This window comes from Hylobates moloch, unplaced genomic scaffold (assembly GCF_009828535.3).
Source record: "Hylobates moloch isolate HMO894 unplaced genomic scaffold, HMol_V3 SCAFFOLD_1, whole genome shotgun sequence".
Classification (NCBI taxonomy): domain Eukaryota; kingdom Metazoa; phylum Chordata; class Mammalia; order Primates; family Hylobatidae; genus Hylobates; species Hylobates moloch.
Window position 1 is genome coordinate 220,186,185 of NW_026652276.1, and position 249,212 is coordinate 220,435,396.

Here is a 249,212-nt window from a genome sequence, read left to right on the forward strand (position 1 = left end):
CAGAAAAAACTAACAGCCCTCAAACAGAGCCAATGAATAGATTTACTGTGGCTCTGCAGCAGAGAGTGGAGGATTCTTCTTTTCATGAGATTTTTTTTCCTTAAGGAAAATCAACCCTAGCAGGAAATGCCAACACTTAGTGCCTTGGCATTCCTTCAGCAACTCATGGCCCTGGTCAATGACAGAGACATGATTTCTACAGTGATTTCTAAGGACCTAGGGTCAGTATCACTGTGTATCAAGGCTGAATTGGAGAAACAGAGACTCCAGAGCAGCACTCTAAGCTCTGGGCTGGATTATCATTAAAATAAACAAACGAACAAAACCAGATTTAGCAAGATACAATTTACTTACTGTTAACAAAAAGAGTCAAACTCTGTAAAATACTTGAAGAGATTTATTCTGAGCCAAATATGAGTGACCAGTGGCCTGTAACACAGCCCTCGGGAGATCTGAGAACATGAGCCCAAGGTGGTCAGGCTACAACTTGGTTTTATATATTTTTAGGGAGGCATAAGGTATCAACCAATACAGGTAAGCTATACATGGGTTGGGTCTGGAAAGGTGGGACAGTTATAAGTAGGGGCTTCCAAGACATAGGCAAATTCAAAGATTTTCTGATTGGCAATTGGTTCAGAGTTATTATCAATAGAAAGGAATGTCTGGTTTACAATAACGGTTTGTAGAGACTGAGGTTTTATCATGCACATGAAACCTCCAGGTAGCAGGCTTCTGAGAGAATAGATAATAAATGTTTCTTATCAGATTTAAAGAGTCTATTCTATCCGTAATTCCAAAAGCGAGGAGAGTATAATGAGGTATGTCCAGCTCCCCTGTCCCATCATGGCCTGAACTAGTTTTTCAGATTAACTTCGGAATGCCCTTGGTTGAGAGGAGGGGTCCATTCAGATGCTTGTGGGGGCGGGGTGGGGGCTTAGAATTTTATTTTTTGTTTACAGTACTATATAATTCACCTATTCAAAGTGTACAATTCAATGCTTTTTTTTTTTTTTTTTTTTTGAGACAGAGTCTCACTCTGTTGCCCAGGCTGGAGTGCAGTAGCATGATCTCAGCTCACTGCAACCTCCACCTCCCAGGTTCAAGTGATTTTCCTGCCTCAGCCTCCTGAGTAGCTGGGATTACAGGTGTACACCACCATACCAGGCTAATTTTTGTATTTTTAGTAGAGACGGGGTTTCCCTATGTGGGTCAGGCTGGTCTCGAACTCCTGACCTTGTGATCCACCCACCTCGGCCTCCAAAAGTGCTGGGATTTCAGGCATGAGCCACCGCGCCTGGCCAATTCAATGCTTTTTAATAAATTTTTATAGTCATACAATCATCAAAACCTGGATTATGTTTTACAGTCCCTCAGAATCCACTGCTCCATTGCAGCTGCAATGTGCCTATGTTATGATGTGTTTCATAATACCATTAGAGCCGTAGTTAGGAATAATAACTTCTTCGCAAGTACACTCAATGCCATATTCTGCCCTTCATAACTACAGCTACAGTTCAAACAGCCTCTACCAGGATTTAGAGATTTAAAGCTAAACCCAACTGTTGGAAGTCAGTGGTCATTTCAATTGATTTAGGAAATTCAGCAGGGTTGTTTATAGTATCATCAGCCCTTTAGACCCTGGCAAGAGAAGCCCCTGCTCTGGGCTCTGTACTGTGGCCACATCCTAAGCCAGGTATGAAAAGTCCATGGAGCTAAGGGGTCATTGCACCTCTCCTGACCATGCTGTGGTGCCCAGGACTCTGAATTCCCTGCTGATGCAACCCCAAGCCTGTTTCCACACCCGAGCAGGTCTCTTCCTGGGGTATGTCCTCCCTATAGGTCTATTAGGAAATGACAGATTACAGGTGAGTTGTGTGACTACAGCTTGAGTTTGTGGGCTGGGTGTCCACACACATGCACAAAGCCCTATATGGTGTGGGAAGAGAGAACCTGGAGTGAGACGAGATGGGTTGTGGGCTGAGGGTTGGGGCTGGATCTCTTTGCACTGCCACATCCACAACAGAATTTTGAGAAGTCTGAGAATTCCAAATTGGAGTCTGACCTTCTTCATAATAGTATATTTGTCAAGGTAGGAGGATAAAACATCGTATTGAACAGTTTGCTAAGCTGACTTAAAATTTTCCATCATTTAGCTGCATGGTATATGGATCTCCATATGTATGATTTCATTTATATTAAATGTCCAGAATAGACAAATCTATAATGACAATAAAGAGATTAGTAGTTGCCAGAGGCTGGGAGGAGGGGAGAAACAATGAGTGATTGCTGACGGGTGTGGGGTTTCTTTCTGGGGTGATAACAGTGTCCTGGAATTCAATAGTGATACTGGATGCACACTGTGAATATACTAAAAGCCACTCACACTTTAAAAGTGTGGGTTTTATGGTAATTTGAATGATATATCAAGCTATCACCAAAAATACACAATGGGAGTTCAGAAATGCCACCCCAAACTATGATGCTTTGACATATTCATTACTTTGAACTGATGTCACTTGGGGAAAAATAGATGCAGACAGAGGCTTTCTCTGAGCTCTGCTTATCTGCCTAAGACAGATCAAGGGATCCTCCAAAAGGAACTCAATTGTCATGAATCCCCTCCCCTGGAATCTTATCAACCAGGGACAATGAACTTGGATCACAGACGGGGAGACTGGAGGTTGACATCATGCCTAGACAGCCATCTCTTCTTCTGAGGGCTGCTCCAAGAGAACCTTTATTACTTGAGAGGCTTCTCATTTGCATAACAAGAAACCTTTGTTCACCATACACTTCCTCCCCTCATATTCTCATAACTGGTGTCACCACCACTCACACAGAAGTCTAAAGCCTCTATTCCCTTCTGTACCTTAGGGTGCTATATAAGCTTCAATCATCTGACCCTTCTTTGAATCTCATATTTTGTGGGCTTGCGTGGGTATGTACATAATTAAAAATGGATTTCCTCTTGTTAATCTGTCTTATGTCAATTTAATTCATAGTCCAGCCAAAGAACTTAGAAGAGTAGAGGGAAGTCATTTTTCACTCCCCTACAAGAACATTCTGCTGTAAAGAGGCGCTAGAAATAATTTTTGTTTTAAATTCAACCAAATATAGGGATAATTCTGAAATTTGGAACCAAAAGAATTATAAGTACACTACTGGTGAATTTGTGCTTATCTGAAATCTACACATGTAGCTGTCTTTATGTATCTCTGTATATTGATGTTTTTCTATATATATAATCAGTGAAGTAAGATATCCAGTCATTCATTTACTCACCAAGTGACTGCAGTGGGGTGACAGGGACAGTGGGAGGTGTGGTGGCGGGTTGCCAGAGCATGAGGAGTATGCAATAGAATCTAAGAAATCGTACCTACTCAGCCAGGCACAGTTGCTCATTCCTGTAATCCCAGCACTTTGGGAGGCAGAGGCAGGCAGATCACTTGAGGTCAGGAGTTCCAGAACAGCCTGGCCAACATGGTGAAATCCCAGCTCTACTAAAAATACAAAAAATTAGCTGGGTGTGGTGGCACATGCCTGTAATCCCGGCTACTCTGGAGGCTGAGGCAGGAGAATGGCTTGAACCTGGGAGGCGGAGGCTGCAGTGAGCTGAGATTGTACTACTGCACTCCAGCCTGGGTGACAGAGTGAGACTCCGTCTCGAAAAAAAAAAAAAAAATCAGACCTGCCTTCCATGAGCTCGTGGTATACTTGAATCTCCATAGGCTAGTTATTCAGGAGGGTATGTAATGTAACTCAACAATGCAATTACTTAAATTCGCTTGGGAGAATTGCCTCACTTTGCCCAACTTGTTACTGTGAAAAAAAAAAAAAAGAAAGAAAATTTCAGGACCTTCCAAATTTATTATGCCAAAGGGAAGAGTCAAGCCCTGGAAACCAAGTCATGTAACACGGCTGTTTTTCTTCTCTGGTGCATGACTGTTGCTTCCTGATCTTTTTATTGATGTTATACATTAACCAGGCTCTCTATCCTTTATTCAAACCTAGACTAAATGACGTTGGAGATGGAGACTCTTGTGATTGTTACCTCTTTACAACAAAATGTTAAACAACCCCCTTAGAGTGTAATCAACAATAGTGAATTAAATCTTCTGTGTATATTAGCCTTATATAGAAAATGCTGGCCGGGCACGGTGGCTCACGCCTGTAATCCCAGCACTTTAGGAGGCCGAGGCAGGTGCATCATGAGGTCAGGAGATCGAGACCATCCTGGCTAACGCAGTGCAACCCTGTCTCTACTAAAAATACAAAAAAAAAAAAAAATTAGCCAGGCGTGGCAGGCACCTGTAGTCCCAGCTACTTGGGAAGCTGAGGCAGGAGAATGGCGTGAACCCCGGAGGTGGAGCTTGCAGTGAGCCGAGATCGTGCCACTGCACTCCAGCCTGGGCGACAGAGCCAGACTCCGTCTCAAAAAGAAAAGAAAAGAAAAGAAAATGCTGTAATATGCTGTAATTCTGTGCAGCACACCTGTGGTTGCCTATATATACCACCCTCACCTTTCCCTACATTGGGGAGCACTGATCACCATTCTTTCTTTGGTGTCTGTGTTTACCTGATGGCCGCTCTCACACTTCGCACTTGAATAAACTCTTTTAACTGGATCCTGAGCTGTTTGATTATATTAGATTGACATTTTGATGATCCAGAGACTCTAAGTGGGCCTCCTTAGATCTGTGCCTCTTCGCTGACATTCGGAGCTTTGGTGTCTACAGGAGCGGCTTTTGCTCGTCCCACCTCATTGGAACTGGCAGGGGGCTCTGGCGAGGCTCCTCTCCGGTTTTGAATCTCCCTGGCTTTGACTGAGATTCAGACTTTACGCAAGCGATTCAGTTCTATGCTCCACAGAGATGGAATTGAAGCTCTACTTTAAGATAGAAGTTTTGTTTGCTTGTATTTTCTTTCACAGATTTATGACGTTCACTTTTCTTTGAGGTTAAGGTTTGTTTGTTGAACGACTTGCTAGACTTTGTATGGCCCTTTTGGTCATTCGAATTTGATCAGAGAACAACATAGGTTCTCTCTCGGAAAAGAGAAAGTGAATGTTTGTGGCTTTAGGTAAATTTGTGGTTTTAGGCCAGGCCCAGTGGCTCACACCTGTAATCCCAGCACTTGAGAGGCTGAGGCAGGCGGATCACTTGAAGCCAGGAGTTTGAAACCAGCCTGGCCAACATGGCAAAACCCCATCTCTACTAAAAACACAAAAATTAGCCAGGCATGGTGGCATGTGCCTGTAATCTTAGCTACTTGGGAGGCTGAGGCAGGAGAATTGCTTAAACCCGGGAGATGGAGCTTGCAGTGGGCCCAGATCATGCCACTGCACTCCAGCCTGGGTAACCGAGTGAGACTATGACTCAGAAAAAAAAAAAAAAAAAATGATTGTGGTCTTAAACTGGACCCAGGTTGGTGACCCAGGTTTTGGAGCTCAGTAAAAATTGACATTTAAGTTTTCTTCTTGAGTGACCAAAAATTTATAAAAGGGTTCATATGAGAACATAAGTCCCAAATACAAAAGACCTTGTTCCTCCCAGAAGAAAAGCACCTTAGGTGATTGAGGTCATGTAAGAATGTCAGAGTTCATAGCTTGGGATGTGTAACTATGCTCTAGGGAAATCTGCTTAACTCGGTGGGCACACATAAGGGGTTGGGCTCCCGGTGCCTTAAACCCCCAGAAATCTCTGGGTTTCATTGGGACACATAAGAGGGGAGAGGTGACTCATGGGTGAAACCTTGAGGAGTAAAAACTATTAAGCAGCACACTAGACCCAAAACAACTTTCCCTTTCAATCTTTGGTCAATTTAAAAGAGGATACAAATTATGGACAACTGTTTATCTAAAACAAAGTCCTCTTTAAGGGTGGACCCACTTTTAGAAACTCCAGCTAAATTTATGTACAAGACTTATGGTGCCACCTCCTGTGTGTGTGTGTGTGTGTTGTGTGTATATATATATATATATGTATATATACGTATATATATATACACACACACAACCTACATACATAAATATGTGTGTATGTGTGTCTGTATGTTTTATGAGGCAGGGTCTCACTCTGTCATCCAGGATGGAGTGCAGTAGTACGATCTCGGCTTACTGCAACCTCCACCTCTGGGGCTCAAGCAATCCTCCCACCTCAGCCTCCCGAGTAGCTGGCACCACAGGCACACCCCCATGCTGGGCTAATTTTTTGAGTTTTTATAGAGACAGTCTCACTACATCATCCAGGCTCATCTCAAACTCCTGAGCTCAAGTGATCCTCCTGCCTCAACCTGCCAAAGTGCTGAGATTACAGGTGTGAGCCATTGCACCTGCTACCTCCTGTCAGTATTGGGAAAAATGGTCTTACTTGACCCAAGAAGATCTTGAATTACAATGGCCAAAGTGGGGTACTTGTGAAATGCCTAAGTTAGTTTGCTCACATGCACAATTAGAAAAAGCCAACTCTAGAATTAAACAATATAATTTGGAGAGTTATTTCCAATGCTAACCAGAAGCATGCAAAAGAGGCTGTGACAGAGTTCTTTTCCTATAGAAAGAGAAGGAAAAGCCTCTAAAACTTTAATTCAGAAAAGCTGCTGAAACTGATGCTTCTCCTCCTTCTGCTCCCCCTTCTCTCTATCCCTCCTTATCAGAACTACCTTGCCCAGACTGACCTTCTCTTCCTTCTCCTCCCCTTCCACCTGCTCCCACTTTTTTGGCTTCATTTCATGAACATCCAGCATCTAGTAGAGGGAAACCTGCTTTAGTTTATCAACCATGGTCTAAGGTAGAACTTAAAGGCATAGTTAAATAATTCCCTGACCTTAACCAGGATCCTGTTGGTTTTGCCAGGGAATTTGAATTAAATATCTGAGCTTATGGCCCTGGTTATTCTGATTTATATCAACTAACTCACATGTGACTATCAGAAAGTAAAGCTAAAGATTAGACAGACACAAATTGTCTCTGTTTGCAGATGACATGATTGTATATTTAGAAAACCCCATCATCTCAGCCCAAAATCTCCTTAAATTCATAAGCAACTTCAGCGAAGTCTCAGGATACAAATCAATGTGCAAAAATTACAAGCATTCTTATACACCAATAGCAGACAGAGAGCCAAATCATGAGTGAACTCCCATTCACAATTGCTTCAAAGAGAACAAAATACCTAGGAATCCAACTTACAAGGGACGTGAAGGACCTCTTCAAGAAAAACTACAAACCACTGCTCAACAAAATAAAAGAGGACACAAACAAATGAAAGAAAATTCCATGCTCATGGATAGGAAGAATCGATACTGTGAAAATGGCCATACTGCCCAAAGTAATTTATAGATTCAATGCAATCCCCATCAAGCTACCAATGACTTTCTTCACAGAATTGGAAAAAACTATTTTAAAGTTCATATGGAACCAAAAAAGGGCCTGCATTGCCAAGACAATCCTAAGCCAAAAGAACAAAGCTGGAGGCATCACGCTACCTGACTTCAAACTATACTACAAGGCTACAGTAACCAAAACAGCATGGTACTGGTACCAAAACAGAGATATAGACCAATGGAACAGAAGAGAGCCCTCAGAAATAATACCACACATCTACAACCATCTGATCTTTGACAAACCTGACAAAAACAAGAAATGGGGAAAGATTTCCCTATTTAATGAATGGTGCTGGGAAAACTGGCTAGCCATATGTAGAAAGCTGAAACTGGATCCCTTCCTTACACCTTATACAAAAATTAATTCAAGATGGATTGAAGACTTAAACATTAGACGTAAAACCATAAAAACCCTAGAAGAAAACCTAGGCAATACCATTCAGGACGTAGGCATGGGCAAGGACTTCATGTCTAAAACACCAAAAACAATGGCAACAAAAGCCAAAATTGACAAATGGGATCTAATTAAACTAAACAGCTTCTGCACAGCAAAAGAAACTACCATCAGAGTGAACAGGAAACCTATAGAATGGGAGAAAATTTTTGCAATCTACTCATCTGACAAATGGCTAATATCCAGAATCTACAAAGAACTCAAACAAATTTACAAGAAAAAAACAATCCCACCAAAAAGTGGGTGAAGGATACGAACAGACACTTCTCAAAAGAAGACATTTATGCAGCCAACAGACACATGAAAAAATGCTCATCATCACTGGCCATCAGAGAAATGCAAATCAAAACCACAATGAGATATCATCTCACACCAGTTAGAATGGCAATCATTAAAAAGTCAGGAAACAACAGGTGCTGGAGAGGATGTGGAGAAATAGGAACACTTTTACACTGTTGGTGGGATGGTAAACTAATTCAACCATTGTGGAAGACAGTGTTCCAGATTCCTCAAGGATCTAGAACTAGAAATACCATTTGACCCAGCCATCCCATTACTGGGTATATACCCAAAGGATTATAAATCATGCTACTATAAAGACACATGCACACGTATGTTTATTGTGGCACTATTCACAATAGCAAAGACTTGGAACCAACCCAAATGTCCATCAATGATAGACTGGATTAAGAAAATGTGGCACATATATACCATGGAATACTATGCAGCCATAAAAAAGGATGAGTTCATGTCCTTTGTAGGCACATGGATGAATCTGGAAACCAGCATTCTCAGCAAACTATCACAAGGACAAAAAACCAAACATTGCATGTTGTCATTCATAGGTGGGAATTGAACAATGAGAACACTTGGACACAGGAAGGGGAACATCACACACCGGGGCCTGTTGTAGGGTGGAGGAAGGGGGGAGGGACAGCATTAGGAGATATACCTAATGTAAATGATGAGTTAATGGGTGCAGCACACCAACATGGTGCATGTATATACATGTAACAAACATGCACGTTGTGCACATGTACCCTAGAACTTAAAGTAAAAAAAAAAAAAAAGATTAGACAGACAAGGCCCATTATAGAAATCTCTTAGAATACTTTCATAAATGCTCAGGACTGTAGGCAGACACACAAAACTGCAAAGGCATTGCTTCAAGCCACTCCTCACTGTTTCTAAGAGTAGCTGACTGTAGTTAAAATACAACAAGGTCAACAAAATCCAGATGATTCAGTAATATATTGTGAGAGGTGTGAGTAAACTTAAACAATATTCGGGTTTATCTGAAGAAAGCTAAGCTAATAATCAAGATGATATTCTTCTCAACTCCAGTTTTATAAATGGGTTAGATGAAGAATTAGCACTAATAGTGAAAAGACAAAACTCTCGCTGGGCCACTTCTCAAATTCATAATTTGGTCAGTCTTGCTGCCCAGTTGTCTCATAACTGAAGACGAAACTGAGAAGGAGGCCAAACAAAAGAGCAAGGTTAATAAAATTATGAATTTACAGTCGAAAGAAATGTCCACACAATTTGGACCTTCAAAATATCCTTATAAACCCCCAAATAGACCTAACCATACACTTTCAATTAATGCAAAAAGCCTGATCACATTAAAAAGAACTGCCAAAAACGAAAAAGGAAAGAACAACAGGTGGAGGCAGAAAATAAAGAATGGGGGTGCTCCATGGAACTTAAAGAGGCCTTTCCTTTTCTCCTTACACTCTGGGAGAAAAGAAATTGTTTAAAACTCCCCTTACTATTTTCATCCCTCATTCTGTGGAAGCATTGCTAAACTGACATCACACTCAACATTATTTAATGAGTAGACTAGCTTCATAGGAAGTTTCACTTCTTTTAGCTTCTCATGTCACCATCTCTAGATGTAATAAGCTAAATATTGCAACTCTTCTTCCTTCACTTTCAGATGAAACACCACACAATTGCATAACTCTAATTGATAAACTTGTTTTCTCCTAGGACTGATCTGCAAGAGACTTTTCTTACTTAGGCTGATGTTGTTTGGTTTACAGACAGATGTTATTTAAAGGATGAATCTGGAACTTACTGTAAAGGTTTATGCAATAGTGTCTTTAACAGAAGAAATAGAAAGTTCTTATCTTCCAGAAGCCACTTAGATTCGCTTCTGTCTTTGTACCACAACTGGGTATTGAAGATGTCATTTGCCATGTAGAGGCCCTAACCAATTACACACAAAAGGCCCCAAATGACAGCCACATGAATGTCTCATTATTAAATAATGAAGTTACTCTCATGAGAAGACTGTATTACAAAACTGTATCGTTTTAGACATACTCACTGCAGCCCAAGGAGGAACCTGTGCTATGACAGAAACTGAATGCTGTGTTTCTATTCCAGATGAATCAAATAATGTCACCAAATTAATGACTGATTTGAAAAACTCTAATAATTAACCTTTCGGATCCAAAACCCTCTCTAAGCTACTGGTTAAGTAGTTGATTGAGATCTTGGGGAACTTGGTGGCAAAAGCTGTTATGTATTTTAGGAATTACCACAGTTCCTGTTTTGTCTTGCCTTTGTTTGCAGAGCTGTTATGGTATTTATCTGCAATTGGGTCAACACACAGCTGAGAAAATTAGAACAAAGACTACTCAGAGAATTGTTTGATTGAAGAGGCAGCCATGTAGCCTGAATCAGGTTCCAGAACTACTTTCTCTTGTTGCATTATAATACGGACTTGGTCCTTTCCAATTTCCCCTCCTCCCTGGGACGTGACTGCCAGGAAGGGGCCTTCCTAGTGACATGAGGTTTGATCAAATACACGGCCTGAGAATATAATTCTTCTATAATGCTTTCTCTGAAAGCTTTTGAAGAAAAGGGGAAAATGTGAAAAGAAAATTTCAGCACCTTCCAAACGTGTTACGCCAAGGGGAAAAGTTAAGCCCTGTAACCTAAATCACAGAATATGGCTGTTTTTCTTCTCTGGTGCATGACTGTTGCTTCCTGATCTTTGTGTTGATGTTATATATTAACCAGATTTTTTATTCTTTATTCAGACTAAATGACGTTGGAGATAGAGACCCTTATGATTGTTACCTCTTTCCCTTGTGATTGTTACCTCTTTACAATAGAATATTAAACAGCCCCCTTAGAGTGTAATCAATAGTAGTGAATTGAATCTTCTGTGTACCTTAGCCTCATCTCGAAAATGCTGTAATTACGTACAGCACCCCTGTTTTGGCGATATAAACGACCCGCACCTTTCCCTACATCAGGCAACACTGATCACCATTCTTTGCTGTCAGTGGTTCCCGGGATAGCCGCCCTCACACTTTGCACTTGAATAAACTCTTTCAACTGGATCCCTGAGCTTTTTGGTTATTTTAGGCTGACATTAGTTAACTAACAAGATGTTAGTTCTTCAGTCTGTTAATTCTGAGGGGTTGACCAGAGGTCCTGTAAGGTCCCTTCCAACTTTAACATTCCACGATTTCGTGAATTTAAAGACTGTGGTTGCCCCTGTATTAACTGGGTTCAGGAGTAAGATAGATAAATTAAGTCATTCAATCGACAAATATTTATTACAGTTCTCTATTGTGTGTAGGTGTATCTGTGGAAATAGGAAACTGTATTTTGGTGCACTCCTGCCTCCAAATCACAGAACTACAACCCCTTCAACAGAAATTTTCTAAGCTTCCCGCACCAGCCGGAGACCAAGATTCTGCGGTGCACATAGCCAAGGGTTGCTATGGAGTCCAACGCGGCCCAAAACGGAAGTGGTCCCTGAAAATTTATTTCCCAGAAAACTTGCATTTGAAAAACAATGCCATTCCAATTCGCCTTTTCCTAAAGTAAACTCATAAATAGAGACACAACCAAACTTTCGCTATCAGCACAGAGAACGACGCTCTCCTCCCAAGAGGAACCTCTGCTCTTCCGCTGCAGAAGCTGCACGGAACCAAGAAGCCGCGGGCGCTGGTTCTCCAACGAGCTTTTCTCTCATACGTACCAGCCTCCCGGCGGGGTTGCCGTGGAGACAGAGCGTGCTGTGTGGATGCGGCGAAACGCTGAGGAGCGGCCTTTGCTATCTGGAGGGGACTCACAAGACCGACGTCAAGATGGTTAGTGGCTCTGAATAGTGAGGGAGTACTTTGAGTAGGTCCTGAGGCTGGCGATTAGAGGTTCCCAGCACACTTCTGTGTAAAGTCTAGGTGTGTCCGCAGAGGGTAATCACCAGCTCTCCCCGTGTTCCCACGGGGGACAGAGATGCAACTGTAAATACCTCGATGCTTTCTTCCCTCCTGCTTCTCCGTTTACCCAGTCTAAACCACTCGTGGGATGGGAAGCAGAGGAAGGGAAAGCTGAGATGACAGAAGCTGTGCGAAAGCATCTCTAGCCAGGGAAGATAAAGTTAGGAATAGCTTTTTGGTCCTTCCAAAGTATTGGGTGATGGCTCTTCTAGTAGAATACTTGTTACAAAACGAGTTTGAATAGGCTTCCCTGGGGTTCGTTGTTAAGGATTTGACTTATGATTTTTTTTTTTTTTTGAGATGGAGTCTCGCTGTGTCGCCCAGGCTGGAGTGCAGTGGCGTGATCTCGGCTCACTGCAACCTCCGCCTCCAGGTTCAAGCATTTCTTCTGCCTCAGCCTCCCAAGTAGCTGGGACTACAGGCGCGTGCCACCACGCCCGGCTAATTTTTATATTTTTAGTAGAGATGCGGTGTCACCATATTGACCAGGCTGGTCTCAAACTCCTGACCTCGTGATCCGCTGCCTTGGCCTCCCAAAGTGCTGGGATTACAGGTGTGAGCCACTGGGCCCGGCCTTGATTTATAAATTACAGAGCTGTCATTCTCAGTTTAAATCTGATAATCAGAATTGGACCATACAGCTGTCTTTGTTTCTTTTACAGATGCTTTCAAGGGCCAAACCTGCTGTAGGCAGAGGCGTACAGCACACTGACAAAAGAAAGAAGAAAGATAGGAAGATTCCAAAACTAGAGGAGCTACTTTCAAAAAGAGATTTCACTGGAGCTATTACCCTGTTGGAGGTAATGCCCAAAGAACGTTGCTTCTTAGCGTATGAATACCAGACTGTAGATGAATGCTTGGGTGAATGCTGGTTGCTATGCTGTTGAAATAGGTGGGTGCAGGCCGAGCGCGGTGGCTCACGCTTGTAATCCCAGCACTTTGAGAGGCCGAGGCGGGCGGATCACGAGGTCAGGAGATCGAGACCATGGTGAAACCCCGTCTCTACTAAAAAATACAAAAAATTAGCCGGGCGTGGTGGCGGGCGCCTGTAGTCCCAGCTACTCGGAGAGGCTGAGTCAGGAGAATGGCGTGAACCCGGGAGGCGGAGCTTGCAGTGAGCCGAGATTGCGCCACTGCACTCCAGCCTGGGCGACAGAGTCTCGCTCTGTCGCCAAAAAAAAAAAAAAAAAAAAAAAAAAAAAGAGAAATAGGTGGGTGCATTCTGGGGCTTCCTGTACAAATCCCCTGTAAATCTAGTCAGGCACAGATTCCAAATTCCAAGTTAACTATAAACCTGATAAAAAATGAACTAAAAAAACTAAACTTGGCCGGGCGTGGTGGCTCACGCCTGTAATCCCAGCACTTCGGGAGGCGGAGGCGGGCAGATCACGAAGTCAAGAGATCGAGACCATCCTGGCCAACATGGTGAAACCCCGTCTCTATTAAAAATACAAAAATTAGCGGGGCGTGGTGGCACGTGCCTGTAGTCCCAGCTACTCGGGAGGCTGAGGCTGGAGAATCACTTGAACCCGAGAGGCGGAGGTTGCAGTGAGCCAAGATCATGCCGCTGCACTCCAGCCTGGCTACGAGGCAAGACTCTGTCTCAAAACAAAACAAAACAAAACAAAACAAACAAACCAAAAAAACTTATTTCTTGAGGGCCACTTTTGAGTATGTCTAGTTCACCAATGGTGATTACAATCTAAAAATATGAAGGGATATTTAATACAATGTCATTTCACACATTGCTTATCCCAACCCTTGTTCAATGTATGATTTTTTCCTATTATGTGTTCTAAAATTTTGATCAAATTTAAATAATTCTAACATGCTTATGGTTGAAAATATAGCCCCAGAAAATATTTCAAATCTCCAAGGCAGTAGTTCTCACCTTTTAATATACATTGGAATTACCTAGGGTACTTAATAAGATATCGATTCCTGGGCTTCTGCTCTAGGTCTGCAGTGGTGCTCAGGAATCTGCATTTTAAGGTGAGTAGTCTAAGTGCTTCTGATGGAAATGGTCCCAGGAGACTACGCTTTGAAAAACTGCTTTGTGGGAAACACATGTTATAGGAGGGTGAAGGGTTGCACCAAAGAATGAAGAGTTCTGACAGCATGGTCTGGTTTTGTTATGCCACACTCATTTCTCTTAAAATGCTGCTCCATCTATATTACTCTGAATCTACCATTAATAATTGTTATAATTAGGTTTACATATATTTCTCCATCTTCCATGGATAGTTCACTTTCTTTTTTTTTTCTTTTTTCTTTTTTTGAGATGGAGTTTCACTCTTGTCACCCAGGCTAGAGTGCAATGGCGCAACAGCTCACTGCAACCTGTACCTCCCTGGTTCAAGCAATTCTCCTGCCTCAGCCTCCTGAGTAGCTGAGATTAGAAGTGCCTGCCACCATACCTGGCTAATATTTGTATTTTTAGTAGAGATGGGGTTTCACCATGTTGGCCAGGCTGGTCTCAAACTCCTGGCCTCAGGTGATCCACCTGCCTTGGCCTCCCAAAGTGCTGGGCTTACAGGCGTGGGCCACCGCGCCCGGCCTAGTTTGCCTTCTTACTAAGTGCTCTGGCATTGAGCGTGTTGTTTAGCTTTTTGGGCATCAGCTTTCTCATCTTTACAGTGGGGGAGTTGGCATGGAAGAACCTTCTAGTTCTGTGAATCAGTGGACTGAGTGCTATGTATGTATCTATTTTCATCAGTCTGTTTTCCTCTTTTTTCTCTAAGACAGTGACCACATTTTCCTTATTGTATAACACCAGGTTGCCTTTATTTATTTTATTTTATTTTTGAGACAGGGTCTCATTCTGTCACCCAGGCTGGAATGCAGTGGCGTGATGGTGGCTCACTGCAGCCTCAACCTCCCAGGGCTCACACAAGTCTCCCACCTCAGCCTCCCAAGTAGCTGAGACTACAGGCACGTGCCACTGTGCCTGGCTAATTTTCATTTGATTGGCTATTTGTGTGTGTGTGTGGAGACAGGGGTCTCACCATGTTGCCCAGGCTGGTCTTGAACTCCTGGGCTCTACGGATCCTCCTGCTTCTGGCCTCCCAAAATGCTGGGATTACAGGGCCAGGCTGCCTTTAAGTTGGCAGGGAGGCTGTGCTCTTTGCTCACATTCTTAGGTCGTTAGTTGGAGTACCCTGCTGCGTGGGAATGGAAACTGCTATGGTTTGGAGTAAGGAAGTCTCATGGGCTTTCCTGTAGCTCCAGGGAATTCAGGGAAACCTCACATGAGAATTTCTCTAGAATTAATGCACGATACTCAAATTCATAGCATTTGGTATGAGGAGGATTTCTAATGTTGTAGAGTTAGCTACAGGAGTAAATTCTCAGCCGAGACAAGAAAATATCAAAGGGATGTCTTCATCTTGTAATGACTGAGGCACCTGAAGTTCTATAGTGATGCTCCGTAAATATGTGTTGGCTCCCTATTTGATTTACACCCTGCAGAGTGAAAAAAAGCTCATCTTACCATGGAAATTCAGAATTCTCCGTCAAGGTCTCAGTCTTTTCCTCCAAAATAAGGCTCTTCTTTTGTTGGCTGAGGAATTCATAAATATTTGTTCACAATGGACATAAGTGAGGCCAAGTCTTCTGAACATCCTTAACTCTTGTAGGCCTTGTAAGCTAGCCTGCTCAAGGGTAATAGAAAGATTTAATGGCTTGTCCTCAGTGAAAGGTTACAACCTATTAGTAAATATATGCGTGTGTTAATGCAACAGGACTCAAGCGGGAGGTTAAATGCAGTAGAGCATGGAGGGTGACAACACGGGCTTTGGAGTCAGGCATTTCTTTAAGTCCCTGCCAGCACACATGCTGGCCGTGTGGCCTTGAGTTCATGGTTCAGCCTCTCTAACCTTCAGTTATTTGGCTTTAAATATTTTACATAATTCTCTTCCTTATATATCACCCAGAATTGTTAGGCAACTCAAATGCTTTCTGGAGTATAATATCAGTAAATACAGAAAGCCATATATGAAATACTTGAAAATATAAATTTCTGTGACAATTAGAAGATACTTGTCCTGTAGGTATAGGTTTAATTAAACCTCATATTGTCATGTTTCTAATACTTAGATTGCCTGTTGTTCGTCAGTAACCCAACATAGCATTTTTTTTTAAACAGAGAGTTTACTATTCAAAATTTTCATGTTTTTTAAATACATTTTTAACCTGAAGTTCAAACGTCATGTTGGGGAAGAAGAAGAGGATACTAATTTGTGGATTGGATATTGTGCCTTTCATCTGGGTGACTACAAAAGAGCTCTGGAGGTTAGTGTAAAAAAATTTTTTTTCCTAACAGAACTGTGTTTAAAATGTTATTAAACTTTATATTATAATAATACATGTTCATGGTAAAATTCAAACAATGCAGAAGGAAACAAAAAGAAGTTACCTATTTGCATTCCTCAATTATACTTGTTAATGAAGGTAACCACTAACTTTTTAAAAATTTATGGCTTCAGTAATCATCTGATGTTAATATGTTCCATTACAGTAGTTCCCCCTTGTCTATGGTTTTGCTTCCCGAGGTCCATCTGAGTTACCCAAGGTCAATCTCAGTCTAAAAATAGGTGAGTACAGTATAATAAGATATTTTCAGAGAGAGAGAGCAAAAGAGACCACATCCTCATAACTTTTATTACCATATAGTGTTATAGTTCTATTATCCATTATTGGTGTTAATCTCTTATTGTGCCTAGCTTATAAATTAAACTTTATCACAGGTGTGTATGTATAGGAAAAAAACATAATATATATAGGATTCAGTACTATCCAAGATTTCAGGCATCTACTAGGGATCTTTAAACATATCCCCTGTGGGTAAAGGAGGGCTACTGTATATGTACATGTATCTTGTGTACGTTTTACTTTTACATGCATACTAATGAGATTGTACAACATATTGGTATTAGCATTTATTAAGTCAATCTTCAGAACAGGGAAATTAAGCCATTTTGATAAAAACTTTCATGAGTCTTCTCTCAAGAGAATTTCACTTTTCCTTTGCTTGGTTATTTTTAGACATAGGAATGATTATATTTATATTTTTACAAGTAGAATTGTTTTGGGGAAATTGTTTTTCTTGGTCATTGTAAACCCTACTCATCTACAATAATTAATCAATAGGATTATGGATTTACTTTCTTTTTTTTTTTTTTTTTGAGGAGCCTTGCTCTGTCACCCAGGCTCGAATGCAGTGGTGCGATCTTGGCTCACGGCAACCTCCGCCTCCTGGGTTCAAGCAATTCCCCTGCCTCAGCCCCCCGAGTAGCTGGGACTACAGGCATGCGCCACCATGCCCGGCTAAGTTTTTATGTGTTTTAGTAGAGATGGGGTTTCACCATGTTGGCCAGGATGGTCTCGATCTCCTGACCTCGTGATCCACCCGCCTCGGCCTCCCAAAGTGCTGGGATGACAGGCGTGAGCCACTGCGCCCAGCCACATTTCCTACATATTCTCATTCCCAAGATGTAATCTAAGCAAATTTGAAGAACCTTCATAACTAAAATGAAAATATTCAAGGACAGGTAATGAGGAGGCGAGATGAAGAACAAAGGAACAAAGTTGGTGAAGGAAAAGGGAAGATGTGAAAAGGACAGAATAGAGGCTGGTAGTATTAGTAAAAGGCATAGGAGGATAGAAAGAACAACCCACTTGTAGTAAGAAAATGAAATAAAGGCACCTGGGAAAGACTGATAAAAAGTGAGAGTATATGGAAAATGTCACTAACAAAGTGAGTCTTAGAAAGTGTCCTTGGCAGGAAAAACAAAACATTTTAAAAATATGAAGGCCCCCTCAATGCCAAAAAAGCCAGAAAACAATTAGAATGAAATGAAACTTGTAGTGTATTAAAGCCATCAGATTTTAAGAATGTGTGAATTTCTTAAAGGGTATCTTGTATGTCTTTTTAAGTTAGCAGAAATAAAATATTTCAGTTACTTTTTGTTTCTACTGTTTGTTAGTCCCTATCAGTATTAATTGGGGGACAAAAACCACCAAGTATAAGATTATATGGACAATAGCCCTGCAGATGCAGGACTGAGCTTTAGCTTCAGTATTTAACCTTTTCAGGATAGAATAATTGCAGAGTGTGTAGGATTCCCTAAATGTGAAGTTGCTTAATCTCAGTATGAAATCCTATTCCATTATGGAAGAATGGCCCATCAATTGCTTTGCTGCCAAAACGAGATCACTGCTTACTATATATTTCAGGAATACGAAAATGCTACAAAAGAGGAAAATTGTAATTCTGAAGTCTGGGTGAACCTAGCTTGCACCTACTTCTTTCTTGGGATGTATAAACAAGCTGAAGCAGCTGGATTTAAAGGTAAAGGGGCTCTTATATCTGATATTCTTCATTCATAGTTAAGAGTTGTTTTGAAGATTTTAAAACAATGTATTCCTTCTTCTCTTGAGAAAAAAAATTGATATTAGAAAGCTAAAAAAATAGCTTTAATCCTCAAAGAATATTGGATTAGAGTAACTATGTTTAAAGAGAGAGTTAGTGCTATGCCCCACCAGGCTACAGCCAAAAAACAGAAGGACAAAAGAAGAAAAAGGTCCATGTGTCTTTCTTAGGCCCCATCACAGGAGGGTGGGCATGCTGTTGGTGGTAGTTAGGTATAGTTTTGTTCAGGCTCTTATGGCTGTGGACTTTATGGCTGCTTTTCCTGTTTCTAAGTGAGAAACCCAGCAATTTCAGTTTGAAGAATCCAGAAATCATCCCTTCTGCTTTCTTACATATGATATTCATCTCAGGGCGATTGTACTCAAATTTAAAAATAAGAATAAAAGGGAAACATGGTAGAAAAAGTTAAAGATGGCTGGGCGCGGTTGCTCACGCCTATTATCCCAGCACTTTGGGAGGCTAAGGTGGGCAGATCACCTGAGGTGAGGAGTTCGAGACCAGCCTGACCAACATGGAGAAACCCCATCTCTACTAAAAATACAAAAATACAAAAGGTGGTGCATGCCTGTAATCCCAGCTACTCGGGAGGCTGAGGCAGGAGAATCACTTGAACCCGGGAGGTGGAGGTTGCAGTGAGCCCAGATCGCGCCATTGCACTCCAGCCTGGGCAACAAGAGTGAAACTCCACCTCAAAAAAAAAAAAAAAAAAAAAAAAAAAGTTTGTTAAAGTATGAACCAAATTAAGGTCAAGGAAATGCAGAGAAAGTGGGCACTGTAATGTTTGATAGGGAAAAATGTATTCGAGGTAGAATTAATTTATACATATAAAGAATTTCAGCCCAAATTCATGGCAAACATGGAACTTGAAGACTTTTTAATTTTTTTAAAGAGACAGAGTCAGCCGGGCGCAGTGGCTCACGCCTGTAATCCCAGCACTTTGGGAGGCCGAGGCGGGCGGATCACGAGGTCAGGAGATCGAGACCATCCTGGCTAACACGGTGAAACCCCGTCTCTACTAAAAATACAAAAAAATTAGCCGGGTGTGGTGGTGGGCGCCTGTTGTCCCAGCTACTCGGAGAGGCTGAGGCAGGAGAATGGCATGAACCCGGGGAGTGGAGCTTGCAGTGAGCCGAGATTGCGCCACTGCACTCCAACCTGGGCAACAGAACAAGACTCTGAAAAAAAAAAAGACAGGGTCTCACTATGTTGCCCAAGCTGGAGTACAGTGGCTATTCATAGGTCTGAGCATAGCATGCTATAGCTTCAAACTCCTGGGTTCAAGCCATCCTCCAGCCCCAGCCTCCTGAGTAGCTGAGACTACAGACACGCCTGCCACCACGCCCAGCAAAGCCTCTCTTGATTTGCACCCAAATTATTTCATATGTACTAATGTAGTTTTTCCTAATTTAGTTATAAGGTCTTTTATATTACTTACTTTATCTCATATTTCTAGGCTTTATCTGTGCTAAGAACAGTGTTAGACACATATAAGGTGATCGTGGTAGCTATCTCTATTTCCATATTTTTTTTTCTTTCTTATGCATTGAAGTATGACTTTTTCTGTAAAAGAGATAGAATCGGGTATCCAGAGGCCGGGTGCGGTGGCTCACGCTTGTAATCCCAGCACTTTGGGAGGCCAAGGCGGGCGGATCACGAGGTCAGGAGATCGAGACCACGGTGAAACCCCGCCTCTTCTAAAAATACAAAAAAATTAGCCGGGCGTGGTGGCGGGCACCTGTAGTCCCAGCTACTCGGAGAGGCTGAGGCAGGAGAATGGCGTGAACCTGGGAGGCGGAGCTTGCAGTGAGCCGAGATTGCGCCACTGCACCCCAGCCTGGGCGACAGAGCGAGACTCCGTCTCAAAAAAAAAAAAAAAAAAATCGGGTATCCAGAATCAGAAAGTTTTCCAAGAGTGTAAAGGAGATTTGGAACTTAAAAGCTGTTAACATTTTTGCTTGACTGCCTGTTTCAGTATGGCACATAATTATGCTAGAAAATCTGTGGGATAGAGACTGGGCTAGTATTTAGGAAAATATGGCAGTATAATTGTGGAAAAGGAGATATCAGAAGGAATTAACAAAGAATACTGGGACTAAGAGGTGAATGAGAGTGGATTCATACACACATTGAGATGACCGTGGTTGTCTCTTACCACTGTTTGGTTTGGTATATGAACAACACAGAGGCGGGCTGCTACTATAACCCTGTGTGTGGAGTGTTGCGTCGTGGATCACCGTAATAGGATCAGGTAGAACAAGCAGTGGAGAAGAGCAGAATCTTAGCACATTTCTCTTCTAGTTCTTGATGCTGTTTTTGCTACTGCAGGTGGAGACCAGACTCAAACACTATGTATTCTAGCAGAGACATATTAGGATCAGATAAGTAAGGTTTGGGAAGATTCATCCGAGTCTCATTTCATTCCTACAAGTGACTGCTAGACTGTTGAGTTCTTTAATAAGCAGCTTGGATTTTTTTTTCAGCTTCAAAAAGCCGACTCCAAAACCGCCTCCTCTTCCACTTGGCTCACAAGGTATTTATGTTCTCATTTCACATTTTTTTGTTTTAAAAATATTTTTATTTTTCTTCCTTCTTGTTACTAACACTAGTGAGAGATACTTAATTAGAAATTCTTGTTAATGGTTTTGTAGAACAAGTGGAATATAACTGTTAATTGTATAGAGGAGAAATTGATATTTTCTCCTCTATCAATGTTCTTTACCTGCTGAATTTATTCAGAGATGTTAGGTTTTATTTCTCCTTAAGCAACAGTCATATAAGAAGTTTAGACTGGGCATGGTGGCTCACGCCTGTAATCCCAGCACTTTGGGAGGCTGAAGCGGGCAGATAATCTGAAGTCAGGAATTCGAGACCAGCTTGGCCAACATGGTGAAACCATGTGTCTACTAAAAATACAAAAAAAATTAGCTGAGCTTGGTGGCACACGCCTTTAATCCCAGCTACTGGGGAGGCTGAGGGAGGAGAATCACTTGAACCCAGGAGGCGGGGGTTGCAGTGAGCCGAGATCGTGCCACTGCACTCCAGCCTGGGCGACAGAGCGAGACTCTGTCTCAAAAAAAAAAATAAGTTTAGTTTGTGTCAACTATCCTATTATCTCTTAGGAAGCAGACTCAGAGTCTCCTTCTCCTGACTCCTAGAAATAAATATACACTTTTCAGAATTGCTGTATAATTTTGTAAAAATTTTGATAATGATAAAATTATTTTTAAATAATTTTTCAAATTTAAAATTTTAAATAATTGTTTATTTAAAAAATTGTTTTATAGCATTCCACCAAATGCATCATATGTGCCATTATTTATTCAACGTTTCTTAGTTATTTGACTTTTAGATTATTTATAATTTTAAAAATTTATAAAAATGTCATTCTGAACATCCTAGAAATGGACATACCTATTGGATATGAGCAACTTTAAAGCTTTTAATTGATATTGCTAAGTTGTTTTACAGAAAGTTTAATCATCCACAGGCATTATATGAAAATAATTATTTTTGGTACATTTAGAAATTCCACATGGTAATTGTCACTTTGTCTCTTTCTCTTTTTAGTTCTGCTTTACATGTTTTGCAGACTCTGTCATTAAGTGCACACAAACTTAGAATTGCTAGTAGACTATCTAGCAATAATGTCTTCCTAGTAGACTGAAACATATATTATCATGAAATATCTCTCATCTCTAAAAAATTTCTCTTTGTCATATTTGTAAGCTATACTAGCTTTTTTGGGTAGCATTTGCCTATTATATCTCTCATCTATCCTTTTACTTTCTACCTTTCTACGTCCTTAAATTTAAGGTGACTCTTATAAACAGCATATAAATGAGTTTTGTGGGTTTTAAAATCCAGTTAAAATCTTTATTAAAAAAAACACTCTAGTATATAATCCATTTACTTAATGTATTTACAGATACGGTTAGCTTCATAACTGCCATCCTATTATTAGTTCTCTATTTGCCCAGCTGGTCCATGTGGTCTATGTTCCTTTTTCTCTCCTTTCTTGTCTTTTTTTGGATTGATTTTAAAAACTATGTATTTATCCTCAATTTGCTTGCTAGTTATGTACATTCTTAATATTATTTTAGCAGTTACCATATCATGTGTCTTTTGCATATTAAAAAGTTTGATATTGATTAGTACTTTTACCAATTTCTAGAAAATTAAAGGACCTTAGATCATTTAAACTCATTTACTCTCCATCTTATGTGCAAATTTGAAATACATTTGAAGTGTCTATATGTTTCTAATCCCATAAGACTGTTTTATTACTGTTTTATGCAGTTAATATTCATTTATAATTAGCCATATTTATCTTTTCCATTGCTCTTCATTTCTTCTTGCATGTTTGTGCTCCTATCTAAAATCATTTTCCATTTGAGGAATTTCCTTTAATATTTCCTTTAGTGGTGATGAATTCTCTCAGTTTTTGTCTAAACATATTTTTATTTGACTATCTTTTTTAAAGGATTTTTTTCTCAGTGTTGAGTTCTAGGTAGGTAATTATTTTTGCTTAGCATTTTGAAGATATTGCTTTATTGCTTCCTAGGTCCTTGTCTCTACTGAGATGTTAGCCATCAGTCTTATTGTTGCTCCTATGAAGATGTTTTTTTCTGATCATGTTTAAGATTTATACATTGGTTTTTGTTATTAGCACTTTTCCTATAATATTCCCAGATACGGTTTTCTTTGTATTACACTACATCAGGTTCATAGTGCTTGCTCGAGGTCTTTTCTTTTTTTAATTTAGAAAATCCTTGGTCATTGTTACTTCAAATTTTGCTTCTGCTCTATACTCTCTTCTTTCCTTCTAGGCTCCCAGTAATATGTATGTATATAGACCTTTTATTTGTATCACATGTAAACACTTTGTCACATTTTCTGTATATTTCCTGCAGAAATTTATTTTACTAATCATCGTCCTTCAGCTGTGTCTAATCAGCTATTCCATTTATCTATTTCGTTCTTAATTTCAGTTATTGTATTTATTTTTAGAATTTACATTTTATTACTTTTTAAATTTCTAATTTCCAGTTAAAATTTCCTAATTTTAAATTTAATTTCTTAAATATATTGATAACAGTTATTTTTAAAGTCCATGTCTAGTAATTCCAATAGTAGACAGCTGTTTCCTGGTTTTCAGTCAAATTTTCTTATCTCCTGGTTTGCTTGGCAATATTGTGTTTAATGCTGGCTATTGTATATTAAAATATATAGAGATAATTTGAGTCTCTGGATGCTTTTGTCTTCTTCCAGAGAGGATTTAGAATTTACTTTTACTTCTGGCAGGCACATATAAAAGGGGCAAATCAACGATACCTGTCAGAGATTGTAACAATTTAAAGCTGGTCTGTTTCCATTTTACCTCTGTTTCTAGGGTAGCTTTCCAATGGTCCCAACTGATAGCTTGGTGGGCCCCAATCTCTATTTTTTTGTCCATTAAGCCCATAAGACTTCTTGAAGCTCTGCTTAATTTTCAGCAACTCAGCCACCAATTGAGAATTGGTAGGTACCATTAGAGAAAAAATGGTACTAAATATCAGAATCACCTCTTTGCACTTTTGTTCTGCTTGGGATCTTGGTATCTCAAGTCTTCACTCACTTGGTAGCTCTCTGAACCCTTCACACAGATTTTTTTTGTTTGTTTTTTTGAGACAGGATTTCACTCCCCGTCACCCAGGCTGGAGTGCAATGGCGCCATCTCAGCTCACTGTAACCTCTGCCTCCCAGGCTTGAGCAATCCTTGTGCCTCAGCCTCCCAAGTAGCTGAGATTACAAGTGTGCACCGCCATGCCCAGCTAATTTTTTTAGAGACAGGGTTTTACCATGTTGCCCAGGCTGGTCTCAAACTCCTGAGCTCAAGTGATCTGCTCACCTCAGCCTCTCAAAGTGCTGGGACTACAGGTGTGAGCCACTGCCCTGGCCCCTTTTACACAGATTTTTCAGTAGTTTTTAAGATTTTCTAGATGTTCTTGGTGGGAGCACTGCATACTATAAGCTACTCTAATATTATTAGTAGTGAAAGTCTTTGAATTTAAAGAAATATATTTTATCGTGTTTTTCTTCTGATTATAAAAATAATACATGTTCATCATAGTACTTTTAGGAAATAGCAAATTACATACATACAAAAATCAAGATTTCATGTAAGATTGCCACATAGAGCTAACACTGTAATATTTTACTCTCTCTTCTTCCAGTCTTTAAAAAATTTGTATTTTTATGTGTGTATATATATCTATATATTGCCAAATTTGGATCATAGTGTATATTCTGTTTTATAACCAGGCTTTTCACTTAAAAGTGTATCATGAACATTTTTCCATGTAACTAGATAGTCTACAGAAGACAATTCTTTACAGCTAATTCTTTACAGACAAATTTTTAAGCTAATAAGTCATTCTCTGTAACAGGCAGGAGTGAGCAATCTACATATTAAGGGTCACTGTCAAAAATATATCTGTTCTGCCCCATATATAAGCAAAAGGCAACTAATATTTGCAGCAGCCGTCTAACGAAATAAGCATTACAAGGTTGGGATAGAATTCTGACAATCTCAAACAACAACAATGTATAGTAACTGAAGAAAGGATGAAAAAATGTAGAGCAGGAAATTAAAAATTGAGTACACTAGGTTACATGATGAGAAATACATTTTGATTCCCTATTGTCTACCAAGAAGAATGAGATATGAAAGAACAGATTGGCTGGGCACAGTGGTTCATGCCTGTAATCCCAGCATTTTGGGAGGCCGAGGTGGGCAGATCACAAGGTCAGGAGTTTGAGACCAACCTGGCCAACATGGTGAAACCCCATCTCTACTAAAGATACAAAAAATTAGCCGGGCGTGGTGGCGTGCTCCTGTAATCCCAGGGACTTGGGAGGCTGAGGCTGGAGAATTGCTTGAACCTGGGAGGCGGAGGTTGCAGTGAGCCAAGATCGTGCCATTGCACTCCAGCCTGGGGTACAGAGCAAGACTCTGTCTCAAAAAAAAAAAGAAAGAACGGATTAAAAATGTTACCAGGTAATAGTAAAGAGAGTAGACAGAAAAGAAAAAAGGAAAGGGAGAAAATATAAAGAAAAAGAAAAGATAAGGGGAGGGGTCAAATAATATTAACTGTAACCTAAGGGCTTTCCATTGTCATTGTCAAGCTATGCCTCCAGAGGCTATTTCCATTCTTTCTTTGCAGGAGAAATGAAGTAGAAGACAAAGAACCTAAGGGAAATAGGAAGAAGAGAGAGACACAATGGCTAAAGAAGGAAGAGTTAAAATCTCTATCACATAGATATTGATTTCTCTAACAACACTAATAAGAATCTTTACATGTCTTTTTCACTCTCACAATTTTAGTTTAATGATGAGAAAAAATTGATGAGCTTTCATCAAAATCTTCAGGATGTCACAGAAGATCAACTCAGTTTGGCCTCAATCCACTATATGCGATCTCACTACCAAGAAGCTATAGATATATATAAGCGAATACTGCTAGATAACAGGTCTGTGTCCTTTTATGCCTACTCTACATTTCTTTCATTTTGTTAGTTTCTTCTGTAACTAGTTTGAGAATCTAGTGTCCTCTGGATCTAGTACCACTATGTGTTCAAATCTCTTTAGTTGATAATTTGGTGAGATTAAGAATTAGATATTGTCTAAATCAGGCTTTCTCTACCTTTTTGTGCATTGTCACCCTTCTAAAAGACTTTTTCCCCCAATTGCCCTCCCATGAAATTTTAATATACTGATAGATGTATATTAATATATATCCATTTATGTACTATATGTATAACTGTGCTTTACATATAAAATGAGTATGATTTTTTCATCCTCCCATTAAGAACCAATTTTTCCCCTTTGGGGGTGATTATGATATTACCCCGGTTGAAATGTATGGTCTAGATGTATCAAACTTAGTATTATAGTTACATTGTAGGTAACTTGCTGGCAAAATTAGATACAAACCATTCTTAAGAATTTACATTCCAACTTTATCACTAAACACTTGGCCTCTCTCTCCCTTCCCAAAAATATCTCATCCCCCTTCCTTCCATCCTCTTTTGCATTACCTTCTTAGTCTCCTACCTGCTTCCATTTCCAGCCGTCAAGCCTACATGTCTTGTCTGTTGGTCTTCTGTGTGGAGTGTGCTTGTGTTTATGTTCAATTATTGCATATATTAGTTTTTCAGTATGAACAGCATGAACTTTCCCTTCTCTGGTTGTCATCTTTCACTCTACTTATATCAAAACACCCAAATATTGCAATGCGAAAAGAAAAAAATTATACTGATTATATCTTGCCCTCTTTCTTCATAAGGCAGGTTCATGAACTGTCCTCTTTGCCTTGTCCATTTGAGCTTTGTAATTTGACATTTCCGTGAAGTAGACTTAAATGGTTAACCCTAATTCTTTCATCTAATAGGGAATACCTTGCCCTCAATGTTTATGTAGCCCTTTGCTACTACAAGTTGGATTACTATGATGTGTCTCAAGAAGTTTTGGCTGTTTACCTTCAGCAAATTCCTGATAGTACCATCGCACTCAATCTTAAAGCCTGTAATCATTTTCGCCTTTACAATGGCAGAGCAGCGGAGGTATTGATGGAAGTGTGTTTTTAATGTACTTCATTCCAATTTGAATTACTTTATACTTTCCAAGTTATTCATGAAACTCTGTTATCTGTAACTCTTGATTAATATCCCTTTGTCATTGCCAGTGTGATTCTATAAGAACCTAATTATATGTTTATCGGGTATTCTAAAAAGAATGTTGACTTCTGAATTCTCTGTGTTATGTCCATTAAATTGTAGATTATTTTACTGAGATGCCTTACATTTAAAACCAAATGCTTATGTTTAAAACCAAATGCTTCTGGCCGGGCGCTGTAGCTCAGCACTTTGGGAGGCCGAGGTGGGCAGATCACTTGAGGCCAGGAGTTTGAGACCAGCCTAGCCAACACGGCCCCATCTCTACTAAAAATACAAAAAATTAGCCGGGTGTGGTGGCGCATGCCTGTAATCCCAGCTCCTGGGGGGTTTGGGGGCCGGCGGAGGTTTCAGTGAGCCCGAGATTGAGCCACTGCACTCCAGCCTAGGCGACAGAGCGAGACTCTGTCTCAAAAAAACCCAAAAACCAAAAAACAAATGCTTCAGCTTCTTCCTCTAGAATCTGTGTGTGGCTCTGTGATTGAATGTCACCAACATACATCCAGTAAACCACATTAGAAACCTGGCATATCTGGGCTGGGTGCAGTGGCTCACGCCTGTAATCCCAGCACTTTGGGAGGCCGAGGCTGGTGGATCACAAGATCAGACCATCCTGGCTAACACGGTGAAACCTCATCTCTACTAAAAACACAAAAAATTAGCCGGGTGTGGTGGCGGGCGCCTGTAGTCCCAGCTACTCGGAGAGGCCGAGGCAGGAGAATGGCGTGAACCTGGGAGGCGGAGCTGGCAGTGAGCCGAGATCGTTCCACTGCCCTCCAGCCTGGGCGACAGAGCAAGACTCCGTCTCAAAGAAAAAAAGAAAGAAAGAAAGAAACCTGGCATATCTGTTGGCTCTCTTCTTCATCTCCATATAATCATCCCTTAGTTCCTATCAGCTATACATCCTAGATATAGCTTTTATCTATCCCTTCCTCTCCTTGGCCACTATTCTAATCCAGGAGTTTCTCACCTCTTATTTTGGCTCTTTAAATAGTGTTCCTGCCTTTAGTCAGTCTTGTTATCTTCAGTCCAACCACTGAATTTGTTCTACATGTCATACTGTCTTACCACCATAGCTTTGTGTGCAGCATTCTCACTCCTGGAATGACTTCCTTCTTTCTCTGCTTGGTACACGTCAACTTCTTTTTTAAGGTTAGCCCAAGAGGCAAAAATAGTGGACATTTTATAAATACTTAGAAATTGGCTAACTTGTAGGCACCATGCAGAACACTTTAAATCCATTATTTAATTTCCCTGACAAGCCTGTGGTTAGAGGCTATTGTAGTTCTCGTTTTGTAGGAAATCGAGAAAACACAGGAGGCCATAGATTATTACCTCTTTTTATTTAATTTAACATGTTTTAAATAACATGTAACTTTACTAACATTTTAATAACATAATTTTATTTAACATATACACATATATACATATATAGATATAGGTAGATACATACATAGATAAAGAATAGAGAATATGTTCTACACTATATCTATATACAAATATATGGATATAAATAGATAATTTAACATGGTTATTACTTTAGTTGATGTCAGAAGCCACCAAAATTTAAATGTAAAATTTCTGCATGTGTCAAACTTTAAAAATCCTACCCTTGCCCTCCAAACTGAATTACTTAGTATACACTTGAGCACGTAATATATACTTATATATTAAATAAAATACATTCTTGGGATAATAGTCATTTCAACTAAAGAGTCCCCCAAGTCTGCCTAATTGGCTTGTTTCCAGCATCAGCAGTTTAGTAATAGACTGAATTAGCAATTTGGTGTCTTTAGAGTTTTCACCCATTAGTAAGAACAAATAAATGAAATACATTCTTGCCCTTCTACCTGGAGTCAATCAGTCTTGGGGAAATTTACCAATTTTGGTGTATGGTCCAATTTATTAAATGTTTACATTTTGTCTGTATATGTCATTTCCATAGTATGGTTACTCAATATCCTATCTATAGTATACACCTAGAATTATCCAAGTTAGGACATCAGAGTGTACTTCTGACCCCAAAAGACAAGCTTTTTCCTTTGAAATTGTGTCAATGTAGTTTATATATTGATTTTATAATGTACTCCAGCAGTAGAAGGCTATGTCAAATGTACCAGAAGAACCTTTTTTTGGTAGCAGTAAGATAGAGTTTATGTTTAATTACTATAATTTTAATAAGCTATTTAAATTCAGACACTCTTCTAACTTGTATAACAGGGTCTATATTATATTGTTTAGTCTCTCACAAACACCAATAGCATCCTGCTTTTCTAAAGTAAACAGGAAATAATTTGTAATGATTGACTTAGTTCTTAAAGTACTTTGAGTAACTTGTTCAGGCTTATGCAACTAACATAACAAGTGGCAAATTCAAATCTCAAACTTTTGTCTATCTGACTCCAACATAGACTTAACCACTAAAATGTCCTGCCATACACACACACAAAATGTCTCCATTCTGCTTATTATTTGTCAGTTGCCTAACTATCTTCAATCTAAACAAGCTCATTGATGGTTGAGACTGTGTCTTTTGACATTTGTGTCCCAGGACTGAGCACAATGCTTGCACAAAGTTGATGCCAACTACTTATTTGTTGAATGAGAAATTAAAAGTATGACTGACAAATTAAGGAGAATCACATTTAAAAGAAGGAGGAGGTACAAAAGGTCAGCAGAAATGAAGACTGAGAAAAGGCCATTTTAATTAGAGTTTCCTACATTTCCTTATCTGATTAGGATATCATTTTTTTTTTTTTTTGAGACGGAGTCTCGCTCTGTCACCCAGGCTGGAGTGCAGTGGCCCAATCTCGGCTCACTGCAAGCTCCGCCTCCCGGGTTCACGCCATTCTCCTGCCTCAGCCTCTCCAAGTAGCTGGGACTACAGGCGCCCGCCACCATGCCCGGCTAATTTTTTGTATTTTTAGTAGAGACGGGGTTTCACCGTGGTCTCGATCTCCTGACCTCGTGATCCACCCCCCTCGGCCTCCCAAAGTGCTGGGATTACAAGCGTGAGCCACAGGATATCATTATTATTGGAGCTTGAAGCTAGGTTGCAAGGAGATCAGGAGTGAGTGAGTAACAACTCAGATTGAGAATTCTCATAGAGGGTGTGGCAGAAAGGATGGCAAGTAGATGATGAAAAAATAGAAACATTGAATGTAAGATGCTGGTTTAAAAAAATAAAATAAAAAAGGAGGAGAAAGCTGCTGGTTTTAGAGACTAAAGAGTTGAAGAACTTTTCCCCCAAAACTGGCACAGCCTCTAGGGTAGTGATTATGAGTTTGGGCTTGGAATCGGATAGACCCAAATTTCAACCCTGGCATAGTTGCTATGTGACTTCAGGTGAAATACTTAACTTCCTTAAGCATCATCTGTAAAACAGGGAAAAAATAGTATTGACTCATTGTAGGTTCTTGTGAAGATTAAATGGTATGAGGTATGTAAAGTCCTTAACTTGATATACATGGTAAACTGTCAGTAAATATTTGTAATTATTAAAGATTTTATAGGCTGAAACATAGTCACATTGATCTTTTTCTTTATGTTTAGTGCTTTCTGTATCTTAAGAAACCATTTCTGGCTAGGCACGGTGGCTCACGCCTGTAATCCCAGAACTTTGGGAGGCCAACCTGGATGGATCACCTGAGGTCAGGAGTTCGAGACCAGCCTGACCAACGTGGTGAAACCCCATCTCTACTAAAAATACAAAATTAGCTGGGCGTGGTGGCACATGCCTGTAATCCCAGCACTTTGGGAGGCCGAGGCAGGCAGATCACTCGAGGTCAGGAGTTCCAGACCAGCCTGACCAACATGGTGAAATCCTATCTCTACTAAAAATACAAAAATTAGCCGGGCATGGTGGCATGCACCTGTAATCCCAGCTACTTGGGAGGCTGAGGCAGGAGAATGGCTTGAATCTGGGAGGCAGAGGTTGCAGTGAGCCAAGACTATGCCACTGCACTCCAGCCTAGGCGACAGAGCTAGACACCATCTCAAAACAAAAACAAAAACAAAGTAAAAAAGGAAATATCCTTGTAAGGTTTTTTATCTCAAAGGAAAAGCTTTTGATGATATTTCATCATTAAGTATGATGTTTAATGTAGATTTTTAAAGATATCCTTTATCAGATTAAGGAACTTCCCTTCTAGTGTTAATTTGCTAAGAGGTTTTATAAGGATCAGATGTTGAAGTATAACATCTTGTATTCTTCGTCTATTAAGACAGTCATATCATTTTCCTTTATTCTTGTGGCAAATTATTTGAAGTATTTTCTACTGTTAAATCAACTTTAGGCTGGACATGGTGGCTCATGTCTGTAATCCCAGCACTTTGGGAGGCTGAGATAGGCGGATCATTTGAGGTCAGGAGTTTGAGACCAGCCTGGACAGCATGGTGAAATCCCATCTGTACTAAAAATACAAAAATTACCCTGGTGTGGTGGCATGTGGCTGTGGTTTCAGATACTTGGGAGGCTGAGGTGGGAGGATCACTTGAGCCTGGGGGACAGGGGTTGCAGTGAGCTAAGATGGTGCCACTGCACTCCAGCCTGGGTGGCAGAGTGAGACCCTGTCTCAAAAAACAGAATATTTTAAAAATCAATGTTATACCAGAATAAACCCAGCTTCATCATGGTTCATTCTTCTCTTTACATATCACATATTAGATAGCTATTATTTAATTTGTTGCATCAATACATATTGGTTCGATTGGTTTATAATTTCCTTTTTTGGTATAGTTCTTGTCAGGATTTGGTGCAAAGATTATCTCAAAGGAAAATGAATGAATTGAAGCAGGTACCATATGTTTCTATTTTCTGGAAAAGTTTGTATAAGATTGGCTTTTATATTTCTTAAATGTTTAGTAGAACTCATTGACAAAACTGTCTAGGTTTGGAAGATTTTAAATTACCTAATTCAGTTCCTTTAGTGGTTATAGGACTATGCATGTTTTCTATTTCTTCTTGTGTTATTTTTGGTAAGTTGTATTTTTCTAAAAATTTGACAATTTCATTTACATTTTCACATTTTTTTAGTCTTTTCAAAAATCAACTTTCAAAAATCCTATTATATAACTGTTTTTTTATTTTATTAATTTATGTACAAGGGGTCCCCAAAAAGTTCATAGAAAATTCCATTTTATCCTTCCTTTGCCAGTGTAGCTCTTTAGTAGTTCCTGCTGATTGTGGGAAGGGTCTTTCACTAGACTTCCCACCTTGTGCTGGTATTGGGCTTTCTTTTTTGTCTTTGTCACCTGGCACCATATGGTCTTAAAATAGATCAAATGCAGATACAGATATGACAATCCATCTATCCCCTGTTAAGCCAGACATTAAAGATATTTGCAAAAAATGTAAAACAATAACACTGTTCTCACTAAATTTTTGATTTGATAAGTACAGTTTCTTAAAGTAAAAAATATGTATGTCAATATATAGTGGGGTTTATTATTGTTATTTTTAAACTTTTAAAAAATTTAATTTTTTTATCTTCAGTAATGACAAGTTGCTCTGAAATTGAGACCAAATGTTAATTCCAACATATTTTAAGGCATATTATTACTGCCATTTTCAATGAATTGAATACTTAAAATTTTCTGTTTTAATTTCTGATATGATAAGTATTGATGGCTATTTCCCACATAAACAAAAATTCTTTGAGATTATTTATAGAGTATAAAAGGGATCTTGAGACCAAAAAGCTTGAAAACTGCTGATGTAAACTAATACTACCCAAAACTTTGGAATTGTACTGTGGACAAGAGAAGAGTGATAAAAAAAAATTGCTGAGCAGACATGCACTCCCAACTATGAGATCAGGCAGAATGAGTTTGTGGTAGTTAGTGAAGAACAATCAAGAATTTAATGATTTTATCCAGAAAAGCTTAGCAACCTACTAATAGAAATAGAAAAGGGATGAAAGGAGGATTTCTTAACATCTCCTTTCAGATTAAAGAATCAACCTTAGTTGTTTAAGGCTTAGCTTGTTAATCACCTTTGACACTGAAAGAAAAAACTAACTCTAGGAGTCTTCAGACTTGAGTATCCCAGTTTTCAAACTTGCTGCTTAGTATAAGTTTCAAGTCACTTAACTTTTTTTTTTTTTTTTTTGAGACAGTCTCGCTCTGTCACCAGGCTGGAGTGCAGTGGCGCAATCTTGGCTCACTTCAACCTCCGCCTCCCAGGTTCAAGTGATTCTCCTGCCTCAGCCTCCTGAGTAGCTGGGACTACAGGCGCGCGCTACCACGCCTAGCTAATTTTTTTGTACTTTTAGCAGAGATGGGGTTTCACCACGTTGACCAGAGGAAACATGGTCTCGATCTGTTGATCTTGTGATCTGCCCGCCTTGGCCTCCCAAAGTGCTGGGATTACAGGCATGAGCCACTGCGCCCGGCCCAAGTCCCTTAACTTTTATAAGCCTCGTTGTTTCCATTTATTATTGCCCTCATTTGAAAATGTGGATAATAATAATTACATTGACCTAGAGTCATGAGGATCGAATGAAATAGCATGTTAAATTCCTTGTAAATTATAAACCATTGTGTCAATATATGGTATAAGAACTATACACTTGTCATTTTCATAAGCCTTTCTTTTTTAAATTTCAGGCAGAACTCAAAAGCTTGATGGACAATGCTTCTTCATCCTTTGAATTTGCTAAAGAACTCATCAGGCACAATCTGGTGAATAATGATTTCCCATCTCGACTGAGTTCAGTCCTATTCTGCTTTGGTACATCACAGCAATTAGAAAGATGAATGAAAGGAGATGCCCCAGCAAATAATGCTTTACTCCAAAGGAACCCCTCCTCACTGTGGAGGAGATAAGTTTTAAAGTACTAATCTGTTTCCTTAAGGAAATCCTTGTGAGAACAGGAATATATTTAATATTTGGAAAGAAGCACAAGGCAGTGTAGATCCAGGTGTCTGTTTTTTTGAGCAAGACAAAGGAACATATCCCCCTGTGGTTTAAAATAAATGGGAAATATTTTTGCATCTTTGAAGGATGACTGAGAGTTCATTCTAGTCAAGGACATGGAGCTAGAATGAGGCTGACATATGTAAAAGATTGTGAGCAGATTGATCTTACTAGAACAGTACATTTGTACTGGGGAATAGCAGACACTCAAGTTGGATGGGTGGTTGGGTTTAGGGCTAGATTATGATTCTGCTGACCAAGTAATATAGTGAGATGCAGAACAGCTGCTCTCAATTCAGATACCTGGGAACACTGGGCAAATCAACTAATACTACTGAGATTCTTCATCCAAAAGTGGCAGTAATAATAACTATGCTTTTTCCTTCTGATTTCTCTATTCCTTTTTGTAGTACCAATTCTTCCAGTAAACCCCAGCTGTTTTAGACTCCCCTTCTCTTTATCTCCAATCTCTATTCAGTTACTAAATCCTATTCTCTTCTTGTTGACAGTATCTTATATTTACTCCATTTCTTCACTAGTTCAGGCCTCCATCGCAGATACAGTTTTATTTGGATAGTTACTACTATGAGTTTCTGCATCTAATCTTTTAACTTCAAATTTAGTTTCTAAATTGAAACCAGATTAATTTTTCTGGAGAATTATGGGTTATATAGTAGTCTGGAATTTAAGCTTGGAGAAAGATAAAGACTTGAGAATAGATTTAGGAGTTATTGTAAGAGTCTTGACAGATTAATATGGAAGGTTTTCAATTGCTGAAGTGAAATAAATACTGTAAAAAGGATTAAAAATAGAAAAATATGGTTCCAAAACAGCATCTGTATTTATGGGACAGGAGGAAGGAGTATCAACAAATGAGACAAGAAAGGGCAAACAAGAAGAAGCATCTAGATAATGTAATGTCATTTACAACTGCACATTTTAATCACCTGGGAGGCTTTCGAAATTAATGATGCATGGGCCCCATCCCCAGGTAATCTTATTTAATGGTTGGTCTGGAGCCCAGCTATCAGTATTTTTTTGAAAGCATCCCAGGTGGATATAATGTACAGCTAAGGTAAAGAACCACTATATGAATATATGACTGAAAGGAACATATGAAATAGGGATAATTCTTAGAGAGTAGGATTAGAAAGAGAAGTAACGATATGGAAATTTTTCTTTCATAATACTCTAAGTTTTTTCCAATGAACACATATTACTTTTATTTTTTTTTAAACCTGAAAAATATCAGGGCAATATAAGTGGTTGTTAAAAAACATCAACTTTTGAAGTTAGATTTGAGGTCAAAATCAAGTTCTACCATGTACTAGCTTTGTAACTTTGAGTAAGTCACTTAACATTGCTGAGTCTGTGTTCTCATATGTAGAATAGGGAAAATGAAAGTACTTATTTTGGCCGGGTGCGGAGGCTCATGCCTGTAATCCTAGCACTTTGGGAGGCCAAGGCGGGTGGATCACAAGGTCAGGAGTTGAAGACTAGCCTGACCGACATGGTGAAACCCCACCTCTACTAAAAATACAAAAATTAGCAGGACGTGGTGTCATGCGCCTGTAATCCCAGCTACTCAGGAGGCCAAGGCAGGAGAATTGCTTGAACCCAGGAGGCAAAGCTTGCAGTGAGCCAAGATTACACCACTGCACTCCAGCCTGGGCGACAGAGTGACACTCCGTCTCAAAAAAAAAAAAAAAAGTACTTATCTTGCTTTTTTTTGGGAAGATTACATGAGGTAATATGTGTAAGGTGCTTCACACAGTATGCATTTAGAAAATGGCATTGATAGGCCGGGCGCGGTGGCTCACGCCTGTAATCCCAGCACTTTGGGAGGCCGAGGCGGTCGGATCACGAGGTCAGGAGATCGAGACCATCCTGGTTAACATGGTGAAACCCTGTCTCTACTAAAAATACAAAAATTAGCCGGTCGTTATTGTGGGTGCCTTTAGTCCCAGCTACTCGGGAGGCTGAGGCAGGAGAATGGTGCGAACCCGGGAGGCGAAGCTTGCAGTGAGCGAAGATCGCACCACTGCACTCCAGCCTGGGTGACAGAGTGAGACTCCGTCTAAAAAAAAAAAAGAAAAAAAAGAAAATGGCATTGTTGTTATTATTGGCATCTTGGAGGCATCAGTGTCAAAACTGCAGACACATCATGGGAGCAAGAGAACAGAAAAGTCCATCGAATTTGGCTAAAGAGATTAATTTGTGACTCCTGAGAGTGAGTTTATTTGTATACTGAGAGCAGAAGCCAATGTTTTGAGAGGTTAAGGAGTGTGAGGATGAGAAGAAAGTAGAAGCAGTAAGCAACATACTTTTGAAGTGTGGCATTGAAAGAAAAGAGAAAAATAGGGCACTATCCAGAGGAAACAGTGGGGCCAAGTGGAAGATTTTTCAAGAGAACAAAAACCCCTTGTGTGTGTTTAAAGTGAGAAGTAGGACCAGGGCTTTGGGAAGATTGAAGGTACAATAATTAATGGAGAAAAGAGGTTCAGATGGAGTTAGAAGTCATGGGATCAAGAAGACAGGTGAATGAATCTTGGCAAAAGAAGGGAATATCTGAAAAAGGAACCAAAAAAGATCACTAAATAGATATTTCAGGATCGAGAGAAGAGATTATGTAGTTCATGCTGGATGACCTTGCTTTCTGTGCATTTATTTGTGAAACAGCTTGCTACATTCCAGACACTATGCTAGGCTCTAGAAATACAACAGTACACAAAATAAATTGTCCTTTCATGGATTTTTTTGTTTGTTTGTTTTGATTTCTAAGCTTTTCTCTGTAACACTTATTATCACCTGGTAACATATTTATTTGCTTGCTTTATGGAGGTCTGTCCCCACTTGACTAGTCTGTGGTGACAGGGGAGTGGCCTGTTCCTGCTATAACCCCTGTGCTTGTTACAGTAGTGGGCATATAGTACACGCTAATGAATGTTTACTAAATTAATTCAATGAAACACTGAAATATGTGCCACACATTTAGCCCACTTGTGCTCATTTAATCCTCATAATAACCTGAAAGGTAGGCATTACTAATGCCATTTAGAGATGAGGAAACAGGCTCAGAAAGGATATATAAATTCCATCATGGAGTTTTTGATTTAGAATGTCTGCCTAGAAAAGAGTTTTGTTAATTATTGGGTACTTTAGGAGTTTTCTGCAGTTCTTATGAAGAGGAAAAGAGATGTACACAATAAGGGTTATGCTTTTATTCTATTTCTCATAGTTATAATAATTTTATGTTTTAATCTTTTTAATTTAAATTTTTGTGAGTATACAGTAGATGTATATTGTTATAATTTAGATCATGGCTTTCTTTCAATGAGGTCAAGGTTATATGTATAAATAGAGCTTCAAAAATATATTCGTCCTTTCAAAAAATAACTGAGTGCCGACTATACTAGTCACAGTTCTCGGGGCTAGGAATACACAGTAAATGCAAAGTTCCTTGCCATATGGAGCTTATATTCTGGTGGATGTAACAGATAAACAGATAAAGAAATATACAATAAAATAAGGATATAAGTGCTGCGAATACAAAAGAAGGGCAAGGGTATAGAGAGAATGATAATGGAGGTAGGTTTTACATAGGGTTAAAAATAAAATGTTTAATTATGACAAGGCTGTCAAGAAGGATCAAAAGCAGAGAGGAAAGAAAAGAAGAGAGATGGTAAGAAGCATAGGGATTACGTAGGCAATAATAAATTCAGCCAATAGTAAAAGTTCTCAATATATCAACTGATTCCCAGAACTATTTTAGTTGAATATCATGAACCCAGTTATATGTGCCAGCTCCTTAAACATTGTCACCAATAAATATATACATCATTATTGCCATAATAGCATGATTTCTGTATCTCTAGGTTGTTTTCCGAGGAGGTGAAGGGGCTTTGCAGGTTTTACCTCCCCTAGTTGATGTCATTCCTGAAGCTAGGCTAAACTTGGTGATTTACTACCTTCGTCAAGGTAAGAAAAATTTGTCCTGGTCTTACTTACAATGAGATATTTTAGAATAGTTAAATATGTCTGATGGAACTATTTGCTTCACTTTTTAAATTCATACTTCCAAAAATATATTTGCAACGAGTTCATAGAACAAGTTTATTGGTGGTTATTTGTTGTGCCTTTTTTTATCCTCTTTCCTCTTCTGTCGCCTCCTACCTTCTCCCTCATTCTGCTTTTTCTTTTTTCCTTTTATTTTTCCGTCCTTTATTCTCTATCCATTCTTTCTTTTTCATTGTTTTTCCTCCCCTTCCCTTATAGTTCTTTTTTCTTTTTCTAGTTTCCCCGTTGTATAATGTACATTCACATTTTCTTGTGTCTTTTGGAAAAAGTATTAACTGTTTCTTATTTGCTTTGATTGTCTGCCTTTCTGTTTCTTTGTACCCCAAGCTGCTTATGAGAAATACTATGATTCAAAGAGGATATGATATTTATTTCCCCTAAGTAAGATTAAAATTGTCAGACACACACCTAAAGCAGCCTTTTCTAACAGCTATGAGTACAGGGTAGCAGCCACCATGCATTTGTAGTGGCATTTGGTCATGGGCCCTGGACTAACAATGTGGGCCTTTTTAGGTGCATGGTAGAATCCAACCAGGACAACAGATTCCTCATGGAGGAAAATGTATTTATTAAAATAAGAATATGAACTTGCAAACAGTCCTATTTTATTTTATTTTATTTTATTTTATTTTATTTATTTATTTATTATTATTCTTTTGAGACAGTCTTACTCTGTCGCCCAGGCTGGAGTGCAGTGGCGTGATCTCCACTCACTGCAACCTCTGCCTCCCAGTTTCAAGCGATTCTCCTTCCTCAGCCTCCCAAGTAGCTGGGATTACAGGCGTGTGCCACCATGCCTGGCTAATTTTTGTATTTTTAGTAGAGACAGGGTTTCACCATGTTGGCCAGGCTGGTCTTGAACTCCTGATCTCAGGTGATCTGCCTGCCTCAGCCTCCCAAAGTGCTGAGATTACAGGTGTGAGCCACCGTGCCCAGCCTCTCTTTTATATAAAAGCAAAAAGAAATATGTTTTGGACAAGAATGAAATAAACAGCATATATATTTTATAAATTATTTTTATTATGGAAAATTTCAAACATAGACAAATAGTACAATAAACACCCAAATACTCACCCTGGATTCGGCACTTTTCAAGATATTTCCAATCTTCTTTTTTCATCACCTCTTTTTTGTTCCTGAAATGTTGTAAAGCAAATCTCAGACTTCATGTCATTTAATTCCTATATACTTAATATATATATCTCCCTTTTTAAAAAAAAATCGTTGCTTTTCTTATCTAATACAATGCCATTGGCATAGAATGCCTCATCCATGTTCTTAGCTTCAACAATTTTTAAGGTACTTCATGGCTTAATATGAGTTTTCTAAGGATATTTCGTTATTTTTAGCATAACTACTCAACACCGAACATGGAGAGTTAGAAGACAGATAAAACAGATCATATTTCCCATGAATATTTAAGTACTGAAGGATCTTATCTTTTGGGAGGACTGCTTCAGGAGGGTTTTCTGGAATACAGGCTAGTATAATTACTTTGTTGTGTTTCAGATGATGTACAAGAAGCTTATAACTTAATTAAGGATCTGGAACCTACTACTCCTCAGGTAACTGAGAATGTTTTACATTTTTACTAACCAAGTTCTGCTAAAAGTGGAACTTCAGAAATTTAGTTGGAAGTCATATTAGAGAAGATTAGGCAGATTCCTGCCTGTAGAATCCCAGGAAAAGACCATATGTATTCATTTAGGAATGTTATATGCGACTTGTGATATGAGAATGAATGTTCTAGGCTTTTTGATGTTTTTAAACCCCCTTATATGTAGTCATTTTGTCAAAAAGGGTAAAGAAATTTGGAAAATTCCTTTAGTATTTGGAAATATGAAAATTTAGAATTCTGATGAAAGTAACAACTGGATACATGCAATTATCTCATAAATTGTCTGTAACTTGTCTTTCTTCCCCATTGGATCGTTAACTCCTTGTAGTCAGGGACTGTGTCTATATTGTATCTCTAACACTATGTACATAAAGTATATAGTAAACATTCCATTTATTGAATGAAAGACTGAATGAAAAATATTTCCAGACCCCATGGAGTTTAAACAACTATATTTCTCAAGTATATTAAAAGATTCAGCTTCTTTCATGTTGTTCTTTGTGAGCTCTCTTAAATGAAAGATTGATAAAGCTGCTAGCTAGGGAGGGTATCTATTAAAGAATTGAACCAAGTCTGAAAAAAGGGATACAAGTGAGGCCCCAGGACTCCAAAAGAGAGAATACCTTATAAATGGACATCAGAGGACACTTTTATTTATTTATTTTTTAGGAAAAGGATTTCTAGCAAAGAAAAGTTACTATAACATTGGAAAGGGGCCAGGAGTGGTGGCTCACACCTGTAATCCCAGCACTTTGGGAGGCTGAGGCGGGTGGATCACCTGAGGTCCAGAGTTCGAGACCAGCCTGGCCAACATGGTGAAACCCCGTCTCTACTACAAATACAAAAAAATTAGCTGGGCATGATGGCTGGGGCCTGTAATCCCAGCTACTTGGGAGGCTGAGGTAGGAGAATTGCTAGAACCCTGGGGTGGAGGTTGCAGTGAACTGAGATCCTGCCACTGTACTCCAGCCTGGGTGACAGAGCGAGACTCTGTCTCAAAAAAAAAAAAATTGGAAAAGGAAAATAATATATATGGTATGGTCACAGAGAATGGCAGTGGTTGAGAAGGTAATAAAAATTATTATATCAACATTTTACTTTTTTTTCCATAGAATTGAAATAAAATGAAACTTATCTCCTGGAGCTTCCACTGAATTATTTTTGCTTAAGATTGAGAATTTACAAATATGGTAAATTATGTTATATAGATACTTGGCTGCTGGAAACTAAATGAGTGTCTCCTAATTCTTTCATTCAAGCCAGGGATAGAACAGAGAAAAGTAACTGTGGGTAATCTTTGATAATTTATATAAAGTATTGAGTTAATACAAGGGGTTAATTCGAAAATGATCTCATAGCTCCACATTCCTCTTAATCAACGTTATTCCATGTTTCTAGGAGTATATTCTCAAAGGAGTGGTCAATGCAGCCCTTGGCCAGGAAATGGGTTCAGTGAGTATGAAATCACTGATAATCTATAGGTTGCAAAGTTATAGGTGTATGGAAGAGAACAAAATGACTATCAAAGTGCAAGCAGCAATAGGCTCTCCGGTAGCTCCTTTTATTTCTCCATATCCCCCAATCCAGACTGCATTGTGAAAAGAATGTTATGTTATTTAAAGACAAAAACAAAAAAAAACAAAAAAACTTGTAACCCTAAAGACTCCTGCTTGTTTAAAAGGGTCCAATTTTTAAATAGCAACTTATTTAATAACAAACTTAAAAATCATTGCACAACTTCATTCTTATTTGCAGTGACTTTTTTTAACTTACATATATCTAGTTATAATTTTGGCATCTGTAAAGTGGGCAAAATTGTTTCTCTGGAGAAGTTATTTTTATAAACACCAAAACACTGTCTAAAATTAAGCTCTTATCCATCTTAATACGGCGTTATTTGTTCTTTTTGGAACAAAATGGGATACGAATAAATCTTTTTATCTCAAGTTCATTCTGCAGTGCCTTGTGTAGTAGATAGGCAGCAAATATTTATTAAATGAGTTTAATAAATACTCTTTGTTATATCTATAGCTCCTGTTCCAAGGTCTGATATATGGTAAAAGAGCAATAGATATTTGTAGAATGATTGCGTTCATTTAATGAAGTTTTAGGATAGAATTTAAGGATTTGATTCTTTTTCTTCTTTTCTGCCTGTCCCTGCACAGGTTTTAGTTCAGTTTCAGGTCTAGTTGTTATGTTAATGAGAATTAGTATTGTTTGGGGCAAGATTTAAAACAAGGGTATATTTAAATCCTGACAAATATGTTAGAACGATAAAGTATAATAAAATAAAATATTTTTACCTTATTCCTCTATATCAGCTCAGTTTGTTTTTCAGAGGGATCATATGAAAATTGCCCAGCAGTTCTTCCAGCTGGTGGGAGGATCAGCTAGCGAATGTGGTATGTCTGAAATCTGTACTTATGATCTGCTTCATAATTGGAGTGGGGCATATATTGACTGTGAAGTTTGATTCTCTGTCTAGGGATGTATCTATTAGGCTTCACATTATAAAGTGTGAGGTCAGAAATAAGAGAGAATATTTGAATTAGTTCTTCTCAACATCTCAGTGAAAGTGGGATAAGAGAATAAATAAAGTACATTTGCTGTTTTGTTCCTGAGAGTTTTAAAACTTTGAATCAGTTTTAGATATAAAATGTAATTTTTTACTGAGTTTTCAAGAGCTCTTTTGAGCATTAACTTTTGTCACATTCTGGTAGGTCATTTGCCTTTAAACTTTGCCTATGATATTTTTTTCCATATAAAAATATTAAAACCAGCCAGGCATGCTGGCTTAGGCTTGTAATCCCAGTACTTTGGGAGGCTGAGGCAGGCAGATGGCTTGAGCCCAGGAGTTCAGGACCAGCTTGGACAACATAGGAAGACCCCATCTCTACAAGTAATAATAAAAAAATTAGCCAGGTATGGTGGCATGCACCTATGGCCCCAGCTACTTGAGAGGCTGAGGTGTCAGGACTGCCTGAGCCCAGGAAGTTGAGGCTGCAGTGAGCCATGTAATTACACCACTGCATTCCAGCCCGGGCAACAGAGTGAGACCCTCATCTCAAATATGTATACACCATACAACCAATACTACAGAAATTCAAAGAATCACCAGAGGCTACTATGAGCAATGATATGTCAATAAATTGGAAAACCTAGAAGAAATGGATAAATTCCTAGACACATACAACCAACCAAGATTGAACCATGAAGAAATCCAAAACCTGAGCAAACCAATAACAAGTAATGAGATCAAAGCCATAATAACAAGATTCCCTGTAAAGAAAAGCCCAGGACCCATTGGCTTCACTGTAGAATTCTACCAAACATTTAAAGAAAAACTAATACCAATCCTACTCAAACTATTCCAAAAAAGAAAGCAGGGGGGAATATTTCCTCTCATTCTTCAAGACCAGTATTACCCTAATAACAAAACCAAAGACACATCAAAAAAAGAAAACTAAAGTCCAATATCTCAAATGAAGAGGGATGAAAAAATTGTTAACAAAATATTAGCAAACAATTCAACAACACATTAAAAAGATCATTCATCATGACCAACTGAGATTTATCCCAGGAATGCAAGAATGGTCCAACATATGCAAATCAATGGGATACATCATATCAGCAGAATGAAGGGCAAAAACCATATGATATTTCAATTGATGCTGAAAAAGCATTTGATTAAATTCAACATCCCTTTATGATAAAAATCCCCCAAAAAACTGAGTATAGACGGAACATGCCTCAAAACAATAAAATCCATATATGACAGACCCACAGCTAGTATCATATTGAAGGGGAAAGTGGAAAGCCTTTCCTCTAAGATCTGGAACAAGACCAGGATGCCCACTTTCACCACTGTTATTCAACATAGTACTGGAAGTCCTAGCTAGTAATCAGACAAGAGAAAGAAATAAAGGACATCTGAATTGAAAAGGAAGAAGTTAAATTATCCTTGTTTGCAGATGATATGATCTTATATTTGGAAAAACCTAAAGACTCCACCAAAAAACTATTAGAACTCATAAGCAAATGCAGTAAAATTGCAGGATACAAAACCAACAAACAAAAATCAGTGGCATTTCTATATGCCAACAGCAAACAATCTGAAAATCAAAAAAGTAATCCCATTTATAATAGCTACCAATAAAATGAAATACTTAGGAATTAACTTAACCAAAGTAGTGAAATATTTCTACAATAAAAACTATAAAACATTGATGCAAGAAATTGAAGAGGACACACAAAAAAGGAAAGATATTCCATGTTCATAGATTGGAAGAATCAATGTTGTTAAAATGTTCATACTACCCAAAGCAATCTGCAAATTAAATGCAATCCCTATGAAAATACCAATGATATTCTTCATAAAAGTAGAAAAAATAATCCTAAAATTTATACAGAACCACAAAAGACCAGAATAGCCAAAGCTGTTCTGAGCAGAAAGGACAAAACTGGAGGAATCACTCTACTTGACTTCTAATTATACCTCAGAGCTATAGTAACAAAAACAGCATGGTACTGGCATAAACACAGACATATAGACCAATGGAGCACATTAAGAGAACCCAGAAATAATCCATACATCTACAGTGAACTCGTTTTTGACAAAGGTGCCAAGAACCTTTAGGGAAAGGACAGTCTCTTCAATAAATTGTGCTGGGAAAACTGGATATCCATATGCAGAAGAATGAAACTAGACTTCCCTTTCTCACCCTATACAAAAATCAAATCAAAATGGATTAAAGACTGAAATCCAAGACCTTAAATAAGGAAAATTCTACAAGAAAACATTGGAGAAACTCTCCAGGACATTGGTGTGGGCAAAGACTTCCTTTTATATTGTTGTTCTTGTTTTTGTTTTCTTTCAAACAAGATAGGCTTTATTTAGATCACCAAAACTAACATTTTACAGAAAAGTAACCATAACATTACACAGCAAAGTATAGCTGTAAAATCTCAAACAAGAAACGCAATGCTTTCTTTAGACCACCAAAAATAATGTTTCACAGAGAGGGAACTGTTAGAAGCAAATGTATAGCTGCAAATTTTCTTTTGCCATCAATATCGAGTCCCTCTAAAATACTTTGAGACTACTTTGTGGTTTCCAAGTACAAACTAACCTTGTTGGACAGAGTTGCTCAGCTTCATCAAAAGAATGAAACCAATTTGCAAAAAAAAAAAATTATTTAATGCTAACAAATAACAAAACAATGTGGTTCTAGCTAATTAACTGCAATGTCTATTGAAATAGCCTAACCTATGTACGCTTCCACGAACATTTCACTGTGGACCCAGTTGCTTTTTCCCTGCCATCACAGATGGCTTGCACAGTAGCAAGTGTTGTGTTAGAGCACTATAGGCACCCAGGAAACAATTCCTAACAGAATAACTACAGTATGTGGGCAACTCAGGACCTAACTCTGTCAGAGCTGCCAGGTGGGCATTGTGTTTGTGCTCTGGGTAAAGACCCACTACCCAGATAGTTGTTCATCTGGAACCCAGAGCGCTGAGCTAGACAGAGGAGTTGTTCTTACAGAACCATCAACACTGTAATAAATTGCCCGGAGATTCTTGCTGCTGTAATGCACCTCACAGGCAGCAACACAAGCTGACTCTGGGAAAAAGTAATCACAGTATTCTGCTAAAAACCTCAAATAGAGATCAAAGTGCTTCAACAAAGCCTTCAGATTTTTCTCAGAAAAGGACATCTTTCCAAGGATTTCTGGAAGTTTTAAAAACAATCGCAGCAAATGTTATGCCCCATAAATGTAAGAGGGTGGAAGCGGCTGGTCACCTGGTGGGTAATTGTCAGGCATAAGCTTCAGGACAGGACCTCGTTCATTTCATTAGTTTTTCTCCCTTCAAAGCCAGCAAACACTGCACTTCCTTCCTTGCTAGGGGTCAGAGGAATAGGTGAAGACAATCTGCTATGCACAGGTGTCTTCTTTTCCAGGTGCAGGAACAGCTTGGTTATACTGGCGGATGTGTCCTGCTGCTGGCACTTGGGCTGAGGTGAGGTGCTGCTGTCAGAAAGTCTATCACAGTTGGTGGTGTGGCTCGTGGACCGCCTCAGAGACTGCAATGCTTCCAACTCAGCTTTGCGCCTTTTGTGGGTGGCTGGTTCACTAATGGTTGGCTGACTCTCTGTGGACTGTGGCATGGATGGATTCAACAAAGGCAGGCTGGGAGAGAGTTCCTCCTGGATCGTATTAGTGTTTGTGGCACTTACCTTAATTGGAAAAAAAAACTTAGACAAAGTCACCTTTTTTTTTTTTTGAGATGGAGTCTCGCTCCTGTCGCCCTTGTCGCCCAGACTGGAGTGCGGTGGTGCGATCTCAGCTTACTGCAACCTCTGCCTCCTGGGTTCGAGCGATTCTCTTGCCTCAGCCTCCCAAGTAGCTGGGGATTACAGGCTCCTGCCACCATGCCCAGCTAATTTTTGTATTTTTACTAGAGACGGGGTTTCGCCATGTTGGCCAGGCTGGTCTCCAACTCCTGACCTCAGGTGATCCACTCACCTCGGTCTCCCAAAGTGCTGAGATTACAGGTGTGAGCCACCGCACCCGGCAAAGTCACCTTTTTATACTGAGCTTGTTCATACGGATAGAGTAAAACCAACAGGAGAGTGTAATCAAAGGTTATTCTTAATCCATCCACCATCTCCTTAAAAAGGTCAACATTCTTTTCTTCTGGGATATAATGCACGTTCATATTGGCATGTGGCATAGCATGATGGTGACGAGGCCTCTCATTGGCTGAAAAGGCTGCATTGAGAGCAAAATGCTTCCAAAATCATTATGATGTTGGTCCGGCATGAAAGTTTCATTAACCATTTCCTCTTGTTAATGTAATAACAATCATCCTTCTGCTGCTTCAGAACTTCAGGTATTTCTATAGTTATTGTTGTTGCTTCCATTTCTCTTTTTGTTTGAAGCTCTGGTTCTTCTTTCACTTCAGTCTTTTCTTCAGTATCACTTTCTTCACTTATTTCTTCATCCTTTGCTGCTGTCAGAGGAACTGCCTAATGAGTTTTCATCATTTTCATCTTTTTCATCAATGAGGAGGCCTTTTAAGACAGAGTCAATCAACACCAGGAAACCTGCAGGACTTCTTTCTTCCTGTGCTCCTCAGGAGAGCTACAGCTTTTCTTGCCAATTTATGCTGTAATCTACGATTTTCATCGGTATCATGAAGCACATGATCTTCGGTTGCCCATTTATCCCAGCTTCTGTTCCAGCCATTAAAATGGATCAGATATTCTGGGATCTTTCTGCCTTTTTTGTCTTTCCCAACAATAACATTAACAATCTGGGTCTGACGGCAGGGCATCCCATGGGAGCCCACTTGGCGCTGGGCCACACTGGAGGAGAGATTTAATATGAAGACAGGAACTGTAGTCCAGAGGCCTCCTCCACTGGCAGCCCACGGTGGCGTCAGGGGGTGCAAACAGTAACAATAAAGCACACTTGAGGTTCCTGACCTTGTGTGAGTGGCCTGGCCCAAAGATTTCTTGAGTAATACCGCGCAAACACAGGCAACCAAAGCAAAAATGGATAAATGGGGTCGCATCAAGTGAAAAAAGCTTCTGCACAGCAAAGGAAACAATCAACAAAGTGAAATGAGAACCCACAGAATGAAGAAAATATTTGCCATCTGACAAGGGATTAATAATCAGAATATAGAAGGAGCCCAGACAACTCAATAGTTAAAAAATCTAACAATCCAATTTAAAAGGGGCAAAAGCTCTGAACAGACATTTCTTAAAAGGAGACATACAAGGCCAGGTGCCATGGCTCACACCTGTAATCCCAGCACTTTAGGAGGCTGAGGCGGGTGGATCACCTGACGTCAGGAATTCAAGACTAGCCTGGCCAACATGGTGAAACTCCGTCTCTACTAAAAATACAAAAAATTAGGTGGGCATGGTGGTGGCGCCCGTAATCCCAGCTACTCAGGAGATTGAGGCAGGAGAATCGCTTGAATCCAGGAGGCGGAGGCTGCAGTGAGCTGAGGTCACGCCATCGCACTCGTCTGGACAACAAGAGTGGAACCCCGTCTCAAAAAAGAAAGAAAGAAACAAAAAGACATACAAATGACAAATGGGTATATGAAAAGGTGTTTGACATCACTGATCATCAGAGAAATGCAAATCAAAACTACAGTGAGATACCATCTCACTCCAGTTAAAATGGCTTTTATGCAAAAGACAGGCAACAATGAATGCTGGAGAGGATGTAGAGAAAAGGTACCCTCGTACACTGTTGGTGGGAATGTAAATTAGCACACCTACTATGGATAACAGTTTGGAAATTCCTCAAAACACTAAAAATAGGATGACCATATGATACAGAAATCTCACTGCTAGCTATATAGCCAAAAGAAAGGAAATCAGCATATCAAAGAGATATTTGCACACCAATGTTTATTGCAGCACAGTTCAAAATGGTGAAGAATTGGAAGCACCCCAAGCATCCATCAACAGGTGAAGGAATAAAGAAAGTGTGGTACGTATACACAATGGAATACTTACTGTTCAGCCATAAAAAGGATGAGATGAGATGAATGAGATGAGATCCTGTCATTTGCAACAACATGGATGGAATTGGAGGACATTATGTTAAGTGAAATAAGCCAGGCACAGAAAGACACACTTTTCACTTATTTGTGGGAGCTAAAAAATATTAAAACACTTGAACTCATGGAGATAGAGTAGAATGATGGTTAGCAGAGCCTGGGAAGGGTAGTGGAGTGGGAGGACAGTGAGGATGGCTACAAAAAAAAAAATTAGAATTAATAAGATGTAGTATTTGTTTTTTGTTTGTTTGTTTTGTTTTGTTTTTTGAGATGGAATCTTGCTCTGTCGCTGAGGCTGGAATGCAGTGGCATGATTTCGGCTCACTGCAACCTCCACCTCCCGGGTTCAAGCAATTCTCCTGCCTCGGCCAGCCTCCCGAGTAGCTGGGACTACAGGCGCCCGCCACCATGCCCAGTATTTTTAGTAGAGACAGGGTTTCACCATGTTGGCCAGGCTGGTCTTGAACTCCTGACCTCAAATGATCCACCCACCTCAGCCTCCCAATGTGCTGGGATTACAGGGGTAAGCCACCATGCCCAGCTTAAGATCTAGTATTTGACAGCACAACAGAGTGACTACAGTTAAAAATATAATTTATTGTATATTTCAAAATAACTAGAAGAGTATAATTGGATTGTTTGTAACACAAAGAAAGGATAAATGCTTGATGTGATGCATACCCCATTTACCCTGATGTGATTAGTATGCATTGTATGCCTGTATCAAAATATACTGGATATCCATATGTAGTATGGATATATGGACTACATACCCACAAAAATTAAAAAAAAAGTAGGTTAACAAAAAATATTAAGACCATATTTAATTAAGTTTTTCTTTTCTATAATGATTTCTTGCATGGGTATTAAGCTTAGAAAATGCTTTCTTTCTGCCACAGTTATATAATGTTCACCTATATTGCCCACTAGTAGTCTTGAAACTTCATTTTTATGATTAAAGTATTTCATCAGGCAAGATTCAGTGAAAGATTTGAGAAAGGGGTATAAAAAGAGATGCTAATTAGCCAGCATGAAGCAATATGGTGCTGCCTATACTGGTTGTCTGTGCCTGGCATCTATTCTGAGTAACAGTGTTCATGCTGAACTGAAAATTAAATATTTTTATCACTCCTGGACATTCACAAATGTTTCACCAACACTGGTTATTGAGTACAATTTTCCCCATTTCATTCATTCATTCATTCATTCATTCACACAATAAAAATTTATTGAGCTGTTGAGGATGCAGCAGTAAACAAACAAAACTCCCAACCATTATGGAACTTAAGTCTAGTAGGGCAGATGGACTAGAAACACTATACAGTGGCCGGGTATGGTGGTTCACGCCTGTAATCCCAGCACTTTGGGAGGCCGAGGCAGGCGGATCACGAAGTCAGGAGATTGAGACCAGTCTGGCCAACGTGGTGGAACCCCACCTCTACCAAAAATACAAAAATTAGCCGGGTGTGGTGGCGTGTGCCTGTAATCCCAACTACTCGGGAGGCTGAGGTAGGAGAATCACTTGAACCCAGGAGACAGAGGTTGCAGTGAGCCAAGATCGCACCACTGCACTTCACCCTAGGCAACAGAGCAAGACTCTGTCTCAAAAAAAAAAAAAAAAAAGAAAAGAAAAAAAGAAATAATATATCATATATATATATAGTATGTGTGTATATATATATTTATACTACATATGTATATCTGATATGTGTATTCTGATCCTTATCCAACTTTTTGCCTGATATCAGATTCCTATTTGAGTGGTGGAGGATTAGTATAACTCCCACCCTTGCCACAGGCATTCCTAAGACTCCTTATTCTGTTTAATTTTTTTCCTTTATCAATTATCACAGTCTGATATACTATGTATATCAGATATATATACTATATGTATGTACATCTCATCAGATATACCAGAAAATTTTGTGTGGTGGCATTAGTGGCATCAACTAATCCTTAAGATTAGTTTTGTGTTTATCTGGTATAACTGATGGTTTTATATTTTATATGTATATCTGATTGGATATACATATATATAGTGTGTGTGTGTGTGTGTGTGTATCAAATGTACATAGTATATCAGACTGTGATAAATGCTAAAGGAAAAAAATTAAACAGGATAAGGAGCCTTAGGAATGCCTGTGGCAAGTAAGGGTGGAAGTTATACTAATCCTCCACTACTCAAATAGGAATCCGGTATCAGGCAAAAAGTTGGATCAGGATCAGAAGCAGATGGTTCCATGGCAAATTATTTTTCCGTTTGAGATTGGAAGTGCTAGGTTGATTTAGAAAAGTGATGATGGAGACCAGGCCACACTAATTGAATGTGCACATGTTGGATGAGAGAATCAAAGCCCTGGAAAATGACCTGGGTAATGTCGTAGTTAGTGAACGTGCAGGGCGTGTGTTCATTTGGGACTCTGGGAGTTAATCCCCAGAGAGATTATTGGTCACTGTCAAGGACTGTGACCTCCATTATACTGGGGTTTTGTCCACTGAGCAAAATATATAATGTCAGAATCTAGAAAGATATTTTGGAATATTTTCCTGTCTCTAAATTATTAAATAACTCGAACTTCAGCTAAAGAGGATTTTAGTTTCATGAATATATGTGGATTTTTTTCCTCTGCATTTCAGATACAATACCAGGGAGGCAGTGCATGGCTTCCTGTTTCTTCCTGCTTAAGCAATTTGATGATGTTTTGATTTACCTCAACTCATTTAAGGTCAGTATAGAATTATCTACAAGACTTTATATACAAAATACTATAGAATGTGTCAGAGAAGATAAGATACCCTTAGAAATGGCCCCTTTTCTGTGGTGGCATTAGTGGCATCAACTAATCCTTAAGGATAGTTTTGTGTTTATCTCGTATAACTGATTGTTTTATACTTTATATGTTCATTCGCAATGTGACTTGTTCTTGGGATGTTTTTCAGAGTTACTTCTATAATGATGACATCTTTAACTTTAATTATGCCCAAGCCAAAGCTGCAACAGGCAATACCAGTGAGGGTGAAGAGGTGGGTACCTGCTTTTGAAAGCATTTGAATGATTCTGCCTAAAAACATCCTTATCTTTTTCTCACTGGAATAAAATGGTCAAGGGTTAAGGATTATTAAAGATTCCTCTATTCTTAGGATGCATTAAAAAGTACACTGTGGAGGCCGGGCGCGGTGGCTCACGCTTGTAATCCCAGCACTTTGGGAGGCCGAGGCGGGCGGATCACGAGGTCAGGAGATTGAGACCGTGGTGAAATCCCATCTCTACTAAAAATACAAAAAAATTAGCCGGGCGTGGTGGCGGGCGCCTGTAGTCCCAGCTACTCGGAGAGGCTGAGGCAGGAGAATGGCGTGAACCCAGGAGGCGGAGCTTGCAGTGAGCCGAGATGGCGCCACCGCACTCCAGCCTGGGCGACAGAGCGAAACTCCGTCTCAAAAAAAAAAAAAAAAAAGTACACTGTGGAGAAGGTGCAGTGACACACACCTGTAGTCCCAGCTACTTGGGAGGCTGAGGCAGGACAATGGCTTGAGCCTGGAAGTTTTAAGCTGCAGTGCACTATGATCATGCCTGTGAATAGCCACTGCACTCTAGCCTGGGCAACATAGCAAGACCCTGTCTCTTCAAAAAAAAAAAAAAAGTACAATGTGAATAGACATAGATTTTATAACCATATTAAAATTTTCCCTTTTTAATAAATTTTATAGAACTATAACATATGTACAGAAAAGTATACATAAGGATACAGCTTGATGACTATCAATATGTTTCTTATTTGATTTCTAACTTAATTGTATTTTTGTGGTCATAGAATGTGCTCTGGGCTGGGCGAGCTGGCTCACACCTATAATCCCAACATTTCAGAAGGCTGAAAAGTGGGAGGATCACTTGAGCTCAGGAGTTTGAGACCAGCCTAGGCAATATAGTGAGACACCATCTCTACAAAAATTTTTTTTAAATAGCTGAGTATAGTGGCATGTGCCATTTGTTGAGGCTTGCCTTACTGACCTGTGTGTAGCATGGTCATATATGCTTAAAAAAGAATATGTATCATACAGTTGTTAATTATTCTGTTTAAATCTTCTATATCCTTACCAACTTTTTGTCAACTTGTAATATCAATTTCTGGTGTAATATTTTAAAATCACCACAATTTTGTCCCTCACTTTTCTTAGCAGCCTGTATAGAATTTGGTTATCTATAATGCTACAGTGATTATCAATCTAAGGCAAGCCAATAATGGGTATTTTTATTGCAAAACCATCCTCATGTGTATTCCCTTTCTTTCCTCTTCTTGCAGGCGTTCCTCTTGATCCAAAGTGAGAAGATGAAAAACGATTACATTTACCTCAGCTGGTTAGCTCGGTGCTGTGAGTCTTCTTTTTTTAAATGTTACAAGAAGAATCCTCTTTTTCTTTTTGGTTGCATAATCTGTTCGGAAATGACATTGAATGTTTTCTAATTTTATTTTGCATTTTGTTCTGTAGAATGAGTAAACACTGAAATTAAGGGTTGTTAATGCTACTCAGTAAGAGTTGCCATGTAAATGTGTCATACAAGTTTACCCTGTGATTAGTTCTACTATATAGCATTGACCTAGTACTTATAGCCTGAAAAATGTCAAGTTCTTCCTAAAGTCTCATTAAAGTTTCCAGAGTCTCAGTTTGTAGTGTTGTTTGTGAAATGATGTTGTTACACTGATTTTAACTTTTCATTATGGGTCAAGTCTGAAAAGTGGCAAAATGTCAAAAATGTAATTTTTTGGTATGTTATAGAACTTTACGTTCTGTCTCTTTCTTTCTCTCACTCACTATCGTTTCTTGTTCCTTTTTAAAACTCAAGATTTAAAATGTTGGCCAGGCACAGTTGCTCACACCTGTAATCCCAGCACTTTGGGAGCGTGAGGCAGGCAAATCACTTGAGGCCAGGAGTTTAAGACCAGCCTCACCAACATGGCAAAACCTCAGCTCTACTAAAAATACTAAAATTAGCTGGGTGTGGTGGCACACACCTGTAATCCCAGCTGCTTGGGAGGCTGAGGCATGAGAATCACTTAACCTGGGAGGCAGAGGTTGCGGTGAGCCAAGATCGCACCACTGTACTCCAGCCTGGGTGACAGAGCAAGACTCTGTCTCAAAAAAAAAAAAAAAAAAATTAAATTAAATGTTCACTGAGTTTTTGTAGTCAGAGGAAAAGTTAGCAATCTTATCTTCTAAGTGAGATTGAAACGATGAGTAGGATTGAATGAATGATAGGTATCCTCTTTTAAGCATATGAGCAAAGTAGGAACTACCAGAAGTCAATCCAATCTGAAAGACATAATTATGTGACTCCTAACTTAAATATTTTAAGTATGGTAGAATTCTGGCAGGGAGCCAGCTTAATGCCAACATTGCAAGCTTTCCATGAAAGCTTTCCATTACTTTATTTGGAATATAGAACGAAATCCATAGAATAATAAAGGTGCAGAAATTATTTTTTGTACATGTAAAAATGACTCATTTGTTTACAACTCTTTGTTTCCTTTTGCAGATATTATGAATAAGAAACCAAGACTAGCCTGGGAACTTTATCTTAAGATGGAAACCTCCGGCGAGTCCTTCAGTCTCTTACAGCTCATTGCTAATGACTGCTACAAGGTGAGTCTGACTGAGACTAAAGGGAACATTAAAGATTCGTATCACATTGCTGCATTGGCTAAATATTAGGGGAAAATGTCCTGCAGACTAAATGGCTAGTATTGAGAGGATTCACGTAGTGTTATAAGAGATGCCGTTCTTTTTATGAGTTAACAACTCAGAGATAGGCAGTATTTCAGAGATTTACGTGTATATGAAATAATTATTTAGACAGGAAGTTTTAGATTTCTAAAGGATATGAATCTTTAGTCAGCGCTGATGTATAGATATTCATCTGGTAGTTGGAAATTTGGTTCTGAAGTTCAAGAAAGATGTCTTCTGACATCTAGAGACATAGATTGGGAGTCATCAACATTTAAGTACAGTCCTGTGTTGCTTAATAATGGGGATAAGTTCTGAGAAATGTGTCATTAGGTGATTTCGTCATTGTACAAACATCAGAGTGTACTTACACAAACCTAGATGGTATAGCCTACTATACACTTGGGCCATATGATATAGCCTATTGCTCCCTAGGCTACAAACCTGTACAGCATGTTCCTGTAGTGAATACTGTAGGTAATTATAACACAATGGCTAATATCTGTGTATTGAAACATATCTAAACATAGAAAAGGCACAATAAAAATATAATATTATGATCTTATGGAACCACAGTCATATATGCTGCCCATCATTGATCAAAATACGGTTATGAAGTACATGACTGGATTAACTGAAGCCCTGAAAAACAGTGAGATGACCCAAGTAAAATGTAAAGTGAGAAGAGGTGCAAACCAAACTTTGAGGTGCAAATGGTAGACAGGAAAGACAAAGGAACCAGAAAAAGAGAATAAAAAATTAGTCAGATTTAGTAAAGAAATGGCTGTTTTGTGTGCATGCTGGGGTGTGTGTGTGGAGGGGCGGGGGGAGTTGGAAAGGCTGGGAGGTGGTAGTAGTTTGGGGACCTAGCCTATAGATTAAGATTATTTTTAAATCAGCCTCAAATTCTGGAAGTTCCTATTTTTGGATTATTTCTTCCAAAAATGTCAAAAATCAGGTAAATGTCAGGTAAAGAGAATCTCATATTAAATTAATCAACAAAAGCTCATTTCAAAGTGAATCATTACCAAAAAAAGAGGTGAAACCCCATCAGTGGAAAATACTTTAAGACGGCCGGGCGCGGTGGCTCAAGCCTGTAATCCCAGCACTTTGGGAGGCCGAGGCGGGCGGATCACGATATCAGGAGATCGAGACCATCCTGGCTAACACGATGAAACCCCGTCTCTACTAAAAATACAAAAAATTAGCCGGGCGTGTTGGCAGGCACCTGTAGTCCCAGCTGCTTGGAGAGGCTGAGGCAGGAGAATGGCGTGAACCCGGGAGGCGGAGCTTGCAGTGAGCCGAGATTGGGCCACTGCACTCCAGCCTGGGGGACAGAGCAAGACTGCGTCTCAAAATAAAAAAGAAAAAAAGAAAAGAAAATACTTTAAGACACAGGAAACTTAAAAATAATAGTTTAACATGACTTGGTGGGTGGCAAGGCTCTTAAATAAGTTAGGGGAGGCAGAGGGAAGGAAAACATTAGTAAGACAGGAAATTATTTCAGTTTTAGATGTATTAAATCTGAAGTGTCTTTGAGGCTCCCAGCAGAGATAACAGAAGTAGGAAATTAACAGGCTGTGCTTGGAGCTTTGGTATTCATCAGGATTAGCAATGTAGATTTAGTAGTTAACAATGTAGATTTAGAAGTCAACCATAGTTAGTGGTGGTAGTAGCAGCAGCAGCAGCAGCAACAGCAGAGTATGAGAGAGAATAAGATTAGCCAGTAAATGGGGTGAGGAACCTTGCGGAACACCAGTGTTTAAGGGCTAGAAAGAGAAAGAAGAGTAAATGAAAGAGAGGATGAACAGAAGAGAAGGAAAACAATGAGGATAGGAAAAAAATGCTTTTCATTACTTTTTCTTGCTCCCATTTAATCAAAAACCAAGGCAGGAGAGTGTCAAATCTGCAACTGGATAGAAATGCATGAGGACTGAGAAGACAGTAAGGGTAGAGAATAGACTCAGATTACAAAGCAGATGCAGCGAGTGTAATGTAGACCACAGTCTTAAAAATTTTGATATTAAAGATAAGAAGGAAAAATGTAATGCTAACTTAAATGGAAAATCAGGGTTTGGAATTGGGGGGCATGGGGTGGAGAGTTCTTTTAGAATGGGGATAGGGGAGTATATCTGTAGGCAGAAGAAAATGAGCCATTGAACAGTAAGATTAAAGATTCAGGAGGATGGGGCATTTTTGATGGAGTTAGGCCCTGAGCAGATGAGAGGGGAATAGAGTTAACATCAAAGGAAGATAACTACTTGAAAAACAAGTTGGCATTACCTAGTGTCTCAGTGGTCCCATGACCACCCACTAGTTTGGTGATTTACTAGAAGGACTCATATGACTCAATATATAGTTATACTCACGGCTAAAATTTATTACACTACAGGAACAGCAGGAAAAAGATAGGTGTAGGTGAAGGCTAGAGAAGCCAAATACAGGTTTTCTTATCTTCCTTCTGTGGGGATCACACAGTCAAGTCTTTATCAAGCATATGTGTGAGGTCCTTGTCAAAGAAAAACAAAGAGAATAAAGGGAGAAATGGCAGAATTAAGCCCTAACATGTCAATAATTAAATGTAAATGGTCTAAGTATGCCAATTAAAAGACATCTATTGAGAGAGTGAATTAAAAAACATAACCCAATTATGTGTTCTCAACAAGAAATTCACTTTAAATATATTGATATACATAGGTCAAAAATAAAAGGATTTAAAAAAACCCACCATGAAATAGTTTGGCAGTTTCTTTTTTTTTTTTTTTTTTTTTGAGATGGAGTCTCGCTCTCTCGCCCAGTCTGGGGTGCAGTGGCGCAATCTCGGCTCACTGCAAGCTCCGCCTCCCGGGTTCACGCCATTCTCCTGCCTCAGCCTCTCCGAGTAGCTGGGACTACAGACGCCCGCCACCACGCCCGGCTAATTTTTTTGTATTTTTAGTAGAGACGGGGTTTCACCGTGGTCTTGATCTCGTGACCTCGTGATCTGCCCGCCTCGGCCTCCCAAAGTGCTGGGATTACAAGCGTGAGCCACCGCGCCCGGCTGGCAGTTTCTTTAATAAACATACTTGCCATATGACCCAGCAATTGCATTCCTGTGTATTTATCCCAGATAAATGAAAACCTATATCCACAGAAATATATAAATGTTAATAACACAAATTTTAATATTTAAATGTTAATAGCAGCTTTGTTTGTAATAGCCTAAAAATGGAGACAAAGTCTTTCAGTAGGTGAATGGTTAAACAGACTGGTTTGGCATGGAATACTACTCAGTAATAAAAAGGAACTATAATGAGAAGTCTGACTCCATTTCTGGATGTTTGACTGCTGACAGCTTTTAAGCCTCACCCCTGCCTCTTGCCCTCGTGCCCCACATCTGGACAAAATGATAAGAAAACCTATGTGCTCCCTTCTTTGGCACCATAGGGTGATTTAAACCACACAAGTCCCTGCCCACGCACAGGAACCTTCACCATGGCCCCACCTCCTAACCACAGTAAACACCAAAGCCAGTCTCCTTTCCTTGCTCTCTCAGGCCTTTTCAGATCTGCTTAATAGAGCCGTTCTACTCTCCCTAGATTTCAACTATGTAAGAAAACGTTTCATATCCTCTTGCTGTGTGTGTGTGGCATCATCAGTTTCACCATCCAAACCAAACTTTGGTTGGGAGTCCCTCTTGCATTTGCAGGATGACCAGAACAGGAGCAAGCTATTGGAACACACAGTAACTTGAATTAACAGGGAATAACAAGGACATTATACTGAAGGAAAAAAGCCAGTTTCAAAGGGTCCCATACTGTTTGCTTTCATATATGTAACATTCTTGAAATGACAAAATTATTGAGATAGAGAACAAATTAGTGGTTGTTAGATGTTAGGGATGGTGAGCAGGGAGGGCTGTGCATGTGACTGTAAAAGGGTAACAAGGGAAATCTTTGTGATGATATAATAGTTCTGCATCTTGGTCAGGCATGGTGGCTTATGCCTGTAATCCCAGTACTTTGGGAGGCCAAGGCAGGAGGATTGCTTGAGGCCAGGAGATCAAGGCCAGCCTGGGCAACATAGTGAGACACTGTCTCTATAAAACATTTTTAAAAAGCAGCTGGAAGGCTGGGCGTGGTGGCTGATGCCTGTAATCCCAGCACTTTGGGAGGCTGAGGCAGGCGGATCATGAGGTCAGGAGATCGACACCATCCTCGTTAACACAGTGAAACCCTGTCTCTACTAAAAATACAAAAAATTAGCCAGGCGTGGTGGCGGGCGCCTGTAGTCCCAGCTACTCAGGAGGCTGAGGCAGGAGAATGGTGTGAATCCAGGAGGTGGAGCTTGCAGTGAGCCGAGATCACGCCACTGCACTCCAGCCTGGGTGACAGGGCGAGACTCCATCTCAAAAAAAAAAAAAAAATTACCTGGGCATGGTGGCTACCTCAAGAGGCTGAGGCAGGAGAATCACTTGAGCCCAGAAGTTCAAGGTTGCAGTGAGCTGTGATTGCCTTACTGCACTCCAACGTGGATGACAAAGCAAGACCTTGTGTCCAAAAAAAAAAGAGTAATTCGGTATCTTCATAGTTGTATGGCTGTGGTTACATGAATCTACACATAGGATGAAATAACAGGACCATCATCAACATACATGGTACCAGTGTCAATTTCCTGATTTTGATATTGTGATATTTTACTATCCTTATTTAAGCTGTAACCTTTGGAGGATACTAGGTGAAAGGTACATGTGACTTCTGTCCTATCTTCGTCCATGGATCTATAATTATTAATACTTCAAAATAAAAAAAATTTTTAAATGAATCAACTAGAGCTATATACAGCAATAAAGATGAGTCTTATAATGTTGAATCATAGGTACAAGACATAATAGAATATTTACAGTATTCGTTCACATAAAGTTCTGAGAAGCAGAACTCAATTATATTGTTTAAAGATGTGTATACTGAAGAGAGAACGTAAAAGTCAGAAGAGTAGTTACCTCCGGGTATGGAAAGAGGGAGTTATGGTCTGGAAGTGACACACAGAGAGCTTTTGTGTTGCTCTCAGTGTCTTGACCTGGGTAGTGTTTACAGTATTTTCACATTATAATTAGTGAGATGTACATGGATGTTTCATATACCATCCTATATGTGTGTTATTTCACAATAAAGAGTATTTTTTTTTTTTTTTTTTTTTGAGACAGAGTCTCACGCTGTCACCCAGGCTGGAGTGCAGTGGAGCAATCTCGGGTCACTGCAAGCTCCGCCTCCCAGGTTCACGCCATTCTCCTGCCTCAGCCTCTCCGAGTAGCTCGGACTACAGGCACCCGCCACCACACCCGGCTAATTTTTTGTATTTTTAGTAGAGACGGGGTTTCACCGTGGTCTCAATCTCCTGACCTCGTGATCTGCCCGCCTCGGCCTCCCAAAGTGCTGGGATTACAAGCGTGAGCCACCGCGCCCGGCCGATAAAGACTTTTTTATTTTATTTTATTTTATTTTATTTTTAATTAATTTTTTTTTTTGCACACAAAACAATAAACATTTTCTAAAAATACATACAAACAAAAAGATGCATATCAAACATATTAGGAAGGTTGCACATGGGAAGACGGGGAATAGAAATGGGGGGTGGGAATTAAAGAAAATAAATGAGAGAGGGACTTTATATGGATCAATGATAATAACTCAATCCTCTATTTGACAAAGAAGAAGGAGAAGGAAGAGGAAGAAAAAGAAAGTGGGATAAGGGATCAGAAAGGGAGGAAAATAGAAAAAATTAGAGTATGACTCCAGGGTAGACCTGTTTTGTTGTCACTGGGTTGGTTGGTTGGTTTGTCTGTTGTATTTTTCATATGTTTCGCCATGTTGGCCAGGCTGGTGTCGAACTCCTAGCCTCAAGCGATCAACCCGCCTCGGCCTCCCAGAGTGCTGGGACCACAGGCGTGAGCCACCACGTCCAGCCCCAACATTGCATCTGGCCTCCGTGGTAGACCTCCCAGACGGGGCGGCCGGGCAGAGGTGCTCCCCACATCCCAGATGGGGTGGCCGGGCAGAGGCGCTCCTTACTTCCCAAACGGGGCGGCCAGGCAGAGACGCTCCTCACTTCTTCCCAGACGGGGCGGCCGGGCAGAGGCGCTCCTCACTTCCCAGACGGGGCGGCCGGGCAGAGACGCTCCTCACTTCTTCCCAGATGGGGTGGCCGGGCAGAGGCGCTTCTCACTTCCTAGACGGGGCGGCGGGGCAGAGACGCTCCTCAACTCCCAGACAGGGCGGCCGAGCAGAGACGCTCATTTCTTCCCAGACGGGGCGGCGGGGCAGAGGTGCCCCTCACTTCTACCCAGACGGGGCGGCCGGGCAGAGGCGCCCCTCACTTCTTCCCAGACAGGGCGGCCGGGCAGAGGTGCTCCCCACTTCCCAGACAGGGCGGCCAGGCAGAGGCGCTCCTCACTTCTTCCCAGACGGGGTGGCTGGGCAGAGACGCTCCTCACTTCTTCCCAGGGGCGGCCGGGCAGAGGTGCTCCCCACTTCCCAGACAGGGCGGCCAGGCAGAGGCGCTCCTCACTTCTTCCCAGACGGGGTGGCCGGGCAGAGGCGCTCCCCACATCCCAGACGGGGCGGCCGGGCAGAGGTGCTCCTCACTTCTTCCCAGACGGGGTGGCTGGGCAGAGAAGACTTTTTTTAAAAAGAGTACATAAATAGGCCGGGCGCGGTGGCTCACGCTTGTAATCCCAGCACTTTGGGAGGCCGAGGCGGGCGGATCACGAGGTCAGGAGATCGAGACCACGGTGAAACCCCGTCTCTACTAAAAAAAATACAAAAAATTAGCCGGGCGCGGTGGCGGGCGCCTGTAGTCCCAGCTACTCGGAGAGGCTGAGGCAGGAGAATGGCGTGAACCCGGGAGGCGGAGCTTGCAGTGAGCCGAGATTGCGCCACTGCACTCCAGCCTGGGTGACAGAGCGAGACTCCGTCTCAAAAAAAAAAAAAAAAAAGAGTACATAAATAGAAGGACAAACCTTGAAAATAATAATAAAAAATCTTTGAGTGAGATTAGGCAGAAAGGAGGAAAGGAAGAATGAAGGTGTAAATATAATTTGAACTGAAGAGAAGAAAGTTGTGTTTTCCCTATGAAGTACAGAATAAGGCTAAGCTAAGAAGGCTGTCTTAAGGAAATTGTCAAAGATTTAGAAAAACATCTGTCAGGAATAAAGAAGTAACTAAACCATAAAGAGAGTTGCCCAGCAATTTGAAGCCTTAAGTGAAATTGGTAACAGTATGTATTTATGATTGCCAAGTAAGAAAACTCATCTGGCCAGGTTTCATTCTTTTGATGAAGCTGAGCAACTCTGTCCAACAAGGACAACATAGTGAAAGCCTGTCTTGCAAAAAGTTAAAAATTAGCTGGGCATGGTGGTGTGCACCTGTAGTCCCAGCTGCTTGGAACAGTAAGGCAGGAGGATCTCTTGAGCCCAGGAATTTGAGGTCACAGTGAGCCATGATGGCACCACTGCACTCCAGCCTGGGCAATAGTGCAAGATCTTATCTCTAAAAAAAAAAATGAATAAAAATTTTTTTAAATAAAAGAAAACTAATTAAGCAAAATTTAATGGCATTCAACATGTTCTATGAGGCCAAGGAAATGTGTAGTATATTTGGGAAAAATGTCTGTCAAAATGCATTAAACATTTAAAAGATTTAGTGTTTAGAATAGTAGTCAGTATACATCTAAGCATTCTGAGAATGTAGGAACAAGACTAGGGAAAGACCATCCTGGAGTTGAACATGATCAAATTAGCATAAAATGAATGATAGTAGTCATCTGAAAAGAATGCATTGAAGAGACTTGAAAAATGCTCAGTTCAAATCACAATCCTCAGAGTTTATCCTCAAGATTAGAATACAATTAGAAGAAAAGGCAAAAGTGCTGATTGTAGCATAACTTGACTCTATGTAGAAAAAATGTTATACTGTTGAAAACTGAGTGAACATAAGGTAGTTTAAACTGAACCCGTGTACCCAAACTGTAATTTTCCTTCTTCTTGTTTTAATTAGGAATTGAAGTTTTTCTAACTTGCTAACTGAAAATGTTGTCAGCACCCATGCACTTATTTCATACAGTCCCGTTTCATGTTATCTTTATGTTCAGGTTCTTTCTGTGCAATCTTTTTACTGCAAGTATTACCACATACTTTCTCTTATTCAGATGGGCCAGTTTTACTATTCTGCCAAAGCTTTTGATGTCCTTGAGAGGCTGGATCCTAATCCTGAATATTGGGAAGGCAAACGGGGTGCCTGTGTGGGCATTTTCCAGATGATCATAGCTGGGAGAGAACCCAAGTAAGTAAACAGGCAAGAAATACTACCTCCACTCATTTGCTGGTTTGGGAGGGAAAATAATTGTTCTCTTGGATGATATCTTCTGAAAACGCATAATTATAATTATGTTTTAGAATGGTGAAAAAAAGGTTGATGTTAAATATTTCTATCTGACCATTTTCCTCCAGAATTCATTTTGTAGAATCAGATAATTCTAAATCATATATAATAGGATCAGATCATTCTAAGTCATATATACATTGAGTACACTAACAGCCTTCACATATAAGAGCAGGGTGTATATTTGGTTCCAAATAAATAGCCATTTTTATAAACAAAGTGTTTTTTTTTACTCTTCTACTCTTTCGGGTTTTTTGGTTTTTGCCTATTGGCTTTTTCTTGTGTCCTTTAGTTTAGGTCTCAAAAAATTAGGAATGGAGTAGATGTGGTTGATAACTCTTTTGTTTTCTTTCACCTTCTCATATTCTAGGAAATACTGAGATATTAGTTTACATAAAATTAATAAAATTAAGTCATTTATACTTTCTTTTTTTCTTTTTTTTCTTTTCTTTTCTTTTTTTTTTTAGATAGAGTCTTGCTCTGTTGCCCAGGCTGGAGTGCAATGGCGTGATCTCAGCTCACTGCAACCTCTGCCTCCCGGGTTTAAGTGATTCTCCTGCCTCACGCTCCCGAGTAGCTGGGATTACAGGCACGTGCCACCATGCCTGGCTAATTTTTGTATTTTTAGTAGGGATAGGGTTTCACCATGTTGGCCAGGCTGGTCTCAAACTCCTGACCTCAGATGATCCTTCCACCTCAGCCTCCCAAAGTTCTGGGATTGCAGGCATGAGCCACCATGCCCAGCCTATAGTTTCATTTGAAACAAACATTAAAACACAGCTAGATTCCATTTTCTAAAAATAACTTCATGGAATGTATTTGTTACTGATATATGAATAGGAAATGTGATAATTTTGTAAGAAAATAATCTATCAAAAATTACTTCCTACCTTATAGTACTTCTAGTTCTAAGTAAAAGTTTAAAAGCATTTGGTTAGGTGAAGGAGGTTGTTTGTGGGGAAAAAGAAGTAGAAAATATGAGAAGACTCTTAAGCAAATAGGTTCATAGGCAGTCGCCTATAGATTTGCTAGGGCAATAGGGAAATTTTAGCATTCATTACTTAAAATATGTTTTAATTTTAATTAAATTTAAAGTACTTCAAATATAAATGCTAGGCTTAGTCCTTAATGTTCATCTCTTCCATATTTATTCATGTATTATTTTTCTTGAAAAAAATCCCTTATTCCTTTGGCTTTGTAAAATTTTATGAATTTGACAGTGATGCCTAGTTGAAGGTGGTTACCACCTTAAACAAGGGAGAAATCCATGAGTTAGATAAACTAAGTGACTTGCTGGTGTTAGAGCTAGAACTTGAACCCCAACTTCTGGATATACCCTTTCTAGTCATGCAGAATAAGAATAGAAATGGGAATGTTTAGGTCATCTCAGAAAGGACAAAAAGATTATCAGTATGTATATAGGTAGTATGGATAAACAGGGAACACTTGGATTGATAAGAAAGATTTCACATAATTTCCATTTTACTATGCCACCATAAGAACATAAGGCTAGGCAGTTTGTAATTGCTTTATGAATACACAGTGGAAGAGTCTATTACCAAAAATGCCCTACAAGACATACAGTCTGAAGGACAGGTCAGAGTTTATTTCATTTTTTAATTTTCATTCTTCATTGAAACACTTTGTCTTTTCAAATCTTTTCCTCAGAGAGACCCTTCAAGAAGTGCTCCATTTACTGAGAAGCACAGGTAACACTCAAGTAGAATACATGATCCGGATCATGAGGAAATGGGCCAAAGAAAACAGAGTGCCCATCTAAAATAGCTCCAGCATCCTAGGAACCAGCTTCTACTTTGACATAAAACTGGAAATCATTTTCACTCCAATTTAATCTGTGATACAGGGCTCTGTTTTATTGATATTTTCCTTCCTTGCTCTTTAAGCCTCAAGGTCAGAGACTGACTTGCTGAGACCTAGTCTCCTGGCTGAACAGAGCGCCATAGTCTGTGACCCTGTATGATCCTAGTAGCAATAAGACTTTGGACTTATCTGGTGCCTTTCTTCCAAAAATGCTCAGAGTACTTTTATGCAATTTACTGACTTTAAGGAAAACAGTATAACTTTTTTTTGTTAGCATTTTATGGCATTGTTTCCTGGCTGCAATAACAAATGTCTTTGATGTTCAAGAATCAGCATCATTGTATCATTTAACTTTAAGGCATCTCTGTACCTTATCCCATTTTATTGGGGAATTCCATAAAGGGTTTCATAACTTCACCTCTGAATCTTGGGAGAATAACTAGCTATGTGATTCTAAGAATGGCAGTAAGCTACGTTATCAAACTGTCCAGTCATTAATAGGATAGATTTATGGGATTACTCTTTCAGTAATTAAAATGTTGATGATAATAACATGTTACAGTGCAGTAAGATGAGTATTGCAATGTTTTAAAAGGTGAGTACTATGAAAAAAATTGTAGTACCTCTAAAGGTATTCAAGAAACAATGTTTATGAATCTCACTAGTCCATTATATTTTGGTACCATCATATTTTCGGTAACAAAGCAGGTTAGGTTTTTGTTCATGTATCTCGCTGAACAAACATCAGTTTTTGTTGTTGTTGTTGTTGTTGTTTTGAGAAGGAGTCTCGCTCTGTCACCCAGGCTGGAGTGCAGTGGTGTAATCTCGGCTCACTGCAAGCTCCGCCTCCTGGGTTCACGTCATTCTCCTGCCTCAGCCTCCTGAGTAGCTGGGACTACAGGGGCCCGCCACCACGCCTGGCTAATTTTTTGTATTTTTAATAGAGACGGGGTTTCACCGTGTTAGCCACGATGCTCTCCATCTCCTGACCTCGTGATCCGTCTGCCTCAGCCTCCCAAAGTGCTGGGATTACAGGCGTGAGCCACTGCGCCTGGCCCAAACATCAGTTTTGAAAGTAGGGCTACAGTGATTTATATGCATTGTAGGCACTTATTAATGTAACAATAATAAAACATGAATTATATAAAGTCTTTTGAGGGAATCTCCTAATGGCTAGGCTCTCTGTTGTAAGTCATATTCCAGCCCCATGTTTCTGAGCTCTTATAACATAAACCTGCTATACAACTGAGCATTCTTAAGCTCACAACCTATTTCCAGAAAAGAGACCCACATCTTTCTATGTTTTATACTACCTTTGTTTTTACACCATATAGTTTTTTTCTATTAGTTTAAGGTACCTAGTGTTACAGGTCTAGAAAGTGCAGAGCCATCCCTACCTAGAAGAGAATAGATGGGAAGAGAACTGAAAGAAAGAATTCCTTAAGCACTGAAGTCAGGAAAATCCCCGTAGGCACTGTATTAGTTGTTCCACTTATCCCAGCACTCCACTTGTGGGTGAAGGAGTTGTATAGAAAGGAGATGAGAAAATGGCAGGAGTGGAAGCAGCCAAGAAGAGATCAATGACTGAAGATCGCCTTCACCTTCAGGACTGTGGCAAGGGGTTATTTCACCTCTACTCGTGAAGATGGCCAGTTTTTCTGTCTTTTATCTTAGACCCATATATAATCAGTTCAGAGCACAAATCAAAATAAACTGGCCTAAATAACTGAATTCTAGGAAGCAAAGCTACATCTTTTTTCATATGCCAAAGCTTCTGTTTCCTCATGTTGTTCCTACTTTTTAAATAATAAATGGCTCTCAGCATCTTAGGAACTAGGTGGGTCCTATCTGGGTAGAACCTGCTATAATTTTTAGAATCATTCTTGTAATTCTTACCTCACTTAAAATATTAGGAAACACAGTAATAGAAAAGACAGGGAGAACTCGTCAGCAGGTTTTGGCAGTGAAATTTGTCTTCCAGTGAATTGCTATTATTTTCAAATTGCCTGTAGTCAAAAATTGCTTTTCCATTGATGGAGACTTATTTCAAATGAGCTTTTGTTGAGTTCAACACTCTAGATTCTCTCTGACATTTTCCTGTCTTTTGGGAAAAAAAAGCAGATATTCCAAAAATGGCAGAAATCTAATTTTTGTAAACTTTTTCATCTACAGGACTGAGCCAAAAAACATACATACTATTTTAAAGAAAGGTACCATCTAATTCTGTTATTAAAGATAGCTACTTCTGAAGTGTCTTAACAGAGTTTCGAGATTGCGAAGTAGTGTTGCACAGCTGGTTTTCTTATATGTGATGATGGAGGAGAGAGGAAGACCCAGACTTAGGCATGTAGTGAAATATGTACAGTTTCTGGCATTTATAGTCTATAGCATACATTACTTGCAAATGGGAAAAGTATTTTATAATTATTTTTGTACCTCAAAATAATTATTCTACTGTATTATATTCAAATTAAAGTTTATTATTTGGTTCTTAGTATGATACTCTGTTGAGTGTGATGAGGGTGGGACCTAAGTATGTCATGTGCCTTCTACCCTTTCTTTCCTAGCCCTGGAATGAAAGGACAGAAATAAAGTTTTGGGCCCCATAAGTTACTCTTTAGAAGAGAGGAAAGTACATATTCCCCAAGAAGCCCTTTCCACTAAGAGGCTGCTGGTTCCTGCTGAATCATACTAGGCTTGGCTCTTTGCTGAATTACAGCCCATTCAGAAGTTATATGACCAGTGCATAGTGTAGTACCTCACACATAGAAAGCTCTCAAATACTTGTTGACTGAATAATTAAACATACAGTAACTGGTAGAGCAAGTGACTTGTGAAGTCTAACCTCATATATGCAGTTCCCATTTAATTATTATTTTATTGTGTGCTAAGCATATGCCAGGTACTTGGGATGCAAAGATAAATAATGCACAGGCCTGACTCTCAAGGAACTCTAACAGAAGTATACACAACTAAACACAATATAACGTGATTGATATAATCAGTGGGAATAAAGTATTGAGCAATAAAAGAAGGCAATGGAATGTTTGTATCCATGTAAATGAGATGCATCCTGCCTCATTTGGGAGAAGCAATCAGAATGGATCCCAAAGCTCAACAGCTAGCAAGATGCCCACGGCTCTGCCACGTGTGCCACACACATCACATGCATCCAAGTAGACGGAAGCCAAGGGACTGCTTTCCTCCTCTGTGGCTTAGTGCACTTTCAGAAAGGTGCTAGCAAACAGGCATGATATCACAATAGTTATATCTACTTTCTAATGGCAAAAATGAAGTAGTGATTTACTAGATCCTGTATTAAGAACATCTCTGTCTTAGATGAATAGTTGTCTTATCTCTCTTTTCTTCATCCTGTACAATACTTTTAGGTTGGGCATAGTGGCTTATGCCTATAATCCCAACACTTTGGGAGGCTGAGGTGGGAGGATCACTTGATGCCAGGAGTTCGAGACCAGCCTGAGCAACATACCAAAACCCTGTCTTTACAACAACAAAAAAATTTTTTTTAATTAGTCAGGTATAGTGGCACATTCCTGTCATCCGAGCTGCTTGGGAGGCTGAGAAGGGAGGATCACTTGAGACCAGGAGTTCAAGGTTATAGTATGTACTTTATAATCATGTTCAAACAGTACTCCAGACTATTAAGATGGTCTCAGAGCAGCAGAGCTAGGGACTTAGTGACTTGCCTGTAAACTACCTTAACACAGAGCTTCAGGAATATAAGAAGAATATAAGACAGCACACAACAAAATGAATGTCATCAGTCAATGTGTGTGTGTTGAGTGTGGACTGTGTAGAGAAGTTTGCACATTTGTTGCCATCAAAACTTTTTCTTTAAATGAAATCTGAATACCAAAAACACCTAGGGGCTGATTTGGTGATTGTAGTGAAGGAGGAAGGAGATGGCCGGTCACGGTGGCTCACGCCTATAATCGCAGCACTTTGGGATGCTGAGGCAGGTGGATCATGAGGTCAGTAGTTCGAGACCAGCCTGGCCAACATGGTAAAACCCTGTCTCTATGAAAAAATACAAAAATTAGCCAGGTGTGGTGGCAGGCACCTGTAACCTCAGCTACTCAGGAAGCTGAGGCACAAGAATCACTTGAATCTGGGAGGCAGAGGTCGCAGTGAGCTGAGATTGCACCATTGCACTCTAGCCTGAGCAAAAGAGCGAAACTCCGTCTCAAAAAAAAAAGAAAAAAGGAAAAAACCCCTAGGCTAAGGACATAAATAGACAATTCTCAAAAGAAGACATAGAAATGGCCAACAAACATGAAAAAATGCTCAACATCACTAATGATCAGGGAAATGCAAATCAAAACCACAATGTGATGCCACCTCACTCCCGCAAGAATGGTCATAATTAAAAAATAGAAAAATAATACATGTTAGTGTGGATGCAGTAAAAAGAGAACACTTCTGCACTGCTGGTGGGAATGTAAACTGGTACAACCACTATGGAAAACAGTGGAGATTCCCTAAAGAACTAAAAGTACAACTACCATTTGATCCAGCAATCCCACTACTGGGTATCTACCCAGAGGAAAAGAACTCATTGTACAAAAAAGATACTTGCACACACATATTTATAGCAGCACAATTCATAATTGCAAAAATGTGGAACCAACCCAAATGCCCATCAATCAACAGGTGGATAAAGAAACTGAATATATATGTGTATATATATACATACATATATATATGATGGAATACTACTCTGCCATGAAAAGGAATTAATTAGTGGCATTTGGAGCAACCTGGATGGGATTGGAGATGATTATTCTAAGCGAAGTAATTCAGGAATGTGATTTACTAGATCCTGTATTAAGAACATCTCTGTCTTAGATGAATAGTTGTCTATTCATTGGAAAACCAAATATCATGTGTTCTCACTCATAAGTTGGAGCTAAGCTATGAGGATGCAAAAGGCATAAGAATGACACAACGGACTCTGGGGACTCAGGGGGAAAGGGTGGGAAGGGGGTGAGGGGTAAAAGACCACAAATTGAGTATATACTGCTCAGGCGATGGGTGCACCAAAATCTCACAAATCACCACTAAATCACCACTACTTACTCATGTAACTAAATACCACCTGTTCCTCAAAAACCTATGGAAATAAAAAGAAAAGGTGGCATGGGAGTAGTGTATCTTAAGATGAAATTTGAAGTATAAAATTTAACTACCTGTCAGAACTGTTCCCAGGAAAACCTAGAAACAACCCAAATATCCATTCACAGGAGAATAGATAAATAAACTGTAGTAAAGTCACAAAGGAATATTATACAGAATAAATGAACTACAGCCTCTTGCAACAATATATTGCTGGCCGGGCACAGTGGCTCACGCTTGTAATCCCAGCACTTTGGGAGGCCAAGGCGGGCGGATCATGAGGTCAGGAGATCGAGACCACGGTGAAACCCCGTCTCTACTAAAAATACAAAAAATTAGCCGGGCGTGGTGGCGGGCGCCTGTAGTCCCAGCTACTCGGAGAGGCTGAGGCAAGAGAATGGCGTGAACCCGGGGGGCGGAGCTTGCAGTGAGCCGAGATCGCCCCACTGCACTCCAGCCTGGGTGACAGAGCGAGACTCCGTCTCAAAAAATATATATATATATATATATATTGCTTAGAGCAATAACCTTTTATAAGTTAAAGACAACTCACATATACACTCATAAGGTAAGCAGGGGAATGATGAATGCCAAGTCAGCATGGTGGTTACCAAGTTGGGGAGGAGGGGCTGAGATGGAGAGGAGGCCACATAGGTAATCATCAGGATTCATCATGTTGTATTAGGTTATTATCAGGATTCTAGTTTTCATGTAGATGATGAGTCACAGGGGTTTATTCCTTAATAAACTATAAATATACTATTAAAAATAAACTATAAATAGTTAAATAAAAGAGGGCCAATGGTGAGAGAGTGTCGTCTTGAGCCAAAGAGTATGACCAACCCAATCCTGTGCAACTGAGGTAAAACAAAGCAAAGTTTATAAATATATAACTAGAAGGAAATGCTCCTAAATATAAGAACAATGATTATCTTCAAATGATGGAACTGGGTATCGTATATTCTTCTTTCTGTATTCTGTATTTTCTGATTTTTCTAGAATGAGCACATATTATTTGTATCATCAAAAAAATTTTTTTGTTTTGTTTTGTTTTTGAGACAGAGTCTCGTTCTGTTGCCCAGGCTGGAGTGCAGTGCCACAATCTTGGGTCACTGAAACTTCTGCCTCCCGGGCCCAAACGATCCTCCCACCTCTGCCTCCCGAGTAGCTGGGACTATGGGCATGTGCCATCACATCTGGCTAATTTTTGTTGTTGTTGTTTGTTTGTTTGTTTTCAGACAGAGTCTTGCTCTGTCGCCCAGGCTGGAGTGCAGTGACGCGATTTCGGCTCACTGAAAGCTCCGCCTCCCGGGTTCACACCATTCTCCTGCCTCAGCCTCCCGAGTAGCGGAACTAGAGGCACTCACCACCACACCCGGCTAATTTTTTGTATTTTTAGTAGAGACGGGGTTTCACTGTGTTAGCCAGGATGGTCTCAATCTCCTGAGCTCGCGATCCACCTGCCTCGGCCTCCCAAAGTGCTGGGATTACAGGCGTGAGCCACCGGGCCCGGCCCACACCTGGCTAATTTTTGTAACTTTTTTTGCTAGAGCTATGTTGCCCAGTCTGCAAAACAAACAAACAACAAAGTGTAAAATAAAAGAAATCTTTACATCTAGCAAAATAATTTCTTCATATCATCTAATGCCTAGTCTTTATTCACATTTTTCCAGTTGTCTCCAAAATGGTTTACTATAATTAGGATCCAAACTAAGTACAACACTATATTTAGCTATTGTATCCCTTGCACTTTTTTTTTTTTTTTTTAAAGTTAGAGATGAGGTCTTGCTATGTTGACCAGGGTGGTCTTAAACTCCTGGCCACAAGTGATCCTCCCCCCCTCAGCCTCCCAATGTGCTGGCATTACAGGTGTGAGCCACTGTACCTGGTCTACACTTTTTTTTTTTTTTCAAAACAGAGTCTTCACACTGTTGCCCAGGCCAGAGGTGCAATGGCACGATCTTGGCTAACCGCAACCTCCACCTCCCGGGTTCAAGTAATTCTCCTGCCTCAGCCTCCCAAGTAGCTGGGATTACAGGTGCCCACCACCACGCCCAGCTAATTCTTTGTATTTTTAGTGGGGACGGGATTTCACCATGTTGGCCAGGCTGGTCTTGAACTCCTGACCTCGTGATTCGCCTGCCTCAGCCTCCTAAAGTGCTGGGATTACAGGCGTGAGCTACCAGGCCCGGCCCACTTATTTTTTTATGGCTATCCTTTCCCCACTGTTCTCCCAAGCCATTGATTTGTTGGAGAAACAGAGTCATTTGTGTTGTGGAATGCCCCATGTTACAAATTTGGTTGGCTGATTCCATGTAGGATTGTTGAACGTGTTCCTGTGTAACTCAGATTGCCTTTACATTGGTAATTGGATGTAAAGGCTGATGCTAAGGATCAGTCGGCTCCCTCTGATCCCTCCATTGCAAAGCTCGCCTTCGACCTTTAATTTAACTGTTGGAGCAGCCATGATGATCATGCTGAGAGGCCTTCTTTTATTTAGGGTTGCAAAATAGTGAGTTCCTAATTCTGTCATTCGTTATCTGCTTTTTGACTGAAATTCTGTAAAGAAGAACTTTCTCATTTAACTATTTGATTACTCTCAAAATCAGTTTATACAGGGAAGGTGAGAGGAAGGAAAATTCTTTTATCAGTTTTCAAAAAAATAAATAAGTGCCCTAGCAACCTTCTATAGTAACCAACGAGGTTTTGTTTTCTTTCCTTTCCTATTTTTTTTCTTTTCAAGTATCATGAAACCATGGAGATTTTTTATTTTTTAATTTATTTTTAATAATAATTTAATTATTTTTTATTTTTTATTTTTATTTTTTAAATTTTATTTAAAATTTTTTATCTATTTATTTATTTTGAGACTGGGTTATGAAACTGGCTAATTTTTGTATTTTTGGTAGAGACAGGGTTTCGCCATGTTGCCCAGGCTGGTCTGGAACTCCTAGGCTCAAACAATCTGCCTGCTTGCTGGGATTAGGAGCCTTGAAACCATGGAGTGTTACATATTTTATATGTATCAGTTAACTGCAAACACTATTTTGATGTTTGAGCTTTCCAGCAAGAGCTCCTTTAAACTGGCTCCTGTGAACTGTAAAAAAATGTTTTAAATTGTGCTAAAATACACATAACATAAAAGTTACCATCTTAACCCATTACTTGCAACAAATTATTGTAAATTGACAATTTATAATTGTATAAGTTTATGGGTCACAAAGTGATGTCATAATTTTTGGGTACAATGTGGAATAACAAAATCAAGCTAGTTAACATAACCATCACTTCAAATACTTAACAGTTTTGTGATGAGAACATTTGAAATTTACTCTTAGCAATTGTGAAATGTATAATACTCTATTATTAGGGCCGGGCGCCGTGGCTCACGCCTGTAATCCCAGCACTTTTTGAGGCCGAGGCAGGCGGATCACCTGAAGTCAGGAGTGCGAGACCAGCCTGACCAACATGGAGAAACCTTGTCTCTACTAAAAAAATACAAAATTAGCCGGGCATGGTGGTGCATGCCTGTAATCCCAGCTAGTCGGGAGGCTGAGGCAGGAGAATCGCTTGAACCCGGGAGGTGGAGGTTACGGTGAGCTGAGATCGCACCATTGCACTCCAGCCTGGGCAACAAGAGTGAAACTCCTTCTCAAAAAAAAAAAAAAAAATACTCTATCATTAACTATATTCACCATACTGTGCAACAGAACTCAAAGTATAAAACGTCTTCTTCCTGAGATTTTGTACCTGGACCATAATTTCAATTTTTTTTTTTTTTTTTTTTGGAGACAGAGTTTCACACTTGTTGCCCAGGCTGGAGTGTAATGGTACGATCTCGGCTCACTGCAACCTCTGCCCCCCCGGGTTCAAGCGATTCTCCTGCCTCAGCCTCCAGAGTACCTGAGATTACAGGCACCTGCCACCACCCCCGGCTAATTTTTTGTATTTTTAGTAGAGACGGGGTTTCACCATGTTGGCCAGGTTGGTCTCAAACTCCCGACCTCAGGTGATCCACCTGCCTTGGCCTCCCAAAGTGCTGGAATTACAGGCGTGAGCCACTGCACCCGGCCTTAAAATTTTTAAATGAGACAAAATATCAATTTCAAAACAGCGTTAAAACAAGTGAGCATAATTATTCATACTCAGCTCATAATGGAGCAAATGGGTGAATAGAATAATAATTCATGCTATTACATGTTTAATGAACTGGCAGCAAGAGAAAATTGGTCAAAGAAAGGCAGGGAAACTTTGTCTTGTAAGAATTAGAATCCAGGGACTCCATAATCATCTGTCATTCATTCAATGTTATATCTATGGTTAGAAATGTACATGATAGGAACTCCCAGAATCTTACAGATTCTTCTTTTAAGGTCCTGGTCAACCGTGGCCACAATGTAACATTTGTGCTGAGTTTCTCTCTGTACTAAGCAGTCATCTGCGTAGGTTCCTTTGTGTGTGCATGGTAATCATTCAAATGCTGGATCTTGGAGATCCTTAGGACCACTCAATACTTCTGCCCCAATTTCTCAATTTTAGCCATTACATAATCAGTTATATAAGGGATACACTTGGCCTACAGACAGTCCATCATTGACTGCACTAAGTCTGGTTTGGCTTTAATGGAAAAGTTGATAAAGTTGGTATCAACAAGGATGTGGTAAGGTGGCCCAGCTGTGTATTATATTGGAAAAATAAGCAGGAAGGGTGTTGAGGAACTTCTCTTTCCTTTAGTATGCTGGAATCTTTCTTTTCTTCATGGCTTCATGGTCGCATAATTCCTTGCTTTCTTTTGCCTCTGCACACTCACATCACGCTCTTGTTTCTTCTGGAATCCCATCTTAGCCTTTTTTTTTTTTTTTTTGAGACGGAATCTCACTCTGTCGCCCAGGCTGGAGTGCAGTAGCATGATCTCATCTCGTTGCAACTTCTGCCTCCCGGGTTCAAGTGATTCTTCTGCCTCAGCCTCCCGAGTAGCTGGGGCTATAGGCGTGCGACACCACGCCCAGCTAATTTTTGTATTTTTAGTAGAGACAGGGTTTCACCATATTGGCCAGGCTGGTCTTGAACTCCTGACCTCAGGTGATCCGCCCGCCTCAGACTCCCAAACTGCTGGGATTACGGGTGTGAGCCCGGCCCATCTTAGCCATTTGAAGTATACAGTTGAGTGGTGTAAAGTACATTCACATTGGGTTTTTATATATAATATTTTTATCTGCCTTTCATTTGTGTTTAGCACATGTTATAAAACTGCATAAGGCTATCAAGTAACCTGAGGAGTTATAGGCCAGGTGCAGTGGCTCACAACTGTAATTCCCAGCACTTTGGGAAGCCTGGGTAGGAGGACTGCTTGAGCCCAGGAATTTGAGGCTACAGTGAGCTATGATGGCACCACTGCACTCCAGCCTGGGTAACAGAGCAAAACCTCATCTTAAAAAAATAAAGAGGTTAGGCTGAGAGCCGCGGCTCACGCCTGTAATCCCAGCACTTTGGAAGGCCAAGGCAGGTGGATCATCTGAGGTCAGGAGCTCGAGACCTGGTCAACGTAGCGAAACCCCGTCTCTACTAAAAATACAATAATTAGCTGGGGATGGTGGTGGGTGCCTATAATCTCAGCTACTTGGGAGGCTGAGGCAGGAGAATGGCTTGAAACCAGGAGGCGAAGGTTGCAGTGAGCCGAGATCGCACCGCTGCACTCCAGCCTGGGCAACAAGAGTGAAACTCCATCTCAAAAAAAAAAAAGTTATAATAAGAAATAGCTCAGGCCAGGCGCAGTGGCTCACGCCTGTAATCCCTGCACTTTGGGAGTCTGAGGTGGGCAGATCACGAGGTCAGGAGATAGAGACCATCCTGGCTAACACAGTGAAACCCCGTCTCTACTAAAAAAAATACAAAAAAAATAGGTGTAATGGTGGGCGCCTGTAGTCCCAGCTACTCTGGAGGCTGAGGCAGGAGAATGGCATGAACCCAGGAGGCGGAGCTTGCAGTGAGCCGAGATGGCGCCACTGCACTCCAGCCTGGGGGACAGAGAAAGACTCTGTCTCAAAAAAAAAAAAGAAATAGCTCTTAATGAAGACTTTTTGTAGTTATTAATCTTTCTTTCCCCATATTCTTTTTGTCCCTAGCTTTATGAGGTATAATTGACAAATATGATTGCATAAAACTAAGGTGTACAAAGTGATTATGTGATATATGTCTATATTGTGAAATAATTACCACAATCAAGTTAGTTAACACATCTATTGCCTTACCTAGTTACCGTGTGTGTCTCTGTGATGAGAATACTTGAGATCTAGTCTCTTAGCAAATTTCAAGTATACATTGTTATCAAATAATGTCACTACGCTACATTAGATCTCCAGAACCTACTCATCTTATGACAGTTTTTATCCTTTGACCAACATCTCCCCATATCTCCTGCCTCTTAGCCCCTGCAGCCACCATTTTACTCTTTCTGTGGGTTCATCTTTTTAAAATTTGACATAGAAGTAAGATTATATAGTATTAGTCTTTCTCTGTCTGATATATTTCACCTAGCATCATGCCCTCAAGGTTTACACTTGGCTATTATGAATAATGTTGTTGCAAATAGCAGGATTTTCTTTTTGTGCCTGAATAACAGTCTATCACATCTCTATATGTACATGTGTGCGTGTGTATATGTGTATGTATATATATATAACAATGTACCCATTCATCTACCAATGGACACTTAGGTTGTTTCCATGTCTTGGCTATCGTGAATAATGCTGCCAAAGAACATGGGAGTGCAGATGCCTCTTTGACATACTGATTTCATTTCTTTCAGATATATACCCAGAAATGGGCTTGCTGGATTATATGGCAGTTCTATTATTAATTTGTGGAGGAATCTCCATAAGGTTTTCCATAATGGCTTCTACCAACAGTGTACAAATGTTCCCTTTTGCCCATATCCTTGCCAACACGTATTATCTCTTGTCTTTTTGATAATAGCCATCTTAACAGGCATGAAATTATATCTCCTTGTTGTTTTAATAAAATCACATTGTTGTGCAGCCAATTTCCAGAACTCTTTTCCTCTTGCCACACAATATCTACACCCACTTCTGTCCTGTGAACTTTGTTTTTAGAGAATGGAGTCTTGCTGTGTTGCCCAGGCTGGACTCTAACTCCTGGATGCAAAGTTTCCTCCCACGCCAGCCCCCTAAGTAGCTGGGACTACAAGTGCACACCACCATGCCTGCTGGGATCACAGGTGCACACCACCATGCCTGCTGGGACCACAGGTGCACACCACCATGCCTGCTGGGACCACAGGTGCACACCACCATGCCTGCTGGGATCACAGGTGCACATCACCATGCCTGCTGGGACCACAGGTGCACACCACCATGCCTGGCTCCACATTGTTGTTGTTTTTGTTTGTTTGTTTGTTTGTATTTTGAGATGGAGTCTCCCTCTGTCACCCAGGCTGGCGTGCAGTGGCATGATCTCGGCTCACTGCAACCTCTACCTCCGGGGTTCAAGTGATTTTTCTGCCTCAGCTTCCCTAGTGGCTGGAACTATAGGCATATGCCACCACACCCGGCTAATTTTTGTATGTTTAGTAGAGACAGGGTTTCAAACTCCTGACCTCAGGCGATCTGCCCACCTCGGCCTCCCAAAGTGCGGGGATTACAGGCATGAGCCACTGTGTCCGGCCTACATTGTACTTTTTAATGTAACCTAAGAACAAAGGAATCTTTAATAATCCTTTACCAGCCAGGCACAGTGGCTCATGCCTGTAACCCAGGGCTATGAAAGACTGAGGTGGGAGGATCACTTGAGCCCAGAAATTCAAGACCATTCTGGGCAGCACAGCAAAACGCCATGTCTAAAAAAAAAAAAAAAAAATTATTACCCTTACGTGGTGGCAGATGTGTGTAGTCCTAGCTACTCGGGAGGCTGGGATGGGAGGATCACTTGAGCCCAGGAGTTCGAGGCTACTGCAAGCTATGATCGTGCCACTGCACTCCAGCCTGGGTGATGGAGCAGGACTCTGTCTCAAGAAAAATAATAATAATTCTTTACCCCTGATCATTTTATTTCAGTGAGAAAAAGATAAGGATATATTTAGATAGAATCATTCAAATGCCTTCTAAAGCAGGTACCCAGCAACAGCCACCATGCCTGGCTTCCTGTGACTTTTTTTTTTTTTTTTTTTGAGATGGAGTCTCGCACTGTCGCCCAGGCTGGAGTGCAGTGGCAGGATCTCAGCTCACTGCAAGCTCCGCCTCCTGGGTTCACGCCATTCTCCTGCCTCAGCCTCCCGAGTAGCTGGGACTACAGGTGCCTGCCATCACACCCGGCTAATTTTTTGTATTTTTAGTAGAGACGGGGTTTCACCGTGTTAGCCAGGGTGGTCTCAATCTCCTGACCTCGTGATCCACCCGCCTCGGCCTCCCAAAGCCCTGGGATTACAGGCGTGAGCCACCGCACCTGGCCTCCTGTGACTTTTGACATGACTCCATCAGTCTTTGATAATTTCCTTGCTCTCTGACGCAAGTTGTCTCTGATTTATCTTGTTTCTTTTCTACCCTAGACTTGGAATCATTCATTCTTCTGAGGAAAGCTAAGGGTTCATATTGATTTTTAAAGTAATACCTTTCTTTCTTTCTTTCTTTTGTTATTTCTTTTTTTTTTTTTTTTTTGAGACAAAATCTGGCTCTGTCACCCAGGCTGGAGTGCAGTGGCATGATCATGGCTCACTGCAACCTCTGCCTCCTGGGCTCAAACCATCCCCCCACCTCAGCCTCCTGAGTAGCTGGGACCGCAGGTGTGTGCTACCATGCCTGGCGAATTTTTGTATTTTTGGTAGAGACGAGGTTTCACCATGTTGCCCAGGCTAGTCTTGAACTCCTCAAGCAATCCTGCTGCCTCAGCCTCCCAAAGTGCTAGGATTACAGGCGGGAGCCACCATGCCTGGCCTTAAAATGTTTCTTATAGGTGCCTCTTCCTTCCTATATCACTAAGGCACTTGTACCTAGGAATCCAAGATCCAGATGAGAAATTTATTTAAAATTTTTGATAAACATATGACAAAATATTCAATCTCCAGGATAATGATATTTTTAAAAGATATTCAGTCTCACTAGAAAGCAAAGATATGCAACTGTAAATTTTGTCACTTCTGTGTTGGGTAAATGTTAAAAATTTGAGAATAACCAGCTGGGAAAAGAGTAGAAAAAACTCTCATGCACCAATTATGAGAAAATAAAGATACTACCTTTATTTGGCAAGCAGTATGACAACTGTATCAAAATGTAGACTATCCTTTGATCCATCATTTCCAAATCTAGGAATTTATTCTAAGGAAATAGTTGGAGATATGCATAAAGATATAGGCACAAACCTGATGATTAAAATATTGTTTATAGTAGGGTAAAAGGGAACAACATAAATGATTTCTCCCAAATATATCCCTAGCACCTAACATGCAATATGGTAGGTATCCAATGAATATTTCTTAGGTGAACTAATAAGTGAATATTCAGCTACAAGATGTTGGTTACATAAATGCAGGTGCATCTATAAAATATAATACTTTGCAATCATAGGCTGGGCACAGTGGCTCATGCCTGTAATCCCAACACTTTGAGAGGTCAAGGCAGGAGGACTGCCTGAACCCAGGAATTCAAAACCAGCCTGGGCAACATAGTGAGACTCTATTGCTACAAAAACATTAAAAATTACCTGGGCATGGTGGCCCAGGCCTGTAGTCCCAGTTACTCAGGGGGCGAGGTGGGAGGACTGATTGAGCCCAGGAAGTCAAGGCTGCAGTGAGATCTGTGATCACACCACTGCCCTCCAGGCTGGGTGACAGAGTGAGACCCTATTTCAAACAATAATAATACTTTGCAATCATTGAAAAATGGTGAGGTAGATTTACATTTAATGACTGTGGTAGTCAGAATAATGGTCCCACAAATATGTCCATATGAAAATCCCTGGAACCTGAAAATACTTGCAACTACATGGCAAGGGGGAATTAAGGTTTCAGACAGAACTAAAGTTGCTATTAAACTGGCCTTAAAATGGGGCAATTATCCTGGGTTATCGAGGCAGATATGGTGTAATCACAGAGGTCCTTAAAAGTGGAAGAGGGCGAACCAAAGAGATGGCAGCATGAGAATGACTCAGCTGAAGCTGCTGGCTTTGAAGATGGGGGAAGAAAGCCATGAACCAAGTAATGTAGGCTTCCTCTAGAAGCTGGAAACAGAAAGGAAATGGATTCTCTCCTGGAGTTTCCAGAAAGGAATGCAGTCCTGCCAACAATCTGACTTTAGCCCATTTTCAGACTTCTGACCTATAGAATTGTAAGATAAAATTTGTGTTGTTTTAAGCCACTAAATTTGTGATAACTTGTCACAGCAACAATAGGAAACTAATAACACTACAGAAACATTTATAAGATATACTGATAAGTCTTAAAAGTAGGTTACAAAATAACTTTGTGTTGTCAATATAGTTTGAATGTATCCTCCAAAACTCATATGCTAGAAACTTAATCCCCACTGCAACAGTGTTAAAAGGTAGGATCTTTTGGGAGGTGTGTAGGTCATGAGGGTTCAGCCCCCATGAATGGATTAATGCCACTATGAAAAGGGCTTTTGGGAGTGGGTTTGCTGTCTCTTGCTCTTCTGCCTTCCTTCATGGGAGAACTCAGCAAGAAAGCACTCAGATGCTGGTGCCTTGATTTTGGTCTTCCCAGCCTTCAGAACTGTGAGATAATAACTTTCTGTTCATTATAAGTTACCCAGTCACAGGTATTCTGTTATAACAGAACAAAATGGACTAAGACACATGTGATTTTATTTGTGCATATATATTTGTATATGCATAGAGATGTCAAGAAGGATACTCATGAAAAGTTAAATTTAGACTTTTATTAATAATCATTATACATCTATCTATGAGTAGCTGAAGAAAAAATATTTTCTTCTGGTATAACCAAAAGACTGGAAGAGGGTTTAGTGGCATAGTTTCAGTGGAAGGAGAAATGACTACCCAATGGTCTTACGGACCCAGTGAACCCACAGTAAGATGGACTTTGGCCAGGACTGCACTTATTACCTTGTCTGCCAACTCCAACAAAGGGGACCAGGATGACATTTTGGGTCTCTGTGTATAAATGCTAACTAAAACCCTGTGTCTCATAATCCTCAAAATAGCTGGATATTCCCTAGTGTACTGTCCCTGAGCAAATGGCGATAGGTCCTTTTGGGAAAGGACTGAGGATATCATTAATGTACATGTATATGGTAGTCATTACATTGCTGTATACATTTGCCAACACTCATAGAAATGTATGTTTTAAATAGGTGGGGTTTTTTGTATAATAAAGCTATTTTTGAGGGAGTGGAGTGAGAGTTGAGAAATTACTATTGGGTACAATATTCACTATTCAGGTGATGGGTACATTAAAAGCTCAGACATCACCACTATTCAGTATATGCATGTAAGAAACCTGGACTTGAAATTCAAAAGATCATAGAGGCTACTGTGGGCAATAATAAGCCAATAAATTGGAAAACCTAGAAGAAATTGATAAATTCCTAGACACATACAACCTACCAAAATTGAACCATGAAGAAATCCAAAACCTAAACAGACCAATAATAAGTAACAGAATCAAAGCCATAATAAAAAGTCTTCTAGCAAAGAAAGGCCCAGGACCCAATGGCTTCACTAATGAATCTTACCAAACATTTAAAAAAGAACAAATACCAGTCCTATTCAAACTATTTCAAAAAAGAGAAGAGGAAGAAATATTTCCAAACTCATTCTATGAGGCCAATATTACCTTGATACCAAAACCAGACAAAGACACATCAAAAAAAGAAAACTACAGGACAGTATCTCTGATGAACATGGATGCAAAAATCCTCAACCAAATACTAGTAAACAAAATTTAACAACACATTAAAAATATCATTCATCTTGACCAAGTGAGATTTATCCCAGGAATGCAAGGATGGTTCAATAGATGCAAATCAATCAATGGGATACATCATAACAACAGAATGAAGAACAAAAACCATGTGACTATTTCAACTGATGGTGAAAAGAATTTCATAAAATTCAGTATCCCTTCATGATTAAAAACAACCTCAAAAAACTGAGTATAGAAGGAACACACCTCAACACAATAAAAGCCATATATGACAGACCCACAGCTAGTATCATATTGAATGGGGAAAATGGAAAGCCTTTCCTCTAAGATCTAGAACAAGACAAGGATGCCCACTTTCACCAATGTTTTTCAACATAGTACTGGAATTCCTAGCTAGAACAATCAGATAAGAGAAATAAATAAATTGTGTCCAAAGTAGAAAAGAATAAGTCAAATTATCCTTGTCTGCAGATGATATGATCTTATATTTGGAAAAACCTAAAGACTCCACCAAAAAAAACCATTAGAACTCATAAATTCAATAAAGGTGCACCAGTACCATTTCTACATGCCAACAGCAAACAATCTGAAAATGAAATCAAGAAAGTAATTCCATTTACAATAGCTACAAAGAAAATGAAATACCTAGGAATTAACATAACTAAAGTAGTGAAATATCTCTACAATAAAAACTATAAAACATTGATGCAAGAAATTGAAGAGGACACACACAAAAATGGAAAGAGATGCCATGTTCATGGATTGGAAGAATCAATATTATTAAAATGTCCATACTATTCAAAGCAATCTACAAATTCAGTGCAATCCTATCAAAATACCGATGACATTCTGCACAGAAATAGAAAAAAAAAAATCCTAAAATTTTTGTGGAATACAAAAGACCCAGAATGGCCAAAGCTATCTTGAGAGAAAAGAACAAAACTGGAGGAATCACAGTACCTGACTTCTAAATATATACCTGACTCCAGAGCTATAGTAACCAAAACAGCATGGTACTGGCATAAAAACAGACACATAGACCAATGGAGCACAATAGAGAACCAAGAAATAAATCCATACATCTATAGTGAACTCATTTTTGACAAAGGTGCCAAGAATATATATTGGAGAAAGGACAGTCTCTTCAATAAATGGTACTGGGAAAACTGGATATCCACATGCAGAAGAATGAAACTAGACTCCCATCTCTCACCCTATACAAAAATCAAATCAAAATGGATTAAAGACTTAAATCTAAGACCTCAGACAAGGAAACTACTACAAGAAAACATGGGGAAACTCTCCAGGGCATTGGTATGGGCAAAGATTTCTTGAGTAATACCCCACAAGCACAGGCAACCAAAGCAAAAATGGAGAAATGGGATCACGTCAAGTGAAAAAAGCTTCTGCATAGCAAAGGAAACAATCGACAAAGTGAAGTGACAGCCCACAGAATGGAGAAAATATTTGCCAACTATCCATCTGACAAAGGATTAATAACCAGAATATAGAAGGAGTTCAGGACCAGATGTGGTGGCTCATGCCTATAATCCCAGCAATTTAGGAGGCTGAGGTGGGTGGATCATGCAGTCAAGAGTTCGAGACCAGCCTGGCCAATATGGTGAAACTTTGCATCTACTAAAAATACAAAAATTAGCCGGGGTTGGTGGCGTGCACCTGTTGTCCCAGCTACTCGGGAGGCTGAGGCAGAAGAATCGCTTGAACCCAGGAGGCAGAGGTTGCAGTGAGCCGAGACCGTGCCACTGCACTCCAGCCTGGGTGACAGAGTGAGACTCCATCTCAAAAAAAAAAAAAAAAAAAAAAAAGAAGGAGCTCAAACAACTCAATAGGGGAAAAAAATGTAATAATCCAATTTGAAAATGGGCAAAAGATCTGAATGGACATTTCTTGAAGACATACAAATGACAAATGGGTACAAGAAAAGGTACTCAACATCATTGATCATCAGAGAAATGCAAATTAAAATTAGAGTGAGAGATCATCTCACCCCCTTAAAGTGGCTTTTATGCAAAAGACAGGCAACAACGAATGCTGGAGAGGATGTGGAGAAAAGGGACACTCCTACGCTGTTAGTGGGAATGTAAATTACCACAACCACTATGGAGAACAGTTTGGAAGTTCCTCAAAAAACTAGAAACAGGATGACCATATGATCCAGCAATCTCACTGCTAGGTATATGCCCAAAAGAAAGGAAATCAGTTTATCAAAGAGACATCTGCACACTCCTGTTTATTGCAGCACTATTTACAATAGCCGAAATTTGAAAGCAGCCTAAGTGTCCATCAACAGACAAATGGATAAAGAAAATGTGATACATATGCACAATAGAGGACAATTTAGCCATACATAGAATGAGATCCCATCACTTGCAACAGCATGGATGGAACTGGAGGTCATTATGTTAAGTGAAATAAGCCAGGCATGGGAAGACAAACTTCACATGTTCTCACTTATTTGTGGGAGCTAGAAGTTAAAACACTTGAACTCATGGAGATAGAGAGTAGAATGATGGGTTACTAGAGGCTGGAAAGGATATGGGTGGGGCACACTGTGGGGATGGTTAATGGGTACAAAAAAATAGAAAGAGTGAATAAGATCTAGTGTTTGATAGCACAACAGGTGCTAAAAATAAAAATAGCCAGGCACAGTGTTGTAGGGCTCTAGTTCCAGCTACACAGGAGACAGACAAGAGGATCCCTTGAGCCCAGGAGTTCAAGGCTGCAGTGAGCTGTGATCATACCACTGCACTCCAGCCTGGGCAATACAGCAAGACCCTGTCTCAAAAAATAAAATAATAATAATAATAATTTAGTTGTACATTTTAAAATAACAAAAAGAATATAATTGGATTGTTTTTAACACAAAGGATAAGTGCTCAGGGTAATGAATACCCCCATTTACCCCCATTTACAATGTGATTATTACACATTGTATCCTTGTGTATGAGATATCAAAGTATCTCATGTGCCCCGTAAATGTATACACCTACTATGAACCCACAAAAATAAAAAATTATAAGGCCGGGCGCGGTGGCTCACGCTTGTAATCCCAGCACTTTGGGAGGCCGAGGCGGGCGGATCATGAGGTCAGGAGATCGAGACCATGGTGAAACCCCGTCTCTACTAAAAATACAAAAAATTAGCCGGGCGTGGTGGCGGGCGCCTGTAGTCCCAGCTACTCGGAGAGGCTGAGGCAGGAGAATGGCGTGAACCCGGGAGGCGGAGCTTGCAGTGAGCCGAGATTGCGCCACTGCACTCCAGCCTGGGCGACAGAGCGAGACTCCGTCTCAAAAAAAAATAAAAAATAAAAAATAAAAAAAATAAAAAAATAAATAAAAATAAAAATAAAAAATTATAAAAAAGAAACCTGTACTTATACTCCCTAAATATATAAATATTAAAAAAAAACTATAAAGCTATTTTTTAAATCCCAGGTTTAATTTACTTTTTCCAATCTTATTAGTGCTCAGTCTCCATGATCACAACTACTAACCAGAGACTAGAATTAGACCTAGGCATCATTCCAGGGTGTCCATGAAATTGAAAAAGAAAATGATAGGAACACCAGAGACAAAGAGAACTCAATCATGGGGGGAGATGGCACAAGTTGCAAACGATCAAAAATCACATCAACAAATGACATCGGACTTTTTTTTTTTGAGACGAAGTTTTGCTCTTGTTGCCCAGGCTGGAGTGCAATGGCAGGATCTCAGCTCACTGCAACCTCCGCCTCCCAGATTCAAGCGATTCTCCTGCCTCAGGCTCCTGAGTAGCAGGAATTACAGGCACCTGCCACCACGCCTGGCTAATTTTTTGTATTTTTAGTAGAGACAGGGTTTCACCATGTTGGACAGCCTGGTCTTGAACTCCTGACCTCAGGTGATCCACCTGCCTCGGCCTCCCAAAGTTCTAGGATTACAGGCATGAGCCACCATGCCTGGCCAACATCAGACTTCTCAGTAGCAACTCTGGACACTAAAATAATGATGCGATGCCTTAAGAATTCTGAGGAAAATATATTTCCAACTAAAAACTGTCATTCAAATATGTAGTAGAACAAATATCTTTTCAGACATGTATATAGCATAAAATTATTTCCTGAATAAGGTACTCCATCAAAAATAGGGGAACAAATTCAGGGAAAAAGACATGGCACATAAGAAACAAGGGCTCCAACTTGAGTACAAGAGAGATGAAGGGACTACCCTGACTAATGGTGGGGACATATTTCAAGACAGGTCAGAAGGCTCTAAGATAGGCTCAAGCAAGATTAAATACACAAATACCTCATTTATCAACACTTCAATAACATGTTTATTAACATTGTGAGAGTTTGGAGATGAGTTACATAGAAAACTAAGCAAATGAGAAGACAGTTAGAAGGTGTACAAGAAACGAAAAGTATTCATAAGATACTTCATGGATCAGCCGTAAAAAGTATTTATTTGGTCCTAAAACTGTAAGCACTGAACACTGATTCAACCAAAAATTGACCCAACTGTATTAGGAGGATGGGGAGATAGGAACTATCCATGTGTGGGGGTTATGTGTGTGTGAGAGAGAGTGTGTGGGCACCAAATCCTCATATTTCATTGCAATATGATAGATGCAATGCATTTAGACTGAAACTCTCATATTTATTTCTGAGAAGCAGAGGAAGCTGAGCAAAGCAAAGAATCACAGAGACAAGCCATATTTGTAGGAAGCACTTTGCCCTGCAGAAGAGAAGACATCATTGTGAACAGTTCCACAGCTGCTTATCAAATAGGATGGAGAAGAGTAAATGCAAAATTCAGAGTCAGGTAAATGCCCGCTAAATAGGTGGGCACATGGCTCTGGGGTCCCCCTACAAGTATATTCATCAAAATAGCTGGTCCAGGAAAACTCTTCCTCAAAGATGAGCAACTACACAGACAACACAGCTGAGAGTCTATAGAAAATTAACAGAAGAGAAAAAAAAACAGAAGGGAAAGGAACAAAAAAATCAAATGGCGGACAGAGAATATCAATAGAAAATAGATAACCAGAATATTCATGTATAGGAAAGCTATCACCAAACATTTTACTCTGACAGTGTATTAGTCTGTTCTTGCATTGCTGTAAAGAAATACCTAAGAATGGGTAATTTATAAAGAAAAGAGGTTTAATTGGCTCATAGTTCTGGAGGCTGTAGAGGAAGTCTGGCAGCATCTGCTTGCCTTGCGGGGAACCCTCAGGAAACTTACAATTATGGTAGCAGGCGAAGGAGGAAGGGGGAAGCAGGTTCATCTTATATGGCCACAGCAAGAGGAAGAGAAGCAGGGGAGGTGGCACACACATTTAAACAACCAGATCTCGTGAGAACTCACCACACAGTGCCAAGCGGGGGATTATGCTAAACCATTCATGAGAACTCTGCCCCCATGCACCAGTCACCTCCCTTACCTCCAGCAGTAGGGATGACATTTCAGCATGAGATTTGGGTGGGGACACAGATCCAAACCATATCGGACAGAAAGGTAGAAAGTAGTGTTAGTACATTGATATTAGGTCGGTGCGAAAGTAATTGTGGTTTTTGCCATTGCTTTCAATGACAAAAAATGCAATTACTTTTGCATCAACTTAATATATTTAAGATATCATTTAAAGGTGATAAATCAAATAGTAGGACGGAATGTATTTTGCAATACCAAGTTAAACACAAAATGTAGAAAAAAACCCACCAATTTCATCATTGAATTATAGTATGAAATGACAGATGTTTCCAAAAATTAAAGGTTAAAGGCATAGAGTAAGACCCTGTCTCAAAAAAAAATAATAATTTAATTGTACATTTTAAAATAACAAAAAGAATATAATTGGATTTTTGTAACATGAAAGATAAATGCTAGAACAAAAATATAAACCTTCCAAATTATTGGAAGTAACATACACAAAATAAAGCAAATGGAGAAGCTCATGGAGGATTTTTTTTAAGGCTTAAAGGAGAGAGAATGACATAAAATAATGTGATAGATCTATGCTCAAACATACCTCTGGTGTCAAAAATGCAAATAGGCTGAACTCACCTATTAAAAGAAAAAGATTGGCAAATTGGACCACAAAGCAAAATCTAACTCTGTGCTGTTACTTCTACTCAGAACAAAGTGATGCATAAACGTTGTTAATAAAAAGATGGGCACTAGTACGATTAGGCAAATGCAAATAAAAAGAGCAGGTGTCACAATCAAACAAGGTTGAATCCGGGTCAAAATCATTAAGCAAGTCAAAGAAACACACGTTGAATGATAAAGGATCCATTTCTCAATGAAGATATAGCAGTTATGAATATGTAGCAAATAAAATGGCATCAATATTCAAAAACAAAAATGGTAAGAGTCACAAGGACAGTAGTAACAGAAGATTACAGGTCATGAGAGTTGACATGAAGAAAGGAGTAAAGCTTATAGGCAATCTAAATATCACAAATAATAAAGAATAGATTGTAAATATAGCTTATGCCTTGAAAACAAAGAATAGGATCCATAGCATGTTCAATAAAACTGGCTGTACCTTAGGTCACAAGAAAATAACACTAAACACTTACACAGCTTACTATGCCCCAGCCATCCTTCTAAGCAATTCGTGTATGTTAACTCACTTAATTCCAGCAACTTTTAAAAGTACATATATTATGATTCCCATTTTGCAGGTGGGGAGACTAAGGCACAGAATGGTTACCTCACTTTTGCCAAGATTGCAGGGAGCGTGCTAGTGAGCAGCAGAGCTGGAGTTTAACCCAGGCGGCCTCACTCCCAATCTGCTCTTAACCACTAGGCCAGAGACTTTTTTCAATGAAGTCTCAAAAGTAGAACCGCTGCAGATAGTTTCCAATCACAATGCCCTAAAAGCAGAAGTTAATAGTAAAAACAAAAAAGCTTAAGAACTCTGCCACCTAAAATTTAAAAAGAAAAAAATAAATGAACGAACCAACCAATCACCCAAAGAAACAAACAGTTAACAAACAAAAACTACCCTTTAAGTTTTGGGTAAAAGACAATCCAAACTGGACTAGAGTTAAAGCTCAGAAGGTAAGGTCTTTAATTTTTATATTAATAAACAAAAAAATAAAAATGAATGACTTAAGGATCTTATCAAGAGGTTATAAAAAATAATTGAAATAAAAATAAGGAATCCACAAAGAAAAATAAAATGAAATTAATGAATTTACAAACAGAAAAAATGGTACTACCAATAAATACGTGAAGGAGCTGGTTCTTTGAATAAAAGGTAAACCAATAAAACAGAAGAGCCTTTAAACAATCAAAAGAAACGAAAACATATAAAATATTATAGATCTTAGAAAAATTCACAGAAGTGGAAAATCCTGGTTAGAGAGTATGAACGTTTATAATTTTGACAGATACTGCTGATTTGCCATATACAGAAGATTTTTCCAATTTCCATCTCCACCAGCAATGAATGCAACTGATTGTTTCCTCACATGTTCAGCAACGCAGTATTAGCCATTTTTACAATGTGTCAACCTAAAAGATGAAAAGTAGTGCCTCTGTATAGTATTATAGATAAATGTCTATTTTGTTTTGTTTTGTTTTGTGGTTATAGTCTTTGCCAGAATTGGAATCTGTTTTGCTTGAGTCATGATAAGAAGTTGGAAGGTTTTCTTCCATGCTGTATTACTTTAAATAATATTAAACCTATTTTTCTATAAATGCTTGGTTGGATTCCCCTGTAAAACTGTCTGGTCCTAGTTTTTTTGTTTTGTTTTGTTTTGTTTTTGAGACAGGGTCTCACTCTGTCGCCCAGGCTGGAGTGCTGAGGCGTGATCATGGTTCACTGCAGCCTTGAACTCCTGGGCTCAAGTGATCCTCCCACCTCAGCTTCCCAGGTAGTTAGGACTACAGGCATGCACCACCATGCCTGGACAGTTTTTTAAAAATTTATGTAGAGAGAGGGTCTTGCTATGTTGCACAGATTGCTCTTGAACTCCTGGCCTCAAGCAATCTGGCCTCAAGCAATCTTCCCAAGCAATCTTCCCACCTTGGCCTCCCAAAGTACTGAGAATACAGGGCAACATTCTTGATTTCTTTTATAGTAACTGGTCTGGATTTTCTGTCTTTTCTGAAACCAGTTTTGTTATCCTTTTTTATGGATAAGCCATCACTGTAATTCACATTTTTACACAAAGCATCCTGAATCTTTTTTTTTTTTTTTTTTTTTGAGACAAGAGTCTTGCTCTGTCACCCAGGCTGGAGTGCAGTGGCGCAATCTTGGCTCACTGCAACCTTTGCCTCCTGGGTTCAAGTGATTCTCCTGCCTCAGCCGCCCGAGTAGCTGGGATTATAGGTGTTTGCCACCATGCCTGGCTAATTTTTATATTTTTAGTAGAGAAGGGATTTCAGGCGTTTGCCACCATGCCTGGCTAATTTTTGTATTTTTAGTAGAGACGTGATTTCACCATGTCAGCCAGGCTGGTCTCACACTCCTGACCTCGTGATCTGCCCGCCTTGGCCTCCCAAAGTATTGGGATTACAAGCGTGAGCTACCGCGCCTGGCTCTTTTTTTTTTCTTTTTGAGACAGAGTTTCGCTCTGTCCCCCAGGCTGGAGTACAGTGGAATCTTGGCTCACTGCAACCTCCACCTCCAGGGTTCAAACGATTCTCCTGCCTCAGCCTCATGAGTAGCTGGGATTACAGGTGCCTGCCACCAGGCCCGGCTAAATTTTTTTTATATTTTTAGTAGAGATGGGGTTTTGCCATGTTGGGCAGGCTGGTCTAGAACTCCTAACCTCTAAGTGATCTGCCCTCCTCGGCCTCCCAAAGTGCTGGGATTACAGGCGTGAGCCACTGTGCCCAGCCCATCCTGCATTGTTTTGTTCTGCTATCTCATGTTGTAAACATCAGATGGATTGCCTGACAGGCCCCTTACCCTTTCTTGGAATAGCATCCTGCCCCCTAAGCCCCTTCCACCTAATCAGAAGCTCCTGGTAGCCATACCTTTCCTCACAGTTGTTTGACCTAGGAGTGAGCCTTGGCCTCCCAAAGTACTGGGATTACAGGCATGAGCCACCGAGCCGGCCTAAAAATTTTAAAAGATGCAAATGTTCTGCTATCAGAGTTTGCTCCAAGGCTAAACAAGCACAGCTGGGCTGTCTCTATAGTTAAATCTACGGGTCTCTCTTCTGTTTCTAAGACTGTCCCAAAATAGGTCAATCACAGATCCTTCCCTAGAATTTTGGAGGTAGGTGTAAGGGTCTCCAGTCTTAGTCTGGACTGGTCCCTTCAACAAAGAAGGTATTTTTTAAAATTGCTAATTATAATAAGGCCATATTTTTAACCATGTAACTTGGGGAGTAGAGAAAACTAATCCACAGAGAGGAGAACAGAATGAAGTAGATCTTAGATGTATAAATGAGACAGAGATAAAATTGCCTGGAATCCATATGATTTTTTAAATTCCCAATTCTGGTTCCATATTCTTGGGACCTGACTGCAATCCTTCCCTTGGATTCTGGGAGATATCCCTACCTCTGCTATAAAAACTCTTCTGTTTAAACTAGCTTAAGTTGATTTTATAGTGCACGCAACCAAAAATTCTAACATATTCTTCATTTCTAATTCCCACTGCCCCTCTTCTGGCTGTGTTCTGTCGGAGCAGCTCACTCCACCTTCCCAGGCTGTTGAGTTCATCTCTAAACTATAGTCATGCCTGCCTCTTTTCTTTCCCTTCTTTCTCTTCTTTCCTTCTTTCTTTCTTTCTTTCTTTCTTTCTTTCTTTCTTTTATTTTTATTTTTTTTTATTTTTATTTTCTTTGAGTCAGAGTCTCACTCTGTCACCCAGGCTGGAGTGTAGTGGCAAGCCCTCGGCTCACTGCAACCTCTGCCTCCGGGGTTCACGCCGTTCTCCTGCCTCAGCCTCCCGAGTAGCTGGGACTACAGGCGCCCACCACCACGCCCGGCTAATTTTTTTTTTTGTATTTTTAGTAGAGACGAGGTTTCACCATGTCGGCCAGGCTAGTCTTGAACTCCTGACCTCGTGATCCGCCCATCTCGGCCTCCCAAAGTGCTGGGATTACAGGCGTGAGCCACCGCGCCCGGCCGTCTTTCTTTCTTTCTTTCTTTCTTTCTTTCTTTCTTTCTTTCTTTCTTTCTTTCTTTCTTTCTTTCTTTCTTTCTTTCTTTTTCTCTCTTTCTCTCTTTCTTTCTCGGAGTCTCGCTCTGTCACCCAGGCTGGAGTGCAGTGGCATGATCTCAGCTCACTGAAACCTCCACCTCCTGGGTTCAAGCAATTCTCCTGCCTCAGCCTCCTGAGTAGCCGGGACTATAGGCATGTGCCACCATGCCCGGCTAATTTTTGTATTTTTAGTAGAGGTGGGGTTTCACCATGTTGGCCAGGCTGGTCTCAAACTCCTGACCTCAGGTGATCCACCCGCCTCGGCCTCCCAAAGTGCTGGGATTACAGGTGTGAGCCACCATGCCCAGCCATGCCTGCCCTTTTCTATTTATCCATATTCTCATCAAGTCCCCATTTCCTCCATCAAGTTTTCTCTGACTATTCTAAATTTCATTGATTTCTCCCTCCTCTGAATTTCCATGTTGCATTTATATATTGGAAGAGCTGAAAAATGTTACCCCAGCTATGCCAAATAACACTCAAAGCTTTTTAAATCTCAAGCCTCTGAGTGAATTTCACATGGAATCTTTTAGTCTTCCTGCTTCTGCAGTGAAATTCCCACAGCCTTGACCCATGGTTACAATCTCATCAACCTATTCAAGACTAAATTGGCTGGGCGCGTTGGCCCACGCCTGTAATCCCAGCACTTTGGGAGGCCGAGGCAGGTGGATCACCTGAGGTCAAGAGTTCAAGACCAGCCTGGCCAACAGGGCGAAACTCTGTCTCTACTAAAAATACAAAAAAAAAGATAGGCGGGCGTGGTGGCAGCCACTTGTAATCTCAGCTACTGGGGAGGCTGAGGCAGGAGAATCACTTGAACCTGGGAAGCGGAGGTTGCAGTGAGCCAAGATCGCGCCATTGCACTCCAGCCTGGGCAACAAGAGTGAAATTCCATCTCAAAACAAAACAAAACAAACAAAAAAACCCAGGACTAAATCTACTATTAATTTATTATTTCACCACTTCCAGCACAATTTGCAACAAAACAAGTTTTGCTCAAGGGAACTGTTCAACATTAATTAAAAAACAAAATTAATATACTTTATAAGCATAAAAACTGAATGTACATAAAATGTCCATTATAAGTTCACAGTATAAACAAATGGTGGTATATTCATAAATGGAATACTATACAGCAGGAAAAAGGATAAACTACTGATGATATGCAGTAACATGAATTTCAAAACCATTGTGTTGAGAGACAGAAGCCAGACATAATATATAAATACATATTGCAATGATTCCATGAATGTAAGTTTCAAGAACAGGCAAAACTTATCTGTGGTGATGGATGTCAGAATGGTTACCTCTGGGAGCATATGGACTGGAAAGGGGAAAGATGGCCCTTTAGAGGTGATGGAAATCTTATATATCTTGAATGGATAGTGGTTAAAGGAATGTGTGCAAAGGGTAAAATTCATCAAGTTGTATGCATCTTTCTGTAAGTCTAGAATCCCTTAATTAAAAAAAAATTTTTTTTCTTTTTTAGACAGAGTCTCACTTTGTCACCCAGGCCTGGAGGGCAGTGGCACAATCTCTGCCCAACTGATTCTCCTGCCTCAGCCTCCCAAGTAGCTGGGACTACAGGTGTGAGCCACCATGCCAGGCTAATTTTTTTTTTTTTTTTTTGAGAGGGAGTCTTGTTCTGTCACCCAGGCTGGAGTGCAGTGGTGCAATCTTGGCTCACTGCCAGCTCCGCCTCTCAGGTTCACGCCATTCTCCTGCCTCAGCCTTCTGAGTAGCTGGGACTACAGGCGCCCGCCACCACGCCTGGCTAATTTTTTGTATTTTTAGTAGAGATGGGGTTTCACCATGTTAGCCAGGATGGTCTCGATCTCCTGACCTCATGATCCGCCTGCCTCGGCCTCCCAAAGTGCTGAGATTACAGGTGTGAGCCACAGCGTCGGTTTTTTTTTTGTTTTTTAAACTAGAAATGGGGTTTCACCATGTTGGTCAGGCTGGTCTCGAACTCCTGACCTCAGGTGATCCTCCTGCCTTGGCCTCCCAAAGTACTGGGATTACAGGCATGAGCCACCCTGCCGGCCTAAAAATTTTAAAAGATGCAAATGTTCTGCTATCAGAGTTTGCCCCAAGGCTAAACAAGCACAGCTGGGCTGTCTCCATAGTTAAATCTACAGGTCTCTCTTCTGTTTCTAAAACTGCGCCACATAATATCCCTTTTGAGATCAGTTTTCAGTGTCGTAAATATACACCAAGAGATTTTTTTTATGAATTCTTATATACATACACATACATAGATACATGCATATACAAATAATACATTAGTTCTCCCTTTTAACAAAATGTTCCTTTTTTTATTCTAATGGTAGTATATTAAATAATAGTCTGCATATTCCTTTTTTCACTTAATAGATTTTGGTAATTAATGTTTTAAAAGATTGCATAGAATTCGATTGCATCAAAATAAGAGACATGTACACCAAAATCATTTTTTGAAATACATCATCTTTTGGCAAAGATTAAAACATTTGATAACATAAGTTGCCAAGGGGATTGGGAAATACAGTCCCTCATGTATTGCCAGTGGAATATAAATCAGTACTTTCTATGGAAGGCAATTTATCAAAGTTAGAAATACACATATTATTTTGTTCAGCAATTGAGTTAGGTTGAACATATTTCATTCGTATAAGAGCCTCATATTTCCTTTCTTGTGAACTATTTGTTCATATCTTTCTCCATTTTTCTTTTCTTTTTTTTTTTTTTTTTTTTGAGACGGAGTCTCGCTCTGTCACCCAGGCTGGAGTGCAGTGACTCAATCTCGGCTCACTGCAAGCTCCGCCTCCCGGGTTCACGCCATTCTTCTGCCTCAGCCTCTCCGAGTAGCTGGGACTACAGGCGCCCGCCACCACACCCGGCTAATTTTTTGTATTTTTAGTAGAGACGGGGTTTCACCGTGGTCTCGATCTCCTGACCTCGTGATCCACCCGCCTCGGCCTCCCAAAGTGCTGGGATTACAAGCGTGAGCCACTGCGCCCGGCCTATCTTTCTCCATTTTTCTAAGAGGTTATTGTTGTTTCTTTGATCTGCAGGAATTCTTTATAGATTAGGGAAATTTACTCTTTGTGAAATGTATTGTAATTTTTTTTTCCAGTTTTGTCATTAGTCTTTTGATTAATGCTATTGAAGCAGTTGAAATTATCAGTCATACTTGGAAAGGTCTTTCTTAGTCTGTTATTTTTTTAATCTCAGCCTATTTCTTTTTATTTTTTTATTTTTTATTTTTTTATTTTTTATTATACTTTAGGGTTTTAGGGTACATGTGCACAATGTGCAGGTTTGTTACATATGTATCCATGTGCCATGTTGATTTCCTGCACCCATTAACTCGTCATTTAGCATTAGGTGTATCTCCTAATGCTGTCCCTCCCCCCTCCCCCCACCCCACAACAGTCCCTGGAGTGTGATGTTCCCCTTCCTGTGTCCATGAGTTCTCATTGTTCAATTCCCACCTATGAGTGAGAACATGCGGTGTTTGGTTTTTTGTCCTTGTGATAGTTTACTGAGAATGATGTTTTCCAGTTTCATCCATGTCCCTACAAAGGACACGAACTCATCATTTTTTATGGCTGCATAGTATTCCATGGTGTATATGTGCCACATTTTCTTAATCCAGTCTATCGTTGTTGGACATTTGGGTTGGTTCCAACTCTTTGCTATTGTGAATAGTGCCACAATAAACATACGTGTGCATGTGTCTTTATAGCAGCATGATTTATAGTCCTTTGGGTATATACCCAGTAATGGGATGATTCTCAGCCTATTTCTTCTAGAAATATTATAACTTCTTTTTTCTATTTAAAACATTTATTCACTAGAAATTTATCCTTTTGTAAGGTGTGAGATAGAATTTTATTCTAGTCTAGATAATTACCTATTTGTCTTAAGCTATTTATTGAATAATCTAAGCTTTCCTCACTGATTTGAAATGCTTGCATATTCAACCAGAAAAAGACAGGAACCATAATAGAAATATGAATAATGATTATAAACAGGCAATTTACACAAGAAGAAACTTAAAAGACTAGCAGATATATGAAGAGATGCTCAAATTCCTTAGTCATCAGAGCAGTGCAAATTAAAATAATAATGAATGGCAGAAATTAAACTGTATTTATTGGTGGCAATGAGTTGGGAGAAGAGGAGGTGATACAGCAACCCTCACACCACTGGTGTGACCATTTTGGAGAATAGTCTCTTAATGTGTACGCAGGCCTGAAGATCCAACAGTTCTTTCCTGGGTCTGTGTCCGAAATAAATTCTCATATAGACTCAAAGAGCACATGACTGAGGATGTCCATAGTTGCACTGTGGTGGTGGTGGGGTTGGGGGTAGTTGGAGGCAAGCTGAGCATCCATCACTGAGGAAGTAAAGAGGCAAAATATGCGATTGCAGAGTACCACTCAAAAGTTGTTAAAAATAAAAAAAGTTGCAAAGTGAATATATTATACACAGCAGCATGAGTGGTTCTTAAAAATACAGTGTTGGCCGGGCGCGGTGGCTCACGCTTGTAATCCCAGCACTTTGGGAGGCCGAGGCGGGCGGATCACAAGGTCAGGAGATCGAGACCATGGTGAAACCCCGTCTCTACTAAAAAATACAAAATATTAGCCGGGCGTGGTGGCGGGCGCCTGTAGTCCCAGCTACTCGGAGAGGCTGAGGCAGGAGAATGGCGTGAACCCGGGAGGCGGAGCTTGCAGTGAGCCGAGATTGCGCCACTGCACTCCAGCCTGGGCGACAGAGCAAGACTCCGTCTCAAAAAAAAAAAAAAAAAAATACAGTGTTGAGCAAAAAAAAAGAAACAGAATGAGATATATAACATAGTAACAAATTACAAATATATGCATGTAAAATAATAATATATACAAGGTCACATATAAAAGGTTAAAATTGGCCAGGCGCGGTGGCTCATGTCTGTAATCCTAGCACTTTGGGAGGCCGAGGTGGGTGGATCACCTGAGGTTAGGAGTTTGAGACCAGCCTGACCAACATGGCGAAACCTCGCCTCTACTAAAAATACAAAAATTAGCCAGGCATGGTGGCAAACGCCTATAATCCCAGCTACTTGGGAGGCTGAGGCAGGAGAATCGCTTGAACCTGGGAGGCAGAGGTTGCAGTGAGCCGAGATTGTGCCACTGCACTCCAGCCTGTGCGACAGAGCGAGACTCTGTCTCAAAAAAAAAAAAAAAAAAAAATTAAAATTTTAGAATTTTTGCCATTGGATGCAATGAATGGAAATAAAGAGGAATTTCACAGAGAGAGAAAAAGACTGATGATGATAATGTGCCACAAACTGTGAAATATGATTAATTCAACCTTCTTTGCCTGAAGTGAAAATTAAAAATAAAAAGGTCATCAAGGTTACCAATATCTCAGCTCTCATCTTACTAGAATTCTTGGTAGCATTCAACAGTTAGTTGGCTACTCCTACTTTCTTGAAATGTGTTTGTTATAAGATCATGTCACTTTTCTACTTAAAATTTCCCCAATGGCTTCTGGTTTCATTTACAGTAAGATCCAAACTCTTTTTTTTGTTTGTTTTTGTTTTTGAGACAGGGTCTTTCTCTGTTGCCCAGACTGGAGTGCAATGTTACGATCACAGCTCATTGTAGCCTCAAACTCCCGTGCTCAAGGAGTCCTCCCACTTCAGCCTCTTGAGTAGCTAGGACTACAGGGGTGTGCCACCATGCCTGGTTAATTTTTTATTTTTAGTTTTTTTAGAGACAGGTCTCATTATGTTGCTCAGTCTGGTTTCGAACTTCAGGGCTCAAGTGATCCTCCTGCCTTGGTCTTCCAAAGCGCTGGGAGTATAGGCGTGAGCCACTGCACCTGGCCAGATCCAATCTCTTTATGCCATTCCATGACCTGGCCCTTCGCTCCCTCTCAGATTCCATCTTTGCCCACCCTGCTCACTGCACTTTGGCCACCCTCACCTTTCTTCCAACTCACCAAACCACTCCCTCCACAGGCTTCGTACTTGCTTTTCTTTCTGATACTCTTCCTTTGGATCTTCACAAGGCATTTTGGTCTTTAAACTTATATGTTGTCAAGAAGGGATGAGTAACTTGATCTCACAGGGTATTTTATTATGTATTCATTTATTTGCTAAATAAAACAAGAGTGCCTGATCTGACCTTATAGCATTACAGTTAAATAATATTAAAGGTATTTTGACTTTGTATCCTACAGGAATTGACTTTTACCTCTTCTCAGCCTCCTTTAAGGGCCCCCACTACCCAACAAACGCATTTTGGATTTTCCAAATTTACATGGAAATGCATAAGTAGGTGTGCTCTACCCCTAGTCCCTAGTAACAAAATTACTTTCTCATCACCTGCTCAGTCTCTGCTGGAAGAGACTGAACTAACTTTCAAATTGGTGATCGCAGCCAATTAGAAGTTTGTGAAACAGTTTTGAGGATCACAAGCAGCATTTTAAAAACATGCAATATATTACAACAGAATCTTATGGAAAATATCAGAGTGTACACACTGATCCTTATCCAGGAATACAGACACTCTAACTGCTGATGAAGACAAAGACAGGGAGGGAGGGGTGACTGCAGTCACTGGGATCTCACTGGAACTCCTAGGTTCCTTTGTTGGACAGAAAACATGGTACAGCCTAATTTTATGTTATCACAACTGCCCATGACTTATGAAATGAAGTAAAGGAGAATTTCATTCAGTGATAAAAAACGCATAATTTTCAACTGGGTTACAGTGAAGAGCTTTAAGTATTTTTTTGGGAAAGCACCATCAGTATGACATGTGTGTGTGAACTATGATATATTAAACTAGTATAAATTGCTCTCAAAGAGATTGTTTTATTATTAGAAGAAAAAGGAATAAGAAAGTGAAAAATACAGAAACATATTCCAATTCAGCTGCTGGGTCTGGAATTATAGTGGAAATACTGAGAAAATGTTAACTCTATCATCAAACATTGACTTTACATCTCATTCTAAAAAGAAAAAGCACTTTTCCTGCAAATGAGTTTAATACCTTCAAAATTAAAAGGACATCTGAGGCTGGGTGCAGTAGCTCACACCTGTAATCCTAGCACTTTGGTAGGTTGAGGTGGGCAGATCATGAAGTCAGAAGTTCGAGACCAGTCTGGCCAACATGGTGAAACCCCGTCTCTAAAAATACAAAATTTTCTTTTCTTTTTTTTTTTTTTTGAGACGGAGTCTTTCTCTGTCGCCCAGGCTGGAGTGCAGTGGCGCGATCTCGGCTCACTGCAAGCTCCGCCTCCCGGGTTCACGCCATTCTCCTGCCTCAGCCTCCCGAGTAGCTGGGACTACAGACGCCCGCCAACACGCCCGGCTAATTTTTTTGTATTTTTAGTAGAGGCGGGGTTTCACCGTGTTAGCCAGGATGGTCTCGATCTCCTGACCTCGTGATCCGCCCGCCTCGGCCTCCCAAAGTGCTGGGATTACAGGCTTGAGCCACCACGCCCGGCCCCAAAATACAAAATTTTCAAAAAATTTCTAAAAATACAAAAATTAGCTGGGCGTGGTGGCGCGTGCCTGTAATCCCAGCTACTCGGGAGGCAGAGGCAGGAGAATTGCTTGAACTCAGGAGGCAGAGGTTGCAGTGAGCTAAGATCGCGCCACTGCACTCCAGCCTGGGTACCAGAGCAAGACTCCATCTCGGGAAAAAAATAAAAGGACATCTGAAAATTTAACATGATGAACTTGTCAATAAGTCCCTCAAATATGTTTCTAAAAAAGGGGGGGAGGGGAGTAGAGTTATTGGCACAATTTCTCAGTTTTTCCACAAATCTTTTTAATTTTTTTAGTTACATAAATTAACCCATTTATTATAGGCTAGTGATGTCTCAAAGAGTAGAGGAGCGTCTACTGGTCTTTCAGTCGCTTCAGTCTTCTGATGGTGGACTTTACCGTGAGAGCGGAAGTGGTATTGTAGGTCCAGACAATGTGGTTCCTGGATGAAGACACCGCTACTGTCTTCATGCAGGAACCACAGCGCCAGATCCCCACAGCTCGTCTCTTCATCTTGGTTTTGCCACAGAAAAGAGCAAATGTACTTGGCGTACTGGCTGATTTCAATTTTCTTCACCATTTTCTGGAGGGAGGCCCCATAGCGGGTCCTGTATTTACCAACGATTCCAACTTCTTGGTTTAGCGATGTGGCCGTGAACTACGTCCGAGCTCAGAGAGCTGTTCCACAAATCTTAAGGATAAAGACAATCAGTGTGCAAAAGAAATATGGGTCATAGTTAAGTGCTGAAAAACTTCATCCAGTATTTATGGGTATGGTGCACATGCTTTCAGTGACAAATCAGCTGATCAATGAAAAACTATATTTCTTGGCAAAAACACAGTATCAGTGTATTACCTACCACAGAATATTTACAGCAGCAACAACTATGATGTAGTAACAGTCCAACTTGCTGAGAGTACTAATGCTGAAAGTTGCATAATACTTTTATGCCAGATATGTGTAGCAAGATAACTTTATAGAGGAATTATTGACTGTATAAAGAAAAATATATTCAGAATTTTAAAATAGTTCCCTTGGCTCCATCATGGCAAGTAGTAGCAGCATCCGGGCAGCAGCAGTGATCAGAATGCGGTGAGGGAGATCGTGGACATTCTGCTTGTAGTCCCAGTTACTTTGCAGGCTGAGGCAGGAGAAGGTGGTGAACCTGAAAGGCGGAGCTTGCAGTGAGCCGAGATCGCGCCACTGCAATCCAGCCTGGGCGACAGAGCAAGACTCCATCTCAAAAAAAAAAAAAAAAGAGAAAAAAAAGAGATTTCAAGAATTCTGAATACTGGCTTACTGGAAACTCTGGCTATTTGTGTAAAGCTTTGTGAACAAGGACTTAACTCAGAATTAATAAATAACCAAGGAAATATCACCGGTTATTAAGGAGCTTCGAAAGACTACCAAAGCACAAAAGGCTGCTGAAAACATGACAATCTAACTTTCTGGAGAAATCCTGATATGTCGAGCTCTTCAAGAGGATTTGAAGACTGTGTTGTAATCAAGAACGTATGGGGAAATTACTGCATGCAGTAGTGTAGAAAAATTGTCCTTTTTAAAAGAATTATAGAACCATAGCTTTATAAATCAGTGGGAAAGTGGCTTACAGAGGGAACTATCAGGTGTGTTTACACTGCATCTTATTCACTTTTTAAAATGGCACTGATGTATTGGCATTGATATGTTTATATTTAGGCATTCCTTATTTATAGCTCTAACAGCTTTAATTTTCTGAGCAGTCTATCAGATGTTTCTATCTGCTGTGCTTGGGTGAAGTGTGGTGGAACCCATTAGTAATAAGGTGTGGTGGTTATATGACTTGTTGGCGTTTCCTTTATAAACTAATTTTGAATTGTTTATGCACAATAACTATGGATTTATGTTGTACTCTGACAGGATTTCAGCCACCATTTGTGAATTTTGATTTAGGTTCATTATATGAGAATCTTGTTTTTTAAATTAAGAACATGGAAAACATTTCTTGTAATCTGCCCTTTAATAAAGAATATATAGTTTTCAAACAGTTTGTTGGGCAGTTAATAGGGTGAACCAGATCATTTTTATTGACTTAAATAATTAATTTGATTAAACTTGGTATTTTATGAAGAGAATACATTATTACAGCTTAGTACTTCATTTACACAGAAAAATGATTGTCAGGTATGAAATTTATCATGATGTCAGACTAAGATTAAAGAAGAATTTATTACTATGTCGAACATGCATACGCATTATTACTATTCATGACTGCCTATATATCTGAACTAGGTTTTTCAATTTTGATCAGTTTAGAAAAAGAAAAAGATCAAGCGCCATAGTGGATCAGATGTTCATGTACCACTGTCCTCATGAATTCTGGAGTGCAATAAACCTATGAACAGGCAAGAACTTCCATGGCATTAAAATCTTTCCTAATTTGCTTCTATAGGATGTTAACTTTTTTTTACACTGTATTATAAAATATTTTATATTAAATTAACTCTGTTGCGTCTGTTGCTTTTACTTTATCCTGAGCAGTAGGGAAGTATTGTGAAACTTATATTTCAGATATGCACATATGTGTTATGTATATATGGGTGTATATTCTGGGTTACAATGTAAAATTTCTTACTGTGGGTTGTGGATCAAAAAGTTGGAAAACTCAGTGGGTTAGAAGATAATGTTGGATAAGTAACACACCTGTAGGAGGATTTGGCCCACAGACCACCAGTTTGCAGTCTCTGAGCTAAATTGTGGAGGATATTGAATACGAGTATACACACATAGAACTCAGTTTGTAGGTAAGTTGCAGCCAGAACAGAGAACGATATAATAAAAACTCTTTGAGAGATATTAATATGACCCCTTCTCAAGGCTGGCGGGAATAGAGACTGAAGGCAGAAAGGTCATTTAAGTATCACTAAGACAATCTAAAAATGAGACCCGAATTCAGAATCAGAAAAGGAGCAACAGGGAAGGAGAGAATGTAGGTAAAACATGGTGCCGAGTAGAAAAGATAGGGTTTTAGAGCTGGGAGAGACCTTTGGAATCACAGATTTCATCACCATCTTCGTCCACGTAGGGAAAGTAACAGGAGAGGAAAAAACGGAACCCTCTCAGAATTTGTCTATGACGTCACACTGACTTAATAAAAGAGATTTCAATAGTTAATCCAGTTAATGCAATTAACAGAAGGCTTGGATTCCCTTCAGGATGTGAAGGGCGAGCCCTCAAATTTACTTTTTATTCAATGGATTAAAATGGCCAGTAATTCTTATCCTTCTAAACCCCACTTCCAATTAATTAATTACAAGTGAGCCTATGCGGCGTGCCCAATCAATTCCTTCCCCATCCTGAAATGGGTCTTTTAGCATTCTTTTAAACAGTACGTTTCCTGAAATACCACTAAACCCTCTTAAGCAGTTTTCTATTATTTCAGCAGTTTAAGCCTTCTGAATGAGCCCAGAACTCCTCATCTGCTTGTTAATTTTCCAACTGCAAAGCGTTATTGAACATTTAATGACCCTGCCCCACGCAACGCCCACTGCGGCCGGGCGAGGGAAACCAGAGTAGGTCGAGGAAGGGGAGCCCTGCGCTTTCGGGAGGGAAGCCGCTGGGGCTAGTCTGGCTGAAGCTGGGCACTTCCTTTTTTCCCTCGATACTTAAGGCTACGGGGACACAGGGCGGGCAGGCAGGCACAACGGCTGGCGCGTCTCTCTACCCTTGCCCAGAGTCTGCCTTGAATAATCAGCTAACAACCCCAATTCCCTTGAACCCAGCGCCGGAGACCCGGCGCCAATGGCTAGGTCGGTCTCAGTCCCATCCCGATGCTAGCCCCGGGAAGCTGCTGGAGCGCCTCTGGTTTCCGGGTGCGAATAGTAAGCTACTCGGGAAACCCCAGAACCCTCCCTTTGAGGAAGGGTGCAGACGGCGTCTCCGTTGCCACGGAAACAGGCCGAGCCATGTCGTCACTTCCGCCGACCTGTCTGGACTCCAGACTGTTGGGAGGAAAAGAGGAAAACTGAGCAACAGCCACGACAGTGGACGCGAGCGTTTCCTCTGTGCGCATGCGCCCGCTCAGCGGCCTGCTTCTATTTATGTGGGGGATCCAACATGGCGGCCGCGGCGACCCTGGCGATGGCGGTGAAGCCCATCAGAACGTAGTAGCGGGGAAGGGGACACGGTCCGCACTCACCGTGGCGTCGGCGGAGACGGCTGAGGGTGGTGGAGGGAAGAAAAGCGAGGGAGAGCAAGAGGAAGGGCGGGCAGGCACGCAGCGCGGCGTAGAAGCGAGCGCCGGCTCGAGCAAAAGCGGAGGGCCAGAACAGTGGGGATGGCGGAGCCGCGCAGAGTAGCGTTCATTAGCTTGTCACCGGTGCGGCACGCGGGGCCCGAGCGTGAGCCCGAGTACCCCCGCGAGCCCCCCCGGCTGGAGCCGCAGCCGTACCGCGAGCCGGCCCGGGCGGAGCCACCGGCCCCGCGGGAGCCTGCCCCCCGCTCGGACGCGCAGCCCCCGCCGCGGGAGAAGCCGCTCCCCCAGCGCGAGGTCAGCCGCTCCGAGCCGCCCATGTCGCTGCAGCGGGAGCCCCCGCGGCCCGAGCCGCCGCCGCCGCTCCCGCCGCTGCCCTTGCAGCCGCCCCCGCCGCGGGAGTCGGCTTCCCGGGCTGAACAGCCGCCGCGGCCGCCGAGGGAGACGGTGCGCCTGGAGCTGGTGCTTAAGGACCCCACCGATGAGAGCTGCGTGGAGTTCAGTTACCCGGAGCTGCTGCTGTGCGGAGAACAACGGGTACAGAAGATTCCTCTCTCCTGCCCCAGACCCCGGGAGCCTCAGGACCCGCCGCCTTCCCCAGCTGGTTTGCACCTTGGGACGCCCACCGAGCGCGTCCAGGTCGCCCCGAGGGTGGGGTGCGGGGGGCCGGGGCCGAGCGGGTGGACGGGGCGGTGAGCGCTGCTTTCTCCACTCCCCGGGGTGGCCGAGGCTCTCACCCGGCTGCGCCGAATCTCCAAACCCCCGGCACTCGCTTCCAACGCCGCGCCGAGCCTGTTTTCTTGTGCACCTTTCGGAACCTCAGATTTTCCTTCTTTCCTTTCTGCTCCCCACACAAAATTCTGGGGCCCTGCAGGCCGTGTGGCTGGGTTCTCCCTGTGGCGCTACAGCTGTCGTTCCAGTAGAAAGGAAGAGAAAACCTTGGGGGACACGCCCCCGAGTCTGAAGCAGAGAGATTGTGTAACCCCTCTCGTATCATCCTCATCCTCATCACTGTTTGTTTTGCTGGGCGCCGTGGCTGCTGAGGTGTGCTTGCGTGCCTGTGATATTTTTCTTAATCGAAGGGAATTTAAGAATAATTAAAGGTTTTCAGAGACTTTAGGAATGGAGAAGTGGGTTAATCTGGTTACTAATTTTTCTCTCGTGTTGGTGTTGGAAAACCTTTTTAGCTTTCCTTTTTCGTGGAGTTCGTTCATATTGTAATTGAATGGGAAGGTGTCTCCTGTTTTATTTGACACGTACTTGTCATATTATTTAAGTGTACTATCATTAGTTTATAGAAGAATATTGTACTCAGCCTTTGTAATTGTCGGAGGATGATGAAAAAAATCTCAGCTTTGAATTTTTTAAAACAATTGAAAATATGTAGGTATGCTTTTGATGTAAGAGGTGAACAATGGAGAAAGAATAGGGGTTATGTTCGTAATTGTAATTTTTATTGTTGTGGGTTGGTGGATCTTCAGAAGTAAATTAGAAAAGGAAATGATAGATTAACAGTAAAGAAAGAACAGTTTTCTCTGTTGCTTAGCAATTATGCACGTTATTAGGTTTTGCTTTAGCTTGGGTCTAATGGACTCCAGAAGTCACTTGTTTTGTTTTCATCTTCAACTACCTTTATGGTCAAAATGACTGACTGCTTAGTCACAAAGTATCATGTTGAACAGTTTCACTAGATTTTGTTTACTTCATGGCCAGCTAATGTTTTCATCATTATTTAGAAATGTTGTGTGGTCAAATCATTACAAAATGTTTTCAACCAAATTGAGTTGTTTAAAGGTAGAGATCATTTTGGTCACGTCCACCTAAGATTTTGCTCTTTAGACTCACTTGAATGCTCCCTCTTTATAAATGTGAGGTCACTTTTTTCCCAAAAGAATATTAAAAATATTGGATTGGAGCATTTTTCAAACATTGTGTTTGAGCTGCTAATCTAAGTTCGTTTGCAGTTTTTGTAATTTTCATAAATTACAGGAGAAAAGCATTATCTTTGGGTAAAAATACATAGCAATAACTACATTTACTGAGTTCTTACTGTATGCTAGACACAGTTCTAAGCACTGCACATGGTTTTTCTAGTAGTCCAACAGAACTCCATGAGGTAAAAACTATTATCCTCACTTTACAAATGTATGTAATTTTATTAGTACTTCTTTCCATAGTGATACAATTTCTTAGTAAAACAAAATTTCTTAAAATTAACTCATATAGTTTATAAGATTCTGCCAAAATGACGTAAAATGTAAGTCATAGTAGAAATACAAAGACCTTTATTATGTCCCTGTTTATGCTGTAATATTCACACGATGGCAAATTAATAATGTGTATCATTTAATTATAAAAAAGAAAAAGGTTTGACACCCTAGCTTTGTTAACTTGATAACACCGGAAGTACTACTTTCATGCAATAGGAGAAAGAGGAATAATTCCATTTAATTTTTCTTTTTACTTATTAACAGTGTAGGTGTGTATTGGCCCAATTATCTCATATATCAACCTTCTATTTTTTTCATATACCTCTGGAAAAAACAAAATCCATTGTATATAATCAACTTTGCAGCAAAGATTTGCCACATTTTCCTGTGATTGCTACCAGCGTATATCCTTATTATGCAAGAAAGCATAGAAAACATATGTTTAAGTAAAATTGTCATGGTTTCATGAAAGGAAATCCTAGAAGAGAGACCATCAAAAAGCAAAATGCGAACATTAGAATTCGTCTGGAAAGTTGGTGGTTCCCAAAATTAGAAGAATTAGAAAAGGAAGGGCTCCACATTTTTTGAAATAGCCATCTATCACTAAATAAGATTTTAGCTCCAGATGCTGAAATTGGTAGATGTGGGGCTATTAAAAAAAAAACAAACAACAAAAGGTATGTTACATATGGATACCATTCATATGGGTGCATTTAAATCAGTTCCCTTCTTAAATACTAAATGAACAGTAAAACCCTGATTTACTGGAACACAATCAGAAATTTTTCTATGCTCTATTTGTATTAATGAGGAAAGCACAATTAAATAATTTACGTTGGGAAAATATGAAAAAAGCAAAACCACAGGTTAGCTAAACCTTTAACCTTGTTGTCTCTAGGCAGTACAGTGCTGTGATTGAGATGGTTTAGGATGATGACCGGCATTGGAATCATCTTTATCCTGAAAGATTAATTTGGTCACCATTTCTGGCTAAAGGGTAATAGTGCATTTTAGAAATAAATTTTGGCAATGATTGATACACAAGAAAAGGTTTAACTCTTAGTAAACCAGAAAAATCAGTTAACCAGAACACCCATTTGTGAACATGCTTAATTGAACATTTACTGTAAAAAGAAAAATAAGTGATTATAGTGTGTTAATATAACTGTACTATTTGAGAATTCCATGGTATTTCATTGTTTGCATATTTTTGATGAAATTTGTGAAAGACCTCCTGAAAATGGTATTGATGAGTTAAGATCAAAGGACAAAATTATTGCATCAGTTTTGCATGTGGGTAGTTGATAATTTTCAGATTTTTTTTCACCTGAAAAAACAAAAAAGCTTAGTGTTGATTGGGGGAGGGTGTTTATTCTTAACTGTAAAAGAAAAGTGAGTCCATTTTCTTAAATTTGTTTTTGTAGGCTGTCAAGAGAAAATAAGAGCTGTACTTTTGATACTTACATAAAGTACATAAAATATTTTAGAATGGCATATAAAGTGATTCTTATTAAAAATATAGATCCATGTGTTTATATTTATACATATAAAATGAGTCATACCGTAGTAAGTATTTGGGCTTGACAGTGCATGAGGGAGCAGTTTGTAATAGGCATGGCAATTGCTTACTGTCCTTAACCTGAGCCTCTAGTTAAGGCTATACCCTGGACATGCCTAGGCTTCTTTATTAGTTTATTCTCATTAGTTTATTCCCTTTTGGATCATGTTTCTGTTTTTCATTGGTAAATTTTTATTTATTTATTTATTTATTATTTTTTTTTGAGATGAAATCTCACTCTGTCTCGACCAGGTTGGAGTGCAGTGGCGCAATCTCAGCATGTCAGCTCATTTGCAACTTCCACCTCCCAGGTTCAAGCGATTCTCCTGCCTCAGCCTCCTGAGTAGCTGGGACTACAGGCATGTGCCACACACCCAGCTAGTTTTTGTATTTTTAGTAGAGATGGGGTTTCACCATGTTGGCCAGCCTGGTCTTGAACTCTTGACCTCAGGTGATCCACCCACCTTGGCCTCCCAAAGTGCTGGGATTACAGATGTGAGCCTCTGCGCCCAGCCTTTCATTGGAAACTTCTATTGGGGTGAACTATTCTATAAATTTATTACTTATTACAATAACTTTAAAAATTGATTCTAAAGTTAACTCCTTTAAAGAAGTATCCCTATATTCTAATGTCCCAAGTGTGAGGAATTGTCTCGTATTCATTCTGTCCACATTTTTCTATCATGTTTTTTAGACCGATCATGTCTCAACCTTTATATCCAGGATGAAGTATCTCAGTTTCAAAGTGTGCAAATCTTCCTTCTGCATTTTTTCTTGCTCTTCAGGGTCCATTGAATCTATATCAGTATTTCAGTTGTAGTATACCTTCATTTTTAATTACCTGAGTCAGTTGTCTGAAATTGGATAAAAGTAGTATTTTTATCCTTGTTTTGGCTTTTTTGTGCATTGAAAACCATGTATATGTTTGTATACTAAAATAGAAGACTTAAGGATGTGATCGCTATTTTTGTTTGTTTTGTTAAATAGATGGTTCATGTGGGCTTCTAGCTCTGTGTGTGTGGGCTTTAAACCATGTATTATAATAAACTTTCACTTTCCCCTACTAGAAGAAAGGCATGGTAATGTAATCTTTTTGCAGCTGTTTCTCTTTTCTAGCTTTGTTTAAAAGTAATGTGTATTCCCTGAATGGATATCCATTGACAGGATATTGGTGATACAATGGTTGTTGATACTGGACCTCAACAGAAAGCCTTAGCCGCTACACACACAGTGTTAACTCACAGGCAGATGATTAAGTGTTGATTTTAATTAATAATCTAGAGCTCCTTTTAGAAGCATTTCCTGATCAAAGTAGTTAATCTTTGTTAGTGAAGATAGCAATCTAGAGTTATAAGTGAGATTGTCGTATTTAGCTAGTGTTCCTGGGGATTTTTTTCCTTGTTATTTTGGATGAGGTGACCATATGATCATTTTGCAGGTGAAGACAATTTGGATTGTTGAGTTCTTACTCATCCAAACACTGTGAAATGTATATGAGTCCATTACAACTGGAAATATTTTTTGCTATAACCAACTTTTTTTTTTTTAGTTTTAATACTTCTGACTTACTTGTTAGTATTAGGAAAAGTTGTCTCATATTGATTAAATTTAAGATACAGTCTCTGAGTAATAATATAATTAATTATATAACATGTTATATATTCTCACTAGTTTATGTCCTTTCAGATCACATTTATTGAAATAGAATTGAAGTGGTTGTTACATAATGATAAATACATAAACAATAATACTATTTGTAATACTAATGGATACCTCTGTTTCTTTTCCCATTCACCTTGGATCAGAAGAAGCTCATTCACACGGAAGACCCATTTAATGATGAACATCAGGAGAGGCAAGAGGTGGAAATGTTGGCTAAGAAGTTTGAAATGAAATATGTGAGTATAATAAACTGATCACTTAGGTAATTTTATCGTTTTGACCTGTTTGCTTTCTGTGGCTGGTTGGGAGGGCCTATAAATATCCATTGCCTGCCTTACCTTGTTCTCACCAATGGAAACCAAATGAATGGTTAGACAGTCAAAGATTCCAGTAGGCTTGTGATAGTTAAAGTAGCCATCATTCATTTTTATTTTTATTTATTTATTTTGGAAACAGGGTCTCACTCTGGCGCCCAGGTTGGAGTGCCGTGGTGCAGTGTTGGCTCACTGCAACCTCCGCCTCCCAGGTTCAAGCGATTCTCATGCCTCAGCCTCCCAAGTAGCTGTGACTATAGGGGCAACACCACACCCAGCTAATTTTTTGTATTTTTAGTAGAGATGGGGTTTCACCATGTTGGCCAGGCTGGTCGTGAACTCCTGACCTCAAGTGATCCATCCTGCCAAGTAGCTATCATTTATTATAGTCTTTCTAGAGTCTGAGCGGTTTGCTTTACATATATTATCTACAATCTTTGTAATAAAACCACAAGCTAAGTAATATTGACCATATTTTACAGATGAGGAAACTGAGGCTCTGAGTTCAAGATTAAGTAGCTGATATAATGTCACACAGTGGCAAGAGTAGGCTACAGGTCCAGGTCTGTGTAGCTTTAACTCTATTCCCTTTCTGCCACCATCGAGAATGCTATTTTAATTCCTTTGGTATAGTAGTTCTGAAACCTTCCTGCCTCCTGAGAGTTTGAGAGTGAATGTGTGTACTTCTAAGCTGATTGCGTCAGACTCAGAACCAGCATGAGACTTCTTTGAAAGTGTCCGGTTTATGCTAAATATTCATGTATATTTTATATTCAATGCCACAACATAGTGATGTTTGTTTGAATATAAAAATAATTTTTAATTACCTGATTAAGTTGCTTAACATTTTTCTCAAATTTTCTAGTATTACTAAATTTGTAGAAAGCCCCACTCCTCACCCCACATTTACACTATGGCTTTAAATACTCTTGGCACTTTGCTAAAACATAACCTAGTTGAGAAGCAACACCTTACACCTCTGATTCCTCTGTGAGCATTGAAAAATATCCCACAAGAGAAAGGATATCAGCTCACATTGGCCTTGTCATTCATACTATCCTCAAGATACAACTGGGATCTTGACCCATATGTGCTGGCTCCTTGTGGTAATTAAGAAACCATTTGAAGGTAGAAGAAGTAGATGAGAATAGATTGGAATTGGAGTCAGGTCCTAGGCCATACTTTGTCGTCTACCAATTGTGTCCTTTTGGTGAGGTTTTTTAGCTTTGGGCCACAGTTTTCTTTTTCTCTCTTTTTTCTTTTTTTCTAAGACAGAGTCTCTGTCACTCAGGCTGGAGTGCAGTGGTGTGATCTGGGCTCACTGTAACCTCCACCTCCCGGGTTCAAGCAATTCTCCTGCCTCAGCCACCTGAATAGCTGGGATTACAGGCATGCACCACCATGCCTGGCTAATTTTTGTATTTTTAGTAGAGATGGTTTCACCATGTTAGCCAGGCTGGTCTCGAACTCCTGACCTCAACTGATCTGTCCACCTTGGCCTCCCAAAGAGCTGGGATTACAGGCGTGAGCCATTGGGCCTGGCCAAGGCCACAGTTTTCCCATCTATAAATTGAGAGGTTCAGATTTTTCAGAGACCCTATTGATTCTCTATTCTGTGACTATATAATAATAAATTTAGGGATGGACTGGTGGGTTTTTAAATAGAAGGAATAGCATTGTAGTATTTAATTACAATGTAATCTTTTGAGACTATATTGTATCATGATGTATAAATCGTAAAATCCTATAGGATGTATGAATCCTAGCATGTATAAATCCTAAAATACTGTGCTTTTTATACAAGTTATACATTGGTTACACTTAATGTTTTAACCAACTAGTACACTTATGTGGCTCAAAATTCAAAAATTAAAAATCTTCCTTTTGTTGTATTGCCCACCCATGGAATCCCACTTCCTAGGCAAGTAACATTCCTATGGTACTAGAGATATATCTCTGTACATATACATCTATTCCTTTCCCACCCCCTTTTTATACATATTATAGAATTGTACACACTTAAGCTCTTTGCTTTTTATTTACTGTATCTTAGTATATTTGCAGGGGTCATACCAGGACAAAGTGCTTTCTCTCCCTTTTTTTTAAGGCTGCATGCTGTTTCATTGCATGGAACTGTCACACTGTAACCAGTCCCCAAATGATTTAGGTTGTTTTCAAAAATTTGCCCTTATTAATAGTGCTGCAGTAAATTAGTCTGTAAAATGGCATTTTACACAATTTCAAGTTTATCTCTAGGACAGATTCCTAGAAGTAGACAATTCAGGTCGGAGGATTTATGCATTTATAATTTTAGTATATATTACTAAATTACCAGTCCTACTCCCTCCATCACTATATTAGAGTGTCTTTTTTTTTTTTTGAGACAGTTTCACTCTTGTTGCACAGGCTGGAGTGCAATGGCGCGATCTCGGCTCACTGCAACCTCCACCTCCCAGGTTCAAGCAGTCCTTCTGCCTCAGCCTCCCAAGTAGCTGGGACTGCAGGCAGGCACCACCATGCCCAGCTAATTTTTTGTATTTAGTAGAGACAGGGTTTCACCATGTTGGTCAGGCTGGTCTCGAACTCCTGACCTTAGGTGATCCACCGCCTTGGCCTCCCAAAATGTTGGAATTACAGGTGTGAGCCACTGCGCCCAGCCTAGAGTGTCTATTTTGCCGTGGGTTACAAAATCAAGGATTAGAATTGCCCTTTGCAAATGGAAAAATTCCTATATATAATCCTATAAGTAAAGTGATTCAGTATATGACGCACTACCTTAAAGTTAGCATTAAGTCTTCTTAGTTAACCCTAGGATAGTATCTGGCATAGAAAGACCAGCGTTCTGAAGAAGTTGTTTGATGCGTGAAATTGAGTTTCAGTTGACTTAGATATATTCAAGCCTTGTTATTTTGATTACAGTGATAAAATATTACTCTTGTTATAATCTAAATTAATGGGCCATATTTCTTCTCTGGATTTTTATTTTGCTGACTTACTCTCTTATTTCCATTCTAATTAGAGATTGTATGTATATTAACCAAAAAGCATGCCCAAGTGTTCTCTATCTATGAGTATTGTGTGTGTGTGTGTGTGTGTGTGTGTGTGTGTGTGTGTATGTGTATATGTATATATATTTATTTGGTAGAGACAGGGTCTTGTTGTGTTGCCTAGGCTGGTCTTAAACTCCTGAGCCTAGGCAATCCACCTGCGTCAGCCTCCCAAAGTGCCGAGTTTACAGATATGAGCCACTGTACCCAGCCTAAATATATATATATATATTTTTTTAAATAATTATTTGGAACCTTTTAAGAAAATCATCAGGCCAAAAGTGACCTGAGAGAAGATACATTGTCCTGCTAGGTGCTATAGGCCTAGAGCTCTAGGCTATCACAAAATCTCTCTCTTAAGCTACGATGATCTTTATTGGTGTTTGGGGCAGGTGTTGCAGCAGTTGAACATCAGTGATATCAGAAATTATAGGGAGTATAAAATTGTAAAAAGAGCACCCTGTGTTGAATTTATGGGGTTCTCCCTCCCATTGTGTCCTATTTTTATGGCCATGTTCTGTTTTCTGTTATGTTGTTCTTATGCTCAGGTAATGTGACAGTTCATATTCAGCATCAATTACTAAATGGTTTTTTGGGAAAAGGTCAATATGACTATTAAGTACTTATTTTTACCTAGATTATACCAAATTGGTTGTTGTACATAAATCTTTTTAAATAGCTAAGTCCAAGTTTTGACATTTCTACAACTGTCTAGGCTCCAGATTCGTCTTGATGGTTAGAAAGGAGGCAGGATACAGGTAAAAGAGGCTCCCATGCCTCTCTTTATTCCCAGTTAAGGCTCCAAAATGTTTAGGCAAAACATCTTGGTTTCCAATTCAGTTTTTAGATGGTCTCTAGGTAATATATGCCTTTTATGAGGCCACCTATACTCTATACTCGGGAGTAGGATGCTTCAGTTTGATGGGTATAGACTTGTTCTCTTAGCCTTATAGGACATAGGATAACCTATAATTGTTGGAAGATTTCTCTTAGTGATTTTTTTCTCACTCCATTACCCCAGCCATTTGGAAAGATCATACTGTCCTAGAATTGGATATAAATTCAATAATCTAAATGAAAGCACCTAGCACAATACCTTGTGCCTAGCAGGGGTTCAGTTAAGACTATTTGAATCTGAATGACTCTCTGAATAGGAAGACATATATTCTGCCAGGCATTTATTAATAATCATGAAATCACATTATAACTTTAAAAAAAAATCTGCTTACTGTGCTATATAGACCTTGAATACCATCTTTCACGCTTAGTTCTATGTGATTTTGGGCTCTCAGAGCCCTAGTAGTTTCATATTTGTTTTAAAAAGAAGGGTAAGGGTAGATTTGATAGTAGAAAAGTAATTCTGAGCAGTCTTATAAATAAAACAGTTGACCAAATGGAATAACACTGTTTTTACTCAAAGACAAATTATTCTTCTAAATACTCTTGATTTTCTTGAGACCCTGTCTCTAATAAGAATAAGAATAATAAAATCAGCTAGGTGAAGTGGCCCGTGCCTGTAATCCCAGCCCTTTGGGAGGCCGAGGCGGGCAGATCACCTGAGGTCAGGAGTGCAGCCAGCCTGGCCAACATGGTGAAACCTTTCCATCTCTACTAAAAATACAAAAATTAGCTGGGCATGGTCGTGGGTACCTATAATTCCAGATATTCGGGAGACTGAGGCAGGAGAATCCCTTGAACCCAGGAGGCAGAGATTGCAGTGAGCCGAAATCATGCCATTGTACTCCAGCCTGGGTGACAAGCAAGAATCCAGCTCCCAAAAAAAAAAAGTCTTGATTTTCTTTTGTATGACTTGTAAAAGTGATTCTTTCCAGACAATGTTTTAAAGAATGGCAGTATCTTGGAATAACTAATTTCCGATGAGTAACTTCTTCACAGTAAATACTACTTGGCTAAGTGGAAAGAAATATAATTTTGTCTTAAAATAATTATAGATTATTGTTTTAAACTGTCTTCAAATGTGAAACTGATACCAAGTAGTTAGTTTTGAAAGCATTTGTGTACTGTTTCTGGGAGTTGTAAGAATCATATCAATTACTCATATTATTAGTTGATCATCCACACTTGCTGAGGGGTTAGAGCTTCCTTGGGAACTTCATAGGCTGGTTAACCTGTTTGTTTTGGCCTTATGTGAGGTCTGGTCCCTAAGGATGATCTCCATATAGAGCTTTGGGCAAACTTGTTAACACCACCACAAAGTAAATTCTACTTGCAAAACACAAATACCAGTGGATTTAGGGTTTTGTAGACCAATACTAGTATGATATTACATGTACAATAAGAATATAAAATAATCTTTCAGAGCAAACTGGGGGAGGGGAGAGGGCCTTAAAAAAAGGGCAAGGAGGAATCCTAGCTCAAATAATAATTTCTTTATTGCAGTTACCCATTCTAATCACTTGCTGTGACATGCCCTTTTAATTCCTTGGCCTCTTTGAATTGAATAAATTCTCTTCAGCCTTCTTTAATCCCTTAGCAACAATTGAGAATCAGCAGTTTTAGGGTATTTAGGAAGAAGGACTGGTATCCATATGTGGTGATTATAGAAATTCTGTATACTATTTTTGTGCTGTGTAGTCAGCTCTTGGCTGTATTTCCACTGCCTTGAAACTCAGCTCCTTTCTATTGGTAAGTTGAAGAAATGGGCATAGATGTAAAGAGATAAGGTTGTGGCAGGGCTTGGACAAGTAGGGAATCTTGTGATGACAGGATGTTTTCTTCTCACTTACAGGGCTGGTGTGTTTTTTAGCCATCAGGGTCATTCTTGCTCTGTCTACTAGAGGTGATCAATGAATGTTGGTTTTTAGTTTGGTTTACTATTAGCTGGAGGCAATTTGGGGTCAGGGGGTCCAGTACTAAGAACATCTTGTTTGTTTGTTTTCCAGTTTAGTGTTACACTGTAATGAGGCGGCATTGGCCTAAAACACTGATTGTCAGGTTAAGCAAGTACTAATGACTCAGTAAGGAATATTCTTCTGAGTCACAGGGAGCTAGTGCCTAGAAGAGTAGATAAGAAGGAGGTTCTTCACTTTAGATGTAGCAAAATTCAGGAGTTTTTTTTGTTGTTGTTGTTCTTGTTGTTTGGAAAATAAGTTTTGATTTTTATAAGATCTACTTAATTTATAAACTGTGTAATATCAACTGCGGAGGTTCAGAGAATTTATCAAGTAAGACTTTGATTCTGCTGCAGTAAGGGTACTGAAAAAGAGAGTAATTCAACAGAAATCTTTCTAGTAGGGAAGATACTGTAATCCTTTGCCAATGTAACTTGAGTTTCTTTAGGTTAAATTTTAATATTTGTGAATTAATTTATATGTACCTTTCTGGCAACTGCCAAAAGTTTGGTTCCAACTTATACAATTTACACATTATTGAATTTTAGCACAGTTAGGGAACCGGAGGGTGGAGAATAGATATGGGGTAGTAAGGCAGGAGGCAGGTCAGGGTTAGAAGTTTTCCAGGAAGACCACAAGTGAGGAAAAGCAAACTGTACCTAGAAAACTACTCTAATGACCTCTGTGATGAAGGAGGGAACTGGAGATTGTGCCTTATAGTTGGCAAAAATCTATTTATAAATGGAGCAATGCCTTTGGAACTCTGGTTGTTGGAGAGTGAGTTAAGAAAGAGCTACTCAGGTATGGGTGTGTCAAATACAGGTTATCCAAAACTCCCCACAGTGGGACTGGGAAGTAGAGCCAAATGAGGAGGAGTTGGAAACTTTGGTAGTGAACATTTCGTGGGCCAAACCTAATAAAATAAGATTTATTGAGTGGGTAGTACGTGTCCTTAATAAAACTCGGAAGATACAAAAGCTAATGATAAAAAGTAAATCTCCTTCCTACCCGTGACTCCCAGCTAACCAGGTCACTCCCTAGGGACACTGTGAGTTTCTTGCCCCAGAGAGCTATGTGTATGTGGGCAGTCACATATTTCAAAGATTTTTTTTTGGCTACTGTTCACTGTAAGAGGATATATAAATACAGATAAATGAAAAGATCAAAATAAAAATCAGCAAATCACCTGTAAGTCCACTGCCAGGCAGAACCACTGTGAATAGTTTGATGGTTTAAAGTGTATCCTTTCAGGAGTTTTAAAAATGCATGTGCAATTACATTTGTACTTTCTTACACTATAAAAAAATTTTTTTAGAGCCTGGTGTGGTGGCTCACACCTGTGATCTCAGCTAATTGGGAAGCTGAGGCAGAGAAGATGTCTTGAGCCTAGGAGTTCAAGACCAGCCTGGGCAACATAGCAAGACCCCATCTCTTAAAAAAAAAGTTAGATCACCTGAACAATACATGAATATGTTCCTTTTATTAAAAACAAATTCAAATAATACATCAAAGTCTTCCTGCACCACTGCTTCCAGTTCTATCCCTTCTCCATCGTAATGACCATGGTTATCTGCTTGTTGTGTATTCTTTGAGCATTTTATACATATCTATAGATATATATTGCTATGTTTTGTTTTTCATAGATGAGAATATCCTGTTCATATGATAGTGGAAGAAACAATATCTTGTTATTTAGATGTTGTCTCCATAATTACCAGTTAAGTTGAGGACCTTTTCAAATGCTTAGTGAACACTGATAGCACCTTTTCGTGAATAGCCTGAGCTGTACATAACATTTAGGAAACTCTTCTTGTTACCTTCTATATTAATAAATACTCTGTATCACAACTTTTAAAAATTTATTTTGGAGACAAGGTCTTCATCACCTAGACTGGAGTGCAGTGGTGTGATCATAGCTCACTGCAGCCTTGACCTTCTGGGCTCAAGCGATCCTCCCACCTCAGCCTCCCAAGTAGCTGGGACTAGAGGCATGCACCACCATGCCCAGCTTTTTTTTTTTTTTTGGAAAAACAGGATTTCACCATGTTTCCCAGGCTGGTCTTGAACTCCTGGGCTCAAGAGGTCAACCTGCTTCAGCCTCCCAAAGTGCTGGGATTATAGGCATGAGCCACCTCGCCCAGCCTACCACATTATTCTTCGATGGCTATTAACATTGAATGGATATGTGATAGTTTGTATAATTTATACTTTAATAATTAATATGCTTGGTGAAGACCTTATACCTGTAAGATCATTTTGGGGGGAAGCATTTTGGTCAGATTAATACTATTATGATCAAATAAAGCTTTAAGTCTTTTATTTGCTCCCCTTGATAAGATTTATACTTATTTAACAATACTAATCATTTTACTACTTTGATTAGATTATGGACTCAGAACTATTATGGTTTCTGGTGGCAACAAACTAGTCACTTTGGCTAGACATAGATGTTCCTAGATCTCTAATTACCCATAAATTGTTTGCACTTCTGCATATATCTGATTGTGCCCATTACAACAGAACCTGTTTGTTTAGTTTTCCCAGGTAAATCTTATAGGCAGCTATTTATGCCTAGACAAAAAATATGTTAGGAGAGCAGAAAAAGATCATTGTCATTGTGATTTTAATTAGAAAGTATCCTGGAGAAAAGATTGAAAATATAGGCTGATACGTGAAAGCTGGGAGGATTAAGTGAGTAGCAGGAGACTATCCCAGATGGGGAGAAAGTACAAGGAACAGTAAGAAGGTGTGTTTGGGGGAGAGTTGGTAGACAGTTTGAATGGATGAAGGGTTCGTGTTGGAAAATTGTAAGAAAAAAGTTGGAAAGGTGGTTTGAGTCAACATGCAGAAGGCATTTAACTGGTGCCATGTTAAGGGTTTTCTTTCTTTTTTTTTTTTTTTTTGAGAAGGAGTCTCGCTCTTTGACCCAGGCTGGAGTGCAGTGGCGCGATCTCGGCTCACTGCAGTCTCCACCTCCTGGGGTTCACGCCGTTCTCCTGCCTCAGCCTCCTGCGTAGCTGGGACTACAGGCACCCGCCACCTCGCCCGGCTAATTTTTTGTATTTTTAGTAGAGACGGGGTTTCACCGTGTTAGCCAGGATGGTCTCGATCTCCTGACCTCGTGATCCGCCCGCCTCGGACTCCCAAAGTGCTGGGATTACAGGCGTGAGCCACCGCACCCGGCCAAGGGTTTTCAATTCTTATAGGTGGAGTGCTTCTGAAGCATTTTGAGCAGGGGAAATAATGGGGTATTTTCAAAATATTAATTAGGTGGTAATTATACAGGATAAATTTGAGGGAAGAGGCCGGGTGCGGTGGCTCACATCTGTAATCCCAGCACTTTAGGAGGCCAAGGCAAGCAGATCACCTGAGGTCAGGGGTTCGAGACCAGCCTGGCCAACATGGTGAAACCCTGCCTCTACTAAAAATACAAAAATTAGCTGGATGTGGTAGTGCGCACCTGCAGTCCCAGCTACTCGGAGGCTGAGGCAGGAGAATCACTTGAATGTGGGAGGCAGAGGTTGCAGTGACCTGAGATCATACCACTGCACTCTAGCCTGGGCGGCAACAGAGTGAGACTCCACCTCAAAAAAAATTTGAGGGAAGAGAGGCTAATTAAGACATTCATTATATTTAGGTGAAAAACAAAGGCCAGCATTCTAGCATTGACAGTTAGAATGGAAAGGAAGCTGTAGATGTGGTTAATCATGGCAACAAAGATTTATGGGGAGAGACACTTGGAAGCAGAAATTATAAGAGACTCGGCCGGGCGCGGTGGCTCACGCTTGTAATCCCAGCACTTTGGGAGGCCGAGGCGGGCGGATCGCGAGGTCAGAAGATCGAGACCACAGTGAAACCCCGGCTCTACTAAAAATACAAAAAAAAATTAGCCGGGCGTGGTGGCGGGCGCCTGTAGTCCCAGCTACTCGGAGAGGCTGAGGCAGGAGAATGGCATGAACCCGGGAGGTGGAGCTTGCAGTGAGCCGAGATTGCGCCACTGAACTCCAGCCTGGGCGACAGAGCGAGACTCCGTCTCAAAAAAAAAAAAAAGAGACTTTTGAAATAGCATTATTGAGATATAATTTAAATGAATATAATTTATCCGTTTTAAGCGTACAGTTTGATGGATTTTAACAGATGCATGCAATCCTGTAACCACTACTACAATCATGATACAGAACAATTGCGTCACCCCAGAAAATTCCCTTTATAGACAGATCTGTCCCTCCAGACTTAGCCTCTGGCATCCTCTGATCTGGTTCCTGTGACTCTAGGCTTTTTTGGTGTTTGTTTGTTTGCCTTTTCTAGGGTTTCCTGTAAATGGAATCTCACGTCTTCTGCGTCTGGGTACTTTCACTTAGCATAGTACTTTTGAAATTCCTCCATCTATTGCCTGTGTCCCTTTTTATTGCTGAGCAGTAATCCACTGTATTCCTGCTGTGGATTATGTACCACAGTTGTTTATCCGTCCACCAGATGATGACCGTTGGGTTGTTTCCGGTTTTTGGCTGCCATGAGTCAAGCTGCTATAAACGTGAGAGTACAAGTCTGTGTGTGAATACACGTTTTCATTTCTCTTGGGTGCATGTAACAGTGGGGTTGTTAGCTCCAATGGTAACTGTATGCTTAATAAGAAATTACCTGATTCGCTGAGAGAGAGCTTTAAAAGAAAAAACAAAAAACAAAAAACTACCAAACCATTTTCCAAAGTAGCCACATCATTTTGCATTCCTGCTAGTGATGTAGCAGAGAACCAATTGCTCCATGTCCGTGTTAGCATTTGATGTCATCACTCTTTTAATTTTAGCCAATAATGGTTTTAAGGCAGAAAAAATAGGATGAACAAAATTGGAATGTCAAGTGGGAGAAGCTAATTTGGAGACAAATGACAGTGGAAACACTAATTTCAGTTTTGCTTTATTAGAGTTTAAGGTGTTTTCAACTAAAAAAATGACCCTATAGGTTCTGTAACTTCTCATATAGAATTTTTAAAAGAATGGCCTGTTGGAGTTAGGCAGTCATGAGTTTGAAGATTGGCTCGCCTACTGTCTGTGTGACCTTAGATAAGTTACTTGTCCTTTCCTAGCCTTCTTTTTTCCCATTTGTCAAATGTGAAATAATAGATGGTTGTACTTAGTATAGGATCTGATGCAAAGTTGGCATTCAGTGAATGGTAGCTTGGTATTTAAATATATATTTTATGCCCCCAGTAACTTGTGAATTTCTTGCAAATCTGAGCATTTTTTTTCTTTCTAGCTGTTTTATTCTCCAACTGTGTTAATTCCCCATACCAGTAGTCAGAGTGATTTTGTTAAACACTGATCTTGTCAGTTACTTCCTTGTGCTGATGCCTTCGGTGGCTTCCACAAGTGCTTAACTCCACTTGCCCTTGTCTGGGTATGAATATCTTAGGAAGAAGCCTTGATGAGGTCATCTGTTGAAAAGGTCTCCTTTCAACCTTTTTCCTTTCTACCATTTATAACTACTGTAGTAATTTGTTTAATCTTTCTCTTCCCCTCTCTGTACTTAACTGCTTGTGTATAACTATAAAATCCATGAAGGCTGGCACATGGTAAGTGCTCAGTAAGTTTATTTAATAGATTATCTTGTTTTAAGTTACTTGAAGACAAGGACATTTCATACTAAAACTCTGATGTTTTAACATATTGCTTTCTATGGCATAAGTTCTTAACAGATATTTTTGACTCTAAGTAATAGTTCGAAATAAGCTATGTAGAATTATTGGGTCAAATAAGATGAAGAGTTTTAAAAATTATTTTAGCATATTTCTGTTATAACAGTAATACTTCAGAGGAAATTTGGAAATCGTAGAAGAGGCAGAAGAAGAAAATGTAAGAGTATTGCAAAGTCTCTTGGCAGGTGCTTTCAGATTGCTTTCCAAAAGGGTTTTATTGGTACATTCTTTATCAGCAGTGTTTGAGCAGTCCTATTCTCCATCTTTTCAGAATTTAAAGGTTTATAATTTGATAGAAGAAATTGATACCTTTCTTTAATCTCATTTATTTATTGATCATTTTCCATTGAGTTGTAATGCTGCCTTTTTCATCTTTAATTCTTAAATAGTAGGGTAGGTTTCTGAACAATGCTGTTCATTAATCTTTTTATTCTTATATTCCTGCCTCATCTATTTTAACTCCCATAACTTTAAAAATATTTCGTATGTGGCAAGACTAGTCCTCTTCATTAGTTTTGTCTGTGGATTTTTATATATTTCTTAGATCTCTTCCTCTCTCTCTCAGTTTAGGGTGAAATCATCCCTCATGTCCTTAACTGCTTGTGTGTAACTTTTTCTCAATAGACTACCTCCTACCAACCTCTCTCTTTCCTTTTCCTGAATGCTGATTCTCACCGTAATTCTATAACATAATGTAAAGGTCTCAGTCTGCAGACCTGCCAAAATGGGAAAAATAAAGGACAATCTAATATGTATTTTGCATCTAAGCACACGGGTATGTTGTATGTATATATATGTGTATATGTGTGTGTGTATATATATATATATTACATTGTGTGTATGTATATGTGTGTGTGTGTGTGTATGTATATGTATGTGTGTATGTGTGTGTGTATATATATATATATGCATGTATGCATGTTGTTTAAGGTTGCCAACTGGCATTTCTTGAGAAGGATTGTCATTGTTCTGGGATTATACCCTCAGTAGCCCTGTTTAGCAAGATGTTGCCACCCTATGTTGCTTCCTAGAATTGTACTTGAAACTTTTACCTAACTTGTAAAATCTAAAAATATGGGAACCATTACTTATATTTCGCACCACAGTACCTTTCTTGGTGATGATGGTATAGTAATCGTGTTGTTTTGTCCACTGAAAAGTGTACAGTGGAGGCACAGCTTATGTGGGAGTTAGGTTTTTTTTAACATCACTGTGTAATACAGACATAGCAGTTAGTCAGAATTGCTTTTGCAAGTTACTTGTAAAGTAATGACACCATGTTGGAGATGTCTTTCATAAGTCTGGCATAACTTTTTTCCCTCAAGCACTGGAACAGATCAGTGTTTCTTTGCGCTGAAACAAGGCGAAGCAATTTGCTTTTATTTAAGGGCCATGTTACATACAACTTACTCATCTTTAACCGTTAGAATCACACTTTTCATTGAGAGGTATGCGGTTTGAGAGCTGAAACCAAATGAGGTGACTAGAGATTTACATCTTGCATCTCATGCTCTCAACAAGGCTCACTGTAGCTTAGTGGTGGCATGTTGATTTGCAGAATCTTTTGCACTAATCGTTTTCTTGGTTTTGTTTTTGCTTTTGTTTTTAGAGATAGGGTCTCGCTCTGTCACCCAGGATGGAATGCAGTGGCATGAACTTGGCTCAGTGTAGCCTCAACCTCCTGGGTTCCTCCTGCCTCAGCCTTTCAAGTAGCAAGGACCACAGGCACATGCCACCATGCCTGGCTAATTTAAAAAAAAAAAAAAAGTTTGTAGAGACAGGTCTCACTATGTTGCCTAGGCTAGTCTCAAACTCCTGGGCTCTCGCAATCCTCCTGCCTTGGCCTCCCAAAGTGCTGAAATTACAGGTGTGAGTCACTGCAAATGGCCTTCTCTTCTCTTTCTAAGCATCCTCTTCCCCCCTCCCCTACCAAAAAAAATATCATGGGACAGGGAAGTCTTAGAAGATGCGTAGAAAATATAAGATGGTTACCATAGCTTGTGTCTGTAGTCCTGGCTACTTGGGAGTGTGAGGCAGGAGGATCACTTGAGCCTAGGCGTTCAAGGTGAGCTATAACCATACCATGGCACTGTAGTCTGGGCTACAGAGCCAGACCCTGTGTCATTTTTTTCCTTTTGGAGACAGAGTCTCGCTTTGTTGTCCAGGCTGAAGTGCAGTGGTACCATCTCGGCTCACTGCAATGTCTGCCTCCCCAGTTCAAGTGATTCTTGAGCCTCAGCCACCCAAGTAGCTGAGACTACAGACGCATGCCACCACACCCAACTAATTTTTTTGTGTTTTTAGTATAGGTGGGGTCCCGCCATTCTGGCCAGGCCGGTCTCGAACTCCTGGCCTCAAGTGATCCGCCTGCCTCGACCTCCCAAAGTGCTGGGATTACAGGCCTGAGTCACTGCGTCCGGCCCAGACCCTGTATCAAAAAAAAAAAAGAAAAGAAGAAGAACTATAGACTCACAAAAGGTTGTAAATATACTACAGAGAAATCTCATGTGCCCGTTGAACCCAGCTTCCCCCAGCAGTCATATCTTACATATCTACAGTTATCCAAACTAGGAAATTGACATTGGCATAATACAGTTAATCAGATAATAGATCTTAACTCAGATTTCACATACTCATTTCAGTTTTTACATGCACTCATTTTTCATTTTGTTGTATGTCTGTGTATATAATTATAATTATTAAGACAAATACTTTTAGGCTGGACCCAGTGGCTCACACCTATAATCCCAGCACTTTGGGAGGCTGAGGCACAGGATTGCTTGAGCCCAGGAGTTCAAGAGCAGCCTGGGCAACATAGGGAGACCCTGTCTCTACAAAAATATTTAAAAATTAGCAGGGCTTTGAGGCATGCACCTGTAGTCCCACTTAGGAGGCTGAGGCAGGAGGTTCACTTGAGCCCAGGAGGTTGAGGCTGCAATGAAGCCATGATCATGCCACTGCACTCCAGCCTGGGTGACAGAGTGAGACCTTATCTCAAAAAACAAACATGCAGTGAGCCATGATCATGCCACTGCACTGCAGCCTGGGCAATAGAGCAAGACCCTATCTTTAAAGAAAATAATAATAATTTAAAACATAATTTTAGGTTTACAGGAAAGTTGCAAAGACAATACAGAGAGTTCCCATACAGCCTTCACTCACTGTCCCCCGTTGTTGACATCTTGAAATTTGTACGTTTGTTACTGCTAAGGAGCCAGCATTGGCACACTACCATTCAACTCCACATTTTATTTGGATTTTACTAGTTTTCCCCTAGTGTCTTTTTTCAGTTCCTGAATCAGCCAGGTTACCATATTACACTTAGTTATTATTTCTCCTTAGGTTCATCTGTACTGTGGCAGTTTTTCACATTTTCCTTGTTTTTGATAATTTTGACAACTTCGAAGAACGCTGGTCACTCATTTCATAGAATGTCCATGAATTTGTTTTGTCTGATGGTTTTCTCAGGGTTAGGCTGGGGTTATAGGCTATTGAGAAGATCACAGAGGTGATGAAGTGCAGTTTTTATCACAGATCATGGATACATGCAGTCAGTATGATGTATCCCTGTTGATGTTGACTGTGATCACCTAGAGAGGTAGTGTTGGCCAGGTTTTCTACTATGAAGTTACCCTGTCCCTCCCCTTTTTATACTCTGGAACAAGTCACTAAGTGCAACTTGTACTCAAGGTGTGGGAGGACTTAAACCTCCTGGAGAGGGGGATTATCTACAAAAATTATTTGAATTATTCTAACAGGTCTTTTTAAACTTTATGGAAACAGCATGAGCACCAAATCAGTTTAACGTATCTGTTCTTTGCAGGGTGGGAAACCCCGTAAACACCGGAAGGATCGGCTACAAGATTTAATTGATATAGGCTTTGGCTATGATGAGACAGATCCATTTATTGATAACTCAGAGGCTGTGAGTAATGTATCTTTAATATAGCAGCAAATTCATTGTTTGTATGGGATAGTAGAAGTCAAGGGTAAAGTAACTTAAATAGTGCAGTGAATGTTTTTGTTTGTGCTTTTTAAAGCCATGTTCACTACTTAAAGATTTTTTTAACCTTTTTTTTTTTTAAAGAATACTGCAGATTGAGAATTATGTAATTTCGGGTTTGTCTGTGGTGAGTTGTTATTACACTGTTAAAATAGACCAAATTTTATCAAACTTTTTTCTGTAAAAGGCCACACAGTATTTTAGACTTTGTGAACCCTATGGTTTCTGTCACAACTACACAAGTTTGCCATTGTAGCATGAGAGCAGCCATAGATAATACCTAAAGAATTAGCGTGGCCGCGTTACCATGAAACTTTATTTATGGTCTGTGAAATTTAAATTTCATATAATTTTTCGTATGTCATGAAATACTAATTTCTTTTGATTTTTTTTCCCAATGATTTTTAAAATGTAAAATCCATTTCTAGCTTGCAAGCTGTTTGAAAACAAGTCGGTGGACTGGATTTGGCCAGTGCATCTCATGGTTTGCTGACTCTGTACAATGTCTTTATTTTCATATGCTCTGCTCCTTTCCAGTTCCTGAAAGAATCTCTTGGGATTCTCTAGTCGTTGCTCATTTTCAGAAGTCTAATTATAGTGTTGACTCCATCCTCACCCCTTGCTCAAACAGAACAAAAATAAGTTTTTTGAAAAAAAAGAGAAAAAGGAAAATCAAATGCCGAAAAACATTATGTTAAGCTAATGGTTCTCAATCAAGGGTGAGAATATTAGTACACTTGTCTTAACTCAGACTTAAGGAATTAGGATTTCTGGAGGTGAGGCCTACAGAGATTTTAGTGTTCTTTTTTTTTTTTAATTTTAAGATTAACATACGCTTATGGTAAAATAGCAATAAAGTACAAGGTGGTTATGAAGTAGAAGGTAAAGTACCCAAAGGCCCCACTCCTGAGAGGTAAATACTACAAATCTTCTTATGTAGTTGTCCAGAAATTTCAATGATACTTATATATTAGTATATGGATATAATCCTTTTAATGGCTGCTAGTGAATATACCTAAATTACATAATGTATTTATCTACACCTATTTGATGTACATCTAAATTGTTTCTGGTTTTATGTGCATACAAATAATTGAGCATCTGGGTGCATTTATCTACTTAAGTAAATGTGTATGAAGGGTATTTAGGGGGTGCATTTATATGGGTAGGATAAATTTCTAGCAGTGGAATTTATTGGTCAAAGGGCATTTATTTGCATCTTGATTTTTATTGATATTCCCAAACGTGGGCAGGTGTGTTTCAAAATGACTTCCAAGATAAGAACCACGCAATCTTAAAGATTGGTGCTACTGGGTTGAAATTAATCTGGCAGACATCTCTAATATATATTTAATTCTTTATTGCTGCCAGGATGGTACATTGAACGCCAGTCTTTATCACCAGTCTGTTTTGATTGAGCCCTACAGCTTTTCCCCTGAAATCCCCTTTCTCTTACAAAAGGAAGAGGAATTTAGGAAAGCATTTAAGGACTGTAGCAGCCCCTTAATCACATAGCAAATAAAAGACAGTAAGTCATGTTTTGCAGTAGAGAAGGTATATGTTCTTCCATTCTTGTCCGTGTACTAGAGTAATCTAATCCCTGGGATTATGATATCCTCTGCAGTGTGCAGTAATTAAGCATGTACAGAAAGTGACACTAGGTGACTATTACACTACCCACAAATTATATAGTATGTCTTTTTTCCTGTTGCTACAGTGCTTGCTTATAAAGTTGATGACAGAACATATAAAGGTAGGAGAGTGACAGTAAGGACTTCAACAGGAGACACATTGGATACTCTGTCAAACTCCTAAGTTAATTCTGTTTTCCTGGCCGGGTGCGGTGGCTCATGCCTGTAATCCCAGCACTTTGGAAGGCAGAGGTGGGCGGATCACGAGGTCAGGAGATCGAGACCATCCTGGCTAACACTGAAACCCTGTCTCTACTAAAAATACAAAAAATTAGCCGGGCGTGGTGGCGGGTGCCTATAGTCCCAGCTACTTGGGAGGTTGAGGCAGGAGAATGGCGTGAACCCAGGAGGCGGAGCTTGCAGTGAGCCGAGATTGTGCCACTGCACTCCAGCCTGGGCGACAGAGCAAGACTCCGTCTCAAAAAAAAAAAAAAAAAAAAAAAATTCTGCTGTCCCAACGTAAACTTATTTACCATACTATGCAGTCTGGTCTGTAGAAGTAACCTATTGCCAGTGCCCTTTGGAGTAAAGTGGCCTTCGTCTTACAAAAAAGGTTGTCAACCAATAAATCAGGGCATGGAATGTTTTCCAGAGTCTTGACCTTGATTTGTAACTCGGTGCAGAAGTCTAGATTGTAATCTTAATTCAGTTTCTAATTTGCTGTGTAGCCAGGAGCAAGTCTTTTAGCACCACCCGGTTTTCTCTGCTATGACTTGCTTACCCCACAGAATTATTGAGCCTTAAATAAGGTAATGAATGTAAACCACCTGAAGAACATGAAGCAAGTGCAAAGCATCAGTAGAAGTGTTATGTGTACATTTTGAATTCTAAATAACCCAAGAAGGAACTTAGCCATATATAAATGGGCATCACGTGTACTCACACTTACATAAATAGCTTTTTTAAATTAATAAACTTCATTTTCTTAGAGCAGCTTTAGAGTCACAGCAAAACTGAGCAGAAAGTACAGAGTTTCCATGAACACCTTGCCCACATGCACACGCTACCTTCCCCCACCATCATCCTGTACCACAGTAGTACATTTGTTATAGTTGATGAGCCCAGACATTATGACACATCATTGTCACCGAAGTCCATAGTTCACATTAGGGTTCATTCTTGGGATTGTACACTTCGTGGGTTTGGACAAATGAATAATGACACGTATCTACCATGGTAGTATCACACAGAAGTATAGTTTCACTTCCCTTAAAATCTTCTGTGCTCTGCCTATTCATTCCTCCTTCCCTCCTAATCACTGGCAACTACTGGTCTTAACTGTCTTCAGAGTTTTACCTTTTCCAGAATGTCTTATAGAGAAAATCATATAGTATGTAACTTTTATAAATAGCATTTTTAATATCTCCTTTTGTAGCATTTAGGATATTTTCATGCTGACTTTTGTAACCCATAATTGGATTATGTATCAACTTAAAGGGCATGACTGGTATTTTTAAAGAAAATGAAATCAAATAGAATAGGAACTAGTACGTCATTGGTAGACTATACAGTTTTTATTGTGTGTGTATGTGTGTGCTAGATTTTGATGGGTAATGTATTTTCCACTTGGGTTGTGGTGAAGAAAAGTTGAAAACTTCTGTTTTAATAAGTCAGGATAAATTTTGTAGATACAAATTGTTTAGTCAAACAACTAGTTTCTGAACAAGGTAGGTTCCTGTTTTATAAGAAGAAATTGAACTGAAATGCAGGTTGCTTGACTTAACAAAATAACTTAGTGTCTTTGCCCTTGACATATTATTTGTTTTTTTTTAATGAGATACTTCAAACATAAAACAACTATGGTCGAACCGAATGATTCTTGTTCTTTTCATTTATTGTATTGCCAGTAAGCTTTCAGTGTTGGCATATTATTTAATATATTCCGAATCATGCACTAATTACTAAAAATAAATACCTGAAAATACATGCTTTTGAAGATTATTTTTAGTCTCATATTTATGCTACCAAATTGTAAAAGAGCTGAAAGAAAATGTTTTATTTATTATTAATAAATAATGATACCAGGCATGAATCACACTTTTATTTAGATAGTCTCTTTTAAATTTCACTAGAACTTTGTGAAGTAATATTGTCCCTATTTTATAACCCTCCAAAATTGATGTTAAGTGATTTTCCCTGGGTCGCAGTAGCTAGTCATAGGCAAAGAATCTAAATCCAGGCCTTTTGATTCTTAAGTTCAGTGTGTTACCTCTTAACACATTCTACTGAAATGACTGAACTAAATATTCACAAAGAGTGTACTCCCCTGAAGAGTTTTCGGATAGGAAAAGCTCAGCAGAATACTGCATAAGAAAACAGACTTTGAGCACATCAGAATTGCCCTGTATACCTGGAGATGAACATATTTCACTCCCACGTGAAGCTGCTTGGTATAGTAGATGGGTTGGAGGCAGCCACTGACTTTGCCATAAACATATGTATAGAATTGCTTTGGTAAGGCTTTCATTTTTAAAGTGGGAGTAATATTTGCCTTTCTTACCTCACAAGGGTATCATGAGGACCAAATGAAATAATTTATATGAAGAAGTATTGAAAATTATAAAGCATTGTACAAAACAATGTAGGCAAAGAGTACAGGTGTTTTTATCTTATCACAGTTAGTTTTCAAAATTATTACTGTCTCACATTTAATCCCTCACTCCTCATATCACTTTATTTGCAGATGGTACTGCCCCTTTTCTGTAAGATCTTTATAATAGTGTAGATCTTTGTGGTAGATCTTTCTAGTAGTGTATCAAGTAGAACGATAAGAAAGTAGTTCATTTTTTTCTTTACCTTTCTTCAATCATTTTATTTCTTCTTAATTCAGTGTGATTAAACTAGACCCTCTTCCTTTTTCCATTCTCCATATAACTGAAAAGGATACAGGTTAAAATTACAACTTTTGTACTTAGCCTTAATATTCTTACAGTAACTAATAGGATATGTATATTCCTTGCCCATGGCAATGAAGTTTCCCTAAAAATCTGACTTTCTTAAAGACTAGTTAGATGATGAAGAACCTTGGAAGTAGAGGTCTGGAGATACCAGGTGACAGATATCTTTCTACAATCAAATAAGTTCCCTTTTTCTTTCCTACTTTGAATACCTTCATTTGGTTAAGTTGTCCTTCACTTAGTGTTTGCTTTTTACCCATCTTCATCAGGTGAGGTAATGATAAACCTTAAGATCCAGCCTTTGGGAACATAAGTGTGATTTAAACAAATTGAGTTCCTTGCTCCAAGCCAAGTACCTCCTCTTTCTAGGTCCTCAAGTATGTGCTTTCTGAACTGGGCAGTTGTTTTTCTATGCTATTCAATTCTTTTAAAATATGTGCTATTCTTTTTATAAAATATATTTGCTATTTTTCTTTCTTTTTCTTTTTATTTTTCTTTTGAGACAGAGTCTCACTGTGTCACCCAGTCTGGAGTGCAGTGGTATGATCTTGGCTCACTGCAACCTCCACCTTCCAGGTTCAAGCGATTCTCCTGCCTCAGCCTCCCAAGTACCTGGGACTATAGGCACCCACCCCACCACGCCCGGCTAATTTTTTTTTTTTTTTTTGTATTTTTAGTAGAGATGGCGTTTCACTATGTTGGCCAGGCTGGTCTTGAACTCCTGACCTCATGATTCGCCTGCCTTGGCCTCCCAAAGTGCTGGGATTATAGGTGTGAGCCACCATGCCCGGCCTAAATTAAATGTTTTTAAGGTTTTCTCCACTTAGAAGCGTACGGCTAAGACAGAAAAAATAGTTTCTGTTAAATAGAATGTTGTTGCTGTTTTTTGTTTTTTTAGACCAAGTTTCGCTCTTGTTGTGCAATGGCGCGATCTCAGCTCACTGCAACCTCTGCCTCCCGGATTCAAGGGATTCTCCTGTCTCAGCCTCCTGAGTTGCTGGGCTTACTACACCCAGCTAATTTTTCGTATTTTCAGTCGAGACAGAATTTGGTATTTTTTCAAGACCATGTTGGCCAGGCTGGTCTCGAACTCCTGACCCCAGGTGATCCACCTGCCTCAGCCTCCCAAAGTGCTGGGATTATAGGTGGAGCCACTGCCGCCCGGCCTGTCTTTTTAAACTTGGTTTCTCATCAGAACCATTTGTCATTAAGAATAGTAGCAGTGGGAAGGAAAAAAAAAAGGAATAGTAGCAGTGATCCTTAAATTTTTCTTAGCAGGTGATATATTTAGAATTTACTTTATTATTTCAGAAGTTTTTTTCTTATACCAAATTATCAGAACTAATTTTTATTTCAGATAGTAACCTTTTCTAAATTTATTTTACAAACATCCTCATTGCAGTCTGTGTTGCAGTTAGGATTTAAGGGAGATGCTTCCATGGTGGATGAATTTCTTTGACATTTATAGAGTTAAAGACAATAGGATATAGCTGAAAGTTTTTTGTTTTTTAATCTAGTATGACGAATTAGTTCCCGCTTCTCTAACAACAAAATATGGAGGCTTTTATATCAACACTGGCACTCTACAGTTTCGCCAAGCTTCAGATACTGAAGAAGATGATATTACAGACAACCAAAAGCACAAGCCACCCAAGGTGAGTTTATCAAACATTGCAACAGTAATGAGAATGTTCAATTAATAGGATATATTTTTTTAATGTTACTTGTGTCACAAGTGTGAATGTAAGGAAAAGTAAAATACAAACCATTGTGTCATGAATATATAATTACATGCTTTAAAATTAAATTATGTAGATATGGGAAAATTGGTATTTACATCATAGAATTATATTTTCTTGTAAAAACTTCTCTCTACAAATGTGGGCTAATAATTTACTGTTTCTGGGAGAAGGTTATATTTCTCGGATAGGTTAATACTAATAGCTGTTACCTTTCCTAAGATGTCATTTTTAACAAAATCTATAGAATTTGTATACATTGTCTTTGGGAAAGATATAGTGTCCTTAGATAAATGTTTCTTGAAGTGTGGTCCAAAGACTTACTTATACCAGAATCACCAGAATGCGTGTTTAAAATGCAAATTATAAGGTCCTAACTCAGATAACTGAATCGAAACTGGAGGTGAGAGTGCTCTTGAACCCCAAGGATCTGCAGTTATAACAAACGATTGTAATGCACACTGACATTTGAGAAAAACCACTGCCGATGCTGGATTGCTAACATCAAAGAGTAAAGCATTGATACTTACATAAATGATCATTCTTTTATCATTTCGCAGGTCCCCAAAATAAAAGAAGATGATATTGAGATGAAGAAGCGGAAGCGGAAAGAGGAAGGGGAAAAGGAGAAGAAGCCAAGGAAAAAAGTTCCCAAACAACTGGGGTACGTTAAATTAAACGTAAGAATGGAACTGGCGTCACAGTCTGACTGTCTCTCCCTTTAGAAAGATATACTTACCATTAACTAATTCAACCTAGCTGAGTCTAATTTAGTATGTTATTGACAAATATTAGTGACTTACATTTAATAGTATTGTAGTATTTGTTCTTAAGTAGAAGGCTTTGTCATCTTAGAGACTCATAGTGTTTTAGGTGAAATGCTCATTACTACTTTTACCAACAAGAACCAGTTTGAAAAGATATTATAAACATTGAAAAAACTGTTCTAATCTTTTTGGTACTAAAACTAAGTTTAGATGCCTGGGGAATGAGGATTGGCAGTAGCCTATATGTAAACAATTTATGGTTGTTTTAAAAATTTTGATTTGAGTGATTTGAGACAGAGTCTCACTCTGTCACCCAGGCTGGAGTGCAGTCGCACAATCTAGGCTCACTGCAACTTCCATCTCCTGGGTTCAAGTGGTTCTTATGCCTCAGCCTCCCAAGTAGCTGGGATTACAGGTGTATGCCATCACGCCCGGCTAATTTTTGTATTTTTAGTAGAGAATATTTTAGTAGTGAAACATGAGGGTTTCACCATGTTGGCCAGGCTGGTCTCAAACTCCTGACCTCAGGTATTCTGCCTCCCTCAGCCTCCCAAAGTGCTGGGATTACAGACGTGAGCCACTGCACCCAGCCAAAATTTTCATTGATTTTATATAGCTATTCTTCTTTTTTTTTTTTTTCTCCTTGAGATAGGGTCTTGCTCTGTCACCCAGGTTGGAGTGCACTGGCACAATCATGGCTCACTGCAGCCTCAACCTCCTGGGATCAAGGGATGCTCCTGCCTCAGCTACCTGAGTAGCTGGGACTATAGGCATGTACTGCTATGCCTGGCTAATTTTTATATTTTTGTACAGATGGTGTTTCGCCATGTTACCTAGGCTAGTCTCGAACTCCTGGGCTCAAGTGATTCACCAGCCTCAGCCTCCCAAAGTGCTGGGATTACAGGCATGAGCCACTGCACACAGCCAGTATATGGCTATTATTAATGATATTGCTGCTAAAAAACAAATAGAATTTCTTAGAAGCCTTACATAAGAAGAATAAAATATTTGTATAATGCAGTCAAAAACTACCAATTGCCTTGACTTCTCTGTGGCTTTTTTCACAGAGCTAAGGGAAAGATGCTTGTGAGAGGCTGAATTTTCTTACTCTACTTAGCAGTGGAGGTGCATCTGAATTTTGGGTTATCAATATCCATAAGATTGATGTAGGGTGTATTTCTCCCCTCCTAAAACTTGGGATTACAGTCATTAAGAAATTAGGAGAAAAAATGTATATATTACTAATGGTTGTCTTAAATGTTCATTATTTACAAGTAGACTTCTTTGGGAATGTAGGCTACAGGTAATCCCTTTTATTGAATGTATTGTTTTTCAACTTTATAATTTATCCATTTTTTCAGCTAATATTTATTAAGTACCCTGCTGTATACCAGGCACTGATATAGGGTTTGAGTTGTATAACAGTGACTGAAACATGGGGCTGCCTTCTTGAATGTATTGTTTTTCAACTTTATAATTTATCCATTTTTTCAGCTAATATTTATTAAGTACCCTGCTGTATACCAGGCACTGATATAGGGTTTGAGTTGTATAACAGTGACTGAAACATGGGGCTGCCTTCAAGATGCTAATAACCTTTTAGGTTCTGTAATGCACATGGAAGCATTTAAGCCATAGGATTTAGAAGAGATTTCTAGGAGGAAGTAATAGCTAAACTGAGCTGTTTCCCCATTTTCTTCACTGTAATGGCCATTTACCTATTTGCCTTTCGTGGGTGACATTCCAGATTATACTGAAGAAGGTGCTATTGTAATAGTATAAGTTAATAAGAAATTAAGAAAACTGCTCTGTCACCTGTCAAATGATTATTTGAATTCTGTGCCTGCTTATTTATGTGACACTTTAACCTTTAAAATCACACATAACCTAACTGATCATTTTTTTCTTCACAGAGTTGTGGCTCTAAATTCACACAAGTCTGAAAAAAAGAAGAAACGTTATAAAGATTCTCTTTCTCTAGCTGCCATGATTAGAAAATTCCAGAAAGAGAAGGATGCATTAAAGAAGGAGTCTAACCCCAAAGTCCCAGTGATCTTGTCAACCCCTTCTCTGAATAAACCCCCATGTGCTGCTGCAGCACTGGGGAATGATGTCCCGGACTTAAATCTGAGCAGCGCTGATCCAGACCTTCCCATTTTTGTTAGCACAAATGAACATGAGCTGTTTCAGGAAGCTGAAAATGCCCTAGAGATGCTAGATGATTTTGACTTCGACAGATTACTGGATGCTGCTTCTGATGGTAGCCCCCTATCTGAGTCGGGGGGTGAAAATGGAACCACCACCCAGCCAACCTACACTTCTCAGGTTATGCCCAAAGTGGTACCTACACTCCCAGAGGGTCTACCTGTACTTCTTGAAAAACGTATCGAAGACCTTCGTGTAGTAAGTATAATAATTCTCTTGCTGTTTATTTGCTGCACAAACATAGGAATTAATGCTTTTGTTTGTTTTTTTTCTATGTTTAACACTGATATAATTGCTTTTGTTTTTTAAAGATAAAAATAATCAACTGCAATCCCAACATTTTTGTAACTTTTTATTTGCTATGTTTCCTTTTAGACCTTTCTTTTTTCTTTCTTTCTTTCTTGTTTTTTTTTTTTTTAGTAGAGACGGGGTTTCACTGTGTTAGCCAGGATGGTCTCGATCTCCTGACCTTGTGATCTGCCCGCCTCAGCCTCCCAAAGTGTTGGGATTACAGGCGTGAGCCACCGCACCTGGCATTTTATTTTATTTATTTATTTATTTATTTATTTTTTGAGACGAAGCCTTGCTCCGTCGCCCAGGCTGGAGTGCAGTGGTGTGCTCTGCTTACTGCAACTTCTGCCTCCCAGGTTCAAGAGATTCTCCTGCCTCAGCCTCCTGAGTATCTGGGATTACAGGTGCGCACCACCTCCCCCGGCTAATTTTTGTATGTTTAGTAGAGATGGGGTTTCGCTATGTTGGCCAGGCTGGTCTTGAATTCCTGACCTCAGGTGATCTGCCTGCTTTGACCTCCCAAAGTGCTGGGATTACAGTCGTGACCCATTGTGCCCAGCCTAGACCTTTTCTCTTAAATAGAAATAACTGTCTGGGCATGGTGGCACATGCATGTAATCCCAGCACTTTGGGAAGCCAAGGTAGGTGAACCACCTGAGGTTAGGAGTTTGAGACTAGCCTGGTCAATATGCTGAAACCCTGTCTCTACTAAAAATACAAAAAAAAATTAGGTGGGTGTGGTGGCGCGTGCCTGTAATCCCAGCTACTCGGAGGCTGAGGCAGGAGAATTGCTTGAACCTGGTAGGCAGAGGTTGCAGTGAGCCGAGATTGTGCCACTGCACTCCATCCTGGGTGACAGAGCAAGACTCCGTCTCAAAAAAAAAAAAAAACCCAAATAAATAAACAGAAATAACTATAGTGATAACATCAATAGAGCTGATTCTTTTATTATTAAACAGCAGGATTCACCTGACTCCAGAATTGGTGGCATAGGTTTTTTGTTATCCCATGTGGCCCCATCTGTACAATCTTAGTTTCTTTTAGGTTTTAAAAAGTGCTAATGATGTAATTCAGGTTTTTCAAGGTGTAATTATTAATAATAGCTATCGTTTATTTAGCAAGAACCAATCCTGTATGTTCCTTATTTGTAAGATAGGGACTATAACACCAAGTTTTTTGGCTGTTACGGAAGTTAAACATGGTGATGAGTGTGAAGTCAGACACATGGTAGGCAGTAACGTGCATAGAAAATGAGACATCTGTTTCTGTCTCCTTTCTGTTACCTTGGAAATCACAGCAAGAATTAATAAACCTATGGATAATCAAAATACACAAGACATCCAAAGTATTTGCCTCATTTTGTGAATTTAGGAAGACAAATTATTAATGTATGTATATCGAATATGAAAGAAGGGTATGTATGCTAAATTTCAACACTCTTTAATTGCCTACTTTATGCCAGGTACTAAATTGCATACCAAGGATACAAAGTTAAGTGAATTATAGCCCTACCCTCAAGGAGCTTATTTTTTAGTAAATAAATGTGGAAACAGTATCTTGTTTTTTAAACTGTGGATTGAGACTTACCAATTGGTTGGAAATCACAATAGTAGGTAAAGGCCAGCATTTTTAAAAAATGAAACAAAAATGGTCAGGCACAGTGGCTCACACCTGTAATCCCAGCACTTTGGGAGGCCGAGGTGGGCGGATCACCTGAGGTCGGGAGTTTGAGACCAGCCTAGCCAACATGGTGAAACTCCATCTCTACTAAACATACAAAAATTAGCCCCGTGTGGTGGTGGGTGCCTGTAATCCCAGCTACTTGGGAGGCTGAGGTGGGAGAATCGCTTGAACCCAGGAGGTGGAGGTTGCGGTGAGCATGCCACTGCACTCCAGCCTGGGCAACCAAGCAAGACTCCATCTCAAAAAAAAAAAAAAGATAGGAATCCGTGCTAATACATCAAAAGTAGGTTCCAAAAGTATTGTATGACATGTTTGTTTATATACATGTGTGACTACTGGATGACTAAATCTAATTTTCTATAACTAGGTCATATAAAAAGTCTTAAGGTTATAAAGTTTAAAATTCCATCAGAAATTCTTCTAGGTGTTTTTACTCAAAGGAAATCTATTTTTTATTCACATTAGGGTTTGGTGAGTACTGTATGCATCATGAAGAGATGATAACTTAATTTGCAGTTTGATACCTTTTATGACCTGTGATGATGATTGAATCTAAAAATAGGCAGTACTAATTTATTATTCACATTACTTTTTAAAAAATACTGTTTTTGCCTTCACCAAATCATCAGTTAAATGACCTTTTAAAAAAATCCTTTATTTCAACAGTTGTACTTTCGATTCCGTATTACTTTACTTATTCACTACATGTTTGGCTTTTTAACTTCCTCTTAGAGATTGCCAACTCTACTGATTTTTTGTTGTTGTTGACTATATCTAAGGTTATTTTTTTCCCCAAAATACAGCATACTGCCTCCAGCCACACATTTCAGCTGGATCATTGACTGTATTCTGGTCAACGATCCTCATGGAATGTAGCTAACTCTATTAATAATTATGATGTCAGTGACTCCTTAAGGACAGAATCATAGAGTCTGTCATCTTAGATTCAAGTTAGATATGGCACCAGATTCTTTTGTCTGCTCGTAGAAGTGTGCAACTTCAACGTGGGTTGATGACACGATTTGGACCTTTTTTTTTTTTTACCTACACTATTTTTGTTTGTTTTGAGACGGAGTCTTGCTGTGTCCCCAGGCTGGAGTACAGTGGCGCGATCTTAGCTCACTGCAACCTCCACCTCCCTGCAACCTCCGCCTCCCGGGTTCAAGCAGTTCTCCTGCCTCAGCCTCCCAAGTAGCTGGGACTAGAAGGTCCACATGCCACCACACCCAGCTAATTTTTGTATTTTTAGTAGAGATGGAGTTTCACCATGTTCGTTAGGATGGTCTTGGTCTCTTGACCTCATGATCCACCCGCCTTGGCCTCCCAAAGTGCTGGGATTACAAGTGTGAGCCACCATGCCTGGCCTACACTATTTTTTAATTGATACATATAAGATGTATATATTTTCGGGGTACATGTCATAATTTGATACATTCATATGATAAAATCATGGTAATTGAGATAGCCATCACCTTAAATATTTATCTTTATACCAGGAACATTTGAATTATTGTCTTCTAGCTATTTTGAAATGTGCCATCAATTATTTTTAACTGTAGCTACCCTACTGTGACCTATACTATTTCTAAATATCTTTCTATTTGATTCTAAAGACTCTTAACCTTGATGGGAATTTATCTTTTTGTTTTTTCATATTCTTAGGATCACAACTTTTACAGATTTTTAAAATATCGGCCAGGCGCAGTGGCCCACGCCTGTAATCCCAGCACTTTGGGAGGCTGAGGCAGGAGATCAAGACTATCCTGGCTAACACAATGAAACCCCATCTCTACTGAAAATACAAAAAATTAGCCAGGCGTGGTGGCACACACCTGTAGTCCCAGCTACTTGGGAGGCTGAGGCAGGAGAATCACCTAAACCCAGGAGGTGGAGGTTGCAGTGAGCTGAGATCGCACCACTGCACTCCAGACTGGACAACAGAGTGAGACTCTCTCAAAAAAAAAAAAAAAAAAAAAAAAAAAAGAAATTTTTGTATTAAGGCTTACAAAAGATAGCCATATTCTAATCCTTGGAATCTGCAAATGTTATTTTATATGGCAAAAGAAGGGTGGAATCTTTGTGTGTGTGATTAAGTTAAGGATCTTGAGATGGGGTTGTTATCCTAGATTAGCCTATGGCCCATAAATGCAATCACTTGTATGCTTAGAAGAGGGAGGCAGAAGGAGGTGTTATACACACAGAGGAGAAGGTAATGTGAAGGGAGAGCCTAGAGGGATTTGAGGTTGGAGTGCTGCGGCTGTGTCTGAAGAATGCTACAGCTGTGTCCAAAGAATGCTGGCAGCCACCAGAAGCTGGAAGAGGCAAGGAACGAGGTCTTCCCTAGACCCTTTGGAGGGACCATGGGCCTGCTGACACCTACATTTCAGCCCAGTGATACTGACTTTGGACTTTGGACTGAGGAAGGATACATTTCTCTTTTTTCAAGCCGTAAAGTTTGTGGTATGGTAGCTGCAGGAAACTTACACAATACCCAGCTGAGTTTGAATCTCTCAAATGGCTTTGCCTCTCTGTTCATCACAACTCATTTGGTGTTCTACTGTTAGGAGATTTTTTTTTTTTCCATTGGATGTTCATCTCAAAGTAATTGTTTATTGCAGCAGGGCACAGTGGTACATACCTGTAATCCCAGCTACTTGGGAAGCTGTAAGGTGGGAGGGTTGCTTGAGCCCAGAAGTTTGATACCAACCTGGGCAACATAGTGAGGCCCTATCTCAAAACAAACAAACAAACAAACAAACAAACAAAAAAAACCTTTGAACACGTGTCCTAAGAATACAAAATACAGTAATGGCCTATTTTGAATTATGATCATCTTTCTTGTTTCTTTAGGCTGCCAAACTTTTTGATGAAGAAGGAAGGAAAAAATTCTTTACACAGGATATGAATAATATTCTTCTGGAGTAAGTAATTTTCTTTAAAAAAAAAAAAAAACCTTAAGAATGATTCATTAAAAAATGTAATAGGCCTTTGAGATACTGAGTGTTTGGCAAGTCTTGGGCGTGAGTTCTTCCCTTTAAGCCTTACAGCATGTATGATTCACATTTGTTTCTCAGCAAAATTATCTTTCTGTATATATTGGTTTTCCTGGACCACTTAGGATAATCAAAGCTTCCAATAGTTACAACTGCCAGAGCAAGTGACGACTATACAGGTTGGATATTAAGCTAGACTTAAAGTACTTCATATCACCTTATATGAAAGTATCTTTCTGGGAAATGTTAGAGCGTTTATATACAGATTTGGCATGATTTTCCATCTACTTTTATTACTTACAGTGGGGAATAGTAATTCCATTGATATCTAGTGAGGTTAATTATAATTTGTACAAACTTTTATAGTCAAATGGAAAGTAGTTTTATAAAGAAATTGTGGTTGTGAGGTAGGGTAGAGATAATGTAGAGGAGATAGCAGTTAGATTGAGAATAAGAAGGTGAAGGTAGATATATAGTATAGATTGTATTTAAATTAGCAAATTTTGTATTTAACTTAGCAATAATTTCGCACTCAGAGTTTGATACTAATGAAGCTGTAGGGTCTAAGGTTGTGGTCAAATAAACTGAACTTACAAACCTTGTCCCTAACTTAGATTTTAACCATCGTTTACTGGAATCAGGTATATAATTGGATGCAGAACTGGGCAAAAAAGTAATCATGAGGAAAATAGCAAATTTTAGCCCTCTCTGGTGAAGATAATGTTTGCTTATTCTTAGTGGTTTAGTAGCATCATATATTATAGAAAGACACAGGAAAGGCCAGGCATGGTGGCTCATGCCTATAATCTCAACACTTTGGGAGGCCAAGGTGGGAGGATCACTTGAGCTGAGGAATTTGAGATCAGCTTGGGGAACATAGTGAAACTCCATTTCTATAAAATATACAGAAAAATTAGCCAGGTGTGGTAGTGCACACCTGTCATGTCAGCTACTCAGGAGGCCGAGTTGGGAGGATTCATTAAGCCTGGGAGATTGAGCCTGCAGTGAGCTGTGTTCATGCCACTGTACCCCAACCTGGGTGATAGGGTGAAACTCTGTCTCCCCCCCCCCAAAAAAAAACAGAAGGAAAAGGGAAATAAAGGGAAAAGGAAAGTAATATTTATAATACGATGATTCCCATCTTTTAAATACATAATGGAGATAGTTTCTCATGAGATGTGAAGAAAGACTGATTGATCATTGCTTCTGATAATGCTTGTAATTTACTACTGCCTATTATTTTAGAGTGCTTAAAAATAGACTCAGAAAATGTATAACTTAGTCTGCTGCTAGTATGGTGGCAGAGGAGTTTCTCATTTCTGTTCCTAGTTTAACCAGGAATTTTCAGATGGAGTCTTTCTGCCTGGCAGCCAGGCAAATGCTTTCTATCTACACCACCTCCTTTTACCTAGCTCCCTTTAAAACCCCGGACTCAGTGAACAGTGCAGCCGTTACTTGTCAGAGCTGACCCAGATTCCATAGTCAGGGATCTGACCAACTCTTCTTTTTCTTTCCACCTGGGAACCCGAAGTGTGTTCAGGTCCTTCTCTTGTGACTGAGGCTGTTCTTTTTTATTTTGCTCTTCTGTAAAAGGGAACAACTGTTTCTCTCCCGGGAGAGTCAAAAGACCATCCTTGGGACATAGCATCTCAGATAAGCAGAATATCAGCATTCCATTAACAGGCTTTCCTGTTTATTCCTCTCATATCTGTCTTAAAACGAGTCTTCTCATTTTTTGGAGCCCATCTGCTTTTTATTTCACAGAGGGTATGCCTCCAGTTTCACAAGTACTAGTGTTCTGAGTTGAATTTTTTCCCTTTTAGTCACTTTCTTATTCTCTCAGCCTCTTTTTCCACTTTCCTAAACAAACATGTTGTATTTTCTGTATTGAGTTGCCCTTCTAAGAGAATATGGAACATGATTATTTAGAGTAGGAACTCCCATGAAGCTATCCAGTTGTATTGGTGATGCCTCGCCATTGCTTCCTTATACTAGGGAAAAAAGAGATCAATTTGTTGGAATAGGGAACCCCCCCTTTTTTTTTCCTGATTGAATTTGACCCGGATCAATAAAGATAAAACATGCTGACGATTTCCTTGCCTACTACCTAGAGCAGATGTTGCTCATAAATGTTTTTTTCTTTTTTCTTTTTTGAGACAGGGTGTCACTCTGTTGCCCAGGCTGGAGTAGTGATGTGCTCATGGCTCACTGCAGCTTTGACCTGCCGGGCAATTGCCAGTGGTCCGGGGGGTACTATAGTATCTCTTTGAGGAAAGGAGCTTTTGGTTAATTACAAATTTATTGTGCTTTACCTGAAAACATAGAGTTTGCCCCTGTAACCCAAAAAATATTTCCAGCTTGTTCATGGTTATAGAACCATGAACTAGACTGATAGACTTAACTAGACTGATAGAATACTTTTTTTTTTTTTTTTTTTTTGAGACGGAGTCTCACTCTGTCGCCCAGGCTGGAGTGCAGTGGTGCAATCTCGGCTCACTGCAAGCTCCGCCTCCCGGGTTCATGCCTTTCTCCTGCCTCAGCCTCTCCGAGTAGCTGGGACTACAGGCACCCGCCACCGTGCCCGGCTAATTTTTTTTTTTTTTGTATTTTTAGTAGAGACGGGGTTTCACCGTGGTCTTGATCTCCTGACCTCAGGATCCACCCGCCTTGGCCTCCCAAAGTGCTGGGATTACAAGCATGAGCCACCGCGCCCCGCCAAGAATACTTTTATAGCATTGCTATTTATTGGTATGGGGCTGGGTGCAGTGGCTCATGCTTGTAATCCCACACTTCGGGATCAAAGACCAAGGCGGGTGGATCATCTGAGGTCAGGAGTTCGAGACCAGCCTGGCCAACATGGTGAAACCCTGTCTCTGCTAAAAATACAAAAAACTTAGCTGGGCATGGTGGCGGGTGCCTGTAATCCTGGCTACCTGGGAGGCTGAGGCAGGAGAATCGCTTGAACCCAGGAGGTGGAGGTTCCAGTGAGCCGAGACTGCACCATTGCACTCCAGCCTGGACTACAAGAACAAAACTCTGTCTCTAAATAAATGAATAAATAAACTATTTATTGCTATGGGTTTTTTTTTTTCCTTGAAGAATACTGTTTAGGAAATCATGAAAAGATAAAATGAGAACAAGAACTGGCTTTGCTTTCTTGTCTGTACAATGCCACCTAAAATAAATTCTATACTATTCATTGTTGTTAACTTTTTTGGCCAGCATTGAGTTACAGCTACAAGAACTAGGCCCTGTCATTCGCAGTGGTGTCTACTCCCACCTTGAAGCTTTTGTGCCATGCAATAAAGAAACACTAGTAAAACGTCTGAAGAAGTTACATCTCAATGTCCAGGTAAGAGGAAGAACAATAATATCTACATCTTGGGTTTCATAACCTGTAAAGATACTTGTTTCTGTTTGGGGCCTTTGCACATTAATAGATTTATAGTCATATTGTATGTATTTAATAACCATGGGAGGTTATTAAAAGTATGTTGGATCCCCTGAAAAATAATTGCGTCTTCAACAATTGTTAAGTTTAGATGAGAAATGTTTTCTATGGCATAGATTGCTGGATGTAAGTTAATATAGTAGGTATGCTCTGACAAACAGTATTTTTTAATATAAGGACTCACCTTTTTTTTTTTTTCCTTTTGATACAGGGTCTTGCCCTGTTGCCCAGGCTGGAGTGCCGTGGCGTGAACATGGCTCTCACTGCAGCCTTAACCTCCTGGGCTCAAGCAGTCCTCCCACCTCAGCCTCCCAAGTAGCTAGGACTGCAGGCTGGTGTCATCACGCCTGGCCATTTTTAAATTTTTTTCTGTAGGGACAGGGTCTCACTATGTTGCCGAGGCTGGTCTTGAATCCCTGGCATGTTTGAAGTTATTTAATATCCCTTTGGCTATGGAAGAAAGATATCTTATCCTTGTTTTTCTTTATATGGTTTTATCACATATATTTGTATCCCTAAACATTATATTTAGTTTTGCATATTTTTGAGCTTCATATATATAAAGAAATACTTTCTGCTTTCTTCTGTAGCTTGTAATGCTCAATATTGTGCACCTGAGATTCATCTTACGTCTACATATAGCAGAAATACTTTTTTTTTTTTTTTTTTTTGAGACAGAGTCTCACTCAGCCCAGGCTGGAGTGCAGTGGCGCGATCTCAGCTCACTGCAACCACCATCTCCTGGGTTCAAGCAATTCTCCTGTCTCAGCCTCCCGAGTAGCTGGGATTACAGGCACCCGCCATCATGCCCAGCTAGTTTCGTATTTTAGTAAAGATGGGGTTTCTCCATGTTGGCCAGGCTGGGGTCTTGAATTCCTGACCTCAGGTGATCCGCCCAGCTGGGCCTCCCAAAGTGCTAGTATTACAGGCGTGAGCCACCGTGCCCGGCCAGAAATACATTCATTTTTTACTGCTGGGTACACAGTGTTCCATTGTGTGAATATTCCCAATTAATTTGTCCATTTTACTATTTATGGATATTTGGGTTGTTTCCAGGCAGATAGTCTAAGCTAAATAATTCTTCAAAGTAATTGAAGAATTACTTTTGTAATCATCTAGGAACCAGTAATCATCTAGGAACCATGATACTGGATGTTCACTTTTTAATTTTTTTTTTGAGACAGAGTTTCACCCTTGTTGCCCAGGCTAGAGTGCAATGGCGCGATCTCGGCTCACCACAACCTCCACCTCCCAGGTTCAAGTGACTATCCTGCCTCAGCCTCCTGACTAGCTGGGATTACAGGCATGCGCCACCACGCCCAGATAATTTTGTATTTTTAATAGAGACAGGGTTTCTCCATGTTTAGTAGAGACAGGGTTCTCCATTCTCCAGGCTGGTCTCGAACTCCTGACCTCAGGTGATCTGCCTGCCTTGGCCTCCTAAAGTGCTAGGATTACAGGCGTGAGCCACTGTGCCTGGCCAGATGTTCACATTTTTAAACATAGGATTTTGTCATATGTGCTATAATATTTATTTACTGGTGTTCATGGAATAGGTTAATATGTACATTTTTAAACATGGGATTTTATGTTATATGTGCTGTAATATTTACTGGTGTTCATGGAGTAGGTTAATATGCTTATTTGTAATGTTTGTGTTTTAAAAATCTTTTCTTTACCAAAAATCACATTTTAAAAACAGTTGTTTTGGCTGGGTGGCTCATGCCTGTAATCCGAGCACTTTGGGAGGCCGAGGCAGGCAGATCACTTGATGCCAGGAGTTCGAGACCAGCCTGGCCAACATGGCAAAACTCTGTCCTACTAAAAATAGAAAAATTAGTTGGGTGTGGTGGCACACACCTGTAGTCCCAGCTACTCAGGTGGCTGAGGCACGATAATCACTCGAACCCAGAAGGCGGAGGTTGCAGTGAGCCAAGATGGTGCCACTGCACTCCAGCCTGTGTGACAGCGAGACTCTGTCTCCAAAAAAAAAAAAAAAAATTGTTCAGTGAAGAAAAGTCTTATAATATTTCTGCACCTATGATGGTGATAAAAATATGTTTTAAGTAGTTACATATATATACGGTTGCTTGCAAGATGAAAGTAATAAATTGGTTGATTAAAACTGTCAGATGCAAACCTACTTTCTTTTTTGCCCTGAAAACCCACGTGAATAAGAGTTTTTGGGTTCCTTTCACTTTGGCCTTGACCTTGCATTTTTACTTGCAGCCTGAGTCAAAATTACTAACCATAACTGAGAGAACAGGATACCAACATCTGGTTGGTAGTCACCCAAACCAAACACATGTCTTCGTGTTCCAGAGCAGTGTCTCTTCTTAGGGTACTGGTTTCCCATCATGATGGAGATTAACCAGCAGTAGTCTATACAAGTAGAATACAATGATTTTGTTTTCTGTATGAAAGTGTCCACGGGGCATTTTTAAGAGTGTAACGGAACACTATTAATAATTATGCTGGGCGACAGGGAAAAACTGGGACTCTTCTTGGCTAACTGGAAAATGTCATTCTAATTTTGTATCCAGTGTATCTTACGAAAAGTCAGTGCTGTAGAAGAAATGTCCATATTTAGATATGCTAATATTTCAAATCTATAGTTGGTATCTAAAACATAAATTTTATCTTTTGAGGACCTGCTTACAAGATTTTGTAAATATGTCTGATAAAACTTCTAGTATGTTTTTCTTTTTAGGATGATCGTTTAAGAGAACCTCTGCAAAAACTGAAACTGGCTGTTAGCAATGTCATGCCTGAACAGCTATTTAAATACCAGGAGGACTGCCAGGCTCGTAGTCAAGCTAAGTGTGCCAAGTATGTATCTCTTCTATTTGGACTGGCTTTTGCATTTGAGAAGTGTGTGTACGTATGTATGTATGTATGTATGTATGTATGTATGTATTTTGAGACAGAATCTCAGTCTGTTGCCCAGGCTGGAGTGGAGTGGTACGATTTCAGCTCAGTACAACCTCTGCCTCCCAGGTTCAAGCGATTCTCCTGCCTCAGCCTCACAAGTAACTGGGATTACAGGCACGTGCCACCACACTAGGCTAATTTTTGTATTTTTAATAGAGACAGGGTTTCACCATGTTGGCCAGGCTGGTCTCAAACTCCTGACTTCAGGTGATCCACCTGCCTTAGCCTCCCAAAGTGCTGGGATTACAGGCGTGGGCCACTGCACCTGGACATGCATTTGAGAAGTACTTTTAGCTGTTCTGATGTTAAGTGGACCTCATTCTCAAGTAGAAATCCACATATACTGCTGACATGATATAATTGAGTATTTTGTAAATGGCACTCAGTTGCTTTGCAGTCAGAGACAAAAGGTGTCTGTTGATTGATTGTATGGAGGTGATCAAGCAAGAGCTGACACTGGTGAGAGATTTCACAACCCCAGCTTGACTGACTGGTTGAACGCAAGTATTTTCTGACCTAAAAGATAAAAGTTGGTGCCTTTACAGTATAATCAAAAGTCCTTATTTACCAAACTACTTTATAACTCCTTTCAAATTTGAAGTATTATGTGGAAAGGTAGATTTCGTCTTTACCCTCTCTTTTAACATTCAGTTAAGCAATTCAACAAGTATTTATGGAGCATATTATATAGGCAGTGTTGGGTTAAAAGTTTGTTTTGTAAAGTGTTTTTCATTTTTAGATTGCAGACAGATGAAGAACGGGAAAAAAATGGATCTGAAGAGGATGATGATGAGAAACCAGGAAAACGTGTCATAGGACCAAGAAAGAAATTCCACTGGGATGACACCATCAGGTAAGATTTAATTAGTTTTCACTTTTAATATATAATGCAGAAGTAAGATTCCTCATTTAAAAAAAAATCTATAATAAATATAAAACTAGATTGGAAGCAACCAAAGATTAGTGTGTAGGAAAAAATTATTCAAGAGCAGATTAATTGGGCTCTAATATCCTCAGAGTATTATTGCTTTTATTTTCATAGACACTGTAATACTTTTTATAAACTATCTAATAATGGAGTAAGTCATACTGGTTTCAGAAGGTGAAATACTTTCAACATATTTCTTCTTTAGCCATCTTTCTCAATAGTATTTCTATACCCCAAGTAGAGAACCATCCCTTTCAATCTTTGGTGCTTTGATTAAAGATATCAAAGGAAATTGTTTCATATTGCGGGTTTGACTGTGGTGCAATGAATGATATATGTTGGAAATTGTTTGTTATTTTCTGAATTTTTCACATAATCTGTATTATTGCTGCCAAATGTATGTTCTAAAAAAAGTTTCAAATTTAATTTTCAATCTGTTTAGAACTTTGTTATGTAACCTTGTTGAGATCAAATTGGGATGCTATGAGTTAGAACCAAATAAAAGCCAGTCTGCTGAAGATTATCTGAAGTCTTTTATGGAGACAGAAGTGAAGCCCCTGTGGCCTAAGGGCTGGATGCAGGCAAGGTAAGAAATGTGACTTACTGGATTTTATTTTATTTTGTTATTATTGCTGTTATTAAAGATACACATACACATACGTGACATTGATTTTGCTAAGAACCTAATATATTCAGCATGCTGCCTAGTCATCTCAGATGATCCTTGCTTTGAAAACCTTAAGCACTTAAATGACAAAACAGTCATGCACACACAGAGATAGATGTAAAGGTGATATTTTACTTAACTTTTTTTTTTTTAAACACCCAAATTTGCTAGTAGAGAAAAAGAGAGGAGGGAAGACTCCCAAATGGTTATGAAGTTTGGGAGAGGAGCTTCATATGGGTAACATGAAGATAAGGAAACTAATACGGGATTAGAACATAGGAAAAGAGACACAGCCTTAGATTCTGTTGAAAATAGTGTAGAGGCCGGGCGTGGTGGCTTATGCCAGTCCCAGCACTTTGGGAGGCCAAGGCAGGCGGATCACCTGAGGTCGGGAGTTCAAGACCAGCCTGATCAACATGGAGAAACCTCATCTCTACTAAAAATTCAAAATTATCCAGGCGTGGTGGCGCATGCCTGTTATCCCAGCTACTTGGGAGGCTGAGGCAGGAGAATCACTTGAACCCCGGAGGTGGAGGTTGTGGTGAGCCGAGATCACGCCACAAGAGCAAAACTCTGTCTCAGAAAAAAAAAAGAAAAAGAGAAAAGAAAATAGTCAGTGTCGGCCGGGCGTGGTGGCTCACGCTTGTAATCCCAGCACTAAATTAGCCGGGCGTGGTGGCGGGCGCGGTGGCGGGCGCCTGTAGTCGCAGCTACTCGGAGAGGCTGAGGCAGGAGAATGGCGTGAACCCGGGAGGCGGAGCTTGCAGTGAGCCGAGATTGCGCCACTGCACTCCAGCCTGGGTGACAGAGCGAGACTCCGTCTCAAAAAAAAAAAAGAAAATAGTCAGTGTAGGCCAGGTGCAGTGGCTCACACCTGTAATCTCAGCACTTTGGGAGGCCAAGGTGGGAGCATCACTTTGAGCCCCAGGAGTTTGAGACCAGTCTCAAAAAATAAGTAAATAAATAAGAAGATCAGTGTAGAGAGATATCTCAAGAAACAAAGAGTCGCTCTGTTTAAAGTCTCAAGGGTTAAGATTGTGGCCCATTGTGGTGGCTCACACCTGTAATAGCAGCACTTTGGGAGGCTGAGGCTGGCAGATCACCTGAGGTCCAGAGTTTGAGACCAGCCTGGCCAGCATGGTGAAACCCTGTATCTACTAAAAATACAAAAATTAGCTGGGCGTGGTGGTGGGCACCTGTAATCCCAGCTATGCAGGAGGCTGAGGCAGGAGAATCACTTGAACCCAGGAGGCAGAGGTTACAGTGAGCCGAGATTGCACCATTGCACTCCACCTGGGCAACAAGAGCAAAACTCTGTCTCAAAAAAAAAAAAAAAGAGTTAAGTAAAAATTAATAAACTTGGCTAGTTCAACCCATGATATTAAATTGCTCCATCTTCTATCAACAGAAAAGATCTGTTGGCCAGGTGTGGTAGCTCACCCCTGTAATCTCAGCACTTTAGGAGGCCAAGGGCCATAGTGAGAGGATTGCTTGAGGCCAGGGGTTCAAGACCAGCCTGGGCAGCATAGTGAGACCCCTGACTCTGCAAAAAGTTTTAAAAATTAGCTGGGCGTGGTGGCATACACCTGTAATTCCAGCTTCTTTGAAGGCTGAGTTGGAAGGACCATTTGAGCCCAGGAGGCCTAGGTTATAGTGAGCTATGAATAAAACTCTCCATAAAATAGATTATTGAGTATACTGTACCATTATAACTTTTACTTGGTAAGTAAGCAGTAATAGTCTATTGAAAATTAAATTACTTTAAAAAATAAAACAATTATGTTATTATCTGCTATAAAGAGAATAATAATTTTGTTCTTTAAATTTTTCCAGAATGCTTTTTAAGGAAAGCCGGAGTGTTCATAATCATCTTACTTCTGCTCCGTGAGTAAATGCAGACCCCAGATTGCTTCATTTATTCACATTATGTGCTTTAGTGAACAAAAGTATCATTTATTAAATGCTAGTTGGAATAGGACTTAAAAAGATCATTTTGACCATTGACTATTTAGACTTCAGAACACATTTATCTATTGAAATAATTGTCAGGCTACTCTCTAAACACCTACTAAATCCACACTGTGACACATAATGGCCTGGGATTCCGGTAGTAGGGAAGCGTGAAGGCTCAGGGGTTTTCCTTTGTTCCTGGGCCTTCTACCTGCCAGTCTTTTTCTCCACCTCCTAACGTCCATCTGCATTTGTAATCTACAGCCCTCTGTGTCCTGAGTTTACCAGGACAGATCCATATGCACACCCACCCTTGCTGCACTACAGAGTGTTTTATTCCACAAAATTAACCTATTCTTGAGGTCTTCTGTTCAAAACTGGATATTTCCTTAGTGATGTGATTACTAGAGAAAGCTTTTATCCCCCCAACATACAACAAAAAGGCAAGTTTTTTCTGTGGTCACTTTTTTGGTTGAATATTGGTCAATTCCAGAACAGTTTTATTTTTCCCTTCAACTTAGGGCTACTTCTCTGTAGCCTGCAAGGGTGGCATTAAGGGTTATTAAAGCCAGGCACAGTGGCTCGCTTCTGTAATCCCAGCACTTTTGGAGGCTGAGGCGGGTGGATCGCTTGAGCCCAGGAGTTTGAGACTGGCCTGGGCAACATGGCGAAACTCCATCTCTATAAAAACTACAAAAATTAGCCAGGCATGGTGTGTGTGCCTGTAGTCCCAGCTACTCAGGAGGCTGAGGTGGGAGGATGGCTTATGCCAGGGAGGCAGAGGTCGTAGTAAGTGGAGATCATGCCACTGCCCTCCAGCCTGGGGGACAGAGCAGACTTTGTTTCCAGAAAAAAAAAGGGGGTTATTAAAATATAAAATTAGCAAGTTACTGAGAATTTACTGAACACTCTAATTCAATATTCTGCTGAGAGGTCTGTTTAATATATTTTGGGCAACATTATAAAATTCGTACTCCCCTTGTATGCAGTTATATAGGAATTTTTTAGTTTTTAGGAAGGACACTTCATTACTACAGTTGACCCTTGGAACAACACGTGAGTTAGGGATTTCACCCCCTCATCCCACACAGAAATCCACGTGTAACTTTCAACTCTCCCAAAACTTCACTGCTAATAGCCTACTGTTGACCTGAAGCCTTACTGATAACATAAATAGGTCATGAACACATTGTATGTGTTTTATGTACAGTATACTATATTCTTACAATAAAGTAAGCTAAAGAAAAGAAAATGTTAATAAGAAAATCATAAGGAAGAGAAATTGTATTTACTATTCATTAAGTGGAAGTGAATCATCATAAAGGTCTTCATCCTCGGGTCAACTGTATATCAGAAATGCATTGAGTTGGTTGTGGTTTTTGGTTCTTACTGGTTTTTTTAGTATAAATTCTAAGTAGTTTGGTTTCATATATTACAGGTTTACTTTGTTGCAAGAGTTTTTGTTGTCTTTGAAATAAATTTTATATACATATGTATATGTTTGTGTCAGTAGTATTTTTGGCTTTAATTTCCCTATACAGTAGTCCCCCTTATCCTCAGACGATATACTCCAAGATGCCTGCAGTAGATGCCAAAACTGCAGACAGTACTGAACCCTACATAGACTATTTTTTCCTATACATACATTCCTATAATAGATTTTAGTTTACAAATTAGGCACAGTAAGAGATTAACAACAACAATAATAAAAGAGAACAGTTTAACAGTATAGTATAATAAAAGTTATGTGAATGTGGTTTATCTCTATTTCTGGAATTTTCCATTTAATATTTTCAGACCTCAGTTGACCACAGGCAACTGAAACCGCAGAAATTGAAAACTGTGGATAAGGGGGGCTACTGTAGTTCTAAAGCCATATATGCATTACAATTCAGGTACAAATAATGCATTCCTTTAATTCTAAAGGTGTTTACAAAAGATGTCTCCCTCTCTGTCTCTCTGGCTTTTTTTTTTTTTTTTTTTGAGTTGGAGTCTTGCTCTGTCGCCCAGGCTGGAGTGCAGTGGCACGATCTCGACTCACTGCACCCAGGTTCAAGCTATTCTCCTGCCTCAGCCTCCTGAGTAGCTGGGACTACAGGCGTGTGCCACCACGCCCGGCTAATTTTTGTATTTTTAGTAGAGACAGGGTTTCACCATGTTGGCCAGGCTGGTCTCAAACTCCTGGCCTCACATGATCCGCCTGCCTCGGCCCAAAGTGCTAGGATTACAGGCATGAGCCACTGCACCCAGCCTCCTCCTCCCTTTTTTAAAATAGCTTCATTATTATCATTAACTTTGTGTTTTGTTTAACTTTGTGTTTTGTTTTATACCAGAAAGTAGGAATCTATGGGATAAGTGGGCCTAGAGGTCGTTTCCCTAAATGGCCTTCATCAAAAAAAACTCAGAAAATTACTGTTGCCTAAATGAAGTTGTAAATTGACAGTTTTTTTTTTTGTTTGTTTGTTTGTTTGTTTTTTTTTTGAGACGGAGTCTTGCTCTGTCCCCCAGGCTGGAGTGCAGTGGCGCAATCTCGGCTCACTGCAAGCTCTGCCTCCCGGGTTCACGCCATTCTCCTGCCTCAGCCTCCTGAGTAGCTGGGACTACAGGCGCCCGCCAACACGCCCGGCTAATTTTTTGTATTTTTAGTAGAGACGGGGTTTCACCGTGTTAGCCAGGATGGTCTCGATCTCCTGACCTCGTGATCCGCCCGCCTCGGCCTCCCAAAGTGCTGGGATTACAGGCTTGAGCCACCGCGCCCGGCCAAATTGACAGTTTTAATCAAGATTCTTGTTAATCTAATTGATGACATTTTAGCCAAGTGAAGTAGACAAGGTGAAGTATTTTGGCTTGTCAACACTTTAATTGTTCAACAAACATTTGAATACTTTGACTTACTGTGGAACTCGTTCGTTTTTTCATCTTCAAACTTTATCATAGTTTTCCAAAAGTTCCAGGATTCCATAGTAATTTTTCTTGCCCTTTTTCTCCCTGTCATTTTGACATTTTTTATTTGAATTTTTACATTACAAAAATTTTTCTTTAAAAGCTCAGGGGTTTTTTTGTTTTGGTTAAGTTAAATCGCATTCACACCTTCTTGGCATGGTTTAATTTGAGCCTGAAGTTCCTTGAAGCTCTTTTTTTGGGGGGGTTATTTTATAGCTTATTTACATTTAATTTTTTAAAAATTGTATTATCTACGTTTCATGGTTTACTAGTTGTTTGGCCTTTCAATTAATCTGAATTGGGGAAAATGTTGCTACATACTTTGTATAAACTGAGCGCTTAAATACAGTTCCTTCAGAGAGCTTTCCAAATAGCAGAAGGAATTATTTACCACATAATTACAAAGCTATATATTATAACTTTCTAATGAGCAATATAACTGCTACTGAAATAGCCTTTTAAAATCTTTTTATCTTAGGGCAAAGAAAAAGGTGATTCCTGCACCTAAACCCAAAGTAAAGGTAAGTATTGAAACAAAATATTTAATTAGTTATAGTTGGTGAATGTTGAAATACATTCCTAAGATGAAAAAGATGTATTTAGCAGAGGTCAGTAGGCACTATAAGATAGATGTTTTCAACTTCATAATAATCTTAGTACTTCTGTATTTGGGAGAATAGATTCCTGTGTAGCAGTGGGAAATATGCATACACCAATTGTAAAGCTTAACTCTATTAATACTTGGAAATGCTAGGTAAAATATAACAAATATTCTTTCATAGCATAGGTGAGATTGAAAATACGTAAGAAAAATTCATAAGACCAAAACCAAAAAAGGAGCTGACAGTGTTAATCTGTCGCTTAAACTTTGGCTGCCCTTGGAGGCATTTGGCACTTTCTACCCATCACTTTATGGTTTCTTTTTACGTTTCTTCTCAGAGCATAGCAGTTAGGGTTTTCTTGGGCTTGTGCAGGTTAAAACTTGGGATGAAATCTGCATAAAGCTGGACCTTCAAACAATAACATCTTTAGTAAAAGAGAGGACTAGAAAAAAATCCAGCTACCAGCAGAGACATTAAGTGGCTGTCTTGGACTGGGTTCTGGTTTGGGGGAAGAATGTCCTTGCTGAAAAATTTTCTTGGCTTAGGAATTTAAGTTACACTACCTCTACAATCTGAGAAAAACCCAAGCTGAAAAAGTAACTTAGTTACTGGATTAGTAGTAACCTGGGGCCACTGGCAAAAGCAAATTCTCTCTGGTATAATGTGCCTGCTTCAGAGGCCTCAAAGTCCTTCCTCCTATAAACCATGTCAGACCTGAGCTTACAGTCTGAAATACAGAATACATGAGAGAATAAGTTACGATGAGTGAGAGTCAGTAGGAACAATAAACAGCAGTTAGATCCCTAAGATGGACAAGTAGTACATTTATGGAATTTAGTACATAAAATAATTTTACTTAAAAATGTTTAATATTTAGAGAAATAGAAAAGGGAATAAAAAATATCCTATCAAAATAAACAAAGTAGATTTGAAAGAGAATCAAGATATAACCTCCAGAAGTAAAAACTGTAATGATTTGAAATTAAAATTTTAATGAAAGCTCATACCCTTTAGGTTTTACACTTTGCTCCATAGCCTTTGTCTCTTTGGTTTTTTGTTGTTGTTGTTGTTTTTAATAGATGAGGTTCTTTGCTTATAAGATTGTGGCCAGATGGTCAATATATATTATTCTGTGGCCTTCCTGACTTTTTTGGTGTTAGAGCCTCTTTAAATGCAGGGTAAATAGTCTTCTTTTTCTTTTTTTTTTTTTTCTTTTGGAGACAGAGTCTCGCTCCGTTGCCTAGGCTGGAGTGCAGTGGTGCGATCTCGGCTCACTGCAACCTCCGCCTCCCAGGTTCAAGCGATTCTCCTGCCTCAGTCTCCTGAGTAGCTGGGATTACAGGTGCGCACCACCACGCCTGGCCAATTTTTATATTTTTAGTAGAGACGGGGTTTCACCATGTTGGTCAGGCTGGTCTTGAACTCCTGACCTCGTGATCCACCCGCCTTGGCCTCCCAAAGTGTTGGGATTACAGGCGTGAGCCACCACACCCAGCCAGTCCTCTTTTTCTTAATAGTCTACTTTGTCTTCTGATCCAAATAATATTGAGCCAATCTTTCATTAAATCTGTAGAATTTAGACGTTGTTTTGACACTTGACTTTATTAGACTACTAAAGTCTTAATACCCTCCATAAAGGATTGGTTACATTTGATACATCTATGATTAATAGAATAATAGGATAGGAAATTTGTTAAATTCTAATACTGTTGTGTTAGGATGATATGGGGGAGTCATCAGTTTTTTTGTTTCCTTCTCTATGATTAAATTACTTTTTCCATTTTCCCAAAATGGAAAAGCTATATTGTTGATGTGGTTTTTTTCTACTGTAACTCCCCGTACTGTTTCTAGTTATAAAGGTAAGATAAGGAAATGACTATAATAGAAAATGCAAATAACCCAGAAAAGTAAGGAGAAAAGTAAAAGTATCTATAAATTTCTCCTCAGTCAGAGAGTAAAAGCTCTTAGCTTTCTAAGACACATCTTCCTTCCCTTCTTCTGAAACTCTGTTCCTCCCTCCCTCCCTTCCATTCATCCATCCATCTATCCAGTCAGCTATCTATTTATTTAGTCTTTTATATAAATGGGATAACCTGCTTTTTTGACTCAGTTATATGTCCTGAACAATTTTCTCTGCCAGTATAAATCTTCACAGTATTCTATTAGAGTGGATTTAATGTTTTTATAAATAAAAATTAATCAAAAAGTTATTTTAAAACAGCAGTTTTATACTAGTAATACTTCCAACATTTGGATACATTTCCTACCCTTTATTCTGTACTTTTTATAATGGAATTTTCACTAATCATGTCAGTGGATGGCATATCAAAACAAACATGTTTCATCTGCATTACCCATTCTTCTTAGCAGACATTTGTGACCTTAATGCAGTTACACTTGTACTTCCAATAGGTAGTGAGGTTTTTAATCAGGGGTTTTAGAATAAAAGCTTAGAAAAAATACTAAGGAAGTTAGAGTGTAACAGTATTCTTAACAGCTTGCTTATGTAATACCTTAGGAGGTGATGGTAAAGACCCTTCCTCTCCATTCTTTCCCCACTATGCTTAAGGTAAGTGCTATGGTTGTATAAATCAGTACGTAATATAACACTTTAGGTTTGTTTGGGTTTGTTTAAGAAACTAATTGAAGAGACTTTGATATGACTTTTATGTAATAGGCTTTTGCTTCTCAATCTTAAAATGAATCAAATACTTTATCTTTAAAAATAAATAGTTGCTTTTTAATTATTTTGCTCTTTGAATATTATAAACTGTGCTCTAGTTCTTTTTCTTAAATATTAAGAAGGTTGATTATTTGAGAAACAGACTAACAACTCTTAGGTATTCAGAGTTGTAATTCTTAATATCCTTGTTTTCTTAGCATAGAGCCCTGTTCACAGCGGACACTTAGTGGATATATTGAATAAATGACAAATGAATAATTTACAAGCAAATTACAGATTCACCATAATAAATAGCATAATTTATTTGTGCTTGGATTGAATCATCTGCCACTTTGACGTACCAGTTTTTCTATGTACTGGCTGTAGGGTAGCTGCAGGACAGGGCATACAAAGAGGCAGAAATGCATGGAAGCAGAAAGTGAAGGTCAGCCTCCTAGCAAACCATCCCAGACGAGAAGGAGAGAGTCTTAATATAAAGGCAGAATTTCCTCTGAGTGCAGGGGAATAAAAAGATAATAATCTGAACGATGGATTTGGAGCAGGATTTGAAGATCTGATGCAGGTGAGGGAGGCTCATCAGTAATGTAACTAGTATATGAATGTTCCTTCCACTTGGTGTTAAGCTTACCAAGGTATGACAGCTATGTGCAATATATCAGATACTTTGTCTTGTGAGGACAGCTCAGTCAGGAGCTCTGTCATCTCAAAAATTATTTTTATTTTGATAGTCTCTAAAGATTTCCAGTAGAAAAATAATTTTAATTGCCATGAGAATCTTTTAGTTATTTAAAATTAACTGTAATTTTTTATTCACCATTTCTATTTTTTTCCATATGATGCTTTACATTAGGAGTGTAGTCCAAAAAAGGACCAGAAAACTCCAGCATCCCTGGTGGCTTCGGTTAGCGGTCCTCCAACGAGCTCCAGCACAACTACCGTTGCTGCAGCCAGCTCTAGCTCTGCACCAGCCCAAGAAACCATCTGCCTCGACGACTCACTAGATGAAGACCTTTCTTTCCATTCACCTTCACTGGATCTTGTTTCTGAAGCTTTAGCGGTTATCAACAATGGGAACAAGGGCCCTCCAGTTGGCTCAAGGATAAGCATGCCAACCACAAAGCCTCGTCCAGGACTGAGAGAAGAAAAATTAGCAAGTATCATGAGTAAGCTGCCACTAGCTACTCCCAAAAAACTAGATTCTACTCAGACTACACATTCTTCAAGTCTTATTGCTGGTCATACAGGGCCAGTACCAAAGAAACCCCAGGATTTAGCTCATACTGGCATCTCTTCAGGCCTTATTGCTGGTTCTTCCATTCAGAACCCTAAAGTTTCTTTAGAACCTTTGCCAGCCAGGCTACTTCAACAAGGACTTCAGAGGTCAAGCCAGATTCACACTTCTTCCTCTTCACAGACCCATGTCTCCTCTTCTTCCCAAGCCCAAATTGCTGCCTCTTCTCATGCTCTGGGAACATCCGAGGCCCAAGATGCTTCTTCGTTAACACAAGTAACAAAGGTGCACCAGCATTCAGCTGTCCAGCAGAACTATGTGTCTCCATTACAGGCCACCATCAGTAAATCCCAGACCAACCCCGTCGTGAAGTTAAGTAATAATCCCCAACTCTCCTGTTCCTCCTCGCTTATTAAGACTTCAGATAAGCCACTTATGTACCGCCTTCCCTTATCTACCCCCTCACCTGGAAATGGTTCTCAAGGGTCCCACCCCCTGGTTTCTAGGACAGTACCTAGCACCACTACCTCCAGTAACTATTTAGCCAAGGCTATGGTGTCACAGATCTCCACGCAGGGTTTCAAATCTCCCTTCTCGATGGCTGCCTCCCCAAAACTTGCCGCATCTCCCAAGCCTGCCACATCTCCTAAACCCCTGCCCTCGCCTAAGCCTTCTGCCTCACCCAAGCCCTCTCTGTCAGCTAAGCCTTCAGTATCAACTAAACTTATTTCTAAATCCAACCCAACTCCCAAGCCTACTGTATCCCCAAGTAGTTCCAGTCCAAATGCACTAGTCGCCCAGAGTAGCCACTCCAGCACTAACAACCCAGTCCATAAACAGCCCAGTGGAATGAACATCAGCAGACAGTCTCCCACCTTGAATTTATTGCCCTCTAGTCGCACTTCAGGCCTTCCACCTACAAAAAATCTTCAGGCCTCCTCAAAGCTAACAAACTCATCATCCACTGGAACTGTTGGGAAGAATAGCTTGAGTGGAATTGCAATGAATGTACCTGCCAGCAGAGGTAGCAACCTTAACTCAAGCGGAGCTAATAGGACTAGTCTATCTGGGGGAGCAGGAAGTGGAACACAGGGTGCTACCAAACCGTTGTCTACTCCACATAGACCATCCACTGCCTCAGGGTCTTCAGTGGTAACAGCCAGTGTGCAGGTATGTATGTTCTGTACATCCGTGTGATAAACTGTAAGATTGTATAATGTCATCTGTCTTGCGGGTAACTTTAATAAGCTTTTTATGATGTGTGGATTGTTCTCAATTGGCTTATTACAGCCTGCGGCCATGGAATGTTCCTGATGCTGACATCACAGTGACAGACACACTTGTAGATGAGGTGTTTGTTGGGATATGGATTTTTCTTAAACAAAGTAACAAAGGTGCACCAGCATTCAGCTGTCTGACAGAACGATGTCTTCATTACAAGCAACCATCACTAAATCAACTTTAAAATTATTTGAAAAAACAAAACTAAAATGCTTATTTCAAACTTTCTCTCTTACCAAGTCCAGAACAAAGTAGTAACTTAGGAATTTAACAAACATTCGCTTAGCTCTTCCCTTCCCTTTTTCTCCTGCCAATTTTCTTATTTTTAAATCAAATTTATACATTCATGTTATTTTTTAAATCATTTATCTTCTCAAAATTTTTATTTTGCGTTAATTTTGTAGTTATATATAATTTTCTGTGTCAAATTAGTGTCATTCGCCCTTTTATACCACAATTTTCCCATTCATGAATTTTTAGTTTAAACTTATATCTCAATTAGCTGAGTGCCTCACTCAAGCAATCTTTTTAAGAAGGGTAGCCGGGCATGGTAGCTCATGCCTGTAATCCCAGCACTTTGGGAGGCCAAGGCAGGAGGATCACTTGAGGTCAGGAGTTCAAGACCAGCCTGGCCAACATGGCAAAACCCTGTCTCTACTAAAAATACAAAAAAATTAGCCGGGCATGGTGGCGCATGCCTGTAGTCCCAGCTATTCGGGAGGCTGAGTGAGGAGAATCGCTTGAACCCAGGAAGCAGAGGTTGCAGTGAGCCGATATCATGCCATTGCACTCCAGCCTGGGTGACAGAGCGAAACTTCATCTCAAAAAAAAAAAAAAAAGGGTAATATAAATGCTATTTTACCTTAGCTCATGTACACCTGATAATTTCTTTCTGTGCTATCACACTTGAGTAGGCATAGCCTTCTTAGGGCACTAACTGCTCCACTCCAAATTTTGTAAATACTACTCCACTGACTCTTGCTTAGTGTTTAGGATTATGGAGAAGGCTGAGGCCATTCTCAGACTCTTTCTCATTCTCCTTTTGTTCCGTTATCATTAATGTGTTTTCTCTGCCTAGTTTTCATTAATTGTATACCTAGAACATAGTAGTAGCTTTCCATCTCAGACCCGGTTATTTATTTTAGATCAAGAATATTTTATTGTATTATGTGTCTGATTACTGTTTCTGATCTATTTATTGTAAGTTTTTTGAGAACTCTTTATTATGTACATATTTTTTTATTTTTCCCTGAGACAGAGTCTCGCTCTGTCGTCCACGCTGAAGGGCAGTGGCGCAATCTTGGCTTACTGCAACCTCCGCTTCTCGGGTTCAAGAGATTCTCCTGCCTCAGGCTCCCGAGTAGCTGGAATTACAGGCACCCACCACCATGCCTGGCTAATTTTTGTATATTTGTTTATTATTATTATTATTTTTTTGTGACGGAGTCTCCTCTGTTGCCAGGCTGGAGTGCAATGACGTGATCTCTGCTCACTGCAACCTCCACCTCCTAGGTTCAAAGCAGTTCTCCCTGCCTCAGCCTCCTGAGTAGCTGGGATTACAGGCATGGGCCACCATGCCCAGCTAATTTTTGTATTTTTAGTAGAGACTGTGTATTGCCATGTTGGCCAGGCTGGTCTTGAACTCCTGACCCCAGGTGATCCGCCCACCTCGGCCTCCCAAAGTGCTGGGATTACAGGCATGAGCTACCACGCCTGGCCTAATTTTTATATTTTTAGTAGTGATGGGGTTTTACTATGTTGACTAGGCTGGTCTCAAACTCCTAACCTCAAGTGATCTGCCCGCTTCCACCTCCCAAAGTGCTGGGATTACAGGCATGAGTCACTGCGCCGGGCCTGTATTTCATTTCTCTGTCTTCCATATCATCTTCTGTTATTGTTTTCATCTCTATGCCACTTCTTTATATTCTGACACTTTCTCAGATTTGTCCTTTATGTTAATGATTTAGTTTCTTTAACTTTTTTCCCCTGAAAGTAATATGTGTTCATTGAAGGCAAATTTAGAAAAAAGGAAATAAAAATCACCTATTAATCCAATACTGTTTATGCTTTGTAGGTACTTTTTAAGACTTTTTTCAACAAAATGTGTTTTATATAATATTTTGTTTTATAACCGGCAAAAAAAAATACCATTTTATGATATGCAAGTTCTTAGGTTCTTAAATATTCTTTGGAAACCTAACTTTTATTTATTTATGGAATTGTGTTGTCTAAGGAAGTGCTCTTTGTACTGCCTCCTATTTATGTGGAACAGGAACATGTAATGAGAAGAGTTTCCCCTTGCTGTATGTCAAGGTTTCCTGCTGTTCAATATAGTCTAAGGGTTGATATTCAATATACATTGTGTATTCAAATCATCATTCTGCTACTATGTAGGCATAGGAATGACTGGATGCCAGAATTCTAATGTAGAACGAATTCAGCTAACTGGTAGTTCATTAATTGAAATCTAGGATTAACTGATGTTTTATGTATGTACATTTACTTTCATCAGAAATAAAATAATTAAAACATTGATATTAGGGATTATATGTTAAAATGTATATGGAGATGGATGAATAAAGGCCTTCCCTTATGAAAAAAAAGGTATATGGAAGATTGGAGTTAGTCTGCATTACTGTTTATTAAATAGTTTACTCTTCTTAAAATTAATTCTTAATTTGATCAAAGGAATAAGTGAAAAGATAGCATAAATGGTAGTTCCCTGCCCCGTATCCTCCTCCGAGGGTTAACTACTTTTAACTCTCTCAGCATTTTCTTTTTGCTTTTAAATAAGAATAATAAATGGAAAACTCTTGATTTTATCAATTTTATAAAAAATTGGGGAGTTATTTCTGGAATTAAAAATTCATTTTTATTTTCATTTGCTTCATTTTCTTTGAACTTAAGATTAAATCTTTCTTCATCCTTTGTCATCTCTACATTCTGTCAGTTCTATTTTGTTCCCAAAGATCTTCCTGTATTTCATTATTTATTGCAAAAGAACCCCTATACTGTCTAACAAATAATTGGTTTGTCAGCATGGAGGCTACTTGGCAAAGTATGAGTTTCTGAAGACTAACTACTCCCTCCTGGTTTTCTTCCTCTCCCAAATGGCTTTATGATTTGGAGACTGAAGTGTTCCTGCCTTCATATCTTATCTTTTTTTTTTCTCTGTCTTACTGGTTTGACTGAAGAAAAGGTTAATAATTGAATAAGGTCATTTCTACCCTTTGGCGAAAGTAAGGTTCTTTTTGTTTTAACATAGCGTCTCAATGAAGTCTTATCAGCTATCTTGTGGCCTCTAGAACCTGTCTATAGCTCTCCAACACTGAAAACAGAGTTCCTATCTATGCCTGTAAAGCATTCACCTTCTGTCTGAAAGGCATCTGTGGGTGTCTACTGATTTGCAGAGTGAAAATGACAGGTCCTTTAACAAATGGCAAAAGTTAAACTCCTTCTGGGTTCAGCTTGTTAGCTCTGCTTGCTTTCTATTTAATAACTTTCCACACAGGGGTTTCCTCCTCTTTCTTACCCTTCAACTTACTGATATTCTGTGAATCCTGTCTTTGCCACTTTATAATTCCAAACATCATTCATTCATTAAGCAAATGTTTATTGAGTGTTTACTATGTGCCAGGCACTCTTCTAGGTGCTGGGGATATAGGTATGAACAGCATACTCACACATATAGTCTAGGTAGGAAGACAAGGAAAAATACAAGTTTTTTCAAAATGTGGTAAATGCTGTGAAAAAATAAAATTGTAGGATAATATGATAAAGTGATTGCTGCTAACGTAAAGAAGGTTAAGAAGGTTTGAGGAGGTAACGTTTGATCTGAGAATTGAATGAGCAGAAGCCAGCCATGTGGAGAAATGAGGGGGAAAGTAGTTCAGGCCAGAGGGAACAGTTGTATGAAGACACTGAGATGGAAAAGAGCCTGAAGTGAAGGCCTGCATGGCTGGACCATGGGGAGAGAGTGGTAGGTGATGAGATCAGAGAGAGACCAGAACCGTGTCATGGAGGACCTTGTGGACCATAGTAAGGACTTTGGATTTTATTCTCTGTGCAGTGGGAAGCAATTGGAGGTTCTTAAACAGGGGACTGGTATGGTCTGATTTGCATCTCAAAAGGTTACTCTGGGTGTTGTGGGGAACAGGGGACCAGTGCACTCACCAAAGTAGAGTATGTGGTTTAAAAAAAATTTAATTGCGGCTGGTCGCGGTGGCTCATGCCTGTAAACCCAGGACTTTAGGAGGCCGATGTGAGCGGATCACGAGGTCAGGAGATTGATGTCATCCTGGCCAACATGGTGAAACCCCATCTCTACTAAAAATACAAAAATTAGCTGGGTGTGGTGGGACGTGCCTGTAATCTCAGCTACTTGGGAGGCTGAGGCAGGAGAATCACTTGAATCCTGGAGTTGGAGGTTGCGGTGAGCCGAGATCGCACCACTGCAATCCAGCCTGGCAACAGAGGGAGACGCCATCTCAAAAAAAAAAAAAAAAAAGAAAGAAAAAATTAATGCCCACTACGGGAAGAGCAAGGTTTCCCTTCAATGTTTTTTCCCCTGGGAATAAAATGTAGAGGTCACGGAAACTCTTTTTGATTCTGGGGCATAATCCGGAACTATTTACCTGCTTCATGCTGACTTCTTGTGCGTGATCCCAGATGATATCAACATTGGAGCACCCCACTGCTGAAAGGTCTCCATCTTTTAGGATAGAGAGATTTGCAAATACCCATGTCACATTTAGATTATCTGATGCTTCCATTTATATTTGTAAACAAATTAAAGTGGATATAAAAGTTACTTGAAAGTAAAATGTTAGTTATGGCATAGTATCACTTTTTTGCTATACTTGAGTTATTTAATTTTGGAAATTGCCCTCCCTAATTTACATTTTGCTTTTTTTTTTTTTGAGACAGGGTCTAACTCTGTTGCCCAGGCTGGAGTGCAGTGGCGCAATCTTGGCTCACTGCAGCTTCCGCCTCTAGGGTTCAAGCAGCTCTCCTGCCTCAGCCTCTGAGTACCTGGGATTACAGGAGCGTGCCACCACGCCCGGCTAATTTTTGTATTTTTAGTAGAGACGGTGTTTCACCATGTTGGTCAGGCTGGTCTTGAACCCCTGGCCTCAGGTGATTCACCCAACTTAGTCTCCCAAAGTGCTGGGATAATAGGAGTGAGCCATAGCACCTGGCCCTCATTTTGCATCTATTTTAATGCTTCAATTACACTCCTCCAGAAAAGCTTTAAAAGATTCCTTTTATTAACAGTATTTAGTGTTCCTCACTAGGGAACTCCAACTGGGGCACACAGCCTTGGAGACTCTTTATCATTCCAAGACTGCAGTAGAATTATGATTAGAAGAAGCAACTCTGGTTAATTTTTTTTTTTTTTTTTTCCGAGACAGAGTCTTGCTCTGTCTCCCAGGCTAGAGTGCAGTGGCACAATCTTGGCTCACTGCAACCTCTGCCTCCCAGGTTCAAGCGGTTCTCCTGCCTCAGCCTCCCGAGTAGCTGGGATTACAGGCATGCGCCACCACACCTGGCTAATTTTTGTATTGTATTAATGAATTAATTATTGTAATTTTGTATTTTTAGTAGAGACGGGGTTAGTAGAGACCACCATGTTAGTCAGGCTGGTTTCGAATTCCTGATCTCATGATCCACCCACCTTGGCCTCCCAAAGTGTTGGGATTACAGGCATGAGCCACCGCGCCTGGCCAACTCTGGTTAATTTTTAAGTTGATGCAGGATCTTTTCTATCCTAGTTGCATTAAGATACTATTATTTCTAACTTGGTAATTTTTTCCTAAATTCTCCCATTTTATATATTGTGGTTGGCACAGTACAGGAAAAGACAGGAAAATAAGAAAAACTGTCAGGTTCAAACATGGAGTGGTGAAGGTTTGTACTTAAGTGTAAGAGGAAATTTTGGTAAAAAAGAAAGAATGGGGTTTTTGACTATAATGTTATCATTTTATAATGCCTGAAAACTAAGGTTTCAAGCCTAAGGGACTGGAAAGAATGGAATTCCCTGATGAAAGCAGTTGACAGAAGATGGGGGAACCCATTGGAGAAGATGATTTCAGCATTGGATATGTCAAGTTGGTGCTAGATATTCAAGTGGAATTATTCACTTGAATCTCAGATATGCAGGATGGAAATTGAGATGAGAGGCCAGAACTACGGATATAAATTTTAGTTGTAAAATGTGTTATTTTTATTAACAAATAAAGGAGAACAGGGGAGGGAGGCAGTTAAAGAACCAGAAAGAAGGCTGCTTGCGGATATTCTTCATTTGTTTGTTCAGCAGTGGCGTAGCCTCTTAAGTGTATAAATATATGTAATGTTATGTGGCATATGTGTGCGGAAAGATTGTCTGCATTTTTCTTATACATTAACTTAAGAAATACCCCACTAGGAGCAAAAGGACAAAGATTTTTAAAACAATCAGTCCTTAATTAATAATGCTTATTGATATACATAATAAAACTGGAAAGAGCTAACATTTTTAGTTATTTTTAAAATAGTCAACAAATTCTATTTTCCTGAACAAATTTAGATTTAGATGGACACGGTGGCTCACGCATGTAATCCCAGCACTTTGGGAGGCCAAGGCAGGCGGATCACTTGAGCACAGGAGTTTGAGACCATCCTGGCCAACATGGTGAAACCCCGTCTCTACTAAAAATACAAAAATTAGCTGGGTCTGGTGGCACACGCCTGTCTGTAGTCCCAGGTACTTGGGAGGCTGAGGTGGGAGGATCACTTGAGCCCAGGAGTTTGAGTCTGCCATGAGCTACAATTGTTCCACTGCTCTCTAGCCTGGATAACAGAGTGAAACCCCGTCTCTAAAAAAAAAATAATAATAATAAAAATTTTTAAATAAAAAAGTCAAAATGGAAAAAAATGATTTAATTGCTGTGTAGAAAATTGTTCAAAGAATTATACTAGCTATAGGAATATATTTGCCAGGCATTCTGGCTCACGCTATAATTCTAGCACTTTGGGAGGCCAAGGCAGTGAGGAGATGGTTTGAGCCCAGGAGTTCGAGCCCAGCCTGGGCAACATGGTGAAACCCTATCTCTATAATAAATACAAAAAATTGTTAGCCGGGTATGGTGGCATGTGTCTGTAGTCTTAGCTACTCGGGAGGCTGAGGAAGGAGGATCACTTGAGCCTCCAGGAGGTTGAGATGGCAGTTAGCTGTGATTGCACCACTGCAGCCCAGTGTGGGCAACAGGAGACCCTGTCTCAAAACAAAAGGGGGCGGAGTTTGGGCAGGGGGAATATATTTAAGTAAGTTCTCTGTGAAAGCCCATCCATGTTGGCATATTTCTTATTTATTTTATTTTTTTAAAGTCCTCCCTGCAGTCCAGATGTGTTAGCATATTTCTGATTTCAGTGTTTTTATTCATAAACATGGCATCAAAGCCCAGGTAGGGGAGTGTGAAAACACTGTCCAATTTATCTTTTACCTCAAGGAGTGTAATTTCAAAAAAGTAATAAAGTGAAAACCCACTTTCAGGAGTTAGAGACTAGAACTAAGGAAACTGAAGTCTGTCATTCTGTTTGATAATAAAAGGAAGACAGTTGCTAGGAGCTGGGGAAGAGCTAGAATAACAGCGTGGTTATAAAAAAATAATAAGTTTCTGTATCTGAGAAGGCAGAGGAAACATGGAAAAGGTGCAGTACTAGATATTTATACAAGAAAGTTCCACACGGTGAGAATTCATGGAGTAAGTCAGGTGGTTAGCTTTGGAGAAGGGCAGGTGAGGCTCATGGCGAGGAAGAACACCTCGGCCTCGTCTCTCTAAGCTGATGTGATGACAGTAAAGGATACCAAGTAGGGCCCTGAAAGCAGCAGTCTAGAGCAGCTGCTGCAGGAGACATGATGAGACAAATAGTAAAGTGAGCATTTTCAGAGACCAAGCTGAAATTGCACAGAATTATTTACTCATGGTTCAGGTGTTTGGGCTAGGAGGCAAAAGTGGAGGAGTGCGAGTGGAAGGTTGGGAATTAGTAGATTGAGAGAGTGCGTGGGTGTTCATGTAAGTGCCACTAAAATAACAGCATCTAAGGAACCTACAGTGATAATGAAGAGTCTGTCTCACAACGTTTCTGTCAGAGCAGATGTAAGGCACAGTCTTGCATCTGTGAGGATATTATAGAAAATAAATCAATTTGGGTTACTTTATTTCTTATGTATTTTGACCCCTGGTTTCTGCACAGTCCACAGCAGGAGCATCATTATTGGCTAATGCCTCACCTCTGACTCTCATGACATCACCTTTGTCTGTAACAAATCAAAATGTGACTCCTTTTGGGATGCTGGGTGGCCTTGTTCCAGTGCCCATGCCCTTCCAGTTTCCCTTGGAGATACTTGGCTTTGGAACGGACACAGCTGGAGTGACAACCACCTCGGGATCTACCTCAGCCGCTTTCCACCATAGCCTAACTCAGAGTAAGTGGGGCTCTTCTATTTGGTTGGGCTGTCTAGCTTGACAGAACAGGAAACCTCACAAATTTATTCTAATTAAGAGTAGTCCAGTTGGAGTTAATGAAGATTATAGTTTGTTTTTTGTTTTTTTTTTTTTTTTTTTAAGAAATGCAGTTTAGCCAGGCGCGGTGGCTCACGCTTGTAATCCCAGCACTTTGGGAGGCCAAGGCGGGCGGATCACGAGGTCAGAAGATCGAGACCACAGTGAAACCCCGTCTCTACTAAAAATACAAAAAAAATTAGCCGGGCGGCGTGGCAGGCGCCTGTAGTCCCAGCTACTCGGAGAGGCTGAGGCAGGAGAATGGTGTGAACCCGGGAGGCGGAGCTTGCAGTGAGCCGAGATTGCACCACTGCACTCCAGCCTGGGCGACAGAGCGAGACTCCATCTCAAAAAAAAAAAAAAAAAAAAAAAAAATGCAGTTTATATATAGTAAGTCAAATTATTGGACACTGGGGTTTTATGTACAGTTTTTAAGCTATCTATACCACATTTCCATCTTAATGAAAATTTTAAGAGGAAGTCAATTGTGTTGGGTTATGTGCATACACATACATTAACATAAGTAAAATTTTAAAAACGTGCTGTAGTTTTAGAAGGCCTTCGAAGTCAGGTGCTGTGCCTGCATTACATAAATCAGTTTTCATTTTTGGACTGAAAGGGCTCAAATCTGGATTTAAAGATGACTGACAAGTCTGTTTTCCTCTCAGATTTACTAAAGGGTTTACAGCCAGGAGGAGCTCAGCATGCAGCAACGCTTTCCCACTCACCTCTGCCTGCACACTTACAGCAAGCATTTCACGGTGAGAATGCCACCTCCTTCTTCATCTCTTTCTTATTTGTATAGGCTTGTAGATATGGATTATACTTTTCTGAAAACAATGTGAATGGAATGACAAAGGTTGGAAAATGCAAATTTTCATAGACTGAATCCTCATTCCTCATTAGCAACAAATTCCTTTTGAGAGGAAGGAAATAGGTAAATGAGATCTGTAACATAAAAAGAACCTTTTTGAAGGTGTTTATTATGTGGAAATGATGACTAATCAGAGGATTCATAAGATAGTTAAAAGTTATGTACAGTAATGATAGTAGTTTACATTTATTGAAAGCTTACTAAATGCCACATAGTCTTGTGACAGCTTACATGGATTAGCTAACTTAATCCTTACAGCAAGCCCCTGAATGATAGATGACGATCTCCATTTTACCGATCACGAAACTGAATCAGAGAGCTAAGCACCTTGCCCAAGATAATACACAACTTTCCCAGATAACAAACGCTTGATCTGAGATACAAACCCAGGAAGTCTGACTCCATGGCCTGTATTCTTAGCCATTAAATGTCTTGGCATTTTAGCGGAGATGAAATTAATATGATCCTGCCAGGCACAGTGGCTCACTCCTGTAATTCCAGCACTTTGGGAGGCCAGAGTGGGCAGGTCACCTGAGGTTGGGAGTTTGAGACCAGCCTGGCCAATATGGTGAAACCCCGTCTCTACTAAAAATACAAAAGTTAGCCGGGCCTGGTGGTGCATGCCTGTAGTCCCAGCTACTTGGGAGGCTGGGGCAGAAGATTTACTTGAACCTGGGAGGTGGAGGTTGCGGTGAGCCGAGATCACGCCACTGCACTCCAGCCTGTGCGACAGAGTAAGACTCCGTCTCAAAAAAGAAAAATTAATATCATCCAAGCTGTATGCATTATGTCCTTGTAGGCAGCCAGATGGCTCTGAAATCTGACATTAGGCAGTCAGATTAGGCAGTGTGCGTAACACACTGGGCTCCAGCTTCTTGTTTTCCCCAGCAGTCTACCTCCACAGACACTGATATTATTCTGAAGCCCATTTTCAGGATCTTTTGAGCAGAAATAACTGCTCAGCTGCCCTCTTAACTTTGGAAGTTGACTAGGCCTCACTTTTTTTTTTTTTGGCCACTGCATTAAAAATGATCTTTGAACCAGTTTACTGTTAACCACAGTGCAGAGATGGGAACTGAGAGGCAATCTTGAGGCAACAGATTGCCATTCATCCTCCGAAAGAACGAAGTGGTGAGCTGTCTCAGTCTTACCCTTGAGAATGAGCATAAAACCACAGTTGTGTAAAATGGGTAACACAGAGTCGTGGCACAAATGTCAGCAATCCCGATCTTCCTGAACTCTGACTAGTTTAAATATCTAAAGAGAATTGCCCTGTGACTAAAGCACGTCCCCCTCCCCCCGGGTGTAGACAACTGCTTGGTATAATGAATCCAGCTGAGGGTAGTGTACTCATTGGCAGATTGGCATGAATGTGGCCACAAGGAATTAAACAAGCAGGATTCTCGCAGCTCAAAAAGACCCCAGTGTTCGCTCTTACATGAACTATCAAATTTATCTATGCAGCACTGTTATTCCAGAGGGAGAAAGGAAATACAACAGTATTTTCCAAATAACTAAAGTTAAAAAGTTTAAAATTTTTCAACCAGGCATGGTAGCTCATGCCTATAATCCCAGCATTTTGGGAGGCCAAGGCAGATGGATGGCTTGAGTCCAGGAGTTCGAGACCAACCTGGTCAACATGGTGAAGCGCTCTCTCTACAAAAAAATACAACAAATTTTCTGGACATGGTGGTGTGCACCTGTAGTCCCAGCTACCCAGGAGGCTGAGGTGGGAGGATCACCTACACCTGGGAGGTTGAGGCTGCAGTGAGCTCTGATTGTGCCACCGCACTCCAGTCTGGGTGACAGAGTGAGAATCTGTCTCCAAAAAAAAAAAAACTTTAAAATTTTTCCTTTAAGAAACATTTTAAAGTATAAGTCACTGAACTTGAGGATCAGACTTGGATTTTTGAGTTCCAGAACTGCCAGTTTGAGTAGGCTTGTTTGACCATCACTTTCTCTTGCTTGTAAACTGGAGACAATAAATGTTTTTAATGACTTCATATGAGAATTTAATAAAAAATAATTGATTTAAAGCTTCTAACATGGCACCTGGTGCATAGTAAGAGCTTAATTAATGTTAATTAATTTTATTTGGTCTAAAACAAAGATCAGTAAAATTTTTCTATAAAGGGCCAAATAGTAAACATTTTAGGTTTTGCAGGCCATATGGTTTCTGTCACCACTACTCAACTGACCATTGTAGTGAAAAACAGCCATAGGGAGTATTTAAACACATGAGTATGACTGTAGATAAAACTTTTATCTGCAAAAGCAGGCAGGGAATCAGATTTGGCCTGTGGGCTGTGGTTTGCCAAACCCTGGTCAAATTTGGTCCTTTTCACCTGCATATTTCTGCCATTCATGCCTCTTCCCTCAGAGTAAAAGGTTTCCTTCTCCTGTCCTTTGCTGTCAGACGTGGGTTGTCTTTGAGGCCTCATTTTTCTTGCTAAGGCCATGACCTGTTGGAGACTTTCTCCATATTCTGTTGGCTCTCCAAGTCACTGGGCCTTACCCTTGCCCTGGTATCACCCCTTTCCTCTCCTCCTGTCCAATTTTTGTACGTAATTTAGTTGAGGCTTAAATGAAGTAACCAACATTTTTTCTGCAAGCATTTAAACAGCAGTACGTAAAAATAGAAATTATTTTGAGCTGGTGTGGTGGCACACACCTGTAGTCCCCCTACTTAGAAGGCTAAGGCAGGAGGGTCTCTTGAGGCTATAGTGCGCTGTGATCGCACCTGTGCATAGCCACTGCACTCCAGCCTGGAAAACCTAGCAAGACTCTCTTAAAAAGTGAAAGAGCCAGGCGTGGTGGCTCATGCCTGTAATCCCAGCACTTTGGGAGGTTGAGGCGGGTGGATCACGAGGTCAGGAGTTTGAGACCACCCTGACCAACATGGTGAAACCCTGTCTCTACTAAAAATACAAAAATTAGCCGGGCATGGTGGTGTGCGCCTGTAATCCCAGCAACTCGGGAGGCTGAGACAGGAGAATTGCTTGAACCTGGGAGGCGGAGGTTGCAGTGAGCTGAGATCGCACCATTGCACTCCAGCCTGGGCAACAGAGCGAAACTCCGTCTTCAAAAAAAATAAAGGAAAGAGCCTTGTCCCAGTAGCAGACTTTCCTGTCACTTAAAGCTAGGTTAGAATGAGCACACAGACTCAGCTGGATGTTTTTCACTACAGATGAAAAGTTTGCTACATTTGTTTACACAAATAATCAGGAATTACGAAATGCTGTGTCCTGGCAAGAAATTTTATTTCGGCTGGGCGCGGTGGCTCACGCTTGTAATCCCAGCACTTTGGGAGGCCGAGGCGGGTGGATCACGAGGTCAGGAGATCGAGACCACGGTGAAACCCCGTCTCTACTAAAAATACAAAAAATTAGCCGGGCATGGTGGCGGGCGCCTGTAGTCCCGGCTACTCGGAGAGGCTGAGGCAGGAGAATGGCGTGAACCCGGGAGGCGGAGCTTGCAGTGAGCCGAGATTGCGCCACTGCACTCCAGCCTGGGCGACAGAGCGAGACTCCGTCTAAAAAAAAAAAAAAAAGAAATTTTATTTCACTTACAAAAAAAAAAAAGGATGAAATTGACCTGTCTTCCAAAGGAATTGAAAGATGTAGTGGGTCCCTCGGAGGTAGAACACTGGAAACCACAGTCATTTGAGAGAAGAGGATCATTGTTGTTGAGTTTTTATCTCCATGATGTTTTATCAACCTCTATAATGCTATATGGGATGCAAGATATTAAAAGTTATATCTTTTCAGAGATGTCATCCACAAAAAATAAAAGTTAATTGTTCTTTTTGCTTTGTTTTTCTTAGCTGGTTTTTGTAACATGTGGACCCATACCAATTTAACATCTCTTTTTCTCAGATGGAGGCCAAAGTAAAGGGGACACTAAATTACCACGGAAATCTCAGTGACTGCCCAGCAAGCAAAGGAGACGAAATGTTTAGTTGACTGATGGAATCTACCTGATGGGAAAGTACTTATGTGGTCATAGGGCTGCTGTTTCTGTCGATGTTTACATTCTCTCGTCCCAAGCACTGTGGTGAGGAGGAAAAAGAAAAGAAAACATTACTTGAGCAAAGCCAGGTGCAGGAGGAAGAAATGCTTTTGTGCAAAGTTAGTGACCTTGGGTCTCTTCTAAAGAATGACAGAGTTACCCTATTAACAGACTTGAAAGAGACTCAGTTGTCAAACCCACAGAACTACAAATTTGATTTTTCCCGGGGGAGGAAGAAGGAAGTCAAGAGAATTTGGGTAAACTCCATCCATCCTGGGGGTTGGATCTGAACACTTACAGACGTAATTGCTAATAAAAGGCATTAAAAACTGGAATTAGGCCAGTTTGTCAGGAATAATGATCATGTCTATTTGAATGGACTGTGTAGCAGATTTGCCACACAAAAAAAATGATTCTATCTCCGATAGACAGTAGCTGAAGAAATACCACACCCTCAAAAATCCTGAACAAACTTGAATCTCCTCCAGTGTGTAGCAACTCCCCTAAATCAGTGGACTAAAGATCCTTCAGGAAAGTTATTTTAGCACAGTGATATATATTATTAAATCATCTAGATTTTTAAAAATCAGGAAGTTGATCCTGTTGCTCTTAAGAGATGAAACCTAGATGTCCCCTTTTTGTAAAAGGGTCAATTTCATCTTCCGTTCAGAAGCAGGTACTTAACTCTTTTCTTCAGGTGATTTGTGCATCTAGTATTGACTGGTTAATTCTTATTTCCATTCTTGATGTTAAAATGTGACTGTGTTCACATTTTTCTCTTGAGAAATGGGGATCTTTACAGGGTTATTGCTTTGCTGCTTTTAGCCCTTGCAGCAACATAAACTCTAAGTTTCCCCAATTCATCTAACTTCACAACTTCTCCTTCTGTTCTTTTAGCTAGTGGTCCTTCAGGTGATTATTAGCTATTGGTATAAACAGGTAGAAGTGTACACTATGTTTCTTCATTGGTCATTCAAATGGCATGAATATAGTTTTTGAATTTTTAAGATGGTATTTTAAAGGGAGGAATCATGTTAGGATCACAATCACGATGTATTTTGACTCCCTGTTTCCAGTGTAGTGAAATTGTTTGGAGCATTTGAGATCCTAAAGCTTTACTAATATTTGCTCAGTGTATTGATATGTGAGTAAATCTGCAGAACATAAGACTCCTTAGTTATTATAGCTTCCTTATGCAAATAGCATATTCAACAAAAGATCTTAAGGGAAGAATTTATGGTTCTCCTTGGATACATTTGATTTGATGTTTTTTTTTTGCCGCATTATTCTAGTTTTTTAAGCTTCTGAATATTTTCATACTATATCAGAGAATGGTGTAAACGCTACATGGTGTAAGCTTGATCCATTTATAATGACACTAACTTAAAAAAATAGACTGGTAGTGACAAGATTTATTGCATATGTGTTTATTATACATTACCCTATCCATTAGATTTACTCAATTAAGAGTATTAACCAGGCCCTTTTTTCTTTTATACACAAAAGTCCCAGATATCCTACAGGACTGTGAATAAATAACCACAGATCGGTTCAGATCTGTATGCCTATATTTTGACTTCAAAGTCACATTGGCTTGCTTCATAGCGAAAAAGTTAATAAATAACTGAAAACTTTAGTTCCAAGAACTTGTTACGGTACAGGGAAAGGATTATTTCAAAGGAATCACTGATATAATTTCTTGACTCAAAGAATTTAGTTGATCAATAAAACAAATATGGATGTAGTATGAACCCCAGCAGATATTTTAGGAGGATACTGGGAGGATGTTGCAGAGAGGTTTGACTTGAATTCGGTATGTTTGATGAAGATTTGCTTGGTTTCAATTAGGGAAGCTTGTCCAATTTTTTTTATTTTTTCAAATGTAGTGGACCGCTTGCTTTTACAAAATTTGAATAAAAAGGTCTTTTCTTCATACTAGGGGAAGTAATGGGATTTCCCTTTGGGAAGGTAACCTTTGTTTTACTTCTCATACCACAAGAGAAGTCGAAGTGCATATTAATTTCTCTTCCTGAATACTTTATATATGTTTTTCTGTATGTATATATACATACACACATGTATTCATATAAATGACTAGTTTGAGTCAAAAAATCATTTGAATTTCTTAAAACCATCAATTCTGAATCATGCCACATGAAGATCCCTGGTGACTCTCATCATTAGAAAAGAACAAGATAATCAGTTCTTTTCCCTGTAACATTTTATACTAACCAGTAAAAATATCTGAAGGCCCTTGGCTCCAAGAATATAATATGGAGATTCTTCTGTGTTCTCTTTAGTCTTGATTCCTTGAGGACTACTGTCAGATCCCTACCTTAAACCCCCATCTGCACTGACGACTTACATTCATTTCAGTCAGGACCCCCCTTTTATGTTGTATGAATCAGTCAACCATCATTGTATTTCTGTATAGATAAAGTATGATCAGAGAGTTTCTACATGTAAATAGTAATCTATTTCTTTTCTAGATCATAACATTGAAAAAGGTGCCCATACTTTATGGTCACCTGTCTTTACCGTTTTTATTACTAAAAACAAACATATAAATTGGTTATTTTTTAGCACAGAGACTTGTGACTCATACTGTATTTTTGCACTTAAAAATCAAATTATGTTATTTTTTAAAATGGTGAGTCATTGGAAAGGATATCTATAGAGCAACGTGTATTTCTGAAGAGCATTAGCAACATCCAAATGCAAAAATAATCAGCACACATGATTATATCCCACTCCTCGGGATTCTTGATTCAGGAAGATTAAGCTGTTTGTTTTCAACTGTTTTATATTTTAAATTGCCTTCACTGATATATAAGCTGTTACTGTACATACAAGTTAATCCTCAGTATTCACAAGCAATAACAGTCAGCAGGGTTGTCCTCGGACATAGCTGTGCTGAGCCTCAGTTGGAGACTGGGAGCAAAGTGTCAAGCTCATTCAGAGCATCCAGAATAAATGCAAGCAATAATTTCCATTGTAAGTCAATTATAATTCTTGTATGCTTTTGAGGTCAGAGGGTAAATGAAATCATGATTTTAAAATATCCTGAAGAAAAAGGTTTTGGGAAAGGAAATGAGGCTAATCTGTAGTCATAAAATTCTGATACTTTGCGGAAATTAGAAGATAGTGATAGTGCATTCTTTCGTGCCCACCCCCCTCTGATGGATGTTGTTAGCCCAAATTACATTTTTCATATCATGGACATTGAGTAGGGTTTATTGAATCAGGAAGGTAAGGGGAAAAACCGGGTACGTATGTGTTGGAATACTGTGGGTTTGACACCTGGTTGAAAACAACTTATTGTTCATGATTTTTAACCCAGGATATTTTTTTCCCAAAGCAGATCTAAATTGTTTACTACCCAGGGTTGGAAAGGGCAGGCACCTCTAATCTAGTCTTTCTCCTCTGGTTGCCCTCTCCCACACCCCTTTCCACCTATACTTGGTTGAAGACATTTTCTGAAACGAAAATTCTACTGTTATTCAAACTGCCATTGGTTATGAGAACTCTGTGTCCTTTGGGATCATCTCTTAGAACTCCAGTGATCTATCATATTTGCTGCTACATTTGTAAAATGAACTTTGCCTGTATTGGTTGACTTTAATTTACAGTTCTTTATTTCTAGGATGTTTTGTCCTCTAGTTTGACTCATGTATAGAATTAGGATACTTTATTTTAGGAGTGTACCATAAAAGCACACTGGTCCCTTTGTTGTTTTTATTATTTAGGTTTGGAATTTCTGTTTGCTTTTTTTTTTGTTTTTTGTTTTGTTTCTGTTTTTGTTTTTTTTAAAGTTGGAAATGGAAGAATGAGAAAAATCTATAATCAGGCCAAACTTGAGAACTTTCCTGTGCTTCAGCACTGTAATTCTGCTGACCTAATGTTCTCAAAAGAGGCACTTTTACTTTCTATTGTGCATGTATGATTGTTGTTTTTTGCTTTTAGGGGGGCTTTTGTGTTTGTAATAATGAAGCAGAAGAAAAGTGCAGTAGTAGATAAATGATCACAACATGTTATGCAATTTTATTTTTATAAAATTGTAAGGGGAAAAGTTTAACTCTTTGTAAATCATTTCTTAGCTCTGGTAAAATGCTTATATTACTCCTCTAAAACATGCTCAATTCAGGCCTTTGTCTTTGTTAAGTGCCTTTTTTCTTTCTTTTTTCCTCTCTTTTGAAACTATTGTCAGATTATCTTAAAGTACAGACTGATAAGTTAGGGGATTCAGGAGGAAGAATCTCACACTTGCCAATGTCATGTCATGCTGTGTAACCCTCTTCCTTTTCTTTCTATGTATATGGATATATGTGTAAGATACATACATTACATATATATAAAACTAGGAGCTGCTGTACCATTGCATCCTTTCCAAACACTCCCCTTTCAATGTTTGCAAAACTTCTGCCTTGTTTATTCCATTGCTTTTAGTTGATTAAAGTGGGTGGATTAGAAAAGTATCTTTTCGGCCGGGCGCGGTGGCTCACGCCTGTAATCCCAGCTCTTTGGGAGGCCGAGGTGAGTGGATCACGCGGTCAGGAGATCGAGACCATCCTGGCTAATATGGTGAAACCCCGTCTCTACTAAAAATACAAAAAATTAGCTGGGTGTGGTGGCAGGCGCCTGTAGTCCCAGCTACTTGGGAGGCTGAGGCAGGAGAATGGCATGAACCCAGGAGGCGGAAGTTGCAGTGAGCTGAGATCGCGCCACTGCACTCCAGCCTGGGCGACAGAGCAACACTCCATCTCAAAAAAAGAAAAGAAAAGTATAGAAAAGTATCTTTTCACAAGAGGCCATCTTTGCCATTTGAATATCTGCTTGTAGAAGTTAATAACAATACACACACACGTCAGTTACTACAAGTAAAATAAACTTAGTGAATCATTGACTATTCTTGGATATAGCCCACTTTTCTGTGCTCTTTAAACTTGGCATAAGTAATATAGGAGACAGCATTGGAATAACAAGAGTACCTTGCAAGTCACATTGGTAAGGTGCGCTAGACTAAACATGTGAGAAGGCTAGCGTTAGAACCACGGTTTGGTATCTAAATAAGTTTAGAAGGAAGTTAGCAACTGTCAATGTTAAAAATGTGTGATATTTTCTTCTGGAAAATGATTTTTGAAGAAATCATATAGCTGCATATCTATCTGTTAAAAGGTTAATAAACTCAGAAGTAGAAAGACTTCAGATGCTGAGGAAAACATTCATATAATCTATAGCATTCTTGAGAGATTTTTCATTTGCTTTTTATTTGCTAGATAATTACATTTGGCTTAATCTGATTTTATGGTTATTTAGATTTCTCCCTTGAGCAAAATAACATAATTTTCAGTATCTAAGATTCATCGATTTCTTGTTGAAAACAAATAGATGTGACATGTTAAGGGAGACCAAGTTGAACCATCCCTCAAACCCAGTACAAATATACCTAGTAAGTGCCCCCCTTTCAATACATTCTAATTGGGAAGAAGAAGAGACTAGTGGCTTAAAAGGAGAAAGCAGAAGCTCCTGGTATGTTACCCGATAGCAGAACTTACCAGGCAGTTGGAATTCATGAGTGTTACTCTTGAATGACTATGTCTAGGGGGAATATTGTTTAACCTTTGTGCCTCAGATTACCCATTAGACAATTGGGTATAATCATATTCACCTACCTCCCAGGGGTATCAGAGACTTTACTATTTCAAAAATATTTTGAGTTTTTGTAAAATGTCCTATATAATTAAAAATAGTATTATCATCTTCCTGCAGAGGCTAAAAAATGTTTTCCTTATGAGTATAAAAAGCACCCTATGATTTTTAAATAAAAATCACTGGAATTTTAATTTAGATACCTATTTGTTATTTAAACATTATCTTTGAAGTGGGATAAAATGTTTAGTTTCAGGTTAACAAGGGAGAGAAATAACACTAAGTTTAAGTAGTTTTTTTTAGCCTTTTACGGTGTTATTGTGATTTTCGTCAAGGTTGTGGAGCTAAAGTTAGATAAAGTTATGATGCTTGGTTATTGGAGTTGATAAATGATCCTGGAAGTTTTAACTGCCTCACTTTTCCATCTTCTCAGTCTAATTTCCTTTTATTGCTTGTTTGGGGACGGATAGCTAAGCTTTTTAACTTTCTAAGAATGAGTAGGATGCCTCATTCTTGCAAATCAGAGATTGTGTACTAATTCCATTAACTGTAGGTGTATCCAGCTCTGCACTGAAGGGGTGAGCACTACACACAGCCAGCTGGATACTCTTGTAGCCATTGCACCTTTGTAATTCATGCTTCTTCAACCCATGAAAGAGGTGGAGCCATCAGCTGCTCAGGTTGTAAGAAAATGGGAGACGGAAGGCAGGATTCACTTTCTAACTGGGTCGGGGTGGGGAAGGTCAGGGTAGAAGGAAACACGTTTTCCCCAGCTCCCAGGAGGAGATGAAGATCATTTTATCCCACCTTCTATCCCTGTATATTAAGTAGTACTACTACATAGAATTTTCCCATTATCGTTTAAAATAATAGCAACAGGAAAAAAAAATGGATGCTGCAGTTTTAGTTGGGGCTAAATGCTGAGCAGCGATTGTTGGAGTGTGTGTGTAAATTTAAATTGTAGCACATATTCAGGATCAGGAAAGGAAAATGTGGGGGATGAGGAACCAATTTTATCAGGTTCGAGTGAGTTAGTAGAAAGCACCAGGTCCAAGCAGACAAAGCATCTGGTTAATTTCCAGAATTGGCTAAGGTCCACTGAATCGCTAATGATAGGATGCGTGTGTGTGTGTGTGTGTGTGTGTGTGTGTGTGTGTGTAAGTCACTTTTTGAATTTTTGTTGCTTTTTCCAGATAAGGCCTTAGTAGCCTCTAAATATCAACTATGCAGATAAACATACTCCTTTTTTTTCACATTTCCCTGTCTTTTCCATTCTCAGATAACAAATGTTAAGACCCAAAGAAATAAGGCATAAGGGTTTTTGTTGAATGTGTGTTTGTTCCTCTAGGGAAAATTAACAGAAGCATAAAATAGAGATACTTTGTGTGTTCATCTATCCTAAAATGTGAACTCTGTATTCAAAAACTATCTACAGATCCTTTCACTGGTGCAAAGCTGTAGTTAGTATCATGGAATGTCTTTGGGTTGTAAATGACAAAATCATCCCAGTGTTCAATTCTGAGAGTTTTAGATTATATGACACAATGTTCAGGTTTATAGAGCTGAATGGGTGGTCAAACTCTAATTAAAAATAGCTTTGAATATTAATGTTGAATTCTTCTTTCTTGGTTTCCTTTAGTCTTCATTCTTTATTCAGAGCTCTTAATCATATTGCTACACTAGAATATGAGTTGTATATTAGGAGTCTGGGGAGGAAAGGTTAAATTGTCTTTTACATCCTCTTCTCACTCACTCTGGCAACCTATCCTGTGTCCCCGTAGAACTGAAAAGTAAAGCCCTGTGCAGGCCTGCTTTAGAAGACTGTTTACATCCCAGCAGAGGAATCAGGCAGGGACTCTCTTAGGATTTTAATCAGACTGCCTTTGAATAATGTGATATTAAATTTTATTTTTCTCATAGACTCTCAAAGTACCACTTGCTTGAAAGTAGCTACTTGTGATCTTTAATTTCCTTATATTGTAATAGTTCTACTTCTGAGTCTTTCCTGTGTATCTCCATTTCATAGTGGGTTAGTACTTAAACTTCGGACACTTTTCCAAACTGTTAAACAAGTCAGGAATGCTTTTCAGAATCGCAGTAGTATTATTAGGGTCTCTGTGTCTAGGACTTAACAGTCATCAGTGGTCATCACTGGGACTAGAGGTTGTTTTTTTTTTTTCCTCTTCTCCTTTGTGTTAAAAAATAGATTTTGCTACTGTATAATGCGGCATTTCATGACTTCCTCTTGTTACTTTTCAAGGTTATTCTGAAGAGATGGAGATCTTTATTAGGGGCTATTTCTCATAATAGTCTGCCTTGCTTATTTTCATACTCCCCCTGAAATAAGCCTACTTTTGCAAACAGGCCATATGAATCAAATTTTATGTTGGTTCCTCACAAAATTTTCTATACATTATTTGTTTCCACTTTGCTAATAATAATATAATGATTTTATTGTAAATCTGTGTTTTAAATATTTTATAATAGAGCACTAATGGAAACCTAATAAATACAAACAAGATGACTATTACCCAAGATAACATGGAAATACTTCTGTTTTTGAAGTTAACAACACCGTCTGCCCTCAAAGCACATTTAGGAGTATCAACCAAGACCAGCCAGTTGACATGTTTTTCTGTGTGACAACCTGCCCTTAAATTGTCAGATCTTAACTGTCTTGTGTTTGCTGTGCTTGCAGCCATAAGCTTTCCTCCTTTTTTGCTTATCCCTGCTGTTTGTAGGGTTAGTGTGCCCTCTGTCAGAAAATTGAGTTTTCTTTACTATACCTGCAAAATTACCAAGGGTTACCCCAATATTGTCTAGAAGAATTAAAAAGAACTTATTCTCAGTTGACAAAAGTATTACTGTTTTACATAGTTAATTGGAAAGTTGGCCAACTTTGGTCACCTGTTTTTGAGTCTTGGCTATGCCTTTGTAATTAGTTACATATACCTTCTGAGACCTTCAGATAATCAATGGGCCCTTCCCCATTAGAGGTAGGTTCCCAACCTACAAGTAATTTCCTGTGATCCATGGCAAGCCTCCAGAGAAAAGATTCAAGCTTTGCACTGCCCTTTTGTTGATTGTCATTGAAAACTTACTTTATTTCAGAAAGTATCAAAAATACCAAATTGGTCTTTCAGAGAGTATGTAAATCTGGGGCTTGCCCTTGGATTTCACTTGTTAAACACCGTCAAACATAAAAGAAGAAAATAAATCTCCAGCTGGTGAAAATTTTGTGCCCCAAATAATATATTAATCCAAGTCTACCAAGGTAACTAAGTGATGGGTGTTTTCTCTCTTTTTATTACAAGCAAGAAAGTTTATTTGCAGTTGTAAAAATGATTACCGAACTCCAGACCTATTTGCTATAACTGATTGGAAATAGTGATTCTGATTTTTAGTCTGGGTAAGCACATACTTCCAACCCTTACGGTGTGAATTTTGATAAGGGAAAGACTTGTTTGGTAGCCCAAGGAAAAACAGGATGTATTTATACAGTGACTATTCACTCTGCAGAGGAACTTCCCTCCAGTTACATCTTCCTCATACATTGGCCACCTCCACACTTGACATAGATGCCAACATGTTTCAAAACCAATCTCGAAGGAGCCTAAAGAGTTGATGGTCCTCTAGGTGAAAGACACGAATTACTGTATTGCATTTGCTTATAGGGAGGTGTGTTTTTGCTAACTTGAAGGGATATACTGTATTTCAAATAAGTGTGTGACTTAATATTTTGGGATTTTTTTTCCTCCTTTAAAAACTGGACCTGAACACAAGCTTTGAGTTGATATTTGTAATAATCTCAGGACCTGAAAGATTGTAGCATTTAGTGTGTCTTAAAAATTATGTACTGTACCAGCCATGGATTTTTGTAAATATACCTGTCTCCCTTTTTTGTATTTTAGTAAAAAAAATAATAATAATAAATTTAAATAAAAGGGGGTGGTGATGACATGTGAATGGGTGTGGGTATGTGTGTGTGTGTGTTTGTATAAGGCTCTTTTGAGATGAACTGGTGCTTGTTTAATTTCCAGCTCAAATCGGAGCAGGAATATGGACAAACTGCTGCTACTGAACCCTGCACTGAGCCGAGGTATTTCCATTTGGTTAATTAAACGCTAGCTACCAGGAAATGACGCAGAAGTCACGTTCTTCTTCCCACTGCCATCTTGCCTTTGCATTCTCAGTTCTACGTGCCCTTTGAACTTTAATGGTAAAACATTTCAAACTTTGGGTGGTTTGCTTGTCTCTAGTTTTTAGAAAGCTCTTACCACTCCTTCCTAAGAAAAAAGAAGGGCAGGTAAATTTTTTTAACTAAAAAAAAAATTACACATTTCATAAAACCCTGATGAATTTTGGATATGTGAGAGGGCATAAACATTCCTAAATATGGACCTGTGAATTTAGTAAATTACTCCCATGAATATACTCTTTCAGTGCAGGGATTTTTGTGTTTTTTGTTTTTTTTTTTTAATTTTTTTGCAACAGCCTTGCTCATATTCCATATGTAGCTAGCAAACCCCTGTTTTTGAAGCAAGAGCCTTATTTGATTCAGTGTAGATGTTTCCTGTCTATCCTTTGTGACAGGGCCTTTTAATGAGTGTTTTTTCTTTTTGTATATGTTACGTGTTTGTTGTTGTATTAAATAAAGAGGAATGTACATACTATCCTCGTGTCTGTTGTGTTATTGAGTTACCTTGGGTTCTAACATCACACTCTCAGCTGTCGGGGAGTATCTGCTGTCCATATCACACTATGCTAGGTTTATAGGGTACAAGAAGTAAAGGACACGGTCTCCTGCCTCCCAGTATACTCACAATTTGTAGTCACATGATAAGTTAAAAGATAATGGTTCAAAATGTGTCACAAAGGTGTGGTCCATTGCTACCTGACATTTGAGTTCACAGTGGGGAAGAAACAGGACTGGAGTAATCTGGGAAGACTCAGTGCAATGGGTGGCACTTGACGTGGGCCTCCAAGAACTGGTGGAATTTGGCCAAATCAGGAAGGTAGATCATTTGCTGTGAGGGGCACGTTTGGACAAATAGAGGAAGGCAGAGCCTGGGAGTCCTTGATTGTGACTCACTCTAGGTTTTTTGGGTAATAGGGTATATGTGTATTTGATGATGCTACTACGGTCAGGACTTGAAATGTAGATGTGGGAATCATACAAAAATAATTCAACCTTAGAAATTCAGGTAAGAGGCCAGGCGCAGTGGCTCACGCCTGTAATCCCAGCACTTTGGGAGGCAGAGGCGGGCAGATCACAAGGTCAGGAGATTGGGACCATCCTGGCCAACATGGTGCAACCCCGTCTCTGCCGAAAATACAAAAATTAGCTGGGCATGGTGGCATGTGCCTGTAATCCCAGCTACATGGGAGGCTGAGACAGGAGAATCGCTTAAACCAGGGAGTCAGAGGTTGCAGTGAGCCGAGATCGCGCCACTGCACTCCAGCCTGGTGACAGAGCGAGACTGTATCTCAACAAAAAAAAGAAATTCAGGTAAGGGGTGGGAGAACGATGAAGAGAGAGAAAGCAACTTGTCAGAGGAAGTGAATAATTTATAAGTGTACATGTGATCTGCATAGAAAATATCAAAGAGGTTCTTGCTGAAATGGGGGTGTAGGAAAAAATATCAAAAAGGACATACACCCCAAAATAGAGTGATGGTATGAGTGCTTTTTATTTTTTCCTTTTAAGTGTATTTTCAGTGTGTTGTCATGAAGATGAAAAGAACTAAGAAATTCAAAAAGACATGGACCTCATACATTAGGGGATGAGGGGGACTGTAAGTGCCTTTAACATTTACGGACAATTTTGCAAAAGTGTGTTGTTGTCAGCAGTACTCCTCAAGATGATTTTTGACAAAACCAGAAAACCCTGTGGTTATGTAATTCAACTATACTTAACCATGTTTTCACCATCTTGTAAGTGTATGTTAACATATAAACGTGTCATTGTTAAATTTACTTTAAAAACTCCTATTTTACCAAGAGTATTTGGCATGGGACACTTTTTTCATGTAATTCCAATTAACATTAAATTTTAAAAGGTGGCCAAGGCGGGTGGATCACCTGAGGTGGGGAATTTGAGATCAGCCTGACCAACATGGAGAAACCCCGTCTTTTTAGTAGACTAAAAATACAAAATTAGCTGGGCATGGTGGCGAACACCTGTAATCCCAGCTATTCGGGAGGCTGAGACACAAAAATCACTTGAACCCAGGAGGCAGAGGTTGCAGTGAGCCAAGATCGTGCCACTGCACTCCATCCTGGGTGATTGTAAGTGTAAATACATGTGTGTGTACATACATGCATTAGAAAATATACAAAAGAACATACACCCCAAAATGTAGAGTGGTGGTATCAGTGCTTTTTCTTATTTTTCCTTTTACTGAGATATATTTTCAATGAACGTGGATAACATGAGTAAGTTGTTTTGTGTAACAAATAGGTGACTTTTTGGTTGAAAAGAGGGAGAAAGAAATGGGAAGGGGCCTCTCCCTGTCTCATCACTGGAAGAAGGGGAAAGAAAGGAATGTATTTCTTCCACTCACACCTTAGTAGATCCTAACATTGGATTTGGCTTGGAGGGTCAAACATTGTTTTGCTTTGGGAGGCTGAAGTGGGAGGATCACTTGAGCCCGGGAGGTTGAGGTTGCAGTAATCTATCCTGGGCAACAGAGCAAGACCCTGTGTCTTAAAAAAAAAAAAAAAGGTTATATTTGGTAGGGAAAAAAAGTTATAAAAAGGTTATATTTGGTAGGGAAAAAAAGTACAAAGTACATGGGGATAAATGCGTGCAAAGCAAATCTTCCTGCCCACAATCCCGTCTTCCTTCCCCAGAGCAACCACCTATCAATTTCTCCACTTATAAGCAGTGATATGTATCTGAGTTTGTAATATAAACTTAGCATACATGGCTAGGCACAGTGGTCACGCCTGTAATCCCAGCACTTTGGGAGGCCAAGGGAGGCGGATCATTTGAGGTCAGGAGTTAGAAACTAACCTGGCCAACGTGGTGAAACCCCGTCTCTACCAAAAATACAAAAAAATCAGCCGGGCATGGTGACGCATGTCTGTAATCCCAGCTACTCAGGAGGCTGAGGCAGGAGAATCGCTTGCACCTGGGAGGCAGAGGTTGCAGTGAGCCGAGATTGTGCTACTGCACTCCAGCCTGGGCGACAGAGCGAGACTCTGTCTCAAAAATAAATAAATAAATAAACTTAGCATACATATACACTGTATCTAGCATTTTTCAGTTATCTTGGAGGTTATTTCACATCAGCACATAGAGGTCTGTCTGGTTCTTTGAACAGCTTCATAGTATTCTATAGTTGTGATATCACTTATTGATGGGTGCTTAGGTTACTATCAGAGGTTAACCACAATATCCTTTATATATTGGCCATCTGTATATATTGCAAACGGACAGTCAAAAGTTTGCTTTGCCATGGACAATAAATGATCTAACTCTAGATTTGAGTCTGTCTGAAATCTGTACCACCGCTTCCTATACATACAAAGCTTTGAGAAATACTTGAGAAAATTAGTCTTTTGTTTAAGATTTTTGATAATTGGAAACAGGCAGAAGAGATGCCTTTGAATTTGGTAAGGGTTGGGTTAATCGTGAGATCGTACACTTTTCAAAGGACAATGACAGTCTCTTCTCAGGCAGGCATACTCAAACGTGTCATGGGTGTCCTTCAGAAAACATCAGGCCTCCATATGTGCCTAGGCGTAGTTTGTTTTTTCTCCCTCTGTATATTTGCCTCTTCTGTGTCTCTGTGTTTGTCCCTTCTTCATTTCCCCATCATCTTTTCTAGTAGGGTGGTGTGGTGTGAAGAACAGGTTGACAGCAGACAGACGGGTTCACAAGACCCCACTGTGAAGCCGTGTCACTCTAGACAAGACGCTTTCCCTTTCAAGCCCATTTCCTCATCTGCACAGGGATCAGACCCCAGGCGGGTGTATTGTTCGGATTAGAGACAAGGTATGGAAAGCACCTAGCACAGTGCCTAGCACATAATAAGAGCTTATAAATGGTGGCTACTATTATTCTGTCTCTCCTCTGCCTTTTTACTTCTTAAATGTATGCTTCGTCTTGCTCCCCTAATTTCCCAAAAGTATAAAAGTGAAGCCATAGTGTTATTTAAAAATCTGGTGTAGTTACTGCTTACAGTACAGGCATAGATAGATAGCCGTTAAAATTCTTTCATCACAGGTATCAGAAACCCCTGGCTGAAAAAGTCAAGGGAATCTGGTTCATCTGAGCGGTCTTACAGATACTTGGTGTAGATGAAGCGTCATGGAGTGATTCCATGTCTCCAAGATCCAGCTCTGTCTCCACTCTGCCATTCCAAGGGCCTGGCTCCGCAGGGAGTCTGTGACAGCCTCAGTCTCTCTTTCTATAGTCAAATGTCTGCTGTTGTTTCAAACTATATGTGAGTATGTGCTGTGGATAATTTCTTTTTACTTTGTACTCAAATGCAAAGTAATGCGTCAATCATATGCCTTGATTCATAGCACATTGTCATCAGTCACCGAGAACTCGTTCCCTCACTTCATTATCCATTAAGTTTCTCCTCTTCCTTAGTCCCCACTCTGCTCTGTCCCATAGGCACCACTCTTACTTTTTTGATATGTGCCCCTTGTTTTGCAGGCATTCTTCGAAGTAAGTAATATTGTGTTGTATGTATACAATTTTAATTCATACCAATGGTACTGCGGTAGCCATGTTTACTGTTTTCTACTTACTTAGATACATCCGTGTTGCTATGCGTACATTTAGGGTGTTGCTTCTTACTGCTGCATGGATTCCCTAGTGTGCACGTACCACGTTATACATACCTGTTCCCCTCACAGTGGATAACTAGGTTATCTTCAATTCCTTATTATCAAAAATAAGGTGATAGTTAGTCTTCCCTTCTGTCAATTGTGTGTTGATCTTTGCTCATTGTGCAATTGCATTTTGGTTTCTTGTTGTGGACATTAATCTCTTACCAGTTTTAGACGTGTCAGTTACTTTTGTCTGTTACCTGTCTTTTAACTTTGTCTGTGACATCCTTTATTGAACAAAAATCCTTACTTTTTAATTAATCTACTTTTTGTCTTATGTTTGTGTTTTGGGCAGTTTACTTATGAAATATTTCCCTAGCCCTACACCACAAAGATGTCCTCCAGCATTTTCTCCTATGAGCTTTATAGTTTTGCCTTCACATTTTCATTGACAATCCATCTGGCATCCACCTTTGTATATTGTGTAATGTAGGGAATCCAGCTTTATTTTTCTATATTTAGTGAAGCAGTTTTCCCAATACCACCTAACAGATCAATACTTCTCCCATTAATCTTTGGTACCATTTTTATCATATATCCAGTTCTTATACATGGAAAGATCTATTTTTGAGCTCTGTTCTGTTCCACTGTTCTTTTTATTTCCACACCAGTATCTTACTGTTTTCTATTACCATAGACTTAAAAATATGCCTTAATGTCTAGTAAAGAGAGTCCCCGTCTTTGTTATTCTATGTTGGCCCAGCTAATTATGGATTTTTATTCTTCCATATAAATTTTAGAGTAAAATTTTCCACTTCCATTTAAAATCCAGTTGAAATATTGATTAGGATTGAATTTGCATTAAATTCACATTCTTTGGGGCCTGTAGAGTGGTTTAAGAAGAATAATAGAATCTTTAAGTTACAGATTTTTTTTGTGTCTTCCAATAAAGCTTTTAAAACTTCTCTACGAAGGTCTTGTTTATATATTAATTTCTAGGTATTTTATAGTGTTTCTTCCATGAATTGTATCTTATTCTTTGTTTTCTGATTTGTTGTTGGTACTAAGGAATGCTATTGATCCTTTAAAGTTGATTTTATATCCAGCAATTTTGCTAAACTGTTATTCTAATAACTCATCTGATTATTTTACTAGCTTTTCGATGGAAGTGACCATATAATGTACAAATAATGACAGTTTTATCTCCTCTTTCAATTTCACATTTTACATCTTGTCTTCGAGTATTAGACTGGTCCTTTAATACTATGCTAAACAGTAATGGGGAAAGTGGCATCTTTGTTCCATATTTTAATGGGAACATTAAAATCTTTGTTCCTTATTGATCTAAGTCTTCTCCATTAAGTATGGTGTTATTCTAGATTTTTGGTATATAGTTTTTATGAACTTAAGTTCTATTCCTAATTTTCTGGGAAGGTTGATTATATGCATGCGCTGAATTAGATCAAGTGCTTTTCCCATAATACCTATATATGATCAACAATGACAGAATTTTCTTTTTTTTTTGAGTCAGAGTTTTGCTCTTGTTGCCCAGGCTGGAGTACAGTGGCACAATCTCAGCTCATTGCAACCTCCGCCTCCCGGGTTCAAGTGATTCTCTTGCCTCAGCCTCCCAAGTAGCTGGGATTACAGGCGTGTGCTACCATGCCTGGCTAATTTTGTATTTTTAGTAGAGATGGGGTTTCACCATGTTGGTCAGGCTGACCTTGAACTCCTGACCTCAGGCGATCCACCTGCCTCAGCCTCCCAAACTGCTGGGATTACAGGTGTGAGTCACTGCGTCTGGCCCAGAAATTGTAGAAGTATATCTGTGGCCGGGCGCAGTGGCTAATGCCTGTAATCCCAGCACTTTGGGAGGCCAAAGCGGGCGGATCACAAGGTCAGGAGTTAGAGACTAGCCTGGCCAATATGGTGAAACCCTGTCTGTACTAAAAGTACAAAAATTAGCTGGGCGTGGTGGTGGGTGCCTGTAGTCCCATTTACTCAGGAGGCTGAGGCAGGAGAATCGCTTGAACCCAGGAGGCAGAGGTTGCAGTGAGCCAAGATCGTACCACTGCACTCCATCCAGCCTGGGCGACAAAGAGAAACTCTGTCTCAAAAAAAAAAAAAAAAGTGTATTTGTAGGATTACTTATTTATTTATATTTTTTAGACTGAGTCTCACTCTGTCACCCAGGCTGGAGTGCTATGGTCTGATCTCGGCTCACTGCAACCTCTGTCTCCCAGGTTCAAGCTAGTGTCCTGCCTCAGCCTCCCGAGTAGCTGGAATTATAGGCATGCGCCACCGCACCCAGCTAATTTTTGTATTTTTAGTAGAGACAGGGTTTCACCATGTTGGCCAGGATGGTCTCGAGCTCCTGACTTCAGGGGATCTGCCCACCTTGACCTCCCAAAGTGCTGGGATTACAGATATGAGCCACTGTGCCTGGCCAATTTTTAATTGTTTGTAATCTCCTAGTTCCGTTTGTTTCCTAGTTCCTGTGTTTGTTTCCCTTTTCATGCTGTGCTTTGTTTAGATGCATCATCTTACTCTTAATCAGTCTTGCCATTCTTCCTTCTCAATAACTTTTCGAAGAACCATAGATGTTTTTGGATGCATATATGTTCATTATGGTTACATCTTTTTGATATAATTATTTTTTAAAATATGGAACGCTTCACGAATTTGTGTGTCATCTTTGCGCAGGGGCGGTGCTAATCTCTGTATCATCCCAGTTTTAGTATATGTGCTGCTGAAGCAAGCACTGATATAACGTTCTTTTACCAATATGATGTCCCTAATTTTTCTTTGCGACTTTTTGCCTGTCTAGTATTAAATTTAATATCCATATATCTATACCCCAAATAGTAACTTATTGTATGAATATGTCACAGTTTACCCATTCATCAGTTGATAGACACTTGGGCTGTTTCCACTTTTTAGCTATTATGAATAATGCTCCTTTTAACACTTGTGCACAAGTTTTTGTGTGGATATATGTTTTCAGTCCTCTTAGGTATAGACCTGGGAGTGGAATTGCTGGATTTTATGCTAACTACGTTTCATTTGAGGAACTACCAAACTCTTTTCCACGGTAGCCCAACCATTTTACATTCCCACCGGCAATGTATAAGAGTTCCAGTTCCGGCCAGGCACGGTGGCTCAGGCCGGGCATGGTGGCTCACACCTGTAATCCCAGCACTTTGGGGGGCAGAGGCAGGCGGATCACCTGAGGTCAGGAGTTCCAGACCAGCCTGACCAACATGGTGAAACCCCGTCTCTACTAAAAACACAAAAATTAGCCAGGCGTGGTGGCGGGTGCCTGTAATCCCAGCTGCTGGGGAGGCTGAGGCAGGAGAATCGCTTGAACCTGGGAGGCAGAGGTTGCAGTGAGCTGAGATTGCGCCATTGCACTCCAGCCTGGGGGACAAGAGCAAGACTTCGTCTCAAAAAAATAAAAAAAAAAAGTTCCAGTTCCTCTACATTCTCATCAGCATTTGTCATTTTTCATTTTTTAAATTATGGCTGTCATCTCCTAGTGGGTATAAGTGGTATCATTATTCTTTTGATTTGAATTTTTATAATAACAGTGTTGCACATCTTTTCATGTGCTTAGTAAGTTCTTAGTATATTAAGTATAATATATTAAGTATAATATATTAAGTATAAAAGTACTTATTCCAGGAGAGTTTTCGAAGGGGCTTTTGTGCTGGTTTTAAACTTTGTATGTCTGAAAGTATTTGTATGTCTGAAAGTATCGTATCATCTTTGCTTCTTCACGTTTAAATAATAGTTTAGTGGGATGTAATTTTCTAGGTTCTTTTCCTTCATCACTTAGAAATATAATTTCATGGCCGTGCACAGTGGCTCACGCCTGTAATCCCAGCACTTTGGGAGGCCAAGGCGGGCAGATCAGCCTGGCCAACCTGGTGAAAACCCGTCTCTACTACAAATACAAAACTTAGCTGGGCATGGTGGCAGGGGCCTGTAATCTCAGTTACTCGGGAGGCTGAGGCTAGAGAATCACTTGAACCCAGGAGGCAGAGGTTGCAATGAGCAGAGATCACGCTACTGCACTCCAGCCTGGATGACAAGAGTGAAACTCTGTCTCAAAAAATAAAAATAAAAAAATAAAAAATTATGTATATGTATATATATGTATAATTTCATTGCTTTTTTGTCTCCAATTTTTCTGTTAGGAAGACTAATGCCAATCCAATTTTTATTCTTTTGTGAACTATATTCCATCTTTCTATAAGCTTTTTGAATTTTTTTTTCTTCTTTTTTGGTCTTTGATGTTCCTAAGTTTCTTTTTTTTTTTTTTTTTTTTTGAGATGGAGTCTTACTCTGTCACCCAGGCTGGAGTGCAATGGTGTGGTCTCGGCTCACTGCAACCTCTGCCTCCCGGGTTCAAGCAGTTCTCCCACCGCAGCCTCCCGAGTAGCTAGGACTACAGGCCAGTGTTCCTAAATTTCATTACAACACGTCGAAGTTTAGGTTTTTCCTTCTCTTTTCTGTTTGATGTTCCACAAGACCTTTGCATTGCGGTCTTTTTATCATTAATCTTTATTATTATTATTTGAGATAGAGTCTTGCTCTGCCACCCAAGCTGGAGTGCACGGCTCACTGCAGCCTCAACCTCCCAGGCTCAACTGATCCTCCCACCTCAGCCTCCCAAGTAGTTGGAACTATATGGTGCACGCCACCACACCCAGCTAATTTTTAATTTTTTTAGAGACAGGGTCTCACTACATTGCCCCAGCTGGTCTCAAGATTAATCTTTAAAATTTCACACTTAAGCTTTTTTTTTCTTTTTTTTTTTCTTTTTGGCTCCCAACATGAAACACACACACAATTTTTTAATACATTCTCTTTCTTATATCCATTTTCTCTTTTTCTGGAACTCATATTAGGCAGATATTGACACTAATATTTTCCATCTCTCTTAAATTTTCTTTGGTATTTTCCATCTCCTTATTACTTTTCAGTACCTTCTAGGAAAATTTCTTCAGCTGATTTAGATCATTATTCATTTTTCAGCTATTCTTGTTGTTTTTGTTGTTGTTGTTGTTTTTGTTGTTGTTGTTGTTGTTGTTTTGTTTTTTGAGACAGAGTCTTGCTCTGTTGTCCAGGCTGGAGTGCAGTGGCACAATCTTGGTTCACTGCAACCTCCACCTCCCGGGTTCAAGCGATTCTCCTGCCTCAGCCTCCCAAGTAGCCGGGATCACAAGTGCCCGCCACCACGCCCAGCTAATTTTTGCATTTTTAGTAGAGATGGGGTCTCACCATGTTGGCCAGGCTAGTCTCAAACTCCTGACCTCAGGTGATCCACCCGCCTCAGCCTCCCAAAGTGCTGGGATTACAGGCATGAGCCACCGCACACAGCCCAACTATTATTCTTTTTATCCACTTTCCTGAGTTTGTTACCAACTTCATATCAGTGTTTCCACTGGATTCTGTGCCACTGCTCGTTCCTCGTTATCATCCTCTTATCTCTCTGAGGATCTTTGTTGTGCTTATTTTAGAGTCCTGATCTGTCTTGTTCCATTCCGGTTTGTATAGGACAGTTTGTCTCCTTTGATGTGATTGTACTCTTAAAATATCTGGTGATATATACCTCCGAGCTTGTTTTTCCCTGAGCTTATCAGCTTCCTTAGCTGGTGACATACAGTCAGGGGCATGGGCAAGGTCCAGCTCCTAGCCTGTGCTTTAGCAAGTGGGCTGGGAGCACCAGCAGCCTTTCCCAGAGCAAACTTCCAGGCACCTGAGTCAGACCTGAACTTAAACTGTGGGTCTGATTCTGCAGTTTACTGTTTTCTACTAACTTGCTCATGGTGGCTTCTTTCTCTGTGTGTTTAGTGATTTTTGTATGATATATCCCTGCACTTCAGAACTTTGTGGACATTCTTTGAGGCCTGGATATTTGTTTGTTTGTTTTTTAAGGCAAGGTTTCACTGTATGCCCAGGCCAGAATGCAGTGACATGATCATTCCTTACTGCAGCCCTGACCTCCTTGGCTCGAGTGATCCTCCCACCTCAGCCTCCCAAATAGTTGGGACTACAGGTGCGTGCCACCAGCTAATTTTTTTTTAATTTGAGGACTGGATTTAAAGAAGAAGGATTTAAAGAAATCCTTCTTCTAGAGAGGACTTGATTTGCTTCTTCCAGGTTCCTAGGGACATTACCAACCCAAGACTGACCGCTTCAAATTAATTTTCAGCTTGGGATTTCCGGGCTGCGAAGTTAGGATGGATTTCAGCCACAAATTCATACGAGTGGTAAGGGCTGGTGGTTAAGGACTCCTGTGGGCGGTTCTCCGGCTGGTGACTAAGGACTCTTGGGGGGGGGGTTCTCCACCCTGCCACCCACCCAACACTGCAGTCGAGACAGAAAAGCCTCTTCTCAGCAAGGTCAGGGATGCTTTTTTCATTCTCAGCAATTCCCCATCTTTGCGGCCCCAGCATTATGCAAGAGTATTTTTTTTTTTGTTTTTGTTTTTTGAGATGGTAGTGCTTCTCTGTTGCCCAGGCTGGAGTGCAGAGGTGCGATCTTGGCTTAGTGAAACCTCTTGCCTCCCAGGTTCAAGCGATTTTCCTGCCTCAGCTTCCTGAGTAGCTGGGATTACAGGTGGGCACCACCATGCCTGGCTAATTTTTGTATTTTTAGTAGAGACAGGGTTTCGCCATGTTGGCCAGGCTGATCTCGAACTCCTGACCTCCAGCAATCTGCCAACCTGGGCTTCCCGAAGTGCTGGGATTACAGGCATGAGCCACCGCACCCGGTCCACAAGAGTCTTAATCTGCCACCCCACCATGCCTGTCTGGGGCCTTCTTTCCTTTTGGCTGCCTGAGGCAAATTAAAAATCCAGACTCAAAAGCCAGTTGTGCAGATGCTTACCTGTAGTCCCAGCTACTTGGGAGGCTGAGGCAAGAGGATTGCTTGAGCCCAGGAATGCAAGTCCAGCCTGGGCAACATAGCAGACATTCCATCTCTAAAAAATAAAAAAGTGATAAAAATTCCAGCCTCTAGGCCACCAGGGATTAGCATAGGCCCTCAGGGCAAACAACGCATTCCTGCTCTCTTTCTGGGTCCTCCTCCTTCTGACCTCCAGTTCTTCTAGTCTCCTTTACTTCCCTGTTAGCTCAGTCATGCTTTAAAGTATTTTTTGTGTATTTATTAAAATTTCACCCAACACTCGGGCGGGTGTGGTGGCTCATGCCTGTAATCACAGCACTTTGGGAGGCCGAGGCGGGCAGATCACAAGGTCAGGAGATGGAGACCATCCTGGCTAATACGGTGAAACCCCGTCTCTACTAAAAATACAAAAAATTAGCCGGGCATGGTGACGGGTGCCTGTAGTCCCAGCTACTCGGGAGGCTGAGGCAGGAGAATGGCACGAACCCAGGAGGCAGAGCTTGCAGTGAGCCAAGATCGCGCCACTGCACTCCAGCCTGGGCAACAGAGCGAGACTCCGTCTCAAAAAAAAAAAAAAAAGAGAAATTTCACCCAACACTCAAAGTAGTCTCTATTGACAGAGATTTCTCTGCACATCTAGTTATCCGTAATTTCAAAAACAAAAATTCTGACCAGGCGTGATGGCTCACGCCTGTAATCCCAGCAGTTTGGGAGGCCAAGGCGGGCGGATCACCTGAGGTCAGGAGTTTGAGACCAGCCTAGACAACATGGTGAAACCCCGTCTCTACTAAAAATACAAACATTAGCCGGGCGTGGTGGCAGGCGCCTGTAATCCCAGCTACTCAGGAGGCTGAGGCAGGAGAATCGCTTGAACCAGGAGGCGGAGGTTGCAGTGAGCCGAGATCACGATACTGCACTCCAGCCTGGGTGACAGAGAGAGATTCCATCTCAAAAACAAAACAAAATTTCACCCAACACTTTAAGGTAGCCTATATTGACAGATATTTATCTGCACATCTAATTATCCATAACGTCAAAAACAAAAATTCTGGCAAAGTGCTGGGATTATAGTTGCAGTGGCTCATGCCTATAATCCCAACACTTTGGGAGGCCAAGGCAGGCGGATCACTTGCGGTCAGACATTCGAGACCAGCCTGGTCAACATGGTGAAACCTCGTCTCTACTAAAAATACAAAAATTAGCCGGGCGTGGTGGTGGGCGCCTGTAATCCCAGCTACTCAGGAGGCTGAGGCAGGAGAATCGCTTGAACCCAAGAGGTGGAGGTTGCAGTGAGCCAAGATCATGCCACTACACTCCAGCTTGGGCAACAGAGTGAGACTCCGTCTCAAAACAAAGCAAAACAAAACAAAACAAAAAAAATTCTCTATATATTTTGTATAAAAAGTCATATTAATATAAGGATGTAATATATAAATATGTAATAATTCTATATTAGCTATACCTTCACACAGCCCACTTCCTAAGTCAGGCTGTCATGAGACACCTGTGGTGCATCAGGTATCCTGGTGTGAGGAAGGGGTTACTTTTTATAATGATAACTTCTTTTACTAAAATGGGACTCTTTCTGTGTCAGTTTCACCAGAGGCCCCAAAGGCTGAGAACAAAACAGTAGGTGCCAAGTACTTCCACATTCTAAAGGCAGGAGGAGCTAGATCACCTTCGCAGCTCATGCTGAGTTTGTAAAACCGTTAGCTCCACACTGGGAAGGATTAGCTTGGCATCCACGTCCTGGCCTTGGTGGAATGCGAGAGGATTGCTTTGGAGCAACTGTCTGTGTGCTGGACATTGCCCTTCTCCCCAGGCAGGAGGGGGTGGGTGCCTCATCTTCAGCTCATGCCAAATAAGGGAGCACTTCAAGAGGACCATTTGGAAAGTGTGACATGTCTTCTGGAGTTTGAGGGACACGTGGACTGGGATTTGACTCCGTGTTGGGGGCTAGCCCCTGGAGATGGCTGCCTTTGGCATGGTTTGCACTCTCAGAGTTCCCGTAGGCCTGCTGTGGCTCTCTAGAAGGGGAGACAGCCTTGTTCCAGCCAAAGGGAACACCGGAGGGATGGGATAACCTCAATAGAGGGGAGGACTTCTGGAGCCTAAGGGGCTGGGCAGGTATCCTAGTGTCCAGCTGGAGAAGGTGTAACCTCTGGGGGACAGCAGGTGGCCTGGGGGTGGAGACTCTCCAGAACCCATGAGAAAACGCCTAGGAGAAAAGAAGCGCCATTTGGAATCTGTCACTCCCAGACTCAACTCATGGAGTGAAACCTGACCTTCCTTCCCCTGCTTCCCCAGGACAGCAGCAGGCCAGGGACAGCAGCCAGTGAGGCCGGAGGAGGCAGTATGAGAAAGAGAAATGACACTGACCGTGACCCCACAGACTCCAGGCTGGAGGAGGAGAGAGGCTTTCAAGTCAATGACATTTGAAGTTTTGAGATGACACTGGATAAGACTGACTAATACCTAGAAAAAGAGACTCTTTTTTTTTTTTTTTTGAGACAGAATCCTGTGTCTCCCAGGCTGGAGTGCAGTGGCGCAATCTCAGCTCACTGCAACCTCTGCCTCCCAGGTTCAAGTGATACTCCTGCCTCAGCCTCCGGAGTAGCTGGGACTATAGACACGTGCCACTATGCCTGGCTAATTTGTGTATTTTTAGTAGAGACAGGGTTTCACCACGTTGGCCAGGCTGGTCTCGAACTCCTGACCTCAGGTGATCCACCCACCTTGGCCTCCCAAAGTGCTAGGATTACAGGCATGAGCTGCCGTGCTCAGCTGAGACCATTTTTTAAGTAAAAGAACAAAAAACAAAACAAAAAACTCTTTAACCTGTTTGTTACCCAAAAGAGCCTGGAAAAGCTATAAATGTCATCCAGGCCTAGGAAAGAACGTATCATTACAACTGATTTGTAGGGGCACTCCTAAGAAAGCAAAGTTGCTTTTTGTTCCTACCTTAGCCCCTTCAGCAAAAGGCTGCATGGGAGTGTAGAAGGTCAGGTCAGGGAAACAGGTGAGCCATGTCCCCTGGCCCTCTTGGCCCACTTCCAGGCCGGGGCAAGCTAAGCCAGCAATGGGGAGACGTTTCATTGGAACTTTAAGGTTTTCATGTTTGTTTGTTTTTTTTTTTTTTTGAGACGGAGTCTCACTCTGTCGAGAGGCTGCAGTGCAGTGGCATCCCACCACACCCAGCAAATTTTTGTATTTTTAGTAGAGACGGAGTGTCACCATGTTGGCCAGGATGGTCTTGATCTCGATCTCCTGACCTCATGATCTGCCCGCCTCGGCTTCCCAAAGTGCTGGGATTACAGGCGTGGGCCACCGCGCCCGGCTGGATTTTTTTAAAAAACCAAAGAGGAAGATTGTCCTGCTATTTCCTGGAAAGGCTGTGTAAACCACCCCCAGTTTCACACAGGACAGAAAGAAGTCACCCAGGAAGCTGACGAGTGGCAGTGATGAGAACGAATCACTCACTCTCTCCTTGCATCCAGCAGGTCCCTGTTATGAGTTTCATAATATAGTGAGTATTGTCATGTACTGCAGTTTCCATGCTGCAGGATGTCATCAGTGGGTTAACTTGATTAAAAGCAAGACCTTCAAATAACAGAAACGACTATGTAATGGAAAGAAGCCATGGAAATCTCATATACAAGAATTGTTGGCTGGGTGTAGTGGTTCATACCTGTAATCCCAGCACTTTAGGAGGCCAAGGTGGGCAGATCACTTGAGGTCAGGAGTGCGAGATCAGCCTGGCCAACATGGTGAAACCTCGTCTCTACCAAAAAATACAAAAATCAGCTGGGTGTCAAATGTCAAAATTAATCACCTAGTTTTCTTTTACAAAAGAGTCAAGCATTTCTCATATGCTGACCTCTCTCCTTTGATGACAAGAGGCTGTCAGGAGTGTGCTGCCCTGAGGTTCACAGCATATTTTTGGCAATCAGGCTTCGTTCCCAAATTTTTATATGCTACTCTCCGTATTACAGGGACTAAAATTATGGAAACTGCATTTCTCAATTTCTCTTGCCTGCAAGCTTCTGGACCTGATGATGATGATGATGATGATGATGATGATGATTATTTTTTTTTTTTTTGAGACGGAGTCTCACTCTTATCATCCAGGCTGGTGTTCAGTGGCGCGATCTTGGCTCACAGCAACCTCCGCCTCCCGGGTTCAAGTGATTCTCCTGCCGCAGCCTCCTGAGTAGCTGGGATTACAGGCGCCCGCCACCAAGCCCAGCTAATTTTGGTATTTTTTGGTAGAGACGAGGTTTCACCATGTTGGCCAGGCTGGTCTCGAATGGATGTGATTTTTTTTGTACTCATGCAAGTTTTCGTAGGTGCAAGGAAAAAGTGGTATTATTATTTTGGAGGCCATGGCAGACCTAAAATCCCACAGTAGCCTCCAAGTGATCCATTAGCCCCATCTCAGTGCTTTGGGGCCTCTGCCATCAACAGGGGTTTCCTGCATTTTTCTGACCTGGGTGACAGCAGCAACCAACCTCCTGTACTCTGAAGTACTGTGTGGTGTGTGGTGGCAGACTTCCCCTAGCTCCTAATTCCCGCTGCCATTCTTATGATGTCATAAGCATTTAAATATCCTGCACTCAATTCTGTCTGCTCGAAAGGCCTACAGTGGTTCTCTTTTTCTTGCTGAACCCTGACTAATATGGATGCCTAGCTGATATTTTGAAAAAAATGGAGATCTTTAATGGGTCTCTTTAAGTTAAACATTTTTTTAAGCTTTAATGAAACATTAACTGCCAATTTTAAAAGAAACTTGGCTGGGCGCGGTGGCTCACGCCTGTAATCCCAGCACTTTGGGAGGCGGAGGCGGGCGGATCACGAGGTCAGGAGATTGAGAACATGGTGAAACCCCGTCCCTACTAAAAATACAAAAAATTAGCTGGGCGCAGTGGCGGGCACCTGTAATCCCAGCTACTCGGGAGGCTGAGGCAGGAGAATGGCGTGAATCTGGGAGGCGGAGCTTGCAGTGTTTATCACTGTGCAATTTTGTTGCCTGAAATAATGTGCTAAAGATGTTTCAGAATATGGCCGGGCGCGGTGGCTCACGCCTGTAATCCCAGCACTTCGGGAGGCTGAGGCGGGCAGATCTCCTCAGGCCAGAGGTTCGAAACCAGCCTGGCCAATATGGCAAAGCTCCGTCTCTACTAAACATACAAAAATTAGCCGGGCGCAGTGGTGTGCGCCTGTAATCCCAGCTACTCGGGAGGCTGAGGCAGGAGAATCGCTTGAACCTGGAAGGCAGAGGTTGCAGTGAGCCGAGATTGTGCCACTGCACTCCAGCCTGGGCGACAGAGCAAGACTCCGTCTCAAAAAAAAAAAAAAATAAGATTTTTCAGAACAACGAAACATACTGAATTACGTGTTTTCAATAAAATACGCAGTCATAATCTTTCTTTACTGAGAGAAATTAGGACTTTTTAAAATGTTGATAAAAATATTTTCAAAATATGTATTTCATTTTTAAAACATTTCTATTTTTTCATGTTTTATAAATGCTTCCGTAGTAAATGTATATAATTTAAAAATAAATACAAAGGATTACAGGGGAGGAACAAGACTTTTACTGACACGAGTACATAATAAAAAAGTTTAGAAATCACTGCTTTCTTTTTCTTCTTCTTTTTTTTTTTTTTTGAGACAGAGTCTTGCTCTGTCACTCAGGCTGGAGTGCAATGGCGCGATCTTGGCTCACTGCAACCTCCGCCTCCCAGGTTCAAGTGATTCTCCTGCCTCAGCCTCCTGAGTAGCTGGGATTACAGGTGCCCACCACCACGCCCGGCTAATGTTTTGTATTTTTAATAGAAACAGGGTTTCACCATGTTGGCCAGGCTAGTCTCGAACTTTTGACCTCAAGTGATCCACCTGCCTCAGCCTCCCAAAGTGCTGGGATTTGAGGCATGAGCCACCATGCCTGGCCGAAATCACCACTTTCAGACACAACATCTATAGCATCACACTCGACAGAAGTGCATGCACACACATGTATACTCCGATGTATACTCATTTTCATCAGTCCTGACACTTGCCCACCAAAATCTCCCTCCAATTATGGTAGCACATCCAGGTTGCCAGTCCTTGCTATAGTTGAAGAGTAAAGATTGGGCCCTTGAAGTCTGTCCCCACAGTTTTGCTGGGCATAGTAAACTGTTGTCCCAGAGCTCCTTTACCTTCACATAAAGCTTGAAGGACAGGATGGAGGTGACCTGACAATGGCTGGGGAGTGGAGGTAGGGTTTCTTTAGTTAAAAACATGAAGCCGGGCGCGGTGGCTCACGCTTGTAATCCCAGCACTTTGGGAGGCCGAGGCGGGCGGATCACGAGGTCAGGAGATCGAGACCAGGGTGAAACCCCGTCTCTACTAAAAATACAAAAAATTAGCCGGGCGTGGTGGCGGGCGCCTGTAGTCCCAGCTACTCAGAGAGGCTGAGGCAGGAGAATGGCGTGAACCCGGGAGGTGGAGCTTGCAGTGAGCCGAAATTGCGCCACTGCACTCCAGCCTGGGCGACAGAGCGAGACTCCGTCTCAAAAAAAAAAAAAAAAAAAAAAAACATGGGCATTGGGCCGGGTGGTGGCTCACGCCTGTAATCCCAGCACTTTGGGAGGCCAAGGGGGATGGATCACTTGAGGCCAGGGGTTTGAGACCAGCCTGGTCAACATAGAGAAACCCCATCTCTACTAAAAGTACAAAAATTAGCTGGTTCGACGACCAGCCTGGTCAACATGGAGAAACCCCATCTCTACTAAAAATACAAAAATTAACCAGGCGTGGTGGTGTGTACCTGTAGTCCCAGTTACTTGAGAGGCTGAGGCAGGAGAATCGCTTGAACCCAGGAGGCAGAGGTTGCAGTGAGCCAAGATTGTACCCCTGCACTCCAGCCTGGGCAACAGAGCAAGACTCTTGTCTCAAAACAAACAAACAAAAAATGGGCGTTGCCCCATACAGCATATGTACACACACGTTGAAAATGGCAGAACCCTCCTATCATTTGCCTCTCAGCTCAAATATCACCTTCTCAGGAAGGACCTCCAGAACACATTACAAAGCAGCAGGTCCAGTCCCCAGCCTTGGCTTTATTTTTCCCCATAGCACACATCACCCTTTGACAAACTTTGGTTTATTTGTTATTTATTATTATCTGCCCATCTCTCGAACAGAAGCTTTGTGAGTATAGGAACTTTTACCTATTTTGCTTGCTCTGATTTCCTTATCACCTAGAAGAGTGCCTAACTCATAGCAAGTGTGCAGTAAAATTCGTTGAATGATAAAATATTTGCTTTCCCAGGCTTCCTTGAAGCCAAGACATGGGCACATCACCCAGGCCATGCCAATTAGAACCACTCACTTGAGAACATGACCCAGATAATGACTTAGACTCATCCTGGCACATGTGGGAGCAGAGAAGCCAGCCACTGCTAGTGTGCTGTAGCAGCAGCTTTGGTGCCGGTGTCCAGGTCCGGCCCAGGGCCACTGTGTCAGCACTGCAAACTGTGGTGACTGTGCCTGGGGATGTTCTCACTGGACCAGATCTGTGGCAGGATTTGGGTGAGGTTGTTGGCTATGTCACTCCCAAGCCTGGTCTCTAGCCTTACCAGAAAATTGTGAGAGGCACCCTGCATCCTTTTAATGAAAGTGTTTTCTTCTTCTTCTTTTCTTTTTATTTTATTTTATTTGTTTATTTTTGTTTTGAGACGGAGTTTCACTCTTGTTGCCCAGGCTGGAATGCAATGGCACGATCTCAGCTCACCGCAACCTCCGGCCTCCCGGGTTCAAGCGATTATCCTGCCTCAGCCTCCTGAGTAGCTAGGGTTACAGGCATGTGCCACACACCCAGCTAATTTTGTATTTTCAGTAGAGACGGGGTTTCTCCGTGTTGGTCAGGCTGGTCTCGAGCTCCCGACCTCAGGTGATCTGCCGGCCTCAGCCTCCCAAAGTGCTGGGACTACAGGCGTGAGCCACCACACCCAGCCCAGAGCCAACATTTTATTATTTACTCTGTGTATTAGTCTATTTTGTGTTACTATCACAGAATACCACAGCCTAGGTAATTTATAAAGAAAAGAAATTTATTTCTCATAATTCTGGAGGCTCGGAAGTCCAATATCAAGGTGCTGGCATCTGGTGAGGGCCTTTGTGTTGTGTCAGAAGGCAGAAGGGCAAGAAAGCAAAAGGGGCCCAAACTCACTTTTATAACAAGCCCACTCTAGTGACAACAAACACTCTGCAATAACAATATTAATGCACTCTGCCCTCATGACCTAATCACCTATTAGGCCTCACCTCCCAACACTTGTACTGGGAACCTAGTTTCCAACATATGAACTGTGGGGAATACATTCAAACCATAGCACTCTGCCTTAATGAACTAATAGCATAGAATGGAAGATAAGAGTCTTCTGGCAGTTCAGTAAATCCAGAATTCTTATCACCCCTTACCACAACAGTTATTGAAGACCTATTTCCAGAAATTTATCCCACTTCTTCAAGGCTGGCTAAAATCTGCTGCATCTTACAAAACTGCTTAAATTTCTATCACAAGGAGAATAACTGATAGATTTCTCCCTAATCCCTCCCGTGTATTTGCCCTTTAAAACCATATACTTGTGAACTAGAGGTTGATAAAATAAACATGAGTGTGAGTGGGACAGATTAATTCATTCTCCTTAAGTTATATAGTTTCCTCTTCTGTTGACTCTGAAAGTGTCAGGATTCCAGCTAGGGTTTGAAAGATTATATCAAAAAGGGCTGTATTAGTCTATTTTCACACTGCTATAAAGAACTACCTGAGACTGGGTAATTTATAAGGAAAAGAGCTTTAATTGATTCACAGTTCCATATGGCTGGGGAGGCCTCAGGAAACTTAAAATCATGATGGAAGGTGAAGAAGAAGCAAGGCACGTTTTACATGGTGGCAGGGGAGAGAGTGAAGGGGGAAGTGCCACACTTTTAAACCATCAGCTCTCGTGAGAACTCACTCACTATCATGAGAATAGCAAGGGGGAAATCCACCCCCATGATCCAATCACCTTCCACGAGGCCCCTCCCTTGACATGTGGGGATTACCATTTGACATGAGATTTCAGTGGGGACACAGAGCCAAACCGTATCGGGCCTACAGCTAGAGCCAAACCCCGACAGGGACCTAGGACAGAAGAGCTGCTAGAGTGAGAAGTCCTTACTCTGAGCAGTTGCATCCTGGCTCACATGGAAGATGATGGAGCTGAGACATAGGTCATCTAGCTTGTACTGGGAAAGAGTCCAGGGAAAATTAGGATGAATCATGACTCACACCAAAGATGAACCAGCATCAGCATTATGAAACTCACAAAAACATGTTAAATCAGAAATCAGATAGTCAGGTATGGTGGCACATGTCTGTAGTCCCAGCTATTTAGGAGGCTGAGGCAGGAGGATCGCTTGAGCTGGGGAGGTCAAGGCTTCAGTGAGCTATGATCATACCACTGCACTCCACAACAGACTGAGACCCTGTCTCAAGGAAAAAAAAAAAAAAAAAAAGGAAAAGAAATTAGAAACCCATCAGTAGAAACTAAAGATTAAACTCAAATGCAGAGGTTTTTAGCAGCAATTTAAAAATCATGAACTTCAGGCAGGCCAAGATGGCTCACACGTGTAATCCCAGCACTTTGGGAGGCTGAGATGGGAGGATCACTTGAGCCCAGGCATTTGAGACCAACCTGGGAAACATAGCAAGATCCAATCTCTATTTTTTTTTAAACTATAAACTTCAAGGCCAAGGGCAGAAATTAGTGTGAAATAAAGCCAGGGAATGATTTAGAGGTCAGTAAGGCCAGTTGCTGTGAGCAAAAGATTTTTTTTTTTTTTTTCCAAAAATAAGACTTGTTTCTTCTTTTCTTACAGGGGCCTTGCCTTAGAGATGTCTCTGAACAATTTGGACCCTGACAAGAAGGGTCAAGGAGAAATCGGATACTCTTGTGATTCCCCCCCCCCAGTCAACCACTGTTCCAGTTGCTTATCTGCTGAGACAGCAGTTCTTGACCCCAGCTACACATTAAGCTTAAAAAAAAAAATTACTGTTGCCTGGACCGTAGCCCAACTTGTGAATCAGAATTTCTGGGGGTGGGTCCCAGCCACTGGTGTTTTTGAAAGTTTCCCTGGGTAATTCTAATGTATATTCAGTACTGAGCCCCACTGGCCTGACACTTTCATTCCCACTGAAACAGAAGTAATCCACTACAGAGGAGAGAAGGTTGTTCCATTCTAAGCCATAGGAGTTTTTAGTTATCATAGCTCCAAACCCATAGGAACTGGCAGGAGAGCATTCTTACGTGGGTGATGGATGTAGGAGCTCCGGGAAGCCTTGGAACATCTTGTCCCAGTATGTTTCTACTTGTACAGGTATTCAAAATGAGGGCCAAACCCTTCTTTGGAACCCAACTCTGCTCTAGGCTAGTTGGCTGCCCCCAGACCAGGATTCAGCACCAACAAACTGAGAATGTGATCAGAGGATTGGGGCCACTAACATAACTGGAAAAGAAAAGCAGAAAAGCATTCTCCCAACTCCTGTTCAATTAATTCAACAAATAGCTGTGACCATGGCTTCAAAGGTACCAAGGTGCAATGATTAAGAACTTTAGCTTTGGGGTCAGATAGTCCTGGGTTCTCATGCTGGCTCCACAAGGCCCACAAGCTGTGCACTCTGGGCAAGGTACCATATGAGCCTGAAGTCCCCAACTCCCCTTACGAAAATCCCCAGAAAAGAATTGTCTTGTAGTCAAGGCCTTACAACACCTCTCATATTATAGGGTGCCCTCTCAATTACTTTACTTGGAAAAAGAACTATTTGCTTCAAATGTACATCACCTTAGATGACCTCAATTAATCCAAGTTTGGGGTATCTATAGAGGCCAAAAATCAAACAAAATCAGTTTTTTTAAGTGACAGATAAATTTTTCAATTTTTAAGTGTATGAGAAATTCATAACATTTATCATAACTATGTTTTAAGTGTTAAGTATATTTTCATTGTTGTGAAATAGATTCCAGATCTTGTAGAACTGAAACTGTGTACTCATTAAACAACTCCTTATTACCTCTTACTTCCAACTCCTGGTAACCACCATTCAACTTCCTTTGTCTATGACTCTGACTACTGTAGATACCTCATATAAGTGAAATCATGTAGTATTTGTCCTTCTGTGACTGGCTTATGTCACTTAGTGTAATGTCTTCAAGGTTGGTCCATGTTGTTTGTCATGTGACAGGATTTCCTTCCACTGTAAGGCTGAATAATATTGCATGGTATGAATAGACCACATGTTATTTATCCATTCATCCATCGATGGACACGTGGGTTGTTTCTGCCTCTTGGCTATTGTGAATAATGCTGCCATGAATGTGGGTGTACAAATATCTGTTTGAGTTTCTACTTTCAATTCTTTTGGATATATACCCGGAAGTGGGGCTGTTGAATCTTATGGTAGTTCTATTTTTAAGTTTTTGAAGAACTGCCATACAGTTTTCCATAGTGGTTACACCATTTCACAATACCACTGTTGGGTTTTTTCTCACACCTCTTCAACACCAAATGAGGGTAGTTGTTTTTTTCCCTTCCTGACACCAACCTATTCTCCAACTCTCCAGACACCAACCGAGAATCCTACCATTCAATTCCATTTTGACAGTAACTACCCAGAGTTACTATAAGACTCACAGGAAACCCCTGTCCCCAGGTTGGATCATGGCCATGCACTACCGCCCCCGGTTCACCCATTCTCCCCTCACCCGGCTAATTTTTTGTATTTTTAGTAGAGACGGGGTTTCACCGTGGTCTCGATCTCCTGACCTCGTGATCCACCCGCCTCGGCCTCCCAAAGTGCTGGGATTACAAGCGTGAGCCACCGCGCCCGGCCGACTCACAGCTTTAAGCATTCAGTCCCACAAGACTGCCTTCACTTACACAACCTGGGCCAGTCTCCAGTTTTGGGTCCGCAGGTTACCCACACTTCTGTCTGACATAACTATAAATTCAGGGGTTCCCACAATCCTCCCAGATTGGATAATTTGCTAGAATGACTCACAGGACCCAGGAAAGTGCATTACGTACTATCGTCAGGTTATTATAAAGGATACAACTTAAGAACAGCTGAATGGAAGAAATAAATAGAGCAAAGTATGGGAACGGAAAAGTGGAGCTTCCATGCCCTCTCTGCATATACCACCCTCCTAGCACCTCAATGCGTTACCAACCCAGAAGCTCCCAAAACCCTGTTGTGTAGAAATTTTAGCAGCAGTTTCATACACAGTCATATGTAGGCCTGACTGATTTGATCATTGGCCATTGCGGATTAACTCAATCGTAACCTCTCTCCTCGCCCCACAGAGGCATGGCTTTCAGGAAGAGAAAATATTTCCCCTCTACTGAAACCAGGGCAGGCAATTAGGAGGGTTGTGGAGAGAGGATGAGAGGGTTTTTTGTGAGTGAGCTACTCTGTTGAAAAGTGGATCTGGGCCGGTCGCGGTGACTCACGCCTGTAAACTCAGCACTTTGGGAGACTGAGGTGGGCGGATCATGAGTTCAGGAGATCGAGACCATCCTGGCTAACACGGTGAAACCCCGTCTCTACTAAAAATACAGAAATTGGCTGGGCGCGGTGGCTCATGCCTGTAATCCCAGCACTTTGGGAGGCCGAGGCAGGCGGATCACGAGGTCAGGAGATCAAGACCATCCTGGCTAACGCGGTGAAACCCCGTCTCTACAAAAAAGACAAAAAAATTAGCCGGGCATGGTGGCGGGCGCCTGTAGTCCCAGCTACTCAGGAGGCTGAGGCAGGAGAATGGCGTGAACCCGGGAGGCGGAGCTTGCAGTGAGCCGAGATTGCGCCACTGCACTCCAGCCTGGGCGACAGAGCGAGACTCCGTCTCAAAATAAATAAATACATAAATAAAAGAAAAGTGGATCTGCCGGACACAGTGGCTCACGACTGTAAACCTAGCACTTTGGGAGGCCAAGGTGGGTGAATCACTTGAGGTTAGGAGTTCGAGACCTCACTGGCCAACATGGCGAAATACCGTATCTACCAAAAAATACAAAATTTAGCTGGGTGCAGTGGCATGCGCCTGTAATCCCAGCTACTCAGGAGGCGAGGCAGGAGAATTGCTTATTGAACCCGGGAGGCAGAGGTTGCAGTGAGCCGAGATGGCGCCACAGCACTCCCACCTGGGAGACACAGTGAGACTCTGTCTCAAAAAAATAAAAAAAAAGAAAAAAGAAAAAAGAAAGTGAACCTAATGGAATACAGTATTTCCTTTACTGAGGTTTCACCTTCCAGTTTGTTACCTGCTATCAACTGATGTCTGAAAATAGGTGAGTACAGTACAGTTAGATGTTTTGAGAGACCACATTCACATAAGCTTTATTATAGTATACTGTTATAATTGTTCTATTTTATTAGTCAGTCTCTTACTGTACCTAATTTATAAATTAAACCTTGCCATAGGTATGTGTGTATAGGAAAAAACAGTCTATATAGGATTCAGTACTATCTGCAGTTTCAGGCATCCACTGAGGGTCTTGGAACGTACAGCCCTCAGATAAGGGGGGGACTACTGAATAGGCATAGAGTGAAAATACAATTGTTTGAAAAAGCCGATAATGTGCTGGGGAATGCTGCATAGAAGCTAATACTATGGCACTGGCTTTTGAGGGAAAAAAAAGCTTTATTATCACAAGTCAACTGGCAAGGAGATAGGAGGGAGGCAGCAGTCAAATTTGTCTCCCCAGTCTGCAGGTGGGTCCAGCCTTTATGGCCTGGCCATCTAGTCCCAGGTGATGCCAGTGCAGCTGGTCTGCCAGGCTGGTGGTAGTAACAATTAGGAGGTTACAGCCCTTTCTATTTCACATGCCTGGACAATTTTGGCTCCGTGTCACCTGTCGCAAGTAATGGTTAATCAGCTTGAGCTTGTCCCACGGCTACAAAAGGAAGCTCAGCCCCTAGATGACATTTTAGAGCAGAGCTGCCCTACTAACCTGGAATGACCACTTCTAGACTATTATGCAAGAGAAATATTTTTTAATTTTTAATTTAAGCTACTGTGTTTGAGGTCTCTTTGTTACAGCAGTTTAGCCTTTAATTAATACATATAAGAAATCAGTTGAGAAGCCGGACGCGGTGGCTCATGCCTGTAATCCCAGCACTCTGGGAGGCTGAGGTGGGCGGATCACGAGGTTAGGAGTTCAAGACCAGCCTGACCAACATGATGAAACCCCATCTCTACTAAAAATACAAAAATTAGCCAGGCTTGGTGGCGCGTGCCTGTAATCCCAGCTACTCGGGAGGCTAAGACAGGAGAATTGCTTGAACTCAGGAGGCAGAGGTTGCAGGAGCCGAGATCGCACCATTGCACTCCAGCCTGGGCAACAGAGTGAGACTCTGTCTCAAAAAAAAAAACAACAAAACAAACAAACAAACAAAAAAAAACAAAAAAAGAATCAGTTCAGAAAGAGAAGACAACTGATATACACAGAGCTTTCTGATCTGACTTCATCTGCTTAAATATACAATTTTTTTTTTTTTTGAGATGTAGTTTCACTCTTGTTGCCCAGGCTAGAATGCAATGGTGTGATCTTGGCTCACTGCAACCTCTGGCTCCCAGTTCAAGCGATTCTCCTGCCTCAGCCTCCTGAGTAGCTGGGATTACAGGTGTCCACCACCACACCTGGCAAAGTTTTGTATTTTTAGTACAGACGGGGTTTCACAACGTTGGTCAGCCTGGTCTCGAACTCCAGATCCACCTGCCTCTGCCTCCCAAAATGCTGGGATTACAGGCATGAGCCACTGCTCCCAGCCAGAGTCTTGCTCTGTCACCCAGGCTGGAGTGCAATCTTGGCTCACTGCAACCTCTGCCTCCTGGGTTCAAGCGATTTTTGTGCTTCAGCCTCCCAAGTAGCTGGGATCATAGGTATGCGCCAGCAAGCCCAGCTCATTTTTGTATTTTTAGTAGAGACAGTTTCGCCATGTTGGCCAGGCTGGTTTTGAACTCCTGACCTCAAGTGATCCACCTGCCTCGGCCTCCCAAAGTGCTAGGATTACAGGCGTGAGCCACCAAGTCTGGCTAAAGTATACAATTTAATGGTTTTTGATATAACTGAAACCACTGCCCCAAATGAGATTTTTGTCACTATAGATTGAGTTGCATTTTATATAAATGGATCATATAGTATGTAGGCTTTGTGTCTGGTTTTGCTCAGGATAATGACTTTAGATTCATCCATGTTATCACATGCATCTGTAGTTTGTCCTTTTTTATTGCTGAGTAGTATTCCACTGTACCGATATGCTACATTTTATTTATTCATCCCTGTTGATGGACATTTTAATGAGTCTATTATTCACACATCGAGGGTGACTCCAAATGTGATGTCATTTCTTTTATATTCAACCTCATTTTCAAGTGGTCAAGCAGTCCCTAAGCAACAGCTCAGTGCCTAACACTGCAGTAGTTTCTAGGCTGACTTGCCAAACTTCGACAGACCCAGTCAAGAAGGAGACAATGAGTCCAATGGGTTCAGATAGTTTATTATTTACACAGACAGCAAAAGCAAGATGGTGTCCGCTCCCATGTCCCCAGCCCAGCAGAATGATGATGAATCATAGCTCACGATGATGAAGATAGCTCAAGTGGTGGATTGCTCTGCATGGAGCCAAATCCGAACTACAACCAAGGCATTTTATAGACTCACACAGAAGTCTGCAGCTGTACCATGTTAGAATAAAGTGGAAAGTTCTGTGCTCAACTGAAATTAGAGAAGTTGATGAGAAATGGCCTTGTAGCAGTCTCCCAAAAAACAGGGATGCGAAACTGCCTTACAGTCACTCCTTACCAGGCATATCCTCTTTTGCATCAGGAGCAATCACAGGGCATTCTACTGGAAAATGGGGAAATAGATTTTGGGGGTGCCTGACTGCAATATACATGGCCTACATGGAGATGTGCATGGTTGCCAAGATGTTGTGGCAGACCATTCCTACACTCATCATATGCCATAATGACATCTTGTTTTTTCTTTTCTTTTCTTTTTTTTAGATGGCGTTTTGATCTTATTACCCAGGCTGGGGTGCAGTGGCACTATCTCAGCTCACTGCAACCTCCACCTCCCGGGTTCAAGTGATTCTCCTGCCTCAGCCTCCTAAGTAGCTGGGATTACAGGTGCCTGCCACCATGCCCGGCTAATTTTTTGTATTTTTAGTAGAGACGGGGTTTCATCATGTTGGCCGGACTGGTCTCAAACTCTTGACCTCAGGTGATCCACCCACCTCGGCCTTCCAAAGTGCAGGGATTACAGGCGTGAGCCACTGCACCTGGCTTCCATAATGATATCTTAAGTCACATGCTATAACAACAAAAATGCACTAAAAAATGACTAGCAGAATGAATTTGTGTAATTCACTGAGCTTGAGATTTCTCACATAAAAGTAGCACCTAAATTCCAAGGTCACTTCTATGTCATTTGAATCAATTCAGAATTGTGACTGTACCAAATGGTTGTCATTAAATTCATCATGCTAGGTGCATACAACCTGATAGTCAGGTTTCACCTCAGTATTATATACTTTTCCTCAAGTCTTCTTATTACAAACAGCACAACAAATAGGAACTAAAGAAGTAAACTGTTTAGGTTTCTTTTTTTTTTTTTTTTTTTTGAGACGGAGTCTTGCTCTGTCACCCAGGCTGGAGTGCAGTGGCCCGATCTCGGCTCACTGCAAGCTCCGCCTCCCGGGTTCACGCCATTCTCCTGCCTCAGCCTCTCCGAGTAGCTGGGACTACAGGAGCCCGCCACCACGCCCGGCTAATTTTTTGTATTTTTAGTAGAGACGGGGTTTCACTGTGGTCTCGATCTCCTGACCTCGTGATCCGCCCGCCTCGGCCTCCCAAAGTGCTGGGATTATAAGCGTGAGCCACCGCGCCCGGCCTTCTTTTTCTTTTTTTTTGAGATGGAGTTTCGCTCTTGTTGCCCAGTCTGGAGAGCAATGGTGCGATCTCGGCTCACTGCAAACTCCGATTCCAGGGTTCAAGCAATTCTCCTGCCTCAGCCTCCTGAGTAGCTGGGATTACAGGCATGCGCCACCACGCCCGGCTAATTCTGTATTTTTAGTAGAGACAGGGTTTCTCCGTGTTGGTCAGGCTGGTTTCAAACCCCCGAACTAAGATGATCCGCCCGCCTCGGCCTCCCAAAGTGCTGGGATTACAAGCGTGAGCCACCGCGCCCAGCCTGCGGAAATGGCCTCAACGCTTCAACCGGAAAGAGAAACTGACCGCCGCAGGCGCCATCTAACGGCCGCTGGAGCAAGGCTCCTCCTGGAAAGTCGCAACACCGGAAAAGGTCCGGCTGCTTCCGGTAAAAACCCAACAGAACTGACGTTCAGAGGGCGAGTCTCGAAAATCCGGCCAATTTGTCGAGGGCGCTGTGCTCCGCGACGACGCATGCCCGCTTTTGCGCAGGCGCGGGGACTAGGGCGCAGGCGCGGAGACTATTGCGCTGGCAAGCGCGTACGCAGAAGCGTGCGCGCGCCCGTTCAACGTCCGGAGCATCGGTGCAGTTTCGAGGGTAAAGCCTTTGGCGCAGTGATGTGGGCTTTTGTTCTCTAACTACAACTCCCAGCATACGTCACCCCTCACGTGGGCGCTAGGTGTGGTTTCCTGGGATAGGGTAAGGCGAAAATGAAATGATGTGACGTACCAAAGAGGAAAACAGTTGAATACGTTGTGTGAGGCGTCCTTCATAGAAGCCCCAGTGGCCTAATGGATAAGGCATTGGCCTCCTAAGCCAGGGATTGTGGGTTCGAGTCCCATCTGGGGTGGCATGAGACTTTTTTTTGGCCTCTAAAATACTTTTTTCCTCTTCTAAACAAAGCGAAATATGTCAACTTTTTTTTTTTTTAAATGGGAGGCGTGTGTGTGTTTTTACTAGCTGGTGGGCTGCAATTTTCGAGAATCTCCACACTCCCATGTCCTTTCGCTGAGCCGCAGGTCCCCTGGGATTTGGGGAAACGTCAGTACGTTGAATTTTGATATCCCTTCTATAAATCACTTAAAAATGTCTTCTCAGCGTGTTCCATATCAAATCCACACCCACACCCCCCGCCGGGCCCGCTTCTCCTGAGACTCAGCGGTTGGTCGGCTAACGGGCATCTTCAGTGACGCAGTGAAGAAAGGCCCTTGTTTCCCCAAACCCTTGTTCTGGGTTAGAGGACCTGGTACCGTCAGTTAACAGTCGGGTTTCGTTTGGTTTTCTTGTTAGGGCGCCCCTCGGCCTTCGATTAATAAGGCTCGGTACAACGGACAAGTGAGCGGTTCCACTGCTCGTCAGTCGATAGGGGGAGTCGGTAGTCGGTCTGACCGCACCATTAGGCGCCTGGGCGGGAGGAGGGGTTTTGCAGGGTCGTAGGACGCCGTCGGGAACCAGGCTCGGAGAAGGACAGGAAAATGGCGGCCTTAGGGTCCCCGGTGCACACTTTTCGAGGACTTCTGCGGGAGTTGCGCTATCTGAGCGCGGCCACCGGCCGACCCTATCGCGACACCGCGGCCTATCGGTACCTTGTGAAGGCTTTCCGTGCACATCGGGTACGGGAGCCATGTCCCGGGTGCTCTACGTGCTGGGGAAGGGAGGAAGAGCCGGGTCTGGGCTAGGGTGGGGAGCACGGTGTTTAATTCCTGCACTTCTGAGGCGAGTCCTCCCACGGAGCCCTGGTTCCGACCAAACCACCCCAGGCCCTAGGCTCCATGCTCTGGCATAAACTCGGGGACCAAAGGACCGGCGGGGGCGCAGAGTCGCTCTGGGGACGTCAGTCTGTCCTGCAGAGGGGCGGACCCGTCCCGAAGGATTTCATTGGCTGGTCTGTTGCCTCTGCGGAGGGTAAAGTCAGGAAAGTGGAATGGAGGGAATGCTGGGGATAAAAGAATAAAGATGGCGTTGAAGGGTGTACTGTCGCTAAACTTAAAGCCACAGCATCTGGCCAACAATTTGCTCACCCATCCCCTAGAAAAGTTATTCTAAGAAGCATTTTTTTTTGAGGCGGAAAAGAACAACTGGGCTTTAGGGAAGGAAACTTGCTGCCCTTGAGCAATGTGAGGAAAGGGAGAACGATCAACTGTCGAATTTCTGAGCCATGGACGTCAGAATGTAAAATCTTAGAACTCAAATTCACCTAGTTTTTAAAAGATGACAACGTTAGGGGCTGTGCTAGGAATCTGGTCTAAACAGGAAGAATCAGATGCACATGGGTCCTGTCCTTTAAGAAGCTTGCTGCCCACCTGAGGAGCCGTGCAGTAAAGTACTTAGGATAAATAAGTGCTCAATGTGTAGACAACAGGGGCTGGGGTATAAAGAAGGGGTAGTTAGGGAAGTTTTCCAGAGGAATTAATCAGGGACCTGAAGGCTAATTTGGAGTTAGCAAGTAAATTGGGGTTAGGGTCCAGGTTTAAAAGCTACACAATTGAAAGCCCAAGGGGAGAAAAATTGCCAATTGAGAGTGGTTTAGCCCTAGGGTGTGGTGGGTGAAGTGGAGGTAGATGAAGTAGTAGGCCGAACAGGAATTTAAACTTTATTGTAAGTGTGATGGGAAGCCCTTCTAAGATTGCGATCGCCTCCCAGGTTCAAGCGATTCTCCTGCCTCAGCCTCCCGAGTAGTACAGGCAGGTGACATGCGACACCATGCCCGGCTAATTTTGTATTTTTAGTGGAGACCGGGTTTCTCCATGTTGGTCAGGCTGGTCTTGAACTCCCGACCTCAGGTGATCCGCCTGCCTCGGCCTCCCAAAGTGGTGTGATTACAGGTGTGAACTACCGAACTTGGCCCCATTCTAAGATTTTTAAGGAGGTGACATGATTATAGTTGTACCTTATGGGGATAACATTATTACCCTTGAGACAGAGACTTGGTAATGGTTCTGAAATTCATGGTACATTCTGCAAATACCGCTCTGGAATGCACTTGAGCATAGGGGAAACGGTTTCTATTTCCTTCAGGCTCAGAGCTAACTCAATAACCATCCCATTTTCTCTATCCTTTCCCTCCGGAGAAGGGATTCTATTAGGGAGAAACCTCTCCTTTCTCCACAGGGAAAATGCAGTGTTCTATTTCATTTGATTTCTTTTGGGTTCTTTTGATCTATTTACTGTTTCCTGTCTATTGCTGACCCTTTTGTCCTCATCATTCAGGCTCAACCGAATCAAGAGCAGTATTCTATCCTACATTAACCTAGAATTCCCATGTAAAATTCCACAAATTTGGGCTTATGTATTAATAGAAATGGATGCTATGATTTGTTAATGGTAGACATTGGTGTTGATTTCTCATAAAATTTAAATTACTAAAAAGTTCAATTTGTATTAAAGCAGATTAATTCTGTTTTTAAGCAGCTAATGAATGTTGCTTTCAACACGATCTGCAGATCCTAAAACCCACATTCTAACAGCATGGGCAACATAGTGTAGTGAGACCTCCTCTCCAAAAAATTTGAAAATTATCCAGGCGTGATGGCCCATCCTCTAGTTCCAGCTAATTGGGAAGCTGAGGTGAGAGGATCACTTGAGCCCAAGAAGTCGATCGAGGCTGCAGTGAGCCATGTTCATACCACTGCTCTCCAGCATAGGCCACGGAGCGAGACCCTGTCTCAAAAACCAAGAAGCCACACACATTCTAGTTTTCAGATTCTAACCCTAGATATTCAGATAGAGAAAGGGGATTAGGCCAGGAGCGGTGGCTCACGCCTGTAATCCCAGCACTCTGGGAGGAGGCGGCGGGTGGATCGCTTGTGCCCAGGAGTTCAAGACCAGCCTGGGCAACATGGTGAAACCCTGTTTCTATAAAAAAATACAAAAATTAGCCGGATATGGTGGCGTGCGTCTGTAGTCCCAGCTACTTCGGGGCTGAGGCAGGAGGATCACTTGAGCTGGGGAGATCGACAGCCATGTTCATGCCATTGCACTCCAGCCTGGGCAACAAAGTGAGATCCTGTCTCAAAAAAAAAAAAAAAAGTTGGTAGGGGGCAGATTATGTAGGCAGTGGTGCCCAGATTCATCCACACTTGGACATGGCTCCTTTAGTCCCTCAAAGCTATGCACACATCCCCATCTCACCTTTCCTGCCCCTTTCTCACAGCCTTGAATACAGAACTAGTCAAAGAGGGTGCATTGAATCTCAAAAGTTAAGTATGATGAAGAAAAAAGGTTTCGAGTCATTTGGGGACTTTGGAATGGATATGGAATTTCTAGCTTCTTAAAGTCGTGAGTCCAGATTTTTCAAGATGGATAAGCAAATTGTGAGAGCGAGAACAGCCATTCCTCAGTAACTGTGGGGATTGGTTCCAGGATGGGGATTGGTTCCAGGACACCCCCCGCCCCCGCTCAGGTATACCAAAATCCATAGATGCTCAAGTCCCTGGCATAAAATGCTGTAGTATTTGCAATATAACTATGCACATCCTCCTGTATAGTTGGTCATCTCTAGATTATAATACCTTATGCAATGTAAATGCTATGTAAATAGTTGTTATACTACATTGTTTAGGGAATAATGACAAAACATATGTTTGGTAAGACATGATCATCCTTTCATTTTTTTCTGAGTATTTTTTATCAGAAGTTGATTGAATCCAAAGATGCAGAACCCATGGATATGGAGGGCCAATTGTAATAAGTAATACGAACATAAGCATATTACTTTTATACATAAAACCTTCATTTGTTACTATTTAGCACAAAGCTATCATTTTTCAGACAAAAGTTTTCAATTTTCTTTCTTTTTTTTTTTTGTTGAGATGGAGTCTCCTTCTGTCGCCCAGACTGGAGTGCAGTGGCCCGATCTTGGCTCACTGCAAGCTCCGCCTCCTGGGTTCACGGCATTCTCCCACCTCAGCCTCCCGAGTAGTTGGGACTACAGGCGCCCACTACCACGCCCGGCTAATTTTTTTTTTTTTTTTCTATTTTTAGTAGAGACAGGGTTTCACCGTGTTAGCCAGGATGGTCTTGATCCCCTGACCTCGTGATCTGCCCGCCTCGGCCTCCCAAAGTGCTGGGATTACAGGCGTGAGCCACCGTGCCCAGCCAAGTTTTCAATTTTCATTGTAATGAAAGGTATATGCCACGTTAATCAAAGTCCCAGAAATATAAATAAAGCAGTCCTTTATTTGCTTGAAAGGGAGAAAGTTCTACATAATATTCTTTAGGTGACATTAATGATCAGTGACCTAATTATAATTTCCATATCTACCATTAACCAACCTCTGAGCATCTCTGGACTTTAGTTTCCTCATCTGTAAAATTAAGGAATTGAAACTAGATGACTTCTTGCAATACTGACTGAATACAGGGACATTCAGTGCAACTCCTTTTAAAAATCTGAACTAGAGGTCAGCTTTACTAATAATTATAGAGTGCCTCTATAGATGTATTAAGTATACATGTATATACATACATGTCTGTATTTCCTCTGTGCAATTTACTTTCACTCTAGTGAATGCTTATTTATTAAATCTTTCTCTGTGGACCTGTATCTGTAGCTGGGTTAAGAATTTCTGACTTGTTGCTTCTCTAGGTCACCAGTGAAAAGTTGTGCAGAGCCCAACATGAGCTTCATTTCCAAGCTGCCACCTATCTTTGCCTCCTGCGTAGCATCCGGGAACATGTGGCCCTACATCAGGAATTTCATGGCAAGGGTGAGCGCTCAGTGGAGGAGTCTGCTGGCTTGGTGGGTCTCAAGTTGCCCCGTCAGCCTGGAGGGAAGGGCTGGGAGCCATGAACATGGAGAGTATCCTCGGATGCTGCATTCATAGGAGAATTGAATAATTTCTATCAAGATGTATTTATCATTAAATTTTTTTTTTAAGTTTAAGGTTTTTCTCTGTAATTTTGTTTACTAGTTCTAAGGGGAATTAACTGAAGGTTTCATCTTTACTCTCAGTGAATTTACTGAACTTTTTGCACTAGACTGATGTTGTTTTTCTACTTAAAAAAAAAATTTTTTTTTTTTTTAATTTTAAAAGTAGTACAAGCCTTGGCCAGGCATGGTGGCTCACGCCTGCAATCCCAGCACTTTGGGAGGCCAAGGCAGGCGGATCACCTTAGTTCGGGAGTTCGAGACCAGCCTGACCAACATGGAAAAACCCTGTCTCTACTAAAAATACAAAATTAGCTGGGCATGGTGGCACATGCCCGTAATCCCAGCTACTCAGGAGGCTGGGACAGGAGAATCGCTTGAACCCGGGAGGTGAAGGTTGCCGTGAGCTGAGATCGCGCCATGGTACTCCAGTCTAGGCAACAGGAGCGAAACTCCGTCTCAAAAAAAAAAAAAAAGTAGTACAAGCCTTTTGTTTAAGGAATTCAAATGTTATAAAAGAAACCCTCTTTTCCTTTGTCCTCCTCCTTTGTCCCCATTACCAGGTGGTCACTATTACTAACAGTTTGATGTGCGTCTTTCCAGATATTTCCTATACATATACAATTATACATACATATCTCATTTAAAAATACATAAATTTGATGTGTTACAGTCCTGGCAGGAAATAGGTGGCACACTCAAATAGGGTCATTGAGGAGAGTTAAAGGGATACATAAAGATGTGGGCGAATTAAGGTCGAGATGGTGAAGCTCTTAGGGATTCTCAATAGTAGAGAGGTCTTTTTATATTTTATTTTTAATTGGGCAGCCCCCGGACAGAATAGGTTAAGAGAGACTCTCTAGTGGAGAGTTCTAACCTCCCTAGGCCTGACCAATGCAGGCCCTTAAGCTGAGGAACATGGCCACAGCTCAGCTATAACCCACAGAGAGGGATGGATAAGTACATAGACATCTCTTTCTGTATCCTAATCTTGTCAAATTGTTCCGCCTCTTGAACTCCCTATCTGGGCAAATAGTTCCACCATGCACTTGCTAACCAAGACAGAAACTTGGGCTTCATTTGGTATTCCTGTCTCCTTATTTTTCACAATTATTCAGCAATTTCAGCTTCTGCAATAGCTCTAATAACCTTCTCCCCCATCTGTCTCCACTGCCTCTGTCCTAGTTCAAGCACTGAGAATCTTTTGGCTGAACCAATAAAATAGTCTCCTAAAGGGTCCCTTTGCTTCTTATATCCTTATTTCCTCAAAAATCATTCTCTTTCTGTGAATTGCCAACACTTATTTACCTTTGGCTCCTTTATGGTATATGTCAGTTTCTTCTGGTAGATAGATAACCTCTTTTCTCCTGGACTATGTCTCATTCATCTTTGCAATTTCCAAAGCACCTTCCACAGTGACTTACACATTGCATGTATTAAATGTTTTTGAATACATAACTTAGCTCCACTCGGAGAAGTACAGTCTCAACAGAACTATTCATAAAGCAATTCAAGCTGGGTGTGGTGGCTCACGCCTGTAATCCCAGGACTTTGGGAAGCCGAAGTGGGCGGATCACCTGAGGTTGGGAGTTCCAGACCAGCCTGACCAACGTGGAGAAATCTCATCTCTACTAAAACTACAGAATTAGCTGGGTGTGGAGGCTGAGGCAGGAAAATCACTTGAACCCAGGAGGCGGAGGTTGCAGTGAGCTGAGATTGCACCATTGCACTCCAGCCTGGGCAACAAGAATGGAACTCCATCTCAAAAAAAAAAAAAGGGCAATTCAAAACACCATCTCTTCTAAGAGGTTAACATTAAAATAATAGTATTAATAGGTCAAACAAGCATTTATTTGACTGAATATATTAAAAGAAATGTTTAACATACTCTTTTTGTTTTGTTTTGTTTTGAGACAGGGTCTCACTCTGTTGCCCAGGCTGGAATACAATGGAGTACTGCAACCTCTGCCTCCTGGGTTCAAGTGATTCTTCTGCTTTAGCCTCCTGAGTGGCTGGGACTGCAGGTGTCCGCCACCACACCCAGCTCATTTTTGTATTTTTAGTAGAGATGGGGTTTCACCATGTTGGCCAGGCTGGTCTCGAACTCCTGACCTCAAGTGATCGCCTGCCTGGGCCTCTCAAAATGTTAGGATTACAGGTGTGAGCCGCCATGCCCAGCTGACATATGTTTATTTGTTCTCTGCTTTATTTCATGGATGCAGGTTTGTTATTAATACTCATATTTTACTTTGGTAAGAGTGAAGAAAGCAAAAGGGTGAGGATAGGTTAATGTTTTGATTTCCTTTGTTGTTACCATATTGAATATATACAATAATATATAATAATTATAATATGTACATTATACAATTTTTTTTTTTTTTTTTTTTGAGACGGAGTCTTGCTCTGTCGCCCAGGCTGGAGTGCAGTGGCGCAATCTCGGCTCACTGCAAGCTCCGCCTCCCGGGTTCACGCCATTCTCCTGCCTCAGCCTCTCCGAGTAGCTGGGATTACAGGCGCCCACCACCACACCCGGCTAATTTTTTTTGTATTTTTAGTAGAGACGGGGTTTCACCGTGGTCTCGATCTCCTGACCTCATGATCCTCCAGCCTCGGCCCCCCAAAGTGCTGGGATTACAAGCGTGAGCCACCGCGCCCGGCCTATAATATACAATATTATAATATACACAATAATATATAATAATATTTTTCCTTTTTTTTAAAATAGAGATGGGGTCTCACTGTGTTGCCCAGGTTGGTCTTGAACTTGTGGGCTCAAGTGATCCTCCCACCTAGGACCCCCAAAGTGCTGGGATTATAGGCATGAGCCACCATGTCTGGCCATTATTTTTCAAGAAAGAGATTTGAAGCAGAATTGTCTAATGGTAAGAAATAGTATGGTTTTGAAGTCATATAGATTTAGATTGTTAAAAAATAAATATTTAGGCCGGGCACGGTGGCTCATGCCTGTAATCCCAGCACTTTGAACGGCCGAGGCAGGTGGATCACGAGGTCGAGAGATTGAGATCATCCTGGCCAACATGGTGAGACCCTGTCTCTACTAAAAGTACAAAAATTAGCTGGGCGTAGTGGTGTGCGCCTGTAGTCCCAGCTACTCTGGAGGCAGAGACAGGAGAATCGCTTGAACCTGGGAGGCGGAGGTTGCAGTGACCCAAGATCACACCACTGCATTCAAGCCTGGTGACAGAGCGAGACTCCATCTCAAAAAAATATATATATTTATATTATGATTCTACTTTTATAATTTACCAGACGTGTGATCTTGGGCAGGTTAGTTGACCTGTGCTTTTTCCTTCTTATATTAAATGGGAAGGCCAACAAGGTTGTTGTAATAAATGAGAATAATGTTTATATAAAACACTTAGGGCTGAGTGTGGTGGCTCACGCCTGTAATCCCAGCACTTTGGGAGGCTGAGGCAGGTAGATCACTTGAGGTCAGGAGATTGAGACCATCCTGGCCAACATAGTGAAACCCCGTTTGTACTAAAAATACAAAAAACTAGCCAGACGTTGTAGCACACGCAAGTAATCCCAGCTACTTTGGAGGCTGAGGCACAAGAATTGTTTGAACCTGGGAGGCAGAGGTTGCAGTGAGCTGAGATGGCGCCACAGCACTCCAGCCTGGGCGACAGAGCAAGACGCTGTCTCGGAAACAAACCAACAAGCAAACAAAAAAATCAAACACTTGCATGGTGCATAATGAGTGTTTAACAAAGAGAAAATCTTACTGTTTTTATCTTTTTACTTTATTCTCATTCCTTTTATTATGAACCCTTTTCTAAGCCCTACTGCCACCAGTCTTCAGAAGTATATACATATTATGTTATTATGGTTTAAATAATTTGCTCAGGCCGTTTCTGTTCACATATAACCAACCTGTACCTCCTATTCATAGTCGCACCATCAATAATCAGCTGAAGTCAGTGTTAGAAAGAATTGATTCTAGAACACAAACTATATTGGCAGTAAACTCTCTATACTGGAAGGTCCCAGCCTGGGAATCCTGAGGTTTTGGTTACTAGTCTAGTGATAAGTGATAAAGCACTAGTGATAAGTGCTTTACTTCATTTTGCTGTCTCTTGCTCACCTCCTTTAATGTCAACTGCTCCCCCTCTCTGGATTTTCCTTTAATAGTACTTAAATATGCTTAAGACTTTTCCTTCTAAAAACCACTCTGCCTGTATCTCAAATGCTTTTTCAGCTACTACCCACTGTTCCTCTTCACAAATGAATGAATGTATTCAAAGACTTGAATGAATTATATTCACTTGCTGTATTTTTGAAACTTCTGCAGTTGTATCAAGGTAAATTTACATATAATAAATATACCCATTTTAGGAGTACAGGTCAATGAATTTTGACAAATGACTACACCTGTGTCATAAACATCCCAGTAAAGTTATGTAACATTTCCATCACCCCAAAAAGTTATCTTGTGCCCCTTTGCAGTCAATTCCCCTTCCCCACACCTGGTCTTGGCAACCACTGACCTGCTTGTCACTATAGATTTGGCTTTTCTAGTATTTTATCCAAATGCAGCCATACAGTATGCACTCTTTTGAGGCAGCTTCTTTTGTTGAGCGTACTGATTTTGAGCCTTAACCTTATCTTTGTTTTTTGAGACGGAGTCTTGCTCTGTCGCCCAGGCTGGAGTGCAGTGGCACTATCTCGGCTCACTGCAAGCTCCGCCTCCCAGGTTCACGCCATTCTCCTGCCTCAGCCTCCTGAGTAGCTGGGACTACAGGGGCCCGCCAACACGCCCAGCTAATTTTTTGTATTTCTAGTAGAGACGGGGTTTCACTGTGTTAGCCAGGATGGTCTCCATCTCCTGACCTCGTGATCCGCCTGCCTCGGCCTCCCAAAGTGCTGGGATTTCAGGCATGAGCCACCACGCCCGGCCACCTTATCTTGTTAGTAATCCATGTTGTTGTTATGTATCCATTTTCTGCATTTTCACCACTTACTCATCCTCAGTGTACTGCAGTCTGGTTTCCACCCCTCTACTACCACCAAAACTGCAACCCAGAGGTACAGATGACCTTCAGGACACCAAACCCAGTGGATCCTATTTATTTTTTTTCTTGTTTGTTGTCTAGGGAGCATTTGACACTATGGGCAATTCCCTGCTTTTCCCTTGGCTTTGATGACACCACATTCTTCCTTTTTTTTTTTTTTTTTTTTGAGATGGAGTCTCGCCCAGTTGCCAGGCTGGAGTGCAGTGGTGCGATCTTGGCTCACTGCAACCTCTGCCTTCAGGGTTCAAGGGATTCTCCTGCCTCAGCCTCCTGAGTAGCTGGGATTACAGGCACCCGCCACCACGCCTGGTTAATTTTGGATTTTTAGTAGAGATGGGGTTTCACCATGTTGGCCAGGCTGGTCTCCAACTCCTGACCTCGTGATTTGCCTGTCTTGGCCTCCTAAAGTGCTGAGATTACAGGTGTGAGCCACTGCACCTGGTCCACATTCTCCTGTTTTTTTTTCTTACTCTAGTCATTTTTCAGTTTCATGTTCTGTGTATCCCTTACGTGTTGGGTATTCCTCAGGGTCCAGACCAAGGTCCTTATGTCACACCCTACATGGTTTCCCCTGAGTGATCACCTTCACTTCCATGACTTTAATTATTCTCAAAATGCTGATAACTCCAGTTCAGCCTCCTCTGGCATGCTGAAGACCTGTATGTCCAATGGCCTGGCAGATGACACCACTTAGATAACTCAGGTATCTCAAATTCAATGTGTCCAAAATGGAACCTCCTCATCTTCCCCTACAAATCTCTCCTGGTATTCCCTCTCAGTTCAATGACACTTTTACTCAGTCCCTGAAGCCAGAAATCTAAGTTATTCTTTACTTCTTTCTCTCCTTCATATCTTCAGTTAAACAATCACTAAATCAGATTTTACCTCCTAACAAGATCTTCAATTTTTATCGCTGCTATCCTGGTGTAGACCTCTTACATCTCTTTCCTTAACCACTGCCCTCCCTAATTGGTCCCTTTTACCTCCAATTGTGCTCTCTTCAAGTCCATTTTCCCCTATGCAACACAGATCGGATCTTGTCATCCTACTCAGAACCCTTCAAAGAAAGACTTTAACAAGAACCTCCAGGGCCTGGCCCTTGCCAGACCTCTTCAGCTTCATCTCTGTTCTCTGTGTTTGACAGTCCAGCTAGAACTGAATACAGAAATTCAGTTATTGGGAGCCATGGTTTTTTTTTTTTTTTCTTGGAGACGGAGTCTCGCTCTTTTCGCCCAGGCCGGACTGCAGTGGCACTATCTCGGCTCACTGCAAGCTCTGCCTCCTGGGTTCACACCATTCTCCTGCCTCAGCCTCCCGAGTAGCTGGGACTACAGGCGCCCGCCACCGCGCCTGGCTAATTTTTTTGTATTTTTAGTAGAGACGGGGTTTCACCGTGTTAGCCAGGATGGTCTCATCTCCTGACCTCGTGATCTGCCCGCCTCGGCCTCCCAGAGTGCTGGGATTACAGGCGTGAGCCATGGCGCCCGACCGCCATGGTCTTGATTTCAACATTTTGCTATTCCTTATACAGGGAAAGCTTTTCTTCCAATCATACTCCCCTTCAATAGCTCTTTCCTATTCATTCTTCAGGATTTCAGGTTAAATTTCACTTTCTCTCTTTTCTTCCTTCAACAAGGATTTATGAATGCCTACTACATGGGTGATACTGCCTTAGCTACCCTTACCTTTTCACTCTTAAACGTGTGGGGCGGTGGCTCCTGTTTGTAATCCCAGCACAGTGGGAGGCCTGGATGGGAGGACTGCTTGAGGCCAGAAGTTTGAGACCAGCCTGAGCAACATAATGAGACCCTGTCTCTAGAAAAAATGTAAAAATTAGCCAGGTGTGGTGGCATGCCCCCATAGTCCCAGCTACTCAGGAGGCGGAGGTAGGAAGATCACTTGAGCCTCCAGGAATTAGAGGCTGCAGTGAGCTATGATCATAGCCACTGCTCTCCAGCCTGGGCGACAGAGAAATACCATCTCTAAAAAAGAAAAAAAGCCAGGCATGGTGGTCCACACCTTTAATCCCCGCACTTTGGGAGGCTGAGGCAGGAGGATGGCTTGGGGCCAGGAGTTTGTGACCAGCCTGGGCAACATAAGGAGACACCTTCTCTACAAAAATAAAAATAAAAAAATTAGCTGGGCATGGTGGCTTATGCCTGTAATCCTAGCTGCTCAGGATGCTGAGGTGGAAGGATCCCTTGAGCCTGGGAGGTCAAGACTGCAGCAGTGAGCCATGATTGTGCCACTGCACTCACCCAGGTGACAGAGCAAGACCCCATCTCAAAGAATAAATTATTTTAAAAAGTTTCTTTCAAGCAATATAGTTTGTATGCTTACTGATTTTAATTCCCCTGTCTTGAATAAACCAATTAACTAGCTCTTTTGGTTTAGGTTTGGCTCTTGTCATTTCTCCTCTCCACAAGCTTCAGATATTAATACATTTTCACTAGAACTGAGGATGTTTCTGGCTATAAAGTATTGAGTTCCTTGTCTGGTTAAGTGTTAGAGATACAAATATGAACATGTGATAAGAACAAGATGTTCACATACTAGGATTATGTGGTAGGAAAAGAAATCTGTGTTGCTCTGAACTAAAGGCAGGCTAATCCAAGGCAGTCTGTAAAGTAAGTTTTAATTTATCCAACTAAAAGATGGTAATTTTCAAAAAATTTGAATTTTAAAATCTACATTAATAGGCACCAGCCGGGCGCGGTGGCTCACGCTTGTAATCCCAGCACTTTGGGAGGCTGAGGCGGGCAGATCACCTGAGGTCAGGAGTTCGAGACCAGCCTGGCCAACATGGTGAAACCCTGTCTTTACTAAAAATACAAAAATCAGCTGGGCTTGGGGACGGGCACCTGTAATCCCACCTACTTGGGAGGCTGAGGCAGGAGAATCGCTTGAACCTGGGAGGCAGAGGTTGCAGTGAGCCGAGATCCTGCCACTGTACTTCAACTTGGGCGACAAAGCAAGACTGTCTCAAAAATTAATAGGCACTATGTTTATAAAATTTGATTGTATGTACTGACGCCCCAAGTAAAACTGCAATATTAATTTGTATGATATAGCCTTTATTTACCGTATTTAGTTAATAAATTACAATAAATTGAAGAGTTGTCTGTCTGTTCTGGACAGCTAGCAAAACATGTTACTTGTACCTATTCTGTTTTAATTACCTAGTTTTAAATGTATAGTTTAATCCTACTTTATATGATTTTGTTTCCCTCTGAGACCTTGTTCCTGGAAGAGATATGGTTATCATTGCTAAAATGTAGACATAGACATACAGAGATTTTTTTTTTCAGATGCTAAGATGAATACATGGTTACTACATTTAAAAATTTTGCTTTGGGAGGCCGAGGCGGGTGGATCACGAGGTCAGAGACTATCCTGGCCAACATGGTGAAACCCCATCGCTACTAAAAATACAAAAATTAGCCGGGCGTGGTGGCAGGCGCCTGTAGTCCCAGCTACTCAGAGAGGCTGAGGCAGGAGAATCACTTGAACCTGGGAGGTGGAGGTTGCAGTGAGCCTAGATTGTGCCACTGCAGTCCAGCCTGGTGACAGAGCAAGACTCCGTTTCAAAAAAAAAAAAAAAAAAATTTAAGGCCAGGCATGGTGGCTCACGCCTGTAATCCCAGCACTTTGAGAGGTCGAGGCAGGCAGATTGCCTGAGCTCGGGAGTTCAAAACCAGCCTGGGCAACATGGCGAAACCCCGTCTCTACTAAAATACAAAAAATTAGCTGGGTGTGGTGGCTGGCACCTGTAATACCAGCTACTCAGGAGGCTGAGGCAGGAGAATTGCTTGAACCTGGGAGGCGGGAGTTGCAGTGAGCCGAGATCACGCCACTGCACTCCAGCCTGGGCAATAGAGACTCAGTCTCAGAAAAAAAAAAAACAACTTGAAAAAATTTGCAAACAGGAGAACAAACTTCCAATTCTGTTAATGGCAGTCTAGGTAATTTGGAGTGACCCTTCTGTTGACGACAACTGAAAAAAAAGTCAAAATTTTTTAAAATTCTTGAAATCATTGAAGAGCTAATACAACTAGTGGTGAAATGCTGGGTCAGAATATAGGAGAAGACAACCAAGACAAGTAGTGTAGCACACAAAGACACATTGTTGGCATGATGGCATTTGTCAATTTATTTATTTTTGAAGCAGAGTCTCTCTCTCTCACCCAGGCTGGAGTGCAGTGGTGCGATCTTGGCTCATTGCAACCTCTGCCTCCTGGGTTCAAGCGATTCCCCTGCCTCAGCCTCCGGAATAGCTCGGATTACAGGCACGCGCCACCACAACTGGCTAATTTTTTTATTTTTAGTAGAGATGGGGTTTCACCATGTTGGCCAGGCTGGTCTCGAACTCCTCACCTCAAGTTATCCACTGGCCTTGGCCCCCCAAAATGCTGGAATTACAGGCATGAGCCACTATACCCTGCCAGCATTTGTCAATTTAGTAGAAATAGCTTCAGTACTGAAACTGAGCTGCACTTTGAGTGAGCTGTAGGACTGAGAGAAAAAAAGCAGTTTAGGCTCACAAAGGTAGGGACTCTAATAAATCACACCCACTTTAAGCTAGGATCCTGAAATTCAATCCCAAATGTGAATTGGAAGTAAATAAAAACAAAACAAAAATTTTTCTTGCCGGACTTTTTTTTTGTTGTTGTTGTCCAGGCTGGAGTGCAGTAGTAAGGTCATGGCTGATTGCAGTCTTGACCACATGGGGCTCAAGAGAACCTCTTGCCTCAGGCTTCTGAGTAGCTGGGATTACTGGCACACAACATGCTCTGCTAATTTTTATTTTTTTACTTTTTGTAGAGACGGTTTCTCCATGTTGCCCAGGCTGGTCTCAAACTCCTGGCCTCAAGTGATTTTCCTGCCTGGATCTCCCAAAGTGTGGGGATTAGAGGTGTGAGCCATGGTGCCCACCCAGCCTCCTTGCCAGACTTTCCGCCCAGATTTTTGTCATTTGTTGGTCAAGAGAAATGAGGCCTTGAACCTGTATTATGGTGGTTCCTGACTAGTAATCTCTTCAATTACCTAACAAAGTAAAATAAAAATCCTCTCTAGAGGAAGACAGGATTATACTTAGGGCTTATATTATTTCTATACATATTTTTTTTTTTACAATTACATGTTTAGCACACAAAGAAAACTAGGCACACAAGAAAAGACTTCATATGTGAGAACCAACACGAACGACAGACCACAAAAACCTTAAGATACTAGAATTGGCCAACTCAGATTACACAATTGTTCACTAAGGTCAAAGAAGCAGCCAAGCTTGGAAATTTCATCAGGGAATCAGAAACTGTAAAATGACATTATAGGTTTGATAAAGAACCTAATACAAATTCTAGAACTGAAAAAGAATTCAACTGATGGATTTAACAACAAATTAGATACAGCTCTATAGTGACATTAATTAACTATAAAATTTGTCAGAAAAAGGCATCAGCTTTGAAAGACCAAGGTAAAAAGTGCAAAACTGAGAGTAAAGAGATAGGATACAGTGAAAACTATCTAATATGCATGTATTTAAATGTCCAGAAGTTGATGAGAGAGGCAGTATCTGAGGAGGTAAGAGCTAAGAATTTCCTAAATTGACAAAAGATGTTAGTTGATGGATTCTCAATGAATGAATGGATGAAAGCTCATTGTTCAGTGAGTCTATAGCACGATAAAGTAGCCGGCTATCTTTAAAAGAGTGAAAAACAGCCGGGCGCAGTGGCTCACGCCTGTAATCCCAGCACTTTGGGAGGCCAAGGTGGGTGGATCACGAGGTCAGGAGATCGAGACCACGGTGAAACCCCTTCTCTACTAAAAATACAAAAAATTAGCCGGGCGCGGTGGCGGGCGCCTGTAGTCCCAGCTACTCCGGAGGCTGAGGCAGGAGAATGGCGTGAACCCGGGAGGCGGAGCTTGCAGTGAGCCGAGATTGCGCCACTGCACTCCAGCCTGGGCAACAGAGCGAGACTCCGTCTCAAAAAAAAAAAAAAAAAAAAAGAGTGAAAAACAGAACTGACATCTTAGGAGCAGTGGAGGGTAAAAGGTCAGGTAGAATGTATGTGCCCAAAGAAAATAACCACTGGGCGTGGTGGCTCACACATGTAATTCCAGCACTTCAGTAGGCTGAGGTGGGCAGATTGCTTGAGCCCAGGAGTTTGAGACCAGCCTGGGCAACATAGAGAGACCTTGTCTCTACAACAAAAATTGTAAAAATTAGCTCAGTGTGGTGGTGCATACCTGTAGTCCCAGCTACTTGGGAGGCTGAGGTGGGAGGATCACTTGAGCCCAGGAAGCCAAGGCTGCAGTGAGCCAAGGCAAGATCTCGCCACTGCACTCCAGCCTGGGTGACAGAGCAAGACCCTATCACAAAAAAAAAATAAAAAATAAAAAAATAAAAGGAACCTCCAACCTAGGATTTAGCTGATAAAAATATCCATCTAGTGCCAGGCGTGGTGGCTCACGCCTGTAATCCCAGCACTTTGGGAGGCCGAGACGGGTGGATCACGAGGTCAGGAGATCGAGACCATCCTGGCTAACACGGTGAAACCCCGTCTCTACTAAAAATACAAAAAATTAGCCGGGTGCAGTGGCAGGCGCCTGTAGTCCCAGCTACTCGGGAGGCTGAGGCAGGAGAATGGCGTGAACTCGGGAGGCAGAGCTTGCAGTGAGACAAGGTCGCGCCACTGCACTCCAGCCTGGGCGACAGAGCCAGACTCCGTCTCAAAAAAAAAAAAAAAAAAATCCATCTAGAATTTAAAGCAAAATAAAGATCTTTTTAGATAAACAAAATGGGAGCGTTCCCCCAACTAGCCGACCAACACAAAAGCAAACCCTGAAGCAAGGTAGGCAAACTTTATAGTCAGGCCGGGCACAGTGAGTGGCTCACCCCGGTAATCCCAGCATTTTGGGAGGCCGAGCAGGTGGATCACTTAAGTTTAGGAGTTTGAGACCAGCCTGGCCAACATGGTGAAAACCCATCTTAAAAAAAAAAAGTCAGATAGTAAATATTTGAGTCTTGTAGGCCACACAGTATGGGATCCCTCACAAACCACTCTATTGTGGGGCAAAAGCAACCATAACAATATGTAAATGAACGAGCGTGGCAGTATTTGAATGAAACTTTATTCACAAAAATAGGCCGTGGGCTGCATTTGGCCTGTGGACCGTAGCTTGCTGACTCCTGTGCTAAAGGATAAACTTCAGACAAAAGGGAAATGATCCCAGATGGACATGCAGAGATTTCCAAAGGAATGAAGAGCAAAATAAGTGGTAAATGAAGAACATTGATTATATAAAACTTGGTTTTAAAAAATAAGAGAACTAAAAGACCTGGTAACAAGAGCATATAACTTGGGATGAGAGTAAATGGAGTTAGTGTTCTAGGTTCCTTGTATTACTTCTCTTGGGGGAGGGGGGTATAAAGGTATTGATTAAATTAGACTTTGATACCTTAAGGATACACATTATAACTTCTAGGGTAATCACTGAAAGAATAAAAATATAGTAAGATGAAACTTCCAGACTACTAGAGCAGAAAAAATTGGAATGATTAAAAATCAGGCAAGAAAGGAGAGAAAAACATGAAATAGGTGAGACAAATAGACAAAAATAACAGTTTTAAACCCAAACACAGGAGTAATTACATGAATATAAATCATCAATGCTTCCAAGAGTGAACATCACTTAATTCACTCCTCAATTTCATTCCTCAATTTTGATCATGTATTGTATAGACTGTTTTTTAAGCCCCAATTTTATGCTGTTTATAAGAGACATCTAAAATATAAACAAGAACTCAGATCTCTTCACCAAAACATAATTATTTGTTTTAGTTTATTTCCCTAAATACATTGTTTTTCAGGGTCAGATAACATTGTATACATAATAGTGTATCCCTCTAAGACATATTAATTTGCACATTTTTCTATTATTGTAAATCAGTTCCCAAAGGATATCCTAGTATTTGGAGTCTGGAATTCAGAGTTCTCTGAATAACTGGAGAGAAGCTATTTTGTCTATTACTAAAGATAACGTGATTCAAAAGAAATTTTTTTTTTTTTTTTTTTGAGACAGTCTCACACTGTCACCAGGGCTGGAGTGCAGTGGCGCAATCTCGGCTCACTGCAACCTCGGCCTACTGGGTTCAAGCGGTTCTCCTGCCTCAGCCTCTGGTGTAGCTGGGAGTACAGGCGTGCGCCACCACGCCCAGCTCATTTTTTCTATTTTTAGTAGAGACAGGGTTTCACCATGTTGGCAGGCTGGTCTCAAACTCCCGACCTCGTGATTCGCCTGCCTTGGCCTCCCAAAGTGCTAGAATTACAGGTGTGAGCCACCACGTCCGGCCTCAGAAATTTTCATTGGCCTAATACACATTTATTTTTGAGATAGAGTCTTGCTCTATCCCCAGGCTGGAGTGCAGTGGCATAATCTCTGTTTACTGCAACCTCCACCTCCCGGGTTCAAGTGATTCTCCTGCCTCAGCCTCTGAGTAGCTGAGATTACAGGCGCGCGCATCTATGCCGGGCTAATTTTTGTATTTTCAGTAGAGATGGAATTTCACCATGTCGGTCAGGGTGGTCGCGAACTCCTGACCTCAAGGTGATCCGCCCGCCTCTGCCTCCCAAAGTGCTGGGATTACAAGCATGAGCCATCGCTCCCTGCCGCAATATACATTTAAAGGAATTTTGGGACTATTACTACTATTCATGTTTTTTATTGATCTGCTAATAACAGTTCCAAGGCGATGAATATACAGTGTTAATGGAACACAAATCTCTATTATTTCCTTTCAAAGTATCCAGAAAGTGCCTGTCTTCTTAAACATTTGATTTTATTAACATTCATTTTTCTTACCGTTTTAAATTTTTTAGGCGATGAATATACAGTGTTAATGGGACACAAATCTCTATTATTTCCTTTCAAAGTATCTAGAAAGTGCCTGTCTTCTTAAACATTTGATTTTATTAACTCATTCATTTTTCTTATAAATTTCTTTTTAAGCAACCTTTCTTCCTGCACACTGACCTATATGTCTGTCTTAAGGAATTTTTTTTTTCTTTTTTTTTTTTTAGACCAAGTCTCGCTTTGTCGCGCAGGCTGCAGTGCAGTGGCGTCATCTCGGCTCACTGCAACCTCCGTCTCCCGGGTTCAAACGATTCTCCTGCCTCAGCCTCCCGAGTAGCTGGGGAGGCGCCCGCCACCACGCCCGACTAATTTTTGTATTTTTAGTAGAGACAGGGTTTCACCATGTTGGTCAGGCTGATCTTGAACTCCTGACCTCAGGCAATCCACCTCCCTTGGCCTCCCAAAGTGCTGGGTTTACAGTCGTGAGCCACCGCGCCCGGCAAAGAATTAATATTTTACTACAACAGTTTTTAGAAACACCAGGGAAAGGCTCTGGGCTAAGTATTTTATTCGTTTGTTCTCACAGCCACGCCATAGGAGACGTGTGACCACCTCCACGAGCCCTACGAGGGGTAGAATTAAAGCCAAGGCCCCAGTCAGTCACTGGCCGGGCTTCAGAACTCAGGCTTCCCTGCGGCCAGCGCCGCTGGCTCCCTGCTCCCCGAGATCGCCTCCCCAGTAGCTCAGAATACGCTGAGTTTTGATGGTTTCACATTCAGACTAAGCTGCCCGTGACCTTGTAGGTAAAGATGAATCCGAATGGGTCGGCGCGCCTGTTTATCCTAGAGTACTGCTTTCGGGCGCTTTCTCCTGAAGTTGACACTTCCCAGCCAAGGAGCCTTAGAGCCCCACGCGGCGGAAGGAACGCGGCCCGGCCCCGGCGGCGGCGAGACAAGGCTGCTCCCGGCCGGGAAAGGCGCACGAGAACCAGGACGCGTCCACGCCACTCGGGGCAGGCGTTCTCCCAGAGCACGCCCACCTCAGACGCCAAGAAGGCTGACTGCAGTCGGGTCAGCGATGGGCATGGTCTCTACTTACATTCCGCCCAGGCTAAGCCTCTAGCGCATTTTGCTAATTTGGGTCTAAATCGCCATCGCCGCGGGCAGCGCAGCCTTAGCCGCCAACCCTACAGCCAGGAGAGAGTGTAAGGTTTGGCGCCTCAGGGCGGATCCGGCTTGCACAGTCAGTTAAGGAACCAGAGTATCGCGAGATCCGGGGTAAAGGGACGAGAGGAGCGCGCGTGAACGCGCCCAGAGCCGTTAGGGTGGAACTCCACTCGGGCGGGGCGGGCGGAGCGATATAGCTGGACGCCAGTTGGTGGAGCCCCCGCGGGAACGACTGAGCGCGAGGAGCGTGCGCGCTCCCGTCGTGGCGACGGTGGCGGCGAGCGGCGTCAGAGCTTGGAGGGGGGGTTGACGGCTTCTGGCGGGTGGCGGTGTTGAAGGCGAGAGCTTGCTTGGCCCGTGTCGCTTCTGTCCCAAGAACCAGACGGAGAGTGAGGGCACGAGGGTCGCTGTCGGGGGCTGTCGTCTTCCACGTACACGTCGTCGTGAGGAGCGCAGTCCGGACTCTCCCGCAACCCCTCCGGCTCCCTTTTCGCACGCCTCGAGGCGGCGGCGGCGGCCACCGAGACAGCAGCGCACCTTGCCCCATCCCTTCCCCTTATCCCCCTGCCCAAAAGGGCCCGGTCTGCGCCCCATCCCCGCCCGTCTGCCCGCTACGCCGCCGCCATGTCGGCGCAGGCCCAGATGCGCGCGATGCTGGACCAGTTGATGGGCACCTCCCGGGACGGTAAGTCTCTGCCAGGGCCCTGGGGGTGGGGGAGGGGACGGGGACGACGAAGGGAAGGGGTTCCGAGGGCGCACCTGGGCGCGCGCGTGTGGCTGAGTAAGGGGCTCCCAGATTGGTAACACGAGGTCCCCGGCCCCCGTCCCATCCAATCAGGGCTTGGCAGGCGGGCACGGGGGGCGGTGACCATGCGGATTGGCGGGAACTGCTGCCAATGGGGTGAGGCGGGGCCTGGATGAGAAAGGAGAGTTTGTGCTTTTAATGTTGACTTGGCTGAGATGGGAGAGCCCGCGTCTCTGTTGCGTAGTTGGGGGGCCCGTTTTGTCGCTGGTTAGGTACCTGCGGAAAGCTAAGGCCTCCACCCCCGGTCTAATTCCTTAACCCAGAGCTTTGGGATCATCCCTCGCCGCCGTCCTCCAGAGTACCTAGAGAGAAGCTTCCCCCTCCTCTTCCTGGGTCAGGAGGAAACCTTTATTACTAACCTAGTCCCAGAGATGCACCCTCGAGCCCCACAGAAACAACCATTTTTATGGAAAATCTGACCCAAACCATGGTTTCTTAAGTGGGTGTGTTTGGCCCCATTTTGTGAGAAGGAACATGTTATGGCCTGTTTTTCCGAGAGACCTCCATTTTGTTAGACAATTTAATAGAGGCTTTGTTCAGTAAATATTGACACATCCTGCATGTCCCAAATAGAACGATTTTGAAAATTTGGTACCCAGTGAAGTAGAATTGAGGAGAACAAAGATCCTTTCAGGCGCTTAGTTTAGAATCTGTATAGAGAGCCCTTAATTGCTGGATTATCCCTTGTCATAAAGAAAATTTCTAAATAAAATGATGAAATGCTGTTGCTTTTTTGGTGATGATAATTAGTAATGTACTCTCAAATTCAACTTAAATTCAAATATGTAGGAAAGGTCTAGTTCATTACTTTCTTAGCACAGCAAAATCCTTGGTAGTTTTTATGTGTTGCTTGTTTAGGCAGATAGTTTCTTAGCCACTTAGGAAATGCTTTTTTTCTTCAGAAGTTATTTAAGTGTATTGATTTAAGAGAAAAGGCACATCTTAAATTTAGTTTTTAAGTTACTCTTTTAATTTACATGAGTGCTTTACAGCAAAATATGAGTAGATTTTAAAAACTTTATTGCATTCAAATCTTTCAGCAGCGCATAGAGTGGCTTTTCAGTGTTCACATTTTCAGTTTTAATAAAAACCCATATTGGGAACTTTTCTTTGTAGAATATATAGACAAATAGATGTAGATGGCAAACCTACTTGTGGTTGTGTAGAGAGGAAAGATTGGGAAGGAAATGAGTTTTGTATGGAAAGTTAACATTAACATAAAATGTCACTGGAGAAACTTTTAACTGTTATCATTTCTCACGTTTAGATAAGAATGGTTACTTTATCACTGCAGCATGTCTTAACATTCCTCCTTTTCCAACATGAGAGAGGGTATTGGGAACGGGCTTCATTGGATCCTAGCTAACAGAATAATCTGTGTAATAAAATTAAAGAAGTTATTTAAGACTTGCTTTACATGATCCTTTTAATCCTTGATGGATACCATTTTTCGGATCTTCTTCATGGATTGGATTTCTTAGTTTTACTGGGAAGGTAGTTGGATCAAGGTAAAGCATCTCCTGATAAGTTTCTGAATTAGGCAGCCCGTCTAGTATTGCAAAGCTAAATTTAAATATACATATTTCTGTGTGTGTAGTCAGCAGAAACATGGATTTCTTAAAATCCACTTTGTGTATTTTTTTATGTGTCTGTTGCTGGATTTTTTTTTTTTTTTTACTTTCAGACTTAGAGGATTTATGATCGAACTCTTATTTACGAGTCCACAGTATTGTTTAGCTGAAATGACCGGATTTTTCACTGTTGTATTGGGTTAGAAGTAAAAAACATACTACTTTCAAGGAAAAATAATTGAGTGGAGTTTTTTTTAGATATCAAAATTCTATATATGCAAAATAAGAATCAGAACATTCTCTTTTTTTCTTACCATTTAATGAGTTTATATATATCATTTTATGATTCAGGGCTTTTAATAATTAGGATTGTTCTTTTTTAGCATACAGTCAACTTCAAGTTACCCAGGGATAGGGGAACATGGAAACATCCCCTGAATAACACCATGTAATTTGAAACCATTTAATGGAAAGCCTTGTATTGGACACACAAACAGCTTATGGGAACGCTGTTGGGTGTCTGGCACTAAGAGGTGGAAATGGGTATCCAGGAGGTGGGAGAGAGATGGAAAAGGTAGGTAGGAGGGTATTTAAGGCAAGTCTGTCCTTTTTTTTTTTTTTTTAATTCCAGAGAAATTCCAACTACTCTCTTTTTTGGAAGTGGGGTTCAAGGTGGCAGTGACCCCCTCAACCCTTAGTGTCCTGTCTGTGAAGGAATCTGAAGTGGCACAGAGTCCTGGGGCTTTGGGAAAACATTACCTCCTCACCCCCTCAAGGTTTTTTCCCTCCCCTTCCTGACAGTTTTTAATTAGTTCCTTTTAAAATTCATTGGAGATTTAAGTCTGTTAGTTAAATGTACCTTAACTTGAATTACATAAAGTAGTTAATCATTTAGATTACCTGAACTTCACTGGAATCCTTAGGAGTAGGAATTTTGTTAGCAGGGAAATGGAGAGGTAATTTTGGATCACTGGGTACTTCAAGAAAGGACATTCCTGGGTGAGTGGTGGAAATTGGGGGCTTTAGACAATCTGAGGGCAGCATGATGGTGCCGGGAGGCTGGGCAGGGGGACTGCCAGGAGGTGGGAGAGGAATGCATAAGGGAGGTGGGAGGGCCAAAGACAAACTCTGCCTTCTTTGCAATTTTGCCTAGGGCCCTGGTGGTGGCAACCGCCTGTGTGCCACTGAAAATCGTGCCGATGCCTGGCATACTGCATAAATGGAAGCAGGGTACCGCGTGAGTTGAAACATTGGTCACACTATATAAAGTTTGTATATGTGAATCAGTGTAACTCATACCCATATAACTGGGGGTCTGACTGTATTTGGATTTTTCTGATAAGGCATCATGGGCTAAGGAAAAGAGCACTGGGCTGAGACTCAGGAGACCTGGTTTCTAGCCCCAGCTGTACCTCTAATTGTAACCTTGGGTAAGTCACTTAACCTTTTTTGCCTCAAGTTAAATCTGTAATTTGTTATATGGGAAACCAAATAATTTCCTGTGTTATACTCAGAAATGTTGAAAAATAAATATATTTTAAGTTTTTTTAGAAAGGAGGAGCTGTAAGTAGATAGTAATTACTAGTATCTTATTTTATCTCATTTATGATTCATTACATTTTACAAATATCTTTGTTTTAGTTGTTAGTATTAGCAGAGGGGAGAGGGATAATTTGTTTTCCCTGAACATATTCATTCTATTTGAAAGCAGGAAGGAGATGCACAGGAAAAATCCAAGAAACAGTTTGAGAATTGTCTGTGTGACAGTTGGAAGAACCCGATATCCTCACACAGACTATGATTTTTGCTCAGTTGGATTAATTGCAAGGATGTTCCTTAGCTAAAGCCCCTTTGCCAACAAATACAGTTTGGTCATAAGTCTCTGGTCTTGATCCCAGGAAAGGCTGGGAAGATGCATGCAATAAGAATTAAATAAAATTGAGGGTGTGGATTTAGATTACATCTTTTTCTTTTTTTTTTTTTGAGACAGGGTCTCTGTCGCCCAGGCTGAAGTGCAGTGGCACGATTTCAGCTCACTGCTGCAACCTCCTCGAACCTACTGGGTTCGAGTGATTCTCCTGCCTCAGCCTCCCGAGTAGCTGGGATTACAGGTGGCTGCCACTACGCCTGGCTAATTTTTGTATTTTTAGTAGAGACGGGGTTTCTCCATGTTGGCCAGGCTGGTCTCGAACTCCTGACCTCAGGTGATCCACCACGCCCAGCCTAGATTACATTTTAAGCTTAGCAGTTAGGTAAGTTACAGAAGGTAGTTCTGAGGGTTCTGTATCTCTTAATTGCTTATACCTTTAAATGGGAGTAGAGACCACCTTTGATTAAAATAGGCAGGAATGGCAGCCTGCCCTACAAAACAACAAGTAGACTAGGAATGTTAGATAGAATTTTATAGCATCATTAGTTGTCCCTTATGGTTAGGGACTGTTTTGGGCAAGTTAAAACTTTCAATAATTTTAACTATTTTAAATGTTAATCTTTCTAAATTGTAGGATATACTTCCTCAGTTAACATATTAATCATAATATTTTTGCTGATCAGTTGTACAGTAGTTATAGTTTGTGGGAGATAAAACTGAAAGGATACTCATCCTCGTACCCAGGAAAATACAGTTAAGAAAGCCATTTACCTGTTGCTAATGTAAGGTTAGTAATACATAACCATATAATCTGTAAGATAGTATGACATTTCTGCCTTTCTGCAAAATTATTGAATCAAAGTTTGAAGTAGTGCGTTCTTTAATGGATTTTATTTATAAAATCATCTTTACTGTAATCTGTGTTCCTTGACTTTTCATCAACATTGAAAACATTTTCTCTTAATTTTTTCTCATTAACATAATGAACCATATTCATTTCTTGGTCAGTTGTAAGCCATTCTTTTATTCCACTTGGATTGTTCATTTTAAGTGAAGGAGGCGGAGCCTTTAATATATAAGCAGACATTTTAAAAATAATAACAGGATATTTCTTAGTCTAGAGCTTGTAAATTCTTTAATATAAGGAGTTTCATAGGATTAAACAGTAGTTTCTCTGTGTTTCAGTTAACTATTTAACTTTATCAGAGTTTCAGGCATATCCAAAACACTGAAAGCACCTGCATAGTGAATCAATGAAAAAAGAAAAGTTTTCCTCATTTTGCCTTTTGAACTCTGAATAATATTTCTGTCTACACAGCAGCCCAGAAAACAATAAAAGTATCGCTTCATATAACATTGCATCGTTCCTGGCTTCTCTACAGTTGTTTAGTTCTTCTCAAGTAAGCATATGCTTCTGAGACATTCTTTTACTTCAGGTAAATATAAGCAAAACAAAGAAAATCATTTTGTCTATTTCTGCATCAGTTCTATAAGGAGCAAGTAAATTCTTTATTTTTATTTAGGTTGGTTGTTGTCATGTAAGGATAGATGGTAGTGTTCTGCGTGTTCAAGATGGGTAGTAGGAATTCAGTGGCCATGAGGTGTCATGGATCAAGGTCAGGTTTAGTGAATCAGGTACTCTTCAGTAACAGGTGGTTCATACAAAGCATTGAAGCTTAAAGTTGCTGTGAGTTCAGCAAGCAGGAGGGTTGAGAAGACAGGCAGATGGTTTAAAACTAAAGGTCAGTAAGTGGGCAAGACTAGTTAAATGAGGCAGATACTCCCCAAAGATGGAATTCCAGAAAGGTGCTTGGAAAGGACTGAGTCCTTAAAGACTACTGCTGTTAGTATGTAGAGTTCTTGAGGAAACAAGCAGTTTGACATAACTTAATCAGTCTACTAAGAAACTATAAGAAGATGAAGGAAGTTGGAACATCTTACTGGAAAAAGAATGAGGGAGTGAATGAGGGTAAGTTTCTGACTGGAATCTTGTGAATTCAGAACTTGCAGAAAAGCTGTTCTGTTTCCTTTTTGTTTAGGTTCTCATGCACTAGCAGCTGCTAGAATAGATATTGGAAGGCAGGGCCAAAATAGGTCAGTTACTCAGTTTTGCAAGATTATTGAGGATAAAGAGAAAAGTAATTTGTAAAAACTGAAATCTGCAGCTCCAAGTTTTTGTTTGAACTGAGTAACTTAGGACTTTGAGAAGTCAAAGCCGTCAGAAAGTAACATGAAGTCCATTCAGCTGAATAAATAAATGTCATATTTTGCTATTAGCATAGAAAAGAATCTTTAAAACTTCTTTCCAAAAAGCACTCAGTATTGACCCATATGTTCCAGTGTAGTTGTGAACCATGTACAACTGGTGTTTGACTTACTTGACTCAACATGAAAGGAATTTAACCAGCTGCCCTTGCTGAATCTTGCCTCCTGAATATGGTAAATGGTTTTTGTTTTTAATTTTCTTAATACCTTAGATTTCTGCAGACCCCAGTTTTCTCTTTTAGAGTTAACTGATAATTATTGGATAGTATCTATAGTATACCTGGCTGTTCTGTATTCTGCCCTAGTATTAGTTTAAACGGTAGACTTTTCTCTTAGAGTAACTTTAATAGTTTAACTAATAGTTAAAGTTACTTGAGGGTATGTTTTAGATCAGGGACTGGCACTATGGCCTCTTGCTTTTGGTAAATAAAGTTTTATTGGAACACATCCATGCTGATTCATATACATATTGTCTATGGCTGCTTTAGCTTACGACAGCGGAGTTGAATGGTTGCAACAGAGTCACATGGCCCGCAAACCTAAAACATTTACCATTTGACTCTTAAAAAGCTTGTTGATCACTGTTCTGGTTTAGTTATTCTCAAAGTGTGGTCCCTGGACCAGCAATTCAGCATCACCTCAGCATCACGTGGTATTGTTAGAAATGTAAATTCTTGGACCCACCTACTGAGTCAGAAATTCTGGGTATGGGCCCCAGTAATCTATGTTTTTAGAAACCTTCCAGGTGATTCTGATACACATTAACAGTTTGAGAAACCCTCTTCTAGATAAATGTTTCCCAAATGTTTGTCACACTTATTGCCTTTATTATTATTTATTTTTATTTATTTTTTTGAGACAGAGTCTCTGTCACCCAGGTGTGAAGTGCAGTGGCCTGATCTTGGCTCACTGCAACCTCCGCCTCTCAGTTCAGGCGATTACCTTAGCTTCCCGAGTAGCTGAGATTACAGGCATGCACTGTCATGCCCTGCTAATTTTTGTATTTTTAGTAGAGATGAGGTTTCGCCGTGTTGGCCAGGCTGGTCTCAAACTCCTGACCTCAAGTGACCTACCTGCCTTGGCCTCCCAAAGTGCTGAGATTACAGGCATGAGCCACCATGCCCAGCCTTGCCTTTATTATTTTTTACTGTTTTCTGTTTATTTAATATTTTCCTTTATGTCAACTCACTTTCTAAAAATTTTAAGTTAATTTTAAAATGAAAGTTTATACCACCATAAAAATAAATACAATGAAAACAAAATGGTATATTATATAACTAGACTCGTCACTTAGGAATCGTTCCTGTGCTAAAAATTAGAAGTTGTTAAATTTATTAAACAAGTACTGTTGCAAAATGGGAACATTTTTCTTGACTTAATCGTGATTAATAATTTTCTTACTGAGTGGTATTTAAAATATATTGGCAAAATCATGTAACACCCAAAGTTGTCTTTTGTGCAAATCTCATATTTTGGAAATTACTGTTCCAGGGAGTATTCATGTGAAAGGAAAGCTGTTTGAACTATATATATACCCAAGCCAGTAAGCAGAAATGACTGGACAGAAATACAAGCCTGTGAGACAGAGAGATCTAGGAGATCCCTAGAGAGGTCCATCTAGACCTCCAGGGTGAAATTACCTCATTTAGCTCAATTTCTCACCTCTCCTTTAGTGCTTTGGTCCACGGGGGTCGATGGTTCTGCAGGATTTCACCAACTGGTTCCACAGTGGGAATATGAAAAGGTGCCTGGCTGTGGGGAAAGCTACTTATCAAAGAGAGGCCTGATAGAAATGCTAGGGGAAGTGGCTGTGAGTCTGCATTATGGACAGGAGCAGAGCGGCAGGGCATGTTGCTAGGACTAAGCAGTTGATTCACCTGAGTCTGGACACCATGTATAAATATTTTGAAAAATTCCACCGGCCGGGCGCGGTGCCTCACGCTTGTAATCCCAGCACTTTGGGAGGCCGAGGCGGGTGGATCACGAGGTCAGGAGATCGAGACCATCCTAACACGGTGAAACCCCGTCTCTACTAAAAATACAAAAAATTAGCTGGGTGTCGTGGCGGGCGCCTGTAGTCCCAGCTACTGGGGAGGCTGAGGCAGGAGAATGGCACGAACCCGGGAGGCGGAGCTTGCAGTGAGCCGAGATTGCGCCACTGCACTCCAGCCTGGGCAACAGAGTGAGACTCCATCTCAAAAAAAAAAAAAAAAAGAAAAATTCCTGTTACAATTTAATTTACTCCATTGTGTTAGAGGGAATGCTTCCCTGCACATGGTGTTCTATATATTTATTGGTTGATGTGCTTTAGGGTATAGTAATTATTTATAGCAATAGATTCTTAACTTTCCATAGTATCCCCAGGTTGCTGAGTTGCTTTAGTTATATCTTTATTTCCTTTTCTTAGAGATTATAGACATAATTTGCTTCTGTCATCTTTTGACTAAAAATCTAATGGGAATGAAGAATTACATATGAATGTTTATTTTTAAGTAATAAGTTTTGTGATACTGATTATAGGCGTCTGCATTTTAAAAATGTTTTAAAAAGTACAAAGGTCAAGCAAGCATCTATATGATTGAACAAATGTTATTTCGTATATTCTGTCAAATTTTAAAAAATGGATAAAGAGGCCGGGCACTGTGGCTCACGCCTATAATCCCAGCACTTTGGGAGGCCAAGGCGGGTGGATCAACCTGAGGTCAGGAGTTCAAGACTGGCCTGGCCAACATGGTGAAACCTGTCTCTACTAAAAATATAAAGATTAGCCAGATGTGGTGGTGGGTGCCTGTAATCCCAGCCACCCAGGAGGCTGAGGCAGGAGAATTGCTTGAACCCAGGAGACGGAGGTTGCAGTGAGTCGACACGGTGCCAATGCACTCCAGCCTGGGCGACAGAGTGAGACACCGTCTCAAAAAAAAAGGAAAAAGTAGATAAAGCATTACAAATAAAGTCTTTTGTGGTCCCCTTCACAGTCTCAGTCCTTTCCCCAGAGGCAATCCTTTTTGTAAATTTGTTGCGTATTCACTGTAAGGCAATATTTCTGCTGTGTTGTTTAGTTTTAAGGCTCACGTCTCCTTCATGGTAATCTGTTTTTCATTTTAACTTCTTCCTTTATCATTGAGTTGTCTATCACCTCTGTCCTTTGATATTCTCATCTTTTTTATTTCTTTTCTTTTGGATTTGGGGAGGCTCTAGTTGGCTTCTGTAACTATCACCAGCTGATGAGAACTTGTCTTTTTTAATAGATAAATCAGCCAGTTACTTTTTCTTTGATTATTTTCAGCTATTGCTTGATAGCCAAAGATAGCTTTAGTTACTTCTAATTTTGTATATAGAAAGTTCTGGATGATAGAAGGCACCAGCTATCCAGAGTGCAATTGTTACTATATCAGAATTGCAGCTCTGCAAGTAAGTATCAAAATATAAAATTTAGCAGGCTGCAACTTTTTATGCCATGTATCTTAAAATAAATTCTATGTAACCCATTTTAGGACTTAATTTTAAAGTAACTATTCAGGCTTTTCTGATGTCTCTTGTAAATTTAAGAAGAGAAATAGGCTGATAGATTTCCTAAAGCAGGTACCCCCCAAAACATGATGGCATTGTTCCCTGTCAGCTGTCAAGACCCTTTGCTTGTATTAATATAATGAGAGAAGATAGGTGCAGGGCATGGAATAGAGCCCTTGGAATGGAGATTCTTTAGTATTCCTGTTCTCACATTTTCATCATCACCATTCTGGTTAGCTTCAAAAGATCCTACAAGGTTTTTCTTCTACTAACAAGGTTGTTTCCCAGTCTCATTCTTATAATCTTGTGATACGGATTTTCACAGACAAGTGGGCCAGATTTTTAACATTTTAAAAACATTAATCTTTGATCGTATCCAGCAAGAATGAACTTGTTCTGGAAATTTCTTCTACAATGGGCATTACATTTTTAAAATGTTCGGCTTGTCATGGGGATTATGGTGGGGGGTGATACTGGTACCTATTTCTGATTATAAACTTATGGGACCATAGGAACCAGAAGATTAAGAAGGATAGCTTTTCTGAGCTGTATAGCACCCTTGTGTTTGCATTTTCTGGAGAAAAGGAAAGCTTCTTTGTTTTTTTAGAAATGACTTGATGTCACATTTGGAAGGCAGACTGTCATAATTGTTTTTTCCCATTGCCATTTTTGGCATAGTACTCTTCCCTTTCCTTATGTAATAAATATATGCCTGGAAAGTTTTACATAGATCAAGACATATTAAATGTTTTCAAAGCATCTGTATTACTATGTTAAGACATGGTGATGAGTCCTTTTGTAAAATGAACCCTATACTTTGGACTGTTTAAATATACAGTGGGTTAAACTGAGTGTATATGTTAACAAGGGAACATGTAGCAAGGGAGTAATGTTTTTTTAAAAGGTTAATTACAAAAGGATTTGTATAGGTGGATTTTAAGCTGAATTCTAAAGGAACAACAAAGGTAGGTGGGAGAAGTTGGCAGAGTGGGTGAGAAAGTTTGAGGAAGATGTAAAAATGATCAGATTGGTTCCTTAGTTTAAGAGTTATTGTGCAGCAGTAGTCATCGCTTTTACTTTGATTCCACATGAAGACACAAGGGTTTTTTGTTTGTTTGTTTTGAGACAGAGTCTTGCTCTGCGAGCCAGGCTGGAGTGCAGTGGCGCTATCTCAGCTCACTGCAACCTCCAACTCCCAGGTTCAAGCGATTCTCCCACCGCAGCCTCCTGAGTAGCTTATATTACAGGCATGTGCCACTACACCCAGCTAATTTTTATATTTTTAGTAGTGACGGGGTTTCACCATGTTAGCCAGACTGGCCTTGAACTCCTGACCTCAGGTGATCTGCCTGCCTTGGCCACCCAAAGTGCTGGGATTACAGACATGAGCCACCGTGCCCAGTGACACAAGGTTTTACTTGTGTACTGCTTTAGATCCCTTCCTGCCCTGGACTAGACTAGAAATTGGCCATGGATCTTTATACAGTTCCCACATTATTATGTGAACTCAACAGCTTATGTTGGAAGAAATGGAGGGAGGAAATCGGAGGGAAAAGGAGGAAGGAACGTTTCTCTGCATTTAGGGATTCAAGGGGTCAGGAAAACAAGCTTTAAGCTTTTGGTTGTACACCTCTGTAGCTCTAGCTTTCCTTTCACTGAGGGGTTATGGATCTTATTTCAGAGGGAAGGAAACTGTCCTTTCCCAAGCCCACTGTGACACGTGACCCTTAACTAGTATACCTGTGGGGAGGGCTTCAGTTGCCACCCTAGAGAATGTAGGAGGGCTTCCCTTCCCCTGCCCCCATTTGTAGACATGGGAGTGTCTCCATTGCTTTGTATGCTCTTGCATTTTCTCCTCCCTCTTTGTTTTCCCTAAGCTAAGCTCTAAGCTAATTCTGTACAAAATAAATACTGTTTTTGTAAATTGCTTGCCATGAATGCCTGATAATGTACAGTAAAATAGGATTCTGCATACCATTAAATATGTCAAATATTACAAACTTTATTTTTGAAATTACAATACTAAACTCAGTTCACTTTTGCTTAGCCTTCACAGTTGTTGATCACATAGCATGGTCATCCACTCACAGCTTAAAAAAATACAGGGAGCATCGGAGAGAATGGGTAAAGTAAAATTTTGATGTTTTTAAAATAGCACCTAAATCTATGAAAGTTGATTTGGTTTCTTGTTTGTATGGGAGGGAGAGGGTGGGTAGTACTGGGGGGAGGGGGCGGATATTGGGAAGATAGCATGCAACGTATAAAATCATGTCAGATACTACCTAGGCTAAGGTTGTAATGTTGCTAATAAAATTTAAGTGTTAATATAAGTTTCAGAAAAGGCAGGACCATAGAATGGCAGTGTTGGGAATTACAGTGGGCTTATTTTTTCCCTCCTGATATATGGAAGGGGATTTTGAGAATAGCAGTATTTGAGTATAATTTAGAGAGGAGGCCTCTTTTTAAAGTGACCTGTCCATATTCCCTGACTGGAACTGACTGCCTTAGGCTCTGGTACATTGGTGACAGACCTGGAGATGAATAATATGCATCCTCATTTTTATTGTATACTTGTGACTCAGGTGTTCTCAAAGATTATAATTCATGAAACTCATGAAGGGGTTGAACAAAAGAGGGAGGTAAGAGAGTTGTTGCTTGGTAGAGAATTTGGTAGAAATAGGAATTAATAGAAAAGTTGATGCTTCTGTTAAAATGAAAAACACCTCACTTGCTAGAGTTCTAAATCAAGTTTCTAATTCTAAAAACTTGGCTGTGTAGTTATGTACAAGGCCTAATTAACTATTTTAGAGGTTATAGGACAGAGAGATCTCCATGTTTTTATAGGTGGGATATTTTTTGTTGTTGACAGAAGTAACTTCGCCTGATCTCTGTTCCATTGTTTTAATTTTTTTTTTTTTTACTTTATACACTAAAAATTTGGATTAAAAAACAAAAATGTAAGAAATCAAATGTTACTCAAAAGGTGTTGTTCTGATCCCAACTCTGCAATTCTTCTACATGAAGCCATTTGCCAAAGCCAAATATGGTTTACTTACTGTTCCCCCAAACCTTCTTGCTCTTATAAGCTTTGTCAAAGCTATTACTCCAGGTTGTAGTGCTTTTTTTTCTACTTTCCTTTGATCTAAGTCCTGTCTTTCCTTCAAATTTTGGCTACTTATTGCATGAAGCTTTTCCCAATATCTCCATTCTTGGTGGTAATTTTAGTCTAAGAATTCCTGAAGTACTACCTAATTGAAACACATTTGATACTTGGATCATGTTATCTTGTATTATAACTTATTACTCCATTAATATATCCTCGGCTGGGTACAGTGGCTCCTGCCTACAATCCCAGCATATTGGGAGGTGGAGGCGGGAAGGTCATTTGAGGCCAAGAGTTGGAGATCAGCCTGGGCAACATAGACCCTGTCTCTACAAAAAAATTTAAAAAATTAAAAAAATTAGTATGTCCTCTTTCTTTAGCAAAATCATTGGCTCCTTGAGGGGAGAAAGCTTGTCTTATATGCCCCTTTGTAATTCCATTGCCTAGCACAGCAGATGTGGTCACTAATAGGTTTGATTCTGTGATTTGGATCCAATGTCATTGTGACAGGATACTTTTTTCCCCCATAATTTAGGTTATTTTTATATGACTTTATGCCCACAAAACCCAAAGATAAAGCACATTAAATTGAAAATAATTTCTTGTATTATAAGGTGATTTGGTTCCTATTTGCAGTTCTTTCTTCTTCTTTTTATAAAATAGGCGCTATTTTACCTAGTTTCTTATGAAAAACATGGTTTGGGCCAGATATCTTGACAGAAACCAAATTACCAGCATTTTTCTTTTAAAAAATCATTGTTGGTTTAGCTGAATTGTACTTCCATGGAATAAGCCCAAATAAATTTGTTAAGTACTGCATGGTTATGCGGCCAGATTGTTTTAAAATGTCAACCTTAAAGTCCCCTAAGCAGAACTTTAAAAATATCAATAAAGTTAGTTGCCATTCTCTCTCAGGGTATTTCTGTATCTCAAATTATTAAGCGTTTTATTATTTCATTGTTTTAAAGATTTCTATAATGGCTGCTATTTGATAGCTGTATTTGTTGTGTTTGCTACAGTTATCAAATATTTATGGAGCACCCACTCATTTGAGGTGAGGAGTTATTTTAAAATACTTTTTGGCATTTATAGAAACAGATTCTGATTTTAAAAGCTCACCAGGGAAAATATGTACAACTATTATGTATCCATAAAAATTTTAAAAAACACAAGCTCACCAGGGATACTTCTGGTTCGCTATATTCCTATTAGGAATTGTTCATGTTTCAGCTGATAGCTGTGTCTTCAGGGCACAATTAACTTAATATTTGAATGTAAGTTGTTAAGCACAAATCAGTTACTCTACTTGATGAAATGTTTGATTAGTAGAACTTCATGGGCCGGGCGCGGTGGCTCACGCTTGTAATCCCAGCACTTTGGGAGGCCGAGGCAGGTGGATCACGAGGTCAGGAGATCGAGACCACGGTGAAACCCCGTCTCTACTAAAAATACAAAAAATTAGCCGGGCGTGGTGGCGGGCGCCTGTAGTCCCAGCTACTCGGAGAGGCTGAGGCAGGAGAATGGTGTGAACCCGGGAGGCGGAGCTTGCAGTGAGCCGAGATTGCGCCACTGCACTCCAGCCTGGGCGACAGAGCGAGACTCTGTCTCAAAAAAAAAAAAAAAAAAAAAAAAAAAAAAGAACTTCATGAATACTGATTTTATTCTAAGGCCTGAGCCATTAGTTTAACAAAGCACTGAAATGATTCTGCTGTCACATTACCAAAACATTTAGATACTTTTAGCAGGAAGACTATTAGATACATAAGGGTTTTTTTGTTTTGTTTCAACTTTAAAATTTTATCATTTTAAAATTGCTTAATATAATTAGGGTACAGATTTAAAATGAAATTTTTTTCTTAAATGGTAGGAAGCAAAAAGCCTCTAATTAAATAGCATTGACATTCTGATATGAGCTTATCATAGCACCATTCTAACATGAGCTTGAGGTCCTCACCAAAGTCTTGATGAAACATACTTTTTAAAGAAATAATTTTTTAAAACCCCACTTGGCTCAAAGACATTGTCCAGAGCTCCAGCTTTGGACTTTTAACCTGTAGACAGTCATACAATTATCTGGGGTTGTACTTGTTAAGTCAGTATTTAAAAAAATGAAACACCCTGATTTTGTTCACTTTTGTTTTTATATAAAACAATCTTTACAGTCAACATGTACTTCTAGATGCTGTATTGAAATTGCTGGCAGAGTTTATTCTATACAAAATGAACAATCTGGCCCCTTGTTTTATTTGTAAAGGTTCAATGTATCTATGCCTGCCTACCTCAATCTGCAAGGGAGTGTCAGAAAGGCCCCGCATTCGCCAAGCCGTGAGTTATTGCTAACTTTTCAGATGTGTTAATGAATGTGGAACAAAAGCAGTTGTGTTTAAAAGGAAAAAGGACCATCAAAATAACTTTTATTATAGTAGCAGGCGTAAACACTAAACTGAATATTCCAAATTGTGTCAGAAATAACCTACTAGAGACAAGCTTCTAGAAAACCTATTGTTGAACTGCTCTGAAGCTATTATTTTTAACTATAAATTACTGTTGTTAAAATTTTATATACCCTGGTTGCAAATTAGAATGTTTTAAAAATATCTTTAACCAAGTTAAAACAATTTGAACAAAATCTTACCCCATCTAAAAATGATAGTATTTAGTTGAATTTGAGTTAAGCTCTTTAGTAGATGACCATATAAAGGGGTAAAGTTTTAATCTTTTTTGTTATTTACTTGTGAAAATACAGAAACTAAATGATTGAATCACATCCTACACGAAAGTTTTTGGAGTGCTCCAGGCATATCACGTGAAGTACAGAGGTATTTATATCTCTTTTGGCACCAATAGTTCTTGCTTCAGTAATTCACCAGTAGGTTTTCATTCATCGATAATGTATCAGTTTAAGGCTAAAATAAAACACATTTCTTAGGGCTTATCATTCTATATAGAAAGAGGAAACATCCTTATGAGTTTTTTCTTTTGTTTTTCCAAAGGGATTCTAAGCAAAAAAATTGTAACTAACATCTATATTTTGTTATTGGAGCTAGTTACCTTTCTTTTTCTTAGATTCTTTAACGTTTTGAGTAGATAGCCATATTTGATAAGCAGGTTGGATGCTTCTGTTGCTTAGGAGGTAGGTGGATTGTGTTTTTTGAAGACAGAATGAATTTAAATATACCCAGTTTGGCAGTATAAAAAAGCTCAGACTACATAAAACTTGGAGGTATGGAACCTTTGGACGTATTAAAGTTAACGTTTCATTAGGCAATGTGCCTTTGTTTGACTGGTGTGTAAGTCCTTCTTCCAGGTTTGTACGCTCTTAAACGCGTTATTCTACCCTCTCTAACTCCTCCCAGCAGCAAAAGGGAGAACTTCAGCTGGAACAAAATAGTGGAAGAAATGGCGTCTGGGGTTCAGTGGGGATTCGCAGTGTGTATGCAATGTTTGCAAGATTATTTTTTATGTTTTTTAATTACTGTAAATAAAAATATATCAATACTTAGTGTCAAGAAGGGAACATTGTATACCAGTCTAAACTCTCTTAGTGGGTCTGCAAGTTGCTTAACCTCTTGGGGCCTCAGTTTTCTCATCTGCAATATGAAGGAGTTGGACTCGATAATCTTTAAAAGTCCATTCCTACTCTAAAATCCTATGCTTTTCTGAAGTACTCTATTTAACAGAATGCATTGCTTTCTCACTTTGACTATTTGAATTATGTATGCAGTACACTTACTGCAACTGCATGTTGTCTAAAATAGTTTTTCTATAGGATGTATATAAAAACTAATCCTTCTTGAGCTGATTTATAATGTGTGTATATAGCCACACATAAAAAGCTAGTAATAGTAGGGCTCTCAGAAAATACTTTCCAGTTGTCTAACCTTGAATGTTATTAACTCTTTTATATTACAGGAGATACTACTCGTCAACGAATCAAATTCAGTGATGACAGAGTATGCAAGAGTCACCTTCTCAACTGTTGTCCTCATGATGTCCTTTCTGGAACTGTATGTATTTACTAAATGTATTGTTTGATTACTGATATGCTGCAGTAATGAACTACTTGATAAAGTCTTAATTGTGTCAAAAGAATTGATTTGTGAGGGGAGATTTGCATCCTTTATTGTTTGTTTATTCAGGATGATTACTTAAATCTTCAATAATGGGTTTCCTCACAAAAGTGGTTGATAGGTTTTGTTTCATAATTTTTTTCCATTCTTCAGAGCAGTTTTTTAAAAGCATGTTTTATTTGGAATACAGAGGTAGTTATATAGCATTTGTACTTTTAGTTCAGAAATAAAATAATTTATTTTTAAAGTTCCTTTTACTGTTAAACAGAGTAGACTTTTATCTAGTACAGTATACATTTTTGTTAAGATTTGTACACATTTATATTGTGGAATCAGTGGGGAAATATATTAGTAAATACTTATATCCACACAGCTTAATTTGGGAGTATTGTCACTTAAAATATTGCTCCTGCTAATAATGTAAAGCTCAATTTAGATACTGTGTCTGCAGAGATGTTGATCTTAGAGTATCATCGTTTTAATTTGGAAGATAAACTGCATGATGATGGACCTGTTGGAATATGGAACAGAGAGTTTGATTCTCTGACTTTGGGATTTGGTTGAAATTATTACAAGTAGCTTCCCTTCATAGCTGCATCTGATCCTGGTGGGGAGCTAGTAGGGGCTAAACCTCGAGCTGGCTTTAGTTCTCATTTGCCAGAAATGACTGAAATGAAGTAAGACTTCTGACTCGCCTTTTCAGAAGCAATGGGTTTCTTAGCCAAATGAGTGGTTTATTCTTTGATAGGAAGAGTTAAAATTAAGGACATGCCCCAAAGAGATAATGTGTCAAGGCATATGCAACAGGAAACACCTTTGACTTTTTCCAGTAGGAAAGACAGTTGAAACTATATTATGTTAATGGGAAAAAAGAGCCTTAAGTTTATTTTAATTTTTTTTTTTAATTTTTTTTTAATTTTTTTTAATTAATTTTTTTTGCACACAAAAAACAATAAACATTTTCTAAAAATACATACAAACAAAAAGATGCGTATCAAACATATTAGGAAGGCTGCACATGGGAAGTCGGGGAATAGAAATGGGGGGTGGGAGTTAAAATAAATGAGAGAGGGACTTTATATGGATCAGTGATAATAACTCAATCCTCTATTTGACAAAGAAGAGGGAGAAGGAAGAGGAAGAAAAAGAAAGTGGGATAAAGGATCAGAAAGGGAGGAAAATAGAAAAAATTAGAGTATGACTCCAGGGTAGACCTGTTTTGTTGTCACTGAGTTGGTTGGTTAGTTTGTCTGTTGTATTTTTCATGTTTCGCCAAGTTGGCCAGACTGGTCTCGAACTCCTAGCCCGAAGTGATCAACCCGCCTCGCCCCCCAGAGTGCCGGGACCACAGGCATGAGCCACCACGTCCAGCCCCCACATTGCTTCTGGCCTCCGTGGTAGACCTCCCAGATGGAGCGGCCGGGCAGAGGCGCTCCTCACTTCTTCCCAGACACGGGGCGACCGGGCAGAGGCGCTCCTCACTTCCCAGATGGGGCGGCCAGGCAGAGACGCTCCTCACTTCTTCCCAGACGATAGGTGGCCGGGCAGAGGCGCTCCTCACTTCCCAGACGATGGGTGGCCGGGCAGAGGCGCTCCTCACTTCCCAGATGATGGGTGGCCGGGCAGAGGCGCTCCTCACTTCCCAGACGGGGCGGCCGGGCCGAGGCGCTACTCACTT

At 40.6% G+C, this 249,212-nt stretch overlaps 4 protein-coding genes, 1 long non-coding RNA gene, 2 other non-coding genes and 3 pseudogenes across 20 annotated transcripts in view; 5 read left to right on the top strand and 5 right to left on the bottom strand.

Annotated features, from left to right (window-relative positions):
* Positions 1–11,867: 11,867 nt before the first annotated feature.
* Positions 11,868–66,870, top strand: IFT56 (intraflagellar transport 56). 2 transcript variants are annotated; one of them, XM_032761889.2, is made up of 18 exons: positions 11,868–11,952; positions 12,744–12,881; positions 16,279–16,371; positions 18,316–18,430; positions 20,992–21,041; positions 25,875–26,020; positions 26,941–27,112; positions 33,830–33,904; positions 38,015–38,117; positions 39,726–39,781; positions 41,233–41,286; positions 42,173–42,236; positions 51,055–51,143; positions 51,358–51,441; positions 52,719–52,788; positions 53,951–54,057; positions 62,323–62,456; positions 64,224–66,870. In XM_032761889.2, the coding sequence occupies exons 1-18, from the start codon at positions 11,950–11,952 to the stop codon at positions 64,333–64,335; spliced, it is 1,665 nt and encodes a 554-aa protein (XP_032617780.1). In that variant the 5' UTR covers positions 11,868–11,949; the 3' UTR covers positions 64,336–66,870. The 2 variants fall into 2 exon arrangements, with proteins under 2 accessions (XP_032617780.1, XP_058283084.1); XM_058427101.1 differs by lacking the exon at positions 11,868–11,952 and adding an exon at positions 16,598–16,673 and having other exon boundaries at positions 12,849–12,881; positions 64,224–66,778.
* Positions 45,315–47,210, bottom strand: LOC116809414 (male-specific lethal 3 homolog; annotated as a pseudogene).
* A 6,904-nt stretch (positions 66,871–73,774) lies between the features above and the next one.
* LOC116809689 (rRNA-processing protein FCF1 homolog) lies at positions 73,775–77,032 on the bottom strand (annotated as a pseudogene).
* An 18,679-nt stretch (positions 77,033–95,711) lies between these two features.
* Positions 95,712–102,942, bottom strand: LOC131381092 (uncharacterized). Its single transcript, XR_009209549.1, has 3 exons — positions 102,146–102,942; positions 99,982–100,361; positions 95,712–95,977 (listed from the first exon to the last, which is right to left on the bottom strand). It is a non-coding gene; the product is annotated as an uncharacterized LOC131381092 (long non-coding RNA).
* On the bottom strand, positions 99,263–99,972 carry LOC116814414 (large ribosomal subunit protein eL43-like; annotated as a pseudogene).
* On the top strand, positions 102,659–203,320 carry UBN2 (ubinuclein 2). Of its 5 annotated transcripts, none has more exons than XM_058427119.1 (18): positions 102,659–102,673; positions 108,927–109,019; positions 124,515–124,616; positions 130,800–130,937; positions 131,582–131,685; positions 133,702–134,191; positions 138,818–138,888; positions 142,183–142,312; positions 145,122–145,240; positions 146,082–146,195; positions 146,713–146,856; positions 148,771–148,821; positions 152,309–152,351; positions 154,951–155,001; positions 155,966–157,516; positions 165,863–166,094; positions 166,839–166,931; positions 170,920–179,972. In XM_058427119.1, the coding sequence occupies exons 2-18, from the start codon at positions 108,990–108,992 to the stop codon at positions 170,967–170,969; spliced, it is 3,513 nt and encodes a 1,170-aa protein (XP_058283102.1). In that variant the 5' UTR covers positions 102,659–102,673; positions 108,927–108,989; the 3' UTR covers positions 170,970–179,972. The 5 variants fall into 5 exon arrangements, with proteins under 5 accessions (XP_058283102.1, XP_058283097.1, XP_032617782.1 ...); XM_032761891.2 differs by lacking the exon at positions 102,659–102,673 and adding an exon at positions 103,109–103,890; XM_032761892.2 differs by lacking the exon at positions 102,659–102,673 and adding an exon at positions 103,109–103,890 and having other exon boundaries at positions 108,930–109,019.
* LOC116809803 (U6 spliceosomal RNA) lies at positions 188,144–188,247 on the bottom strand. The gene has a single exon (XR_004369988.1). It is a non-coding gene; the product is annotated as a U6 spliceosomal RNA (small nuclear RNA).
* Positions 203,321–209,814: 6,494 nt separating the features above from the next.
* FMC1 (formation of mitochondrial complex V assembly factor 1 homolog) lies at positions 209,815–215,300 on the top strand. 4 transcript variants are annotated; one of them, XM_058427169.1, is made up of 4 exons: positions 209,815–210,013; positions 210,515–210,667; positions 210,835–211,029; positions 215,004–215,300. In XM_058427169.1, exons 3-4 carry the CDS (start codon positions 210,892–210,894, stop codon positions 215,205–215,207), a joined length of 342 nt encoding a protein of 113 aa, XP_058283152.1. In that variant the 5' UTR covers positions 209,815–210,013; positions 210,515–210,667; positions 210,835–210,891; the 3' UTR covers positions 215,208–215,300. The 4 variants fall into 4 exon arrangements, with proteins under 4 accessions (XP_058283152.1, XP_058283145.1, XP_058283139.1 ...); XM_058427162.1 differs by lacking the exon at positions 209,815–210,013 and having other exon boundaries at positions 210,282–210,667; positions 210,832–211,029; XM_058427156.1 differs by lacking the exon at positions 209,815–210,013 and having other exon boundaries at positions 210,282–210,667.
* Positions 210,194–210,266, top strand: TRNAR-CCU (transfer RNA arginine (anticodon CCU)). The gene has a single exon. It is a non-coding gene; the product is annotated as a tRNA-Arg (tRNA).
* Positions 215,301–230,493: 15,193 nt separating the features above from the next.
* LUC7L2 (LUC7 like 2, pre-mRNA splicing factor) overlaps positions 230,494–249,212 on the top strand; it is a 71,998-nt gene continuing 53,279 nt past the window's right edge. Inside the window, exons 1-5 of one of the 6 annotated variants that reach the window (XM_032761897.2) lie at positions 230,494–231,025; positions 242,409–242,485; positions 244,484–244,518; positions 245,719–245,789; positions 247,377–247,471. In XM_032761897.2, coding sequence (XP_032617788.2) covers positions 230,965–231,025; positions 242,409–242,485; positions 244,484–244,518; positions 245,719–245,789; positions 247,377–247,471 — 339 coding nt within the window. In that variant the 5' untranslated portion in view covers positions 230,494–230,964. Of the gene's footprint in view, positions 231,026–233,980; positions 237,026–242,408; positions 242,486–244,483; positions 244,519–245,718; positions 245,790–247,376; positions 247,472–249,212 lie in introns of those variants that run through there. The other 5 variants (XM_058427136.1, XM_058427127.1, XM_032761902.2 and 2 more) reach the window with 5 other exon arrangements.

Excerpts from the sequence above, each read along its gene's own strand:
- IFT56 (XM_032761889.2), top strand. Across the intron at positions 41,287-42,172 it reads TTGGCCAGGAAATGGGTTCA|AGGGATCATATGAAAATTGC; the intron begins GTGAGTATGAAA and ends TTTGTTTTTCAG. Across the intron at positions 54,058-62,322 it reads TTGCTAATGACTGCTACAAG|ATGGGCCAGTTTTACTATTC; the intron begins GTGAGTCTGACT and ends TCTCTTATTCAG.
- UBN2 (XM_032761891.2), top strand. The coding sequence starts at position 103,438 with ATGGCGGAGCCGCGCAGAGTAGCGTTCATTAGCTTGTCACCGGTGCGG. Across the intron at positions 109,020-124,514 it reads AGAAGTTTGAAATGAAATAT|GGTGGGAAACCCCGTAAACA; the intron begins GTGAGTATAATA and ends TGTTCTTTGCAG. Across the intron at positions 155,002-155,965 it reads CTTTCCCCACTATGCTTAAG|GAGTGTAGTCCAAAAAAGGA; the intron begins GTAAGTGCTATG and ends GCTTTACATTAG.
- FMC1 (XM_058427169.1), top strand. The coding sequence starts at position 210,892 with ATGGCGGCCTTAGGGTCCCCGGTGCACACTTTTCGAGGACTTCTGCGG. Across the intron at positions 211,030-215,003 it reads AGGCTTTCCGTGCACATCGG|GTCACCAGTGAAAAGTTGTG; the intron begins GTACGGGAGCCA and ends TTGCTTCTCTAG.